This window comes from Gopherus evgoodei, chromosome 6 (genome assembly GCF_007399415.2).
Source record: "Gopherus evgoodei ecotype Sinaloan lineage chromosome 6, rGopEvg1_v1.p, whole genome shotgun sequence".
Lineage (NCBI taxonomy): Eukaryota > Metazoa > Chordata > Testudines > Testudinidae > Gopherus > Gopherus evgoodei.
In genome coordinates, this window is record NC_044327.1 from 37,867,357 (window position 1) to 38,155,714 (window position 288,358).

At 40.0% G+C, this 288,358-nt stretch overlaps 1 protein-coding gene across 1 annotated transcript; it reads right to left on the minus strand.

The window, feature by feature from the left end:
* Positions 1 to 33,348: 33,348 nt before the first annotated feature.
* On the minus strand, positions 33,349 to 224,807 carry RORB (RAR related orphan receptor B). Its single transcript, XM_030567863.1, has 10 exons — positions 224,326 to 224,807; positions 96,297 to 96,382; positions 90,773 to 90,914; positions 86,908 to 87,309; positions 48,003 to 48,124; positions 45,074 to 45,206; positions 41,771 to 41,878; positions 40,318 to 40,428; positions 35,501 to 35,613; positions 33,349 to 33,953 (listed from the first exon to the last, which is right to left on the minus strand). Exons 1-10 carry the CDS (start codon positions 224,330 to 224,332, stop codon positions 33,798 to 33,800), a joined length of 1,380 nt encoding a protein of 459 aa, XP_030423723.1. The 5' UTR covers positions 224,333 to 224,807; the 3' UTR covers positions 33,349 to 33,797.
* Between the last annotated feature and the right edge of the window lie 63,551 nt (positions 224,808 to 288,358).

Sequence of the window (288,358 nt, forward strand, 5' to 3'; positions counted from 1 at the left end):
TATTATAGATACTTGGGTTTTCTCCCTACATGTGATTGATAGGTGGATAGGTACGTTTTCTTTTTGCTCTTTCCTACTGAGATCCAGTGTTAGATCAAAGACTTACGCTTATGCTTAAATTGTGTAGTGTGATTTCAATGGAACTACTCACAGCAGGTACAAGTAAGCATAGCTTGACAGGATTGAGGCCGTAATGACCTCAGTGTTGCACCATCTGAAATCTTTAATACCTCCAATCAAATTCCAAATCTTGCATTAGCCGATTTCTTCTTTTTGTTGTAAAAAGCTGATACTAGAAATGCCAAATTTTGGAATTTAAAGTGATAGGAAACTTCAAAAAAATGAATCTTACCTTTCTATTTTTCTCTACACTTTATTTTGTATCCGCTGAACCATTCATTGCAGAAGTCATCATGAGACTTTGAGTGTCTAAGAGCTGCGAACAAAGACACTCTAGTTTACTCCATGGAATATTATTGTAATGTCACATGATTGCACCAGTAATTTTGTTTCCTTTCAGGCAGCATATCTTTCTGAATCATGCACCAAAGCAGACCATTACAGGCAGGGCCTATTTTGCACCCTAGGTGAAACTTCCACCTTGCGCTCCCCTCCCCCCCGGAGCATCACTTATTAAAACTTTCAAAAATTAATACTGCATAATGTGGCATTGTTCATTAGAATTAATGCAAGAGGGTTGGAGGAGATGATCACAACAGTCTCTTCTGGCCCAGGGGAACCTATGAGCAAGAAGGAGGCTGAGAATGCCCCCAGATCGCAGAGTCTCTAAACTTTCCCAGGCTCTGAGTACTTTGCCCTGCGGGGGGCGGGACCCAGAGGCAAGGAGAGTAGAGCTGGGCTCTCCCAGGGAGCAGGTGAGGATCTCCTTGGGGATCAGAGCCGGCTCCTTACATTGGTACAGTGCCACTGGGGGGGATGTCGGTGTTTGGAAGTGGCACCTGTGCCAGCCCTTTCCCCTCTGTTGAGCTGTAGGGTTTAATTTCACTTTCCCTCCCCCCTGAGGTGGCTGCACCTGGCCCCAGGTGCATCGTGTTGGAGGGGGAAGCTCACCTGAACTCAGGATTGCGCCCTGCCTCCCCCAACAGCTCCATCCCTCAGCCGCAGCCTCCCACTGACAGTCCTGCATAGTGCCCCTCGCTGCGGGGGTGGGTTTATTATGGAGGCCTTGCTCCCCACCCACCCTGCCCTGCCCAGCCAACTCCCGTGATGCCAGACACTGCTTTTTTGGCGCTCCCAAATTTTGGTGCCCTAGGTGGCTGCCTAGTTTGCCTAGTGGTTACACTGTACCTGATTACAGGTCAGTGCATAGCAAAGCTACTTAGTGTAATATCCTAGCTCCATTGAAATCAAAAGGAATTTTGCCATTGACTTCAGTAGGTTCAGGATTTCAGCCTGGAATCCAGTGTTTTTCATTTATTGGGGCTCGATCTTGCTGCCATTGCAGTCAGTGGACAAAAACCCTGTTAATTTCACTGAGAGCAGCATTGGGCCCCACTATGACTTGACATGAATTCTGTACATTTAGAGAATGTATATGTAGATTTAAGCAGGGTCTGAATGAGTTTCTCCCCTGACAGCTAGCTGGGAGGGGGAGAGACTTCAGGATTTACATGAGCACATCTACTCTGCCTAGATATCCAGTAGATAGAGTGGTGTTGCTCAAAGTGATCAACTTTGGTGGTGGTTGGGTTACAAATCACTTTAATACTAAATACAGGAGGGGAAATGTCGGCTGTTGGATCAAGGAGGGCACCCATTCTTGTTAGTTGAAAACTGCACTGATTTGCAGCAAGAAGTGACATAGATAGAGTACAATTAACTCAGTTCTGAATGCAGCTTATTTTCATTTAAGGCTTTTGGAATTACAAAGTGTCCTGATTTTTTTTTTAATTGTAAGCATATTAAAAGATACGGGTGTTCCTCTGAGATTCTTTAAATTCTAACAACTGCTACAAAAGGGTCAGCCCAGATGGGGTTCATCCAGTCACACCCACAAATAGACACATGTGTACAGAGAAGAAAAAGAAAGACCAGTGACTTTGTACTGCACACACACAGATGCTGCATACGGAGGTGACCATACTTCTCTGATGAGGCCACATCTGGAATACAGCAAAGTATTATTATGCACACACACTTAGGCCACATCCACACTACGGGTGGGAAATCGATCTTAGATACGCAACTTCAGCTACGTGAATAACGTAGCTGAAGTCAAATATCTAAGATCGGATTACTCACCCGTCCACACCGCGCAGGATCAATGTTTGCGGCTCTCCCTGTCGATTCCGGAACTCCGTTGGGGTTGATGGAGTTCCGGAATCGATATAAGCGCGCTCGGGGATCGATATATCGTGTCTAGATTAGACGCGATATATCGATCCCGAGCAATCGATTTTAACCCGCCGATACGGTGGGTAGTCTGGACGTGGCCTTACATACATTCCCCTAGGACTTCTATGGGGAGGATATATCCCTTTTCAGTCTTTGGAATGATGTCCAGACCCATAAAGTCTGGGAACTAAGTCCCACAGTCTCCTTCAAACTCCCTTTGTCTCTGCAACAGCAAGCTGCAATTTGCACCATCTGCAGCACTTCTAGTCCTCTTCTTATTTTCCAGTGTGGTGAGGGGGCCTGCAGGCTAAATAAAATAATCTAGCAATGTCACTAGACTATAATCCTTACAATAGACCCTTCTTGTCTTTGCACTGCTCCACAACTGTTGTCCCCTCTCCTCCAGTCTGGCTCCTCCTCTCCTGGAGGTCTGTTGGTTCCTCTTTCAGAGAGGCCTACCTAATACTGCTAGCAGCGTGTACTCAGCTCAAGTGATAAAGAATGAAGATCATATGGCAAGTCCAGGCTGACAATGATCCCACACAGCCTCTGCAAGCGCACGTCCAGACTAACCCGCGGCATCGGCGGGTTAAAATTGATTGCTCGGGGATCGATATATCGCGTCTAGTCTGGATGCGATGTATCGATCCCCGAGCGCGCTTACATCGATTCCGGAACTCCATCAACCCGAACGGAGTTCCGGAATCGACACGGAGAGCCGCGGACATCGATGCCGCGCCGTCCAGACGGGTGAGTACCTCGATTTTAGAAATTCGACTTCAGCTACGTTATTCCCGTAGCTGAAGTTGCGTATCTAAAATCGATTTTAATACCTAGTCTGGACATGGCCTGAGAATGGGCTAAGACAGGCTGTGCAAAGTGACAGCCAATCAGGGAGGGCCTATTAGAGAGCCAGTCAGGGCAAGGCTCAGACCTATATAAAGGCTGCCCAGGAGAGAAGCTGTGAGTCTCCTCCAGACCTTCAAAGGGGAAGATCTGTCTCCTGAGAGAGGAGACCAGCACCTGGGACAGTGTAGTGCTGGGGAGCAGAAGGGAACTCCAGCCCAGTACCTGCCAGGCTGCAGTCCCTGATAGAAGGGCCCACAGGGTGCAAAGGGGCTGAACAGGAAGTGGTCTAGGGAAGATAGATGGACTAGGGGAGCGAAGGAGGGCAGCAAGGCTGCTGCCAGAGGGTCCCTGGGCTGGGACCCAGAGTAGAGGGTAGGCCTGGGTCCCTCCCTTGCCCCTTGTATTACACCTGGCTGTTGGAAGTGGCCATAGTGGACTGCACCAGATCCCTGATGGAAGGGGTTAGACTTTGGGGTGTGGTTGGCCACTGTGGCTGGGGCAAAGTGAAAGGCGCTGTTAGCCCCCTCCCTCCCCCTCCTGGAAGGGGATGAGAATGGACTAGGGGGCACTGCCAGGGGGCAGTGTCCTGAAGTGGATGCTATGAGCAGAAGGGAGCAATGTGGGTCCAAACACCAACAGAGGGTGAGAGATGGTTGGGACACCACCAGAAGAGGGCATTCCCCATGGACTGAGCTAATTCCCAGAGTGACCAGTGGGAGGTGCCGCAGTGGTGAGTCTTGATCCCATCACACCCCCACCCCATTATAGTAATTCTTCTTTATACATCTGTGGTGACTGCTCCATCTAAACAAGTGGAAACTTTTTCCATTAGAATTCCACTGTCTTTTTAGTTACAATCAGAGCTACTGAATTCAACTCAGTTAATAAAATAAGCCTCTGATTTTACACTTTATCTGTGTACATTTTTAACACGTAAAAAACTTGGTAATCATTCTCTAAATGAAGAAACTGTTATAAACTAAACATGAATTAATTTGAAATGACTGCATGATTCCTAAACCATAATTCTGGAGCTGTAGTATGAGTGGAACATAAAGAATTTGGTATAAACAAACACTTTTGGGCCAGACTCTCAGTTGATATAAATCACTGAAATGCCACTGAAGTCAATTGGTTACGCTAATTTACATCATGAGAGAATCTGGCTTTAACTCTGTTTGTTGTTCTTAGAAGGGAGATGCAAAGAGGTATTTCAATTTGTGCCTTGACATAATCATCCAGAATCTAAGGACTCTCTAGGACTCAGTGAGAGGGGAGGGTCCATGGAATGTCTACACTGCAAATGGACATATCATTAGCCTGAGCCCCGTGGCAGTGGCATGGGATAGCTGCAAATGTCTGCTTGCAATGTAGACATATTGTTATGGGGAAGGAAAACTTGGTGTGCCTAGCTGGTATTAGTTTATTTGTTCTCTCTCTACAAACAGGTTAAGAATAAATGATTTTCCTCCAGATTGTGTCATGTAGCCATGTAAAGACCCCCCTCTAAAGTTTAAAAAAAAAAAAAAGCGTACTCAACAAACAAAACCAACTACTCATTTCCATTAAAGAAAGCTTTTGACATGCTTTTTGTGTTAGGGATTTAGTTAGGAAGCTGAAACCTTCCATTTCTCAGTGTGTCACAGAATAGGGTCAATGCAGGGTCTTGACAGTGCCCTGCCAATCTGATGCAACCACAACTGGTAGGCTAGGGGGGAGGGGAGAGCGGGTGGAACAAGGATCAGAAAGAGAACTTTGACTTCCATAGCCATTCTACTCTTAGCTTTCAGGACTAAAACTGTAATCCTGCTGAGCTATTGCCAACTGTGTGTGTTGCCCTTGTGATCTGGGTTATGCGCTGTCATAACATTTCTTCCCAGATCTGGACCTTAGCGTCCAAAATATGGGTGTTAGCATGAAAACCTCCAAGCTTAGTTACCAGCTTGGACATAGTATTGCTGCCACCAGCTGGGAATTATACAGTGCCTAGCTCACTGTGGTCTCCTCAAAACCTTCCCTGGGGGACCCCAGACTCAGATGCCTTGAGTCTTACAACAAAGGGAAATAACCCCCTCCCCTTGTTTCCTTGTTACTTCCTCCCAGGCTCCCCTCCCTGGACGACCCTAGGAGATTCCCTGCTTCCAGTCCTGGAAACACAAGTACCGAGAGATTTAATCTCTCTTCCCCCTCATCCAGAGGGTATGCAAAGTCAGGCTTAGTAAATCTAACACAAAGAGATTTTCCCCCTGACTTCTTCCTCCCACCAATTCCCTGGTGAGCTGCAGACTCAATTCCCTGGAGTCCCCACTAAAGAAAAACTCCAACAGGTCTTAAAAAGAAAGCTTTATATAAAAAGAATGAAAAAGACATTAAAAATAGTTTCTGTAAGGTGACAATATACAGGGTCAATTGCTTAAAGGAAAAAAAGTGAATAAACAGCCTTATTCCAAAAGAATACAATTTAACAGATTCCAGCAACTACACACATGTAAATACAAAAAAACCCCAATATAAACCTATTGTCTTACTATCCTTGTACTTACAACTTGGAAACAGAAGATTAGAAAACCTGGAGATAGAAAAATCACTCTCAGAGCCGAGAGGGCACAGACCCAAGAACAAAGGACTCACACCCAAACTTCCCTCCACCCAGATTTGAAAAAGTCTTGTTTCCTGATTGGTCCTCTGGTCAAGTGTTTCAGGTTACTGTTGTTAACCCTTTACAGGTAAAAGAACATTAACCCTTAGCTATCTGTTTATGACATGCCCAACAAAGGGATTAAGGGAGTGTTAAATTAGAGAGTACTGGCTTCTATATAATCCCGACACAGAACGTTTGTGTCATGATAACATTCTTTCGGGATTGGAACAAGCAGATAAAGCAACGGTGACCTGCCCCCTAATACTGGCAATTTACTATGATAAATACATAGTATCAAAGAACCAGGAGACAAGATATTAAATTCAGGTGAAAGAAAGGGACATACTGAAATATAATATTAGTGTGGAGAGAGCAGGGAACTGCGAGAGCAGGAAACTGGTTGTCTGGAAACCCTCGGTTTCTATCCGCAGCTGTAGTGTAACTATGACACCACCTCCAACTGTAGGATTAGCAAGGTACCTTAGCATTGTTCTACTTGTGATCTCTTGGACAATGCTATAGTTGATTAGGTTAGTATGCACAAAGGTACTTAGGTGCCTGCGTCCCAGTTTTAGGCTCTACTGTCATCCACAAAACTCCTGCTGAACCTGTAGACACCTAAACTGACTCAGCACCTAAATTTTCAGTTTAAAAATTCCCTTAGCACCTAGGTTTCTGCCTCTGAGCATGCACACTGCTGCCTTCCTTTTGGCATCTGGACACCTACCTCCCACCAAAGCCACAGAGCAACTTTTTGTGAACTCAGACTAGACTGATAAATAGTAAGGTCTCAAGTTGGATTAGAATATGGGTGAGTGGTGATACACTCTGCAATCCAATGTATGGCTGGCCCTGTTTGGGATGTCTGTAAAGAATGAATCTGGGACTGCTACATCTGAAAGTATGAGCTTCTATTAGCTGAACTGAACAACCAGTCCAAGCAGTATGGTGATGGTAGACTCAAACCTCTGTATAAGATCTAGCTACTACAGATGGCCAAAGAACCACACCGTGTTAGCTTGGGTTACACAGGAGGTAGTTTGCCATATTTCACCTGACAGCAATAGGACAAAGATTTAGGTTCTATACCTGGTTCTCCTTGTCCAACCTCTTAGTTATCCAAGCTATACAATGGAGGAATTATATGTCCCCAAAGGTAGTGATTACAGCAGTTGTCAATAAGGGGTGTGAAATGCACTGAAATGTGAAAAGCAGTCAGTAGAAGAATTTGGGATTAGCACCCATAGGCTCTTAGTTGGTAGTTCAGTGCTCTGTGTATTAAGTGGCGAGAGGTGGGGGTGTGGAGGGGAGAAAGTGTCTCTCTCTTCTGTCAAAGTCATATGGGAATATATGCATAACACAAGCTGGCAGGCCTCTGACTGCATGCTTTTGGTCCCCAATGGTTCTTTAACTATAGCAGCTTTTACTGATTCCAGAGCTGAACTCACATTTCGGGACTATTTGAGAAAATCCAATATAGAAGAATTTCTCTGGGGACTGACTCCAGCCCTGATATAACATTAAGCATCCTGGAACAGGTTAGGCACCTACAGTGAAAATACACAGGGCAGTAGTAAATATGAACAAGGCTTTGCTCAGAGAGCTATCCCCTTTACACAGAGGAAGTGTCGCACATGTGACGTGGGCTTAGAGAGCTAGAGTGCTTCAAGAGCTACCAGATTGAACCTCAGGATGCTACTGAAACCAACTAGGGAGGTTAAGTAAAGTAATTAGCGTTTCTGAACTGACACCTGCCCCCCCCATTGTGTATGTAGGTTGTATATGTTCACATAGTGACTGTTTCTGTCATGAAGAGCTGCAGTCTAAGGAGATATTAAGCAAAGACCACACCTTCATATTTTACAATGTCATCAGACATATGCGCAGTTGAGATTTATGAACCAAAACTACAATTAAGAGGAACTTTGAAAATAATGGCATAGTGCAGTGAGAACCGCAACCAGTGGCTCACGTTTGCAAACCATCTACACTGCAAAGAAAAACCTATAGTGCTGAATCTCAGCATCCTGGTCAGTTGACTTGGCCTTGTGGGGCTAAAAAATAGCAGTGTAGACATTCTCAGCCTGCGCTCCAAGACCCTCCACCTTGCTGGGTTTGGGAGCCCAACTCCAGCCCAAGGGAAAGCATCTACACTGCTATTTTTAGCCTAAAGTCTTGTCTACACTTAAAACGCTACAGCATCAAAGCTGTGCCACTGAAACACTTCAGCGTAGCCACTCCCTACACTGGTGGGAGGGAGTCTCCCTTTTGCATAGTTAATTCAGCTCCTGATGAGGCAATAGCGAGGGTAACGAAAGACTATTGCAGTCTACACAGGGATTTAGGCTGGCGTAACTATGCCACTCAGTGGTATGGCTTTTTCACACCCCTGAGCAACAAAGTTATGATTTTTCAATTTTCTAGTGTAGACCAGGCCTGAGTCAATTGCCATGGCCTCTGAGACTTGATGTGGAGGGTTTTTCTTTTGCAGTGTAGACATACCCTTAGTGACTTAGGAGCCTAAGCCCCACTGAAACTACAAAGTCATTTAGGCACTTTTTAAAATGTTGTCCACTATCTTTAGGCAGCATTGTGATATTTTTAGAGCGGCTGAGGCCCATAGATAGATAGGCTATTGTGAATCTGTATTAGATTACTTCAGGTAATAACTATTATGTAAATAAACTACTGCTGTTGGATAAGCTACATTATGTCAAATTAAACATTTTTGCCTCTTTTCTAAATTAGATACAACCCAGCTAGCAGGCAAATAAGCAGTGATGTACAAGTGACTATTTATGTAAGAAGCCTATTAATATACAGCACAAATGAGAATCCTGTGGAGAGTCTAATTCATTTCCTACACTGAATGACCATAATCACTGTACTGTTTAGCCATGTCAACAGCTAAAGTTAGGTGGTAGGGAGCATTATATTTTGTATGCTGTAGTGAATTATGTAAAACCCTGATTTTATGTAAGGTAGTTAATTGTGGCATGTCCTTTGGAACATACTTAACATCTTTAATAAAAGCCTAGTTCAAAGCATTTAGCACTCCTGTTAGCACTCCATTCATTTTTGGATTTGGTTTTGACTTCATGTGTGAAACATTTACTTTTACTCACCATGCAATAGCTGAATGAAGAGGCAATGTTTGTTGTTCTATGGAACTATTGTCAGGCCCCTGTCAGGGAGCAGAGTACAAGATATTTAACAGTTCTGCTGCATCAGTTAAAACAGAGAGAGAGAGAGAGAGCACTTTTGTACACATTTTGGATCAAGATTTCACCTCTTATGACAGGACTTGCCTTTGTTCTCGTTGAGCTCAAAGAGGTAACAGCCATTGAAGTCAGCAGATACTGACCCCTTTCCTGGCTTCAGTTCAGCCTAACTTTAAGCATGTGAGCAATATGACTGATGAGAAAGTCGCTACTGAAGGTTGACCAGTGAACATTTTTTAAAATGCAACTTGTTCTAAATCCTGTTTAAAATCTTGTTAAAACCTTGCTAATTAGCTAACCCATTAAAAACACCTGTTTTCTGAGTCTAGGCATGGTCCCTTTCTTAGCTTCCTGTAACCCCCAGCAGCTGCAAACAGAGGCCTCCAATCCTCTCAGTTTCCTGGGCAGTGGCTAACAAAGGCCTCTGGTTCTCTCGGAGGCCAAAAATTTAAAGTCTATGAAAATGGGTTCAGACATCTACTGAGTGGAGAGTCATCCAGAGCGGGCTGCAGAACTAGCCTTCTGCTAGCTGCCGCCAAAGCCACCAGAACAGTCTCTCAAGGCCATATAGGATTTCACTACTTTCCACTCACTCTCACAATATTCTTCTTGTCCAGAGAAATATTGAAGCCAAGGTCCACTCAAAGCCATGGATTTATACACCACAGGCTTCACAGATCTATACCTGTGCTCTAACACCTATGCTTTTCAATCATGCTGGTAAGCACGTAAGCTGGTTATTTCTGCTCATCAGTTAAATAGTTATTAACATGAACATTGCCATCATTAGGTCTGAGTTAACCTACAATTCAGGTGGATGGGGCTGTTTCAGGCTGTTGTCCCCAGCCTCAAGAAGACAAGTTCATATTTGAAAGGTTTACTTGACTTTATAAAAGCAACAACACAGCCCAGGGATTTTACAAAGGAGTCTTAAAATCTGCTGTACAGCTTCTCTCTGTTTCCCACATCTGCTTACTTAAAAAGTCTCCTCACATACAATTTATCTGCATTAATTTAATGCACTAACCTAATCATCGTCGAGTTCCTCATTCCTCAGGGTTGTAAGGCCACACAGTGCCATATTGGAGTGGGCACACTGCTGCCATCTCATGTGAGCTAAAATTGTGCTTTATTTTCTTGTTTTGTGAGGACCTGGGAGATGTTCTCCAGCTTCAGAAGACTTAAAAATTATCTCGAGTCATCAAGGGGACAGATGCAACTGAATAATGTAGCTGTCCTTACCAGGAAACTAGATGTAAATCAGATTTCTGACAGTGTCATCCAGAATGCTACACTGAGACATAATGTCTTTAAACTGGAATGTTAGTGAAGACAGCTTGTAGGTAATTGCAATGATTTTAATATACTGTAATTCATAATAATGTAATTATGTAGTTCATAACAATTTAATCATCTTTAAAATAGTAGACACCAATCATAGACATATTCAATAACTAGAATATGAAAGAAAATAACCCCCCCAAAAGAAAATGGCAGAGTCCCCCTCCCACATCCAAACAGACACCTTTTCCAAAGCACCCATGGCAAAAATGAAAGTCAGTGCCTATGGAGCCCAATACTACAGCTTGAATCTAAACTGAGATTCTAGGTGGACTGGGTTTTTGGCAGGCTTCTTGATTCCACTGATATTGCCATGTTCCTTTGATTGTCATAGATTTATAGTCTGCCTCCCTATAATTCCAGGGAGTCTGAATAATTACCTCACCGTTCATTGCCTGAAACAACAGAAGCTGGAATCACTTTGCAAAATGGCATGTGGATCTACAAAATTTCTGTTTTCAGTATTGCCAGTCCTTTAATCTTCACATTTGCTATGCATGATTCACTATAATTCAAACATTTAATGAGTACTGTAAATTCTCCTCACTTACTGCAAAGATTCCTGGTTTACTACAGACCACATTCTCTTTAGTTCTTCTCTCTTCACATACTGAATGTATCTTGCCCTTGTCTCCTCACGTAGTGATAAACCAGTAGGGAAAGGCCTACCTAATACTGCTAGCAGTGTGTACTCAGCTCAAGTGATAAAGAATGAAGATCACATGGCAAGTCCAGGCTGACGATGATCCCACAAAGTTAAAAGAAAGTCACCCCCACCTCAGACCTGATTTTCAGTCCCCAGCTATGTTTTGAACTCATGGTACCTAAGAGCAGGATGGATTAGGGCACTAAGCTCCCATGCTGACTTCATCAAAGCTTTCCTCTCAACATCTCCATTATGTGAACAGCTCTGTTAACCAAACCTATTATCTTTCCCCCTTGGTTTTCAAGTTGAGAAAGGGAAAGCAACTTCTTTAATGGCCCACAGATTGATGATTAACATTTTACATGTCCCTGCTGGTAAGTAAAAGAACTGTTTTGTGGACAGTGAAAATGCATGAGAGAAGGAAGCGGGAGTCAACTTGCTTTATTAAGTTGTACTGCTTCATTAATCACAATCTTTTTTTATTGCAGTGCTTAAAGCCAAATCTATTGTACTTCTCTGGAATGGATTAGATGAAAACCAAGTGCTCTTAATGCACCTTTGACATCTGGCCTAGCAGCTGGCTATCTGCTGTATTGCTCTTAAGACGTGTCGGGAGCTACATTTACTGTGACCATTCTAGCCCTTCTGATTTAAGCTACTGCAGAGGGCAATGAATTACCTTAAAAGAGCTCCTCTGTAAAACCCTAAGTTTTATACTGGACCCCTGCCAGCTTCACTGATTCATGAGTATGAACAATCAGACAATTGAACTGATTTGACTTTACCACTCCTGGAGTTTCATTGCCTTTAACCTGGGGATGTAATGATGGTAATGCCATACTAAGTGCCTCTCCTAGGAGGGGAAATGTGGGCTGCTGGATCAAGTAGGGCACCCATTCTTGTTAGTTGAAAACTGCACTGATTTGCAGCAAACGGTGACATAGATAGAACACAATTAACTCAGTTCTGAATGCAGCTTATTTTCATTTAAGGCTTTTGCAATTACAAAGTGTCCTGATTTTTTTCTTTTAATTGTAAGCATATTAAAAGATACGGGTGTTCCTCTGGGATTCTTTAAATTCTAATAACTGCTACAAAAGGGTCAGCCCAGATGGGGTTCATCCAGTCACACCCACAAATAGACACATGTATACAGAGAAGAAAAAGAAAGACCAGTGTGACTTTATACTGCACACACACAGATGCTGCATATGGAGGTGACCATACTTCTCTGATGAGGCCACATCTGGAATATAGCAAAGTATTATTATGCACACACACTTACATACATTCTCCTAGGACTTCTGTGGGGAGGATATATCCCTTTTCAGTCTTTGGAATGATGTCCAGACCCATAAGTCTGGGAACTACGTCCCACAGTCTCCTTCAGGCTCCCTTTGTCCCTGCAACGGCAAGCTGCAATTTGCACCATCTGCTGCATTTCTAGTCCTTTTCTTATTTTCCAACGTGGTGAGGGGTCCTTCGGGCTAAATAAAATAATCTGGCAATGTCACTAGACCATAATCCTTACAACAGACCCTTCTTGTCTTTGCATTGCTCCACAACTGTTGTCCCCTCTCCTCCAGTCTGGCTCTAACTGCTTCTACTTATAAACACCTCCTCCTCTCCTGGAGGTCCCATTGGTTCCTCTCTCAGAGAGTGACTCTGGGTGTATCCACAATGGAAAGCACCTAACCATCTATAAACAGCCAATCAGAATGCTTAGTGCCTGGCACACCCAATTTCTGGATGATTCTGGTCCAGCGTTACCCTGCCTGGCTCTGCCAAGTCTGTAGTCAGCCATATTGTTCCACAACAAACACGAGCACCAAGTATCCTCCCCCAGTGTTTCTTCCCTTATTTACACCACTAAATGCTTTGATGTAAGCATGTAGGTCATACCAGCAGAAGTTTATTCAACTTCCTCCTTCCTACGATCCCATCCCAATGATTGTTTAATGTCACTATGCTAAATTCTCCCTTCTTAATCTGACAGGTCTCTGGGCAGGCACCATGTTACTTCATATATTTGATGGTCAAAAGTGACCATTATGATCATCTGTTCTGACCTCCTGCATAACATTGTCTGTAGAAACTCACCCATAGTTTCCTACATTTCATGTAGGAATTTGTATGGAACCATTTTCAGATAGGGTCTAGGTTTTGTATGAGGCCTCTAGGTGCTACTGTAATATAAATATTATATTAATAAAGACTAGTAAAAGCTCCTTGCCCCACGTCATTCTTAAATATTGTTAGAAGGATTCATGTTGCAAATGCACAGCTTTATGAGTAAAATGGATTATAAGAACATAGAACACCATTCATCTTTGAAGCCCTCCTCGGGTTAATTTCTCAGAGCCAAGCTGTGGGTCCTTGAGGAGGGAGGAGAGTACAATGGAGGAGCTCTTAGTGACCTGCACATCAAAATGATGAAGCATCTTTAACAATGTTTTTTGGTCTTGAGGCCCTTCCGCTGGCTTCTAGACAGTAGTTAATCAACAAACAGTTCATCAAGCTGTGCTAATATCATGCAGACAGTGCTATTGAACAACCCAAAAAAATAACAAAAATGCCCTTTTCATGTCTGATCCTTATGAAATATAAGCAGGGAGAAGAACATGTCAACAAATAAAAAAAGTAACAAAGGCCCTGATTCTCCAAACACTTGCTCATGTGAGTACTAATTACTCACATAAATATCACTACTGAAGCCAAGGGGAGTATGGATCCAACCCAAGCTTGGTAAATAATGATATGTTGGGTGGGACTGGCCAAGCTCTGTTTCTGCTGAAGTTAAGGGTAAAAATAACACTCTCGTCAGTGGAAGCAGAGTTAGACTAATGCTGAAGCCTTTTGAAAATGAACAGCCTCATCAACCTTTTCATGAAGATACACCCAGAACAGAAATGGGGAAGGGAACAAGAAATTAGTTCACAAGCTCATCACACCAGTCCAACAGGTGCTTTGGAGGCTTTTCTTTCCTAGATTGGAATCTGGAAATAGTCTATTTTGCTATTAGATGCTCCAAATTGAAGTGCCACGTGAAGCACATGACCTTGCTGGTACATTTGACTACCCCAAGAAGGAGAAACAGGGCCTCTTTTTTGGAACAGTTTGACAGCTTTGCCAATCAGAACTCGGTTGTCCTCTTTTGACTGAACACAACAGGATGGTTTCTGTACTGTTGCCCTCTTTTCCTTTCCCACTTGCACTCTCTCGTCCGTATTCCTCCAGCCCCCATTCTCTCTATAGCTGAGCTGCTCACTACAAAAACCCATGACATTCACAATTGTATTCTCATTTTGAATTCAGCATGTCTAGGCAGAGCAACTCTGATCCCCCAAACTACACTTCCACTGTGCTGCTTTCTGCTTCCATGCAATTAGAAATGCTCCTGAGCTGCATGCAGTATTCTGAGGGAACACAGGCTCCAGTCCTCTTTACCCAAGCCAAACTACTTACGGCCTGGAAAAGCACATGAAAAACTCAGAAGTGAGCAAGTATAATAGATTGTGTATTATAACTTTACAAATGCATGCTGTTCAGTCTCCGAGGGGCAGCCAAAGAAGAGTTAGGAACCAACTGAGTTGTACAAAGTGCTCAGCTTGTTTACTTCTGTTAATAAAGAGCTAGTGTTTGATCATACCCAGGATGTGTCCTTAATGATCCTGCCAAAGGTCCTGAGCACCAGTGGCTTTAATACACGCATAGAGAGTAGCCCATGGCTATTCAATCATACTGAATAGAAAGCATATTGCTTCACTTAATGCTGTGTTCTACATTTGTAAATGTATATTTGCAATAATTTCCAGACCCTTTTCTGTCTTTATGAGCTACCAATGTTGTAGTTAGCACTCAACGGCTATAAAATAACTTGACTATGACATTTTAATTGCATAAGAAGTAATGGTTAAGCCTATTTTGGTATGGATGACTTCAAACTTCTCAATTTAAACTGATATTTAAAGAGCAATATTACTTGTCATGTTCCTGTGTACAGAATAAGGGCCTTGCAATGAGTCCATTCTGTTTGTTAGGAAGTTTCATGGTACGTGACCCCTTGCATGAGATCGTGATACAAAATAATAGAGAAGAATAATAGAAAATGGACAAACTAATGTTTAAACTCATATGAGGTGTTTGGGGAGGTGAACTATAATTATTGTTTAATACTAGATGACTTATGAGATGGCTTTTGATAAAGCCTAAATGTCTCAGGTTGTTTATCATAATGCTAATCTAGTTATCACTGCATATTAGTTGTCAGCAGTAGTTTCTTTATCCTTAAACCCTATATGGTATATAGTATATCAAACCTATGCTGACTTTGCAGGCTCTACATCATTCTCTTGTATGTTACCATCTAATGAAATCCACTCAATCTTATTCTGAGGTGACTTAGCTTTTCAGTGTCTCACAATGACTTGTTTTGTGGCTGTTAGACTGAACCATAACCACATTTGCTTTCCTAATTGACAATCCTGTAAGATGATTTGAAAGTACACAGGGCAGTTGTGGTGGTTGAGTAACTTAGCATTAAAGAGGATCTCTGTTATTACTCAGCATTTTATTCTAGAGTTTATGTAACTCCCTGAATAGTCTCATATCAAATGCACTAGCTCTCTTACCTGATGTTACAATAACATTACAATATTTGTAAATTATACACATATATATGTTTTGTTTTTGACCTTACAGTGGAAATATCAACATGAATATCTATTATAAGCTGAGCTGGTTCAAAAATGCCAAAACATTTGTGTGAAACCTTTCATTCAGACTTGTCATTATTTTGGTGAAAATTCTGAAAATTTGCAACAAGCGTTAGCTATAAATTAGCCATAGATTTTCATAAATTCCCACTGACTTAAATGGGCCCAATTTACATGTCTAGGCAACTATATAATTCATATATATGTATGCACATATGTATGTACTGTCTATATAAATATATGAAATGTCTGCTTTTTTGTACAGTTCTGTATTTTTTTAAATCAGAACCAAGCAGAGGTCAGTGTGAAATGAAGTGTAAAAATATAATTAAAAAGACCAAAAAAGAATTTGAAGACCAGGTAGCCAAAGACTCCACAAGTAGCAATTTTTTTTAAATACTGTACATCAGAAGCAGAAAGTCTGCTAAGCAGCCAGTGGGGCAACCGGACGATCCAGATGCTAAAGGAGCACTCAAACACGATAAGTCCATTGCGGAGAAACTAAATGACTTCATTGCATTGGTCTTCACTGTTGAGGATATGAGGGAGATTCCCAAACCTGAGCCATTCTTTTTGGGTGACAGATCTGAGGAACTGTCCCAAATTGAGGTGTCCCAAAAAGAGAAGGTTTTGGAACAAACTGATAAACTAAACAGTAATAAGTCTCCAGGACCTGATGGTATTCCCCAAGTTCTGAAGGAACTCAAATGTGAAATTGCAGGACTACTAACTGTCATCTGTAACCTACCATTTAAATCAACTTCAGTACCAAATGACTGGAGGATAACTAATGTGACATCAAGTTTTAAAAAGGGACTCCAGAGGTGACCCTGGCAACTACAGGCAGGTAAGCCTCACTTCAGTACCAGGCAAATTGGTTGAAACTGTCGTAAAGAACAAAATTGTCAGACACATAGATGAACATAATTTATTGGGAAATAGTCAATATGGTTTTTGTAAAAGGAAATCATGCCACACCAATTTCCTAGAATTCTTTGAGGGGGTCCACAAGCATGCAGACAAATAAGATCCAATGGATATAGTGTATTTAGATTTTCAGAAAGCCTTTGACCAAGTCCCTTACCAAAGGCTCTTAAGCAAAATAAGCAGTCAGGGGATAAGAGGGAAGGGTCTGTCATGGATTGGTAACTGGCTAAAAGATAGGAAACAATGCATAGGAATAAATGGTCAGTTTTCAGAATGGAGAGAGGAAAATAGCAGTGTCCCCCAGGGATCTGTACTAGGCTCAGTCCTATTTAACATATTCATAAATGATCTGGAAAAAGAGGTAAACAGTTAGGTGGCAAAATTTGCGGATGATACAAAACTACTCAAGATAGTTAAGTCCCAGGCAGACTGCAAAGAGCTACAAAAGAATCTCATAAAACTGGGTGACTAGGCAACAAAATGGCAGATGAAATTTAATGTTGATAAATGCAAACTACTTCGCATTGGAAAACATGATCCTAACTATATATATATATATATACAATGATGGGGTCTAAATTAGCTGTTATCATTCAAGAAAGAGATCTTGGAGTCATTGTGAATAGTTCCCTAAAAACATCCACCAGTGTGCAATGGCAGTCAAAAAAGCGAACAGAATGCTGGTAATCCTCAAAAAAAGGGATAGATAATAAGACAGAAAATATATTGCCTCTATATAAATCCACGGTACACCCCCACCTTAAACACTGTGTGCAGATGTGGTCGCCCCATCTCAAAAGAAAAAAAAAATATATATATATAGGAATTGGCAAAGGTTCAGAAAAGGGCAACAAAATTACTAAGGGTATAGAATGGCTTCCGTATGAGAAGAGATTAATAAAACTTGGACTTTTCAATGGAAAATAGGTGACTAAGGGGGGGATATGATAGAGGTCTATAAACTCGTGAGTGGTCTAGAGAAAGTAAATAAGGAAGTGTTATTTACTCCTTCTAATAATACAAGAACAAGGGGCCACCAAATGAAATTAATAGGGAGCAGGTTTAAAACAAACACAAGAAAGTATTTTTTCATGCAATGCACTGTCAACTTTTGAACTTCTTGCCCGAGGGTGTTGTGAAGGCCAATACATTAATGGGGTTCAAAAGGGAGCTAGATAGATTCATGGAAGATAGGTCCTTCAATGGCTATTAGACAGGATGGGCAGGAATGGTGTCCCTAGCCTCTGTTTGCCAGAAGCTGGGATGGGGTTACAGGGCATGGGTCACTTGATGATAACTTGTCTGTTCATTCCTTTTGGGGAACCTGCCATTGGTCACTGTCAGAGGACAGGATACTGGGCTTGATGGACCTTTGGTCTGACCCAGTATGGCCATTCTTATGAGTAATATAAAGAAGCATTTTACAAAATCAAAAGCTTGGCTTGTTATCCCATTTCCATAAAAATCACCCCAACAAGAAGTATGTGGGTGATACCAGACAATCACTATGCTCTTGAATGAACTCACACAGAAATATGATTAAAAGACAAAAATACCCTATCCCTGGACACTAAAATCCATGGACTTAGCAGATCTACTGGGTTTATGACCAATTACAACAACGTCTAGCACTCTGTTGCCTGCTAACGCTCTATTGTCCTATGCCTGCAGAGGTGTTTATTGGCCGCATTCTTTTAAGTGGTCTCTTACAACACGTGTGAATCTCTTACGCTTCACAAGCTGCTGTCCGACATGGTATTTAGCTTGAACGAACACTCTATTTACCTTTCCCAAGCCTGAAGAAGAGCTGGAACTCTCGAAAGTTGTTCTGCCCACCATCAAAAGTTGGCTCAATAAAAGATATTAATTCATCCACCTTGTCTCTCTCCGATCCTGGGACTACCAGGGCTACAACCACACTGCAAATAAATAGGCTAAGATAGGCCAAATAACATACCAGCAGATTTTGAACAAATTAATTATGACTCATGTCATTTAAATGATTTTTTTTATAACAGTTTAGAAATAATTGTTCTACTTACTCAGGTTATTACACTGTGCTGATCACCATGGTGTCTATCAATGGCATTATACCAGTGAAAGAGGTTGATTATGTTGTTCAGCAAAGCAATAATTTTACTGATAGTTCTCCCCAGGAAGATTAGTGAGATGAGACAAGCTGAGAGACAGGAAGGGCAGCTAAGTAAAAGGGACACATGAATTAGACGGCTATCTTTCACAGTCATTGTAAAGTACAGCACTGCCTTTGATAGTCGTGTGCTCAGACAATATAGTTTAGTATAAAAGTATAGTTGAGTATAAGTATTTACCCCACTGCATTTTTTTACCTTCTCCAATGTATTTGCAGCATTCCCTAGTCTTAACTTTACTGCAGTATTTCCAACTCTAAAGTCTATGGATTGTAAAATGTCCACTTTTTAACGCTGCCCATTGTGTAAGCTTTAGTGTGTGAACCCACTGTTAAACTAAACAATACTACTACACAAACAGCTTGTCTTGTACTAGCATTATGAAAAACCTGTTGCTGCTTTATTATGCTCAGCTACGGTTTCTGCATCTTAAATAACAGGTCAGATTCTATCACCCCTTACTCACTCAGGCCTTTGTGAGTGGGCACACCCTCTCCCTAATACAGAAGCCACTAATAAGCTGTCTGGGGCTCAGCCAGAACTAACTAAACACACCTCAAGGCAGAGGCAGACTAAGAGTTATTGGAGCCCTGGGCACCAAGAATATTGCCCCCCCCAACAACATTCCTTGCAACGAGGCCTTGCCTCCTGCACCTACTCTGCCTCCTGTGGTCTTGCTTCCAATCAGGCTGAAAGCCAGCATCAGAAGCCAGACCCGGGTCATGGTACGAGCCACCCAGGGAACTGAGGCTGCTGTGGGGAGCCCCACATACTCCACCTGACCTGTGCAGTGTAGGCAGGAGGTGGGGGCCACAAGCCAGCGGCTGCTCTTGGACACCTTGTCCCCCTGCCCAGGACAGGTGGACAGTCTGGGACTCCCTAGAGTGGCCTAAAATCCCTGGGCAGTTCTTACCATGGTCCAGCTCCGTATTCTGGCCTGGCCTCAGGGGAAGAGGAGGACCAGGGGGTAGGGCCCAGTTCCAGTGCTGGTGGCCCCTCACTTTTACACATATTCCTGCACTCCTGGAGCCCAATGAAGACATTCACCTGTGACAGGAGAGGAGCACTGACTAGAGATGCTGCTGCGGCTACAGCTAGTTACACGAATTGCTTCTTTGAATCAGACACAAGGGTGCAGCCATTGAACCGTACTGTGCATGAAAACATTCTGGCAGGGGCGTGGTCTTAATAAAACATCTTGCTGCAAATTATCTTCCTCTGTCCCTGCCTTCCCCTGGCAGCTGGATGGTATTGGCAAAGGCGATTTGCTCTGTCATCTCATTGACATGGTGGCTTTGCTGCATTATGCCTCCTTAATGCTGGGAGAGGCAAGCCCGGTGTGCAACCTCTCCCCTCCTCCAGAACAGCACCAAGTCTCAGATCTCAGGTCAATTGACTGGGGCCTTTCAGTGCTTGGGCTGTCGGGCCAAAAATTGCAGTGTAGATATGGGAGGTGGGAAGAATTACTTAGTGCTGGCTGCAGAAAATGAATTGCACTCTACAGTGCTGAGCTTCAGCTGCGGGGCATGGGACTCTGAGCTTTTGCTGGGGCTTGTGGGGGGCAGAGGGGAAGGCTTCTGGGCTCAGGGCTTCAGCCAGGGCTCGGGGCGCCTGGGCTCAGGGCTTTAGCCTTGCAATTTGTGCTAGGACTCAGCAGAGGGAGGTGCCAGGGCTCAGGGCTTCAGCCCACCATCGTGGGAACAGGTGCAGCCAGGGGGCCATGGCCCCATCACTTTTAAAGGTAGGAGGCTATGCCTTCCCACTTTTTACCTGCCTTAAGGCTATGGATGCCCAGTTTGGTTGGACATATTCCTGAAGGTTTCATCATATGACATAGTCTTTAATTAAAGATTACTATTTAACTCATGGAGATTCCAGGGCAATCGGTTTGGCGGGGGAAGGGGAGAATGGTTGGCAGTCCTATTTAAGGGTGAGCAATGAGGGGGGTGGAGAGGTTAAAGTGGGGACAACAATGCCTTGGGGGAAGAGAAAGTGAGGCTGCAGGACTTTTGGGGGGAGGCGGTGGTGCAGGAGCTCCAGTAACACTGTGGCTTCTGCAGAGTCTTGCGGAGCCTATTTTTCCAGAGGCCCATGCATTAATCCACCACTGCTTCAAGACTTGTTTGGCTTGCAGGGAGGAAACTTAACAAAGGAAAGCCTGCCACAGGACGGGAGAGCAACTAGAGACAAACTGCTCTGCTTCAGAGCCAGCTGGTGACATCAGTAAAGAGGGAGACAGTTGCACACCCTGCAGCCATGCGACTGTCTAGACCAGCTACAGAACAGGTGCAACAAAAAACAGGGATGTCGCAAATGGACTCAAACCCTGATCAGGACACTAACAAGTCAAGCCCCAAAAGGATGACTGAGAGCTGTCCAGGAGACACAGCATCATTCCCCCCCTCCCCCTCCCCCGTATTTGAAAACACCTGAAGCTCTTGTCACACATAGAGGTTCCCCAGGAAATACTAACTGATCAAGGGACTAAGGCCACCTTTCAGTTGCTGTATGAGTTATGGCTCCTTTTAAAGGTCAAAGCTCTGTAAAACTGTCTCCCTCTTCACTGATGTAATCAAATAAGTCAGATATGGCAGCAAACCACCCCAAGCTCACCTTTTCAACTTGAGGGGTGTGGTATGTGGCCAGAGGTGGGGGGCACACACTCAGCCTATTAAGGAGAAAACTAACAAGTTCTTCTGGGCGCAACCAACACTAACCAGACATCTGTAGGGCTGGCTTGGACTGGTGGGAGGAAGCTTATAAAGGGAAAGCCTGCCACAGGAAAGGGAGGTAACTAGGGGAAATCTGCTGTGCCTCAGCAGGTATGTGTACACTGCAGTTAGAGACCTGGGGGTTGACCTGTGCCAGCTGACTTGGGAGAAGTGGGTTTAGGCAAAGGGGCTAGTTAATTCCTGTGTAAACATTCGGGCTCTAGGACCCTGTGTGAGAGGATCCCCAAGCGCAAGCTGCAGCCCAGGCCAAAACATTTATGCTACAATTAAACTGCCCCTTAGCCTGAGAGCCTGAGTCAACTGACACGGGGCAACCACAGCTGTCTAATTGTACTGTAAATATACTTAAAGACAACTGGTTACAGGGTTAGCTCAACAAAGAGGCAGCCAGTCACCAACGCTGCTGCCCTGAGACTGCCTGGACCAGCTATAGAATGAATGTTACCAAAAGCTGAGGGCTGGGGGATGGACTCTAACCAAGGACACTAAAAAGTCTACAGCCCAGCTAGGCCCCAAAGGGGTGACTGAGAAACTGCCCAAGAAACTGAGCACCTTTTAATTTCCTTTTTCTTTTCTTTACTATGATCCAACCTGTCCTCAGGAAGGTGGGAGGAGAGGAAGGAGTGAGGGGAGAGAATGTTTATTGTTTGGAGAGACTCTTCTATGCCCTGAGCAGGAGATGGACGCTGAGTGCCAGAGAAGAGAAGCAACCCAAACCATGGTGCAGTGGTGGCTCAAGGGGTCCTCATCCACCACAGCCCCGATTCAATAATATTTAGCTTTAACCAAGTGAGTAGTCCCACTGACATCAGCAGGACTACATGTGTGATTTGTGTATTTGCAGTGTCAGGCCTTATGTAAAGATATTTAGGCACCTAAAGACACAGATAAGTACCTAGTGGGATTTGCTGCCTCTTTAAATAGCTTTAAAAATGTAGTCTTATGACCTCAGATGCTGAAGGTAGTGACTTTCTGTAGCAGTGTTAGTCACTTTTATTACACATAGATCAATTTAAAAAAGATATGATTGACATGATCATAGTTTCAGTTAGGTGTACTGATTAGAGAATCTTATATTACTCTGAACTTTCCATTCATGGAAGTGGCTGACCTAAAATCTGTCACTCTTCTACTAGCTGAAGCTTTTACTTAAAAACAAACAAAAAAAACCCACAAAACAAACCCAAATAAATCTCTAACAGTAACATATTAAAAAGTTGCAGTCTAATTTAAATGGTAAATTAGCAGTTGTTTTGGTGCATTGAGGAATACACATATTATACGTCATGTTATAGATAAAAGAAAAAAAATCCTGAAAATGTTCTTTCCTGATTTTTTTTTAACTTCCATCTTTGAGTAAAATGATGAACCTCCATCCCCCACTTCAGAATAAAACAAAGACAGAAGGCAGGTTTTATTTTCTTATACAGTTTTTTTAATTCAGCATTAAAGAAAAGAACTTCATCAACATTGATTGTCATTTACAGAAAACATTCAAAAATCATGTGTGCATTATTATGGAATGCTAAAAGTATTGAACTAATAAATTACAGGACATAAAATAAGACAAAAATCTATTACATTCTAAAGCAATATAAAACCTTTTTATTCGGCAGGGATGCTGGTTCTAGGATATTCATGATTTAAAAAAAAAAACCCTCAATGGTCACTCTCTAAATGAATCAGGCTGTAGTTGTACTCACATACACATAAATTAGGGCTCATATATTAAACAGGGGAGAAAGAGAGCAGAGAGAGCTCAGAAGAAAACTGCAGATGTAAAAACAGTGGATGATATCCTGGCTCTGTTAAAGTCAATATGCTTTTTGCCATTGACTTCAATGGGGCCAGAGTTTCAACCAATATGTCTCTTTGTCATTTGTGGTTTTGCTTTTTGCATCTACAGCCTAGTAAAAATACATCATTCATTATTAATTTATTATTATTATTATACAATTAAGCTTCAGAAACAAAAATCAATGTTGGCTCTAGGAGGCAGTTAGCTTTAGAAAGTACTTTTCATTCTGCTTTGAGTGTGAGTCATTTTTTATTCTATTTATTTGATTTTTTTTTTACACTCATTGTCAGGCAATGCAGCTCTGGTGTGTTGCCAAAGTGGTGAGCCTGCTCACTGAGTAGCAAGTTACCCCGCCTCCCCGCCCCAAAATCAAATTAAATCAATTTACAACAATGTAGCTACAGCCAAGCACCAAATAGCTCAGGGTTTTGAAATCTGGGATTTAACATCTCACTTCACGCTAACAAAAGTAATTGGAAATAGGATAAAAATATTAAACCTTTGAAACTTGGAAGTCTATGAATAATCGTATCTGCTCACAATCCTAAAAGCAAGGAAGCATTTTCAGGGATATTAAAAATATTTAAAAGTTTCATTTAAATCTAAATAGCTATTTTAATTTTATTTATAAATTGGTAATCATAAAATACTAGCCATTAAAATCATATTTGGGATGCAGGAAAGGCATCCAAATGGTTTGCATGTTATTTATGCTCCTGCTTCTGTTGTTATGCTGTTGATACACTGGACACAGTTTCTTTTTTCTATTGTGATCTTTAAAATGTTTATTTGGTGAAGGTCAGTTATGGCTTCAGATTACAGCTAATGAGTGGCCTGACCTCAAATCTGAATAAGAAATTAAAAGCATACAAAAATATTTAGTTCGTGGGAAAGAAGAATTTGTTTTTATTAATATAATTCATGCTTGAAAGATTCATAAAAGCCATATGTTATAAGGAAACATTATTTGCATGAGTAATCTTTTGCAAATTGTATTGTTCAACTGCGGTCTTCGGGTATTATTAGCACATTATTCACTTTACAAAGAGATTGGGAACAGGTGTCATTGACAGACCTGTCTTATTTTTTCCCCATTACAAACAGAAGTATGCTCTAAACACCAATGGCTGATCAAAAGGCTTTATCTGTTACAATCAGTTTCCATTAAAAACTGAAGAAAACATTACACTCATAGGAAGCAAGTACATAGTTTGCTCTTTGATGTTTTTTCCTGTTTAAAAAAAATTGTTACAAAGTCTTATGCTTAAACATAGACATAGAAAAAATCAGTGTATTCACTGTCCCAAGTTATTTACAGCAAAAATTACAGAGACAGCATAGATAGTAGTAGACCTTCCACAAGCATATATTAAAAGTAATTGCTTTTGAAAAAATATTTTATTTGTCCTCTACATTTCTACAATACATACTCAGTTTCTGTTTGTTTTGTTTTTAGTACTTTCTTTAGTGTTAATCAGATGAGGCAGACAATGCAGTAGTAAAATAAGGGATTTCTGTAGTCATTCAGATTCCTAATTTATTTATAGATGATATCCATCAATTACAGCCAAGCAATTAGTTTGACATGGGACTCATCCCACAGAGATTAGCATAAAACTCAGAACACCCACACATTTTCTTGAACTGCGTGTGAACGGTAGCTCAGTTAGCATTTCGGTTGTGCTTTAGTCATGGCTGCAAATACAGTCACTGAACTGCTCCCTGTAGCCCACTGGAGGTCACACTGCAGTAATGCAAGAGGCAGAGATTACGCAGCTAGTTCACTTGTTATGCTATTCAGTGATTTTTTTTTTTAATAATAAGTGCATGAACAAATCCCCAGTCTACTGCACACAAATGCAAGGTCCACACTTCAGAACCTCAAAGGGTTACATTATTATTAGAATTTCATATTAACAACAACAAAAATTGCCCGATTCAGACACCGAAGTGACACATTTAAAGAAAACAATTATAGTGCATTTGAATCCCAGAAGAAGCTGACAGACTAATCTATTTACTTTGATTTCTTAAGCTGAGTGTCTAATCAAGACAAATATAAGTGCTTTTTTTATAAGCTGTTTTTAAGTAGAACAGTCTTCAAGGTAAAGCCTGTTCCCTGTGGCTGCCCATCTGGCCCTATTTGTTCTTCCGTGCATTTGGGCTTTTGCTGCTTGAATAATAAGGGACCAATGTGGTTACAAAATTGAAAACAAGGAGACAATTTTCTAATTCTGTCCAGATATAATTTCACTATTACCAATGTATAGCAATTAATAAGGAGCCTTGCCTTGCCTTGAAGCATATACATGTTTCCCAACAGCAATATCGTCAATCAAAGATTACCAAGTCCAACAAATATGGAAAAACATTGTCATATCTACAGTAGATGAAGTTTTTTCTTTATGTTACTGTACAGAATACAGCGTGCAAAGCAAACATTTTCTGCATGTATAGTTACAAAGAAACACTTTATTTATTGCTGCTATATTCAATGATGTTTTCTTTCACTCTCCCTATGTGATGCGGTTGAATTGTTAGGATGATAAAAATATGTACGTACCATACATCAAGTTACTGAACTCACTGTCAACAGTATTATTCTCATTGTCTGCAATCAATGTTCGGGCAATATTAAGCACCAAACGAGAATCTAGTCATTCTCTGATGCATTTGTGTGTTTCCTTATCTTTTAGTGTAAACTAAATGGAAGGATTGTTTAAAAAGGACACTAGCAGATTGGCATAATCCATCCATGTCATTGTATATTTAGACTGCCTTTTAGGGAAAGTTACTGATCTAGCAGATACCACTGGAGAATTTTTTCTCTTTTCACACTGGATATTTTTTTTCTATAGTGCAGGCTGTGCATGCAAGTGACTTTTATAGTTAAACGATCTGCTTCTAGATCACTTCAGAGACTGTGCATTAGTGGGGCATTATCACTAGTGATTTACAAAATTAACTGTGAGAACCATAAAAGTCCAAGCCACTGGCCTATGCTGGCAGAGAGAAACAAAGGAGGCAGTTTCCTGTCTTCCCAGTGGAGACGGTCTCACAAGGCTTCAGGATAAGAACAGATGAGGGCTTCTGTGGGGTGAATTAGCTTTAAGCAGATTCCATAGTGAGCCAGTCACTTCACAGATCTTGAGTGTTCATGTTTGAGGTAGGGATCTCTCTCATCAGTCAGGAGGCTCTGCCTTCTGATGTGCTGATGCAGTACTGTGGATCTCCATAACCTTCATGACAGGCTCGAAGTAGCCCAGAAAATTGAATAGTCTAAACTCAAGCAGTGGCTACCAGTATAAGAACTTGGCTAAATAGATCGATAGCTTTAAACCACTGGAAGCACAGGCGTTAGTCTCTCTTCCAACTCTTGATGTGAAGTTTCCCACTTACCCTCCCTATATGGGGGACACAGAGGTAGAAAGGATCCTAGCTGCCCCCACCCCAACAAACTTGGGAGAAGTGATGTGATCTTATCATGGTCAGAGGGTAGGAACAGCTTAGCCAGGTCAGGGACCTGGAGGGAATTGACTGTGCATGTGTGCGTGTGTGTTTTCAAGTTCCCTGCACTGGAAGGGCAAGGCAGTTCTTGTAAACAGATGAAGTAGGGGCCTGGTTAAGGCATCGAGGAGTAGTACTAGAGAGGAGTGCATAGTTTCTCCATTCTAGTGTAGTTGAAATATAGGAATATCATGCCTCTGATGGAGTAGTAAAAAATGCAGTGTCTCAGCCAGAGATGAGCATAAGCTCAGAAGGACATGGGTATATGCTAGGAGAAGAGTTGGTTTAGTGGCCCGGATGGGAACTGGATTTGAGGATCTGATACATCCACAAGAGGAAAGGAGAGTAGTTAATCTCTTTCTTTTCTATTGCTTGCTCTCAGTGATTATTTCTCCATATGGCCAGTCAGCAAAATGGTGGCTGTTACTACCAATGTGTTATCATTTATTCTGTGTCCTAGTCCTTCATCCTACATGCCTCCAGCCATTCTGAATATAGCCCACATTAATGGTACCTTACCTCAGTACCTTTAAATCAAACTTTCTTTTGTCAATAGTCTAAATTCAGTAAATCATACAGAGCTAATTTACATTCTGTGGGGACATTTGAAAACATGAATTAATTGCTCAGAAATACTGTACTGAATGTGAAACAATAAGTGAAGGAGGTACTGCACTGAGCTGAGGCAACAATGACAGTGAATTCAGTTTCTAACCAATGTCGTTTCTAATCATTGACTTAAAAACCTTGTCTGGATCTCGCATTTGGGCATCTAAATGTGTGCCCTTCAAAGCCTCTAACATTCTTTTCCTTATTATAACCATTATATTTATTTTTAATAATGAAACATCCCTGAGTGGCATACAGTGCAACATCTGCATCAAGCAGTGATTGTCATTTACAAAGTGTGAAACTTTAAAGGAAAGAAGAGGACTGATACTCTGATCCATTGGTTCAACAGGATGTCAGAGGCAATAGCTAGTCCTTACAGTGGAGGCAGAAAGTGCTGGGTAATGTTAAGAATAGATAGTATATTTTGTTAGTGTCAGGAAAAAGGAAGTTGTTTTTGTCTTGGGTTTCAATTTCAACACAGATATTTTTACAAGATGTGCTTAGACCAAAATGACGGTGTCATGTTTCATTCTTATCTCATTAATCAGTGATATTTCAGGAATGCCTAATATTGTATAACAATATGGCCAAATCCTCCAGTCCAAGCAAGGGGTTCGTGTGATTCTGAATGCAGCACAATCAATGGAGATAGGCTGCATGGGGAAGGGTAGTATTGAGGGAAGATGTAGGGAGACTGAACACCCTTTGTGACAAGTAGTACAGGTCCATACTAGCACAGGAGAGATTTTGGGGGCAGGGGCCAGGACCTGTGCATCTGTGATTATGCAAATCTACCAGCCAGAACACCTTCCAAGTCTCAGGGGCTGCAGCACATCTGAGGCTACAGTAGCCTCCAGAAATCAGCTCTACTATCATTCCACAACTTGGAGTGGAGGTGGAAGGTGGCAAGGGGAATGTTCCTTTCCCCAGCCTTTGCAGACCACTTCTCTACACAGTTTATTTACACAACTGTTCAGAATGAACAGTATTTGCCCCCTTTTCTGTGTAAATGTCAGAATGGGAGGGGGAACAAACCAAAGTAACTCAAAGAAAAACTCACACTATTGCTGGCTACCTACCATGAACATAAACAAACAAACACAAAAAACAATCAATTTGTAAAACTTGTCTTGAGTACTGAACTTTTCATCCTCCCCACCTCCCTAAAGACATAAATTGGCCTAATCTAAACAGCCAAGGTGAAGTGGAGGAAATAAATTATCCCATGTGCAATGGAGCTGAAATTAACAATGGGAACCACAAAGTAAAAACATTAAAACAAGTATGAAGGCAACATTTGACGTGCATTCCACAAAGCTCAAATGGGAGCTCCAAACTCTGAGGCCTTTGATTTTATCAGGTGCCAAATGCCTCCTGAAAGGTGCTGAGGGAGCTCCAATTTCATTATCTATAACTGGAGCTAAGGGAGCTCGATAAATTGCAGAATCAGACCCTAAATGCTGCCAATCACAAGCCAATCAAAACATATATTGTATTTGGAAACTGCTTGGTTTAATTGAGTGACTTCTATTGCCCTATTTTCCTAGCAATCAGTAAAGTAATTTTCCCATTAAAAGGAAATATTACTCTTGGAATTAATTCTTTACTCAAAGAGCTAACAGGAGTGACATTTACACCAAAATTAAGTCTCTGTAGTAGTGTAACAAGCCATCTACATCTGTCTGTTCAGACGGTGCTGATAATTTGGTTCAATGTGGCTGAATTATCTGAGTACAATACTAGAAATGGAGGAGCAGGTATAATTTTTTAAAGTTTTCTTTTTTTGTTAAAGCATTGGGATTAATCAGTCATTGAAAATCAGTCTAATTTAAAGTGCTTCCATTAAAAAAGTCTGTATGTATCAGCAACTGACTGGCTGAAATATGACATAGTCGAATTGTAGGAAATTAACCTTTGCTGTCTTTGATACAACCGTGGAGTAACTAGAGATACTAACAATATATAAAATGATGCACAAATATTTTCTGAAACAAAATAAATAAAAACTATGTTCCATTTGCTATTAAGTGTGGAGCTCACATTGTTCTTAAGACAGTTGTCATCTAGTCATGAAAAAGTTATCAAACTTCAATTTTTTCAAATTTTAGCACAAATGAATCATCATCCAAAAATTTGCACTAGAGTCATTGTTCTCTGGGTTTTATAAATTTTAGTCATTCAGTCAAGGAGCAGGAATAATATCATTTTACTTAAATTACCAGTCTCACGCCACAGCTACTGAACAGCAATTAGCAACTAGTTAAAGTTTGCAAACAAGTTGTATCTAAATTTGTTTGTATTAAGTATTCAGTGAATACTAACAAATACATTGGAAAAAAATCAGATTATATGTGCAAATTATACAAAAGCAATAAAAAAGTGGGATGCTAAATTCACAACAAATATAATTTGCAATGAATAAATTGAATAAATTATAGTGATAACTGTTGATAACTGTTGCCTTTTTAATGGTAATCAAGGTTCTGTGAATCAGCAATTTTTAAACACCACCGTTATACCCATCTTAATGCAGAGGAGCAGCAGTGCACATTAAAAGTGATCTAAGAAAAAAATCTCTGTTTTCTAATCGCAGTTTGGACACTGCTTCTTCTGTAGCCTTTGGCAAAGTTCTTAATTTATTTGCATAAATTTCACCATTTTAAAATAGGTATAATAATCCTTATGCATGAGGAGTGTTGAAAGGTTTAACTGGCTGAGGGTTAAGTACTTTGATGATGAAAAGCACTATCTAAATGCTAAGTAATATCTTTTGTGTCTACATCCAGTTAACTTGACTAGAGTGGAAGAGGTAAAATTCCCAAAGATAGTTGTTTTATTTTATGAAAGGAAAGCAATGGAAAACTTTTCAGGAAGCAACACAGCATAATGAAGTACTGTTCTTATTTACCCTTATAACAAAGCCCTCATTATTAACTCCCCAAAAAGGACAATTATATTTAATCATTTTCTCTATGGGTCTGGAGGGCGGGCTAAATTTATTATGTCTGGCCACCACAACACTGAAACAAACACTTTGAGGGTTTTCAACTATATGTTTTTGTTCTTGTGCTTAAAAAAAACAAGCAAGGGAGTAACCATGTATAACTATAAATATACTCTTCTGAGCTGCTACTACCTGACCTGGTAGTTTTATTTTTTGCTGTATTCACATTTATTTGTTCTTACGGTAACGTATTTGCATACTTTGATTGTCTGACTGTCATGGGGGGGCACTGAGTAACTTTGGATAATCAAGCCTTTAGATAATAATAATATGAGGCAGAAGAATGGAATTGGGGTTCTATTCATCATTCTACCACAGATGTCCTGCATGGCCTTGAGCAAGTCACACATTGGCTCTAAATTCTGCTCCAAAAGAAGTCAAGTAAAACTCTCACTTACTTTGGAGGTACAGGACCAGGCCCTTAGTCTTCTTGTGCTTCATTTTCCTCCTTTGTAAAATAGGGATATAAATACATTCCTCACCATACAAGGGTGTTGTAGGGTTAAATCAGTATTTGTAAGTTGTACTGAGATGGAAGTTGCTATAGAAGTGCAAATTTTATTTGTTTATTTTAATTGAGGACATTTTTGGTGCAATTAGTAGATATCAGGGGACATGGCCTTGGTTTGGAAAACAAGTTGTTTCAGGAATGGATGTACAAAGTAATTTTGCAAAAACAATCAGGTTTACAACAAATCCTTTCCCAGCAGAACTACTTCAGCTGCGCATTTTTTGAGATTAGAAACTGGTTTGTAGAAAAAATGATCTAGTATAAAACTATAGGCTACATGTGAATAAAGGCTTAAAAAATTATTGCTGTTGTTCTTGTCTGTGATTACTAAAGAAAACGAGCATTAGAGGCAAACAATTATTAACTTTTTCCAGATAGGCCCCTCCCAAGCCAAAGAAACAGAAGAGTGGCCAGTGGGGGAAAGGAAAACTCCACAAAATTCCCTTATCAGAGTTTCCTATGGATTCTTTGATAAGATGTGGGATTTGATCCCTGAGGAAGGAGGAGGAGGAGATTCAGATCAGAACCCTGCAGATCCCTGGAAATGGGCCGGAGGCTCAGGGCTACCCATGTGGAAACCATGCACTTCCACATCAGCTCTGGAGTCTCGGGGTGTCTCTTCCAGCTCCCTATCAACACAGTTCCACTGTGGAGCCATATGGGCAGGCAGGAGAGCCGCCAGCTTTTTTGGCGCCGTAGGTGGCAGAAGGTCCCACCCCTGAAATGGCGCCCCCGACAGAGGCAGCGGACGGTCCCGCCACTGAAATACCGCTGACAACCAGCGCAGCTGCCGCCCCCCAAATGTTAGTGCCGTAGGCGACCGCCTAGGTTGCCTAAGGGGTTGCACCAGCCCTGCGGACAGGGCTTTCCATGCAGGCTGCAGAAATCACTTTATAGGGTAGTTCCACTGTGCTGAATGACTCAGGCTGTATTAATTTCTATGTGGTTTGGGGGTGGGAGAATGGGGAGGGAAATTCATCTCACTGTGGCCCCCACCCTCAGAATTCTCCCTCTTTGCCAGCTATCCACACTCAGGTCCCTGAACTTATGGCGAAGCCTCCACAGCAAAAGGGGATAGTAGGGATTGTGCTATGGGGAAAGCTGAATCCCTCATCTTTCCACAGGTGGAAGCAGCGCTGCCCAGAGGATTCAGGGGGCCTGGGGCAAAGCAATTTCAGGGGCTCCTTCCATAAAAAAAAAGTTGCAATATTATAGAATACTATATTCTCGTGGGGGTCCCTGTGGGGCCCGGGATTTGGGGCAAAATGCCCCTCTTCCCGCCCCCCTCCCCCAGGCGGACCTGAATGGAAGGTCTATGGTGTGTGCATCTGGGAGAAACAAACACATTCTTCATTATTGTATCCTCCCACTCCCCTCTGCCCAGTATCTGCAGCACAAAGAGACAGACATGAAAACAAACCATGGATCTGAACACTCTCAGGTTTGAGAGAATGATCTGGGACTGATTCACATGTGCATTTGAATGCTGCTACTCAGGCTACTCAGGCTACTATCTCTGTTTTTAATTCAAATTTGTAAAAAAAAAAATCACATCCCCTCACTTGCCTATTCTGAACCTCTAATAGTAGCACCTGAGCAACATATTTTTATGAAATGGAAACCCTCCATTGTCATTCAATAGCTTACAGTGACTTAGCTGGCAACAGAGTGTCACTGTCATCAACACCCACACCACCATCACTACATCACATTTTTACTCTTCAAAGCTATATTTTGGGCCTGCTCCTGGTTCAGCTGAAGTCAATGGGAGCAAGATGGGACCTGTATCTATTTCTCTAAGAAGCGCTAATAAAATATAATGTTTGGCTGATTCACAAAAATGTTCTGTTTGGGATAATTTACATTTTGACTCTGTGGTTTAGATACTTTACTGGCATGCTATGTTCATTTTTATATATGCTTTATTCCCATAACAGGGAGAAAATTCCAAATAACTTTTCCTCTGTCCATTTGAATCATCCAGACAAGGCTTTTGCATCATTGATACAATCTTAATGTTTGATTTACAGACTGCATACTGCATATGCACACTATATGACAAGTTTCTCAGAAGCGATACCATTCTTCCGTTATACATTGGTGAATGAGGATTTAACTCTGCCTCACAGAGCAAAATCCTGATTGCCCAACATAAATCTAATACATGACTTGGAGAGTAAAAACTGCAGGAGAGACTGACTGAGCATCCTTTGAAAGTAGGCATGGGATTTTTAAGCTACAGCATGTGCATATACTACATATATATATATATGTCTATAGTACATATACATATGTATATTTCATATATGCACAACAATTTCCAAGACAGCTATAAATTTCCACATGCATTAAACTATCTAAAAACATAGAAATAGGCAAGTGTAATAAGTGGAATTTTCTTAAATTATATTTGAACAATAACAGCAAGAGTAATACTGCAAAGTACCGCTCTATTCTCATTTATATCTACAATAAAATTCTATGAACAGTTGTTTCCCAAAACATACCCCAATAAAATAAAATAAAAAAGGTAACACCCAGTGTCCTATATTTGTATATTTATGGTCAGTTAAAAAAAAAAGAAGTAAAAGAAAGACAAGAATAAAAGAGCCCCACTCAGAGGTGCATATTTACATTCTTCAAACTGTAGCGGTGAAAAATAATTCTATTAAGTGCAGGACATTCCTAGTGTTGCAGTAGTGACATTTTTAATAAGTCTTCATGAAAACATTTCTTTTGTCTTTACAGTGATGCATTCCAGGACTATGTGACAATTCTATCTTCCCCTTCACTTGCAGCCCGTGGTAGAGTCTGGATTGAAAAGCTCCTTGTATAACGGAGGAAACAGTGTATTCACTATATCTGGATGAGATTGCTTAAATACCTGCAGTTTCTCTCCATGCAAGTTGCAAAGTGCAGTAATTGTTGGTATCTTGGCTACTAACTGTAAGGGGGAAAAAAGAGTAAGAAAGTGTTTAGGAGAAAGCAGGGTTTCCAGAATGAACAGAGGTAGCATCCTGCTGGGTGGAAGAGTAACTGAGAATAGTGAAACCTGTTTAAAATGACCACCTCAACTGGCAATATTAAATTGCCTAAAAGAAACTGGTTTTTAATTAAAGGCCAAACACAATTGTCCTAGAAACCTTAGTGTTACTTTAAAGTGGCCATTTAAGAAATAGGGCTGCATATTGGAGGTGGTCCTTAATGAAGTCGCATTCCCATAATAGCACCAAATAAAACCGCTAATGGTTAGAGTGAAAAAGAAGGAAATAAGAATAGAAATAACTCCCTTTCTTTTCCCTAGAAAAACTAAGCATATAGCATGCTGCTGTTAACTGAATCAAAATACCACTACATAAACCTATAGAATTTTCTGTGGAAAGTAACATATTTTTGATCTAACAGCAGATTTTTGTGCAATTACATGAGGAGCCTACCTAATTAAAATGTCTCCATTTCCTCTGAATTTACAGTTTATGAAATGCATGCCACACATTTCATAGTCCTTCCTTTGGCAAAACTCTGACTGAAATTAATGGGAGGTTTTTTAATTTATTTATTTTGTTTTATTTATTTATTTACTGGGACTTCAGTATTAAGCCTTGCTTTTCTGATGAGTTTCAATATCTTTTTTACAGTAGTACATATATTTGACAGATATGAAATCTCTAAAAATTACAAAATAAGTATTCTGTGAGCCTTACAGAGGACATGAAAAAAGCAGAGGGCCAGATGTGTTAGGCACTCTCCATTTGATTTTCTAGAACAATGTGCCTGCACTTTCCCCCAGTGTTAGCAGATATGTGTATAGGAGCATTTCAGTAAGAAGCCTTACCAACCCAATTGATAAAGTTATTGTCTTGGTTCTACTGAAATCTGGAAGGGACCATCTCAGTTCAAGTCTTACAATTTTATTTCTCTTTTAAACAATTACAATTACAGCAACTCAGAAGCAAAATAGTTTGGCCAATAGAATAAAGAATAAATACCAGATTTATTCAGGATGATCTATGGCTGTGAACTGTCAGGAATAACTCAATGCTATGTTCCCCTTATGTGATTACAAATTCCAGAATTTATTACCCCCTCAGTCGAACAACTGAAACAAAATATTATAAAATGGTAACACTTTCTTTCTTACCCTTATTCAGTGGGGAAATATATTAAGACTGAGCTTGCTTTCTGAATTCTTATATTAATATCTTCCAGAGTCTTCTGACTCTCATTCTCAGTGAATTCTTTAAAAAAAAAGATTACATTTTGAATACTGCATTAGATAATCTGGTAATGACTAAATTGCCACTTCACCTTTGGCAGCATATTGCTGTTCCTCCACTTTGAAATCATCCTTTATCAAAACCTTACTTTGGTTATCAAATATATAAGAAACGTTATAATAGAATTGCTATGTACATGTTGGCAACACTCTTGAATCTTAGGAACACTTGTTCCGTTAATATAATCATGAACTAGCATGTTCAAAAGATCTACCTTTGCCAAGGTCTCATCATCAAGATGGTTCTTCTGAATCACATGTTGAAGTGCAAAATAAATCTTTTCCTGAAGTTTCTGGACCTTTCTTGGTTCTATTAGCCAGGCTCGATCTGACAAAGAAGAAAGACAAGGATTAAAGCCAACAAGAACAAGGAAAGAAGACTCATCCACACATAGGCACCACATACCACGTTGACAAGGGTTAATAATGCACCTCTATGCTGATATAACGTTGTCCTCGGGAGCCAAAAAATCTTACCGCATTATAGGTAAAACCGCGTTATATCGAACTTGCTTTGATCCAGCATAGTGCGCAGAAACCCCCTCCCCCCCCCGGAGTGCTGCTTTACCGTGTTATAGACTCATAGACTTTAAGGTCAGAAGGGATCATTATAATCATCTAGTCTGACCTCCTGCACAATGCAGGCCACAGAATCTCACCCATCCACTCCTGTAACAAACCCCTAACCTATGTCTGAGTTATTGAAATCCTCAAATTGTGGTTTGAAGACCTCAAGCTGCAGAGAATCCTCCAGCAAGTGATCCGTGCCCCATGCTGCAGAGGAAGGCGAAAAACCTTAGAATTCGTGTTATATCAGGTCGTGTTATATTGGGGTAGAGGTATAATTGCATTATGCTGAGGGACTGCTATGCTATTAACATATGATTTCAGAGTCAGAATATTATGAACTATTTTAAGATCACCTGGGAGTTCAAGTCATGGATATGAAGTACGTACTTGCTACCAATGCACTGCCTTTACATGTTTGAACTTGACTATGTGGACTTTAAAAAAAGGACAAAAGAGAGAAAGATGTGACAAAATGGACAAACTCCTGCAAAAAAATTAAACAAGGTCCAAGTAATTCGTTTATTCTCTGTTGTTTTCTAGTTCATATTTCTCTATTTCATATCTCACAGGTGAAATACAAGTAATGCTATCTGAGCGTCTATTGAGTACAGAAAGAATAAACAAACTGATCAAAGTGGTCACACCACTTTGACAGTAATAAAATATAACAATTTTAAAATTAAAAATTAAATAAACTAAAGTCTCAACTGGGCTAACATTTTGAGACCAACATTTAAGTCTAAATGAACAAAAATAGTTTCCTCAAAAAGAATTTCTTAATACTTTCGATGAATTTTTTTGTTGCAACATCTTGAAGTGCAATTATTTAAAACATGGCAGCAGATAAAATGAACTCTAAATTATCTGGGAGAATATGTCTACAGAAATAGCTGCTTGGAACCTATCTTGCTTGTACTGAAGTCAAAGGCAAAACTCTTCCTGATTTCAGTGAAAGAAGAGGATCTATATTCTCCCAATTCATGGTTTCCTGAAACAACCATATGGCAAGTGGGGTAGCAGATCTTGATTCAATTCTGAGTCCATTAATACAATGCATTCACTCTCCCAGTAAACTTCTTTTGTTATTATGCTGCAAATCTCTCTCTCTCTCTCTCTCTCTCTGTCTATTCAGACTGGATCTTAGTAATAGAGTTTTCATTTCCTGATGGAAACCCAAAAACTATCTTAGTGCAGAAGATGAATTTTACAAGAAGAGCCAGGAGGTGCAGAAGAGCCCTTCCCCCATTCAGATGCTTTTTTTTTTTTAAATTAGAGACAGAAGTGAAGTAATGGCACCGACTGGATTATTGTAAACTAATCATTAATATAATTTATCACACAGGCCAGATAATAGTGATGTTTCAACATATAATTAACAGGATACTATGATTTTGACAGGCCCTGTGTGAGGAGCAGTGCATGAAAAGGGCGTAGCATGACAATATTGCTGTTTGGAACACACTAGTCTGAGCCTTTGCTGAAAAGAGACGGAGCTGAGATCTCCAGACACTGAACAGATGCTCAGAGAAAGGAACCTTGTTAGAAAGATAAAGAATCTTGTTCACATAAGGTAAACAACTGGATTCGGTAACAGCAGTGACAAGATTAGCTAAGAGCTTACATAACACCTGCCTAAGTGAACATAAATAATATTCAGCCTTCATATAGTAAGTGCTAAATTTTATGGTGTCATAAAAACATGCACTCTAGTGGATTTAAACCAAGACCCAGTGTGGCAGACTGGAGGAAAACAGATTTATCACTGAGGGATATTCCCCAAGGATTTCTCTCTTAATAATAAGCATGGGTTTAAAAATGAATCAGCGTTGTTGGTATAGTCTTTGTAAATTACATTTTGGTGTCTAATACTACAAATTAGGGCTGTTACGCATAAAGCATAACAGTTGTTAAGTTCATGACAAAAAAAATGTTTGTCATAGTTGTACATGGTGTTTCAACCCATCTGTCTGTTATATCACCCCTCCCCATATGTAAACACACACACTGCAGAAAGAAGTGGCACATACTATTCACTTTGAAATTTGTTTCCTTGTGATGTGGGAGAGAAAAATCGATTGCAAGTGTCTTTATGTCTGTGTGTAGGAAAGACCCATTCAGGAGATGAAAGGTAGACTGATGGGATATTACAGTAACTAATCTTGTGTCTCTGAAGAGCAGCTGAAATTCCTAGTTGGAGCACAGTGAATATGAGTTTGGTAGTTGCTCCTGTTTATCTAAAGGACACAACTCCCAAACAGCTTGCTATACCCAGTCATTTCTGGTCCAGAGAGGCACAGCACTTGAGTCTGTAGTAGGGCTGTTGTATAGCAGGACTGAATGCATTAGCAAAGTTAATGGGGAAGCTTTCAGAACACTTGCCTGGAGTTTAATTATCTCAAAGTCAGGGCTGAGTCACTCACTTTTCTGAGCACTAAATGCATCCACAAATGGTTTAGAAAAAGTAGAAATGAGCAAGAGATTCTCAGTTGACAGCAAATACTAGTACCAAGTAGAAACATTTAGTACTTTCCAAATTATGGGGTATTTAGAGGACCACAGGGATGAAACAGTATTTTGATATTTATGTACCTGCAGTTTAGCATATCTCATAAAAGGCTGCATCAAAAGCAACTAAAGTTAATGGGAATCTTTCCATTTCTTTAGCGGGGTTTGGATCAGGCCTAAAGCAGGTGCCCTAGTCTTAGAATTATCAGTAGTGTTTTGTTACCATATCTTGCTGGCTGGCTGAAGCAGTAATTTGCTCTTCCTTCCTGTATTGTCTGAGACATAACACTGGGTAGAAATTTGATTTCACTGAAGTTTCTCTAACTCCCAAACACATTCAACTACTGCATTTGTTACGTCTTTTCTATGGATGTGCTGTACTAGCCTAATCCAAAGCTGATTGAAGTGAATGGAAAGTTTCCGATTGATTTAAATATTCCTTGGATCAGATCCTATGGTTCCAAGTCATTGTTGTAAGACATCAAATTGGAACACAACTCAATGAAGATTTAAATACAAAGACACAGGGATTCCACCTCTGCACATTGTGAAGGTTTTGTAATATAAAACAAAGCTCGGCTGGAGAAGTATGATTCTGCTCACAGCTCTGCTGCTGTCCTTTCTCCTGTGGCTGAGGAACTTTCCCGCCAAGAAAACATCCTGGAAAAACAGCTTTACATCCTGTGACTCCATCAAAGAAGCTAAAGGTACTAACCTGCAGCAAGTACTCACTGGATCATCCCTTCCAACACTGAGCAAACTGTTACAGAACATAAAATCTCCTGTAGAAATAACAAGGACCAGGATCCTTGCAGCACATGTTTTTATGAAGATATCAAGCGTGTTGACACCATCCGTGCTGGTCTAATTTTATCTAAATTAATCTCCTCCACAGATGTGACAAAGGGCAGAGCAACCTAGAGGAGGCCAGGAGCAGAACTGTGTGAATTTTGTGTGTGTGTATATGTGGGGGGGGGGGGAATTTGTGTGAAGGAGTTAGGCGCACAATACCTATTAACTTTCAGTGGACAAGTGCTTTTCCCTAAGGTGCTTTTTAAAAATCCCACACCGAATTGTGAACTTGTCCACTAGATTCAGCTTGTGATCTGATCCAATCACCTACGGTCCAAACCCTTTTTCTTCTGCTTTTCCATCAACATTCATGCAGCCAGTGTGTTTTCAAACACACATGTGTAACTATGGGTATTTTGTGCAAATGAGCATATTCCCATGACAATAAACACACTTCTGACTGGCCCTTGTACAGGTGCGCAGTATGGGGAAGGCCCTTGCCCTGCTTGCTCCCATCCCACATAAGAAGCCAGTCACAGTCCCTGCCATCCCTATACTCTACCAAAGGCAGAGCGAGCTCCCTTGTGCCAACCATGAGAGTGCCTGCTACCTCAGAGTGGGAAGGAAAGAGCTGAGGCCCTGTGCTTCCTGGAATTCAAGAAGGAATATGCTTCCCTGAGGCACAATCTCTCAGAGGTCCACCTGGTGAAATGCTGTTCTGCCTCACTTGCAATCGGTACCTATGCCTATCACACACAGTCTGCCCCCCCATCTCTTTCTAGTGTTCCTATTTTTCTTCCATCACCTTATGATGGTGCTGTTGAATGTTGAAGAGACAATACTTGGCTCAGATCCAGCGTTATTTTTCTATCATTCAGTTCAGGTTCTGAACAGCTGGCCAGAAAGTTCTGGATAACAGGCAGGTCATAAATCTGCCTACCTCTGGCTCTTTAGGCTGGTGTAGCCATATTTTGTTCTGAGCCCTATTTCCAGTAGGTTAGCTGCTGTCGATATAATGTATTAAAGAAAACTTTAGAGAATTATCCAGACAACTCTTCAATTACTTAATGTGCCAGTTTGAGTAGGAACAACAGCTGGCAAAAAAAAAATATGAACAAGGATGCAGTGAAAAAGAGGATTCATCAAAATACTTGGAGATAACTACCTGGTGATATCAGAACAGCAGATGAAAACAATGCAATCTCTTCCTCAGTCAGCTGTAAGGAACATAAATTCTTTGCAAAGTCAAACGCTTCGTTCACCAGATCATCAGAACCTACAGATCACAGAGAACAAAGTCAATGCTAGAAATTTATCAGCTCTTTAGAATCCCTTGAAGAGCTGCTTGTTTTGATGTCAAGTGTGTGTGTGTGAGTGTGCATGCACCTGAGCGAGAGAAAGAAAGAGTGCAAGTGAGTGAGCAAGTGTTCTGCTTAGGCGAACACTTTAATTGACCTCTGAATTTGCACTCACATGGAAAGTGAGGCTATTTAAAAAAGTAGCATTTGAAGTTGCATATCACTAAAACTTTCAGTGAATCCCAGTAAAAAGTGTGAAACACTCTGCCTCTGAAAACTCCAAAGAAAAATCAAGAAAAAAAATGTCTTTTGCAATGTCATTCAGAGATGTTAGCCAAGAATTTTCTTTCTCACTTTAAAGGTAATCTTGTTTTTGAAACTAAAATGACATCTGCAAAAGGAATCTGACTAATACAGAACAGTCATCTCCTACAACATCCCATCAGATAGCAAGATAAGATAGCCTTCTTAGAAGTTTGGAGAAAAACATGCTGTAGGACAAAGAAAATCAGCTAAACATACATGGAATGTTTATATATGATGTATATATAAGCAGTGAGCTAAATATATACTAAATACTACCAATATCGAAACCTTCATTGGCTTTGGTCCTGACTGCTGAATGGTTAACAGGTTAATTATTCTCACAACCAGAACACTGACATCATTTATAAGGTAACACTATGGGCAAGGTAGCAGTCATCAAGCATGTTACATATAGTGATGAGGAATGAAACAGTTGCTGTACCAAACAAATCAGAATGAACCTGAGCTGTGCCTGAATTTTTCTCAAGGTTCAGAGTATTCTGGATAACCCCTTGGTGCCCCCTCATGACCTTTGTGGGATCCATGCATCCATCCATCTACCTAAGCCACCAGGCCAAAAATAGACTTCATCCACTTACCCCTTCTGCAACATTCACCTTCCTTTCACACAGGTTTCAATTTTGAAGCCATTCTTTTAGCTGATATTATGCACCAGTGCAAATGTCAAGCACAAATGAGGTTGGGATCATTATAGGCCAAATTCTGAAATCTTCATTCATATTTTACTCAGTCCTTATGTGGCACACTGCCAGAGTGTATTTTGCAAACCTCCCATTGCTCCTTTTCTACTAAAGGAAATCAGCCTGCTACTGATAGCAGCTAATGGAGTTACTTTGTTAGTTTAAATGGCAGTTCCCTGTTCTTCAGTGCTAAAGGTAAAGGATTCAAAAGCTGCTAATGACTTTTTGTTGGGAGGGTGATTAAATTTAGAAAGGTAAATCTCCCACTCACTCCAGAATTTGTAATGGGTGAAAATAAAAAAGGCAAACCTACCCAAAGCTTTGAACATTTGCATTCCTCCATACTTTCCTTCAAACAGAACAGTGTTGTTGAGTGGGTTGAAGGCACGGCACATTCTCACCAAAACCACTTCCAAGCAGCCTGTTGGACAAGGAAAGGGTATGAAAACTACACACGCTTCATTCCTGGGATGTTTCAAGGCACTTTTGAAAGCAGAATGTATTAAATTTCAAAACAGTTTCTTAGCAAAATTCCAATGAACAGAAACAACCTTGGGCACAAATGGTGGGATTTACAGGGTGGGAGGAGGGGCCTTAAGCACCTAAGTCCAATATTATGTGTCACTGGCATTCACAACACCCTGCTCAGCAGCCCCCTAACCCTGTAGGTGCCTAAAATCACTAAGGCCCAGATCCACAGAGGTATTCCCATTTCTAACTTCCACTGGTTTCAATAGAAGTTAGGAGCCTAAATATCTTTGTAGATCTGGGCCTAAGTGCCTAAGTTTCCACTACTGAAGTCCCCCGGGTGCCTAAATGTCAGCAGCTGGGTATGTGCACACCTGCCTAAACCCTGACACTGCACAGCAGTTTGGTGTCTAACTCATGCCTAAACCCCAGATGGGATTAAAAACCTAAGTATTCCCCCACCTATCTGGGGTATCGATCTGGTAGACGTGCTCAGAGCATGTTGAAACTCACACAAAACAGCAGGAGGAGGATGTTGTGCCCCCTCCTTATGACCTTTAGCCCTCCCCTGGGGCATTGGAGACCCTGGTTCAATTTCCACCTCTACCTAGTGTGGCACAGGGATCTGAACTTGGGTTTTCCATCTCCCAGAAAAAATGCCCTCATCCCAGGGCTATGGGATATTATGGAACAGGCCTCTCTCAGTCTCTCTTGTTGAAGCTGTTCTACTTTGATTCCCAACCTCCATTTCTGTAATGCCAGTTCATATTTAATTATTTGTAAACAGCTGATCAACTTCAACAAGAGAGATTTAGAGAGCCCTATCCCAAAATATACCATAGCCCAGTGGCTGGAGCACACCCCTGTTAAAATCCCTTCTTTATATCAGGCAGAAGTGGAGTTGAACACAGGTTTTCCTATCCCAGATGAGTACTCTAAGCACTAGGCTAAAAGTTGCAATGGTGGTTTCTTCCACCACCACTACCTTTACAAGTGCCAGTAAAAAAATCCATTTTCAGATTTTGTTTCGTTTGATCTGAAATAGAGTTTTTTGATGCACTGATATTTTTCACAATTTTTTAAATTTTTTGATTTTCAGAAATGTCAGCGAACTGAAAAATCCATTATTTGCCTGGCTGAACCTAAATGTTAAGTGCTGCAATATGGAGTGTTGCAGCATCTCTCCCCATTATGAATCACACCCAAACACCACACAACCTACACATTTGATGATCCTTGAGGCCGGCTGAATTGGTTACTCACAAAACAGCGAGATCTCCTCTGTGGCTGTGGGATCTGACTAGGAGACAATTTACCCTCCAATCTCTGCCTCTGGGACTGATCAGAGAGGGAAGCAATTCACGATCCAGTCCCATTTCCCTGAAGTTTAGGGCTTCACTTTTGCTAAGGACTGTGCAAATTGCCTTGCTATTCCTAATTTCAGTAGTAGAGCTGGTCAAACATTTTCTGATTAAAAGTTGTTTTTTTAAAGGGTTTCATTAAATTTTTTTTTACAGTGAAAGGTTTTGAAAAAGCATCCCCAAATTTTTCTATGAAAAGAAAAAAATTAGGAAAACACTTCAATTTTTTTCTGCAATTTTTTAAGTTTTTCAATTTAGAAAAACTATTATGGGGGTTTTCACACTTTCTGATAGTTTTCCAATGTTTTCTGGTTTGAAAACTGTAACAAAGTGTTTTCTGAGAGTAAATTAGCTTGAAAGTGGAAGTTCTACTTTTAAATGTAAAAAGTTCCCCCTCCTCTCACTTATCCACACTGTTTCCATGATGTGTTCAGTTGGAAAACTGTAAGAAAGTGTGAAACGTAGGTTTCCCCCTATTTCTCATAATGGAAAAAGAGGGGAAACTGTCAGAGGGTGTGGAATGTGAGGGGAAAAATAACACTTTGTCACATTTTTAAACTCTACCACAGGGAAACCAGAATTTCCTCACAGGAAAAATTCAAAGGGGGATTTTTATCAGAAACTGTGGGAAAAATCCCGGAATTCTGGCTAGCTCTGCTCAATATTAGCAGCATGAGGGGCAGTAAAACCTTAGCAGTTTATACACTCTGCAGCTAATTGGGGTTCTCTTACAATACATTTTATGTCCAAATGTCATTGAACCTTTTTTTGAAGCACTACTGTTTCTTTTGCTTTACCAGCCAAATGAATAAGGTTGTTTAATTCAGAAGCTGGAATGTTAATAATGATATTATTAATTATTCTCATGCTAAGATCCTTCTCTTCCAGGGAATCTTTTGTATTCCTGTTGGAACCCTACAGGTCCTCTTATTTTTCTGCAGTTTGCATCTTGGTCCCATATTACAGCCACATCCTTCTGAGCAAAGACTGGATCACACTATCTCTTTCAGAATTGCCTGAGAGTTCTCTATTGAAGGACACAAGGCACTTCTCTAGCTCAAAGAAGCTGCCTCATGCTATATCCCAGCCTCTGCCAGATCCAGGGGCCAGGATAGTACAGGGTAATGCAGTTAATAATTAGTAGCAGCTTGTTTGATAATACCATTTTGTCCTACTGAGTGACATGAAGTTATTGCAAGGTCACAATTCCTATTAACTAAATGTCATCAGAGTGCGTCTTAAAATGATTATTCTGAAAGAAGGGCAGGAATTGCTGTGTGACATGACAGAAAAACTACTCCCCCCCCCCCCCACACACAATGCACACACACAACAGTGTCAATGCATGCTGCCACAATCCAACCACGCTCACTCCGGTATTAATTATTGCCAGCAGGGATTTCTCTTACTAAGTACTGACATAAGATTATCGGTATTGCTGTAGCATCATTAAAATGGTGAGAGTTAACCAGAGATGCAGGGCCCAGCTAGATGGATTTGATTTGCTAAAATCAAGTGGCAATTTTAGGGGCAGCAGTTTGGTGATTCAGCCAGCTCAACTCAGTAATACTTTACACTACATGTCAAACTGGGGATTGTGGCTTCTGCAATTAACAGAAAGTTTTTCTGTAAATGAAAAGCATAATTGACTTTAGAGGGAATGGGATCTGAAGAAATGAATGTCATTAACGCAGAAGATCATGTAGGGTTCACGTGTGTGGGAGGAAAGGTTGTGATGGGGAGAAGTAAGGTTATTTGAAGAGAGAATGACTGACTAAACCACTCACCTGATTTAAGGAGTAGAATTTGATCATTTTGACAGAGCTCCATGAAGCCTGTTATCCGTTTTGCAAACTCCACTACGTACTGAATAGCATGAGTGATCTGGATGGCACACTGTTGCCATAACGCTTCTCTTGTCTTCCAAAGGAAACATGCAATAAAAAATAAAGCAGTAAGCAAACATAATGTTCAGAGGCAAAACAACACAATGCTGTGTCACACAAAGTGTGTAATTTAGATTTTATAATAGACAGAGCTGGTAGTGCCACTTCCAATCAAGGTTGCCCGACTCTTCTCGTTATAAGACCCTATTTTCAGTTGCTTATAACTTTGCTAAACTTTAACTTTTGGAGCTGAAATTTTCCAAGCTGAGTGTTTGCTTCTGACAAATTTTTTTTTGGAAAAATTCAGCCAAATCATGTCACCCTTTTACAAGAACAAGGCTAGTGACAAATACATTGTTTTGCTCATGTAAATTTTTTTTTGAAAAGCTCTAGTGCCTCCATGCTTTGGAGGAAGGACTTGATATCTGAGCTTTTGACAATCTTTCTGTGCCTCAGTTCCCCATCTATACAACGGGGATAACACCCCCTCACCTGACAGGGATGTTGTGAAAATAAATTCATTCATATATGTGAAGCCCTCTGAGGCTATAATGATGAGAACCATAGAAAACCTCATGAAGAAATTAATAGTTCTCTTTTTAGAACAAGGTTTGGCTAGAGTGCAGTAAACAAGATGTGGGGCTGCACATTGAACAAGGAGGAGAAAAGAAAATATTGAATAGATGCTCATTTAGAAAGCACTATCATTCTGTGCACTGGATTTGTCAAGCTCCTGTAGAAAAAAAATCGTATTTGAGCATGTAGGTAAAGACTGTATCGTAATTCAGACATACAAGGGAGGGAGGTGAATTAAGATTGCACAGACTTAAAGCTGGCATTTCCTAACTTTTGAGTGCTTGACTTGACAACCTTTGTAATGTTTAAACATAGTTTTTTGTGTAATATATATATGGGCTAGATTAAAAAAAGTAACAGAGGAGTGGTGATGTTGAACGTTGCCACACCTATCTTTCAGGTGCCTAGAAAATCCCTGGCGTTCACGAAGCCCAAGTTCAGCAGTTAGACTCCCTATATAATCAACAGGGTGAATTAGGTGCCTCAGAGTGGAATTCTTGACTAAGCTAGCCAATGGGAGGTGCCTAGCCAAAGGATGTGTGCTAAGCCCTGCCCCTCTCTTGGAGATAGGAGCTTCCCTCTGTTTGAGATTCTCAGTCTCCCCTTTCAAAGCTATTGGACTGTGGATGCATAATGAAGGAATCATGGGGGCAGAGAGGAGAGAGAGGGTAAAAGCACTAGAATGACTCTGTAGCCTGCTGGTTAGAGTAATCACATGTGAGGTCCACGATCCAGTCCCCTTGCTCTAATGACTTTTTAAATTGTTTATCCACAGTGGAACAGCTTCAGCATGAGAGACTGAAGAAGCCCTACATCAGAATATCCTATAGCCTACTGTTTAGAGCACACACCAGAGAGATGACAGGCCCCTGTTCAAATGCCTTCTATTCCTCAGGTGGAGGCGGGAGTTGAATTTGAGGGGGGCTCCCACTTCCAAGGGAGGAAGTACCCTACCAAACATTATGAGAGAGGTCTTCTACCACCCAACTGTTTTGTGTAAGCTCATCTAAAGGGTCCTGCTCTGATAGGAGAATTCTGAGATTGTCTACCAGATCAGGAACCACAGGTGGATGTAAACCAAGGCCAAGTGTGGCAGACTGCGGCAAAACAGATTTATCGCAGAAGGATAATCCCTAAAGATTTCTCTCTCAATAACAACTACAGGCTTAAAAATGTCCTTTTGTGAATCAAGCCTATATCTATATCTATCTCTTTCTACAGATAGATATAAATTAATGACAACTAGGCAATGTAAATATGCAAATATATTGCTAGCAAAGGAAATAGACTAATGCTATTTAGTCACCTTGTTGAACATTTCTGCTGGGTTCAAAAACCTTTTCAAAACCACTGAAGTGTAATTACAGTCAGAACAATGACTGCACAAAATTGGGACCTTCTTGTTCAATTTATCACCTTTGTGTGTGTGCATATGCGTGCACAAGTGTATCTTTGGACTACATCTGCCACAGGTGAGTTTCAACTTCTGTTATCACTGGGGAGCCAACAGAGCAAACTGAACTCTATTCTGCTTTGTCTAAATTCTGATTGCTGAATCATTATTATTGGTGAAAATGAAAAAAGCAGAAGAACTCAGCTTGATTTCCACTTCTTAGGCTGAATTTGAAGAGCTTTAAGAGGGAGAAATATTCTGAACGAATTTGATATAGGAATCATAGGGGGGAAATAAATATACAACCAAATGAAGTCATTTTTACAGCCATTTTTCAACAGTATTACCACACTTTACAGAGTGTGTTAAATTCTGCATTATCTACTGTACTGTCGACAGGTGATGATTTACTTTGCGTGCAATAAAAAACATTCATTTTTCCACATGAAAATGGGGATAGTTTTAACAGTTGTCATAAATATGTTAAACAAATCTATCTTCTGTTTTGAAAAAATCTCTTCCAACATATGGAGTCCAATCCTGCTCCCATTAAAATCAACTGGAGCTTTGGGAAAAGATCAGGCCCATGGAAACAAATTATTAATATGGGAGGCTGATTTTATCATCATGTCCTTTGCCCTGACATTATGCTACTAGCAAACACACCAATAAGCTGTTATTTCTATTTTAAAATGCCATTCTCACATCTTCAGTTGCCAAGTTCTTCTAATATCAAACTGCTATTTCCAACCCAAAGGTTTAAAACTTTAACTTGGTATTGATCAACAAGTCCTTGCCAAATATACTGCACTGAACCACCAGGGAAGGCGAAGCAAGAGAAGGAGTGATAGGGTATTGTACCTTGCTCTGGTATACTTTAATTTCTTCATATGTGTGGGTCTGCCATGCTAGTTGGTGTAGTTCATCCATTGTGTATTGACACGTCTCCAAATGGGACTTAATGATATTCTGTGCAATTCGATCTAAGAAATGAGGGGAAAGCAGAAAGTCACAATGAATAGTAATCTGTAATAGCAAAATTTTGAAGATATCAACATTGGGGGGGATAATCAGTAGATAATATATTTTATGGCATAGGAGACTGGACATTATCACATTTATCAATGTAAAATGTTTTCGTATTTATCTAGGTATTGTTCGCACTGTGGAAATGTTCCTTATTAAATCCAAAACCACAGGAAATTTGCTTGGTTGTGGATTACAAAATTAAAAATAGCAAGCCTTTGGGTGAAAATACACCCAATTAAAATTGGAAATGCAAGTTTTATCTGTATCTGGATAGGCACACATTTTTAGAAACACAGGATGGTATTTTCAAATGGATTTTGAAATGGAGCAACAGCAGCAAAACCTCATACACAAATGACAATGTATTCCTCAGAAAGAGGCAGTACATTCAAGGTGCTATAGCCAGACCTGGGCGTGGGAGGATAGCTTCTTCATCATTGTCTACATCATGCTCAATCTCTCATGTTGCAGCTGTTCCACTTTGTCTAAATAATTAATTATTCACTGGAGCAGGGACTGGAATCCAGGTGTTGTCCCTTCCAGATGAGTTCCCTAACCACCAGGCAACAGAGGCATTTTCTCATTCTCTCTCTGGCCCAATTAATATATAATTATTTATACAAAGTGGAACAACTGCAACTGGAGAGATTAAGAGAGACCCCACGCCTCAGTGGTTTGATGACTAGCAAACTCATATGGAAGGGAGGAGATTTGGGTTCAAGTCCCTGCTCTGAAGCAAAGATTTGAACCTAGGGCTCTCATTTAACAGGTGAGCATCCTAACCATTGGGTTGTTAGGGGATAGGGAGTAGTGATGCTACAACCACTTTCTGAATGGTGTTTAACTCCCCCTGTGACTCTAATCCCAAAATCAAAGTAATTTCATTTTGAGGTTTCCTTTTTTCAAATGGAAGCAATTCCCAAAATCAGCATGAACTCACAAATATGATTTGGTCAACGTGAATTTGTATGTTGCTGTGAAAAAGAGTTGCAGCCACAATCTTTTACCCAGTTCTAGTAAGAACAACAAAAGGGCACATTAGTGACTGTGTAGGGTCTATACCATGTTATTGTCCAGGATGGAGAGGTGGAACCTTTATCCCAGGGTACCAGGCTGCTCTATTTTGTCACACAAATAACCTATCTGGTCATGCTGGGAAAAGGGATGAAAAAGAAAAGCCGGGAAGGGAGTAGAGAAGATACAGGAAAGTAAGAGAACTACAGCAGATAAGTCAGGGACTTGGGCTAAAATCTTCATACAGACTAACGGCAGGTCTCAAGGCACCCATCTCTTGTACATACTGTGAGTGGAAGGGAAACCACTTTCCTCCACTTAAATCTGTCATGGCAAAAGCAGTAGTTTTACTAGCATGAAATGATCTGGGTGCCTAGCAGCTGTGGAGTGGGTTAAAGCTGACCGTCAGTCCTGGCTTGTTCAGGTAGTGTTCTGGGGGAGAGGAGGTGGATCCCATTTACAGTTTTAGAAGGAAGCCACGTGAAAATTGACTTGTTATCATGGTTTTACCCAGAATTTAGACAAAGCCTAGCAGGCTCACTTTAAATATTTCAGGTTAATTCAATCTCCAAACTCAAATTATAACTGAGTAAAAATTTTTTTCCCCTTTTATTTACATGTGTAATTCAGAGTTACTTCACTGACTTCAGCTGAATTACTGTGGGTTTACACTGGTTCAAAGCAGAATTCAGCACAAGAACATTTATCATTTCCCAAGAAATTGCATAGTCCATTTGCTGTTGCTGTACAACCAAGATGTTAGAAAAAATTTCACATACTCATTGGTCAGGATCAATAATGAATTAATCTAATATAAATTATACTTAAAAATAAACCAGACTAGAATTACTTACTCATGTCTATAATATGTTTATAACATTTACTAATCATTTAACTCTTTCTAAACCACTTTTAAATGGAGAGTTAATAAATAGTTTGACCATTATGTAAAATATATAAATGTGTGCATATACAGTATGTATAATACTTATGCATAATATATGTGCTTGTATTTTACACACACACACACACTTAATAAACAAGATGCTAAAAGATTCCTACATGCCACATGGAAAAAATAGCTCCATGAACAAGGAGGCCCAGTTCTGTCCAACCACTGGGCAGTATGCAGTGTAAAACAGGGAAAAATTTGCCCCAAACTTCTGGTTTCATGTTAAAATTATGTTAACTTAGCTGAAGCAAGACTATGAAAATAGGGATTTATAAAATATGCCTCCCAAAATCTCCAAGGCATTTTTCAGGACTGAAAATTGTTTGCTAAAGGTGTGGCAAGCGCTAAAGATTTTATTGTCTCTTCCCCTATCTTAAGGGAAACAGAGAAGGTTGATTTTTTAAAAAAAAAGTGATTAAAAGAAAACAATTTTATAAACACCAAACCTCAGTTTTTATCCCCAGAAAATGATCTATTTTTTCTTAAAAATAAAACCAAAATTAGAATAATTATAAAACACAAATCTGAAAGATTGCTCTGCTCATAAATAATCTCAAAGCACAACCACGTAAAAATGCTTTAGCTTATGGTTAAAAAGAATCCCAAATGGAGTTATCACTAAAAACTAGCAGGCTTCCATTTAATCATTATTTAACTCACTCAAATATATCTCTATGTTGCAGCAGATCAGGCTAAAAGATCAGTCACTGAATTTAAACTCCAGCAATGTCTGGCTGTAACGGGGGTGAGTTAAGGAGGGAGTTTCAGCCTGAGCTCTGAACTTTTCTAACTCCTATGGATATATGTTCAGCCTTTGATGTCATTAAGATATAACATTGAATACATTAATATTAAGGTAATGAGAATGTAGTATATGATGTTTGCTGGAGACATACTGAACCATAGCAAACCTGACTGCAGAAATTAAGCTCAAGCTGAAGGGCATGTTTACACTGAGGAGGATTTAATCAGATGGAACTGAAGTGCAGTCATAGGAATTTTTACGTTTTTTTAAATCAAAATATCTGACAACGGAAAATCATTTTAACTTGCATTGCATTTTTCCAGACTATGTTTGCATTTTTCCAGACTATGCATTGCATTTTTCCAGACTATGTTTTAGCCCCATGCTCTTGGGGCTCATATATTCATTTCCTTTCTACTGACTCCAGATCCTTGCTTGCAGTTTTCATTGATTCTTCCTACCCTACTCTCCACCTTTCTTTACATGAAGCAAGAATTATTCATATTCTTGATATAAAGAAAATAAAAGACCATATTACTGCATAGCCAGTAGAGGAGGTAGCTTATTGTTTTTCAGTCAGAATGAGGCACATTGAAGGTGAACAATGTGAAAATAACTTACATATGCTTTAGCATTACTTCCCTTGAAATACACTTGATTGTTACAGCTAGTACCACTATGGTACCACTCACATCATTGCTCTCTTATTTTTGTACTTTTTATTTATGTATTTACTCAGGATGAGCTGGTCTACTGCAGTTTATACACTCTTCAATATTTTATGGGGCTGGCAGCTGAGCGATAGCTCTATACATCTGTACATAGAACTGTTTCCCATATACTAATTGTTTCTTGAGCTGATGTTAAAACCCATCTAGGTGTATGAGAACCTAGGGCAGCGGTCCTCAATGCAGTGCCCATGGGCACCATGGTGCCTGCTGGGGCGTCTAAGTGCGCCCATGTACTGTCTGGTGGACAAGCATCCGCTGAAATGCCACTGACAAGCTGTGTCATCCAGAGGCGTCGCTGCCGAAATGCTGCCGATATTTGGCGGTATTTCAGCAGCGATGCTTCTGGATGCCTCTGCTTGTCAGTAGCAATTTGGTGGCAATGCCTATTAATGTTGCCGCTTGTCGGCAGAATTTTGGAGGATGCTCATCCGCCGCTATGGTCCTCCGTGGCTTGTTGTCTGGCACTCACCAGACAAAAAAGGTTGGGGACCACTGACCTAGGGGCTAGTACCAGCAGAAGTAGCAGCAGCTCTGCATGCTGCCTTCCCGAATGAACCAGGTGCAAAGACAGACTTGAAATTCTTGTGCTGCAGGCTAGCTAAGTCTGAGTGTATTATAGAAAGAGTATGCTTGGTCTCCAGGGAAAGGAGCCTGACAGCAAATTCTGTTGGCTGATTAGAAAGATGCATAAGCATCAGAGGAGACTGCTTGCCTGCTTTCAGAGATGGCAGTCATGAAAAGGAAAAGGGGATTAGGGTTAAAATGGCAAGTGTGGGGCTGATGGGTCTTGCACAAGCTATTGACGAGACAGATGAAAAGTAAAAGTATGGGCTTTCTGAGGGACAAGCAACATAAGATACTTCAGATAAAAAGAGCAAAGGGTACAAAATATCTTTGTGTCACAACACTCAAAGGGCATTATCTCTTTCTGGGCATTTTTGATGTCTTTGCCTTTTAGCAGGTCAGTCAGGGGAGCCGCAATTGATGCAATGTTGGGGCTGAATTGGAGATAATATCCTGCTAGGTCAGTAAGTGGCATATCTGTCTTATGATCTAGGATGTAGGGTTTGAGTTTAATGTATGGATTTTATCTAGGGTAGGTTTGTGCAGGCCTCTACTTACCTCATTATCCTTGGTACCAGTGGAATGGCGGAGTGTCCCATCAAAAAGACAAAAAACAGCTGTTTCAGCATTGCTGAGAAATAGAGATGCTCATATAGCAGACATGATAGCTCAGTATGAAACAAACAGAGCTGGTTGTAAAATGGGGGGAAGGATCTAGTGGAAAATATAGACTTTTTGGCAAAAAAATCAAACAAATATTTTAGCCAAAAATAAACATAGTTACAATAATGCAATAATGCAGCCACAGTGCCTCATGAGAGTTGTAGTTTGGGGGCTTCATCTTTCCATTCTACCCTTTAGGCCAGCCTCCCTGGTCAGACTTCATCTCCCATGGTTCACCCTGGGTTTCCCTTGTAGAGATGGTCCCAAATTATTATGAATTGCGGTGAATGAATGAATGTGATGAGCATGAGTTTTGTATGGCTTGGTATGCCTGAACTTGCTAGAGGATTCTGAGAGTAGAATTCTCTAAGTGTTAGATGAATGATGTGGAAAACCACTGGAGGTGCTGAAACTGCACCTGAATGATTAATAACGGCTCAGTGGACATCTGTGTTTCAACACCGAACTTTGGAATATATCAGCAGAGAACCAGCTCACGAGGTAAAAAACACATAAAAGGATGCACTTGGTGGACTTGGTGCAGGCTGACATGGGACAAAATCACCCTTTTTGGATAACATTATGCTAAGAGTTTAAGTGAATGATTGATGAGAGGGTAACCGTTGATTAATCTTTGGTCTGGGTCTGTTCTGCAGCCCCTCCTTCCAAAATATTATTTAGAGAAAACCGGTGCTAAACGTCCATGAGGCATATTTCTGGGACATGTGACTCCTTTGAGAACAAAAAGGTGTACATGCTAAGCAAAGTGAATTAGTTAAGTTAGTTCCCCAATTAACATCTGAAGAGGTTCGAGACTGTGAGACAGAAGTCCTCAGGATGACCTAGACCGTGCTTCGAGGGGCATTTAACAGACCAAGTACCTGAAAGTGGAAAGAAGAGAAGAAAAGAAGTCTCCATCTAGAATTGGTAGATATATTTGTCTTGTTTGCTAATCAGGATACTGTGTAAGGCCAACATAGTTACTGAGGGTTTATACTTGGGGAACTAAGGCTTATAGGAAAAGATGTTCACTGTGTAACCTTAACTACTTGCGTGATTCTTTCTCAAATAAATTACTGTACATTAAGCATGTGGGTTTCCGAATTCTCACTGGGATTGGTAACATCCACCCAGCCGTGGGCCATTAAAGATTCGTTTCAACATTGGTAGCAGATGGTGGTTTACTGCGCTAGTGAGAAAGTCAGTTGTTTCTGAATTGGTAAGCCAAACTAACAGGAACAATATATCATCTTAAAAGCATTTTATGGTGATGAGGAACAGGGGAAATATATCTTGGAACCAGAATATTCTGGCAAGGCAAATTAAAATATTGTTTTGAGACACTGTCTGATGCCAGGGAAACGGGTTAAATACAGCTTGGAACCAATATATTGAGAGATAGAGAAACACACAAGTACGGAGGGTTGCATCAGTGTCATCTTAAAGCCAATGATGTTCCGCAAGTGCAAGCAAGGCGGGTTTACCTTAGAAGACAAGAGGGATGCCTCAAAGCCTCCGGGTATGGTGGATAAGTGTTTACTAAGACAGGCAGGTGAAAGTTTGGGGTCAAATTCATGTCTGTGTGATGTAGTCCCCATACTGCATGAAAAGGTTTGGACAATTTGTTGCTGAGGTATCAAAAAGGGTTACACTCCCAAGAAAGCCCGAATATCAGCACAAGTCATCTGTGCTATGTATCATGGTGTGAATAAGCTTGTAAAGGAGTGAGATGTTTTGGAATGTCAGCAAGAAAGTTTAGAACAGGAATTGGAAAAACTAAAATTGCAAAATGAAAACCTGAAATGGGACCTGTAAACTGCTGTAGCACAGAATGTAACTAAGGCTCAGCAGATACCAGCTTTAACCAACATATGTCAAAACTTAGAAGAAAGAATTAATATACAGGTGGAAGAGGAAGAGAAGCCCCTTCCAGAATCTCTGGTAACCCAGCCAGTAGTGGTAGTGCAAATGCCTCAGCCTCCACAGCAAATACAAGAAGAAGTAATTCATTCTCTGACTGAAACTGAAAAACAGACACTGGATAAACAATTGGGTTATTTGACCAAGAAAACATGTTTGTCTTGGCTGCTAGGATACATGATTAGAAAGCATCTAGATCTTAAAGATTTAAGAGAATTGATAATAGCATATGCTAGCCCTACAGAAGGAACAACATTGTCAGCAGAAATTGAGGCAGAGTTAATCAAAGATAACACAGACGGTGCTATCCCGAAGGTAGCCTGATATTTTCTGACCCCTTCTGAATTAAGGAGATCAGTTTTGTTGATGCATCAGGGAAGGGGAATCTGTTATGGCTTATTGTACTAGATTCTTGTTGGTATGCTCTCTGGCTGGAATTGAGGAGAAACAGGTGACAGATTTAATATCTTGGATGGATTTAGATCAAGCAGAAAGGATAGTAAGTGGAACAGGTAGTTGTCCTCAGAGAATGGCTGGTGAGACTTCCTACAGTAATCAAGCAGACTCCAACCATGCTCCTATCATCCAACCATGCTGACTTGGGACGTGATAGTTGCAATGAAATAGCATAAGGCAGAGAATGGTATGGTAGGAGACATGCAGTGTCTAGTGGGGGATTATTGTGAGCACAGATATGGGCTCAACTTGAGGAAAGGAGTGCAGATATGGCTTGTTTGGATAGGTAGCCTCTGGAGACTTTGAAGTGATTTGATGGCAAGAGATAGATCACAGTCAATGCTGCAAGCAGGAGCCAAGGCTGGTGAGACCAGGGAAGCCGGCATAGGAACCCTTCATGGTTTGTTATTCCAGGAATTAGCTCAGATGGACGTGATGGCTCCCTGTCAGGGCAGTTCTACACTTCAGTAAAGGTGCCTCTCCCTTAGCAACCCCGGTCCCCAAGGTTGGATATTAGTGGCCAAATTACAGCCCCACATAACTGACAGACATATAATGGTTGCTAGCATTAATTGACATCGGAGCAGAGGCAACTTCAATTAAGTCAGTGCAGGAGGATGTGCACAGAGAACAAACCATTCCTTTGTTTGGATTCCACAGCAAAGAAGTAAAAGGGACCTTGTTAATACACCTGCCATGTATTATAATAGGATAGTAAGTCAGACTAAATTTTAAGCAGATACAGTGGTTTGTAACAGCATGACAGAGGAAGCTATATTGGAAGTAGATGTGGTACGATGGGACTTAATTTGGCAGGAGGCTGTTTGTGGGGAAAAAAGAGAGAGTGAATGAGTGGATTATTTCAGAAAGATTAAGAAAGTGGGCCTGCAAGGCTATGACAGCTGTGGCTCTGCCAGACAAGAAGCAAATGAGGGAATGTCCCATGGTTTGGGCTAGAAAAGAAATCTGAATGTGAAGACGTAGGAGCAGCAGTGGAAATGGCTTTACACATTTTCCCACCAACTCTGCAATATTCTCATCTAGCAGAAGCAGTTCCACATATAGAAGAACTGTTATAGGATTTGAAAGCAGAGGGGGTAGTACGAAAATGTCAAAGTCATTACAACTCCCCAACTAGTCTGTACAGAAACTGGATGGCAAATGGCATCCCACAACTGATTAAAGAAAAATGAATAAACCTATAGTACCTATGGTCCTAATTGTAGCCCACCTTCCAATTTTAATGACTGGAGTAGTGGCCTTGGCTAAGTGGTTCTTTATACTGAACATTGCTAATTGTTTCTTTGCTATTCCACTAACCTCTTTAAATTAATAACAGACTAAGTTAAGAAAACTCCTGAGTTCCTGTTAACACCAAAGAAACAAATGCCTGAGTGAATACAAAAGAAGATCTGGGTGGCAAATTTGGTGCAAACAGTTAAAAACATTTGGACAGGGGGAAAAAATCAAAGCAGAAAAAAAAAGACCAGAAGGAACAACTGAAAAATCAATAAAAAATAGAGGAAAAGGTGATGCTTAAATAACTGGTTAGTAAAGGTAATATAAAACTTAAAAAAAAGGAACTCTTTCCAGTTAAGTATGTGGCCAGTCCCAGGGCAGTTTTAGTAACCACTTTGGATGGAAATGTGTGAAGATATTCTGATCAAATCAAATTATACTTGCCAACAGACTAGACATAACAATTATCGGAAATGAATGCACAGTATGTGCTAACTTATAAGGCCTGGTCAGAAGCCTTTGCTTTTTATTTGCTTATATTTTTGCAGGTTAGCCTATGACTTTATTGAAGCAAGATGTATGCTGTGACGTTTGCTTCATTTTGTTGCTTCTGGGCTCGTTTTCTATGTGATTGCTGCACTAGTTTGTGCCGTATCCAAAGAATAAGCCAGAAGATTGTTAAGTTACTCAAATTTTAATACAATGATCATCCTTATTAGGGCACAAATATAAGAATATAAGAATGGCCATACTGGATCAGACCAAGGGTCCATCTAGCCCAGTATCCTGTTTTCGGACAGTGGCCAATGCCAGGTGCTTCAAAGAGAATGAACGGCAATCATCAAGTGATTCACTTTTGTTGCTCATTTCCAGCTTCTGGCAAACAGAGGCTAGGGACACCAACCCATCCCAACCTGGCTAATAGCCATTAGGACCTATCCACCATAAATGTATTTGGTTCTTTCTTTTTAATTTTTTTTTGTTATAGTCTTGGCCTTCACAGCATTCTTCAGCAAGAAGTTCCACAGGTTAACTATGTGAAGAAAATATTTCCTTTTATTTTAAACCCGCTGCTTATTAATTTTTTTTAGTCCCCCTAGTTCCTGTGTTATAAGAAAAAGTAAATAACACTTTCTTATTTACTTTCTTGACGCTAGTCATAACGTTATGGATCTCTATTGTATTCCCTCCTTAGTCATCTCTTTTCCAGGTTGAAGAGTCCAAGTCTTATTAATCTCTTCTCATGTGAAGTTGTTCCAGACCCCTGATCATTTTTGTTTTTTTTCCTGTGTCTTTTCCATACAATCTTATTGTATTTTCAATACATCTTATTGAAGATGTGGGCATACCTTGGATTTATATGAAAATAGGAAAGGGATAGATAATAAAACAGAAAATACTTTCCTAATGATTCCCAATATTCTGTTAGCTTTTTTTTGATGGCTGCTGCTCATTTGGTGGGTGTTTCCAGAAAACTATTAACAATGATTCTAAGATTTCTTTCTTGGACGGTAGCAACTGATTTGAATCCCCATTATTTTGTATAATTGGGATAATGTTTTCCAATGTGCATTATTTTGCATTTATTAACATTGATTTTCATTTGCCATTTGCCATTTTCTTGCCCAGTCACCCAGTTTTGTAAAATCTGTTTGTAACTTTTTGCAATCTGCAATCCCAGTACAAATCCCTGGACACTACTATTTACTTCTCTCTGTTCTAAAGAATGACCATTTATTTGTTCCAAAACCTCCTTTAATGACACCTTAATCTGGGACAGTTCCTCAGATTAACTATGATCACTCAATGGCCTCACTGATTGTTTAGCACAGAGATGGGCAAACTATGGCCTGTGGGCCATATCCTATCTGGCCCCTGAGCTCCTGGCCTGGGATGCTAGCCCTGGGCCACTCCCCCACTGTTCCCCTTCCCCAACAGCCTCAGCACGCTGCACCACCAGCACAATGCTCTGGGCAGCGGGGCTGTGAGCTCCTGGGGCAGTGCAGCTGCAGAGCCCAGCCTGACCCAGTGCTCTGTGCTGCATGGTGGCATGGCTAGTTCCAGCCGGGTGGCATGGTTGTAGTATCACCAGCTACTGGTGCTCCAGACAGCGCGTTAAGGGGTCAGGAAGCATGGGGGCGGGGTTGGATAGAGTGCAGGGGAGCTCGGGGTGTGGATAGAGGTCGGGGCAGTCAGTTAAATGGGGCACCTTAATTAAAAATAAAAAGAATTGGAATTTGGAATTTAAAAAAATGGTAATGTGACAATAAAACAATCAACCAGACTTGTAATAATTGTAAAAAAAATAAATACACTTGCTCAAAAATATAAAATTCTTTAAAAAGTTGCAGAAAACTTAAGATCTAAAATGTGTGTTCGGTATAATGTTGTATGTCAAGTAATAACATAAAATGAAATTAAATGATAATAGGATTTTAAATTTGTAAAACAACTGTATTATTTCTGCTATGCTTGTGTTTTTAATACCAAATGTGTAAGCAGGATAAAAGAAAAGACAAGCTTTGCAGAAAACTTTTAAAATTAAATTGTTAGATTATGTTTTTAAAAATCGTAAGATGAGGCTGTAGTTCAAAAAGATCCAGTAATTGGCATATTGGTACAATTGGCATGATTGGTGCAATATCACAATTACCTTGGATAATTGGATATTGAGTGAGGGACTGTTGAGATGATGTCAAATTATTATGAATTGCGGTGATTGATATGAATGAATGTGATGAGCATGAGTTTTGTATGTCTTGGTATGCTTGAACTTGCTAGAGGATTCTGAGGAGCTAAGGCTTATAGCAAAAGATATGCACTGTGTATCCTTAACTACTTATGTGATTCTTTCTCAAATAAATTACTGTGCATTAAGCACATGGGTTTCCGAATTCTCACTGGGATCAGTAACATCCATCCAGCTGTGGGCCATTAAAGATCTGTTTCAACACTCCTCTTGATGCAGTACATCAAGGGAGCCATGGAGATGAAATCTGGCTGGGGAGCACAGCCCATAAAGGAGAACAGGGACATGATAACGGAACTACAGCTCCTATGAGGCAGAAAAGTAGTGTTTCCAAATTGAACTATTTCATTTTTGGTCTGAAGTATGTGGGTTTTGGGCCATACCTGAAAACTTTTGGGTTTTTGGCATACAGAAATCCAGATTTTCCATGGAAAGCAGATACTTTTCACAACAAAAATCTGTTCAATTGTAAACTCAATTTTCTGTCAAAAAAAAGTTTTGGTAGATCATTTTCAACTATAGAAAAAGGTGCTTACTTACTATATGCAAAACTGATGGAGCCAATACAAAGTCATGAAATACTAGAGAGACCCAGGGAACACACGACATATAATTATCAATTAAATTTTATTTTTGTTCTGTATCTATCTGATTAAATTTCTTAGAACACAGACACTAATATAACTCATTCCAGGCTGATTATACAGGGCCTTAAAGTGGTAACGGCTGCTTGAACTTGACATGGAAACTAATTTGCTTTTAACTGATTTCTACTCTTAATTCATAGGAATTTCAAAATTTAACAAAACAAAACAAAACAAAAACACAGAGAGACATCAAATACCAAAGATTCTGATTCCTGAGAACTCACCACAGTTTTACTGGGCAGAATTTCAAGTTTCTACTAAGACCGGCTAGTTTAAGTAAGTCACCTCCTTGCTAAAATACACCTAGAATAACAGCATGACCAAGAGACCTTTTTAGGCAATGAAAATATCTTAAACAAAACTGAAGCTGCCAGTATAAATCTGTTTCTTTTGATTTTAGAAGTGCAGACCAGTAGAAGTATTAGTTTCCCGCAGAACAGATGCTAGTGGGAAGACGAACAAGGACTTGACTTTCTACAAAACCTCAAATACAAATGAAAGAAAGGAAAAGAAATAACAGTTTTCCTATAACAGACCTACAAGCAATTGTCCAACTGGGAAACCAGTTCACCTAAGAATTGATGACAACAGCTGGAACCAAACAAGAGTCATTACCCCACCCTCAGAGCCATGCTCATATACTGATGAAAGAGACTCTCAAAGGTACTGGAGAAACCATCAAGATTTATTTGAAGTACTTGTGATATCCTAGAGAACTGCTGATGCAGTAGAAAAAGAGGAAAACTCAACAAACAGATAAAGAAAGAAGATAATTTGTATTAGTTTCAGCAGAATAGTTACAGGCATTAGCATCACCAAAATTGGCCAGTGCAAAATCACTACAGATACCAGCGTTGGCAAAGCTGCCTCATCTGGGCAGTACCTGGCTGAAGCCATAATGTAATCAGAGTGAGTTCGATTCAAGTATGTCTATACTGCAGCTGGGAGTGTGCTTCCCAACTCCAGTAGAGAGACATGCTCTAGTTCTGCTAAAGCTACTGCACTAAAAATAGCAGCGTGCCTGGGGTAGCCCAGATGACATCTCAGGCTAACTGCCTGAGTACAAACCTGCCCCCAGGCCCTGGGTACATCGTTGAGTGGCTAGCTCAAGCTGCCGCCCATGCTACTCCCAGCTATACTGCTAGTTTGGTGAGCTAGGTCGAGTAGAGCTAGTGTCTGTCTGTCTACTGGAGCTGGGAAGCATGTTCCCAGATGCGGTGTAGACATGCCCTTGGTGACCATTTCTTGAGAAAACAGGCAGATTCAGAAGGACTGACATAAATTCCAACTAAGTGACAAATAAGCATTTCCAAATCTATTGATATTTCAATTATTATGGCTGCCCAGTACTCCAAACTCCTAGAGTGTCACTAATGTGTCAGGGGTACCATGACTAGGAGGAAATTGCTGGAGATGTTTCAACAGCTAGGCTTGTAGGTGCTAGCTCTTGTATGTCCCAGTAAGCACTTGGACACACAGCTAAGGGAAAAGGAATTTTACTAGGGCTGGCAGGAAAGGGAAAAGTTTGAAATACCCTAGGTAGAGAGGCTTAAACAGAGTTCAGAATGAGCAACAGCAGTTCTTGTTTGGATCCCTGGGCAGCGCAATCACAAGTCAGGGCTCTGCAGGACTAGTGCCTGGGATACCCTTTCCAGCCCAGAATTAAGTCCAGTAAATAGGTGCTTGCAGGGTTCCAGGACAGGGTCAGCTAGTGTCTCCTCTTGGGACCTCTCCATGCTGGCTCCCTGCCCAGCCGCTGCTTCTCCACCCTAAGTCCTACACAGTGTAACGTCTGGCAGTCTCAGGGCTGTTCCACATGCAGCTTTGTCCACGGTCCCTGGGGTTTCTCTACAGCTCCCTGATGCCATGCAGCTCCCACTTTCAATCCCCAAACAGAACCTGGCCACTTCCTGGTTCAGGACCTTTCCTCTTACCTGGCCAGGGAAAAGGCAAGTACAGAGGGGTGAGAGCTGATGGGAGTGTAGTCCCTTGCTTTGCAGATCCTTCACCCTATGTTATTTCAATGTTAAAGGAAGAATTAAAATAGCTAAAAGGGCACAATGTAAGTTAGGTAGCAAGTTTCACAAGCATGGGAATGACTTTGCTAATATCCGTCAATACAATGAGCATGCCCTATGTGAAATAGTTGCTTTCAGAAATGTGAGCGATCAGACTCACGTGGGTGCTTGTGCAGTTGATAGAAATGTCGCAGTTAGGGTGACCAGATGTCCCGATTTTATAGGGACAGTCCCAATATTTGGGGCTTTTTCTTATATGAGCTCCTATTATCTCCATCCCCACCCTCACCCCATCCTGATTTTTCACACTTGTTATCTGGTCACTCTAGTTGCAGTACTTTTAACAGGAGTTCAGATACTGCAGTGATGGAGGCCCTATGAGAACCAGAATGGATGGATAGATAGAACTGAGTGAATACTGCCCTTCTGTGAGACAAGGGACAATCTTTTGTAACCCTGATCCACATTGTGTGACTGGAGCCAGAAAACAACAGACTGTCTCTTAAAAGTGCTTTTGTGCATCACACTTCTGTTTTTCTCCTTCCAATTCTGACTCCTGAGTGTTTTGCCAAATGTTATAGTAAGAAAGATGAAAAGGAAATAACAAAATGAGACTCACCCCAGACACAGCCAGCTAGCATTACACAACTGAGAGGAGGGCATTAATCCAAGCCATATAGATATTCAATGTGCAGGAGAAAACTGGAAATCAGTAATATCCATAGGGACTTAGAAATGAGAGAGGACAACAGGACAGCTGTGACTTTCCAAAGAGATATGGCAGAAGAAAGGCAGATAGATGTTGGGCAATTTTGGGGAAGCTGCATATCTTGCAGCTGAGAGATAAAAGCCCACTCTGTAAAAGTTCTCTCTGTCCTCATTGCCAAAACTTAGGTTCATGCTATGGTGCTCTCTCATGCCAAGAAATCTATCTTCCTCCTCTCTGCCATCCTTAGCTCTCACCTCTTCTATCTGTCCATCATGTTTCAGATAAAATAATCCTCTGTCCCCATCACTGTGACCAGGTAACTCCACTAGTTCCACTTTCACCCATGCAACGTTTAAACTTTCCATCATTCCTTTAAGACTCTGCCAATGTATTATCTGTCATCCTCTGTCACTTCCCATTCATGCTCTGCTCATTCTTCTAAACCTCTTGCTCCCTCTCTCACTCTCATTTGGTGCCTTTTGTCATGCCCATTCCTTTGCTTGGAAGGACATCCCAATTCTTGTTGGCTTTCATCTTTGAAAGCAACTTCCTTCAACCTTCTTTCCACCATTGATTTCCTATGCTACCTAGTCCTCTGCCTCTGCACTACCCGACCTACTGGAGATATCAGATTTGCTTTCTGTATAATACAAATTGTATTATTCTAATTAGTTTTGTCCCCTCACCCAACTTCCTTCCTTTTTCTGTTATTTTCATGTTGTACATGTGTCTATTTTAGACTATAAACTCTTCATGGTAAGGAGCCTGTCTATTTAGATATATCTCTGGAAAGTGTCATGCAAAGCTATATTACTACATACATGTTTGATATAAATAAAATATAATACTATATAATTATATATCAATAGAAAGAACAACAATAATAATACTAATTATATACTAATACCCATCTGTTGCCCTGACATTTCATCTCGCGAGGTATGCTGCCTGCCGGGGGCCCGTATCCAAAATGTTACAGAGGCATTGTCAAGGATTATCCAGCCTTCTGACTACTACCCCATGCTACTTATCCATGTGGGCACAAATGATACTGCGAGGTGTGACGCTGAGTGGATCAAGAGTGACTACAGGGCTCTGGGAGTACGGGTGAAGGAGTTTGGAGCGCAGGTGGTATTCTTCTCGATTCTTCCTGTCAAAGGTAGGGGCCCGGGCAGAGACAGATGCATCATGGAGGTGAATGCCTGGCTGCGAAGATGGTGTCGCCAGGAGGGCTTTGGCTTCCTCGACCACAGGATGCTATTCGAGGAAGGACTGCTAGGGAGAGATGGCGTTCACCTTTCGAGGACGGGAAAGACCCTATTTGCACACAGACTGGCTAACCTAGTGAGGAGGACTTTAAACTAGGTTCGACGGGGACAGGTGAACAAAGCCCAAAGTGGGGAACATGAAGACCTGGGAGATGGGTAGGAAACAAGAGGGAGCGTGGGCTATAATGGCAGAGAGAAAGGAGGGTCAGGGCAAAACTGGGAGGCAAGATCAAACCAGTATCTTACATGCCTATATACAAATGCGAGAAGTATGGGTAATAAGCAGGAAGAACTGGAAGTGCTAATAAATAAATACAACTATGACATTATTGGCATCACTGAAACTTGGTGGGATAATACACATGATTGGAACGTTGGTGTGGATGGGTATAGTTTGCTCAGGAAGGATAGTCAGGGGAAAAAGAGAGGAGGTGTTGCCTTATATATTAAAAATGTACACACTTGGACTGAGGTGGAGATGGACATAGGAGACAGAAGTGTTGAGAGTCTCTGGGTTAGGATAAAAGGGGTAAAAAACAAAGGGTGATGTCGTGCTAGGAGTCTACTACAGGCCACCTAACCAGGTGGAAGAGGTGGATGAGGCTTTTTTTAAACAACTAACAAAATCATCCAAAGCCCAAGATTTGGTGGTGATGGGGGACTTCAATTATCCAGACATATGTTGGGAAAATAACATAGCGGGGCACAGACTACCCAATAAGTTCCTGGACTGCATTGCAGACAACTTTTTATTTCAGAAGGTTGAAAAAGCTACTGGGGGGAAGCTGTTCTAGACTTGATTTTAACAAATAGGGAGGAATTTGTTGAGAATTTGAAAGTAGAAGGAAGCTTGGGTGAAAGCTATCATGAAATCATAGAGTTTGCAATTCTAAGGAAGGGTAGAAGGGAGTACAGCAAAATAGAGACAATGGATTTCAGGAAAGGGGATTTTGGTAAGCTCAGAGAGCTGATAGGTAAGGTCCCATGGGAATCAAAACTGAGGGGAAAAACAACTGAGGAGAGTTGGCAGTTTTTCAAAGGGACACTATTAAGGGCCCAAAAGCAAGCTATTCCGATGGGTAGGAAAGATAGAAAATGTGGCAAAAGACCACCTTGGCTTAACCATGAGATCTTGCACGACCTACAAAATAAAAAGGAGTCATATAAAAAATGGAAACTAGGTCAGATTAGAAAGGATGAATATAGGCAAATAACACAGGAATGCAGGGGCAAGATTAGAAAGGCAAAGGCACAAAATGAGCTCAAACTAGCTATGGGAATAAAGGGAAACAAGAAGACTTTTTATCAATACATTAGAAGAAGAGGAAGACCAAGGACAGGGCAGGCCCACTGCTCAGTGAGGAGGGAGAAACAGTAACAGGAAACTTGGAAATGGCAGAGATGCTTAATGACTTCTTTGTTTCAGTCTTCACTGAGAAGTCTGAAGGAATGTCTAACATAGTGAATGCTTATGGGAAGGGAGTAGGTTTAGAAGACAAAATAAAAAAAGAGCAAGTTAAAAATCACTTAGAAAAGTTAGATGCCTGCAAGTCACCAGGGCCTGATGAAATGCATCCTAGAATACTCAAGGAGTTAATAGAGGAGGTATTTGAGCCTCTAGCTATTATCTTTGGAAAGTCATGGGAGACGGGAGAGATTCCAGAAGACTAGAAAAGGGCAAATATAGTGCCCATCTATAAAAAGGGAAATAAAAACAACCCAGGAAACTACAGACCAGTTAGTTTAACTTCTGTGCCAGGGAAGATAATGGAGCAAGTAATTAAAGAAATCATCTGCAAACACTTGAAAGGTGGTAAGGTGATAGGGAATAGCCAGCATGAATTTGTAAAGAACAAATCGTGTCAAACCAATCTGATAGCTTTCTTTGATACGATAATGAGTCTTGTGGATAAGGGAGAAGCGGTGGATGTGGTATACCTAGACTTTAGTAAGGCATTTGATTCGGTCTTGCATGATATCCTTATCGATAAACTAGGCAAATACAATTTAGATGGGGCTACTATAAGGTGGGTGCATAACTGGCTTGATAACCATACTCAGAGAGTAGTTATTAATGGCTCCCAATCGTGCTGGAAAGGTATAACAAGTGGGGGTTCCGCAGGGGTCTGTTTTGAGACCGGCTCTGTTCAATATCTTCATCAACGACTTAGATGTTGACATAGAAAGTACGCTTATTAAGTTTGCAGACGATACCAAACTGGGAGGGATTGCAACTGCTTTGGAAGACAGGGTCAAAATTCAAAATTATCTGGACAAATTGGAGAAATGGTCTGAGGTAAACCAGATGAAGTTCAGTAAAGACAAATGCAAAGTGCTCCACTTAGGAAGGAACAATCAGTTTCACACATACAGAATGGGAAGATACTGTCTAGGAAGGAGTATGGCAGAAAGAGATCTAGGGGTCATAGTGGATTACGAGCTAAATATGAGTCATCAGTGTGATTCTGTTGCAAAAAAAGCAAACGTGATTCTGGGATGCATGAACAGGTATGTTGTAAACAAGACACGAGAAGTCATTCTTTCGCTCTACTCTGCGCTGGTTAGGCCTCAACCGGAGTATTGTGTTCAGTTCTGGGCACCGCATTTCAAGAAAGATGTGGAGAATTTGGAGAGGGTCCAGAGAAGAGCAACAAGAATGATTAAAGGTCTTGAGAACATGACCTATGAAGGAAGGCTGAAAGAATTGGGTTTATTTAGTTTGGAAAAGAGAAGACTGAGAGGGGACATGATAGCAGTTTTCAGGTATCTAAAAGGGTGTCATCAGGAAGAGGGAGAAAACTTGTTCACCTTAGCCTCTAATGATAGAACAAGAAGCAATGGGCTTAAACTGCAGCAAGGGAGATTTAGGTTGGACATTAGGAAAAAGTTCCTAACTGTCAGGGTAGTTAAACACTGGAATAAATTGCCTAGGGAGGTTGTGGAATCTCCATCTCTGGAGGTATTTAAGAGTAGGTTAGATAAATATCTATCAGGGATGGTCTAGACAGTATTTGTTCCTGCCATGAGGGCAAAGGACTGGACTCGATGACCTCTCGAGGTCCCTTCCAGTCCTAGAGTCTATGAATCTATAATAATAATCTCTAAATGGCACTGGTAAAAGGCCAGCTGGGATTATTTCTCAGCACCAGAAAAATAGTGACAAACTAGCAGGAGTTCAGAGAATGACAGCTGCATTTTTGATAGAAGAGGACTCTTTAATCTAGAAAGCAAAGATGTAACAAGATCTAATGTATGGAAGCTGAACAAATTCAGACTATAAATAAAGCTCATTGTAACAATCTACCAAGGGATGTGATCCATCACTTGAAGTCTCTAAACTGAGATGAAATCTAGTTATGTGCTTGCTGCAGAAATCACTTGGTGAAATTCTGTGGTCTGTGTTATACAGGAGGCCAGGTTAGATGATCATCATGGAACCTTCTGGCCTTGAAATTTATTAAACAACAGTTATGTAGAAGAAGGGATTTACTTGTAATAAAAGTATAAAAGACTAGAATAATCTAATTTGATTATGTGATGACCAGGGAGGGGGCGGGGGGACATAGTAAATATCTACAAAGTATGATCACAATCCTGCAAACTGCTGATCATGGGCAGACAGTTCCATTGATTTCAGTGAGTTTCTGGGCGGGTGCGTGCAACAATCCACCCATGCACAAATTACAGTATTAAGGCTTATATTTGAATAATAGGGTTTGTTTAGTATTGTAAAGGGGATCTAATGGGCAATAATAGAATGAAATTAAGAAAAATAAAATTAAGGCTGATTATTAGGAAAAATATTTGGGCAGTGAAGCCAACCAGAAGATGGAATTGTCTTCCAGGGGAAATGACGGGGGGTTATAGTTTGGGACACTAGGGTACAATTGTGTCCTGGCAAAGGGTTGGGGTAACTGACTTAATAGGTCTTTACATCAGTCAAGATTTCTTTAAATTGTAGGCAGAAAAAAAGGAAACCAGCATATTTTTGTAAGATTGGCCTAATTTATAATTAAAAAATGCTCTGCAGGGAAAGTGACAATGTATGGTTAACAACTTTGGTGTTCTAAAACTGGGACTATAGCTCACAACTTCCAAAATAGCAAGTGACCTTTTCTATTTTTGATTTCAGTAGCACAGCTGGATTTTTATTTTTTCCCAACCAAGTTTCCTTATTTTAGGTTTCAGTAGACCTCTCAGAGGTTACCACCTCTCAAATATACATTGTGCTGGTGAGTTAAGAAGCTACCTACATCCAAGACATGTACAGAAAACTGGACATTCCAGGCCGGGGCCCCATATGATGTAAATCAGTATAATCTGGAGCTACACAGATTTGGACCTCCATATTTAATGTCAATATCAAAAGATTCCAAACTGCAGTGCTAATGGTTCATAAGGGAAAAACTTAGACTTAGGGACAAAGGCAGATCTGATGTAATTAGGTGCATTTTCATTTACTTGAATGAAGCTTGCACCAGCAGTGCATTTGGCCTGCTAAATATAAACTACACTTAGAATTATGTAGTATATGCTTCCTATAGGCTTTTGAGTTCATTCGTTTCTCTTGTCTCATGAGGGAGTCTAGTTTTCTTAGCATCTCCTTCTTTTGCACTGGGAGCTGAAGAACTTTGAAGTGTGCCTCCTAAAATACTGATAATCATCCTCAATTAAAATGAATAATGAATTTTAATTTCCCACTTACCCTCCGGATCCAGTTGAGTAGCTAAGAGCTCAGCTTATACCCTAAGTTGAGCTCTCTTAGGGATCCACTTTGAATTAATGCTGCAATAACACCACAGCTTTGTTTGATAGCGGTTGTAAGCATTTATGTCATGTTTTTGAAATGTCACACAGCCTCTCAAGCAAAATTCATTGAGGGTGTGCCCAGGATACCGCTAGGCTATTGTCCCATTGCCACCTGAGTCCTAATTCTAGGTTTTGTGCTTTCAAAATAAAATGTTTTGCATTCTGTTAAAATATGGTCTCTTTTCTCTAGGTTTCATTTTATTAATTAATTTGTGGAATTTTTAGGAGGTGATAGAGTTATGAATGCAGAAAAATGAAATGAACTCTCACAAGTGTGGACCAAAGTGAAATGTATGTCTTTAATGTATGTAGACTATAGCGCTGGCTAAAAAAATCTCAAATTTCAAAATTTGTTGGAGAAAAGAAAAGGAGGGGTGTGTGTGTGGAGGGAAACTAATTTTTCCTGAATATGTTTTTATTTTCCTAATCTCATTTTCAACCATTTGCCAAATGATAATGCAAACAACAACAAAAATTAAAGTACCAACAGGCACAAACCTATTGTATTAATTTAATTTATATAAAAGCCTAGCAACATGATTTGACAATATGACATTCAAATACTGGAAACTACAGTACATTTGAATAAAGCTCTGATCCTTGCAAAAAGTTGGACCCCATACTTCCATCCAGAATTCAGTGAATTCAAGGGTTTAAGGATACCTTTGCTGGAATTGGGACCATTTAGCAAAAGATGGATTTTCTGCCAATTAGAAACAGGTTAGCAGACAGTAGAAGCACATACCACAGCAACTGTATAGTTAAAAGATTACAGCAAATGGACTCTATAAACAACATTTAATTATTACAGACAGATTTTAAAGTATTTGAGATGAGCTGCTTTGTGATTCTTTCCAGTGTGGAATCACAGCTCACAGAAAGACATCTTTATACAGTCCTAGATTATTAAAATTCAATCTATCCTGCAATAAGGGGGTGTCTATATTTATTAATTATTATTATTGTTGTTGTTGTTGTTAGAACAAGAAATAAATTTTCAACTGAATTTACTTGGAAGGACAGGAAATTCCTGAGGACTGGTGGCATTTTAAGGCTCTTGGAGTGTAATCAGAAAATCTGTGGCCCACAATAATATTTAATAATTCAAAAGAGAATTAAACACACACAACCAAGTACATTAAAAGAAATGGGACTTCTCATATGCTTAAAGTTAGGCATTTGCTTCAGTACCTTGCTAAAACGAGGCCATAGATTTCATAACATCTAAGAATGAACATTTTGTCTTTTGTTTTTAATACTTTTTAAAAAAATCATGACAATATTCTAAAAATAATTCACATCTTCCCTGGCAGTGTTGGAAACTAACACAGACCAATATTGAACTAGTGCATAGGAACCAAAAAGTGAAACTGACTAGAAACAAAACTGGCCAGTGTGAGTGATTTCATTGCAAACAGCAGACAAGCAACAAATATAGTGAGACTTGCAGCCCTGCTTTAAGAGTCCCAATCTATATAGGGCTTTTGCAAGACTCTTGTGAAAGACTATTTCATTATTAAGATATTTTTCCTGATATCCTGCCTCAAGTGTCTGGTGTGTTAATTTTATCTCATTATGGCCATTTATATCCCCTTCTTCCACCATAAGTAAATGCATCATGTTTCCCCCACCTCCCATATACTTGTCACTCAGCTACTCTTTTCTCGCATGTAAGTAAGTCTCAAGCCACATAATCATTTTTGTTGCTGTTCCTGAACTCTCTCCAGCTTGTGAATATCTTCCTCATGAAATAAAACAGATGTTTAAAATTAGCAGTGCCCAGTCATTTCTTCCAATGCTAGACACTAGTTACTGTTGAAGCTGGGAACAGCAGCATAAACAATACTAAAAAGGAAGTACAACATTCTCAACCGTGAAATAGTGGATAGTGACAAGGCTACGACAAACATTGTGGTTTTCCAACACATCTACTGCACAGGACATATAATTTGAAAATGGAGATGTGGTTTTGGGAAAATAACCTATGATGCATATTCTCCGTGCACTATAGATGTATAAAGTAAAGCTGTTCCAAGCAGCTATAAGCTACACCTGTGCTCTAGTTGACTATGGTTAAAGGGAGATCCACAAAGAACATGTCAGAGTTTTGGGGCAATGTTAATTAGTGTGAGAGAGCAATGCATTGTGGACTTGACATGCAGAACAACAGTATACAGAGCAGGAAGGGGATCAGCCAGAGACACTGTAAACAAGCCCTAAGACGAGGGGAGGATAAATGCTGGAATACAAAGGCTGCTCAGATGGTGGAGCAGATGTCTAAAAAGGAAAGAAGGTACAGAAACAGAACAGTACAACTCCAGCACACATTTACTCTCACAGATATCATAGCATTTCTGTGCTTCTGTGTGGCATGGGCATCATTGTTGCAGTTGGCATAGCCTCACAGAGGTGCTCTTCCCTCCATTGCCTGCCCTGCAGACACCTCTCTGGATTTCTATCATTCATTTCAGTTACTGTTCATTTAGGGGCCCTAACACATACTTTGCAGCTACTCCACCTCCCATTTCCCAGCCCCAATTGTTCTTGCAACTTCTGTGACCCATTCCATCCAGAATGTCCTCATTATGGGCCAGTTATGACAATACCAGTCGCCAGATTAAACTACTTCTGCTACTGACTTTGCTGCTTCATGCCATATGCTTTTGTGTGAATTAAATGGCCATCCCTCTGACATTTAATGGGCATGGTGTATCTCATTATTTATTACTCAGTGCTGGCTGTACGTTGGTCTTTCACAATTCTTTATTATATGCCAACAGCATTCAGGGCGCTGTGCAGAACGAAGATAGCCATGATCCCTGTCCTGAGAAGAACACAATCTTTCATCACAATATTTCATGGGAAACTTGTAGTTACATGATGCTTCGCTTATTCTGCACATCTAGAGAGGTATGTTTAATAGACACTTTTTGGTGCACTCAACGGACTAAACTAGTTTTATCAGTTTACAATATAAGGAGTTATTCCCATTTTTTTATTTAGACAATGTCCCTTTAAGAAAATGAAAAATGCAGCCTATTTCACTGGACTATATTTAACACACCTTGGAGTACAATCCATGCTAAAGTCTGTTCTTGCTTATTAAAAATTGTAAGTATATTTACATGTATTATTATTTCTAATTCATTTGGAAAAGTGGGTCAAAACTGTCATAAAAATCACAAAAATGTTGCCCTGATTTTTTCCATCAAAAATATCACTGAAATTATGACTTTCAAAATGTACCACCCACTTCTATTTATTTGTATTACAATTACAAATTTGTAGTGGGATGCTCAAGGTCATGTATTTAGGGTCTAATAATAAGAATTTCTGTTACAAGCTGGGGGATCATCAGTTGGATGCAACAGAGGAGGCCTGTGACCTGGACAGATGACTCTGAGCCACCAAAGCAATGTGGGTATGAAAACGCCAATGCAAGCCTACGATGGAATTTCTAGTAAAGAATGAGATGCATTAATGCCATTGTACAAGGCACTGGTAAGACCTCACTTGGAATCCTGTGTACAGTTCTGGCCACCTGTGTTCAAGAAAGGTAAATTTAAACTGGAACAGGTGCAGAGAAGAGCTACTAGGATGATCAGGGGAAGGGAGGGCCTGTATTATGAGAGGTCTATCAAAAAAAAAAGGTTGAGCTGGGATATGATTGCTGTTTATAAATACACTAGGGGAATAAACACCAGGGAGGACAATATTTTCACAAGAATAAATGGATATAAACTGGTCGTAAACCAATTTAGGCTGGAAATTAGAAAAAGATTTTTAAACATCACAAAGCTGAGGTTCTGGAACAGCCTCCTCATAGACTCATAGATTCTAGGGTCAGAAGGGACCAATGTGATCATCTAGTCCAACCCCCTGCACAAAGCAGGCCACAGAACCCTACTCATCAACTTCTATAACAAACCCCTAACCTATGTCCGAGTTATTGAAGTCTTCAAATTGTGGTTTGAAGACCTCAAGCTGCAGAGAATCCACCAGCAAGTGACCCATGCCCCACGCTGCAGAGGAAGGCGAAAAACCTCCAGGGCCTCTGCCAATCTGCCCTGGAGGAAAATTCCTTCCCGACCCCAAATATGGTGATCAGCTAAACCCTGAGCATGTGGGCAAGACTCACCAGCCAGCACTCAGAAAAGAATTCTCTGCAGTAATTCAGATCCCATCCCATCCAACGTCCCATCACCGACCACTGGGCATACTTATCAAAGATCAATTACCAAAATTAGGCTATCCCATCATACCATCCCTTTCATAAACTTATCAAGCTTAATCTTAAAGCCAGATATGTCTTTTGCCCGCACTACTCCCCTTGGAAGGCTGTTCCAGAACTTCACTCCTCTAATGGTTAGAAACCTTCGTCTAATTTCAAGTCTAAACTTCCTAGTGTCCAGTTTATACCCATTTGTTCTTGTATCTACATTGGTACTAAGCTTAAATAATTCCTCTCCCTCCCTAATATTAATCCCTCTGATATATTTATAAAGAGCAAGCATATCCCCCCTCAGCCTTCTTTTGGGGACAAACAACTTGATTAGTTTTGTGAGAGTGGACAAATTTATGAATGCAATTGTATGACATGGTTGTTTGTGATGGGAGGGGGCAGGGCTCAACAGTCCTGGGCCTCACTGTCCTAGGACAGTTTCTGTCCTATGTTCCTAAAGCTCATGCTTCAGGATTTCAGCTGTCTAATAGCAGGGGTCAGGAAGGGATTTTCCCCGATGCCCCCCAGTGTATTCTGGGAGTGGTTTTTTTAATCTCCTTCCTCTGAAGCATAAGGGATGGACATGGCTGGAGATGGAAGAGTGGTTGGGGTGGGCCAGGACTCTGAAGTGGCTCCAAACATTATCTCCCTCAGGTACTTAGCTGGCTGGTTCTTGTTCATAAGCTCAGGGTCTAACTGATCACCATATGTGGGGTCGGAAAGGAATTTCCCCCAACGTTGTTGGTGACTTTAGATGGTCTTGTCCTCCTTTGAAGTGTGTGGGAGTGGGTCACATGCCAGGATTATCTGGGTATATCTCCCTTAATAATTTCCCTGGCCTCAAGCACTATGGCCCTCCTATTTTCTGGCTGCGGCCCATAATTATCTAGTCTCCTGTGGGTTGTGATGCTTTGGTCTGGTTTTGGTTGTTGGTTTTAGTGCAATGGTGGCAGGGCCACCTGGGGGGGGGGAGGCAAGTAGGGCAATTTGCCCCAGGCCCCAGGCTCCGCAGGGGCCCGCAAGAGAATGGCCGAGTATCCTGCCCCGGCTGCTTATCCCCACCTCCTCCTCTCTCCTGGAGCCTCAGAGCATTCAGGAGCATCCCTCGGCAGCCTGTCTCCAGCGGGGCCTGAGCTCCGCCCCGCTCAGATCCGCGTGGTCAGGGGGTGAGGCTATGAGCTCCGGGCCGAGTGGAGGGAGCTGAGCTCAGCCTGGAGCTTGCAGCCCCACCCCCTGACCATGTGGCTCTGAGACATGCTGCTGCTGGTCAGCAACGTGCTGAGGGTCCAGATGAGGGGGCAGCCGGGAGGTAAGGGCTGGGGTCGGGGGGGTTGGCTAAGGGTCAGGGAGTCCCAGGGACAGTCAGGGGACGGGGAGGGGGCAGAGGTTGGGAGGGGCAGTCAGGGGACAGGGAACAGGGGGCTTGGATTGTGGGCATTCCAGGTGTTTGTCAGGACTCAGCGGGGGGATGGATAGGGGTCAGGGCAGTCAGAGGACAGGGAGAAGGGGTGGGGTCCCAGGGTGATGGTTGGTGGTGGTGGTGTCTCTGGGGGATGGTGAGGGGGCAAGGAGCAGGATGGGTTGGGGATTCTGAGGGGGACAGGTAGTCGGGGACAGGAAGTGGGTGGGGGTCAGATAGGGGGCAGGGCCAGGCTGTTTGGGAGGCACAGCCTGCCCTACCCTAAAGCTCATTCAGCAGTTTGAAGTTTGCAGAAGAGCCAAGCTGTTAGCTTTTCCATTAGGGCTACCATCCCTTTCACTTCTCAAATGCCAAATTAAAGTCTATATTTAATTTCAGTGCCATAGGGAGATTCATGTCAGGGGAGTGTAGCTTCTTTTAAAATTAGCCACTGGGGGAGGGATCACATGAGAAGAGCAATATCCTGCCCAACTCTACCAAGGGAGACCCCCCCTCCCCTGCATTCCCTGAGGCTTCAGAGGGATTAATTCAATGGTTCTCAAACTTTTATACTGTGACTCCTTTCACATAGCAAACCTCTGAGCCCCCCCAACCCCTTTCACATAGCAAACCTCTGACCCCTCCCCAACTCCTTATAAATTGAAAACACTTTTTTATATATTTAACACTATTATAAATGCTGGAGGCAAAGCGGGGTTTGAGGTGGAGGCTGACAGCTTGCAACCCCCAGTAATAACCTCGTGACCCCCCTGAGGGGTTCTGACTCCCAGTTTGAGAACCCCTGGGTTAATTTAATTTTAGCACTCTGTGTCCATTCACATGGAGTATGTACATAAGCTACACTAAAGACAAACCACAGTAACCGTCTTCAGTTTGTGAGGGGCCCTACGGAGCCAGTTTCTAGGAAACAGCTAAATGCATGGAGGTTAAGTCCATTAATGGCTATTAGCCAGGATGGGTAAGGAATGGTGTCCCTAGCCTCTGTTTGTCAGAGGGTGGAGATGAATGGTAAGAAATTGATCACTTGATCATTACCTGTTAGGTTCACTCCCTCTGGGACACTTGGCATTGGCCGTTGTCGGTAGACAGGATACTGGGATGGATGGACCTTTGGTTTGACTCAGTATGGCTGTTCTTATGTTCTAAGCTAAAAGAACCCAAAGTTATGGAGATAGATATGAGTCAAGGAAGCCAGCAGAGTATCAGAAACCTGGAACAATCTCTGATCGGATGGGCTCAGGCGTTTGGTCACAAGCTGAGGTGGTTCAAAAGTTTTGGATTTTTTTTAAGCAGATTTTTTTTTATTGTTTCTTTAAATAATCAAACACAGCAAGCAGCATATATTTGGCCACACACTTCTGAAACCCCAAATCAAGTTCAGGTTTTGGCAGACTTATTTCAGCTTTTCAATTAAAAAAAACCACAACAAATTTTGAAGGAAAGCAGACATTGTCCGTGATTTTTTTCTGCTTTTTAAAAACCCTAGATTTCAATCCAAAAAAAGTTTTGATGGAAAATATGTATCCAACCCTTTTAATGAGCTTTGTGCCTTTTAGCACAAGCTGATGCTGAGAACCAATGATACCTTGTAAAGAAGTTTTCTCAAAACTGGGTTTGTGCTTAGATGCGGAAGGTTTATTTTTCCCAGGGCCGCCCGTGAGGGGGAGCAAGTGGGGAAATTAGCCCTGGGCCCCGCAGGGGCCCCCATGAGAATATAGTATTGCAATTTTTTTATGGAAGGGACCCCCAAAATTGCTTTGTCCCAGGCCTCCTGAATCCTCTGGGCGGCCCTGAATGGTGTTGTTGGTGTCCTGTGATATACAGGAGCTCAGATTAGGTGATCTAGTGGTCCCCTCTGGCTTAAACTCTGACTCTTGCAGTAATGCCCCAAACTTCCAATTAAAACATTGTCCGGGTGCTGTACAAACTCATTTCCAAAGGAAAACTGCCTTCCCACCCATCCCCCCAACATGATATACAATAAAGAAAAAGGAAATAAGCTTTAAATCACTGTAGGCAGAACTCTGTTTAAACCTTTACAACAAATTTAAAGGGCAATATTTAAAAGGCTTTGAGTCTAGCGTAAATTGATCAAACCCCAATTAGGAACACTGCCGATGGCCGTCATTTGTAACATTATTGTGACTTTATTAGCAGGCCTACAACTGACATGTGAATTGACTTCATCTTAAGAGAAGTTGAGTCCCTTTCAGTAATATACTGAAGCGATTTTGACATGCAGGAAGATCTGGTCTGAGGCATTCTTTAAGGGTATCTACTACATTTTCAAACAGTTAAACCAAATAATTTCAAATTAATTGCTTGATTACATAAATACGTACTAGACTCATACAATTTAAAAAACACATTTCGCCATGCTTATTGAACTGCAGTGGGGTGTGTGTGTGTGTGTGTAAGACAGAGAGAGACAGAGAGAGAGATGAGGGTTGTTAGACTATGGTCCAGATCCAAAGCCCATTGGTATCAATGGGAGCTGCTGGGTGGTGAGCAATTTGAAAATCAGGCCAGTTATTTAGGTGCTTAAATATTGGCCTAGGCACTTAACTTAAAACCCTTATTTGTGAAAATCTTGTTTATTTTCAAAGACTGAACTATGGGTTATACTGCAGACTTAATTCCCCCCAAAGTCATTACAGTTCAGTAACCAATTAAATATGCCTTGATTATATTGTAACAACATAGTAAGTTATCTATGTACATTTAGTTCATTTTAAACTGTCACATTGTGTAACAAACTCTAATAAGGCCACTGCATACATCTATAATTAGGTTGTTTTCATTTAATTTTAACCCTATGACACATCACAACGTGCTTGAATGAGAAACAAGGCATTGTAAAATTAGCAAACTTTTCAATTTAAAAAAATAATCCTCTGCATTTCTGCAAACATACACAATACTTTCTGAGGCCAGATCAAACATTTACTTCTAAATGGGAAGCCACGAGCAGCTAAAAAACCAGGTTTTACAGTGAAAAGGAAACAAATGGGAAAAAAAGGCTCTTCAGTTCCATATCAGCTAAGCTAGAATGATGAAGGTGTTTCAGTTTTGCCATGTTCTAGTTTAATTCTCTGTTTTTCTGTCCCTTTGTGCCTTTTTCTGATGTTGTTGAAACAGTTTCTGACTGAGGAAAGCTGTTGAATTAGTTTTAAATCTTGCCATACACCTCTCTCTCTCTTTGTGAGTTTAAGAGGGAAAGGATGAGAGCGGAGGAGAGAGAGAATTAACAAAATAGTTATAGTGATAGTTACAAAATTAAGGTGAATTTTTTTGGTCTTAACTGTGTCAGATGTGCTGAAATGGGCATACAACTGTCATATTAATTTATTTTGACTATCACCTTTAAATAGGCATGGAAAGTAAGGTTATGATGGTATGTATGGACTAGTGTCCAAAGGGTGTCTGTGAAATACACACATTGGAGTAGTTTAATTAGTCACTAGATGGCAACATTGCTCCATTGAAACATAGCTTTAAGACATATACTGTAGCTGTACTCCAGGGGATTTTAAAACAGGAGTTGAGAAATATGACTTCATAGAGGGATCTTAAAATATGGCCTAGGAAAGAGAGATGCAAAGAGACACACAAAGCTCACAGGACTACAGTTATAGATGCATCAGTTTGTTCTGGTTTATCATGCACGTGTGTTGCAATGGCAAGAAAATCCTACAGAATATGTGGGATTTTAACATAGTATGTGGCAGTATAGTATCTTTGACATTTTTGAAATATTAAGAAGACACTTTACAATTTTAAATATAATTTTAGGGAGGGAGATGGGTTACAGTACAAGTCTGTCAGTCTCCTGAATGTCCCTTCAAGTAACGGCTCATCTTAAGTTACATGCCTGCTGAAATCCAGCTCAGCAAAGAGGACAAATTCTGGACTGACTGAAGCAAGAGTTAGAGAAAACAAAATTCATACTCTTGGGGACATAATTTTTTCATCAGTTAGGTTATGTCTACACCTCAGCCTATGTTGGCAAAATGTATGTCGCTCGGGGGGGGTGTGTGTGTGAATATTCCAGACCTCCTGAATGATATATTACATTGACATAAACACTCATGTACACAGTGCTATGTCAGCAAGAGTGCTTCTCCCGCTAATATAGCATCTGCTGCTCATGGAAATGGGTTTTTTATGGCGGCAGGAGAGGTCTCTCCCTTCAGCATAGAGCATCTTCATCAGATGTGTTGCAGTGGTGCAGCTATGCTACTGCATGTATTGACATACTACATGGTCTTGCAAGAAAGTGTAGTGCTATCACAGGCAAAGCATATAGCTTCAATTCAAAGTGCTGCTGAAATCCCAATGGAATGTCAGCACACTGGGATAGACCCAGCGCCAATTAAAGTCAATGGAAGCTTTTCCATTGATATGAAGGGGAGTTGGATTGGGCCCTTAAAATGCATCAGTGAAGGAGCCAAAGGCTTTTAAAAATTAATATCTTATATAAAAATGAGTAATTGTGTGCTAAATTGCTGGTTGTCAGCATGCTTTAATAATAAATAATAATAACTACACTTTACTGTATATAATCCTGTTTATCCAAGGACCTTCAACATCTTTAATACACTGAACTGAATCATGGTTGAAACCTTCAAGGTATTGAGCATTGTAGTTTCTGTGAGGCTACCTAAACCCTTAACTGGAAGTTATTTTGCCCCCTACCTCTACCAATATTTTGGTTTTCTTTTCTGTTAAACACCAGCCGAGGGTTTTTAACTTTAAATGTAACTTTTTATTTTTGCCATGTTGCAGACCTTGCTTTGCTTTTGATTTCTGGTTGAAGGCAGGGTCAGAGCCAGCCCTACATTTTGCAGAGGCCTGTGTTAAATAAAACATGCACTCCTCCTTCACTGCACACTACAGAGTGGCTACAGGTGTTCAAGCATATTAGTTCATTCATAATGGTGCAGGCTAAGGGGATAATATCAGGCCAGATGATGTCAACATTGTTCACTATTTCACAGTTGCTTATTGTAGTCGAAATTTCTAGATAGACAAGGCTGGCAAGTTCAGCTTAAGTAGATTACCACCACTTCCCGCCCCCTGTTAAGAGCTGATGTAAAGACCTACCAGAGGAAGCCATTTGTGATGCACAACAACATTTTTATTGGCCCTATAAAACTCAGGAACTTTGCTATGCAGTCGGGAGTGACATCTATGTATGTATAGATACAGATACTCCTGTAACACTCTCTACAGTTGAATCCCTGAATAGGTTTCCTCTCCCTACCAACAGATATAATAATAAATTGTTATCCTTCTGTGGATTTTACAGGAACTATGGGGATGGAGCTTGATCCTTTCCCTCAAAATAATATTAAATGACTATCAACTTTCCCATTCATCTTCCATAGCAGGCAGTTGTCTTGTATCGGACCCCAGTCTTGACAAGAGATTTGCCAATGTAGGTGTGGTATTAGGAACTGTACCTTAAAATATTTAGTATCCCAGACAGAAAGTGTGGGAGAGGGGCAGTGCAGAAGACCATGTTGTTATACAGAGGCAGTTCAAATTGTGTCACTGAATAAAGTGGATTTCGTTCAAACCTCTTGGACCCAGAGTCAATACTGAACACCACAGTGGAATCCCCTGCAATCAAAGGGACTCCATGTTGCCTACACTGGTGGCTCTCTTTTGCAGAATCAGGCCTTATAAAATGAGAGAAGTGATTTAGCTGATCATAACTAGAGCAGTGTTAAATTCAGTGGGGTCATCAAATCCTTGTTCTGCTGCAGTCCACACAGACTTTTATCTCATGAATTTCACTATGAATTTCAGGTTTGAAACCCCAAAATCAAAAGGTAAATTCTGTCAAATCAGCCAAATTTCATCTGCTTTGTTCTAATGGTTCATGATTCTTGGCGAACAGTTTCCATCACTCTTCAAAAAGAAAAAAAAAAAAAGAAAAAAGGGACCAGATCCTAAGCTGGTGCAAAGCTGAGGAACTGCCCCTATATATTTATTTTGTTTTTAAAACAAATTGTGAGCAGTCTTTTTTTATTTTGCTAAGTAATAGGAATTAGGATATTGGAACATATTTCTTCCAATAAATAGCTTTTCCAGTTATCAAATGCCTTAGTTTTGCATCTATGTTTAATTACCCACAAAGTCTGTTTATTGCTTCATATACTTTATCACGAACATTATTTCTTAGCTAGCAAAAAGACTTCCCAGTTTTGCTTCTATGCCCTGGGTACTGCATTTGATTATATCTATATCCCGTATTTAATAGAGGACAGTCATTTTACTCTCTTACCAAATACTGTGACCAGATCATGTACAGTTATACAGGGAACTATTCAACTCCTTGAATAAATGCATTCTGTTTCTAAATACAATGTGGGAGCCTGGACTTCAACTACTATTTGTTGATTTGTCCTCCTACAGACCTATTTGCTGTTACAATATTTAGGAACACGAATTGCATACAGTACTTGAGTACATAAATTAGCCCATAAAAAAGCCTCATGTTGCCTTGGCATGATCGTATCATGTTTTTTTTTAAATATCTATTGGGTATCAGTATTGAACTTCAAAATGAAGAGATGAATATGACATTAACATTTCTACATTTTCATTACTGATATTAATAGCTGTGAACTTAGATTCAGAACATACTGAAGACTTTTTTTAAAGGTCTAAAAATAACATGTTTTTTAAAGAACAAATCATGCCAGGCAAACCTGACTTATTTTTTCTAGGAATTACAAAATTAGTACATGAAGAAGGGACCATCAACAATGTGTAAAGCATTTGATAGGGCACCTCATGACATCTTATTTATAAAATTAAATCAAATAGGCTTTTAAGTGAACATCGTGACATGGACTGCAAACTGGCTGATGGGCCACGAACAAAATAATGCTCAAAGGTAATTTATTCAGTTGCAGCAAGTTGTTTAGTGGGGTGCAGTAGGGATCACTGTTAGGTCTAGTCCTACAAATATTGAACATCTCTAATCATCTGGAAGAGAGGGTTCACCACATGTTATTGAAATGATCAAATGATTCTAAATTGTAAGGAAGTGCAAATGTAAGTGAGGAGAGAGACAATTTAAAGTGACCAAAAGAGGTTAAAAGTATGGCTACAGAAAAAGGAGATTCAGCCTTGGAAATATGCAAGCTAGTATATCTTGGGAAGCTAGCCCCAAGAGAAAAATTTGATGTTGGGAGAAAAGAACAAAGCTCTAATATCAAGGGGTTAGAGTAGAGCAGCAAAATCGAGGTTAGTGGGCATATAAAGAGGAAGCAAAAAAAGCCACAGTGATTCTGGATTGTTTCTGCAGAGCCAACATGTCCCAAACCATGGAGCCATTTGTGTATCTCCATTTCTCCATATGATTCTGATGAGAATAAACTTGCAATCAGTTTTGGATATCTCCGTACCAGAGAGATGTAAAGCAATTTACGGGAGTTGAATAAAATACAGCAACATGTATTTTGGCTGCAGAGTTTGAGAGCTTGATTCTTGAGGTAAGATTAATAGAGCGGTTATAGTACCAACTGGCTAAGTGACAACTAAGAAGCAGCAAGACAACCAACTATAAGTATTTTAAGAATATAAACAGCAGAGAAAAATTTAATCTCAAAAACTTCCTAACTATGAGATTGGCTGGAATGTCTCCAAAGATTAGTAGTAGAATTAATGGAACATTAATGTCACTTGGGACAGTTACAGCAAGACTGAGTAAATCACTAGAAAATATACTATAGGAAGCAATCTTCACTGGCATGGTATCAACTTAATACTTCCTTTCCATCTCTATTTTCTATTATTCTCTATCATTTTCACATAATAGAGGCCATAACTCAAGGAAAGCACTTCTACTCACACACCAGTTAAATACGTACTTAAATGTAAGCCCAGGCTTCAGTTTCATTGAAGACAACAGGACATAATCACATGCTAAACATTAAGCATAGGCTTAAGAGGTATCCAGAATGAGGGGAGGGAGGACTTAAGCGTGTGCTTCAGTGTTTTCATATATTGGGGCCATGGACTGCAGAGCAGTTTTCCAAACTTTCCAGCAATACAGCATTAGCACATCTTTTCTATTTTGCTGAAACATACCTCTTTACTAAAGAGTGAGCTAAGTAGTCAGAATTATTTATATATAACTTGGAAGTTAACATAAGGACAGAAGAGCTGAAAAATATGTTGATTTCTTATTTATACTAAGCTACATACAGTCATTGTACTGAACAGTTCATTCCCTTGTGAATAATAGTACTGGTTCCCACAGTTAAAGACACAGGGAACATCTCCCAAACTAACAGGATCTTTCAGAATGGAAGGAAATTGATGTCAATGGAGATTCAGTAGAACCTCTGGGTTCCAAACACCAGGGTTATGAACTGACCGGTCAACCACACACCTCATTTGGAACCAGAAATACACAGTCAGCAGAGCAGCAGCAGAGACAAAAAAACCAGCAGCAGAGACCAAAAAAAGAAGCAAATATAGTACAGTACTGTGCTATACGTAAACTGCTAACATAACAAAAGGATCGTTTAAAAAAAAGATTTCACAAGGTAAGGAAATTGTTTTTGTGCTTGTTTCATTTAAATTTAGATAGTTAAAAGCAGCATTTTTCTTCTCACAGTAAAGTTTCAAAGCTGCATTAAGTCAATGTTCAGTTGCAAAGTTACAACTATTTCAGAGTTCCAAACAACCTCCATTCCCGAGGAGTTTGTAACTCTGAGGTTCTACTGTCTGCCAACTGACACTAGTTGAAGATCTGATCTTAAGGGTGTCCACAGTAGTTTTCATTCATTAAAAAAAAAAAAATAGAACTTGGGTAAAATTTTCCAAAGGCCCTAGGTCCATTTTTCAAAAGTAACTTAGACATTTAGGCAGGTAAGTCTCACAAAGGGCTAGATCCATAACGGAAACTTAGGCTCCATATTGCAATACCTAATGTTTAGAATTCTGCCATCTGCTGAAATTGTTAGCTGTAACTTAATCACTGGGTCAGAGAGAAGGTGAGAATGACTCTATAGACAAGTGGTTAGCACACTGTCCTGGGAGACCTGGGTTCTAGACCCTGTTCCACCAACTATTTAAGTAGTTCATAAAAAGTGCAACACCTTCAACAGGAGAGATGTGCTTCAGTGTTTTCCTGTTTTGGGACCATGGACTGCAGGACAGTGTGAGAGAGTCTGAGAGAGACCCACCCCAGAATACCATATAGCCCAGCAGTTAGAGTACTCACCTTCTTCCTTTCTGTTTGTGTGGAGCCTGATCTGGTAGGCATGCTCTACGATGGCCTCTGAGAATGCCTACAGATTTGCTCCCACAGGCGAGATAGGTTAGGGAATTTTTAGCTTGAGGATCCTGCTGGAGCTTAGGTAGCATCAGGATTTAGGCAGGATTTAGTGCATGTCCACTGGCAGAAACGTAGGCACACTGCGGACTTTACCAGTGAGAACATAGCAACCTACGGAATTTAGGTGCCTACAGGGTTAGACGGCAGCTGAGCAGAGGTTTTGAGGATCTAAATTTTGGACTTAAGTGCCTAAATTCCTTTGTGGCTGTAGCCAAAAACCTTTGCTTGGTCCTACTTTCCCTACCCAAATTTGGAGCTAGTATAAGGCTGCTGAACCACCAAACGATTTTCAGTTTCACTAAGGGGAGAGCGTGAGAATTCTTCCTGTGCTGAGTTCCACTCTCCTCTGATAAACCTTCACACTCCTCAGCCTTGTCCCATACTCAGGAAGCTAAAGTTACCCTGAATATAAGAGGGAAATGTAGGGAAGGGAAAGGAAAGGGCGAGTGCCAACTCAGTGCTCACTCAATTGTCTTATTCCAGTGTGTTGAAGAGGCAGTTGTCTGATGTGCTCACCTCTGGTATGATCAGAGGGAGTGGAAGAGCAAGGTGAGCCCAGCCCAGTTCTTTGCTAGGAAAGCAAGGAAAGAATGAAGATTTAGGCAGGGATATTGTCTTATCTGAGTGACCCTGAAGAATGAGAGAGTTTGGGCCTGATCTAAAACCAACTGAAGTAAATGGAAAGACTCCCACTGACTTCATTGTCTCTGGGTCAGGCCCACAGAGAGCCCAAGAAGCAGTGAGGCAGCACCTCATCATCCTCACCCAATCAATCTATTGCAGTGTTGCTGTTGGCACACCACAGACGCAATTGGTGCCCTGGTGCAGGTGAGTATTGGCACACAGTTTTTTAGATAAACAAGTAGCAATTAGGCTGATGGTACAAATTACAGCAGCATCTTCACTCTCATTACAAAGTCCCTCCCTGCACAAGATACTTCAGGGGCACAAGTGCTGGTATCTATTAGACTTGACTTTTCTCCTCTGTTCCCACCCCAGACATCTTTAGGCACAAATTGGAAATGTGACTCTTCAAAAGCATATAGACACGTTTTCACAAGCCAAGATGCACATACAAAACATTCAGTGTGTGCAAAGAGCTCAAAGATTTGGTTTTGTGAGAGTGAACCTATTTTAGCTTATTTTTTTTACTGATGTTATAGATCAGTGGTTCTCAACTGTGGGTCTGTGAGCCATTTCAGGGGCGCCACAGGGCCCTGCAGCTGAAGACCGAAGCACTGAGCCCCAATGCTCTTTGCAGGGCTAAAGCCAAGAGCTGTGGGGCTGAAACCCCCATGGGATTGAAGTCCCCCATGGGATTGAAGCCCAGAGCCATGGGACTGAAGCCAGGAGCCCTGGTGCCACCCTGCAGGGCTAAAGCCTCAAGTCCAAGGGTGGAGTTGGGAAGGCATAAGGGGCATTGCTCCCTGCGCGCACACACACACACACTGCAGTGCCTTACCCAGAGTGGGGCAGTCCTGGGGGCAACTCCACACCTTCCCCCACCTCCTTCTTTCCCTCAGTCCCTGCGGAGATGCCTGCCCCCTGGCCAGGTCAGAGGTGGGAAGTTGGAGCCAGGCACTAGGGGCAGCTGCTGCTTTGACTGCTGCCATGAATAGGGCAGCCACAGAGTTCTCCTATCTCCTGCTGCTGCTACTGGTGGTGACCAGGACTGTGGCTGCTCCTCAGGTCATAGAGCCTTTTTACTGCTGGAGCAGGTGGTATGGGCCACCCAAGTGGGTCACCTGACTCCTGGGCAGCAGATTCCTCAGGAAGCAGTGACCACAAGGTGGAGGGCCCTCCTGGGCTCCCAATATACAGCCCCAAGCTACCTCCCTATCCATTCACAGCCCCTTGTTACCCCTCTTCCCTGCATCGAGCTACACCCCTCTCTCCTCATAGACCCTAGATACCCCCTCCCTGCACCCTGAGCTATCTCCCTGCCTGCACACAGCCCTTAGATACTCCCTGCCTACACCCTGAGCTACCTCCCCTGCCTGCACAGAGCCCCTAGATATTCCCTGCCTGCACTTTGAGCTGTTTTCAAACTGAGCTGAGCCCCACTCTACATTTGATTTATAAGTTTTGGGTGCAGCTTCCCCCCACCCCCCAGACAGGCTGGATGGACTGCTGAGGTGAGTCAGGGGGTGGAGGTGGTGATCCTTCCCTGGGCCATGCTGTGCAAAGCTGGCCAGAGCCCTGCTCCTGCCAAATAGAAGTCAAACTACACCCATGCCTGAGGACACTCCCCCACACCCCTTCCCTGGAGGTTTTATAGCATATGGGGGGGGGGGGCTCATAGAAAAAGGTTGAGAACCTCTGTTATAGATTACCCTTTTCCTCTTGTTTTTTAATTAAACCCAATTAGAGAGGTGTTACCCTATAATTTTATTCTAAACCACAACTGACTCAGCATTCATCACTTGTTGAGGTGGGAAGCTCTTAATTAGTAAGCCAGCCTCTTTTTCTTTTTTCTTTTTCTTTTCTTAGAATAGAATACAGTGCTCTTGGCTGAGTGTGTACAGGTGAGAGCTTGAGACATTTTATTTAGTTAGAAACCCTCCCTAGAGTGTGACCAAAAGAACATTATTGTTCACCCAAACCCAGCCTTTTTTGCTGTCTGAAACACCTGGCAGAAGGCTTGCACTATCATTTGCACTGGCAGCTAAAGGAAAACTTGAGTAAGATGTATGTCCAAAACATCCAGAGAGTTAATCAGAAGAATACAAATCACAGCCTATTTCGGGCCAGATCCTCATCTCAGTTACACTGCTTTAAATCAAGAGATCAGTGAAATTACTTCAAATGTACATCTGTGTAACTGAGATCAGAATCTGGTGCTCATTTTAATAAACACAATAGAATGAACCACGTTAGAGACTCTTTGTTTTGACAAGAATATGTATAGCTGTCAGAAAAGATCATTAAACCCTTCTGGTAATGAGCTCATTTGAAACAAGCTCCCTATTAGTAATTATCACTTGGTTTTGATTGATTCATCAGTTGCTTTCGGTGTTCCAGTTTCATAAACAGTTCATGAATTGCTGAGTTAAGAAATGTAATCATTATTTTAGAATTTAGTAAACTCAGTCAACAACAAAAAAAACCCAGCCAGCCAGCCCTGTTTCAGGACCAGTCCGTTCTAAATGAATTGGCTGTGTACCAAAGCCCTTATAGCTGGACTGCAATTTATTCAACAATGAAGAAAGTCAAATGGAACAGGGAATGCTTGAGAAGTGAAATTTTTTCTTACCTATTTCAGTCATGGTAATCCCCGGAGCTAATTGCCCATTGTTGAAAGAGCTATAGGTAAACAAGTTTGGTACAGAAGTGAGGTCATAGATAGGTTCCTGCTTTATCTGTTTGATTCCAGTCATGTCTAACCCAGACTGATCTGGAGAGGGCTGGGCAGAATCCACATTATAATAACCCTCGGACTTTGGCACGTCAATGACATGCCCATTCGAGTAAGTGCCACCAGTTTCGTTGTTTAGGTTGCTCAGGCCGTTACTGATGCTGCTGCTGTATACTCTGGCAAGGGCTTCTGCCTCACCACTCTGCTGCTGCCGTTGTTCCTGTAATCGCTGCTGGTGCTTCTGCACTTCAGCATACAGGCTGTCCCTCTGCTTTTTGGACATTCTTCCAAATTTCACAGCTGAAAAGCAAACCATAACAGAAACCATTGCTCTCTTTTCTTAAATCATTTTCCTATTTACATCACTTTTGCCCTGTCTTTCCTCCGGGGAAATCAGAAATGTTACAGAGCTGCAGATTACACACGTTTTATGAAAGCTGAAGCATTATGTTCTTGGATTTGCAAGGTACCCACATTGCTCCATTTTGACAGACAGGGTCTCAATCAAGCAACATACTCCTCTGCTGTGAATGTTAAAAAAAGACCTAGAATCTTTCTCTTGCCTTTCTGTGTTCGCAACACAACAACCCAGAGGTATATAAAACTTACAACCCTTAGATTTGTTTCCCATGTGATTTATCAACTTGCTCCCAAACCTTTAAACTATGCACTAACTGATTAGTACCTTCTGATGAAAGCAAATCCTAAAGCCCCATTATTGCAACCTTGCAAGGGGCTGTTATCGTCACACTCCTATTTTAAAAAAAAACAAACAGCATTACCGGTTAGAGTTAGGACCTGCAGGGAAATGACAGACTTGAAGGTAAGCAGCATAAATGAATGGCACATCTGCCATAAAGGCAAGACTTATGGATTTACACAATCATATTTTACTTAATCTCCATATGTAAAATCTGTAAATTCTTCACTGATGACAAATGAAGGAAATAGTGTTTCTTTTAGAGTAAGTCACCATCAGAATGGAAACTGGATTCTCCAGCACTTGAAATCTTTAGAGACTCATGTCTTCCTAAAATATATGCTCTGATTCAAGCATGAGTTATTAGGCTTGATGCAAGAGTTACTGGCTGAAATTCTATGCCCTGTGTTATACAGGAGGTCAGTCTACATGATATTAATGGTCCTTTCTGGCCTTAAAATCTATTAAATATTTTCAAGTAGATCTGGGAAACCTCAGCCCAAAGATGGTAAATAAGCTTTTAGGTCACTCAGTTGGGAGAATATCTAGAGGGGATCAAGGATGGAGCTCTGAGGGTTATCAATAAAAAGCACAAGAGAGGGACACTTGGACATTCCTTTTTGGGAATATAATTATAGAATGATTATTAGCCAAGATGAGCAGGGATGGTGCCCCTAGCCTCTGTTTGCCAGAAGCTAGGAATGAGCAACAGGGGACCAATAACTTGATGATCACCTGTTCTGTTCACTCCCTCTGGGGCACCTGGCATTGGCCACTGTTGGAAGACAGGATACTGGGCTAGGTAGACCTTTGGTCTGACCCAGTATGGCCATCCTTAATGAAGCATCAAATACGCCTTTAATGTGGTATGAGGACAAGTGTTTTCTAAAGCCACTGAATTACTTTAGATCCTTCTACATATTGTGCTAAATTCAATAGCACAAAGATGAGCCTGATTCTCCTTTACACTAGGACACTTTATACTTCTATTTATATACACTGTCAGGCCCCTTTACGATAGTCAGATCCCGTAAGTCTGTGTGAATGTGAGTGTAACTTGCAGGCTGAGGGAGCAGAAAGATGTGCAAAAAAGAGAGGAAAAGCACCAAAGAAAACAAGGTGCAGGAAGGTATATCAGATAACAGCCCCATCAGTTTCTCACTCCCTTTTAGGGATTGCTTTCCTGCTGTGGTCCTGCCTTTCCATCCCCATAGCACATAAAATATAACACTTTACACCATCATTTGCATGACCTATGGATCCTGCCCATCATGCACTTCTCGCTCTTATTTTAACCACACCAGATGAGAGCAGGGAGGGCCAATCCACAAGGACTTTATGTTGAAAAATGCAACTACATATTTTCTTTAATTTCAAGGCCTCAGTAATAGAAACAAACACCCACTGTTTATGCTCATTATATTTTCATTAATTGGACTCTCCAGCTGCTGTCAATTAGCATCCTGCCTCTGCATGATAGAAATGAGTCTGTTATTAGACAGAGTTAAAATTCACATATGATTTCTTTGTAACTACGAAAAAAATCAATAAAGGCAAGACTGTTTATGCGAGTGTTTATACTCATAGAGGTTAGAGGAAAGCAGCACTGGGAGATGAAACCCCTCTCTTCATCTACACCAATGAAAACTCAGGGCCACTGAAACTCTGCTTTACACGTGAGGGACAGAGCACTAGCAGCCAAACACAAATGTCCCGTGATACCTTAAAGCCCTCAACTGCAGTTAAGAGACACCACTTTTATGAGGAGACTATATGCTGATTAACTGCTGAAAGAGCACAGCTTTAATCTTCTTTGGGCAGAAATGAGAGGCTAAGAACCCGGTATGCTGCACACTAGATACCAAGCTGAATTCACTTAATGATGAGACTGTAGTACCCTTACTCATGTTGGATAGAACTTTGCACCGCAAACTGTCTCATTGTACCTATGGAGTATTGCAATCTGACCTTAAACTAATTTAAAATCTCTGAACCATCTAATGAACATAATTTCCCTGGTGATCTACAAAGCTCAGGGGAATTTGAAATATATTCAAATGGCACATTTTTATAACTGTCCAAGACAATTTTTTTGCCACTATATAGATAAGATAACCAAATTAAGATAATATGCCTACAAAATAGGAGACATTTTTGTTTTCTTTTTGATGATTTTAAAACTTCAGTATGGATTTGGGAGCAATCCAAATTAACAGTAGTAGTTAGGTCTGAAATAATGCAGACAGACTTTGCTCAAGCTTTCTTGCACAGCTCTGCCATTGCACCTCAATGCTAACCTGCAACACAACTCTTATTCTAGTCCCAGGTAATTTTTATTCTCAATTTGTCAATCATGCTGGCTTGTGTTGCAGTTTGGGAATTGATTAAGAGGACTAACAGTAAGGACTAAGAAGAGACCACTAGCACTAAAATATATAGTTTGCTCTGTACAGCCTCACCCAGAAGTTTCAACTGGATACAATAATCTTCTTCATTTTTGTTTTAAGCAGTTGTGTAGCTCTCTTGTTCACTGCTAAACAGCAGAAGGTTGCACCAAGTCATTCCTTCATAATGTAATGTAATTTTTATTGAAGTGCTTTCAGATCCTTTAGCATAAAAATTGCTCTAAGCATGCATATTTCCTTTTTAACTGCATATTTTATTTATTATACATCTCAGGCCCTCAAACATTTTTAAGCATGGGGAGTCTTAATACATCAATATTTAATATTATTAATATAAAATGTTATTATCTGATCCAGCATACGAAACCCTCTCTACGAGGGGAGGACCTTTTTTCTTTTAATCAGAATGCCACATTTCTCTCTCTCTAACATTTTCTTTTAATCTAATGTTGCTCTCTATTTTGTTATTCTCCTACCCCATGAAAAAATACGCCTAAGTTTAAGAAATGGCAAAGATCTATGTTTTACTGTGAACGTGTTACAGAGCACTTGGGTTTTCTTCTTTATTTCCAGAAATCTGTTGGGGGGTTAAGTAGTCAGCAGCAATGAAGAACGGTTTCAAAGGGTTTATCTTTGAAGTAGGAAGCTAACTCCTTACCGTCTCTAGACATTCCTAGGGCAAGACACTTCTGCAGTCGGCAGTGTTGGCAACGATTTCTGTTGGTTCTGTCAATTAAACAGTTTCTCTGCCTGGGGCAGGAGTAAGAGGCATTGTTCTGCTGACTCCTTCTAAAGAAACCCTAGAGAGAGAAAGAGTGTGAAAGAGAGAGAGAGAGAGAATTACTATATATAGAAAGATAGATAGATATAGTGGCATGCCACTGCAATAAACTCTAATTCAGTGAAATTTTGTTTATGATATAACTTTGTAAATGCTTTAGCCAGAAATAGTGAAATAAAATAATGTTCTCTCCTGATCTGAAAAACCTGTGCATTACTCTGTAAAATATAATATGAGGGTATGAGCATAACAAACAGGATAGAGTGATAAAATATAGTACCTCCTCAATATAAAATAAACACTGAACTTCATCAAATGCTCAGGGAGACTCTCACCAATATTTCTAACAAGGCGGCTTATTGCCATTTGCTCCAAATTCTTTTTTCGTTAAAGAAAAGGTACTGGTAATGTCTAACACTGACAATTTGTTGATTCATTGGCTACATGTGGTATCAGAAGTTGTAATATACTGTGTGATTCCCTAGGTTAACCTGGAGAAGCTTAAACTGATTTGGAGAGACAAGATACTCCACAAGAGAGAGGTAATTCAAATTGAAGCATCTAAAAGAGCCCTAGGATTTAATGACCTTACTAGCTAAAGTGCAAAGGAAAAAGAAACACTTTTAAACATCACCACCCTCCTTCAGGAAAAAAATCATGACAGTTCATATGTAAAAGAAATATAATATTGTCAGGTAAATAGAGAAAGTTAAAAATCCCAGTTTAGCTAGGGAATAGGCTAAAAAGTTTTAAAACTTTTAGTTATCCAGTCTCAGTAGGGTTTTTTGAGTGTTACTCTAGCCAGTTGTTTGGATTTATGACTGGGGACAAGAGTACTAGAACCCAAGAGCATGTCCTTACTTGGTCTTAGCCACTGAGAATGGCATCATCAGGCAGCATTACGGCAGAAGTGACAAGAAATGCCAGAGATGTCAAGAGGAATGGAGCCAGGAAGGGGAGATGAGAGAAGTAAAGCTACACTTGATGTTCTTCTCTCTTCTACAGAACAACAAAAGGTAAAGAGCACAGGAGGAGCAGGGAGCCCAAAGAGGGGGAAGAGAAACAAAGAAGAGAAGTTCATTGGAGAACCTAGCAGCTTTAGAAACAGGCAACTGCACACTTACATAGTGAGAAAGAGATGGAGGGGGAGTCTAGCAACTGCAGAAAGCCATGAAGGCAGATAGAAGGCAAAAAGTGCAGTTAGCATCTGTAGGAGGAAGACAGAGTAAGTAAAGTTAGGCAGTGGTGGCAGTGAGGTGGTTGAGTGTTGTTAGGGTGGTTTGTAGACTAAACCTGAACTGAATTAGCAAGCTAGGGATGGCTTCATTCAACAGATAGTCCAGTATTGTTTCAGTATAGGACTATGGATGACAGGAGCAAATCATGGCAATAATAACAGCTGTGGAGTCTGGAGAAATAATGGTGAAGAAACAATGTAACTGGATTGTACATGACTGGATTCACTCAGTAAAGACAATATTTGAAAACTTCACTCAAGTCCTAGTGCACTGAATGATGGCCAGAGGTGTCACTAGCACTGGACAACAGGTATTGAGTTTGAGTGCAGATACTGACATTCCCAGTCCATGAAGTGAAGTTTAAAAGTCCCATTTCATCTACCCTGCACTGGTTGTGTTAGTGGTTATAACCTATTTAAAATTTAATTTAAGATATGAATTTTGTATCTTTGGGAATGCAGTTGTCCTTTAGGGAAAGTACCAATGAAAAATTATAGAGCATTTATCTGATCCTGACTACCAAAGAATTTACTGAATCCATGGCTGTGGGATTAATTTAATTAATTAATTTAATTTAGCACTAATTATGTGACATTTCTTATGTATTTGCCATACTTTATTAGAAATTTCCTTTTTGGCATAAAAAGAGTTTTCTGCTTTAGATTTAAGTAATTCCAGCGTGAATAGGGAATTGAATGAATGGATTAATCAGATCAGGTCAATCTTATTTTTAAAGGTAAAAGTTATAAAAAATATATTTTTTTAGAATTGTAACTATTACATAGTCTAGAATATCATATTTTAGTGCTACAAAGCTTTTCATAGTAAAGACTGCTGCTTATTTTCTATCATACAGGAATTTACACAGTCATTTTTTGTTCCTATTAGAATGTCATGGGTCATATTGACTTGGTATAATTTATTTTTTCCCTTCACTCATCAGATGTACAAGAAAGCTTGAGTAAATGTTTTCTTGGACTATATAATATTTTATATCCTTTTTTTGAATGGCTACATTTATTGGGGAGAACAATTGCTCTTTTAGGTAGAAGAATTGTACTGACCTAGTGCGTAGAGTAGAAGAGCTGAAAACAAGTTTCTTGGCTCTTTTACTAACTCGGACACTGAATCACTTTGTGATGTTGGGCAAGTCACTTAACTTTTCTCTATCTCAGTTTCCCAGTCTGTAAAACAGGTATAGTAATATGTTCCATACCTCAAAGAACTAGGCTTCAATTTTAACCACTTCCCACAATGGTGGAGAGACAGGTGGAATGAGACACTTTTGAGAGCCCCAGAGACATTGAGGAAGGCACAAGGGGTGAAACCCAGGCCTCCGTGAAGTCATTCGGAAAATTACCAGAAGATATCAAATTCCTGAAGATACCTAGGCATGCTGCAGGATATGACAGTGCTATTTGCTACATCCTTTAATAAGGTGCAATGAGGACTGATAGATCAGATAGAGAGTGATCGCTTTGTGAAAAACATTCACGCGCAGGTGACAGGGTGTTTTTGTCATTTATCATTTTCCTGTATGAGTTCATTTGAGAGAGTAGTGACTATCTGGTTTCACCCAGATAGTTTTTATTGAGGCATTTAGTGCACTTGATGAGTAAAGATGTGTTGTGGTGGGTGTTGATCACTGTAGCAGTGGAGATATGGCTGCAGGTTTTGCATCTATTGTTCTCTCTGGTTCTGATGCTGTTTTGAGTTGCTCTGTCCTGGTCTGTGGGGAGCTTACTTCTGATGATGAGCTTGGGTTGAGGGGTTGTTTAAAGGCCAGAAGTGAGTGTTAACAAAACAATCATTCTATGGGCTTGTCTTCATGTACAGCACTGCAGCTGCACTACTGTAGCGCTTAAGGGTATGTCTTCACTACCGTGGCTGTGTAGTCGCGGTACCAGGGCTGGGAGAGAGTTCTCCCAGTGTAGTAAAAAACCCACCACCATGAGAGGAGTTGCCCCCAGCACTGGTGCACTGTCTATACTGCCACTTTACAGAGCTGAAACATGCATCGCTTGGGGGAGGGTGTTTTTTCACACCCCCGAGCAAGAAAGTTTCAGCACTGTAAAGAGGCAGTGTAGATGAGGCCTTAGTGAAAACGCTACTATGCTGATGGAAAAGCTTCTCCTATCAGTGTTGTTAATCCACCTTTCCAAGAGGCCGTAGCTCTCCCATTAACATAGCACTGTCTACAGGAGGGCAGAGGGGTTAGGATTTTGCACACCCCTCAGCGATGTAGTTATACTGGTTATACTATACTATACTATACTGATATAGATCTATAGTGTAGATGTGGCCTATATCTGACCTCTCAGTCCTCATCCTCAAAGGAAACACTTTGAGCCCGACTGCTTAAATTCATAACTCTGCTAGACACTAAAAATCATGGATTGAACAGAGACACTGGATTTCTAGCTTATTACAACAATCTGTTACTCTCTACCCCCCGTTTTTGTCCTATGACTGAAGAGGTGTTAAGGGGACGCTGTACTATGAATGATCCCTTTGCATATGGGCTAACTATTTATGTTAAACGATCTGTTCCAACTTGCATTTTGCTGTGATGCTGGGCGTGCTTTTCCCAGACCTGAAGAGCTCTGTGTGGCTCAAAAGCTTGTCTCTCTCACCACCAGAAGTTGGTCCAGTAAAAGATATTACCTCACTCACCTTGTCTCTCTAATATCCTGGGACCAGCACAGCTACAGTTAGATTGCATACATCTTTCTTCATGACAGTCTCATGAAACAGGATTAGACTAATTGATCTGCTACTTTGAAACTGGCACAAAAACAAAAGGGTTACAACTGTGTTAAGTGGTAGAGAAGCTTCTTATCTCAATATGCACGTAGAGCTAAGAGGCATTGTCTCCTCTTGAGGCACACACAAGGGCTACCAGGAACAGTAATCACATCCAGAGGAGACTTTATTCCTTACTGCTTTATGTAGACTAGTTACAGAGACAAGAAGTCCTTTTTCTGCTTAAAAGCATTTTTCTTTATTATTATTTTTGTGCCAATTTTAAAGTTTCAGATCGATTAGACTAATCCTGCTCTGTGCGATCATCATAAAAAGAAGCCTATTTCCAATCCAGTATCACAATAAAATTGTGTCACAATGGGGGATGGTTCATTTAGAGTTGTTAAAGTTTCTGAAAGACAAGGTCTGATTTTTGGCAATATCTCACTTCTCAATTTACTGGCATTAAATCAAACTTTATTTTTGGGATGTGGTAAATCCAATGTTTTGAATTTTTCAGATGCCTTCAATGTTATAAAATGCTAAATACAAACCTGAGGAGCAAGATATTTCACACTATACAAATGTAGAGGTGTATGTGCACCCACAAAATATACAGTGCATGTTTCCATCTATAAAATGACCTGCAGGTGCTAATCAGAGCCTTTGCATCTTTGCACGTTCAAGTGGGTAGTCAGAACTGCAAGCACGAAGATTTGCCTTTGCAAAATTCTCAGCTGCTGTGAGTGCTAAAATAGCCCCTTATACATGAGTTAGCCATGGGGACTGCTTTAACGTATGGCAGCCTCCCCACAGGTGCTGATGGCAGGTGCTGCAGCCCCAAATCACAGGAGCACTATGGACATTCTCCCTTCTATCCCAACCTGCTCCTTTCCATCCCTGGGGTATGCCAGGCCTGCAAAGAGGGACAATGCGGTGCCATTTACACTCTTCCTGAGCTGGGGGAATTTCTCTCTGGGCAATTGCAATTTCTTTATGTCCCCTTGAGAGCATAGAGACAAAATCAGCCCCATATCTCTTAAAACTGTGCATTATGACACTTACATTAACTTTGACATTTCACACATATAGTAAATGAAACAAGAGAACAAACTAGTCCTCAGGTTCATTCGGGGTGGAGCAGTTCTAGCATACTGTAACCAGCATATGTATCACCATTTATGCTGCATCACATATTAATAATTCAAAGCCTCAGAGAAGGAGCTATTTTCCAAATATCATTTGACTGTTGAATAAGGAAGACAACTAGTAAAATTAAACATGGAACACCTGTGTATCAGCAGCAGGCATTACAGCCTTTGGCACGCCTTGTCTGAAAGGGTGTCAGAGTGTGTTGTGAAGTACACAGATGCCTGAGGCAAATGCAGATGCCAATGACAGTGCTGTATAAAGTCTCATACCTTGCAGCCTTCACATGTGATGACTCCATAGTGTATTCCAGAGGACTTATCTCCACAAATTTTGCATGGTATCACTTCAATTTGTGCTGAAAAAGAGAAAAGGGTTATTTTTGGTTTATAATGCCGTTCATTTCTTTTCTTCCCTAACTACTGATCATAGAAGTTAGAGCTGGTCAGACATCTAACTTCCTGCAAGTGTAAAATTGTTCTTAATGATATTTTAGATTTTTTAGTGCTCTGTTCAATCCAGTTCTAATTGATTCACATAATGGGGCTTCCACCATTTCCCTGAAGAGACTGTTTCACAATCTAATAGATCTCATGATAAGAAAGCTTTCCCTGACATTTGCAGTAAGTTTTCTCTTTCTTTCATCCCCTAGCTATACCTATTGGATCACTCTAAACAATAACCTTCTTCGGTGTTTACAGCCTTCAAATACTGCTAGCCAGTAATCTTGTCCTCCATCATATCCTCACTCTTCATTTTGCTGAGGCAGAATTGCCATATATGATTTGATGCTCTTTCTATTAAGCTCCCCTGGGCTCTTCCCTCTCCCCCCCATCATGGCTGATTGTACTTGTACACTTGATATGATGCAGTTCACGTGATGTTCTTTCATGTCCTCTGATTTGTGGTTTACTGACATTCATCAAAAGACACTAGCAACATCTGTAAATATCTGCAAAGTTCTGCCTCCAAGGAATTGCTTAAACCAGTGATTTATTCGCAGATATACCTCACCTCCTGCAGTCAAAGCCATTTATTTACTGGCTCTAAATTAGAGATGAGCAAGAGCCATAGATCCAGATCCCAACATCTCCAGTATCTGGTCTTTGCTTTGGCTAACTATAGAATTAGCGGCTAGCTGCAAGATTCAGAACTGCATGTAGATTCAGATTTACCCAGAATCTGAAAATATATTTTCCTCTCTCTACATATAATTTTCTTTTTTCCATCTTATCATTTCCTATATTTGAGACAGAGTATTTGCCTCATTCTCCAACTTTGAATCCTTTGCATGACTTCTCCTGTCTATACTGCATTGTCAATCTGCTTACTCGTATGTAGGGACAGACTCTGCTTGGCTCTGGGCAGGTGCACTGGGGAAAGGGAGCAGGAAGCCTTCCTTTCCCTTCCTTCCCATGCAAAAGCCAGGCATAATTGTAGCCCTTGTAGTTTGTGGGCCAGATCCTCAGCTGGTACAAGTTGGTATAACTCTAATGAAGTCCGCAGAGCTGTGGATGTGACCTCCTGAGCAAAATACTGCTCCCTTCTAACTCCCTAATTGGGCATATGCCACCCCAAAGTGAGTGGGGAAGGCACATACCCACCTCCCACTACAAAGATGCACCTATCAGTCCTGTCACTGAAGGCTGGCTAGATGCAAAGGAGGAGCATGCTGTATCCTAAGGAATAGTGCAGTATGCACTCCCCAGAGCTCTAGGAGGGATTGTGGGTTAGTGCCTTCAAGGCACAATCTGGTTTTTAGTAAGTAACAAGTGTGCACATACAGTGAGCGATGATGGGGGTGAAGGGGAAATGGAAGAGTCCAGAGGAAACCTAAGATGCATTCCCTTAAAAGTCATGCTTTCACTTGGAGGTACCACAAATGCTGGAGCATACACTTAGCTGCAGAGGATGAAAAACTCATTTTCAAACTACTGCACACCCACACATGTACACAGGTGTTCATACTATGGAGGTTGTTGGAAAAACAGCAAAGTGCTCTGGCTTTATAATCTAGTACCAAACTGTATCTGTCATCATTGTTCCCAGGTAAGAGAACAGAGACTCATTACAATTATCTTTATAACTCCCTTTATAGCTTGACTAAAATCAGATGAGTACCTGTATGGGGTTGTCCCCCTACAACTCCTTGGAATGTGCTGTGTGTCTCTCACTACTAAATCATTGTTTATGGTGGTTAAGAATTCATTTTTTAAATAACTCAGTTTAATTTCCAGGCACAGTGAAGTGCACAATTGCCTCCCATGCTCAAGTGGCCTGCAAAGAAACCAGTCATAGTTGTGGCCCCTTCTTTCAGGGAGCTGAAGTGAATATTCCTTTGCAGGGCTGTCTGGGAGGAGGAGGGGGGTGGGCAAGTGGGGCAATTTGCCCCGGGCCCCACAGGGGCCCCCACAAGAGTGTTTTGAGGGCCCTGGAGCAAGGTCCTTCACTTGCTCCGGGGGCCTCAGAAAAGTCTCGCAGGGCCCAGGCCCCTGGAGCTTTTTCCACTCCAGGTCTTCAACAGCAATTCGGCGGCAGGGGATCTTTCCGCTCTGGGACCCACCACTGAAGACTCGAGGGCCCCTGAATCCTCTGGGAAGGCCCTGTTCCTTTGGTGCATCACCAGAGGTGAACAGTGTCCCAAAGAGGGCAGGAAAGAGGTAGGAAGGAATATACATGGATGGTGAAACTTCCACACCCACTGTGCACTCTAAGGCATTTGGGGAAGGACTGTGCTTCCCTGAAGCACAGTGTACTCTCTTGAGACACAGAAGCTCTGGACCTTCCCTAGTGCAAGACTGGGTGATAAAAGCATGATCTAGACATACACTGTTGCATACACTTGTGAACTCCAGTCCACTAAAGACAAATTGTCAAATGGATTTTCACTCACACAAATCTCCTAAACTCATTTATATTTCTGTGCAATTGCCCATCTAACAACCAAGCCCACAGGACAACTTCTGCAAATGTAAAGTGAGGGAGCAAGAAGAAAATAATTACACCACCCCCGCAACTAAATAATAAAGTACAGTAGTTCTGCTAGCTAATTCATTACTGTACTGTTTCAAAAATGTGGCTGATTTATGGTTAACCTATCACATATTTTAATTACTAGTTTGAGTTGAATACAATTTTTTGTTCATATATTTTAGGCAGACATGGGCTAGATCCAAATCCCTTAATGCAAATACCTATGAACTCTGGGAAAGTTCAGATATACTGTACATTTTGTTCCTCAGCCTACCCATGACGTTAGCTTCGCCTTAGGTTATGCCTTCACTGCATAAAAGATGGCAGTGGGATTTTACAGCAGGGTAATTAATAGGCATTAACTATTATGCTGTAAAATCCTTGTGGAAACAAAGCACTGCAATTTTAGCGTGAGATAGCTGGGTGAGGTCAACAGTATACCCCACCCATGGCTGACCGTGCCCAGTTCATCTCACAGTAAAACTGCAGTTCTTTACCTCCAGAAGACTATGCACTGGGACAACTAAAAACTCTAATTATTCCATGGTAAAAACACACCCTTTTTGGCAGTGAAGACAAAGCCGGAGAATGATTCCTAAGTGCTGCCAGTTGAGAGACTGAATTTCAATTAATTGTAGATCCCTAGGGTGAGAACCATGCAGAGGGAGAAAGCTTAGTCTTTGGAAGGATGGACTGTTTTGGGTTGTCAGACCTCAAAGGGATAGATGTAGGTCTCAGGCAGAAACTAAAGTCTGGAATATGGAGAAATCCTCAAAAATCAGTAAGTCAAGCTGTGCGAGGCAACAAGTGAAAATAGTGGAATAATAATAAAAAAATAGATTTTAAAAAATAGTTTAATCCCATTTACTATTTATTACTTTATTCCTGTGATAGGAACAAGGGCATAAGGCTTGATTCTGCAAACACTTACTGCATTGAGTTTCATACCTGTTACTGTGAAGAGTCAATACTACTACATCCAGTAAGGGACTGCTCATCGTCATAAGTATTGTGCTCAGTTACAAGTATTTGTGGATTGGGTCCCTAAATGCTAAAGCTGTAGAGTTCAATTATTGTGGAACAAATACAGTCGGCTCATCCGCAAATCAGAATCAAACTAATCGTTTTATAAGTTAGTAGTAATAGACAAAGTGGGTGAGGCAATAACTTTTATTGGACCAACTTCTGTTGGTTAGAGAGACAAGCTTTCAAGATTACACTGAGTTCTTCTTTAGATCTGGGAAAGTGTCACAGCTAAATGTAAGGTGGAAGAAATTGTTTAGCACATATTTCAAGAGACCATTCAAGGTGAAATAGCCTGTTAATATCTCTCCCATCATTAGGGGTGGGGGGGAACTGGAGGGCTTAGTATATTATAGTAACAGTGAATACAAAGTCTCCAGCAGATTGGTGTTGCTGCTTCTAAGTCTGTGTGGTAACTCCCCAGATAGACACATTGCCAAGCCACTTAGTATGCAGAAACTGCTCAGCTGCAGTGCTGTGAAAAAACCACTCCAAGAGGCGTACAGCTTTCTGCACCAGGGCTACAGCGCTGTAGTGCCAATGTTGACACCCTGCTCGATTACAGTGCTGCAATTGCTCTCTGGGAGGTGTCCCACAATGCCTGCTCTTGCCTCTCTGGTCATAGGTTTGAACTCTACTGCCCTGTCCTCAGGTGACCAACCATCATTCCCACACCATAAATTCCTTCGGAATTCTGATAATCCCCTTCCTGTTTGCTCAGTGATGCATGCAGTGGTCCCAGCACATCTTTCCAGGTGGCCATGCCTGCTCCATGCACCAGGCGATCCCCGCTTGGAGCAATGCTATGCTGTTGGACTTCATCAGCATTTGGGGAGAGGAGGCTGTCCAGCCCCAGCTGCGCTCCAGCCATAGGAATTATGATACATATGGACAGATTTCATGATGCATGACAGAAAGGGGCCATGACCAGGACACATTGACGTGTAGGGTAAAAGTGAAGGATCTGCAGAACATCTACCACAAGGTGCAGGAGGCAAACCGCCACTCCGGTGCTGTGCCCATGAGCTGCCGGTTCTACAAAGAGCTGGATGTAATGCTTGGTGGCGATCCTACCTCCACTGCGAAGGCCACTGTGAATACTTCGGTGGCTTATGTCAGTCAAGAGTGGATTGAGCCAGGAGGAGGAAATCTTGGACGAGGATGTGGAAAGGAAGGGCGACCCAGAGGAAGAGGACGACTCGGAGGTCAGAGATGCATGCAGCCAGGTGCTCTTTTCTACCCTGGAGGAGGCTAGCCAGTCACAGCTGTTGGATCTTGGTGAAGCACAAAACAGGAGAGGAAGCCCCTGGTAAGTGGATTTGATTTGGGGAATTGCTGAAGTGAGTTGTTGGGGGCAGGAGGGTTGCAAAAAGCAGGTTTGTGTCTGTATGATGTGCATACCACCACTTGCCTAGTCTGAGCAGTGGAACAGGCTGTTGATTGACTCCCTCACTTCACGGGACTCTCCCTCAGAGATCTCCAGGAAAAACTCTTGTGGAGGTACTGGGCAATCCGCTGCCACTGGTTCTTTGGCAGAGCTGCTTTGTTTCTTGTTTCCTTTGATTTCCTGCTCACTCTCAGCAGCGAGATATCTTCCATAATGAACACAGCCTGTGGAAAATGTGGGGACAGGAATGATTATCAGGCCCCTCCTACAGTGCTGGCTCTCCTTAAGGGCCATGTGCCCAGTGTACAGTAGGGTCCAGTAAGGGTGATTACCTCGCCCCTGCGGCTACTCACCATTTTGGGGGTCTTATGGCTCATGTGTGCTTGCCTGGGGTCAGCCAGTTAGTGACAGGTATGTGAATAGTGGCTGTGTTTTAAATCACTGAATCAGTGTTCTCCATGTTGCAAACAATATTGCTCTGTAAAATGCTGCGTTTTGGCTTCACAGAGATGACCTTGGGAGCCCAGCCTCCCTCTTTGTTATCGGCAGCTGAACGGCTGGGCAGAATTACAAAGCGGCCGTGAAGAACTAAAGAGAACTTTCTGCGTGAGGTTATGATGCACTCCGCCGCTCAGAAACAGGAACTGAAGATGTGGAGGGAGAGCGAGAAGAGGGACTGAAAGGAGAACATGGTGCACCAGAATGAAGCCACGGAGTAGCTCTTAAATGTTATGGAGCGCCAAACGGACATGCTCCAGGTGATATGAGGACTGCCAACCAAGCAGCTCCACACCTCACCGTCCCTGCAGCCGCTGTCACATAACTCTTTCCTATGGTCCCCTCAGACACTGCCAACACACTCTTATCAACCTCCTGGCTCCAGTCTGTACCCGCTGCTTTCATCCTTCCCTTCACAAATATTACGGAGCGTACAACATGCGGTTATAAGCATAGGAATATTGTCATTGGCCAGGTCCAGTTTCCCACATAGGCAGCGCCAGCAGGCCTTTAAATGGCCAAAAGCAGACTCAACAGTCATTCTGCACTTGCTCAGTCATTGTTGATCCGCTCCTTGCTGCTGTCGATGGCTGTGTATGGCTTCATAAGCCATGACATTAAGGTGTAGGCAGGTCTCCCAGGATCGCAATGGGCATTTCAACTTCTCCTACAGTGATCTTCAGATCTGGGAAGAAAGTTCCTAAACAGGCCAGTGTGCCAAAAGATGAGTGTGCCATGCACTTTTCTGGATCAGCCTGCATTAATGTCCGTGAAATGCCCACAGTGATCCACGTGTGCTCTTAGAACCAGAGAGAAATACCCCTTCTGATTAATGTACTCGGTGGCTAGGTGGTCTGGTGCCAGAATTGGAATATGCATGCCATCTATTGCCCCTCTGCAGTTAGAGAAGCCCATTTGTGCAAAGCCATCCACAATGTCATGCACATTGCCCAGAGTCACGGTCTTTTGGAACAGGATGCGATTAATGGCTTTGCACACTTCCATCAACACGAATCCAACTGTTGACTTTCCCTCTCCCAACTGGTGAGCAACTGATTGGTAGCAGTCTGGAGTAGCCATCTTCCACAGTGCAATTGTCACACACTTCTCCAATGGCAGGGCAGCTCTCATTCTCGTCTTTGCGCCGCAGGGCTGGGGTGAGCTCATCACATAGTCCCAAGGATGTGGCTTTCCTCCTCTGAAAGTTCTGCAGCCACTGTTCATCATCCCAGATGTGCATCACTGTGTGATCCCACTGTTTAGAGCTTGTTTCCCAAGCCCAAAAGCGGCTGTGGTCAGCACCTCCATGAATGCCACAAGCAATCTTGTGTCATAGCTACTATGCATGGCGAAATCAATGTCGTGCTCCTCTTGCCTTTTAGTTTTAGGAATAACTCCACTGCCAGTGGCCACTCATGACATGTTAATCAGAGCGAGCAGCATACTGGCCAACCGTTTGAGATCCATTCTCAGACCGAAGAGGCAGAGCACACAGTACACAAACCATTGAAAGATGGTGCCAAATGCGGACGAAAGGACAGGGATTGGTGCAATGCATCATGGGGCATTGGGAAAGGACCTAGGATGCCCCACAATCCCCCTCTGCCTTCCTACAACTCTTAGCAGCACAAGAGGAAGATATGCTCTGTAGGATAGCTGCCCAGAGTGCACCACTCTGAATACCACTGCAAGTGCTGCAAGCGTGAACCCACTATTGCACAGGCAGCTGACAGCATGAACACACAACAGTGTTTTCTCTTCAGCGCTCGCTGAGCGGCGCACTAACTGCTAGTGCTATAACTCTGCCACTGTAGACATACTCTAAGATAGCTCATGGAAAATGCAACATCTCTAGGGCAGAGAGAAGAGATTTAAAGAAGTCTGAAAAAGCAGACTTTGCTGCTGTCTCCTAGGCATTTCTCTTTTATTCGTAAGACAGCAGGACAATTTAAGGATTCATAACAGAAAACCTGAGTCGTTAATTGTACAGGCCAGAAGAAAAAGAAGCCAATGTATTCCCAGAAACATCTTGAATTACTGTAATTAACACCCAGTGTACCAGGTTTCCTTTGCAGATTTAATGATTGTCAGCAGCTCCCACACCTTCTTCACATTGCATCTTTGTTCAGTGCTCTAGATTTGTATATTTTCCCTCTCCCTCCTCCTCCTTTCAAACAGAGAGTTGATGAAACAGTATGTTAGTTCTCTTTCTGTAGAACTATTACAAAAGAAGCTGTTTCATTTTGAATCCTTTCTAAGCATAACAAATGTATCCTTTTATCAAGGGGGTATTTTCAGTTTCTTTCAGAATGTTGAAGTCATTACATGATGTACCTTGAAAATAAACTAATAGTAAAGTTGCCATTCATGGCAACTTTCAGCAATACAGGAAATGATGTCCTTCTCCCATTCAGACACAGTAAACATATTATATATTAGTATAATAGAGAACTACTTGTCTTCACTTTTCAGGCACTTCATGGCCTATCCCCTTTCTACCTATTATATCTAATAATCTACTGAGAATATTGAGTTCTGTCTCCTATTTGCCAATTATGCCTGCGTCAGTTGTCCATTTGCCAAATTTTCAAGCAAGTATCTTCACACATTCTCCCATGCCCGGGGAGAAAGTGTGAAGTTGCTTGCTTGAAAAATTGCATAGGAGGAGCTCCTCATAAAGATCTGAAATGCCACCAGATCATCTTCCTTCAAATCCCTCCTTGAAGCTCCCTTCTGCTATGAAGACTAAAAAAATCAACAATGGTTAGGCACTTGCTGTGCTGTGATTGCTGTTTATCACACTACTCATGATTATATCATTGGTACCTTGTGCTCATCCCATCTGTTTGTTGTATTCACGTCTCGTTTTATTCTTGGATTGTAAGTTCTTTGGGACAGGAACTGTTCTTTTGTTATGTGTTTGTACAGTACATAGCACAACTGGGCCCGGGTTATGGCCATTGGGAACTGACAATACAAATAAATAATAAATTAATAATTAATAAAAAACAAAACAAAAATGGCATTTCCTTTATGGTTTATGGTTTCCTTTATGGAACCTAATACCACTAGAATAACAGGAGGGAATAGTGAAAGGAAATGGAGTGCAGAAGATGACATTTTAAAGTCTAACAGCAAAGGAACTACCTACAGAATAAATTAACGTCACTCAAGCAAAACACCTGAAAAGGGAAGGATTTGTGTACCAACACTGTAAATGTGTTCTTTAAATTATCTTCAAGCCAGACATTAGTTACCCAGGCTCTCTAATGCTCTCCAGAGTGGAAAAGAAGCAAATAAAAAATCCCATTGCCTGAGTGGATGAACTAAATGTGATGTAGCTGTAGGTGAACTCAGTCACCTCTGAGCTCAGTATGTCAGAGATCCAAGTCTTCAATCACATGTTTCAAGGAGACAGCACATCATACAGCTAACAAACAGCTTCCTCACTCAACCAAAGGAATATAAGCAACTGTATTCAAACAGCATAGACCAGCATTTTTTCTAGCTGGAGCTAATTCCATTCCTACTAGAAATGTCATTCACTGGCTATAGTCAAATCAGACATCCTAAAAAATGAGGAGGTAAGAGTCATATGTTTTGAACATATGGAATTAGTGGTAAAACTACAATGCAATGTAAAAAGAGTTTACAAAGTTCATGTTGAAATGTAATTAAAAGTCAGCAGCTGTCCTTTCTGCGGTGTGCTTGATAATCGCTAGAGTCCATTCCTTCCTGGTCTTAGCAACAAAAAGAAATAGCACGCTATGGAGTTCTGGATAGTGTAAGACTGGCCAAGCATGTCCACATGCAGTCTGGCAGGAAAAAGCAGGACTAAATGAGACTCTGTCTCATGCAATCACTGCTTCACATCAGAGGAACTTCACTTTCATTCAAAAGAGGCTGGACTATAATCTTCCAAACTGGTCACTTTGGACTAGCTGGGGAAGGAGGGTGTGTGTTGAGGGGATATTCAAAGCTTTTAAGATGTTGTTCCAGATCAAAAGAGTGTTGTACACAAGAGATGGAAGGGAAAGATAGCTCTTAGTGGATTTGTTAATACCACAGAGATCATACTTGGAAAAATCAGTGGAGCTAGCGATTTAAAGAGTCAGTGAGCAATTTGATGGCATCCACTATAATTCTTGCAGGAACTCTCATCACCCTTCAAATGTATTTCTTTGAATAGTGACGGCAGAAATGTCACATTGCACTTCCATGTTTATTGTCTTGTTTATTGTCTCAGTGATTTCAATTGAAATATAGTCAGCTTTCAAGTAAAGAGATGTTTTTATCTAACTGCCAGTCCTGCAATATCAGCGTGAGCTCTGTGAGTTGAACAAGATTATCTTCTTCTTATGCAATATCATCAATAAAAGTTTTCATGACAAATTAGGCCCTTAGATCACTGCATCTCCACTACCATCAAATTATGCAAGCTTTCAGTCGGTTTGCTCTGGAATCTAGTAATCACTTCTGTTGATGGTGCACAAGAGGGATTAGATAGACTACAATTATGTTAGTCACTAAAGTAAGCAGATATGACTCTGACTATGCACAAAGAACCGAGCTGTTTTATAAAAAGGTGCCATTTTTACAGTCAGTCACAATGTAGATTCACGGTTTAGAAATTTGGCCTGTGCCCAGTCCCCTGGATCCTTGACTCTGCACTACCTTACTTAACTTCATCATAACAGTATAATGGTATTGTGTCCTCAGCAGGGCAGGCTTCAGGTCACAGCGCGCCAAGCGCGTGCTTGGGCGGCACGCCACGGGGGGCGCTCTGCTGGTTGCTGGGAGGGCGGCAGGCGGCTCCAGTGGACCTGCCGCAGGCATGGCTGCGGACGGTCCGCTGGTCCCACGGCTCTGGTGGACCTCCCGCAGACACGCCTGTGGCAGCTCCATCAGAGCCGCGGGACAAGCTGACTGTCCGCAGACACGCCTGCAGCAGGTCCACGGGAGCCACAGGACTGGCGAGCGGCAGAGCACCCTCCACGGCGTGCCACCATGCTTGGGGTGGCAAAATTGCTAGAGCTGGCCCTGGTCCTCAGGTGGCATTTTTCAGTTTATAAATACAAATATCAGTGCAAATTTTCATGACGCATCATTTCTGCCTTTTTTAACAGTGAACATCAAACTCAATTGCCATCATTCAGTCCTTTTTGTAGTTAATTCTATGCTTCCTATTTAGTTGCTGTTTTCAACTCAAGTGGGGCAAGGTGCTAAATGTAATTAGGGGCCATTGTGGCTCAGAATATTTTTTTTTTTATTATTTATTGGGTGAGGTACTGACTTTGGACAAGTCATTTCAAAACTCTGTGCCATCTGTAACACGGGCATGATGATGCTTACTCACCTTCGTGAAGTACTTTGAAATCTATAGATGAAAAGTGATATGAATCCAAATTATTAGTGATTATTATTACTCATGGGGCAAAGGTAATCTCCAGACTGTCCATGTTATCCTAGCTTACTGCATCTTGTTTGCCATATACTAATTTTAGAATACTAAATAGATACATTTCCAAGAAACTTTGATTTATTTGTCTTTACATCCAATAGTGAAGACGAAATTATAGGAGAAAATGAGCTGAGGAGAGCAATTTCTTCCCATTACATCATGAAGAATAGAGCTAGGCAAAATGTCCATACATAAATGCCCTCCCTCTCGAGTTTGTAATATTTTAGTGTGATGGACATGCAGCTGCTATGAATACTGTATGTGACCTACTTAGTGAAACAGTTACTGAACTGTTTGGGTTCTTGAGCTTGCTTATGTGAATGTATTGGTTCAGTTTCCTAGGGGGCTACTGGAAAAAACAAGGAGGAAGGCAGCAAACAGCTCTAGATAATCAGCCTTCCAACAAACACTTGGGCAATTACAAGACAACGGCTGAGCTATGAGTGGTAAAGATGCTATTTCCAGGCTCCAACCCAAAATTACTCAGCTCTTTTGCAAAGGCTGGGAGCATAGACATCAAAGGGAGCCACAATGGTGAAAAAGACTCTTGGGAGAGTTGTCAATATGCTGTTTGTGAGGGGAACAGGCTGATTCTGACACAAATCCTGGTGGAGTGTGTGAAGCAGCCGCGATATCCGCAGCCTTCCAGGGAATGATAAACGTGAGGAAAACAGGCATTTATATAGACTGCTTATTGTTGAAAGATCTTTTTTTTCTGAAAAGCTTTGGTTCTAAATAAACCATACTTTGCTTCCAGAAGGCTTTCTGGACACCCAAGGAACAGGCTTGTAGACATTAAATGTAAGTTGAACCTGCTGAGGTAATCACAGTTAGTATCAAGCAACTGCAGCATAAGGCCTGGTCTGAGAATGGGAGAATCGTGTGATCCCATCCTGATGGAGATGCTAGCTTGAGGCCTGAGATGAAAAAAGGGGTGCATTCAGAGGGGTCAGGGGTGCAGTTAGCCCAGTAACTTTGTCTATAAGCACAACACTTCTTAAGCTTCCCTAGATAGGTGCTTGCTGTTCCATAGCCTGGTATTTCTATTGAAATCTATTAACCCATTTTTACTTTTTACATAATATGGCTGCAAATTATACATGCAGTGCTTAATGGAGGTGTTAAAGTAAAGCAAGTCAACACATATGATAAGAAGCAGGCCCCCCAGCCAGCAATCTGGGGTACTTTAGAGTGTTCAAATCATAGTAATTTAACAAAACTCTAAAAGCCATATCCTGTACCCCATACACCAACCTTAAAAATAGCAGGGACACATGTCCAGCATTACTACTAGGAGAAGATTTAACTGCATAATAAAGGCAGAATTATTAGTGCACAGTTCCATATCCCATAAAGACTCAAGCAACAGCACTGCTGACGCTGCACACTTTTCCTAAAGCGATTACTATTGTAATCCAAAATATACTACCCAGGCTATCTTATATTTGAGCTCATCAGATCCAACGTTCTGCAAATAATCTCCAGCAGCTTTAGCTAGTGTTTACATAAGCTGGTCAGGATGGTTGTTTGAGCTACGACGACCATATCTTTTCTATGGACAAATGAACTACATCAAAAATATGTACTTACAAGAGCAATAACAGCATATATGGAAAATATATTACAAATGAAAAGCTCTTCTCTAGGAGAAGCATGCTCTATATTCACTGTTTTACACAGTCAAGCTCTTTGTAGAATATTTCCACCACCCCCTCACTGTTTCAGTATATAATAACCTCTTTGCAGCTTAAAACCAAAATCCTTTTCCCTCCCCACATGTTCTACTCCATCGCACACACATACAGTGATTTGTTTTGAAAGCTGTTCATGAGTATTGGGCTGTCAGTATTGATTTCTTTTTTAATAGAACATAAAGTCATGCAAACATTTGGGAGCTCTTTTGGGGTGTGGAGGGAAGAAACTGAAAGAATGACAAAAACTTTGCAATTCAACTGGGCAGAAGAGTAGGGCAAATTTTTGGTCTGCCAAACATATGCCTTTAATTTTAATTATTTCTTTTTGTTTTTCCCAGTATTCACACACAAACTTGAAAGCATTTTGCCTATGACAGCTGCTTATCATTCATATATAACACTCAAAGTCCCTCTGCCATGTACATTGGCCAAACTGGACAGTCTCTACGTAAAAGAATAAATGGACACAAATTACACATCAAGAATTATAACATTCAAAAATTAGTTGGAAAACACTTCAATCTCCCTGGTCACTCGATTACAGACCTAAAAGTCCAATATTACAACAAAAAAAACTTCAAAAACAGACTCCGAGAGGCTGCTGAATTGGAATTAATCTGCAAAATGGACACCATTAAATTAGGCTTAAATAAAGACTGGGAGTGGATGGGTCATTACACAAAGTAAAACTATTTCCCCATGTTTATCCCTCCCTCCCCCCACTGTTCCTCACAACTTCTTGTGAACTGCTGCAAATGGACCATTTTGATTACTACTACAAAAAGTTTTTTTTCTCTCTTGCTGATAATAGCTCACCTTAACTGATTGCTCTCGTTGGAGTGTGTATGGTAACACCCATTGTTTCATGTTCTCTGTTGTGATGGGGCAAGGCCAAATGGCTACAGTAAAGTACTGAGAAACAGGTATGTTAGCCCCAGGCTAAACAAATCCCTAGGATCCTGTTAACCAAATGGCAGTTGCTCCAGGTTAATCAAGGCACCTGGGGTCAGTTAAGATCTTTCTAGAAGGCAGTGCAGATAGCTACTTTAATTAGAACACCCGCAGCCAATCAAGGCAGGCTAATCAGGGCACCCGGGTTTAAAAAGGAGCTCACTCCAGTCAGGCAGGGAGGAGCCAGAGGAGAAGGAGTGTGTGTGAGGAGCTGGGAGCAAGAGGGCAAGGAGCTGAGAGTGAGAGAGTGTGCTGCTGGAGGATTGAGGAAGATAAGCATTATCAGACACCAGGAGGAAGGTCCTGTGGTGAGGATAAAGAAGGTGTTTGGAGGAGGCCATGGGGAAGTAGCCCAGGGAGTTGTAGCTGTCATGCAGCTGTTACAGGAGGCACTACAGACAGCTGTGATCCACAAGGCCCTGGGCTGGAACCCGGAGTAGAGGGTGGGCCCGGGTTCCCCCCAAACCGCCTAACACCTGATCAGACACAGGAGGAGTTGATCCAGACTGTGGGGAAGATCACTGAGGTGAGCAAATCTGCCAATAAGTGCAAGGTAGAGGAGGAACTTTGTCACACTGTGTGTATATACAGCTTCCTGCTGTATTTTCCACTGCATGCATCCGATGAAGTCAGCTGTAGCCCATGAAAGCTTATGCTCAAATAAATTTGTTAGTCTCTAAGGTGCCACAAGTAGTCCTGTTCTTTTTGCGAACACTCAAAAGTATAAATGTAAATTGCTCACTCAATATTACAGGTGTGCAAAGATTTGATTTTTGATGGTTTTAAAAATGGTGAGAGCTTTTTTGCATTACTCTGTCTTAAAGAACATGATCCTGCAACAGCATATGTGCAGAGTGTTGCATGTACTAGTAGGAATATAAAATAAATAGAAATTATGAGGATAGAGAGCACAAGAAAACTTGATCCTGCATTAATGAGAATCATGCTGCTACACAGCCGCCACGTTACTTCTGCTTAATGGCAGAAGAAAAGCTAAAGCATGGAAGAAATACTGAAGGGCCTCTTTTAAAGGTTGAATATCACACCTGAGCTTATGTCTCCTTAGACACATTTATTCTCTACCCACACCCCACTCATTTTAACCATTGCATGTATGAGATCAGACAGCAAGTGTGTCACTGTTTTGAATTATTTCCACTGAAGATGGAAGACTATGTCTAATGCTTACCCTTACTTGAGCTCATGCAGTCTCTGTGAGCAGCCTTCCACTCCCAACTGCGCACCACAGGATAGAGGCCAAAGTGTGCTTATAAACTTCCTGCCCTCAAAGGAAAATGTCTTTTTGCTCAAGCTGTCCGAGTTTCATATTCTTTATGTAACACTGAAAACAGAATTCTGTGCCCTGCCTAACCATCAGGGGAGAAGAGGACCATAGTACAATGTAAGTCCTTTACAGAAAACTAGTTGACAATAAGCAACTTTAATACTCATGTCACTAAATAACGCTTTTGGCCCACATGCTTCAAGTATAATCTTGTTTAACTCCTCCTCTAAACTGTTTAGTCTCTGAACAACATCATTACAACCACCCTGACTAATAAGAAGGATAAATATTGCAGAAATCTCCGGGTTATAGAGATTCAGAAACAGTAATGTGTTTGTAAGGTTCTTTATTATTTCATGCTCTACTGAGAACAGTTTAGAATCTAAGCGGTTCATTCTAGAGGTAAACACAAATTAAAACCCCACAACCAAACACACCCACACTTTGGAGAAATTTATATCTGGACCTGAACTTTATGGTTTGGGCCTATCTCTAGTATATTATCTTCCTGATATCAGCATACAACTTTCATATTAAGCATAAATATCAAAGAGAGACTAAGCTCCAACCCCCATTTATAGGAATGTATTCACTATACATAGAAGTGAATTAAAAATTAAACATCGAATAAGCAGTAAATTGTTAGAAATAAATAAGATTATTTAAAATTATGATATGGACTTAGAAAAGTTACTTGCTAATAACATTTGAATAGAAAAAGTATTGTATTCTGTCATACGCAAGTCACATTTGGTGCTCATGTTGCTTGGCAATTATGTTTCATATCATTCACCGCACATGAACGTTTATTTGTACATGGTAGGAACTTAACAAAGCCTCAGTTCGGTCTGCCTTTTGCATCCACAATATGGAAGTGAAAGAAGAAGGGAGTTTGGGATTAACATATGTGACACCTAGTATGACCAGACAGAAATCTTTGTTGTTATCAGGGATGCTGGAACTAGAGCTGCTGGGGATGTAGTAGAATCCTTGACTTGAAGTGGTTTTATCATATATGAGATTTACAATTTTGTTCAATGGCTCTCAGTCCCCTTACTATAAAAATTGTTCCAGTGCCACTGGTTGTTATCATTAAAGTTGTTGTAAAAAAACATACATATACAAATGTTAAACTTAATTTGGAACAAACATTACCAGGTGTGGAAATCATTAGTTAAAGTGAAGACATTAATACCTTTAAATTCCCTTTAAAAAGCAGATGTGAAAATTCTCTTTATACACTGTAACAACCTTAACTCTGACCTATAATACACAGTTACCAAAAGTAGCACTTCACTTTTCCAGTTTTACAAACTTAAGTTAAAATGACTTAAACGTATACAGCATTGAAGTATATACAATAACTATAAACTGACTTTCATCAAACTATCTAAACTATACATTTTGTGGTTTATTTCTCTTTCTGCACATATTGCAGAATATTGAATTATTTACACAATATATTTAAAACAAAAACAATTTTTTTTGGTATCTCATACTGATATACATAAGGGACATGTCTTTATTTAGTAAGTATTATAATATGTAGAAAATATAATATATAAAATACCATAACACTTGCATTATTCTTTATCCACCACATTTGCCTTATTCATTACATTACTGATTATTTATGCCATACGCTATTTATTAGAAAGTATTTGCACTATTGTATATAATTAAAAAATGAGGAAGGGGTCAGGGTTAAGATTATTGAAATGTCTAATGTGAATTCTCTCATCTATATTTTAAAGAGGATGTATGGACTGTAAGAGCATTAAAGTCATTATCTACATTACCTTCACTGATCATCGCCATAGTTTTCATTGCTTAGGTTTTATGAAAGAACGTACCTTTTCTCACAGTTATATTACATACTGTAGCAAACATAATGTAAAGTAATTAAGTAATTTTGGAAGGAATTTCCTAATATTTATTAAAAAATACAAGGAACATTAAGAATACAAATGAGGCCAGCTTTAGCCTGTGAAGAACAGGGAGCACTGGATCTTCTGGACATCTAATTTGCTGTACATAACAGTCCACAATGATTTATAGAGTACTTCAGGGACCGCTAAGTAGGGAATGTGGATCAGGAACCACAGGCTTGGGAATGGTCTTAGTGAGAGAAGTAGAAGCATGGACAAAGGGAAGAATAGTGCCCATTTACCATATAGCCTTCCCCTCCCTTCCCAAATAAGATCAACTTTTTCTCCTAATCCAGACATCCTCCCATTGCCTGGTAGAATCCCTTTGCTCTTCTGGTAATTTAGTGAAGCTAGATGCCTTTTGCCCTTATTGAAAAATGATATAACCATGCAACTAAGGATATTTTGCTAATTACATCATTTTCTGACTTATGTAAGATGTCTCAGGGCAAAATCTGGCCCAGTTGACTGTTACTACTATCTACTTTGATTAACTACAGTATTTTTTTGAACCACAGGATATGATGCTATTTTAAAAACATTTTAGTAAGCTAAGTATACTGTATATTTGCAATCCTGAAATGTCATTAATTAATACAGCTTTTCATGCTAATATGTTACTGCTTTAGGCTCCTTGCCAAAATAGCTAACTACAATGCTCAAGGAAGAGTTTAGAAGGAAGAATTCATGAGCATAGTTCATGTCTTTACTTTATTAATTAGCATGATTCAGTAGCAAAAACTTTCTTCAAACCTGAGCTGTTGTCTTTTTTTCCCCTTTTGATAGAACAAGAAATTTCAAAGCTAAATTAACCCTCTGCTGAAAGTTCACTAATGTGAGTGAGGATGTGAGTCACTGGTGGGCCAGATTCAGGTCTTATTTGCACGTGAATAAATCTGGAGTAACTTTAAGTGCATTTATCAGTGCAACAGAGATCAAAATCTGGCCCACATTGTCTTGGAATCTTATATAAATACTATTGAAATTAATGGAAAGAACTTCCATTGACTTTCATTGGGATTTGGATTAGATCCTGCATTAACTATCCAGTATCAGCACAGCAAAACTTTCACAAAGCAAAACTGTCACAGCTAAAGCAACAGAACAACAAATAAACAATAACAAAGATTTCAGGCTGACAGAAGGTTATCCTGAAATCAGCTAGACCTCCCACTTTATATCCACTCTCATGATTTTCTGTATTGAGTCATATTTTTGATCATTATCTATAGATTTTTAATTTGACATATTTTTATTTAATTTCACTGTACCTTCTTTTCAAACGTAGAAAATCACCCAGAGATAGCTCATGGATTTGCATCTGTTGCAAAGTCTACTTTCTGGCTATCTGTCAACTTACCAATTTAATTTGATATCTTAACTCACTGGGTAATATACAGTCTAAGTAAAACTCCAAGTTGAGGTATATCAGGAATATATTTGGCCCAACATGATTAATATTTTCCATTTATTCTATGTGAGCACCTCATCTTACCAAGGAATGGAAGAAGAAAAAAGTTTGAACTCACCAATTGCATCAGTTTTTATTCTGAGTTGACTATCAGACATTTTTATGCAAATAAATATAAAGCCTAAATACAGAACAGTATTCTTTCTACTACTCTACTTACTGGCTACTGCACCTATGCTGCTGCAAAACTGGAATCTTAACAGACTTCATTAGCAAGATTAAATGAAAGAAGTGTTAAAGGCCTAGACTGTTCCATTTCATTAAGAAAGGGTGAGAGACTGCATGAGGGAATGAGGGATGGGAAAAGTACTACTCTTTTGATACCATCTTTACGTAGAATGGAAAATCCTGTTTCTTATTTACCTGCATTTTTTTTAAAACTAATGCTTTTTAGAAAGATATGATGACAAATCTCAGCCTCCTCCTAACATCGGAAACCATTCATTCAGTCTGATTTGTGAAACAGAGGACTAGATTTGAATGGCATGTTGCAGAAGCCTTATTAATACATGTAATAAGACCATCACTAAAATAATGCATCCCTACATGTGTTTGAAGCTAAAAGGTTGATTTGCCACTTCTGTTTCTCTCCATCTATTGCATTTGGACCCCATGATATGTCACATACATTTTACTTTGAAAATCTGTATGAGTTTGATACAATTGTTGAGGAATTTAAAAGAAACTGACAAATGGAAAAACATTAAGATGAGTTCCAAAAGTTTATCAAAATAAGGAAAAATATAGGAAGTTAGGGGAAAATATGGGGAAAAAATGCCTAAGAACATGTTATCCTGTTAAATGTTTTTCCCAGAGATGATTTAGCCTATGGAAAGTTAGAGTGCCTAATAAAAAAAGTGCTTTTATTGTATATTATTTTTATCATTGCATTGAGCAACAGCAGTGAGTTAATTACCAACAATAACTAATTTAAATCTACACTAACAGCCTCTGGATATTTTTCATGTGATCTTGCTTAGATTCAGTCACACAGGCTGCTTTTTATATTGTAGGTTATAATCCTAAATAAGCAGCAGCTTCATTTCTTATTCCAAAACACTGGGCATATGGCATTTCAGATGAATAAAAAACCCTCAAGAGACAGTCTTGCATACTAAAAGAATAGGGACAGCCCTAGCTCTATTATTTCATAAAATGTAAGCCTTTGATGTTGCAGGGCATCATTTTTCCTGATTTGCTAAATAATTGGTGTATAATTTCCCTCCTGTTGCCAGAGCATTTCATTCTGCTGAAAGAGTGATCGCAGAAGAAGATTTCTAAGGCTCACTGTTTCATATTAAACCCACCATGTTTCTCCCATATAAGTACACAGATCAAAGAAATGGCCAAAAGAAATCAACAACATATAAGCTGTTTTCATTTTTTCCTCTCTAATTTGTGTCAGTAAGAATTGGTTCTGCGTAAGTGATAAGGAAATCAATAGATTGTCACCCAATATTACACAGAATTTAACTTCCAATTGGTGCAGAGTTTCAATTACTGATATGCTAGATTTCAAATCCACTTATGCATCTCTTGCGTACTCAGAAGTCCCATTGGTTTCAATGGGAATTTTCGGTGGGCAAGGAATGCAGGATCTATTCATACAATATTTACAGGAAGAGTAACTTCTAGATTTCAATGGGATCAGTGAAGGCAGAGTTTGGCCCCAAATATTTATAGTCAGCTTGAATTTGGTAATGATGTTCTGTTTCTAGAAAAACTGGCAATACATGAACCACAGCTTTTTAAAACAAATGGACGGCTATAACATTATTTCAAGTTCATAGAAAGGTGAAACTACAGGAGGTAACATTTCTGGAAATGAATAAGTCTATTATTCCTGAAAATGTACATTGAGGACACTATTATAGAAGCTCAACAAATATAGATTGGCCCACTGGAATTCCAATCCTCTTAGTACAGAATTATGTGAGCTCAGGAATCCCTGAAGTTCCACTGCTACCTGCATTTTGAGCTGAAAAAGTTGCATACTTGCCTAAATGATCAAACTATTGCATAATAGTTACTGCATGAATGTCAGGGACTCAGGCGTCTTTTACACATCATGAAACAAGGAAGGCAAGAAAAATACATTTTTGGAAGTTTGTGAAAAAATTCCCATTGTGCAGTATTTCCATGTTGGCAGTTAAGATGAAGTAGTATTGTTCAATGAAGGAGAAAAGGGTATTCTTTTATGTGAAAACTTCTCTGAAAAAGGGCAAGGAATTAAAATGAAGAGTGCTTTTCATATGTTTCATGGCATTTTATATCTGTTGCTCTATGCATAATCACTTAAAACTGCAGAATATAGTCTTATCTATGAATGCCCTTTCAGTTGTTCTTGTACCATGATTTGCTCTGTGTTTTCTCTAATATATGGAGGTAAATATACAAGTTTGGACTGGGGAAGAGAGAGAGAGAGAATGAATAAAAAGTTGACATATATTCCCCAGTAGCTGAAAATAAACTACAAGAACAATCAACAGTATAGTATACTGGTTGGAAATATAATGATGGCAGCTATTATATCATAATACAAATTTGATCCTTATAGGTATTAAAAGAGAGAATCTACTAGGTACTCCAGGTTTTTATGAGACTGCAGATTTTGAAAGCAATGTGAAGGTACAGTAAATCTTTATATTTACATCTATTCCACATGTAGGTGACTTAAATTCTATAAAATTAGATTTACACTTTATTTTTCTCGTAACTAATCGGAAACCAAAATGCATGAGGGACTCACAGGCTAATTATTACATGATCAGTGTAGAGCAAAGAAAAGGAGAGGGAACTCTTGATCCCATGATAGCCTCCTTGCCTCCAGAAGTAAATATCAATATTTTGAGTGATAGAAATGTAGGGCTGGATTTACAGGCAAAAATCAAACAAATATACAGTTTGAAATAGATCTGATTAAATCTTGTGACAAAGGACCGATCCTCCAAAGGACTGAGTGGAAACTGAGGGTCTTGTTCATGCTCTTGTGTGTTGATTCCAGACTATGGTGTCTCCTGCAACCCTGAATACATTTTTATAACTTAAAACATTTCAGTTGTTCTAAGTGAGATGGCTCATCTTAACTGAGGCCAATCTGGCCTACGCTTTAGAGACAGCTATAAATGGTGAGATTAAAGGACAAAAGCATTTATTGCTATCCACCCACCCCTATCAGTAAACTAATATTTTAAGAACGAGCCCCAAAGGTGGCCAGAGTGGAACTTTTTTCTTAAAATGTATTTCTTCTATTTTATGAAAATACATCCAAATCTTTCAGGAGAAGGAGGGTTGAAAAAGTATAACCACACACAAGAATAAATTCTATATGGCCAGATCCTGACTTGATGTAAACTGGCATAGTTCCACTGAAGTCAATGGAGTTGTGCCAGTTTACACTATCTGAGGATCTGGTCCTATCTTCTCAATTATTCCTAAATCAGTCATTATGGTAGACTAAAGAAAAGACTAGAACTTTGTAAAAGGAGGTGCAGCTGACTGCAGAACTCTTCTTTTGAAAGCTGCAGGTGCTGTAACCCCCCTAGTTTTACTGACAGTGCCATAGGAAATTCAGCAACAGCTTCTAGGTTGTGGCCCTGCATAATTTCAAAGAAGAAGCTTCTGCTCTTTCATTATAGGAAGTAGGTATTGTCCTTGAGGAATGTGATCAGATGAACCTGCAGGCTTGCTCTTCTTTGCTTTATATATTTCAGCCATGCAGGCTTTGATCCACCTTGCAAATATCTTTTTGGATGCTGGGCTTCCTCCCTTGTGCGTAGAGAATACAAAGAATAGTCTCTCTGCCATTCTGATGTTTGTGATCTGTAAATCTAAGTCTCCATGGCCTTGGGGACATTTCAACAATATGAATTAAATTCTGTTCGCAGGCTGAAAATACAGAAATTGTGACACTATCTCCTGGTTTCAATGAAAATCAATACAAATGTATACAGAATGAATACAGGCACTTTCATTAGGATTGCTATATATGGGGGATCACAACAAAAGGATGAGCACAAGACATTGCCAACTGTTCTCTCTTGGACCTTGTGAAAATAAACCCTCTAGAACGGGGGAGGGGGAAGGGAGCAGGGAGGAAGAGAGAGAAATAAAAGGTCTATTAGTCCACTGAGCAGTGCATTTAAGTTCAAAGAATTCAAAGATGATAACAGAGTCTTTGCCTTTATGAGAAGAAAGGAAGTGTCTCTGAAGAACATTACAACATTAGGGTAAGAAAAGAGACTTTCCCCTTCAATATGACTTCTAACAGCTCAGAAAACCACCACGTTAAGAACGCTGTGAGCTAGAAAGTTATCCATACCAAAGAAGAAGAAAATCAAGGACATGTAGAAAACATTATCTTCTAAACTGAACAAGTTGAAAAAGCTGACCTCAGATTTTTAGTATGCTCTATTGTTAGACTTTCTGCTGGAAACTTGTAATGTCTAGATGACCTTTCTGCCTCATTTCTTCCATTTCACTTTCCAAGCAGTGAGTGACAGTATGCTTTTGGTAAAAATCTGTCTCCTGAAAAATGATCTCAGGCCTCCTTGAAACCTCTAAAGGAACATTTATGGGCAAGTCCACCAATTCAGGAAACCTCACCTCCTTTTACAATATGGAAATATTTTTCATTCAACACATAATTAGACTGTGGAACTCATTGTCACAGGAACTTACTGAGGTCAGAACTTAGCAAGATTCAAAAAGGGATTGGACAATTATATGGATAACAAGAATATACAGAGTGACTATAATTAATCATAATATTTTTGTGGAAAAGATACTAAACCTCATGCTTTAAGCTAATCTCTAGCTATTAGAGACCAGGATGAGACAATGTGGGGGGAAGATTATCCCATATCTACCCAGTGTTGAGTTCTTATACCTTCTCTGAAGCATCTGCTACTGTCAAAGACAGGCTGCTAGACTACATAAACCTTGCATCTGATCCAGTCTGGCAATTCTTATGTTTCTATGGAATCAGTAAATTTTCTTTGCAATCATTAGTAATGAGGAAATATACATAACAAAGATCTGATTTACTCCTAAAGAACAGCACACGTTGGGACTCTCTGACTGTCAAAAACAATGTAATGATTGGAGATCTTCTGGTTGTGACTGGAGAGCTGTAGCTGGAATTCTTGTTAGGTTTAACCTCAGTGTAGCACTCACTCCCACTCTGTCATGGGTACACAGGAAATTAGAGTTCTGAAAATGAAATGAGTTAACCTAGGAAAGTAGAATCCACATTTAAACATGTTCCAATGTATTTGGTACGTCAGACATTTGCCAGCTTATGTCCTGAGTTCCACTTTTAAGTGATTGGTGATCACTTAGATATTTTTGATCACAGTGAGGTTGGCCAATAAACTCTTTTTCATGAATCACCTTCTGAAAACCAGAAAAGCTTTGAAGGCTGCTTTCATGTCTAACATATCAATCCATATTATTCTCTTTTGGCCTGATGCTCTGAGCACATATTATGTAGCTTGGCTACCAAGCAGAGGACGCCTTTGCTTTTACAAGATAAAATCAATTAGAATTGCAGATCCTGGGCTTTGGTAAGTTGCAGAAGTGAAGCAGTCACAGTGGCCTCATGCAAAGCCTTATAATATTATTTCCATAAAATCAAGACATACTCTTTAGTACAGGGCACCACCATCCATCTGTGCCCGTAAGGGAAATAAGTTAGTCATTTTTTCTATTCTTGTCCTCTGGGTTGGGAGGACAACTTCACAATTAGGTTATATGTAAATGCCTCCTTTTCCCAAAGAAATGTCAGAGGGTTATCTTGGCCTGCCTGGGGATGGATATCTGAAAAGCAGAGCCTCCATTGTGCCTCCACTATAAACTCCAGCTTTCTGGAATAGCAGAACTATCAACTCTTGACACATTGATGGATACTGAGAACTTGGTCTGATCTGCCAAGGAAGTTTGCAAGTGATCAGGGCCTGAGAAGACTGTAAAAGTGTCCAACAAGAAAATGCTATTGATGACTATTGGCAATAAAAAACAGGAAAGTGGTATAATCTAAACTGCTTGTACGCTACTAAGAGGTCCAACCACTTGAACTATAGAGCTAGTAATCCAACAGACTGCCTTGAATTGCTGAAGGCAGTCATGGTAATGGGTGCCAGGAAGATCAGTATGTTTGCCTCAAGCTGCAGAGAAAAGCACAAAAAAACTAGAAGGTTTAGACTAATTTGGGAATAAAGCAAGTATCTCAGTGAAACATGTATGCAATAATGTGTTAATATGAAATGTAGGCCTTAGTGTAACTTGTAGTTCCATATTTTACATTGTATCTCAGGGGTTCTCAAACTAGGGGTTGGGACCCCTCAGGGGGTTGCAAGGTTCTTACATGTGGGGTCACGAGCTGTCAGCCTCCATCCCAAACCCCACATTGTCTCCAGCATTATAATGTTGTTAAATATATAAAAAGGCATTTTTAATTGATAGGTGGGGAGGGGTTGCACTCAGAAGCCTGCTATGTGAAAGGGGTCACCAGAAAAAAAGGTTTGAGAATCACTGTTATATCTGATTTGAAACCTCATCACTTTGTTCAGATATTTCCATTGTGAAGCAAAATTACTGCATTCTGGCTCCTAAATAAAGTCCATTATAAACTTCCCGAATTACATGCAATTTAGTAAAGCATGCACATAGAAAGCCTTACAAGTCTTACCTATCAATGAACAGTGGTTGTCATTACAAAGTCAACATAACCCTGTTATACTATATAGATGAGTCAGAGAAATTTGCTATTTCCCATTAAAGTATAGGGCAATATTGTAGGTGAATATTACCTAGTTAGCAGTGGCCACTGAGTGCTGATTGTATTTATAAGAAATACTTCAGTCCACTAAATGTGTGAAATGAGAGATACAACAAAATTATTTAAGTAGGCGTCTTGAAACAATGTGGACATTATTCTATTTGCATGATTAATATTTTCTATAGAATGTCAATGTAAAGGGTGCAAAAGGGAGGGGGAATCCTGTGCCTTATATTAAAGGTGCTTTTTGATAATATGTTAATTCTCAAGCTAGCTTTCAAAAATAGGAACACTGGCTGCCACATTGCAAGGTCAGCTGCAAAGAAAGCATCAGTACTGGGTTTCTAATCTTGAATCTTGTGCTCATTAATAATACAAAATACATCAAACCTTTCTAAAACAAGGCCAAAACCTTGCTTTAACTGCTTTGTCAGCATTTATTTGCACTCCCAAAGATGAGAACTGTGTTCTTTGACAAAAAGAGTGCATCCATGTTTAAGTCATTCTTCTAAATACCCGCACAGGCTTCTGTTTCAGAATGCAGCATGTAAATAATAGATGCTGAGGTGAGTATTTTTACATACAAAAAATTTTTTTAAAGGTCTCTGATGTTGTCTGAGAAAAACTTAATTTCTTGGGAGCTAGAAACAATCGTAATAACGTGCTATTATTGTAGTGTCCTCATCTGACAGGATCTCAGAGCATGTCACAAAATATATATCCTCTGGCACTGGTCATTAGAGTTTGGTGACCTTTTTTATCTGAAACTCTTTTTTGCTGAAAGATGCAGGTTCTGGTCAACCAAAACGTTTTGTAGATTCGTGTCAATTTTGGCAAATTATTTCAGTCAAAACAAAGAAAAAAATTCAGAAATGTTGAAAGGAATAAAATTGTTATCAGAACAAGTCAGCTTTTCAGGCTAGATTCACAAGGCAAGTAAGGTGGCATTTACAAAATAGGAGTTGAATCCCCTCTTTGGAGCAGGGATTTGGACCTGGGCATTCCCAGGAGAATGCCATAAGTACTTGGCCAATGGATATGGGGGCAGAAGAGGGATGCACCACCTCCTGGACCTCCTAGTTTTCATTAATCTAGACCTTCATTTCCTTTAACTTTTTTAAAGGTTAAAAATACCCTCAAATAATTTTTTTCAACTTTTTCAATTCACTGAAAATTCCAGAATTGTTGGTTTCAGTTCAACCTGAGCCAATTTCCCCCACTGTTTTTCTGGAATTGACAGAAACCCCCAAAATTATTTATTAGCACAACTCTCTTGACCATGGATGTCCTTGTGCAGTGCACAGGAAGGCATGAAAGGGAGTTGTGCTCCAATGCCAGTGTGAGTGGATGCTATGTATAGGCTGAAATAAGTTTAAGCACTAGTCCAGATCCACAAAGATATTTAGACTCCTTTCTTCTACTGAAATCAATGGAAGTTAGGAGCCTAAATACCTCTGTGCATCTGGGACTAAATGTAGTCCTCCACACTAAGAAGAAGTAAGTTCCCTCTATTCTCAACAGCCCATGGTATAAAACAGGTGTTGTCTTTATGAAGGCAGAAGGGCTTGTGTGAAGATACATAAGCTTATGTGTGATCCTAAGCAGAACAGTAAGGCACATAGCTACAGTAGGGAACTATCTCTGACCGTACTCCTATTACTAGAAAAGAAAAACTTATTAGCTGGGCTGCAGCTCTCATTAATGTAGGATCTGTTTTCTCTGTGCTTCTTCCCCTGTTAATCATTTTATAACTTACATTTATATGTGCAACAGACTGACCCTACCGAACTGTGCATGAACAAGACCTTCTGTATTACAAAATATATAATCACGTCAGCCATTGCTGAAAAGCAGCCACTTCTCAAGAGGAGAATGGGGATTGTTTAATAGTACACAGTAAAACACAACACAAACAGTCTAAGACAGAAAGAGAAGAAACATACCATATCCAATTGCATCTGCCAGGGGAATTTAAGTAGGCCAAATGTAATTATTTAAACTGGAATCTGACTAGCACGCTGGAGCTAACAACCATCCTCTTATAAAAAGTGCTATGTGTCTTTCATGAATAAAAATGGTCAGGATGTTTTCTCCCTCTTTCTCTTTCAAAACACAGCATTCCCAACAATCCTATGCCCTAACACCTTGCTAAGGCATTGGTTCAAAACTAACTGGAGAACTGCCTCCTAACGAATCATCAACATGCTGACTGCTCTTACCTAACTAATCATGAGAACTAACAAAATCGCAGCTCAGAATAATTTGGCTGCAGTTAACCAACCACATCTGTTAATACTTCATAAAAGCAAGGATTTGATTTAAAATGTTGGTGGTCAATTTAATCCATCAATTTTACCAGACAAAACTCATCTGTAATCAGTGATTAAAAATAGTATGTCGAGGCTTCCTTTTCAGCATACACCATGTTATTGTACATGCCCTAAAAGGTGTTCTGGGACCCTTATGTGGGATTATGTTCAAAATTAGGAGGATCCTGCAAAACCCAGGATAAATGGCAATCCTATTTTCTGTGGTTTCTTTTACTCACTAGTCTCCTGTGTTGTATTTCAGCTGATAATGAAGAGGTGAACATTTCTATATTTGACTTTTAACACAGAGGTGAAAATTACTTCACCCATTAATAGCTCCCTGAGCCATCCAGTCTTCTAAAGGCAACTTTATGGGTTTTATGCTTTGAGTATACAGTGAAATTGGAGTAGATTTTCAAAGGCAAAAATGTCATTTAGGTACCTCATGCCCATTGATGGGAATTAGACACACAAGGTACTTTGAAAATCTACCCTGTTATATTCTCAGTAATGACTAAATAGTAACCTAGATTAAAAAAGAAGGCTGAGGCATCTAACTGTCTCTGTAGGTGCTTCAGACCAATATTTAGGCATCACTGGCATTTACAAAACCCTGCTCAGCTACTCCCTAATCCTGGAAGCATCTAAGTGTCCCTGGCAATGACCCCTAGGGATTCTAAGTTTCTGTCCCATGGCACACACACAGTCACCTCAGTCCTGACACTGCCAAATTGCTAAGCACCTAACTCATGCCTAAATCTTGGTGGGATTCAATATCTAGACATTCCCCCATTTGTTTCACTTCCAGGTCCCAATGCAATAGGTGACCTCAAATAGGGTGTGCAACCCCCATTTAGCCCACTAGCCCAGTGTTTAGTATAGTCATCAGGGCAGTGGAGACCCAGGTTCAAAACCCTCCTTTGCCTGATGTGGAGCAGAGACTTAGCTGACTGCCCTGATCACTGGGCTACATGGTACTATAGAGCAATGGTTCTCAAAGCCGGTCCATTGCTTGTTCAGGGAAAGCCCCTGGTGAGCCAGGCCGATTTGTTTACCTGACAATTTGTTCAGCTGATCGCGGCTCCCACTGTCCGGAATTCACCGCTTCAGGCCAATGGGGGCTGTGGGAAGGACAGTCAGCGCATCCCTTGGCATGGCGTTCCATCTCTGACTATCTTGGCCATCTAACAAACAGTATCCTGTCATTGTCCAATACTGAAGCTTTAAATAAAAGAGAAGGGAGCCACCCACCGAGTCACCAACACAATTTCCTGCCATGTAGTATTAAAGTGTTATGGCTTTATCAGAACTCTTATATAAGGAAGGCTCATCTGATTTACAGGAAATTGGAAGTCAGAAAGTATAAACTGAAAGTAAGACTGGAGGGTGCAGAGACCACTGACAGAACCTAAGTGTTACTGGAATTTTTTCATAGCAGCGACATCAAATATCCCTTTTTAGGTGGAAAAAGTTTTATGGATACCATCTTCAAGGAATTAGAGATGAATTATATTTAAAAAAAGGATGGGAAGATATGATTTTGTACATCTTAACTTAGAACTTAGGACAGAGTCCATGAAAGTTTCCAAGAAAAAAATAGTGCATTTCTTTGGTAGGCAAATATACATCTTTCCAGATATGTCTTGGATCATCCTGATTGGAAAGTACAAGTTTACAGAAAGGGAAATGTACTTTGCCTACACAATGAAATGCAATTCTTTTTCCAAGCTAAGTTTTGATTGTTCTTGGACGGGATAAAAGACATATCCTCTAATAAAATAATTAGATGCAAATTTGGCATCTCCTAATGAGATATGGTATATGATAAAATGCAAGAATCCAAAGAGGATGGCATAATCAAAAATACTGTTCTCTAGATTCGTAACTCTGATACTTGTGCGATCCCTAATTGAAAGTCCAAGACATTCCTTTCTAGGTCCTGAAAATGAGAACATAATTTGTTAGAAAAAGTTAAATGAAGGTTACAGTAGAACAATCATATTTTATCAAAGTAAAGTACTAAGATACTTCCACTGTATTCTTAAATGCTGCCCTATATTCATATTAAAATTGTCAAAAATGGCATCTCTATTAAAATGTGTTAATGGTATAGTAAACCTTAGTCTGCTAATAGTGACATTTTTATCCATTATTCTTTTCATTTAAAATGCTCTTTTTGAGAAAAGAAAATGTGTATATCTTTTTACTGGCTATCCCTTTCCACAGTTCTCATGCATAATGCAATTGCTATAATTTTCTGCACCTCAAAAGTGCAGCCATTTCCCATAACTACGCAGAGAGAAGGAAAATGACCTGAATTCAAAGTACCGTGCAAGAAAGAAAGACCTTACTAACATAGCTCTTATTACTTAAAATGACAGTGAATAACAAGAGACAGCACATGCATTTTCATTTCAGGTTGTTATATCTTACTTATTATCCAGCCCCAGCTTCACGTTTTCTTGGACACTAATGATTTCTGATCTTGCAACTCAAAAGATCCAGGTGAAGCTGTAATATTGGCCCACTGAAAAGTATCCAGCAAGACACTGGGAAACACAATAATTCCAGAGACCAAGTACAGAATCATGTCACAGTTGCAGCCCACAATAATGTGCTCTTATTGGGTATAATGTTAGTAGGTACATCCAAGAGGGCAAAAGGGACTTAAAAAACAGCTGCAGCTGCTGGACTCAATTCCCATTGCTCTTACTGTTCCACTTGAGGTTGCTAAGTAAAACAGTTATTAAGTCTCAAACATTTTGCTTTGGAGAACTGGGGAAAAAAATAAAAATGTCAGAGAAGCTGTTATAATTAACCAGTAAAATTGCAAAAAATTGAGCAATGAAAAACAGATGTTTTCAATATGTCTACCTGAAACCTTTTATAACAAAGTCCTCTCTCCACCTCATCGATCTAATGCTTTAATTGGCAGACAGTAAAGTCTGATGGGAAAATAATGGTCTTTTAAATACCTGGGAACGGAAAGCAAATTAAGTTAGCACAGTGTAAAAGGCAAGTAATTACATAATGTCAATCCTGTTTTATACAGTTGAGTCTTTAAACAGCACGCTAAGAAAGGACATGGGTGGAAGAAAATATGAATCTCCTTTCTTCAGGGGACTGCTGTACTCTTTTCTCAATAAGGAATTAGGATTATTACACCTAACAGCAGGCTCTTAGGTTAAGGGTTTCTCAGATGCTGCTGCTGGCTCCATCAGTTTACGTGTTTTTAAAGTTTTCTCTCCCTCCTGTCAATTTCAAACATCAATAGCCATTGATGAGACTACAGTCTTCATTGAGCAACTCAGAAAATAATTCCATGTGAAAGAAAAATCTCGGTTATTTGACTGAAAAATGTGACTCTCCTTTACATAAAAAAAAATAGGACCAAATATGAAAAAGACATACTGGTGGCAATTTTGAGCAGATATACTATAGTACTGGCATTATCTCATTCAGGAAACTACCAGAGATTTATCCAAACACAGATCAACAACTGATCATAAAAATGAACGGTGTTTTAGACAGCTCATGTCTCAGCTCTTCACGGTGTTTTTGCACTTTTTGGTCCTTTGCCTCTGCTGCATTGGTGCTGAAACTTGTTCACACAACCCACTCACTGCCTTAGTAGGGACTCATTTACTAGTCTTAACACCCTAGGAAGTGTCTTGAAAAGAGGAGTTAGGGTGACAAGGGCCAGAACTTAGTGCCTTTTCCCTTAAATTTAAGATCCTATGCTTTTCGACCCTTCTAAACAACTAGGTGGTGTTTACGATTTCCCAGGAATGTGTCATGTTTGTTTAAACTGGGTGCTGTGCATTTGCAAACCTTTATCCTTACACTGTCCTGGTGGAGTGATTACTGAACAGCAATTACTCATCTCCATCCTGTGTTGACAACTAGAAGAGAGGAGGTGATCCTTGTCTGTAATGACAGGGGTTACTTAGCTATATTATGATTATGTGCATAGTACAAATAATCTCAGTGCCCTCTACCAGACCAGAGTGCATGAGTATGAAGGAGACCTAGGTACTGGGCTACTGCATATATGAACATCAGCTTGAATTTGTGAAGTGCTATTACGTACAAGAAGTAGGTGGATTTTCTTTTTTGTAAGCAGTATTTTATTACTTGGGTGGCTTCAGGAGGACATGATGCCCACGACAGACAGGAACTACACCAATGTATAGAACTCCTGCATGGTTTGCTGTTACTTCTCTTTGTCCCTTGGACAATGGATATATTAGCTGATCCTACAGGAAAATGCTTAAGGAATTAATCTAGGGAAGTATATGCAGATAACTGACTGCATGGTACCCCAGGTGTCTCAAAGGATTCCAGGGGCCATGGTGGCCTTCACAGAAACTGGCAGGACATGCCTCTGCTGAATCTGGCTCTCCAAGCCATCTTTTCATACCCTGCAGAGAGTACAGAATGCCTGCTTCTTTCTCTGAAGGATCTTCCAGGACCAGGAATCAGAACTTGAAGGGACCTTGACAGGTCATCTAGTCCAGTCCCCTGCACTTAGGGCAGGACTAAGTATTATCTAGACCATCCCTGACAGATGTTTGTCCAACCTGCTCTTAAAAATCCCCAGTGATGGAGATTCCACAACCTCTGTATGCAATTTATTCCAGTGTTTTCCAATGAGTTATGCACCCACCTTATAGTTGCTCTATCTAGCTTGTATTTCCCTAGATTGTTTATGGGAAGGTCATGCGAGACAGTATCAAAAGCCTTACTAAAGTCAAGATATATTACATCTACCGCTTCCCCCCCCATGCACAAGACTTGTTACCCTGTCAAAGAAAGCTATCAGGTTTGTTTGACATGATTTGCTCTTGACAAATCCATGCTGACTGTTATTTATCACCTTATTATCTTTGTAGTGGTTTGTACAAAGGTGTAACAAATTAGGTGTTTGCAAATTGATTGCTTAATTATTTGCTCCATTATCTTTCCGGGTATAGAAGTTAAGCTGACTGGTCTGTAATTCCTCAGGTTGTCCTTATTTCCCTTTTTATAGATGGGCAAGATATTTACCCTTTTTCAGTCTTCTGGAATGTTTCCAGTCTTCCATAACTTTTCAAAGATAATTGCTAATGGCTCAGATATCTCCTCAATCAGCACCTTGAGTATTCTAGGACCCATTTCATCAGGCCCTTGTGATTTGAAGACATCTAACTTGTCTATGTAATTTTTGACTTGTTCTTTCCCTATTGTAGACTCTGATGCTACCTCATTTTTACTGGCATTCACTATGTTAGACATCCAATTACCCCCAACATTCTTGGTGAAAACCAAAACAAAGAAGTTATTAAGTACTTCTGTCTTTTCCACATTTTCTGTTATTGTCTTTCCTCCCTCATTGAGTAACGGGACTACCCTGGGTCTTCCTCTTGCTTCTAATGTATTTGTAGAATGTTTTCTTGTTACCTTTTATGTCCCTACCTAGTTTGATCTTATTTTGTGCCTTGGCTTTTCTAATTTTGTCCCTATATGCTTGTGTTACTTGTTTATATTCATCCTTTGTAAGTTGACCGAGTTTCCCCTTTTTGTAGGACTCTTTTTTTGAGTTTTAGATCATTGAAGATCTCCTGGTTAAGCCAGGGTGGTCTCTTGCCATACTTCCTATCTTTCCTATGCAGAGGGATAGTTTGCTCTTGTGCCCTTAATAATGTCTCTTTGAAAAACTGTCAACTGTCTTCAATTGTTTTTCCCCTTAGATTTGGTTCCCATGGGATTTTACCTACCAACTCCCTGAGTTTGCTAAAGTCTGCCTTCTTGAAATCCATTGTCTTTAGTGTGCTGTTCTCCCTCTTACCATTCCTTAGAATCATGAACTCTACCATTTCATGATCATTTTCAACCAAGCTGCGTTCCACTTTCAAATTCTCAATCAGTTCTTTCCTATTTGTCAAAATCAAATCTAGAACAGCCTCACCACTAGTAGCTTTCTCCATCTTCTGAAATAAAAAATTGTCTCCAATACATTCTAAGAACTTGTTTTATAATCTGTGTCCTGCTGTGTTATTTTCCCAACAGATGTCTGGGTAGTTGAAGTCCCCCATCACCACCAAGTCCTGGGCTTTGGATGATGTTGTTAGTTGTTTAAAAAAGCCTCATCAACCTCTTCTTCCTGGTTTGGTACTCTGTAGTAGACCCCCTACCATGACATCACCCTTGTTTTTTACCCCTTTTATTCTTACCCAGAGACTTTCAACAAGTCTGTCTCTTATTTCTATCTCAATCTCAGTCCAAGTGTATTCATTTTTAATATATAAGGCAACACCTCCTCCCTTTTCCTCCTGTCTGTCCTTCCTGAGCAAGCTGTATCCTTCTATACCAATATTCCAGTCATGCCTATTATCCCACCAAGTCTGTTTGATGCCATCTATGTCATAGTTGTGTTTATTTACTAGCATTTCAAGTTCTTCCTGCTTATTCCTCATACTTCTTGCATTAGTATACAGACATCTAAGATACTGATTTGATCCCCCATCCCCAGTTCTGTCTTGTCTCTCCCTTCTTTCTGGTATAAACACCCATGCTGCCCCCAGATTCTGACCCTTCTCCCAGGTCTCCATGTTTTTGACTTACCTGTGGGCTTTGGTCACCTGCCCTCGTTGAACTTAGTTTAAAGCCCTCCTCACTAGGTTAGCCAATCTAGCCAAATATGCTCTTCCATATAGCGAGAAGGTGGCTTGTGGACTCTACCTCTGAGTTACGGACCTTACTCTTTTCTTTCCTTATCTCTCTCCTCTTCCTCATCTGCCTCAGAATTAATAGGGCCAGCATTGCTGCTTGCTCTTCAGTCCCATTCCCATGGTCCCATCTGCCATCTCTTCCCATCAGCCCCACAAAATTCTGCCTATTTCTTCCCCCAACCCTTGGGCTCTCTCCTCTTCCCTTATTAACAAAACTCCTGTCCACACTCAAAAAATTGTCTCTCTCTAATACAAGTAGTGTGTGAATATGCGTTCCTTGCCTCAAATTTTGCCTCTTTGTAGCCAGAGTGAGTTACCTCGCAGAAGAATACAGGGCTGATGGGAGACTTTCTGCATCTGTGTTCCACCTGCCAAAACGGCTTCTACTTTGTGTGTGCTTGATCCAGCTTCAGTGCACCTCATGCAATTCTGAAAGTAGATTGTGCACACTAACTTCAGGGGCTATTCCCTCTACACTGCCCATTCTGTGGTGTGCACATGATCAGTGCATGACCACCAACAACCTGTGAAAATCCTATCCATGCAATTGTAGCTCTTGGTTGCACATTGTGAGTTAGTCTGCACAAGATTTTGGAAATTTGGCCCTTAAAATATTTGATCCTCTTTTGTTGCTTCTATCACTGTATCACAGCTAAGCTCTTGTAATATTGCATTATTTCAGAAAGTATTCTTAGTAAACACTTCCAGATGAAATTTTATGACATGCAAGGCCACTGGAAATCACGGAAGAAATAACAACAGAATACTTCAAGAGGTCAGAAATGCAAGGCCATTGTCATCTGCTTGTGGTGCAATAGTAATCAAAATGCATCATCTACCTACTTGAGGAACTACTGATATGAATATATTCTGGAAATTTTCTTTTAGTTAAAAACAGTTCAAGACAGCCATATATAAAATGAACAATAATAAATTATTTCAAGATTTGTAAAAGACATTTGCCAATCCACTAGAATGCTATATTTACTAAACAGGCATAATTAAAGAAAATAATTATGGATTGCATGTAGCGTCAGTCAAGATACATTTCACTTGTTACTTTTCTATTGACCTTATGTTATAAATTGTCCAGAAAGATTTTTTTTTCACAGCAAATATAACAATCAAATGGGTTGAACCTTTTTCCTTTGTAAACTTTACAGCAATATGAACCAATCAACAAAACAATTGTTCTCTAACAGTGAATTAGATTTAATTAAAATTTAAATATCAGTTACTGGTATATAGAAGAAATGATCCTGGTTTATTACTAGCAGAAACTGTTCTGTGGTAAGTCAAGATGTTTCTGCTGTTTATCACCTCAGAGGTTTATAAGGAACAATGTAAACTAATTCAGTTGCATGCACAAATTACTACATAGTGATCGGCCTCTGACAGGGTTCAAGGATTCAATCAAGTATAGCTTTCCCACACAACAAACTGAAGCTACTCAAATAACATGGCTTTAAAAAACCATAACACTTTAAATCCATAGCCACAATGGTAATCTTTCTAGGGAAAGCTGATAGAGACATTCAAAATAACTTTATATAACTGATTCATTTATGGGTTAACATCTAGATTCATTGTCTTTCAATGCAAATATGACTGACCTCAACTATGTGGGATCAATAAATCCTTATTTGTCACAACAGATATCAATATCTGCTTATTGCCAGGTACAAGAGTAAAGTACTAGCTCCTACTTAGCTGAAAACCATCATGTGGCATGTCAATAAGTTTCTCTTGCTTACCTCCTCAGAGGTCAATAATGAGATTTGGAAAATTACCAATTGGATAGCACATGTGAATGATTGCATTGCAATTACTTGCAGTGAATTCTATGGTACTATTATTCACATCCCGGGAAATAAATAGAAGCTTTTCTAGACCCTCCATTTGAGAATGCTTATTTCAAGGAAACTGTTTCATTTTTTAATTTTGTGGCCATAATAGGAGATTTGCTTACGTTCATTCTAATGAAGAAATTCAGAATGTATGTAAAAATATATAAACTGACTAATTGTTTGGGTGAGTAATGAGATTTTATTGGCTCTTGCATTAAATATTGACCATCTCAGGTCAATAACTGTTGATATTCACAACAACAGAAGTCAGTATTTGTTTATTATCAACAAACCCTTTCAAAGACGGTATTAGAGAGTTCACCACTTTTCTTATAGACCAAACAATATAGAATTTTTTTTTTATTATTATTAGTGATTCAGTTAATTTTTGCTCTGGTGAACAGGTAAATTCTTTGTTGCCTGTGGATATATGAAATAGCATGTTAGTTGCTTAGGGAAAAATGCTCAAAAGTATCTAAGTGATTTAGGAATCTTAGTCCCATTTTTAAAGTGACTTATGGGCTCCTTCAAATATCTGAGGACATAACTTTGTTCCATAGACTATAAATTAATGTTATATGCAGACAATGCCCTTTTCTGTATCTCCAAGCCAAAAACCACAATTCCAGCCCTCTTATCACTATTTCAAAAATTGGGATCAGTATCTGGTTACAAATAAATTGGAAACAATCTAAACTATCGGAAATCTCCTGGCTGTCACGTAGTGGCTGGGGCTCTTTCTCAATAGATGCAAATTGATGCAATTAAGTATCTATGTAGAAAAGTACCATGAAATATTAATAAACTAATGCAGATAAATTGAGACTGACCCCATAGTTTCTCAAATAGTTAGCGATACAAATAGGTGACATCTTCTATCCTGGAGCCTGTGGAGAAGGGTTAACATAATAAGAATGAATACTCTCCCTAGGCTTCTCTATATTCTAAATGGCCTATCTGCATACTGGAAAATTTAATATGATTAGTAGACCCTTCCTGTAAGGCATGGTCAATATCCATGATTAACATTTAAAAACTGCAATGCCCTATAGGCAAGTTGGGCTCCCAGACCTACAAATTAAAATGATCATGTCACAGGTGTCAAACTGGTTCTACTATGCTAGTACCCCTATACCCATGTGGGTGGAAATTGAATGTGTATTAATGTATCCAGTTCCTCCTGTGGGTCTCCTTGATTCCTCTTTTTGTCCAATGGAGAAAATTAAAGTGTCTACAGTGATGGCTGGTTGAAGGGTTTGGACTGTCCTAGCTAAAAGGTACTATTTTCATTCTCGCCATCATGCAAAAGCACCTACTCAGGGAAACCCAGAATTGCAGATTGGGAACAAATCTATAATTTGGAAGAACTAGCTGTTCAGGGGCATCATGTGAATTTCCCAAGCATCCATGGATGAGGGTTTTGATCCTTTTCTAATGCAAAGCAATGTTATGATCCTTCACCCTCAGCAGACTGGCAGTACTTACAATTAAAACACTTGCTAGCATATTAATTTGGTCTGGATGCCGTAGGAATATCACAGGCCCCAGAACTACTGGGTACCTTAGAAGCACTTCATAAACTGCCCAGGCCCATGTCCACTATGTAAACTTTGTTAATGAAGAGGAACTCCACTAGTATGGAGTACTTTATGCAAGTGTGGAAAGGGGATTTATCACAGTCCCCGAAAAGAATCATAGAGTATATTATGGGAGTGTTAAAAATGCTTCTGTGGCTTCTATGCCCGATACAACCAGATTTTATTCAAAATGTACTGGATGCTACGGAAGATGCACAAGATAAAGGCCTTATTCTCTGATTTTGTTGGTGCTGTATAAGGAAACCTAGTGCATATGCTATGGGACTGTCCAACAGTCAGGCAGCTGTGGAAAGATGTGGACACGAGTAAAAATTGTGCTTAGCTTCAGTACGCAAACCTCAGCTGAAAATTATATCCTAGGTTATTTACCTGTTGAACTATGCCACAAAGGATTGGTTCTTGAGGACTGCAATCATCACCAACCTCATGATTTTACCAAAACAGAAAACTGGGCTTATGGCCAAAATAGAACTGTGGTATTCAGACCTGTCTGAGTTAGCAGCAAAAGAAAGAATATCTTATCACTGTCAAGAGCATTTATATGAATTTGAAGAAATTTGGACCATGTTTCTAGATACATTTGGGTAAAAAATGTTGATATGGCTCGAAGCAAGCCGGAGCTCCACTCCTCCTTCTATTTTCCCCTCTCCCTGTCTCTTTATTCCCTCTTCTCCATATTCATGTATGTCTTCTACTGCTTTTTTTACTGTTACCCCCACCCTAACATGTTATGTGTATATAGTAGTGTCTGGGTTTGTATTGTCTAGTCTTTCAGCTTTGACAAGATGTAAAATTGTGTAATTGAATAATTCAGAATATAAGAATGACCATACTGGGTCAGACCAATGGTCCATCTAGCCCAGTAGCCTATCTTCTGATAGTATCCAGAGCCAGATGCCTCAGAGGGAATGAACAGAACAGGGCAATTTTGAATGATCTATTCCCTATCATCCAGTTCCAGCTTCTGACAGTCAGAGGTTCAGGGACACCCAGTGCATGGAGTTGCTTCCCTACTATCTTGGCTAATAGCCATTGATGGACCTATTCTCCACAAACTTATCTGATTTTTTTTTGAGCCGAATAGTTATACTTTTGGCTTTCACAGTATCCCCTGGCAACGAGTTTCACAGCTTGACTGTGCATTATGTGAAGAAGTATTTCCTTACGTTTGTTTTAAACCTGCTGCCTATTAATTTCATTGGGTGACCCCTAGTTCTTGTATTATGTGAAGGGATAGACAGCATTTTTCTATTCACTTTCTCCAAGCCATTCATGATTTAGATCTCTATTATATCCCTCCTTAGTCATCTCTTTTGTAAGCTGAACTGTCCCAGTCTTTTTAATATCTCCTCCTATAAAAGCTGTTCCATATCCCTAGTCATTTTTGTTGCCCTTCTCTGCACCTTTTCCAATTCTAATATATCTTTTTTGGGATAGGTGACCAGAACTGCACACAGTATTCAAGGTGTGGGTGTACCATGGATTTATATAGTAGCATTATGATATTTTCTGTTTTATTATCTATCCCTTTCCTAATAGTTCCTATTATTCCATTAGCTTTTTTGACTGCTGCTGCACATTGAGAAAATGTTTGCTGAGACCTATCGACAATGACTCCAAGATCTTTTTCTTGGGTGGTAACAGTTAATTTAGAACCCACCATTTTGTATGTATAGTTGGGATTATTTTTTTCGAGTGTGCATTACTTTGCATTTACCAACATATTAACATCAAATTTAACCTGTAAAGCCTCACTTAACTTGTGATATTGCAGAAATTGTGGATTCCGCAGTATTAGGCTTCCACTGCAATTTTGACAGCAGGAACTCCGGCCGCCCCGAAGCTAAGAGTGGGAGTCTCTGCTCTCAGCCCTGTGTTCCGGCTGTTAGCCCCAGGTCCTCGCTCTCAGCCCCAGACAGCCAATGGTGGAAAATTGTGGACAAGTAACAATGGACTTTATTACTGTAAATAATAAGGTCCATTATTATTTTTATGCAATTTTCAGCTGCAATTTTTTAACAATCATCTGGCAATTCAAGTAGGGTCTTATTCATCTGCCATTTTGTTGTCCAGTCACCCAGTTTAGTGAGATCCCTTTGTAATTTTTTGCAGTAAGCTTTGGCCTTAACTATCTTGAGTAACATTTGTATCATCTGAAAACTTTGCCACCTCACTGTTTATCCCCTGTTCCAGATCATTTATGAATATGTTGAACAGCACAGGTCACAGTACAGATCCTTGCTATTTACGTCATGCCAGTGTGAAATCTGACCATTTATTCCTACCCCTATCCTTTAACCGGTTACTGATTCAGTCAAAAAATCAAACAGAATGTTGGGAATCATTAAGAAAGGGGTAGATGATAAGACAGAACATATAATATTGCCTCTATATAAATCCATGATATGCCCACATCTTGAATACTGTATGCAGATGGGGTCACCCCATCTCAAAAAAATATATATTGGAATTGAAAAAGGTTCAGAAAAGGGCAACAAAAATGATTAGGGGTATGGAACAGCTGCCATATGAGAAGAGATTTGGGACTTTTCAGCTTGGAAAAGAGAGGAACCGTTTGCCAGAGGATGTTGTGAAGGCCAAAACTATAATAGGGTTCAAAAAAGAGCTAGATAAATTCATGGAGAATAGGTTCATCAATGGCTATTAGCCAGGATGGGCAGGGATGGTGTCCCTAGCCTCTGTTTGCCAAACCCGGGAATGGGCGACAGGGAATGGATCACTTGATGATTACCTGCTCTGTTCATTCCCTCTCTGGCATCTGGCATTGGCCCCTGTTGGAAGCAGGATACTGGGCTAGATGGATCTTTGGTCTGACCCAGTATGGCCGTTCTTATGAGAGGACTTTCCCTCTTATACCTTGACTGCTTAGTTTGCTTAGGAGTCTTTGATGCTGGATCTTTCTGAAAGTCCAAGTATGCTATATCCACTACGTCACTCTTGTCCATATGCTTTTTGACACCCTCAATTTTTTTTAATTCTACTGGAGATCCTGAGAAGCATAGAATTGGGAAATATATACAAGCTGTAAATAATTTCCCTTTTTGTACCGTTCATTGTCTATTTCTTATGAAAAACAATACACATTTTAAAAAGGTGTTTGGGCACTTAGAAGCCTAAATATCATTGACAGTGAATGGGATTTAGACACCTAATTGCCTAAATCTCTTTTGAAAATGAGACTTAAGTGCTTGAGTCCTTAAGTGCCATGAGGGCAGGGGACTGGACTCGATGACCTCTCGAGGTCCCTTCCAGTCCTAGAGTCTATGAGTCTATGAGTCTATGAGTCACATAGATGCTTTTGAAAATGTTACCCATAAAGATTAGGGGTCAAATTCTGCTCTCTGCTGCACCTACATAACGTCAACACATGTGAAACAGAGAACAGATTTGATCCCAGAAATGTAAAGGATCAGTAGCATTGTCTTTAGTCATCTACATGATGGCACTTGGTACACAATGACTCAAAACAAGGTTTTTGTTTAATTCTCTAAGGGAAGCACACACATGTACAACTTCACAGATTTTCTTTATTCCTGACATTTTGCTTGTAAGAAAATTGTTCTCTGGAGGCCTGCAACAATATAATGTCTTTAACAAAACTACATTTTCATGGATTTGAAAGCAGCCCAGGTTGATAGCAGCTAAACCTTATCTGCCATTGAATGTCTTATTAACGTGAAATGGGTTTATGTTATCAACTTAAATCCAGGTGGCCAGATGTGCACATCAAAGCTGGAACTAATTTGAGACTGATGGCAGGTTTGAGAGACATATCTGGGATGAATGGGCATGGAGAGTGAACTACCATTTTGCCAGTGAAACCTCCAGGTATTGGTGAGGACATATTGTGAGACAATGAGAGGAACATCACATGTTACCGATGTTGTGCCTCTTTCATGGATTTAAATATTCATCTCCTAACACTGCTAATCTGATTGCATTCATAAGACCTAACATCATTGATTTCTCCAGCCCTGGAAAAGTTTTCTTTTTACAAGAGAGATGAGGTTCTCACCCTACCCTCAAAGATCCCACACTGTAGCAACTATTCCTCAAGACCACAATAATACTGCTGGATGTGGCAGCAGAGTGTATTTCATGACTAAGGAATTTAGAGTAAGCTTCGGACTTGAACTCGGGTCCCACAGATAGTAGTTGTCACTAGACCAAGGTGCTGAAGTCACCAGAGTGTAGTGCTGACCTCAAAGGTCTACTTTTGAAAAGGACACTATCAATTTGACTATCTAAAAAGCAATATAGGACCTAGTTTAGCAATGTACTTAAACACCTATCAGCTTTAAACATAGGAGTAGTCCCTACTAGTGTAAATAAACAGTGGGTTGGAGGGACCAGAGAGCTGTTATTTTAAGCCGCTCTTGGTAAGAGAGATCTGAAATCTCTTCAGAAAAGAGGAAGAACAAGTAGGGAATTTGAGGATAATGACGTACCCGCAGAGCAGAAGGTCACTATACAGAAGAGTGAAGGACTTTTAAGGAAATATGTGGATATACAGAGCACAGGATTTTGTCCCTGAATCTTTAAAAAAAAGAAATGTCTTACTTAAATGTACTTTTTGATTTACTCATTGAATTTTACAAACAATTACCTGTAGCCCCTACATGAAAACCTAGGCTCAGTTGTTCCTTTAAGGTACTGTGTCCTGCATTGAGGCAATGCAGCAGTAGACTACTCCAGTAGGTATTATGCACAATGTCTCTCTGAGCTCCCTGGTGCATAGGGGAGCACACCCACTCCTATACCCTTAGTGGGCTGCACTGTATCCTTCTTCCTTTGGTGGTCATAGTAGAGGGAGGGGCTATGATCCCATTTTATCTCTACCTAATTTAGAGTGGCTACCACTGCTAGCAGCACCAGCCAAGGGGCATCCTCGTGCTAAGTGTGCACAAGAACTTCAACTGTGGCTGGTCTTTGCACAGAACAGGTTCCCTAGCTCAGCAGCACAGGTGCTGGCCACTAACTAGCCCTTTATTTGTATTTGCATTTTGCAGAAATTCCTGTTCATTATTTTTCAAGAAAGATCCTTTCAGAATGACAAGACACTTCCTAAGTACAAGAAAGAAAGCAACAACAACAAAAAGAGAGAGAGAATGTGTATATGTGTATGTGAGAGAGAAACAGGATTCTGTACTGAACCAACCTCTTCCAAAATTAATGCCATCATAGCTTGTTTTGGGATATATGGAGTGGTTAAGGAAAGTACAATATTGCTCCTTAATATGTGTTTGCACCCTGAAAAATAGCACTTACAAATTGCATGATTAGTTCTGTTTTTATTGTTTCTTAATTCTTTTCAAAGCAGATTGATTTTACAAGATTGTTTTGTTTTTCTAATTGTAATCCCTGAAAACTCAACTTGGGATCTGAGAATAAAGCAGGGTTCTTTCTGAGCCATCATCTAAGTTAATAAAGGTTCTGCAAGAAAAATTAGGTCTTCAGTTATACTCATGCAACCTCAATGTCTTCCATTCATGGCCTCAATGATGCCTGTTCAGTCCCACTGCAAACTGTGTATTTGAATAGGTGAAAATGACTGGAATTTATTAATCAATTCTGATGATGATACACAAGGGGTAACAGAACCCAGCTCATGCTCTCTTAGGTGTCATGGTTCTACAGCTTTAACAAGAGTATGAAAAATAAAAAACTTACTGTTATTAAAGTGATTGGCTATGAACTCTGAAAATACATCAGAAGCAAAGATCCATCAGGGGAGAGAGAGAGAAGAGAATATATAGACACATATACACACGTGTACACACACATACACAGAGTACTTTTCAGAGTAGAACAAGAAAAATGGAGTGAAGAGTTTCTTCAGAAAAAATAAGAACTTGGTAAACTCAGAACACACAACACTGCACCATAACATTTTGATTTAGGTATTCCAGAAACACCCAGGGCTATGCAAGGTTTCTGAGACCTAAGCTATTTATCCCTCTGTCCTCAGTGGACTTATAGGAAGCTTTCTCTGAGCCAAACTGCCATAAAAAAGGGATTTTCATAATCCCAATGCATCTAGGAAAGGATTTTCTTGATCTCAGAACTGAACTTTTCATAAAAAATAAGAGGAGTGACCAGTCCTGCTAACACACATCATCTACTTTGGGGACAGAAAATCAAGATGGGGTCTCTCGGCTTATTTCATAAAATGTTTATTTATACATACTTTTTATTTTTATATACTTTATATTTATTTATACATAATTTTTCGTCTTTGGAAATCCTGGCAATTTATGGCTGCTCTCAGTCATTCATTTAATTCACATTTTTGTTGCTTTTTGTTGTGTGAAACTATTTAAACAAGAGGTATTTTTACAAGTTAGTTATATAGAGACAAGCCCCAAATTCAAACAGCCCTGATTGGTACCATTTTTCAGGAACATAACTACAATGTTAAGCGAGGAGCTACTGTAGATTCAAATAGCTAGTCACTTGGAGGACTTTCTGAAAGACTATGTTTACGTGTATTCTCAGAGGTATACACCTCATAGAAATAGCACCCAATAGAAATCTAAGAACTCAGAAAATTTAATGAAGCAATTGATCCCCATTTTTTATTTCCTTTTTCATTTTCTCTTGCTGACTTTTAGATAAGAGAAAAAAAAACCCAACAATGTAATGTCTGCAGAATATGTGCAGTGTGCTTTCACCTTTACATTCGCAAAGCCTTGCTGAAGCATTCTCAAAACTGCACTATACAAGCAACAGACAGAGGACCAAAGATCAAAGATACATTCCAACCATGTCTTAGTACCTCAGTACTGGATAGTGCAATGCACTGAGGGTAGCAGAGAATTTATTTAACACAATCTATTGCGTGTGGGTATATGTGTGTGTGTTCATGTTGTGCACTGTGGGGGAGAGGGGAAGAAAAATAACATAAAACAGCATATTGAACATATGTTGTGTGCATAACAAAAAATGAACACAAAAGTACATCTTTTGTTAGGCTGCCAAAGCGTACATTAAAAATATCAGCCCACTAACTCAAAGCTATCAAGAGAGCCTCCTTATGCTAACAATGCAAACCAAGGGCTAAAGAGTCCCTGGTCTTTACTAAGATGTGCAGGGGATTAAAGTTTCTCCATTACTCCCTTCTTGGCTTGAGTGTCAGATCTGGCCTCAGGGATGAGAGAGAAAGCAGGGGCTACTTTCCAAATAAAAGCCATGAAAGCCAATAGGCTGGGAGAGATTGGGAAAGGATGGGGAGAAAGAGAAGCCCTAGCTTTACCCTATCTACTCTTTGGCAAAATTCTCTGTTCTGCGTGGCAGATCTGTCTGTAGTATTCTGTTCTTCTGACATCTACATAACTCTCACTGAGATCAATTACTCATCTATGAGGAAAATGTTACTCCTGTCTTCTGAATGATTTTCTCTTCTCACCTTTTCATCCAGTGCAATCATTCCAACCTCAATAGATGTGAATATTGTCTTCAAATTCACACCTTAAATATAAATAGCAAAGCTATTGTTCTCAGTGTTGATGAGATCTTATTTGGTAACAGAAAAGCCCCTACTTCTGCTCTGAGGAAGAGGACTAAAATCTGATAAAAACAGAATAGGACTTTGTTTCTTTCGTACTGTAAATGATCACCTTCTTCCTGGCTCTTCACTGGTATTGGCTTCAGTTCTTGTAGTCTGATAGGTGTGACAAAGCAGTAATAACACTAATGGTAAATTAACAATTTAAATTTGCCCAACTGTACAAAGTACCTCTAGAATGTTTTCTTATGCCATTGTTTTTAAATGGGGTCCAGTAAGTAGCATCTTTCACTATAGATGGAAACTTTAATGAGTTAAATTAGTCTGTGTGTAATAACTAATTGGCTTAAGTTTTTAAGATTGTGCAAAACTTTGAATGTGTAAATCAGTATATGAGTGAAGTGTTCTCATTATTCCATACTGTTAATATACTGTAATATGAAGTAATTTATAAACACTGCTATGTACTCTCTCCCTTACTAAGGGGTAATCCAATGATACTTATATATAATATGTGTGTGTATATATATATACACACACACACACATATACACATATATATAGAGAGAGGTCAACCCTAATCCTTTCTGGGCAAATGGTTTTAACAATATTGGCTGCTCTTGCCAGTGTCAACATACAAACTTCACTGAAGTGCAATTGCACTCTGAGAAGTGCCTCTCTAAAATAGCATGGTGAAGCTTCATGGTTACAGTCTAACTCAACAAATTCCATGTCAAATGTGCTCTGTCTACAAGGAAAAAGGAGGTTTTTCTCATTGTTAGCTATGCAAACTCAACCTGAGGTTACTTGGTTGAGTTGGGTTCTTTCCTTCTCACATATGATCACCTGTAATAATGGTTCCAAAACTACACCTCAGTTAGATCTATGGCACTCCATTGCCTTTTACAGATGTAAGTGACATAATGCGTGGTTCTACTGAGCAAGAAAGTGTCATATTTATATAGTCAATTTACAGAGTAAAACCCCAGTTTAACTACCTGGCCTGGGCTCAGTCCTTTTAGTCTCTTGACTTTGCTCTGAAATGTCTTGCTTTGGTCCATCCTGATAGTGATAATTGGCTCTTGACCTGAGGCAGAGTTTTCCAGAAGACAAATACAAACATAAGTGGCTTGACAGTATATGTGACATCATTTCCACTTTTTAATCAATGAACATCAAAGATAGTTGAACATGGTTAGAACTTTGTAGACAATTCCACTGAATCTAAGTCACTCTCTCTTAGCTATGTTGGTTCTGCCTGACTAGCAGGAGTAAAAAGCAATGCAGAAATGTTCTTCACTAAAAAAGAGAAGATATGACAAGTGAGTACACACGAGGGGCAGCCTTGTGAGTAAAATGGTGCCATTTTAAGATAGTGACAATCTGTTTAATTTCGTATACTTTTGCCTATGAATATTGGTAATAGTAATGGAAATCAAAGCCCTCTTCTTTTCCTAATGACCTCTGAATTCAATGATCCTCCCTTTTCAGGGTAAGAAATAGTTCATTACAGTCCTGGGCTTCCCGTCAGCAGACAGTTAACTGCTCAGTCATGTGTGGTGGTCTGCAGTGGACTCCAATTTGCTAGGCATCCAGCTGAGATCAGATTACTTTTATTTCTTAGAAAATCTATGCACACTTGAACACTGATCCCAGCAGTGAAATATGGAGCAGTGCTTTTTTCTGCTATTCCTCTCAATTCTTATGTATAAGCATTGCAAAATTATAAGTACTGTATGGAGCTCTCAATTGTATTTCTCAAAGTTAGTCCATGCTCTACTTGCTTGCTTATGAAATAAGGACAAAAAATAATAGTATCCTATACTTATACAGAAATATTACTAATAATCTCACAATTAAACCCTGGGGCTGAGGGCGGTGGGTGGGTTGCCTTCTTCCGCAGCATGGGGCTGGGGCGGCTCTAGACATTTCGCCGCCCCAAGCATGCGCTTGGCATGTTGGGGCCTGGAGCCCCCCCTGCATGGGGCTCTGGTCACTTGCTGGTTTAAACTAGAGTAAATGGGGTATTCTCTGTAACCTGAAGTCTTTAAGTCATGATTTGAGGACGTCAGTAGCTCAGCCAGAAGTTATGGGTGGCCTGTAATGTGCAGGAGATCAGACTCCTTTTCTGGCATTAAAGTCGATGAGTCTAAATGTTAAAAAGGAAATAGCAGCATTCGACCTGTGGCATTCACAGATCCACATTGTTATTCTTTGTAACTAGTTAGGTACCACACTGGGATAGGTGAATATAATAAATAAAACAGGAAATAAAGAAACTTCTCACATCTAAAACTTTATGAAGCCCAAACCTTCAACTCAAATTCACAGACAGAATGGGGGAGAATTTCAAAGATAAAGAAAGCAGTTAGGTGTCCAATTTTCATTGACTTTAATGAGAGTTGAGTGCTTAATTCCCCTCTGTACCTTGGAAAATCTTCCTCAAACAGCCCAAATTTACAAGTTATGCAGATATAAAAATACATATGCAGCTGCACATCTAATTTGCATGTAAAATCACTGTGCCTGCATATGCGAATTTGCTAATTGTGTGTGCATGACTATTTGCCTGCAAAACCATTGTTTTGCATATGCACTTACCTGATTTGCATGGATCTTCAGAGTAAATGAATGGAAAAAATAAAAATCCGACAAGTAGGCCTGATTCTGATCTCATGCAGCTCTAAATTAGGAGCCAAACTAGTAAAATCACTGGGGCTAACTGGTAAAGTACTGATGTGAGATGAAAATGATATGCAATGTCAAAATCAGGCCAGAATGAGGATGATGTATCTCTCCACAAAACAATCATCTGACACAACATTTTTCAAATAATTGAAGTATATTTCTAGAGGGACTTCAACTTGGACTGCAGTTTTGGAAGTGTAAGCACATAGGAGGACATCTCAATTCTAGTATTTGCACTAGAAAAGGTGGCCTTTTTAAAATAGCCCTTTATGACATTAGCATTATTCATATTTATTTCATAACCGAATATTTCTGAATCATTAACATGATACAGTCAAGTAATATAGATCTGGTAGTAAAGAAGGTTCTCTGGATTCACAGGGCCAAATCATAGCCTGATCTATGTGACCATGCAGAGGATTAATACGGAGTAAGATATCCTTGTCCCCCTCATGAACTGAGCAAGTGAGTATAGAGAGACAGAGGAAGGGGGAAGTATTGGATCAGCCTTCCTCTCCCTACCAATGCTCTAGCTGGTGAAGCTGAGCCAGTGTGCAGGTGGGGAGGAGTAATGTGCTTTTGGCATAAACAAGCAGCAGTTCTAGGGTGACCAGACAGGAAGTATGAAAAATCGGGACGGGGGTGGGGGATAATAGGCCTCTATATAAGAGAAAGCCCCAAATATTGGGACTGCCTCTATAAAATTGGGACATCTTGTTACCCTATACAGATCATATACCCCACTGGAATAAGTAGGGTAGGAAGAGGCGAGGGAAGGGAAGAAATTGCACCTCTCTCAGACTGCAGTGCCCTGGGGTGGCAGAGGTATGCACTGCTCTTACACAGGGCAGATTTCATATGCACCATCTAGTCCTATTTATGTACTTTCTAATCTAACGTGTCACTGCCAAGAAATATGAGAAATATGAAAAAAATCTACAGTTATGTGTGACTCCACAATCTCGTTATGCTGATACTGGAAGCCCATCCAGTCAAATCAAATTAATTAAGAACTTACAAACCCAACCACTTAACAGTGCTGACATAATTGTATACCTAATCAATGACAACTCTGCGGGCAAAGGTCTAAACAAACAAAAAGCCATGTTGCCTTGTGTTTCCAAAAAGAAAAGGACTAAAAGGTAGAGAAATACATGATACAGTGTATTCAAGCTTCCTAGAGATACTAAAAAATAACAGAAAATAAAAATTCAAATATAAAACATGAAAATAAGTCCAGCAGAGCATCCCTTTAAAACCCCACTTCGGTATACTATCTCTTGCAGTGAAAAGATTCACACCTACATGGATCAGAAAAACCACTGAGTCATGCAGCATTCATTTGTATAAACCTTATGATGTGGACTGCATAAGAAAGTTCGTGCTTTCCCTATTTTAATAAAAAGGTTTAAGAACTATTCAGTCACCTTGCAAGTTAAACTAAAGAGGTTACACGGGGCCATAATCAAGGCAGGGCAAGAGAGGCAGCTGTCCAGGGTCCAAAGCCATGGGGTGGAAAAATGGGGAGGTTTTGGGGGTGGATGGGACACACACAGGGTCATGTACTTCCCCTCCTCCCCTCCCCCCCTCCCCCGATTTCAGCTTTCCAGTTAGCCAAGAGGTTTTCTTGCTTGCTTATCCTGGTCACTAAAAAGCCTAGTTACGAGTCAGGTTAAAAGTGTCATTTCTTTGTGTTGCACTTATACTGGAGAATAAAAAATAAATAAAACCAAAAAACCAGAACCAACTAATCAACCCTCTCAGCACCACTGTGTAATTTAAAAGGTAGAGTGAATCATAAATGTTAGCTTGATTATTTCTTAGCATTTGTACAATTAGCCTTTTACTGGAGATAAATTTTAATAACTCCTGAAAAACAATTTCACTCCATGCTTACAAAATGGGTGGCTTCAGCAATTCCTGCACTAGTAGGCAAATGGGGCAAACCCCTTACTGCATTATAATCACATTCTGCTCTGCCCAACTGGTTGAGTCACTCACACCACAAAGTCTACAAGGAAGGAGCCCTCCTGATGGCTGTTCCACTTGCTGTAGCTCTAGCCAGTCTTTGCAATCTGAGCCCAATGATGCTGGTATAATGCAAAGTGTTTGAGTTATACTAATAAGGCATTTTAGCTAACCCCCTCCTTTCCTAGGGGAGGTAGGCAGTCTAATGGCTATACAACGAGGTCTGGGATACTCCTTGGGTCTACTCTTTGCTCTACCAACAACTCACAATCAATGAGGCTAACGTTTTCAAAAGTGTCCACTAATTTGGGGTGTATCCATTATGAGAAATTGAGGACCTGACTTGCAGAGCTGCAAAGCCCCTGTAGCTCTCAGTGATGTCAGCTTAAGTGAAAAATACATCTGATGGACACTTCTGAGAATGTACTAGTACTTCTATGTACTAGTTTACATATCATTTAAATATATAGTTTATTATATAGGGTGTTGTGTAGCTCAGTTAACTGGAGCCCAATCCCCTCCTCTGGACCAAAACTGGCTCAAAGGGTTAAGCACAGGTGTTGCATGGGGGAATGGAATTCTGTCCCAGAAACAACACAAAATTGCTCCATGGCTGTACTTGAGTCTTAATGCTACAGTTAGCTTCCATGTTAGCTGTGATCTCTCCCTACTTTACTGGTGGATTGGGGGTACTTGCAGATCCACTGTGCATGCCCCTAGCCCATCCCCAAAGCATTCCTCCATATTACTGTAGAGGAAATTTCACAAAACACACCTTTTTTTACCCAACTGTGGCCTGCCCTCTTGTGTAGGTTCCCCCCATCTCCCCCATCTCCCTTCAGAGTAGAACAACCCACCAAAGTTTATAGGTATAGATTGGAATTGACATTGAGGAGGCAGGATTTGTCCCTTTATGTTTTGAGATCCTTCATTGGAAGGAACTATAGAAGTAAAAATATTATTAGTAGCACATTTTAAATGTTAGCCGTGATAAAACAAATCTATTGCCTGGTAAATTGTAATGCCACCACCTAGTCCACAGTATTTTCATATCAAAACATCTTACAAAAAATACAGTTTAAAATGCAGTATTTCTTCCACTGAGGAATAGCTCACGTAAGTAAAATGAACAACTTAAGACCCCAATATATTTAACAGTGAAGTTATCAATTTAAAGCTCCATTTTGGAGTCTGGATTACTGTTAAAGCTAACTGACTTCCAAAGGGGAATGGTCACAATGAGGAAGTGTTTTAAAAGCATTCTCAAGTTTTATTTGTGTTTGTAACGTGCTCTGACTTCTTTGGGTGAAAGGCACTACTTTATATATAAACAAAGTATTATAAAGAACAAAAGTCTTTTGCATAAAGTACCACAAAGCCTAAGGACAGCACCAAGGTAAACCCCAGATAAAAATAAAACGTATTGTATCAGATTCTAAAAGAATATGGAAAATGATGATAGAACATTATGATCAAAGATCAAACTGCTTCCATTACATGATTCCATTTAGTCACCTAGAAGAATCTCCTTACTAATACTAAGTCTATCTAATGTAATATTATATCATTGAAATTCTCCCTCAACGGAAAAAAATATGTTTTTTGTACCACCAGTTGGATGCAATGGGAAAGTTCATGTATAAGTAAAGGCTCAAGATTACAGAGAATTACATACACTTTAAAAGAGGACAATGAACATGCCATATTCAAAATAGAATAATAAAAAACAATAAAAACTTAGGTCTGACGTTGCATTTAAAAAGACAGATTCTGATCAGTTGCTGTCACTTCTAGTGTAACTCCATTGGATTTGATTGAATTATTCCAGATTTACAACAGTGTAACTGAGATCAGAGTCTGATGAGGTGATCTGCAAACACCAATTTAATGGCAGAGTTAGGATTAGGACTCAGAAGTTCCTGGATCCTAGACTCGCATTTGCTTTACCAGACCATACTTCCTCTCTGCTACATTCATCAGACATGAATGCAATCAAAAAAATCACATGAAAATGTAGAATATTATCTGATTTATTGATAGGAGCAAAAAACTAGATTTTGCAAGTGTGCATGACTGAATGATATTTGGACCATGCCTAGCCCATGATAGTCTGATGGAATGCTACTCATGATTTTGCACGTTTATATATGGTATGTATATTACACACAATCCTCTCTCATCATATTAAAAGAGCATTATTGTGGTTGCAAAATCAAGCACTCAGAAATTAGGAAATGCCAAAATTAAGGATGCCTGCGTAACCTTAATTTGTACTCCTTGTGGTTATGCTATAGGAGACAATCTGTAATTACATGGTCAGACACAAGTTTGCACAGGACCCAGCTTCAGTCAGTGCACAGAATGGATGGTGCTCAATTAATGAGAAATTATTCAATATTTTGTTTTTCCTTATTGTTCAATGTGCAGCCCTAGGTATTATTTACTTCACATTATTGAAACTTTGCTCTGAAGACAGAATTAATTTCAAATATTAATAAATTTATTTTCAGAAAGTCCCAGTGAGATTTGGGGGCAGGGGGTATTATAATCCCCACTTGACAGATGCAGAACTGAAGCACAGAGAAATTAAGGTAAAAGTATCAAGTAATTCTGGGTATCCAATTTCAAATAACTAGGACCTGATTTTTCAGAATACTTAGTATTGTATATTATGTTATGGTCTCAAAGTACAGCTCCCATTGACTTCAACTGCAGCTGTGAGTGCTCAGCATTTCTGCAAATCAGACCCTACAGTTTCAAATCAGGTACCAATAAAATGAGGAACACACAATTAGTGACTACTTGTAAAATGTTTGGTTTACGTGACTTGACTAGCATCACATAGGAACTCTTTGGCTGAGGGAGACATAGAATCAAATTCTCCAGCACAGCATTAAACTGCCTTAACCATGAGACATCCTTTATCTGACTGCAATCCCCTGCCTCATTCACTACACACTGGCCAAATTCTGCAGCAAATGAACTAGAAGTCCTGCAGGCAACAATTCCATTCACTGGTAAACCCTGAATCACCCCCAGAGCAGGTACATTCTGTGCTCTGAATGAGGCAGGGGTACAGCCTGGCTTCCTTCCAGCTTGCTCACCTTGTTCTTTAGCAGCCTGTCTGGCAGACTATCAGGAAACTGGGAGCCTGGAAACCCCAGGTGCATTGGTTCCCAAGTTCTGAGACTCCCAGTTCAGCCAGTGTGCTCAGGGCTTCCAGGCTTCCAACTCTCACTTCAGTCCATTGGGCAGAATATTGTTTTGAAACTATCAAAGCAAACTTTTGATTTTTCATTTTTTTTCTGGATTCTGTTTCATAGAGAATTTGGAATGCAACCAAACATTTCTAAACTGTAATTGAACCAAATTTTGAAATTCCTAAATCCTACAGGAAACTGAATAGTTGTTCTCCACACAGCTGTAGTAGTTATCCTTTATGTAGACCAGCAATAGATGGAATGAGATACTTTGTCAGTGGGGTTCACAGATATTTGCTGACAGCAGAGGAATGGTGAGATTATGGAATTTTGGGTTCTTCTCCAGGCTCCAGAAGGGAATGTGATCTGGTGGACAGATTCCCAGTCACAGTCTCCCCTTGTGACCCTAAGAACTGCTCAATGCCAGCTGGCAAGGGCATTACAAGAATATCCAAATCCTGTACATTCTAGTTCACCAAAGCAAGGTCTTAAATGAAAGCCAAGTTCTCCCTTTAATATCACTGTGAAATGTACATACAGGTACTCTGTAAGGAGTTACATATGTGTGCTGAAAATATGCTCCTAAAGTTTGTATCAAGGCAGAGTGGTTTTCTGTCACACAACAGATGTATATTCACCAGTCCCTTTGACATGTAAATTAAGCATTGTAAATTAACACACCTGACAGTCATTTACATACAAAGTCATGGCGGGGGAAGGAGAGAAGAGATGTGAAATCAACAGGGAGACAGCACGCCAGAGAATAAGCTACAGAGAGTTGACAATGACCTTTGGGGAATATAAGGGGAAGGCAGGGAGACACTCCTTTATCCTGCATCTAGAAAGTTACTAGACAGTATGACTACATTCATGAAAATGGGATCACAACCTGTCCCGGTTGAAAACACTGAAAAAGACAGAAGTTTAGCCTAAGTGAAACTTAATTTCTAGAAATCATAGTGTGATTTTGTTTTATATGTGACCCCTTTGTTTCCATTATCCTTTCTCATTATCTCCTGAACCATGAAACTTTCACAATAAACACATTGTTGTTTTCACTATAAATATATCTCAGTGCCATGGTATCATACAAGGAGATTGTGTGTTGAATCATTCAAGCTGGAACATTATTCCCTGGGTGGGAGGACCGCAAACCTGGTATTCCTGTGAGTTTTCAGTAGAGAAGGAGCTGCAGACTAAAGGGAATACTTCAAAGGGGCTTGGGGAGTGGGGTACACCTATTGTTAACCTGCAAGGCAAAAAGGGAGGGCTGGCACAGGCTAGAGCAGATTGTTTGGGTGGCTGATAGACTAGAGGTGTCAGGAAGTTGATACCCAATTAAGCACAAGTAATTCTCCCTCTGGGGACAAGGGGGTAATAAATTACTCTCACTCCTGGGTACCCTGAAAACATTCACACTCTCTCACCCCAACTCAGTCTCAGTTTTCCTCTTCCCCTCCCCCCACCAGTCTCAATCTCTCCACAAGCTTCGATGTCGCCATCTACTCCCCCAGCACCACTCCAAGATCTGGCGCCTGTCTCTTCTGTATTTGAATAATGCAATTTCCTCTGTCACACTACCTGGGCTTAGCAGGAGAGGCCTTTTAAATACAACACCTAACACATAATACATAGAGATGTAGTATCTACCAGAAATTTAACTACTTATTAAAATTCAGTGTAATATTAAAGTGTGGTAATAATATTAATAGTTGTATTATTTTCTGTAATACTATTCCTATAGCGCTTGAAGGGAACACAAATACCTCGTAAAATAATTGGGCTGGTTTGTAGATCTTAAGGGAAAGTTATTGTTGTTATTCTCTAATTTCAATAGGGAATTGTGTTTGTGAATAACGACACGGATTTTTTTTTGGCATTTCTTTTCCAAAACCTAGAGTGTATTAATGAGTCTACTGGATGAGCAGTAAATAAGAAAAGCTAAGGGCAGGCTATGACTCACAACAATCCTGTAATCTAGAACTTGCATCCTTTTCATCTCTCTCTGGTAGTTCTACAGTGGCCTATTTGCTTAACTACTACTTCGCTAGAGCTCAGTGTTGGGGAACATTCTAGCATAGTCCCAGAGGTTTCAATGGCACTACACATATTCTTACTGTTAAGCGTGTGCTTAAGTGCTTTGCTGGATCAAGGCCAGATTACTCAGCACACTGCAGGATTGAGCACATACTTCCCATGTGTTCCTGGAATGTGATACCCAGCAGAGATGCATGACAGGCACAGTCCTTAGCTTTAGTGATATGCTGAATAGACAATAGAATGTATTTCCCCTAGCAGCTTTGATATTCTTGTTCAGCCATATTGTCATCCACAGATGCAGTTTCCACTGCTCTCTAAGCTTCTGAATGGTTTTATAAATCACTTCAAGAACACCTGAGGACATTTTCTTGTATTTTCTCTCCTGACATCCTCTTCTCCAATAACAGACATAACACATTTATTCAGGGATTCATTAGCAAAGCATTCTTTAACATTAATCTAGGGAGAAAACTGTTCCCTAAACTATTGCTCTGTTAACACAGATAGCAACTAATCTGCAGTGTGGAGATTGCAAAATGTTTTGTCCTTTCTACCTTGAAAAGCAGTAGAACTCATTAATGAGCCCTTGCTAACTGAATCTGATTTAGTGTCAGTGCTGTCACAGACACACAGAAGCACACCAATAAAATTTCAATCCAACTTGCTGTGATCATTAAATCCAGTTGTCTAACAACAGGAGTTCTGCCTTTGTATTGAAGATTGTCAGATCAGGCTCACAGGAGCTCTGCGTTTCAGTCCCTACATGAAATATATAAAAGTGCCAAAGCTGCCATATGAAATATAAAGATTGATGGAGAAATTCATTAGTTCAAATGACATGCGTAAGTGCTGCTGTTGGCTATTCTTGGATACCTGATCTCTGATTTCCTTTAAAATAAAAGCACAGACCAATAAGTCAGTGGCTATATCAGCTAGATAAATGACTACCAATTCAATAAATAAACAAAATAAAGAATTCAGATCAAGAGCTGGATTAAAATATATTTTAAAACTTTGTGGTCTATTACTACTGTTAAAGCCAGATTGTCGACTCCTTGCTTGCGTTGGCAAACACTTTCTCATGCAAAGAGTCCCATTGAGTCCAATGGCATGACTTGTATAAGTAACTGCTCAACAAGACAGGGAAGGGATTCACAATCCAGGCCCCAACTCTATCAAGGTTTACCCATGTGTTTAGCTTTAAGCATTTTAAATGGATTTTTTCCCACTACCAGAAAACTATTTTTTTTTATTTTCATCAAAAGTTTTCTAATTTTTTTGAGGGTTTTATTTAAAAAAATGGAAATTTGAAAACTGAAAAATTTCAAAAAAAGTTTTTGTTTTTCGCAACTGAAAACTGAAACATTTGAGCCATCAACCAACCATTTTTTATTTTACTGATTTTTTCCTCCAATCAGCTGAGTTTTTTCAACAAAAACCTGAAAAAATTAATAAAAAAACGGGCATCTCTCCTGTACCAGCCAGATAGCCATTTTCTGCAAGCAAAACAAAACAAACCCCAACCCAAACCTTTTAAACTGAAAATTTTTGACTACCTCTAATACTTTGCAGGATTGAAGCCATCGTCCATTACAACAACAGCATTGTTTTAGGTGTGGTAGAGACTAATCGCAAGGCAAAGGGTCTGGGCGCCTCTCTCAAACTAATTTAACCTCACTGGCTGTAACGGTGTTACTCTTGAGTTACACTGATGTAAGTGAAAGGAGAGTCAGATTCAGGGTCCCTGTCTCAAAGAACTTGCAATCCTAGCTTTCAGTTTCCCAACACATATATATGCAAATACAATAGCATGTACTTAAGAATCAGCAGGATACAAATAAAAGGATGTGTGTAATGAAAAACTGTATGCTTGACGGGTGACATTTAGGACTACATGTTAGTTTGATGGATTCTTTCCCATTCATCTAATGGGTTCACTCTCTCTGTGAGTGCTTTAGAGGTTGCATGGAGAAATTGTGCTTTAAGGAGGGAATTGAAGAAGAAGAGGTTTAAGAAATGGCAGACAAATTCAGGGAGAGATTGCAGGCATAAGGCTACACAGAAGAAGGCACAGAGATGACAGTGGGAGGATGATATAACATGCTGAAGTACAGGCTAGGTGGAACATATGGGCAAAATGGAGTGTAAGGCTCCATTCAGTGAAATGAGAAGGGCATTTGCATGTAGCATTGTAATTTACATCTGTTAGCATAAGGTGAGTACTGAAAACATATCTCCCCCAAATTCATAAAAATCAGTCTTTTCACAGATATTTCTGAAGGAGAAAAGGGGCCTATCTTCTAACTTTTTTGCAGCAAATACTTTACCCAACTCTAGTTAGCATCACTAAGAGTAATACATAGATTGAGGGGTGGAGCAGACACCTTCTCTCTTTTGCTCTCATGCACTAATGAAGCCTTATTACTAATATACCCTTTAAAAACACAAGTTTATCTTACTCTAAATCGAAAGACAAAAATACCTTTAAAGATCAACAAAACTTTGTTTTCCAAAACATTCTAGCTTTTAGCTTTCACAACAGACTTTCTATATGTTCCTTTGTTGTGTAGGGAACAACAGTAATAAAAAATAGCAAGATATAGGGACAACATATTCCACCTATAAAACGCTATGAATCATTACATCACCAGAACAAACCCCCCATTGACTGATCATGCCATGAGATCATTTTTTTGCTGTTGGTATCCTTTCAACGGGAACTGCAGCCTATGATGTAGATGGTTTGCAATGTCTCATGTGACTGCATAGGCCAATCTGAGATTTGCATGATCTTTGGCAGTTATTGCAAATGTATGTATTAGCTGCCTTTTTCAAATTAAAGTTCTCATTGGTGTCACGTGGCCCATACTTTTAACTTATTTCAAGAACTATCCTTCCTTCTGAATTATAGTATAATGTGTTTGGTAGGAAATGATTACGAACACAATACTTACAAAACAGTGAAGAGCACCTTAATTGCCGAAAGACTAGGCCACTGTGAAACTGCTTAGCCAGGCTGCATCTAAAGATACCTATGGCTGCTTTTCCAGATACATTTGTCCCACTTTTCTGGAAAGTTCAGATTTTAAAAGAAAACAGGAAAGAGATCTATATACTATTCTGACCTTTAATCCAGAATCAGAGACATAAAAAAAAAAGGTGTCTGAGAGGCTAGAATTAAAAAATAATAAGGTAATTGCTGTTGAATACCATTTGCACACTATCTAATAATCACAGCAGGGACAGTTATCTCATAAAACATTTTGTTCTCTTCAGTCCAGGAAGGGTACAGTCTTCTGATAGTTCCTCTTTTTCCCCCAGAATATCAGCAGGCTCTTGAAATCAGGGGCTGGGTTGAAGTTCTCTTCTGAAGAGGGTTGCTAACAGTACCTTATTACAATAGACATTCCTTATTTTTTCATCTCCGACCAAGATCAGGTGTTGCTGAGTGCTGAAAAAGCAGCAAGAAATGCTCCTGGAGAATGTTGGTGAGTACTGATTATTATATTATTATTATTAATGATAATAATAATGATAAAACTAATAATAATATCAGGAGGCAGGGTGGGGCAGAGCTGGTAAGAAAACAGTTCCTTATTTTTGAAATACAATGTTGGCAACCCTACTTCTGAAGAAAATTCAGACTCCTTTCTTCCCTGGCTGGAAATGGCTCAGCATGCAGTCTCTCCTCCTTGTGCCTGGGTGAGGCTCCCCTCTCTGTACTTCTCCCACTCTTTCTTCAGCCAGGCTGGCTGTTTTCCTCCTCTTATTAAGGCCATTGACCCTCTTTCTCTCTCTCTGTGTATGAGGATTTGATTTCCTCTCTCCGGGAAGACCTGGGATATGTTCAGCAAATGGCCACTTCTCTGGGGCTGACTCCTAAAGTCTCCTAGTTGGCCCTTCTCTTCTTCCTCCTACCTCCAAGAACATGACTTCAGTGTGCTCTTTTCACAAAGGGAAGGAGGGAGGTAATTATAATATGAGTACTTAAAGATATAGTATTATGCCTAAAATTGAGGATCAACAACTGTCATGGACAAAGCTGTTATGTTGCTGCTAATATGGTTGGCTTAGTTTCAAATGTAGCAAACAGATTGTAACCACAAGCTCTGTATATTCTTCGCTACAGGCATGCTCTGAATTTGGCATGCTCAGACACCATTAAAAGTAATACTGTCATAAACTCTTTACAAAAAATCACAAGATTAATTTAAAAACACTCCAAAATACTATATTTCAAGACATAAAATAGGAAGTATAAGTACAACACGAGGCATCCAGGTCTCCTGTCCAAGATGGCTCTCTGTGCAGGAGAATTTGCTTCAGTTTCTGAGAACTACCTTAACTGTGTGCAATGTGGGAGGTTGCAAAGGACACAATGAAAGATCCTGAAGTGAGAGGTCAAACTGGTGGTATAGGAGCTCATATGAAAAAGTTTAACTTACTCTTTTACTTTGAACAGAGACAAAAAGTCATAAACATGGATCAGACGTTTTAGCAACCAAAGGCCAATCTCTTACAAAAATTGCACTTACTTCACCTCAATAAATTCAATGAGATGAAAACTACCATTTACACTAGGAGCACATTTTCCAAAAAGGATTAAAGTTGGAGAGAGTCTGAATGGCTGAACTTTCAAGGAAAAGTTACCCAGAAAATGCAAATAGGGACAAATGCAGGAATTTTATAAGTACATCTACCATAAACTAATTGATTTTACATTGTCCAGTATTCAATCAAAATTTGAATAGAGAGGCTACAAAATTATTCAAACATATTGAAATATTCATAAAAATTCCAAACATAACAGAAACACAAATTCAAGAGGTGCTTCAGGTGTATGGTTTCAATTTCAACCATGATTACTCAGCTTCATCTATTGCAAACCATCAGCCTACAGAAAGATCACTGAAGTCAGTTCAGAATACATCAGTTTGCTTATTTGAATCAAATATCAGCTATTTTCTGAAGTGGTAAAATTGATAAAAATTTGTTTTGATGGTACAAGCAACCTATGCTGTTGATGTGCATAGTTTCAGTGATCTATGTCCTGCTAAAACATGGCTTTGATACACACCGGGACAATCATGGCTCAACTGGTGTAGGATTTTACCTGTACACACACACACGCACACACACACACACACACACACGATGACTTCCAGCTTACGAATGCTGTAGAAGATTTCATTTCAAGAAACTCAGAGAGAAGATCATTGTTTGTAACATTTTCAAATTTCTAAGTAGTTCTTTTTACTCATTTAAAAAGTAATGCTTTAATGAGTATTTTTGTACTCTAAATATGTCCACTTTTAATAAAGTGAGATAAACAAGCTTATGTTCCAGACTCAGTGTTTCCTTTATTAATTTACTCCCTAAGTTTTTGGGGGGTTAACCCTCCCTTGCCAGCTTCTAGCTGTTTACACCCATGAGAAGTCAGCTGTCAGAACTAGGGTGATGCACTTCCATTTAGTCTGTCCTCACAAGAAGGTGCTAGGCTCTTTCTTGAACTCTCAGGATTCAACCCTGGTGGGCCCTGGCATAATTTCAACACTGATACTAACCCTTTTTCCTTGAGGGCTCCCAGAGTTTGGAGACAAGCCCAGTTGTGTCCAACTACTGTAATTAATAATACATCAGAGTTATTTCAGAAATGTCTCTGATTTCTTTAGGCAATATGCATTCTTGGTCATTCTGTGATAAACTAAAATACACTACATTCCTTAAACAGAGGGTAGTTCATTTATACACCGTGGAAAAGCTTTTCTATTGCAGTACTGTAATAATACTACAAAATACAGTTCCACTCCTCTGTGCCAACATTTAGACCATTTTTATAGTGGTGTAACTACACTAACACTAATGAAGTTATTCCTGCTTTTCATCAGTTTTAGTGATAGAAGAAACAGGCTCTCAATATATACTTGCAACAATAGAATTGGATCAAAATTATTTTCGCAGTTTGGGGGTAATTTCCTTATTATAAATATGAAATAAAATAGATTATGAGGCTGAAATATGGCACCTATCCATTATAATGTATCAAATGATCTATTATACCAGATGCATCAAGTTGTTACACAGAAGCATGATTCTCAAGGGAGCAGAAGTACTTCTCTGGTTTATTTTGTTTTGGGAGCCTTTCAGTCGGAAATTGCAGGATATTACTCTTCTCTAGATTGTTACAATCAAACTAGGACTTCTGGCTATCGTTATGCTGATGGCCTGTGAAGAATTTCATGTCAATAATGGGAGTACAACTCAGATGCTTCTGCTCCAAAGCACAGGACAGTACTAGTTGAGCTAAAATAGGAATCTCCATTAGCTGTCAATAATATTGGTCACTGTGGAACCATTCTGCAGAATGTCAGTGGAACACATGTTCACTTGCCAGTACATTATATTGTTTCGTGCTCAGTCACATACTTTGGAGTTTATTTTTGGTCAGTCTGATTGGGTATAAATGTGCATCACGACTAATAATAGTATGTTTTGTCGATCAGAAAACAAACTATGTGGGTGATAGGCACATAGGATAGTAGTAAATCTGACATCACATAAACTACTGAGATCTCATCAGATAAGATGGCACATCCCTTAAGATCCCTCTCTCTTATGTGAAGGAATACACCTTGTGAGAAAATTACATTGTGATTTTGTGATTTCAGGTGATATAAACAATTAGTGAAACTTTCCCCACACTCTTTTATGTAATACTTGCATATGTTGGGCTTTTAATGTTATTATATTAATGTAATTTAAGAGATAAAGATTGTAACTTTATATTTGTATATATTTTGTAAAATAGAGAAAGAGAGAAATCTAAAATAAATCACTAGAAAGCCAGCATTCTTAGTCTTATGGCAAAATATCTGAGGTTGAGAGGATGTATGATCTACCTTTTCAAGGGCTGTAGTAAATGCTCCTTGTATAGCACCTTCTAATGCTCTCCTGGGGTGGTAAGGATCTGCACTGCTTCCAAACCATTCTGCCTATCAGGCACAGTTTAGCCAGTGCCAACTAAAATCCACAGGGCCAGATTCTTAGTATCAAATGACATAGCTTCAATTGAGTTCAATGGAGCTACATTGACTTATGCCGGCTGAGACTCTAGCCACTATTTACATTTCTGATGTCATATCCAAGGATTACAAGGTTTAATGCAATAACTGTAGATAGTCGATACGTGTTACTGACTAGCATATCAAGATTTATATTATCAATGTGTAGCGCAAACTTTAATCATGAGTAGGGTTACCAGATAGCAACTGTGAAAAAACAGGATAAGAGGTAGGGGGTAATAGGTGCCTATATAAGAAAAAGTTCCCCCAAATGGAACTGTCCCTTTAAAAATGGGACATCTGGTCACCCTAATTATGAGGGATAGGATCCTGCATGCCTTACTCAGCTAAAAATCAATGGGGAGTTTGGGTTATGCAAGCAATCCAGGATTGGACTCTCAGCTGTGTAATAAGGCCACTCAATCAACAGCATATATATAGAGCAGGGGTTGGCAACCTTTCAGAAGTGCTGTGCCGAGTCTTCATTTATTCACTCTAATTTAAAGTTTTGTGTGCCAGCAATACATTTTAATGTTTGTAGAAGGTCTCTTTCTATAATTCTATAATATATAACTAAACTATTGTTGTATGTAAAGTAAATAAGGTTTTTAAAATGTTTAAGCTTCATTTAAAATTAAATTAAAATGCAGAGCCCCCCAGACCGGTGACCAGGACCCGAGCAGTGAGAATGCCACTGAAAATCAGCTTGTGTGCCACCTTCAGCACTCGTGCCATAGGTTGCCTACCCCTGATATAGAAAATATCACTATTTATTGATGGCAGGCTATGATGTGTTTTACTAAACAGTATGATTTCCGTAGTATATCCACTATGCAAGGATGATTTCTTAACCAATTTTGACTATCATTTAATAACCCTACTATTCACACACTCACTATGTCATACCTTCATAGGGTACTGTATATAACTGCGATGACTTGCATGTGCAGGCAGCAGATAATCCTGTACCATTTGTAGTTTTCCTGACTCTCCAGTTATGAATGTACAATGTTGAGACTAATGAATTTCATGGTTGTAGATTCACAGCATGTATTGTAAACATCTGAAGCTTAGAAGCAGTTTATAATATCTTTTTTTTCTTGGTAACAGTCAGAGTGTCTTCTCTCTGGATTTTCAAGGTCCCAATACTTCAAATGACAATGTAGTTTTAATTTGTCACATAACATGTACAATAAAATGAAAGCTATAGGTTATTTATTATGAAAAAAATCTGTTATGTCTAGTTGGTTCTTCTGTGGAAAAGAAGTGACAGTTCTGTTTATAGCCACATTCACTCTAACTTTCCTGTGTCAACAGGTAAAACAGAAAATAATAATAATTAGCACATTGGCTCCCATTTCTGGAAAATTCATGTAAATATATGCTGCAGGCAAACACAGAAATTATGCTCTTTTTTTTTTTAACCAGAATCACTCAGCTAACAGAAAGTGCTGTCCAGTGCTGAATTATTTTTAATTTTTGTAGTTAACCTTTTCATACATATTCAGAATTGAGTGCATTATGAATTTTGATTTGTGTGGAGAGTATGGAGGGGGAAGGGAAGAGATGACTGACACTTGAAAAAAGGCCAGTATGTTTTGATTGTTAAATGATTTGCCAAATTACAACCTGTGATGTCTGATACATGCATCCATGGAAAATCCATTGAAATCCATGTTTGCTACATAAATAAAGCAACAAACACAAATATTGATAATCCTACTCATAATATTGTAAAACACATTAGTGACAAGGCATCTGATAAGGTCCTCTCTGTAAACTGATCAACAAAAGTGCTGGTACTTCCTTCCTGATTATACTGATACTTGGGGTGCAAAATGTGAAGAATGTGACAAGAGGCCCAGTCCTGCAAGGTGGTACCAAGCATCCTCAGCTCCCATGTATTTCAGCTTCTTCCAAGAGGTGCCCAGCATCTTGCAAGACTGGATCCTAAATTAAGGAAGGTAACATTTTTAACTGTGCATCTCAAGTTTCATGATGAGAGGGACTGGTAAATAGCAGAGAAAGCTCTTTACCAGGAGACCACCTGTTCAAATCCTGCCTAGGTTCAAAGTCTTATTCCTATCGTGTTCACATCACAAAACCGCACAGTCACGGCTGGCATTAATTGGTACTAATGCTGGTGATGTTAGTCATGGTAATAGGCCATAAGGACAGAGTCCTAAATTAAGATTCAAACTGAAAGGAGACAGAACAAGTTGCTTTAACCCAAGGACACTCATTAAAAATCTGCCTTGTGCAGCCAAAACATGTCCAAAAAGGAGCCAGCACAAACCATAACTCTTTCTTGACCTGAATCTCATGTAACAAAAATGTCATTACAGTTTTAGGTCCTGTCACGTGCCATGAATGATTCAAATTTTGGTGTAAATTATATGAAAATTTACATAATATAAACCTCATACATGAAACTGATCATCAATATGGGTTACTGATCACACAAAGAAACAGTCACTCTTTTTGGGGAGCTGGAAGTGCAATTACACAAATCCAAAGGGAAATGGGAAGAGAAATGGAATAAACAATTTGCCCAGAGTTGATTTTTTTAAAAACAATCGGTAAGACCCCACCTATGTGCTAGTGTATGGTTGTGTACCCAAGAAATTCTTATTGATATTGTTCAGAAGCCAAGGCATACTTGGGAGGATAAGAGGTATTTTTAACTATACTTAGCTGGCTTCATTAGGTCTACTGAAGTGGTGCAGAAGGTTTAATATACAGAATTAGTCACATGTCTAAGCATTTTACCCAATTAATAATTCTCACTAGCTAAGTTTACGTTCTATGATAATTTAAAATGAGTTCTTGCTTCCTCTCCCCTTCAAAAGAACTAAACACTACTGAAAAATTAGTGGCACACACAGAAATGCTTTCTTTCTGAGGCACAGTAATTTTGGAATATTTTCTTTATAGTGGTGCAAGCACATTGCTTCCATGTAGAGTCTCATAAAAATGTAGATTATCTGGCTGCTAAAGTAAGAATGATAGCAGGCTGGCAAGCTCAACACTCACTGACTGAAAGTTACTTATCTCCACAATTTTCATGCTCCATACTCTATATCTAGTTCAGGTTTCAGAGTGGTAACTGTGTTAGTCTGTATCAGCAGAGGGGCATTGCTGGCATATGATGGCATATATCACATTGGCCCCTCTGCCATGTACATTGGCCAGACTGGACAGTCTCTACGCAAAAGAATAAATGGACACAAATCAGACATCAAGAATTGTAACATTCAAAAACCAGAAGGAGAGCACTTTAATCTCCCTGGACACTCAATAACAGACTTTAAAGTGGCAATTCTTCAGGAAAAAAACCTTCAAAAACAGACTTCAGTGAGAAACTGCAGAACTGAAATTAATTTGCAAACTGGACACCATCAAAGTAGGCCTGAATAAAGACTGGGAGTGGATGGATCACTACAAAAAATAATTTTCTCTCTGCTGATAATCACACCTTCTTGTCAACTGTTGGGAACGGACGACGTCCACCTTGATTGCATTGACCTTGTTAGCACTACAAAGGTAATTTTCCCTCCATTAATATTCAGCCCTTCTTGTCAACTGTTGAGAATAGGCCACTTCCATCTTAACTGAATTGGCCTCATTAGCACTGACCCCCCCACTTGGTAAGGCAACTCCCATCTTTTCAGGTGCTGTAATATATATTCTGCTTACTGTATTTATTCACTTCATGCATCCAATGAAGTGGGTTTTAGCCCACAAAAGCTTATGCCCAAATAAATTTGTTAGTCTCTAAGGTGCCACAAGGACTCCTCATTGTTTTTATCTCTAGTTCAGTTAGTGAAATCCTGAGACCAGAGCTGAAATCAGATTTGCTGTGGCAAATTGAACTGTTTCTAGTGCTGTGGATCTGCAAAGAAACAAAGGTCGAGACTCATCTTTACCTATCCTTCTTTGCAGTTAGTGGAATTTGACTGTGTGGGATACAGCTGCCTGCTGCTGGTGGTGAGCCTTGCTCAGTTTTCCAGAGGAAGGAAATCTTTCCTGGCTCCAAATCTGATCATCAGTAAAACCCTCTGCTCATGAACAAGTATTACCATCATTAGACATCTAATTAGAGCTCTATGAAACTTGGCTGTTTCACCTTACCGAGATTTCTTGGAACACTTTCTTTACTCTGAGTGGGTTCACAATCACTGAGGTTTAGAATCTAAATAGTTTGAAACCAGGCGAAATGGCAATTTTTGATACAAAACTATAAATCAGAATTGTTAAGGGTTCAAAACATTAGCAAATCTGTGAATGAAACTGGCCTGAACATTATATAAACTTTTTAATACTCAGAATAGTGTCTATCTTCTATTCACACCAATGAGAAGCAATATCCATTTTACATATACCTTAGCAAGAATTATATTACAGATTTACATCTGCAATCATAGCTGATGCTGGGAATAGTTATATTCATGACACTATCTGAAGATTCTCACATCACAGTCCTAAGACATTATGACTTAGTTACAACTAGCAATGCCAAATTTCAGCTCTTGGGTTACATTTTCTTGGCACCCACTTTGCAAAATTTTACTGCTGGCCATTTCACTTGGCACTACAAGTGCCTCATAAAAGTGCTTTTATTTTTAAAAAAAAATAAGGAATGCTTTTGTCAGATTAAAATGTTTGTTAAATTTAAGAAGTTAAATTATTTATATTGTATTAATTGTGCCTACCAACTAAACAATGCAAAATGAGACCATGAACCAGGTATACAATTGCCCTCCTCACAATGATCTAGCAGCTATGTGAAGAAGATGGTAACTGGAGTTTATTATTTCCCCTGAAAAACATTTTTTAGAAACAATAGAGTGAAACTAGAGATGAGCAAGGAGGTCACTCTGTCCTTACATGTAGGCTTCAAGTGTAAGCCTTGATGCATGCATATTCATCCAAACACAAAACACTGTTGTCTGGGTATAACACAAGAAGGCTTGTTATGGGTTTTAATCAGGCTATAACTTTATTATATAGATGTCTGGGACTAGCCGGCAGATAAAATGTACAGTGCAGGCAAATCCATGCTTATTCAAATCAATTCTCCGGGGCTTCCACCAGCCCCACTTTGTTTCCATCCAGGTCCCCAACCAACCCATGGCTTGGACCTTACTGTCCACCAGCCTCGTAAGAGGGTTAAGGAGGGCTCTGAGAACCAAGGGGGGGGAGTGTTTACCAATCATAGGAGTCCCCAACCCCCCTCCCCTGTTCTGTTCCTTTATCCAGTACCTCTTTTTAAGTCCTTTACCAGGCCATTTATCTGGTCACTGGCTGCCCTCCCTATGGAGTTCCTGCACTGGACATCCGCCCAGCCTTACAAAATAAGTTGCGACATATGGCCTACTACCTTTTCTTCTCACCAGAAAAGGTCCTCCTTTACAGCTGCTGTGGGGAAGGCGAAAAAACCTCACTCCACTGAAGCCAATTCAGGTAGTGCGGGAAAAATTCCTTCCCAGCCCCCTTTAAAAGGAGCGACTAGCATAATGCCCACAGCAAGTCCTAACCCAGCCTGCCATTCGCCTCCACTAGGGGGAGGGAGCATGGGTGCTAGCTTCCTTGGTGCTTGGACATAGAGACTTACCCCACCCAGGTTTCAAACCTTCATGCACATTCATGGGGGATGGGGTGAAAGTCGTTGCTGCAAAGCTGACCCCAACCACCTTTTACAGAAGTTTTTGACCTTCTTCCTCTCCACTCCCCTCCCCCAACCACAAAACATAGCTGTCTTTCTTTTGGTAAGCCCCTTTAGTTGTGGTGCAGTCATTATCCAAGATTTGAAGAAATACTAGAACTCTGAGGAATATCTGTAAGGCCCATGACAAAACCACACCAGCCTTAGAGTCATACACTGGATCAGAGTCACAGTATATATTTACCTGGTTCTGGGAATTTCCTGTGAATGTAAGCAGAGTTGCTTAAATTGTTTTCTCTCACTCATCTTAATACATGAGCTCAGCAGGAAGAAAACAAGAGTATAGGGAAACACTAGGGTGAAGACTTAGGATAAATATGAGAAATGTGTCCTAAAAGCCTGATGTCTTCTCCTGCAAAGGTGCAATTTAAGCCCTCAATCCTGAAATGAGATACACAGAGGATGAGGAGTCTGTCTAAAAGATTAAGTGATTAAGTGTAAATGAAGACATGCAAAGCAGATGGAAGTCCTGGTTGGCCTTAACTCTTGGCTTGAATGTAGCCTGCTTTCCCTTTGTGTTACTATGGATCTCGTCTTTTCCCTCACCTTAAACTGAAGATAGCTTAACAATTAAGATAAATTTTAAAACATATAAATGGACCCCCCCACCTTTAGATTTTCCTTTAAAATTTCATTCCTAACCTTCTAACTATCTTAATTAAATCCAGGATGTTTTGCATTGCTCTGAACATTTCTGGGATTAAACATTTTGATCTCAATTATATGATGAATATTTGATTATAAATTCAATGTATAATTAGTAATAGCAATTATAATCCTTCAAAAAGTCTAATAATTTAAAATTATCAAGAATTCCATTAAAGTGGATTATATACAGGATGGTGCCAAAAGGTACATTTAGGGACTCCAAACATCTTTTTAAGAACCAAAGTATTAGAATTTTAAAAAAGGGATTTAGAAATTTCCTCATTTTTTTTTAAACTGCCTGATCTTGTTTCATAACCAACATATGTATCATTGCATACCTTACATAGAGGTAGAATAAATGTGTCAGACTAACAATATCCTGTAATAGCCTGAACAAACTTTATGGAATTAAGATAAGGTTTAATTTAATTCAATAAAGTTTATTGAAGTAGGGTTAATATCTTGGAGTATACTATTAAAATGCAATTATGTAGGTGTTACTGTGGCATTGTATGTACCTTTTCTTGTAAGGAGAGAGGATGCTAAAGAACTTCCACCATTATCAACCCTTTGAAGCCAACTCCCTGAAGAGAGATGCATATACTAGGTCAAACTGGATTCTCCAAGGATCAACAGACTAAGAAAGGGTTTTTGGATAAACAGTCTGGTTTTAAATAGGCTCAAGGCCTCCTTCCTGATCCAGCAAACGGACAGGACCCCTGGTCTACTAGGAGCTCCAATCCTTAAGGCAGTGTTGGAAGGACTGAGCATCTTGATGGTTCATAAGATTGGGTGTTCATTTTGAGCTGAAGCTGTGATGGACTGGTAACCACAAGGAATAGCCCTTAGGTGGTGGTGGTGTTAGGATTGGAGTTAACTCTGGTAAGCTTATTAGCATACATGTAGGTTCTTTTATTATTTTTAATGTTTTCTCTGTAATGCCTTTTACTGTAGGAATAAAATAAGTTTGCATAGAAAGAACTGTGGTACTTATAACTATAGCAATTACACCTGTTAACCATCTCTGAAGGGAAAGCAAGCAGATGTCCTTGGGCAATGTGTGTGTGCTGGGAATAATACAAAGAAAACAGACAACTGTGCAGCCTGGAAATACCCCACTCAGCAATGCAATGGCTAGGAAGCTGCAAACCTGAGAGTGGGTGTCCTTGCTGACCACTGAGGGGAAATGCAGGTGCAATTGCCCTACATTCTAGCAATAGCACTTGAGTAAAATACACACTTGGAATTGCTCCGTGTGTGCCCCCAGTTCTGCACCTCTGAAGTCAGTAGGATTGTTGCAATTAATTCATTAGTGTAGGACTGAGCGAAGGTCATGAAGTGATGTTATTTTAGAATAACCACCCATGGTGTGTTGTTATTACACTGAGAAAGTTGTTATCATTAGAGATGGCTGGGAATTTTTTCTGATGGAAAATGCACTTTTCAAAAAATCTAATTTTTGCCTGGGAAAATTTCAATTTTGTCAAAAATTTGATTTTCCATCAGGAAAAGTAAAATGAAATGTTTTGTTTCTGCTTGGTTTTACCGAAATTGGATATTTTGTTCTGTCAAAATGACCTAAAAACATTTCCTTTCAAATCAGTTCAACATCAAGTGGCATTTCCCTATCATGGTGAATTGCCTCCTGAGAATGGTAATTTGGACTCTCATTCTCTCCTCTGGGCTGGGCTTCCTGGAGGACTACATTCCATAATGCAATATGGACTCCTGCTAAGCCAGCTGTGTGGTACATGGGAGTCACATGACTGAGTGCATAATAGGAAATATAATCCAGTTATGGATCCTGATTAATTGGAAGAATAGGGGCATGTGGGTCCTGAATACATGAGGCAATGCGACACGACAGAGAAATGAAGTTTAATGTTGAACTATGCTGAAGCACAAAGTTTTTGGTCAGTTCAACAATTGGAAATTTTGAGATTTTTTTTGATATTTTAGTTTTTCGTCTAGATTTCAGATGAAAATATTACAATGAAAACGTTGAAATATTGGAATTTCCCATAGACCAAAAATTCTGAATTTCAACCATCATTAGCTGATCATCATTAGTTTTCTGAGTGAGAAAAAAATGGTAAGATCAAGTATGGTACCGTGAACTCAATTAAAAAATCATCGCAAATTATCAGTTTTTTCCTATACTTAGGTGGTTAATGTTGGCACACACTGATTTAAATGGCTTCATAGGTACTGAGTGTCAGCTGCTCTGTGAATCACATGGATTAGAACTTTTACTAGCCAACCAGAGTGCTCAGCCAGAACTGTCATCTCTTGAAATTGTATTGCTCAGTAGTGTCATATGGCACTGGTAAAGATTCAGAGACAGTCATTTTCTTCTAACACTAAACAAGAAACTTTATTTGATTATTTAGGATTATTTCTAATTTTGCTCTGCCCTTTTGTAGAGCTCCTGACTAGAACATTCTCCAGCCCCTTCCTGCCTCGTATCCTGGTACATTTTTAAAGAAACAGTACCTAGAGAGTAATGAACATTTTCTCATACTAACACAATCCTCACGATTTTGGCTCTTCTGGGGGTATTTTACTATAATCATCTTAATAAGAATGAAATTTACATTGGTCACACAGACCCCAAATAAATGGGACCAATAAGGAAGATGAGGGGGGCACCATGTTTTTCCCACAAATGCCAGATGCTATGGACAGTGTGCTCGAGAATTTCACTTTAAATGATTAAATATTATAGAGAGGCTCAAGCAATAAATTGTTATAAGAATTTGGACCTCTCCCAAGTGCTAAGAGGGGGTGAATCTATATTCTAGTTTGGGACTCCTAGATCTTTACTGAAGAATGGATATAGAGCAGTTCATATTTTATCCTATAGATGGAACAAAATTAAAGCCAACCATCCTATAATTCCCAGTTTTTCCATTTCCACAGCACCTAAATCATAGACAGCAATTTTCCCATCACAAACTATATGCAACATATACATAATATGCAACCAGAAAAAAGAACCAAAGAGGTTTTATTTATGGTCCTTTCTAATACTTTCTGTTTAAACAAACAAACAAACAAATACAGCTGCTGCTCAGAGGGATGAAGATAGGACCTCAGGTAGCTTTTCTTGATTCCCTTCACTACTGTTTTACTACATCTAATTTCAGTTTAGGTTAAGTAGAGTCAGTTGCTTAGGATGCTAATGGGCTTTGTCTGGACTTCGGTGCTTCCTTGGATATCATTTTCTTTTGACTCACTCACCTCTAATTCTCAGGCATTTTCTCTCTGGGGGTATGGAATATTTTAGAATGTTTCATGCAAATCCCTCAGAAGATATATACTCAGACTCTTAAGTCTGGAAAGGGAGAAAGCGCTCATGTGTCAGTTTTGCAGGAATGCTCTTATAGACACCTACAGTTCAGCAGATCAGCCTGTCCTTGCTGGTTCTTGGGAAACAACAGTAACTTCTACAACCTCTTGTGTCCACTTTTGCTGTGTCATATACTGAAAAGAAGGAACAAATTATACAAAATTCATTTAACCCCATCAGTGCTACATGGATCTAAGGGACACATTATGCTTCCAATGTGAGCTTAGTGATAGAGCATGGTGTAAATAGGACATGTTGTTGCCACAATGATTTAAATTCATAGTCTTAGGGTACGTCTACACTACAGGATTATTCTGATTTTACATAAACCGGTTTTGTCAAACAGATTGTATAAAGTCGAGTGCACACGGCCGCACAAAGCACAATAATTCGGCAGTGTGCGTCCATGTACTGAGGCTAGCGTCGATTTCTGGAGCGTTGCACTGTGGGTAGCTATCCTGTAGCTATCCCATAGTTCCCGCAGTCTCCCCTGACCATTGCAATTCTGAGTTGAGATCCCAATGCATGATGGTGTAAGAACAGTGTTGCAGGTGATTCTGGGTAAATGTCGCCACTCATTCCTTCCTCCGTGAAAGCAATGGCAGACAATCATTTCGCACCCTTTTTCCCTGGATTGCCCTGGTAGACGCCATAGCATGGCAACCATGGAGCCCGTTTTGCCTTTTGTCACTGTCACCGTATGTGTACTGGATGCTGCTGACAGAGGCGGTACTGCAGTGCTACACAGCAGCATTCATTTGCCTTTGCAAGGTAGCAGAGATGGTTACCGTCTGCCACGCCATTTTAAATTGGTGATGAGATGACGGTTATCAGTCATTCTGTACCATCTGCTGCTGTCATGGGTGCTCCTGGCTGGCCTTCGCTGAGGTCAGCCGGGGGCGCAAAGACAAAAATGGGAATGACTCCCCAGGTCATTCCCTCCTTTATGTTTTATCTAAAAATAGAGTCAGTCCTGCCTAGAATATGGGCCAAGTGTGCTAGAGAACCAGAGAGCCAGAAAGCACAGCCGCTTCGTGTTAGATCCCGCAGAAATGATGTGCTGCATGCCATTCTAGGGGGTGCCCTTGCGACAACCCCACCTGTTGCTTCCCTCCTCCCCCAACCCTCCTGGGCTACCATGGCAGTGTCCCCCCATTTGTGTGATGAAGTAATAAAGAATGCAGGAATAAGAAACACTGACTTTTTAGTGAGATAAAATGAGTGGGAGGCAGCCTCCAGCTGCTATGATAGTCCAGGCAGGACATTAAACGGTGTGGGGGGGAGAGGAGCCCAGCCTCCCGCTGCTATGATAGTCCAGGCAGTACAGAATCTTTTCTTTAGACATGAAGGGGGGAGGGCTAATGGAGCTCAGCCCCCCGTTGCTATGATGAAGATGGTTACCAGCCGTTCTGTACCATCTGCTGGGAATGACCGGGAGTCATTCCTATTTTTACCCATTCGCCCCCGGCCGACCTCACTGAGGCCAGCCAGGAGCACTCACAGGATGATAAGAATGGCTATCAGTCATTTTGCACTGTACCGTCTGCCACCGGGGAGGAGAGGGGAGAGGATGCTGCTGTTCAGTGCCGCAGCACGGTGTCTACCAGCAGCACGCAGTAGACATACGGAGACATTGAAAAAAAGTCAAGAAACGATTTTTTCCCTTTTCTTTCACGGGGCGGAGGGGGGGGTATATTGACGAGATATACCCTGAACCATCCCAGATAATATGTTTGACCCTACAGGCATTGGATGCTCAGCCAAGAATGCGAATGCTTTTCGGAGACTGCGGGGACTGTGGAATACCTGGAGTCCTCAGTACCCCCTCCCTCCCTCCCTCCCTCTATGAGCGTCCATTTGATTCTTTGGCTTTCCATTACGCTTGTCACACAGCACTGTGCTGTGGCCTCTGTCTATCATAGCCCGGAGATTTTTTCAAATGCTTTGTCATTTTGCCTTCTGTAACAGAGCTGTGAGAGAACAGATTTGTCTCCCCATACAGCTCCAGTATCTCCCATACAGTCCATGCTGGAGCTCTTTTTGGATTTGGGACTGCATCGCCACCCGTGCTGATCAGAGCTCCATGCTCCATGCTGGGCAAACAGGAAATGAAATTCAACAGTTTGCAGGGCTTTTCCTGTCTACCTGGCCAGTGCATCCGAGTTCAGGTTGCTTTCCAGAGCGGTCACAATGGTGCACTGCCTGGAGACCAATACCGTCGATTTGCGGCCACACTAACCCTAATCCAATATGGCAATACCGATTTGAGCGCTACTCCTCTCATCGGGGAAGAGTACAGAAACCGGTTTAAAGAGCCCTTTATATCGATATAAAGGGCCTCATGTGGATGGGTGCAGGATTAAATCGGTTTAATGCTGCTAAATTCGGTTTAAAAGCATAGTGTAGATCAGGCCTTAGTCTCCTAAAGTCTCAGTGGTTCAGTGGTACAGCATGGGACGGGTTAACACCAGTGCTTAAGTCTTAGAAAATGCTTTATTTGAGTTGAAATGACATACAGGAAGAAGATAACAGGAACTTAGTAGCAATACAATAAATTATTTTAGTGAAGTCTAGTTAAAGCTTGGCAATACAAATATAATAACTGACAGGATTTTAAAGCTTAAATATATGTTTTTTAAAAGTGTCTAAACTGTGTGTTCAGCAATGTGAACCTGATGTGTGCCTTCTTTAGAAACTTCAGCTAGGCTTACAGATGCTAATTCCTTCTTTCTTCCATGCTGACATTATACACAAACTGCCATGTCAAATCTAACATTTGCAAGCAGCAAAAAAAAAAAAAAAAAAAGCATTATTAGCTCTTGTTTGCAACTTTTGTTGAAAAGTCAGTTCAAGACCTAATTGGAATTACACTGAAGTGCAAAGTAGACAGTAACTTTCAGGGACTTAAAAAGAGGAGGCATTAATTAAATTACTGCCTTCAAGGCTGCAAAGCTTTTACTCGGTGAGTAATTCCTGACATATAATAGCCTTACAAACAAACTATATTGCAGAATTTTTGCAAGAATATTTTTTCCATAAGCATGAATGAAATAAAACCAGCCTGTATGTTGGATCTGATTTTATTTATTTGTTATAAAGAATAAAAAGCTTTTGCTTTTCTCTCTCTCAAGATTAGTAACCTCACAAAATCTCTTTTGATCAGTAGGCCCTGCACAGTCTAATAAAGGCAGCTAAATCACTGCTGGGACAAAGGTCTCCACTGTAGTGCGTATGAAAGAGAAGATTTACAGTCATATGCTATGTTGAACAGTCTTGATGAATGGAATACAGTGCACTGCATCTGTGACAGGCTGAAACAAACCACATGCCAGCTCTGATTTCAAACTTACATAAGAGGCAGACCATGCTATATCCTCAGCACGTAGGGAAATAAAGCAGTCAAAGGGGTGTGGGAAGTGAAACTAAGGCAGAGGAAGCAAGGTTTGGCTTGTTTTTATTATTTCCTTACAGGATATTTCCAAATTTAGTTATGACCATTTATACCCTCCAGCTCTCTCTCATATCTGGGCAACTGTATATCATTTGTATGTTCTCACCACAGTAGAAATGAGATGCTGCAACAGTTTTAGAATCACAAAATTCTCTGTAATACTATTTTACCTCAAAAGTAAGCACGGGCAGGGGGATGGGGTGGAAGAGGAAGAGAGGAAAGTTAACCAAGCTGTAGGTGCTACCAAGTATTCCTTTGGGTGATCAAAATTATCAGGCTAATATTTCAGCTACCTTTCCACTTCTTCTCAAACTCTTTGTGTTTACTTTACTTCAACAAAAAAGAGCTTGTCCTTTAGCTCCAATCAGATATGCACCCACTAAAAGGGATAACAGCCCTTCATTATTTCTTAAATTTATTCAGACTGGATTTTTGAAGAAACTGAACCTCAAAGTAGCAGCATGCTGTCTTCTCAAATTCACCTATGGCATACTAGAGATTTCTGCTTTTCAATTACGCAGCCAAAACAAACCACCCACAGTAACAACACACCAAAGGAGAAAAAGGCCAATAATACTCGATACACTTTTCTTTTCTTTTTTATGTAGGAGAGGGAGGGCAAATAAAAAACGAGGCAGTTTGACTCATATGGTCTTCATCAAGATGCAATGACATTGGTCAGGAGGGAGCCATTTATGCTAAATAGAACACAGTCCTATTTTTGAAAGAAATGCTACGAGGTGTCACAGGTTTTTCATGAAGTTAAACCATACATTAGCAATGAAACAAGAATAACTCAAATGATAAGGGTTTTGGATATTTTGTTGTAAATATTTCACACATCCCTGTTCTTGTCCAATCAGCTATGTAATTAAGCCTGTTGCGCTCTTTCAGATCGATGCTGTTGTACCTGAGGGTCAAAATTGTCACCTGAGTGTCTCAGTTTAGTAGGTACCCCAACATGAAGGTGCAGAAAATCAGTGATTACTCTGGAAAATTTTGGCTTATGCTTTTTGTTACATTTAGGATACAGGGGGCCAAATTTTCTGCTGGTGTAATTCATCTTAAATTAGTGGAAATACACCAGCAGAGGATTTAGCACAAGATGTATAGGAGAGTACAGAACACATATTGAGTTTTTCCAGAATCTCTCTTAAATTAGAAAGTAGCCCAAACCAAAACCCCAGATCCAAACATCCCATAAAGTTTGGCATGAAGAGTTCACAATCCAAACTCAGATCCTGATCCAAATATTTTGCTAGGCCTCTTTCTGTATTATGTGCCAAAATTAAAACCCAGATGTGAATACAGCTCCCCACAACACACCTAGAATTTGTGCTGCTTGAAATTTGGATGCAGATATGTATTTTCTGGCTTGGGGCCTCTCTACTATATATGTTAACTGGTATGCAGGAGCAAATTTTAAAGGAACAGCTGATCATTTGCAAAGATAATTTACATTGACGGATCTACACTCTTCCTCCTTACGTTGTATTAAATTCTTTAATATAACTGACATTTATCAAACCTTCTCTGCTAAGTACTGCAACTGATTATCAGAAAAAGACTTCATCTTTTGATAATACATCTCATCTCGCTGGAAACAGTATACAGAGTTAAAAAATTACATAAACAGTAGAGAAGCTTTGCATTACACATAGGAATAGAAGATATGTCATAAGTAAGGATCAAAGCATTAGGTCCAACAAGTCTAGTATCCTGCCTCAAGCAGTAGCCAATATCTGGTTGTTCAGAGAAAGGTAAATGCCCCCAGAGTCACACACACTGCAGATAGCTAATTTGTACACAAAGTTGAATAATGTGACTAGAAAAGGGAGTAGAAGAAATGACTTCCTGACCACAGCAGCAATCAGTTTACATCTTGAAACATGAGATTTTTATACCCTTAACTTTACATAAAACCTACAGATGATGTTGGTCATAAAATATTCCATTCTTCTGTATTACTATCATCACACATGTTTAAGCAGAACTTCAGAACAACCAGTGGGTACAACAGAGTTTAGTCTGTTCCAGAGACATGCACTAGCTTCTGTTGCCATTACACACTCATCTGCAATTCAATATATCAATGGGGATCCTTATCTGGATTTCATTGTTTACTTTTGTAAAGTATGTAGTATTTACCTGATTGCTGAAGGAGAGAAGTTCAAAATGATTTAAAATTGGTCACAATTTCCATGCCTTCCCCCACAAGACTTGTCAGTTGTCTGGTAATGTTGCAAGCTAGTTATCTGGAAGATGGAGGGTACTAAAGAGTGGTGTGGTCTCAGTAAGGGCAAATAGTACCATAAACCCATTTAGCAAATGTGCAATTGCTGGAGGCCGAGAACTGTGGGAGTGTGATTCTCTTCTATCTCACACCAGAGGTATAAGATACTTTATTGACTGGATGGTGGTAAGTGAAAAAAGAATCAGGCTTAGTATCTTGAGAGCCCATACGCACCCTAGACCAAACTCTGTTTTCAGTTACACCACTTAACATCCGTTGACTTCAATGGAATTACTTTAGATACAAGGCAGGCAAACTAAACCTAGATTTCAGTCCAACAAACTCTTTCTTTCTTGCTTTTAAACAAATTCTCATATTTGTAAAAAAGGTTCAGCTTTTAGAAAAATCAAAATGTGCTGCATTTACAGTATTGATTCCGAAATTTTCCTGACTTTTTTTTCTTTTGGAGTTTGCATTACCAATTGGTACAATTATTCTTTGATGCAACTAAAAGAAAGGGAGTCAAAGCTAGTCTCCCGGACAACAAATACCTCTTCTCTCTAGCAAAGTTTTCTTTCATCTGAAAAGGCTCACCGTGTAATGGATACTTTAAGAAGAATTAGACAAAAGATGCTGAACTTCCAGTGGAATCAGATATTGTATAAAGCTAAAGAGCTTACTTCCTGTCTAGGGTTTAGCCAATGGGTTTAAAGACATACTATTTTACTATATAGAAAGTATTAGTAAGTATGATGATTATTAACATTTACGTAGAACCATACCATGGGTTTACATAATATTTTACAGAACACATGCTACAAGAAGACAGTATTTGCCTCCAAAGAGCTTACAATTTATGGCCCAAATTTTGGTCAGTCCCTGCACCAGGAAGCAGATTTTTGGTCAGCGTAGTAGCAAATCACTCATTCTTGCATGGACCCTTAGGCAGAATCTGGCCCAAATGTCACTAGTGGCTGCAGTTTCTGCTACCTTGCGTTGCTCTCTTGAGTGCTAGCTGCCTCAGAGAAGGTGGGCAGAACTATAGCTCCTTCCTTCACATTGGCCCACAGAACTGGGTGGGAATGGAACAGCGAGCACAATATAGCCTCAGTATGTGTGGTAGAGCTGCTGCTCTCACATGCACTCCCTGGGTGCTCCTAGAAAGAATTCTGGTTGGCTTAGCCAGAATTTCTCTTGAAGGCTTTTTCTGCAATGTGGCCCCTCTGCACTCCTTTCAGTGTGCATTAGGGGCAGACTCTCATCCTACCTGAGACAACATAGATTCAAAAGAAGGAAATCTAGTCCCTGGAAGTAAAACAACAAAACCTACTGTGGCTTAAATTGAAACTTGGAACATCCTCAGCTTCTAAAGAACATTAACATTCCCCCTCATCTAGTTAGAAAGATAAAATATCCAAAAATTCTGAGCCAAACATAACCCCGAACATTTTGACCACTCCTTTTGTTAAAGATAAGATTCTGCCTTATTTGAAGGAACATCTAATGGCATTTTATGGCACAGGAAGTTTGGGGGACTTTAAAAGTATCATACGTGTCTCTAAATGGTGCTGTGCAATCTAACAGTAATGGCCCCTGCCTTTGCCTCGTAGCCTTTTATTTATTTTATTATTTTTGTTCACCTTCTTTATGTCACTTAAATATGAAAATGGATAGAATCCACAAGAATACTTACTTTCCCCCCCCCCCCATGTGTTTAGTCACAAAAATTTAACTAAAAATGCAGCCTCTTACTTTCAAAAAGGTCCTGGACTGCAGCATGTTTTCAGATAGGCTGAATGAGAACAATGAGGTCTGGTAACATGCTCAAGCCCACTGTCAGGTAGTGAGTTAGTGGGATTAAAACGGAGAGCTTCCTCATTTCCAAACCTTTCATCTAAATGCTGGTGCTACACTACAATGTTTCCTATAGATTATAGAGCAGATTAATTTACAATGAAACTTTGCCAATTTACACCCACTGAGGATCTGGACATATATATGAAACTCAATATAATGTGCATTTCTTGTGTTTCTTAGTCATTTATTATTTTGTTCTGCTAAAGAAATGTTAATTGCCTCTACTTTATTACAAAGGAAAAAATTCCATCCACTTTTAAACTTCTGTTAAACAGTATTTTATTAGCTTGCAACATAAGTTATACTTTTAATGTAGACTATGCTTATTAATGACTAATAAATTGTCATAGCAAGACACCCATCTGCCGTTGCTCCTCAATATTTGATATACGCTTCTGCTCAAAAATAGCCAGGGACTCTGCCAAAAGAGGTTTACCCTAAAGTTGAGCTACAGAGTTTGAGGGATGTTTGGAGGGGAAAAGGCAAGATGGCTATTTCACTATTCCTACAAAAACCTTGAACATTAGTACTGACAGTACTGCAGCACTGAAAGTAATATCTGGCTTTGTCCTATGATGGATTTTCAAAAGTACTGCCAATTTAGATAGGTGCTTTTTGGGAATGACATTACAGGGAAATGCATTAGCGAAGCTGTAATACATTGGAAGCAGAGAAGCTGCAAGTACATTGGAAACCATTCATAGTGAATTATTTCTTTCACGTTGTATTCTATATGGTATGCGAAGTTTCACAATAATCAGAATTGCAACTGACAGTGCAGAGCATTGAAAGAATTTGGGACTTTCCTTCCACTGTACTATCCATGGAGTTTCACAAATGGATTTCACAGCATTTTGTAAGTTTTGGTAAATAATAGATGTTTCTAGTTCTCTCATTCCTAATAAAAGACTCGTGGCTTAGTCAAAGTAGTTTAGGGGTTTTATCTTCTCTTTTATTCTGGACCTTCATTTGCCCCTCCATGTGCCCCAACTACTTCTGATATCGAAAGGACAGTTTCATTTTCTTGGCTGGATGACTGCCCCATCCTCAGTAATACTATCTCAGGCTGAAACCATTTTCGATGGTAACTCTCAGCCTTGGATGAACTGGAGGTAGAAGTCCTAACATTTTTCTCAAGTCACTTTTTAAATGTAATTGGTCAGTGTGCTGCCAACTGAGCCAAAATACTTGCCGAAATTGTGTGTCAATGAAAAGTGTTGGTATTATGGCTCATTATGGAATCAAGACCAACACAGAAGAGCTTGTATTCTGGAAAGTTCTGTAAATTCTCTTCTCACTAAGAATGAAAATTCAGCTTACAAATGTTAAGATTGAATATCTTCTCATAAAAAAGTTAAACCAAACAAACATTTCATATTGTTTTTGATGTGCTCAAGGCTTTAAGCTTTTGGGGGGAATATCCAGCATTATTCTTTGTTAGTTGGCTTTGTATTTATTACTCACAAAGTTGGCTTACTTGGCAAGCACCACCAACCATTAAATGGAGTCGCTGGATTAATGTAAGGTTTTGAGCGTTGCCAATTCTTTTTGATTTTTTCAACAATGAAAATTCAAACACCTCTGTGAATGAACTTTCTCATAATTGTAAAACCAATAATCATGATGTATAAGCTAATGTTGTGTTATATCTATAAACACTCCTGGTCTCTCTTCACTGAGGAGGCTAGATCCCAACTTGCTTAAAGTTGGCTATATACTTAATTCCTCTGCTGAACTGGAGCCTTAATCTGCTGCTTTTATTTAAAAAATAAAAGCTTTAAGAGGTCACATCATATGAAAGAAAAGATGCCCCTTGTTGCACTGGAAGCAAAACCATCATTATTGACATAAAGTCTAGGAAGCCAGGGATCTAGAACAATACACACTGTGTGATTAAAATGTTATAGTGTTTCAAGACTTCCATTATTCTGAGACCCTTGACCTCCTGATACTATGGCCTTTCTAGGAATATATATCAGGTTAAGAGACCTAGGATGCTTTTCTTAGAGATATCCCCTTTTATTACTCATTCTCACTCCACTCCGCATGCTGCAGTAAAGTAACATTTCCTGCACTTCATAAACCAGGACCATGTATTGAAAAGATATTTCAGTCTTTGTGCCCATTTAACCGTTGTGCTCTCTGCAAAGACTGTTTTTTGAGGTGTGGACACATCTCCATCAGGAAATGGGCTGAGACCACCAACTAATTACACACAAACTGCTGAAAAATCATCCGATGATAAGCCCCTCTACACAGTGGTGGCTGTAACAATATCCACTGGATAGTGAGCCCTGTTGTGGGACAAGAGTAATGACCTTTGACTCATGTCACATGACTGAAGGCAGGGCATAAAGTCCAATTTTGTACCAATGCTTCTGTTTCACCTATATTTCTGCAGTCCTCACCCAACCTTCAGATTTCTCTCCCTGGATGTTCATGTTTTATGAAAGCCTCACCCAACATTGTCTTTTTATGTAAGTGCCTAAATACAGATTTAGGTACCCAGCTTTACGGACTTATTTGAATTTTCAGTCCTTGGTTTGTAAGGGTGCAGTGGAAGACAGTAATTTATTTTGTTTTCATAATGATGAGTAAGTACCTATAAAAAAAAACTTGTGTGGTGGAGGAAAGGGAATAATCAACTCAGAAAAAATACAGTTTCAGATATTTTAAGTCCGTCCTCAGTTTTATAATTTAATTCTGAAGGTGATCATGCCAATTATTAGACAATGGCTTCATTTATTACCCTGTCCAGCCACCTCCAAAGAGAAAAAGAAACAAACAACTGTAAAGATTTGTTTTCATGGTCTCCTATCTTTATATATCTTTCTATGTATGTTAATATATTGAGAAGAATGTTGTAAGAGGATGCAAAAGAAAAAAATTCTTGATACGGAAAAGGCTGCTGTGTTCATGTAAAATAACTGCATGTTTTACCTTATTCTCCAGGGCTCCAAATTGCCAATCTTGTGATGTGCTGTCACAACTTATGTGTGACTGACTGGTTACAGAGCCTGCTGATCTATATGGAGAGGTGAGAATTTGTCACTGTGCATAAACAGAAAGATCAGTCAGATACAGTGATAGATCTGTTCTTTGCCTGGATTCATCTGCTGCTATATTAGGGTGGCTCAGCAGCTGCCAAAATGAATTCCAACCCCAGTTCTGTGGTTGAGAAAACTGGAGAAGTAGTAGTGATGTCCTGACATAACTACTTTGGGGTACAGTAACCGTGGGGGAAAATATTATTATAATCACTATCTCAACATTTTTGGAATAGTGTCGGTTTTCCAGCTCAGCCATAGGGGTCCTAGAGTCATTTCATCATACATTCACTGCAGTACATGTGTACCATTGTATTGCAGTACCAGGTCACAACAAAAATTCCTGCTCTTGCCATTACTGGCAGTATCAAGGATACTCTATCAGCTAAAATCATCAGTGGGATTTGTGAAAAATGCTGTAGAGCTACTGTTGGCCAAATGAATATTGCTACATAGAAACAGGTGCACTATTATTAAAGAAGAGCCCCTGAGTCCAAGACTGACCATCCCAGAACACTCCCTCATGGCAGTGTGGCATTGCAGCCATTCTGCCTCACCTTCCCCATCAGGCTTTTTGGCCCTCTCCTACTGTAGAGGTGACTTGGCCCTCTGGCTAAGCTACGTGAAAAAGTTCAACCCCTTCTGGGGTAACAGAGTTCCATAGTGCATGTCTAAAAGCAACAAGTCTTCTGCCTTACTGGGTTCAGCCTTCAACCCCCTTCCTTACAGGCAGCAGCAATGGCCTGTCTTTCTGTTCAACCACCAGGTCCTGGGCTCCAGTCAACCCAGCCATCTAATGTCAGGTCTATCCTATTACCAAGGTCTTTTGACAGGCCACAGCCCTCAAACAGTTCCTAGCTCAAAGTTCCTAGCCCCTTTGCCCCACATCAGTGGAGCCTGTCCACTCCCCTCCCCACCCATCCCGCAACAACTGTGCTTTCGCACATGTGCAGTGGGGCAGGGCTAACTGAACAGGGCCAACTGAACCAAAACATATTGGACAAGATGGTGAGGGATGCCTGGGTGTCCCTAGCTTCTGATTGCCAGAAACTGGGAGTAGACGGCAGGGGGATGGATCACTTGATAAATTGCCCTGTTCTATTCATTTCCTCTGAAACACCTGGCAATGTCCACTGTTGGAAGACAGGGTACTGTGCTAGATGGACCATTGGTCTGACCCAATATGGCCATTCTCATGTTCTGTTCCCAGCTCTGCTACTGACTCATTGTGTGACCATGGGCAAACTGCTTAAAGTCAGATTGTGTGAGTTACACATAGATTTGAATTAGGGATGTGAGGAGCTCCGTGCAAACAGGGGGATGCTGCATCCTAATGCAATTTCTCTGATATTTGCATCAGGGAGACTCCCTGGCTGCAGTCAAGAAACATCTGGGTGCAATCACACTATACAAAATTAGCATTTGGTTTTTCAGGTGGTAGGCGCCCTTTACTGGGAGTCCTTAAAGGTACAACATAGAGGATTATGGTGACAGCTACAGTGGAAGTAGAGTAGAAAGGCAGTGTCATGATAAATCTCTACTAAGTGAAACAGCGAGCTGGTTGTTGGGAGATAATGCTATGAAGACCACAAATGAAGCATTATATCATTATGGATAAACTGTCTGCAATAGCTACATCACCTAGGCTTCTACAGAATGTAGAACTATACAACAACAAATCAGGTTATTCTGAACATTTTAAATCTCAAACAATATCCCACTAAACAATTCCTAATGGTAGAATAATTGTACATCTTGCATTTCCTTGAAAACAGTAATAAAATAACACCACGACCACCATACAGAAAGAAATCATCTTTGTATTGTCACATCTGTAACTGCTTATCAGTGTCATCTATTTACCCAGGTTTATTACGCTGGGATTTAAAGCTTAGTAACTATTTACAAATCAACACTGGTTTTTAAAAGGTGCGTTCTTTTTGAACACTAAAGTGACTGAAATCATCAAGGGCAAAAAACTCTACATGCTACAGATGTAATCCCTCTGTGGCTGTATAGTGATGAACAATAAACAAGGCAGCATATCAGAGAAGATAAGGTGATGCTGTTCCATCAGTCCTGCCACAGTATTTATCATTTGTATAGAACCAACAGTGTGCTAGGCACTTACAACAGCTACCACTGAAACCTGTTTCTCTATATTTTAATAATTACAGTCAAACATTCCAATTTATATAATTTCGGAGGCCCAAATTGTTGGGATAGCTCAGGTAAAGAGCCCTGATGGGAACATTCTAACGTTTTCCACAAGCTCTGTGCACATACATTGACTGATCTCAGAAAAACAAAATGCTGATCTTTATGTAATATTAAATAAAACACAATAGGCTGTTTTGAGTCTGAGTAGTCCAGAATATACCAGTGATGAATATAGCACAAACAGAAAGCAAGAAGAAATGATAGAAAGGACAGAATTGGACTTGGATGGGGTTACAAATGGAAAAAAGAGTTGGAACCCCCTTCAAACAGGCTGTTAAGGTTTCTGGTGGTAGATTTTGTTTACTCTTATCTAAATAATGTTGCTACTGGTAGAACATAATTATGTTTTACTTGCTAGTTTACCTTATGTGGAAATGATATCAGTGAGCACTCCTGCAGTACTACTGTATTTTTTTTTCTTTAAAGACTCTCTGCTAAGGTCTTCGGGAGCTGTTTAAGGACAAATAGTCTTGATGGAAAATTCAGCTTGGAGTCAGACTTCAATGGACTATATGGCTTTATTTTCAGATAGAGACACAATATATCTGCTCAGTTATAAAAGACCACAAACATTTCTTCATGCAGCACAAGCTTTACAAAGGTTTTACAGTGGCCAAAAGATGTGAACGCATGAACCTAAACATCAGCTGGGCCTGTACTCCAGAGTTGGAATATTCTCATAGAAACATCCTACATATACATTTGCCCTGGAGCTGCACACATGTCTCAAAGGGCAGAATTTGGGCTTTAACAATGTTATAGCAAAAACACATTTCAGAACAAGTGACAGAATTCCTGCCATGTTAAAAGAGGTTCCGTGCTCAGAGGACTCGCAGACTTGGTGCTTAAAATGTTAACTGTAGCCCAGATGTTAATAAATGGGGGCCTAAAGACAGGTTCTAAAGTCTGTATTCAGGCACTTCAATTAGTGACCTGATTTCCAAAAAAGCTGAGTATACAGCAGCTCCCATTAAAAATCTTGGACTGCATTTTTTTAAATTGTGGGAGATATTTCAAAATCAGGAGCCTAAGGAGACTTTCTTTTAACCTCCCAGAGGTTTTTTTTTCCCTTTCTTTAAGATTCTTAAGTGAATTTTGTATTCATGAAAGATGTTAGATTGACAGCAGATACTGGTGAGAAATAGAAATCCTAAATCCACAGAACAGAACAGGTAGTGCCAGTTACTTTACAGCAGACAGCTTAGTAATACAATTTGATTAGTCATCATCGGCTTAGTAAAATAATTAGTGAAATTCCAGTGTGCTGGTTGCCAGTTTACATCTTTAAGGAGGTGTTAGCTCATACTGATAGACAGCACTGTTCTTTTCCAGTTCAGCAAAGTGAGTGTACAGCATAGCATTGCCATAAACATTCATAGTATCATCAGAGACACCACTTAGTATAAGAGTATCACGTTACAAGTAAAGGGTACAAGCTGAGAAACTTAACGTACAGCTAATCTGAATGAGCCTCTCTAGGGCTAAAATATAACCCCAAATGTAAGTGATCAAATATTATTGATCTTTTAATTTGCTCTTGAAAACAGTAAATTGGATGAAGTAGGTATTTATCAGTGTAAGGAGGAATATGCCTGTTGAATTCCAGGAGGGAATTCCAGGAGGGGAGGATGGGTGGGAGGAGATCCTCAGCAATACTTAAATACCAATGTCCTATTTCCTCTGTGTGGACATTAATATCCCCTGGCACTACTTTTGGTAAGAAGAGGCATTTGTTTTCCACCCTAGTGTTCTTCAGCAGACATCAATCTGGTTGCAGCTCTCCTAGCCTAGAACTGGCTGCCTGATTTCTGTATTGGTCTGTATATAGTTTATAAGGTACTTCACAATCCTTTGGGATGAAAGGTGCTGCGTACTGTGAACCAGATTTTCTTGACCCCTGGGAGGTACACAATGGGTGGAAAAAGGCAGAAAGAAGCCTTTCCCCGCAGTATGTGTCCCCCAGCACAATTACTGTCACTCTCCTGGATGTAAGAACTGCTCTCTGATATCATCACCTTGGGTGGAAGGCATCACAAAGGGCTATAGGAAAGAGGCAGTGCCCGCATCCACACCTCCCAGGACAGTTGGGTGTTGCTGAGCTATGCACACATTGCACCTCCTGACGGAGTGGTGCAGTGCTCGTGCTACCCCCACCCCACACAAGAAATCTCCAGGTAGCGCTGTTTCTTGCACACACACAGTGCCTTCTGGGGCTCGACTCAGCTCAACACAACTCTCTGCCATTCCCAAAACAGGACAGTATGTTAATGGTTCAAGAGGCTATTACAGGAAAAGGACCTTTTTCATTTCCCATTATAAAAACAGGCCCATCCAGGGAAGCGATGGGACAGAATGCTCAACCAGGAGATAACAGCAGCAAAGAGTCTGTGGCACCTTATAGACTAACAGACGTTTTGGAGCATGAGCTTTCGTGGGTGAATACCCACTTAGCTGGATACATGTCTAACAGTATGCATAACAATATCTCTTTCCCAGCCAGTGCTCTCTTTACACAAAGTCAAGACAGTAGCACAAACTGCCTTTTAAAGCACTACAGGTTGTTCAACCAGTTATCAGGCTGAGTATTCCCAGACCTCTGTATTTGTTAATAGTCATCTCTTGCAGTGGAATGGGATCCAAAAAGAATTTGTAACTGAACATCTTTTCAGATTAATGGATGTAAGTAACCAGATTACCTTGGCTAACGCATCAACTACTGTAAATATACCACGTCTGTTTCTAGCTAGCACTAAAATATGCATTATGAGATGTTAGCTGAATAGCAAACCGTCAGCAATAAAGCACTAATTAAAAGAAATTGTTATGATACTTTGTGGGGGAAAACATTTGACAGATGCAAAAACTGGTAAATCCCATTTTCCACAGTGGTGAACCTATTGAACATATCTAGAGTAAACTAGAGTAGCTTCTAAAATTTTACATAAAGAATGAAATACATTCATCTAGTCTGCCAGAGCAATGGTGTCATAAACAGATAGCTAAGGGTTAATGTCTCTTACACCTGGAAAGAAGTACCTGAAACACCTGATCAGATGACCAATCAGGAAACCAGACTTTTTCAAATTTGGGTGGAGGGAAGTTTGTGTCTGAGTTCTTTGTCTTGTGCCTATCTCCCTGTCGGCTATGGGAAGGATTTCTCTATTTCCTGCTTTCTAATCTTCTGTTTCCCAGTTGTAAGTACAAAAGATCAGATAGTGATTTATATGTTTTTTTGTATTTTACCTGTGTGTAGTTGCTGGAGTGCTTTGAATTGTATTCTTTTTGAATAAGGCTGTTTATTCATATTTCTTTTAAGCAATTGACCCTGTATTTGTCACCTTAATACAGAGAGACCATTTTTTATATATTTTTCTTTCTTTTTACATAAAGCTTTCTTTTTAAGACCTGTTGGAGTTTTTCTTTAGTGGGGAACTCCAGGGAATTGAGTCTGTGCTCACCAGGGAATTGGTGGGAGGAAGAAGTCAAGGGGAAATCTGTGTGTGTTAGATTTACTAGCCTGACTTTGCATTCCCTCTGGGTGAGGGGGGAAGAGAGATTAGCTCTCGGTACTTCTGTTTTCCAAGGCTGGAAATAGGGAGGGTGGAATCCCTCTGTTTAGATTCACGGAGCTTGTTTCTGTGTATCTCTCCAGGAACACCTGGAGGGGGAAAGGGAAAAGGTTTATTTCCCTTTGTTGTGAGACTCAAGGGATTTGGGTCTTGGGGTCCCCAGGGAAGGTTTGGGGGGACCAGAGTGCCCCAAAACACTCTAATTTTTTGGGTGGTGGCAGCTTTACCAGGTCCAAGCTGGTAACTAAGCTTGGAGGTTTTCATGCTAACCCCCATATTTTGGACGCTAAGGTCCAAATCTGGGACTAGGTTATGATATGAGTGGCAGCATTTGTGGGAAAGATAGAATCCAGAAGCCAGTAGGAATATTATATTTTTCTTTTCTCTGCTAGGGGCTTTTAAGCAGAGAGGGTTTGGTTTTAAAAGGAACCAGAGAGAATTTTTTTTATGCTCTCTCTGGCAGTTTTTGGCTTGCATATTAAGCAAGGAACCATTAAGAGACTATTACGGGTCTTTTGTCACACAATAGCATTCCCATTAGGAGTCAAATACCAGCACTATACACATGCAAATAAAGTGGTTTTTCTGGTTTACTTTACATTGAAAAGATTAGTTAGAGGAAGAAAGGGAAAAAGGCATTGTTGCTAGGCAGACCCCAGGAGGCAACAGAGCCTGCAGTTCAGACAATAAACACCGGAGGGCATCCCAACACAAGAAAACAGGAACCATGTCTACCAAGACAAAAATGGAGGCCGAAGAACAAATCAAAGAGGCTGAACACAGGCAAGAACTGGAAAAAAGACTACAAGAGATGGAGCTGAGAGAAAGAGAAAGAGAGGCAGCTTACAAAAGAGAGCAAGCAGCCAAAGATGCAGACCACCAAAAACAGCTGGAACTCCAAAGGGAAGCCCACCGACAGGCCATGGAATTAGAAAAGGCTAAGCAAAACACAGCCAACCCTAACAACCCTGCGCCAATGATTGTTCCACAGCACAGGAAATTTCCCACCTACAAGGCAGGTGATGACACCAAGGCCTTCTTGGAAAATTTTGAAAGAGCCTGTCTTGGGTACCGCATCTCTGAAGACCAGTACACGGTAGAATTGAGGCCACAGCTCAGTGGACCTTTAGCAGAGGTGGCAGCTGAAATGCCTAAGGAGAACATGAACGACTATAAACTTTTTCAAACCAAGGCCAGATACAGGATGGGGATAACCCCAGATCATGCCCGTCGGCGTTTCAGAACCCAAAAGTGGAAACCAGATGTGTCATTTCCCAAACATGCCTACTACGTTGGGAAAAATTATGAGGCCTGGATATCAGGACACAATGTTAAATCCTTGGATGAACTGCACCTCCTCATACAAATGGAGCAGTTCTTGGATGGTGTTCCTGAGGACATAACACGGTACATACAAGATGGAACACCCAAAAATCTCACCAAGGCGGCGGAGATTGGAGCCAGATGGATGGAAGTGGCAGAAAGCAAGAAAGCTACTGTCAAGGGGAACGAATACCCCAGGGGGCACACCGACCATAAACCCTACAACCGAGGGCAGCCAAAAACCCTACCTACAACCCAAGTAAAGCCACAGACACACTATTCTTCCACCTCACCAGTCTCCAGTAACCCACCTCGACCCAGTGACCCGTCAGATGGAAGATGCTTTAAGTGTAATGAACTGGGACATATCAAGGCCAACTGCCCAAAGACTGCCAACCGAGTGCAGTTCATTACACCACCATCACCCAAAAGATCTCCAGGCCCAGATGCCTCTCAAATACCCTTGGAGCGAAGGGAAAATTTGAGAGTGGGCGGAAAGAAGGTTACTGCGTGGAGAGACACGGGGACACAAGTGTCAGCTATCCACCAATCCTTCGTAGACCCCAAATTCATCAACCCAAAGGCCAAAGTGACAATTTACCCCTTCATGTCACAAGCTGCAGACTTGCCTACAGCTCAACTGCCTGTCCAGTACAAAGGCTTGTCAGGAATGTAGACTTTTGCAGTCTATGACAATTATCCTATCCCCATGCTACTGGGGGAAGACTTGGCCAACCAGGTGAAGCAGGCCAAGTGAGTGGGAATGGTTACACGCAGCCAAACCAGGCAAGCTTCCAGACCCATTCCTGTTCCTGAGCCGTCCACAGATGCCCCGTCTGTGTTACCAGAGACCCAGACAGAGGTAGTGGACCCGGATTCCATGCCAACCACTTAAACAGCCACAGCACCTCCAGTCTCAGGCCCGGAACTGGAACAGCAACCAGCACCAGCAATTGCAACCACATCTTCAAACTCAACACCAGAGGGCGCCAGCGAGCCAGAACTGGCAGAAGCAACAGACAGCCATACCCAAAAGGCTCAGCCAGAGCCTGAAATACCCTCAGGTGCACCAGCGGAGAGCGGTTCACCAGCAACGGAAACAACCCCATCACCTACATCGCTTCCAGAGGGACCAAGCCCAAGTCCCCAGTCTGAGGAAGAACTGGTGACCCCAGCCTCAAGGGAACAGTTCCAGACTGAGCAGGAAGCAGATGACAGCCTTCAGAAAGCTTGGGCGGCGGCACAAAGTACCCCACTGCCTCTCAGCTCTTCTAAACAATCCCGGTTTGTTATAGACCAAGGACTTTTATACAAGGAGATTCTTTCTGGTGGACACCGGGAAGAATGGCAGCCGCAAAAACAGTTGGTGGTTCCAACTAAGTACCGGGGGAAGCTCTTAAGCTTAGCCCATGATCATCCCAGTGGCCATGCTGGGGTGAACAGAACCAAGGACCGGTTGGGGAAGTCCTTCCACTGGGAGGGGATGGGCAAGGATGTTGTCAAGTATGTCCGGTCTTGCGAGGTATGCCAAAGAGTGGGAAAACCACAAGACCAGGTCAAGGCCCCTCTCCAGCCACTCCCCATAATTGAGGTCCCATTTCAGCTGTGGATATTCTGGGTCCTTTCCCAAAAAAGACGCCCAGAGGAAAGCAGTACGTACTGACTTTCGCGGACTTTGCTACCCGATGGCCGGAAGCAGTAGCTCTAAGCAACACCAGGGCTAACACTGTGTGCCTGGCCCTAACAGACATTTTTGCCAGGGTAGGTTGGCCCTCCGACATCCTTACTGATTCAGGATCTAATTTCCTGGCAGGGACCATGCAAAAACTGTGGGAAACGCATGGGGTGAACCACTTGGTTGCCACCCCGTACCACAATCAAACCAATGGCCTGGTGGAAAGGTTTAATGGAACTTTCGGGGCCATGATACATAAATTTGTCAACGAACACTCCAATAATTGGGATCTAGTGTTGCAGCAGTTGCTGTTTGCCTACAGGGCTGTACCACATCCCAGTTTAGGGTTTTCACCGTTTGAACTTGTGTATGGTCACGAGGTTAAGGGGCCATTACAGTTGGTGAAGCAGCAATGGGAGGGGTTTACGCCTTCTCCAGGAACTAACATTCTGGACTTTGTAAGCAACCTACAAAGCACCCTCCGACACTCTTTAGCCCTTGCTAGAGAAAACCTAAAGGATGCTCAGGAAGAGCAAAAGGCCTGGTATGACAAACATACCAGAGAACGTTCCTTCAAGGTAGGAGACCAGGTTATGGTCTTGAAGGCGCAACAGGCCCATAAGATGGAAGCATCATGGGAAGGGCCATTCACGGTCCAAGAGCGCCTGGGAACTGTGAACTGTGAACTACCTCATAGCATTTCCCAGAGCAATGGTATGAGATGTTCAGAAAGAATTTGATTAAAAGCAGAGACCTGTGTGAATTTCAGGTGTAGGTTTGTGAAACAGTGTAAGGTTCACAGAAACTTCACAGGAGATTCAGGTGCCCTGTGCTCCCAACAATAATCCTTCCCACACAACCAGCTCCCTGGATTTGAACAATCAGATCCAAAATTCCAAGTGAACACTTGCCAAGCAAGACAGCCAGTTTCCACTTACCAAATACATTCAAATAAGTATGTTTTGCTCAGCTTCACCAACTAATCAGTGTGTTACTGACAAACCTTTATACAATAAGAAAAGATATGTGTAGGTCTATGAAATTGCACTCATCTTAGTGAGGGTTGAATCTGGCCTTTGTTTAAGCATGAGATAAGGTAGGCAGCCATTTAAACCCCTCTCATACCATCAGTGCAGTGAGCGATAATGAGGAGGGCATATTTTCAGATGGATTTCACAGTCTGCTTTTCTCCCTTTGGCAAAGTTCTGTTCTTACTTTGTTCTTAGTTCAGCCACTTTAGTTTTTCTTTTCTTTCTTTTTCCTTTCTTCTTTTATTAACTCACCTCCCTTACACTGTGTTTTTATCACATACTTTACCCTGTTAACTCTTCTTCACTTACTATTCCCTCTGCTGCTTCTCCAAGAGGGTCATGCTACTGATACACTTCTCCCTCTTCTCCACTTGATCTCTCCTCCCTCCTAGGACCCAATTCTGGACACCTACTCATGGCATCAGTGAGCCTACTTGCATGGTTAGGCCAAATCATGTGTGTTTTGGTTGCAGGATCAAGCCATACTAAGTCTCATTCATAATGTACAAGGAACCTTCTAGTTCCTATAGTCCTTTTCTCCTCTGGTTAAAAGGACATAATCAGCACATTCTCTTTTATAAATAATGTCTCAGGTAACTAAACAGCAGCATTTGCAGTTTGCAGTATTTTAGGTATTCCCCTATAGTAAGGAGATAGAAGTTTTGGTAATATCATATATATTAGGATAAACTGGTCCATTTAACTAAGGGCAAATGGGTAAGTCTTAAAGGTCAATATACTGCAAGATAAATATACAGTATTACAGATACTTAATATTTGTTTTCATTTTGGAAAACAGACATGTTCTGAATTTTAAAGCAACTATTTTATGCAGATTACATAACGTTTATATATGTAAATCCCTGAACATTATGATGAGAATATAATCGTTAGTATGAATTTTTAATATGCATTACGCATATCCTGCTTGTATTTACAGTCATGTTTGTATTCTCCACTACACCTTTAAAAGTCACTGACAATATCTGTGACCCTATGCAAGGATAACATACAATCCATTCTTTCCTTCACAATTTGCCTGATCATCAGAGCCAGAGAACACTGATTTATCATTGTCTATGAACCAAGACATCCTCAGCTACAGAATCACATTAGATATTAGAGGATAAAAGTAACTTCTACCAACCTTCGGAGTCTAGTGTTCCTGAAAATCCAAACAACTGAGACTGATAACCAGACCCTCAGCAAACATGCATTCATGCCCTCTCCTTAATGAAAGGTAGAAATCCAAAGTCTTCTCCAGTGGGGAGTGTTTAAATGGGAAACAACATTTAAACACATGCAGGGCAGTCAACAAGGTCAGTGGATTCCCCCCTCCCACTTCCCCCAAGCTTCTTATTAAAATTCAGCTGGGATCCTCTGCCTGGGCAGCTCAATAAAACTCAAAAACAATTTTCATTTGGAGGCAGGGGAGAGGAGGAAGATCACAACTGATAGATATACATCTAATCTTTCCCCCAAGTGTTCAAAAGATAACAGATGAATGCTCTGCAGGGAATAGGCATTTTGTTTATTCATGAAATTATTTCAACTGCAATACATTGCCAGTAAATTTCCTATAAGACTTCTGATAGCAGAGCCTTGTGTCAGCTGGCCTTCAATTGCTCTTTATACTCTGCTTTCTACTAACCAAGTGCTGGCAAATAATATATCTACAAACTCACCTACCACTCGGTAGACTCTGAGTCCCAAGAGAGTGAACCAGACATTCCATCATCCCAAAATGCACATCTTCAGCAACAGTGACCTGGCACGGCCATTATACTGGCTTCTGATGGCATTACACAAGGGATCAGTTGTGGAAAGCCAGCCTGGAGGGGAGTTGCGCTGACACATGGCAATTACAACCCCCATTGCACAAAACAGCATTACACTGTGATAATGTAACCATGTGTCATGGTATTAGTAAATCAATACAACTTCTGGGATGTCCTGAAATTTCCCAGCTTTTCATCTGATCAGTGAAAATATTTATTTATTCCATAACTGCCAAATGTATGTGCAAGAATATTGCTAAACTCAGTAAAATTTGCTGTTTATCAGGGACAAACATTGATGTAGTGAATGGCGTCTGGATCAAAAGGCTGAATGAATATATACTCTATCAAAGCGATTCTTTTCTCAAAGTGAATGTTAATGACATTTGTTTAGTGTTTCATGACAAACTCATTCAGAGCTTTAAGCTACAGGAAAAATCCTCCACACTGAGAAATATCCACGTGTGTCAGGACCGTCAGAAACTGGCGGTAATGACATAAGGACACTCTTTTTAAAAGTATACTTTAGTTTCCTGTATGACTATTTTGCCTTCACAAAGGTCCTGCTTTTTTAATTTTGAAAATGTGGTCCTATTTTACTCAGGTCATATGCCAGATCCAAATACTTATGATAAATCTAGCTAAAATTATCTTTCCAATGACAAGAAGCACAACCTTCCATGACAGACATAGCAATTTCCTGCAATGTCTCTGGGAGACTTACTGTATTAAATGTATGTATCACTGTAGGCCAGAGATTGTATGTAATTCCATGGGTGTGGGAAACCACAACTTTCCAGAAACTAAGAACTGTGGGAGGTGATTAGGCAAACTCACTCAGGTAGTAACACCTCCCGAAAGGTATCACCACTTGGAGAGACTTTCCTATACTGATTCAAACTGAATTCTCCACAGACCAGCAGAAAAAGAAAAGACTTTTGGATATGCAGCCTGAGTTTAAACTCAGTTGGGGCCTGCTTTCTGATCTAGCAAATAGACAGCATCTTCCGTACCAGGGAGAGTCCAATCCTTTCTGAAAAGGGTTGGAAGGACTTGACCTGCTCATGGAGGTTCTTGTTCTGAGAAAAAAGTGTTATGCCACTGTAGACGCAGAAAATGCCTGTGTAGGTTTTGATGGAGTGTTCACTTGCCAGAGCTCTTTTTGGAGCTGGGGTGCTTACTGGTAAGCTTATTAGCCTGCATGCAGGTCTTTTTCTTGTTTTTAATATATCTTCTCTGTAATGCTAGGGAGGGGAAAGGGTGGGCTTCAGAACCCAAGCTCCACCCCCAGCTGCAACTTCAGAGCGCTGCCTACACAGCTATTTCTAGAGCAATAGCAGGAGCCCAGCTAGCTCAGGTCTGTTGACTAGGGTTGGAAGGCTGTCTTCCATGGGCTGTGCAGACATACCTGTAGATTTGCAGACAGATTTGCAATGGTATTTAGGCACACAAAGACACAAACAGGTACCTAGTGTGATTTACAAATTCACCTAAGTGAGTTAGGTGACTAACTCCCACGGACTTTCACCTAACTTTTCTACACACTTTTGTAAATCCCACAAGTTGCCTGTCAGAATATTTAGGTGCCTAAAATATCTTTGTAAATCTGGCCTGTAAATCTCACTGAAAGTCAATGGACTTAGGCTCCTAAGGCCCAGATCCTCCAAGATATTTAGGAGCCTAACTCCCATTGAAATCTAGGGGAGTTAGGCACATGAATACCTTTGAAGATCTGGGCCTAATGACCAGATTTTTAAAAGTTATTTAAGCACCTAACTTCCATTAATTTTAGTCAGAGTTAGGCATCTAAATACCTTTAAAAATCTGTCTCTAACTGCTTAAATCTCTTTTGAAAATGGGAATTAGGCTCTTAAGATACTTTTGAAAATGTGATCCCTGATCTTTTTAAATGATAGAAATGTGTATCTCAATACCAAATAATTTGATAATGTATATAAGCAAGATCTGATGCTTTTACCAGATTACTTTATCATATTATTTCTTCATTTTTTTCAGAAAAGCCAATGCACCTAGCCTGACAAGAGAACATAGCACAAAGTATGTATCAAAGTCAGGAAAGAACCTTTTCAGAGAACACAGCTATAAAAATCAGTGAATTCAATCATCAGTATTGGTGCCACAAATGATCATCAGTTATCTATCTCATCATCAGAAACCAAGTAAATAATTATCCTATTAAACAAAGGGTTTTAGTTAGAATGAACATGAGAGGATCTGATACTAAAGATATTGAAGCAGCTGGCTTGCTAAGCAACCTCAATTTCCATTGAAGCCAGTAGCAATTAAGGGAGCTCAGCAGCTCACAGATGCAATGAACACTTTCTAAGATTGTATCTTTAGGATATATATCTGCATCATTAAAGTCTATGAAGATTAAATCCTGACCCCACTGATGTCAGTGACAGTTTGGCCATTGACTTCAATGGTGAAAGACTGGCACATTAGTTGTTGCATAGTGTTTGCAGTTCTGTAGCCTGCTATTTATCGGTGTACATGTGCATGCGTGCACACACCACTTTGTTCATACATATAAGCATGTACTCTCCCCCACATAAATATAAACAAACTATACTATGACTTGATCCTGCAGACCATACTCATGCAATTTGTCACACTGAAACATGCATACACATCATCACCTTAAACAACACAAACTATGCAGCAAATAGAATCATAGAAATGTAGTGCTGGAAGAGACCTTAAGGGGACATGAAGTCCAGTCTCCTTCACTGAGGCAGGACCAAGTAAACCGAGACCATCCCTGACAGGTGTTTAAACTAGTCTTAGAAACCTCCGATAACAGGGATTCCACAGTCTCCCTTAAATATTTATTCCAGAGTTTAACTATCCTAATAGTTAGAAAGTATTTCCTAATATCTACCCAAAATCTCCCATGCTGCAGATTAAGCCTGTGACTTCTTGTCTTATCTTCTGTGGAGTTGGAGAACAATTGATCACCATCCTCTTTATTACATCCCTTAACATATCTGAAGACTGTTATCAAGTCCACATTCTGTCTTCTTTTCTCAAGACTAAACAAGGCCAGTTTTTTTTTAACCTTTCCTCAGACATCAGATTTTGAAAACCTTATGTCATTTTTCTTGCTCTCCTCTGGACTCTCTCCAATTTGGCACAAACTGGACACAGTACTCTAGCTGCATTCTCACGGGTGCTGAGTAGAATGGAAAAATTACCTCCTGTGTCTTACATACACTACTCATGTTAATACACGCCAGAATGATTTTAGCCTTTTTCGCAACTGCATCACATTGTTGACTCATATTCAATTTGTGATCCACAATAGCTCCCCAATCCTTTTCAGTAGTACTGCCACCTAGCCAGTTATTTTGTAGTTACGCATCTGATTTTTCCTTCCTATGTGTAGTACTTTGCACTTATCTTTGTTGATGTCAGACCAATTCTTTAATTTGTCAAGGTTGTTTTGAACTCCTGTCTCACAAAGTGCTTGCAACCTCTCCCAGCTTGGTGTCATCCAAAAATTTTATAAACATACTCTCCACTTCATTATCTAAGTCATTAATGAAAATATTAAATAGTATTGGCTCCAGGACTGACCCTTGCAGGACCCCCCAAGTATACCATCCCAGTTTAACAGCAAGCCATTCTTAACTACTCTTTGAGTACAGTACAGTCTTTCAATCTGTTGCACACCCCACCTTTTAATAATTTAATCGAGACCACATTTCCCTACTTGCTTATGAAAATGTCACATGCAATGGTGTCAAAAGCCTCACTAAAATCAGGCAATATTATGTCTACTGCTTCCCCCAACCCCATCCACTAGGCCAGTAACCCGGTCAAAGAATCAGGTTAGTTTGTTCTTGACAAATCCATGATGATTTCAAATAAATTGTTTAATAATTTGTTCCAGTATCTTTCCAGGTATTGAAGTTAGGCTGAAAAGCAAATAAAGGAATTTAGGGAAAATTTCACTAGACTAATAATATTTAATCTGTAGTAGAGCTGAGCAAATACCCAAAAATATTTTCAGCAAATATTTACCTGAAAAAATTGAATTAGCTTCAGATTTTTTCATATTCCTTTCAAGTTCACTCTCCACAAGCAGTCTAGCAAAAAAGTTTACTGACTTTCAGAAACAACTAATTTTAAGTCAATATTATAGAATGTCATGAATTTTGAATGCATTCACACTAGAAAATCTGGTTTTAAGAGTTACTGTCATCCTGTCAGGAAACAGAAATACCACCACATGTCATGTGATCAGAACTAACCAGCACATCTTGAATTCTGAAAATCAAATATTGGCAACATACTGCTTGTGAACAATCTAGACACCAAGAATTATCACAGAAAATATTTAGAAATTGATATATAAAAGTGAATAATTTGAGAAATTTGCTGCCTGCTTGTGAATAATTTAGGAACAAAGGAGGCAAAATGCATCAAATACACTATTTACTTAGTTGTAATCTATAACCTATAGCTTTCTTCAAAAATAAACACACACACACAACCCCACCCCAAAACATAAACAAAACCAAACGACACCCGCTAATATAAGTAAGACCCTACTTCACTATCTCCACACACTAAACCACACAACAATAACTAAAGCAAACTGCTGTTTGGTCTCCTGCTGCTTTCTACAAAAGAATTTCAAAAACATTACTTCTTGCTGCTATGATGTTAGAATTGGTCTTATACCGCTTGCAAACCTTTAGCTAGTAATGAAAAAATCAATGTTCCCTCCAACTCTTTGTAATATCTGCATTTTATTTTACTGAGCACAGTAGGGATTACAGACAGCAGAAGTACATTTTGTTTATTCTCTTCAGTCTTTGTTCAGTTACTAGAGCTGCATTATGTGGTTTCTGTAATTCTGGTGTATTAAATTTAAAAAGAAGAATTGTCTACATACTTATTTCATGATCTAAAGATTATAAACATATTTTTGGATAAAAATAGTGTTCCATTTCCCACCATCAGCATTATGAAACTTTTAGGTACCTAACGTAGTTTATTTAAATACGACACTAATCAAAGATGAGTTTCCTGAGGTTTCTTTTAGCTTGCCAAAAGAAATTATCCTTTGATTTTTTTATATCTATAGTTGTGTGTGTGTGTATTTATGATTACAATTATAACTTCATTCTTACTTAAGGAGTCATAATGTGTCTATCCATTTCTCTCTCTCTTTCAGACACAAACACTACAGTACTCGAAAAATCCATTCACCTAATATGAGGCAGCTCTTTCATTATACAAATAAATAAAAATACTTAAAAAAATGTTTCTAAGCCATATGGTTACAACAATAACTTTCCCAACATAAACCAAGTGCAGGAAACTGACCAGAGTTAGTCACAATATTCTGTTGAATAGTGTTCCAGTATAAAAGGGAGATTACCAGCTTCCAATTGATATAAAGAATACTTGATCTCACATGTTAAAACTCTGACATTATTATGTGTACAAATTTTAGTTAAGGTACAGTTTCTAACGTTTGTAACAATAATTTTCCTGTCCTTCAAAGTCCTGTACAGTTGGGCTCCGTGACACAAATTCTGATCTCACTACACCATAATAAATCTACTAGCAGAGTTACTCCAGTTTTACATGGGCACAACTGAAAGTAGTAGTATTTGGATCACTGTAACTAAAAGCTTGGCTTTGCAAGCAGAGGGCATTGAAAAAATATTACCAATAATTTTTTTACATCCTAAAACATTCACTGATTTGTTTTTCTGCAAAATCTGTTTACTGAATGTATGGTGGTAGGACTTGGTATACAAATTTTAATTGGCATTCATTTGGGTTGAACTGCTTAACTCATTTGTGGGTTTGTGAGTTGTGAATAACGCTGCCTTCTCAAACTTACACACACTAAAGGCCTGATTCAAAGCCACTGAAATCAGCAGAAAGACTCCACTGACTTCAGTGGTCTTTGGAGCAGGCCCTAACTGCACTTAAAATATTTTAAAACAAAGTAGTTTGATTACTAACCAGACACTTGAAATGATTATAAGAGTAAACCAAACATTTTGGGGTTAATGTTCCAATAATTTGAGAAAGCTATGTCTGGCTTAAAAGTCAGACACAGTCGGGATAAAACAGTTCATGAAATGAAACCATTTGGATGTCTTCCTTATATGCATCCTATTTAAAGCACTAGTGGACTGAAAAAAGATTTTGGTTGATGCTATGCTTTAGGCAAAATGAGAGAATATGCTAAAGAAGCAGAGAAAGAGTCCAGCAAGTGACCGTTTTATGTCTTTATGATGCCAGTATTTTAGATGCAGTTCAGGCACAGCTCCAGATAGACTAGTTAGGGCAGTTTTCCCCAACCTTTCAGTGTGGTGGGCTTCTGATGACTAGCTGCCAAAATGCCGCTGAGGAGAGTGGCTGCCTGACAATCAGCCGCCAAAATGCAGCTGAGGAGCAACGTCATCAAGAGGGCATCACTGCCGAAATGCCATCAAGAAGCAGCAGCATTTCGACGGTGACGCTTCTTGATACTCCCTTGTCAGTAGGCAGGTGTCCATAGATGCACTGGCGGGTGTCATGGCACCCACGGGCACCGCATTGAGGACCACTGAGTTAGGGCAATACATCATTCGCAACTAAAGACAATCATATACAAGGTGACTTCACCATTGTGGTTCTCTTTGGAAACACTTCAGTGTCTTTGTAACTTGGCTCCTTCTCGCTACCCTGACCAATTGAACAGGGACTTGACATGTGCCTAGAGTGACCAGATGTCCTGATTTTATAGGGACAATCCTGATTTTTGGGTGTTTTTCTTATATAGATGCCTATTACCCCCCACCCTCTGTCCCAATTTTTCACATTTGCTGTCTGGTCACCCTTCTTGTGCCTGTTTTCCTGTTGCACCATATTTCTCTTCTAATTGTAAGTATTATCACTTATTGGTAGTACTAGTTGGTGTTTATAATGGAGTAAGGGATATGTTTGCTATATTCCCATTCAATCTCTTCAGGTTTGGTGCTGTTAACTGTTATTATTTAATTTATGTTTATGATATAACACTGTAATTAATATAGCATCTGATAGAGCAAAACAAAAAATAATTAATACTCATGACATCCATGAGAGGTCACAGTTATTATCCCCACTTTTCAGGGATAAACTGAGGATCAGAGATATTAACTGACTTGCAGAGCTGCAACTAGGACATAGGAGGTCTGACCCCTCTCTTTTCCATCCACTAGAAATACCGCCTCACAGGTTGGTGCTGTTTGTCATAACTGAATTAATCCAATTAAGTACGCCATTTAGAGGAGTGTGGGTGACTGTAATAAGAGTGTAACACACAGGACTGCAGGTCCATGATCCCAGTTACTTGACCTGGGGCAGGATTAAAGGTCATTACTCTTGTCACATGACAGGGATCAGTACTCACTGACTGCAGTGGTTAATGTTACAATGATTACCCTATTATTTTTATATGAACTCTTGAATTCCTTACTCACACAAAAGGACTGACCGAAAAGAGTAAGGACTTCAGGATGTGAACCAATAATATGAATTAGCACTTACATAGCATATGACAAATATTTATTAATAAACCCCATAACAGATTCTAACTGTGCATGACTACTTTTAATGATTTATTTGGGAAAGAACCTCCACTCAGCTGCATGAAGAGGAGAACGAGTAGAAAGGGGTGCCTTACAGCAGTGGGAAAATGGTATCTGCTTACATGACCAAGTGAATGAACAATCAATAGCAGTGGAGAAGCATTACTGATGACAAAGTAGCATTGTGGAGATAAAAACAACAGGGAGAAAGAATCATCAGCAGCATGGCAAATAAACTAGGAAGGATCTGTAGAAAACCCTCATTTACCAATAAAGCATTAATTAATGTCATTCATAGTGGGATATTCAACTGTAATTTAGTAGGAGGCAGTTGTGAGTTAAAACACCAGGGGCTAGTTCAATGGAGACCATGATGGTATTATTTTATGATAGTGATATCAGGGAACAAGAGAGTTACAGATAACAGCAAGCCAAACAGGGATCTTGCATTTTGAATCAAATTCCTCCATCTTTTCCAAAGGGGAAAAATAGCATTTCAGAGTTTCTACTGTAAAATCCACATATGATAAATTATTATAGATGTAAAGTGTATGCCATGGTTGTGATCCAGAATGCGTCCAACACAGCCCCTATTAGAAACTATACTAAATTATCATAATGAGAACAAGAAATAAAGGATGAAAAGAAAAGTAGTACACAGTTGCTGAAGGTTTGGGCAGACCCATCATGAAAATAGGTCTGGCCTAAGAGAATAATAATCAGAGCTAAGCAGGCCAAACCTAGGAAAAAGATCAAAGGAAACACAACATAAGAAAACCATGAAGTGTGCCATTAAAGTGTTGCATGCAGCAAGGTACACAAAGTAATTTAAGAATAGACATGCTGGTGGATAAGGAGTAGAAAACTGTGAGGAGGGAGGGAAATTAGAAAACAGAACTGGGGTCATCTGGTGTGCTGCCAAGGAAAGTCTGTCATAGTATGGAAGTATGCAGTAGTGAAGACATAAAAAAAAAAAAAAAGAGTGTCCTTACCCTAAGTTGTATGACAAAGAATATGCAATAGTTTTGAACATGTTATCTCAATGATATGGTTGTGATACATAACCAGAGCAGCTGGTTGCAAGCAATTAACTCTGCAACCAAGTGCTCATACAGCAGTGATTCTTGTATGTAGGACCCATTGTCCAGGCTATAAATGGTTAATAGGAAAGAGGCTGCATCGGTGGATTTCATAGGCAGAGGAAAAACATTATGGGTCAAGTTTGTGTCAAACCTCAGGCAACTACAGCATCAGAACCAGGCGGGAACATCTAGAAAAAGTTAAGATAAAAATGTTGAAGCAAAATGACCCAAAATGATGGGCCTTGCCAAAGCAGATTGATATTGTTGGTGCATGTAGTAGACTCTAGAGAAACTTTTGGTGCAAACCATGAGAAAATATGGTGCAAAGAATATGCAGAGATGTCCTCACTGTTATGCATTGACCAGACTGGGTAAGGAATTGTTGAGATGTTGTTTAAAATATCAAAAGAAACCGGATGATTATTAATTAGAAAACTGATAACTGAGCTCAAAATTCTTCATTTTGACCACGGTTATTGATGACTAGGGTAGCCTTACTGAAATATATAGATAACATTTTGAAAAGCACAAGTCATACATGGTGGGATGGCTAAACACTGACAAAGTGGTCAGCCTGTATTTTTGGATTGCTGCTTTATGGAGCCATTATTATAGTGGAAAAGGACTGAGCTCTTTCACTCATTCAAACAGCGGGGCTACTGGCTCTTATCTCAGAATAAAACATTCAATTGACTATTTAATAAATGTCATAAAACTGAATTTGTCACAAGCGTTCTGAAGACGTGTGGTTATGAAGGGTGACTGACCGCTGTGTGCCACTCCTTTACAAGATGCATTGAGCCAGATGCAAGCACCCTTACATTGAATAGTACCTTACTCTGTAAGTAGTCACATTGAAATCAATAAGGCTAATTGCAGAATAAGGTTCTACACAACATGAGTAGGAATCAGGGCTTTGAAGCGGAGCCCGAAGCTGGAGCACAGAGCAGCTCCGGAGCAGTAGAGCTGCAGGTTTTTGCCTGGAGCTGGAGAAGAGCTGGAGCACAGCTCCAAAGCCGTGGTAGGAATGTCAAAATCCAGCAGATAATGAGAGTCCTCAAAACCTGTTAACACTGGAAACTATGGTCCCAAGCTTAAAAATATCTCAGAGGTCTGCATTACAGTCACAGACAGTTAGGTGAGAATAGGACTACCTCAGAGTCCTGATTTAAGGGCACTAGGTTTTCCGGTACAGTTTTACCACTTCATATACTGATATAGGCTACAGAACTGAGCTGAGAAACTTAAACTTAAAATCAGCTTGTTTAGTCTTGCAGCTATTTCAAGAAATAACTAAGGGAATGAACCTTAGGACTGCTAGGTGCTCCCTTTCCTCACTTCACGTCCCACAGGAGCTTCATTGTCTAGTGAAACTTCTTTATTACAAGGAGGAGCAGTGCACCTAATGGTTAAGGTTTGGATGGCTTCATTTTCGGAAGAGGCAAAGATGAGGGGAGTCAGGTAGTCCTCTTTGTATTAACATTGAAACCGTTGGTACTTAAATTCAGGAGCAAAGTTGAAGGGTAAAATGAGCCACTGAGGGCCAGATTCTGCCACCCTTATTCATGCTGACTGGTCCACAAATAAGTCAACTGAAATCAGTAAGACAACTCCTGGAGTAATCCATGTGAGTAAGGAAAACAGAGTCTGCTCCACTGTGATTACAGTGCTACTTATATGAAGCCTGATTTTGCTAACTAAGGAATAACTCTACTGATGTCAATGGATTCACACTTGTGTAAAACCAATATATAAATGAAAGAAGAATCAAGCCCAATATATTTAAAACAGATACTTTGAGTTGTTATAGAATAGGAAAAAGGCAAGAGTGTCCTTGCTAAGGTTGCATGTTCCAGGTAGTGGGGAGAACCTCACAGAGTACCATCTGGCGATTAACCCCTCTCTCATTAATTTGGAAGGTACCAAAGAAGGACATTAAAATCACTCTTCACTGCAATTAAGTTCTTCCTCCATATAATCAATCTCTTTGGCCAGATCCTTAGCTAGTCTACATTGTTATTATTGAAATGCCTTCAGTGGAGCTATGCTGATTTACATGAGATGAGGATCTGTCCCTTGGTTGCTAATACTTATATATATGATGAATAACATCCTAAGTCATGAAAACAAACATGGTGCTCTTTGTGGTGTGAACCTGCCTTCAGATCAATAAGATATGAAATATTTGTACATGCCATAGGAGAGACGTCTAACATGGGTGGAATCAAAACTTTCCCCAAACTCCAAATATATTATGTATTGATTTGATCTTGATCCAGGCTGGAAGTTAGTGCAGTCAAAAAACAAAACAGGTGATGAAGCAGCTATGTTCTAACTTACATATACTTTGGAATGAGGTAAAGTGACAGGTTAACTTTGTTTTATTAAAGTGCTCAATCTGAAAGCTGCAATCCTTGGAGATATCAGTGGGGTTAGATGAGATATTCTGGTTCTTAAAAAAGCTGTGACTCATGAAAAGCTCTCTTTCTTAAGGGTTATGACTGTAGCTATGGATCAATTCATGCTCAGTGGAAACAGCCAACAAAGAGAGAGATGGCTGAAAGACGAGTAGAGAAGAGGAGAATACAAAGAGGGGAAATGAAAAGAAGAAACTAGTGGGAAAGAAGAGATGAGAGAAATATAAGTAAAACTACAGAAAATGAAGCAAAAACAAATGAAAAACTAGAGGAGCAAATACAAGGGAAAACTGGAAAAGGACAAAAAGGTCAAATAAAAATGCAAGAAAAAATAATACAACAACTTATTAAAAAAGAAAAAGGAAATCTAGAAATACAGAAAAAGCAAGAATTTCTCACTTGAGATTAAGTGATCTCTGAAAGGATACTTATGGCTTATTGACTTGAAACTAAACAGCAGCATTATAACCAGTCAATCAATGTGATACAGTTAACAATACACTGAGCTGGAGTAGGGCATGTTGTACAGTTACACTCAATTTACACTCCATGCTGATTCCATGACTGTACAATTCACCCCTTACCACAGAACTGTGCTCTAGAATCTTATCTGGGGAGGGGGGAAGGATGTTCAGTGGTTTGAGCACTAGCCTGCTAAACCCAGGGTTGTGAGTTCAGTCCCTGAGGGGGCAACTTAGGGATCTGGGGCAAAATCAGTACCTGGTTCTGCTAGTGAAGGCAGGGGACTAGACTTGATGACCTTTCAGGGTCCCTTCCAGTTCTATGAGATAGGTATAGCTCCATATATTAAAATGTATCTTTTCACTAACAATTCTGGGTTGTGGAGGAGCCCAGGACAGTTACATAATGTGGGTCCTTTATCTGATGCTGTGAGCAGCATTGGCCTCAGAGCAATCCAATTAGAGAAGTGCCACGAGGGAATAAAGTCACATTGCCTCCACCTCTGGACTGTGCCTCCTGAGAGAGGCCTCACAGGATCTGACCCAAAAATTCTGTGACAACCAAATAGACTCTTTTAAAATAGAAGTAGATTCTTCAGAGTCCAAATGTCTTTAGTGCTGTGCGTTACTCTTAAAAATTACACCTCTCTTGAATTTTAGATCTGGGAAAATACTGGCTTATTCTTTTTAAATATCTAATGCTTCCACAATAACTCCCCTTCCTCCTTACTTTATCAACTAGCCTGTTGTCATTTGCTGACATTCAAAGGCGTGAGAAATGTCAAAGCAGAGCTATAAATTGAACCAAATGCACTGCTTTCCTCCAGGCCACTTATTTCTCCTGTTATTTGTTTTGTATTTTAATTTTGATAGGTCCCTCTATGGCTATTAGCCAATATGGGCAGGAATGGTGTCCCTAGCCTCTGTTTGCCAGAAGCTGGGAATGGGTGACAGGGGAGGGGTAACTTGATGATTACTTGTTCTGTTCATTCCCTCTAAAGCACCTGCAATTAGCCACTGTTGGAAGACAGGATACTGGCCGAGATGGACCATTGGTCTGACCCACTATGGCCGTTCTTATGTTCATATGAATCTAATGCTTGTAGCAGGGAGATGCACTGACATAAGTGTAAGACTTGCTGGCTGTAATCAAGGAAGAATTGATGGGGCTACTTATATGAGGAAGGCAGGCCAGAATTTGTACCATCAGTTATGCAAAGCCTGGCCAAGAGGGGAACAGCCCAGTCCCATTACACACATCTGTCAATAAACATGGATTCTGAAATGCAGTGCATCTGTTATTCTAACCCTGGGTTTTTCTGGCAACAGTCTATTATACTAACTGTGTGATGATGATCTTTTGTTAAGACTACCAAACTCATTTATCTATGACTTTCAGGAAGACTAGAGCATAATCCACTGAACTTTGTCTCTTCAACCTAAAGCTCAGTAATAACAAGAGATTCCAGTGATATTCCAGGTTCTGTGCTACCCCTCTCAGGAACCTTTATCATCAGATGACATTTCCCAGTTACAATCCAGTTTATGGAAAGTGTATGGACTCTTACTCCATGTTCAGCAAACTGAAATATACCACCACTTTTCTGTCAGGAGGAGAATGTTTTATTTATTTCACACAGAGAAAAAGGGTTTCTGGACCTCTTCAGGATAAAATAGGACATTTAGGGCCAAATTTTCCTCAGAATTACATCTGTGCAAACCCACTGAAAACAATCTGGCAAAAATGAGGGCAGAACTTGGCTCCTAATAGCTTCCATTCAGTTGCTATGGAACACACCATTACTGAGCTGTATACTGGGCGCTTACTAAGTTTTCCAATAATAGTGGCCTATCCTGTAGTCCTTATGCAGACATACTCCAGTTTACTATAGAATTTGAATTCATGTAAAAGATACAGCATCGTCAGTGAGAAGGGAAACACTAACTATTTTTTCTCCAAGTAGCAGACTCCAGTATCTTCATGTTCAGAGGGTACATGGAAAGAGGGTAGCAAATAGTTCCAAGTACCACTACAGTATTCTACAAATTCTTCAAGCTTATTTTTACAAGGATAAGGCCTGTTACCTGTAAGAAAGTTAGTGAATTCTTCAAATTCAATTTTGACCTCATATTAACAGGAAAAATATTCTATTTACTTTTGGGTAAGTAGAGATAAACTGTCTGCAAAACTATCCCTCCTGGGCCTGAATTTGATCTTAATTACACTGAAGTAAAGTCAGGAGAATTAGTCCAGATTTTAATAAACCATACCAATCTCATAATCTGTCTTGGTATCTTTAATTTTTGGTAACCCTGACACAGTATAAAAAGATGACTCAAATTGCCAAGAAATGTTGTTGAAGAATGTGTCACTTTACTTGTTTTGTTCCAATTCCCACATGGCTCTTCAGCCTTTCTATATAGATCCTTACAAATACAAAATATTTTTATTCTAAAGCTTCTTGTTAAGCCTTTGGATCCCTTCTTTCATTTATTATTGAAATTCAGTTCCCTATATTTTTTTCCTCTAAATTACTGTTAACATTTCTTCTAAAAAGCTTACATTTTCCCCTTAGCCCAGATTTTATTATGCAGATTCCTAGCCTCACCATTTTAGATCAGAAACAGGATTTTGCCAAAACATCATTAATATTTTTATGTAGGGATAAAATCTATTTAATAAAATCACAGGAAAAATATGGCCCTGTAGCTAATGCTGTATTTTGCTAGTAAAGAAGAAAAAGATAAGTAGTTCAATTAATTGCATAATTATTTTTATGATTTATCAGTGTTAGATCTATTATGAAAACCTTATAGGACCAAATGTGGATGTGGTTCTGGTTTCTGGTTCATTGCTCTACCTCTGCAGTTGATCATCTGAAGTAACTGATTATGTGATTGGACCCTTAATTGCACTCTGTTACAGAGCCAAATTACATAATTCTATCAGTGTATATAAATCTAGCTGCCTAGCAACAATAACAACAATTTCACCTAAGCAATATGATATAAACTAGTGAGTACTGCTGTGGGCATGGTTTTCTGGATGCAGGATATTTATTAGTGACTCACTATGTGGTCTTCAGAGGAGAGGAAAGAGAAAGGAATCCAACCAGAATTAGGTGATGCATAAAGACTAAATATCCAGTGGTATCACTAATATATATATATATACACACACACACAAAATACTAGTTGAAGGAAATATAAAATTAAAGTACTATACAGTGATACAACTGGGCCAGCCAAAAGCCACCAATAAAACCTAAAATAAAAAACATTTATATGCAATTCAGCTGGCCTCTTACCAACCAAAAGGATATTTTCATACCTGTCTGCCCAGAGCACATTAAAGATTTCATGTGTTATTATTGAAATGAAAATGACACATTTCTCAATAGCTAATTAATTTCATATCAATTAAATTGTTTTCCCCTAAAAGTTTGCCCCACATACACAATAGCTTCATGTTGTGTTTTTAGATTTGTGCTGCTCAGGATCATATCTGAGCATGTGTAATGGGGAAAGCAGGAGACTGGTAATCGGGACGAAGAGAACAAACCCAGCTGGATATGATTCATGTCGGTTACATGAAACATGCCGGCAGGGTCCACCTGCAGGGATTAGCAATGGATAAACCTCTGCTTGTTCACTTGGATGTTTGAATTCTACAGGAACTGGTTATTCATAGCGTGCAATCGGTCACCTAGCTTGCATGGTATTTTTTCAGCTCCTTGATCGGATGACAAATTTTTAAATATATGCATATATGAAGAGAAAAATTAAATACAAAAAAAAAAGCTATCAAGAGGGCTACACAAACACTTTTGGTCTAAACTTCATGAATATTTGCCAGACTTTTGTTAGACTCAAACACACTTGTAAACAAACAAAACTGCTTGTATGATTGATCGCTTGTCATGCGCACAAATATTTTTGTAGTGACTTTTATTCAAATAATGTTTGAGAATATTTGCTGCAGTGTTAACATAGCTGGGCTCAGTACTTGTTTTAACAATAAACCTCAGAATTAAAAAGAGCTTCCAAAGGCAACAACATTAAACATATTTTTAAACCTGTTATTGTATTTATGATATTAAAACAAAATTAAGACCATACAACAAATTTTCTGATCACCTTGATTTTGGAAGTAGAGTGAAGCTCAATGTGCAGCACTGAAGCTCTGCCCTCTTCTAGCAGAAAGTCCAAGTCAGCATTTTCCAAGAGAATTTCTTTGAAAGGATTTATAGAAGCAACCTACAAATATCAATATTCCCTGTGCAAACTCATATCTGTGTTCTGTTCTCTCTTGCTCACCCTGTCTCTTTTTGAATTTCCTATAAAAGCTAAATTAGGTCTCAGGGGCACTGCACCACTAAACAAGGATCTCTTTGCAATGGAAGTAAATGTACTCGGGAGGGAGATGTTGTTGAAGGAGAGGCTAAAGTGTCTCCCTCCTCCAGTTCTCTCATCTTTCACACAGAAATCTTTACTCTCTCCACACAAAATCTCTCTCTCTCTCTCTCTCTCTCTCTTTCTCTCTCTCTCACACACACAAACTTACAGAACTCAAGTTTACAGAACTGGAATAAATGCCATTTTGGCATAACTTTCCAAGCAGCTCTAACGTTCACATGATTCCTTCTGAAATTTCTTAGTTAGTATATACATCTGGAATACCAAGACTAACCCTTTTTAATATCAGTCCTGCTATGCTAATAGGATGTATCTGCAGCACAGCCCGCAGCTCAATAAAAAATCAATTTAGATGACGCTGTGGCTTCCAGTCTACTCTAGAGATAATAAAGCCGTTCCAAAGTTTACTCAACTTTAACTCCATCAGAACAGGACTTGACATTACAGATTTGCTTATAAGATATATATTGCATTGTGAGAGACTGAGGTTCGCCATTTCCTTTGAAAAGAAAACTGACTCCCTACTTAGGTATAAAACATGAGACTGCAACATTTTAGTTATTCTGAAAGATAAAAAGCAACATTCCATCTTCATCCAACACAAATGTTTCCTTCTCCCAGCATTTCAGACACTATTCTGACTAGCCACTGGGAGTACAGTATTTGAGTCTGAAATTGAAAATTACAGGTTTACACAGGGACTAATGATTAGTTAACCCTTATATCAGATATTGAGAAGATCCTATTTCCTATATAAAAAGTCAAAGCACATATTAAAAAAAAATTCTTATTTCCATTATTACATGGCCCTTTTAGGAGAAAAAATAGAACCATGTTTCAGAGCTGCCCATTTAAATGCAGGATCCTGCACATACAGATATATAAAAGGCAGGATCTGTCTCATCATTGGAAGTTCTTAATAAATCTAAGCTAAATGCATGGATGGGTATATGCATTTCTATATGGAAAGAACTGAAAATATTGTTAGAGCCCCCATCCCAATGTACAAGTTCATAGTAGTATAACAAAAAATGTTGTATTGTATTAGATTATGAGACTTCTTATAATACAGAAGATTTTCTTTTGAACACAGCAAAAAAGATATATGGGAAACTTCTAAATAAGCTCTGCTCAGCTATTCATTGTCCCATCCATTTTCTTCCTCAACCTGGTATGATTCTTTCAATTTTCCATCATATTCAAATTTTATGTTAAAAAATATCTTGAAGTTTTTTTAAAGCATGGTTGATCAAATAAATGTGATATACCAGCAAGAAAGACAACATTTGCATGGATTTTATTTCTGTATTTGCCTTATGCCACTTACTTTTTACTACAGTTTACATTACTTCTTAAAATATATGCTGCTTGATTAGCGAGTACCCTCTTCCACAAAACTAGATGGCTCAGGAAGTTTATAATGAATATAGAGACTAAATTGCAGGTTGAACTTCAGTTGGTAGTGACTTAATGTTATAAAAATGTGATGGCTATTTGGTGGCCTGTGAGATATAAGTTGGTGGTCTCAATCCAGTTTTCAATGGACTGTTAAAAATAAACAAACGAACACACACTACTGTTAGCACTAATTGGAACCCCTGCTGGCAGTTTCAGCTGTATGGCCAAGGATTTCCCTGTCCATTAAAAAGGGTCACTGCAGGTCAAGGTTGAATAACAGTAGTGGAACAGCCTGGGAGAAGCTTGCACTACTACTGCCTGTACAGTTTCCTGTGTCTGTTTCTGTAGCTAAATAAGGGCTCAATCCTTTCAACACTTGTGCGTATGAGTAACTTTATCCAGGTAACTACTCAAATACATAAGGCATCATCAGGAATGGGTCCCAAGACATTTCAGTCTCCAGGAGCGAGGTCAACGTGGCACCTTTCAGTACTAAATTAATATTTATCATTCTGAAGGTACATGACCACAGTCTTTGACTTACAAAAATTCTTTGTTTATAGTGCTTATTTGACTTCTAAAACATGGAAAGTTCCCATCACTGAGGGCTGGGTCCACCTTACACACTAGAATTTCACAAAATATTTCTTATTGTTTTTTCCTTAGTGCATAAGTGGGGTCAATGTGTTCATCTTAGAAAAGCTATTACTCTTACACTATATTGTTTGGAAACCAAGGCAAGTAAAGAGAAAGAAGAGAGGAATTCAATCAAAGAAAATAAATCGCATACCTTGTTACAATATGCATATTTTTCTTTACAGATTTCATTTAAATATATTGCTGGTAAATGGCAGGGATATGGCTAGCCTGGCAAGTAAAAGCTCCTTCTTTGTGCTGCCCTGCCAATGAGCCTCATGACTGACTTGTAAGGATCACATCAAAGGCTGAAAGAATAATTCATTCTCAATATCCATTCAGTATTTGATCTCCCTTTTGAGAATGCCACCAAGAGTGACAATTATGGTGGTGCTTTCTCTGATGGAAACACCTCACAAAAGACAGAATTGGAGCAACTCTGTTCATTATAGGCCTCTAAGCAGCCATGAGACAGTAACAACTATCAGTCACAACCAATCTCGGCTGGATTTGAATTGGCAACCTAAAAGGTACACAGCTTCTTACTTTTAGGTAAACTTTAAAAAAAAAAAAAAAAAAAAAAAAAAGTTCCTGAAATGACTATTTAGTTCTAAGATGAAAAATGACAAAAATAAACAAAAGATGTGCAAATGGACTAGAAAATTACATTCTAGATAAGTGTTTCTCAAAGTCAGGCAGGGCCACTGCTTGTTCAGGGAAAGCCCCTGGCGGTCCAGGATGCTTTGTTTACCTGCCGTGTCCACAGGTTTGGCCGATCACAGCTCCCAATGGCCACGGTTCACCACCCCAGGCCAATGGGGACTGCGGGAAGGGCAGCCAGCACATCCCTCAGCCCGCGCCGCTTCCCGCAGCCCCCATTGGCCTGGGACGGCAAACCACGGCCAGTGGGAGCCGTGATCAGACAGACCCGCAGACACGGCAGGTAAACAAACCAGCCAGAACCGGCTTTGAGAAGCACTGTTCTAGCTAATTGTTTAAACAAAATCTATAAAAGAGTAAATATACAGCATGTTGGAACCAAATTGTATGCTTGGATGGGTATCTACATTTCCTCCAAGGTTTTGGAGCCATACAAATGTAGAGGAGATGCTGGATATACATTGGGATCAGGATTTGACTCATTGTTCTTAACATTGTCATTAATTTCTTTATTGTGTGAATGAACCATCCTTCAAACAGTGTGTCCAAAATAATAAAATAATCTGGTAAAATAAATAGGACTAATTAAAATAGAGACAACATGTTGTTCTATGATGCAAGAACAAATACTGCATTTTTAACCAGTATCTACAACTTTTCTAAACAAATTGTTCTATTTTTCTTTTGTATATGATAAATTAAAGCTAAAACAATTCTTGTTTCAATCTAGTGTTTTAAGTGATTGGTTTTGGCTGTATTTTGGAATTGGGAGAATATGACTGATTTATAAAATTTACAATTAATAACATGGCCAAACGTTCAGAGGAAATTTATATAAAATATGATGTGACGTGAGAATGTATGTCACAGAAAACAAATATGATGTGCCAATTTCACAGCAGCCTGAAGGAGCAGACCACAACGTAAATGTACTGGAATGAATAAGAATGTAGTGAATGGCTAACGTTAGTGTTTGGCTGAATATTAAATACCTGGAGATTTTAATCCACCAAATCCAAACACAACACAGCAAATACTGGATGATAATATAATTAATAGATTAATGTTGTGTGTTCATTCTTTTTCCATTTATTTCATTCTTCTCCTTTTGCCTTTCTGACAGAGTGCCAGAACTCCCAAAGACAACAATGGGAAGTGAGGGAGCTCAGTGTCTTGCAATATTGACCCTTTTTTATTTCTATCCTTTCTCTCTCCAGTTCCACTCTATCTCTTTACCTTTTCCTTTGGCCTCCCCTACTTTTCTCTTCTCTTTTGATAGCACATTTCCCTATTTTTTCCAATCTTCTCCTCTACGTCTCCAAGTATTCCCCTTTCTCTATTCTCCTCCCTTTTCTTCCCCTTACATCTCTTCGGATGCCCCAGCCCTCACACTCATATTTTTTCTTTCCCTATCTCCCTTCAGTTTCCTCGTCTTGCTGGCCTGGTCTCTTTTCCCTTTTTGAAACATGCAATCCTAGGCCTTTTGGGGTTGTAGCTACTATTTGGCTTAGAGCAGGTATTGAAAAATGTTCATTTCAAAGCCAAATATTGGAGTTTTGGACCAGAGTCAGCCTAAGTGCACGGAGTGGAGGAGGGTGTGAGGTGCCTTCTTCCCCTTGCATAGCTGACCAAGCAGAATACCAGCCCCTGAACTCTGAAGAGCACAATACTGTTCCCTCCATACATTGCTGGGAAACATGTTGCTGCAAAGGGAACAAGGAAGGCAGAGAGGAAGCAGGACAACTACAAAAGGGTACAGAAGGAGGGTTGAAGCCTGCACACATCAAAGCTCCAAGAGATGTACGCTGCCTCCCCAAGGCAGAATGCATTTGGTGTTCCCCCTGGGGCAACATGGCTCCACACTATTCTTTATGGTGAGATGTGCCTAAATAGCACATTCTAGCCCTTAGTAATTTATTTCTTTACATGATGTCCTTGTCTAGCCTTGTTATCTTTCAATAATTGTCAGAGGGTTATGTTACACCCTCATTATGTTCATGGAGCAAACTCCAACTGATGAGGCATGTCATACCATCAGTTTTTAAGAACCCCCTGTCAAAGTCAGTAGAGAGTTTGACTTAAAAAATATATATTCAAGAATATTTTATGGGCCAGTGTGAACAAAAGTTCTGCATGCACACAGATTTCATTCACCAAATGTAATATACTAGATGCTCAGTAGGGGTATTGACATTTATATAGAGAAGCATATCCAAAACAATTATTCGAGAAACCTTTCATGTGATGAGAGGCCTGAAAAATGTCCTTTAAAATGAGTAGGACATTACATACTTTTTAGCTGAAAAATAAGACTTTTGGGGTGGGGTTTTGAAGAGTACTCACCATTTGCCATTGAAGCCAGGAGCAAAACTGGAAGCAAAGTAAGGCCAACATTGAGTACTTTTTAAAACACCACCCTTACTATCTCAACAGCAGCCTTACAACTGTAAAAGCCTTTTTAAACTTAAATTACTCTCAGTAAGTGACAATAATGAAATGATTTCATAGGTAAAACCAGATGGTCCAGAAACATTTAACACTTTATTTGAATATTTATTAATTACCATATATACTCGTTCATAAGCTGATTTTTTTAATAAAAAAGGGAAGCGCGAGAGAAGGAGGTTGGTTTTTGAACGGGTGTAGAGAGGGAGAAGTGGGACACAGCCCCTCACACCAACAGAGGGAGCAAGGAGAGGCAGGACAGCCAGCAGAGCCAGAAGGGAAGAGGCGAGACCAGAGTCTCTCCACTTCTGGCCATGCTGCTTTCCCCCCAGCCTCCGAAGCAGCTGCAGTTCTGGGGCCAGGGCCACCCAGAGGGGGGGCAAGTGGGGCAATTTGCCCCAGGCTCCACAGGGGCCCCCACGAGCATTTTCAGGGGCCCTGATGAGAGTTTTTGGCAGATCCTTCTTCCGCTCTGGGTCTTTCGCAGCAAGGGCTCCTTCTGCTCCAGGTCTTCAGCAGCAGTTCGGCGGTGGGTCCTTCACTCGCTCCGGGACCCACCGCTGAAGCGCCCTGAAGACCCAGACCAGAAGGACCGCCACCGTCGAAGACCCCAGGCCTCCTGAATCCTCTGGGTGGCCCTGTCCGGGGATGGCAGGCTGCAGCTGTGCCACCTGGCCCCACCACTCAGTGCAGGCTGTGGCCACGCCGCCTGGCCCGCTGGAGCACGCTGCAGCCGTGTGTCCTGGCCAAGCCCACTGGAACATGCTGCTGCTGTGCCGCCCAGTCTGGCCTGCCGGAGCAGCTCCAGCCAGGCCAGAGAAAACCTCCCCTGGGAAGGGATGGGATGGGAAGAGTGTGGGGGTCCCAGGCTAGGGGTGGGGTCAAGTGGGGGGTAGTCACAGGGGTTACTCCGCTGACACCCAGTTTTTCCTCCACAAAAAAATTTCCCAATTGCTGTCCCAGCCCATCAGGGTAAGCAGCTAGCGCGCCAAGACACTTTGTTTACTTAGGTTTACCTCCGTGCCTGCGGACACTCAAGATAAACAAACAATCTTGGCCCACCAGCGGCTTATCCTGATGGCCCGGAAGCCAAAGTTTGTTGACCCCTGAATTGTAAGGTCAGCTTATGAATGGATCATAAAAATTTTCCATTTTTACTTATCCATCTTAGGGGGGTCGGCTTATAAATGAACAGCTTATGATTGAGTATATATGGTATATAGGACCTGATTTGATTCTGCAATTCTTATACAGTGGAACTATTAATGATGTAAATTACTACACATGTTGGTAAAGGTGATACAATTATACCCAAACCTATTGGCATCGTGTTAGCCTTTTCTCCACTAATAAAGTCCCCTCTTTATTCTTTCTGGAGGGATGAATTCAGCCTGAATTGGACCAAAACTTATTATAGAAGAATCAAGAAACATTTGATACTGATTTTTTTTCCTTTTTAGTAACATTTAGAATACTTGTTTTTTTCAGCATATGAAGACTTATGTTCTCATTTGGGTGTGGACAGTTTCAGGTAATTGAATTTAATAAACCAAGATAATTATAAAAGATTTTAGAGTCAGAAGGTTAAATGCAAAATCTCCAGCTTTTGCAATTTTCACTAAGCTACTCTGTGCCATTGATTTTCAAGTAGAGCTCTGTCGTATTAATTTAGATAGAATATATGGGCTAATGGCATCAACATAACTTAGTCGCCAATTAACATTAAACACCATTAAATAAAGTTTGGGGTTTGTTATACAGAAACTTCAGCCTGTTTCATATGAAGGCAAATAGAATATTAAAAATCTTTAACTTTTTATTAGAGATAAACAAAAGGAAAAACAGCTAAAGCATTTTAAATGTAACGTATTAAATATGGCTTTAATTTTAATAACATTATTTGTTCTCTTTCCCTTTAGCAGGAGAGAGAGTTGTTAGAAGGGAAAAACAAACCAACCATGTTTGTCAGGATTTAGATTGTATGAAAGATGGTAATAACTGTCTTTTTGGGGTTAGTGACATGGGCTAGTATCATTGCTATTATTGTTAAAATCCAATCCTGTTTCACTTCAGGTGTTGTTTGGGATTTAGCAGGAGCTAGCAGAGTGGTGATATTATCAGGGTTCCTCCCTTAGCCTGGTCTGGAAAGAATATCGATCAAGATCAGGATGATGAAGGTCCAGAGTCCCAGGAGAGGTTAGAGATGGCAACCATGATGGGTGAAGCTTGCTTCAGCAGCTAATTTTTTTCTAAGGCCCCACAAAGGGATTGGTGGGCAAAACAGCCCAGCTCTTAAATTTTTGTTTACCAATTAGACACAGTTTCTAACACACTAATTTTGGTTTACTGATTTTTGGTTTTACACTTTTCTTGTTCATTAAGCATAACTTTAACATTGTTTCAGAGTTATACTAGTAGCCTTTTGTGTTTAGACTAATTTAGTCCTTTTTGTACTTTTTAAAATTAACTTTAGCTATCGTAGGTTATTGTAACATTTTTAATGAATGTTTACATACTTTTTACAGATGATCTTACAATTTGAGTAAGTATGCAAGCCCAATTATTACAAAAGCTCTCCACTCATCTCAATTGATATTTCTTCTTAAAAACTGGTGGTGCAATATAGTATATTATTTTGACCCATTGGACTGGGGGGTTTGTTTGTTTTGTTTTGTTATTTTGGCTGTATTTTGAATGGAGCTGTTATTCTCTGAATGTGTATATTTTTGTTGGCAATGTGGAATAAATCTGGTTTGCAGTTAGTTGATGGCAATCATTGATGGTAGTTAAATATTTTTTCAAAAATGCCCAGACAGGATAATGATCGCTACCTTATATATTCCTAAGCATGTTAAAATAAGTTATATCTGATCATCACTAAGTCTTGCTCCAAAGACAGGTTCCCTTTTCTTTACAAAAATATGACCCTAGAAAAGCACCGTGCCCCCACTTACCTAATGTTTTTCTCTGGTGTCATTGTGTCTCTCTGCTACCTGACTACCACAGTTGCTCATTCTTGACTCCCCTGTATTTGGGTAAAGATATGAAAATCTGGCTTTTTTCCCCAAACTCAAAAATTTGCAGCAGTATAAATTAATACCAAGCATATTCTAGTACATAATTATATTGTAAAAAAAAAGTACATGCTGTTGTCAGGACGATTTTTCATAGTCAGTTATGAGCAATTAGAAACAAGTACCACTGTTTTCTCTCTCTCATAGACTCATAGGTCAGACAGCTATCAATGAAAGGACAATGAATGTCCTAGATTATATAGTTAAGACCTGATTTATAATGTTTCATTTTCCAAACATCTTGTGGCAAACAAAATCAGCACTAAGAAGTGATCAAGGAAACCAACACTGGAAGTACTGCATGAAGTTTTCTAAAAAATAGTTATACTTCTCTGATGGTCCCTTAAATTAAAAAGATCCACTAGAAGTTTTTCACTTAATAAAACCAGGCATATTTCCATAAAATGGAAGACCAAGAGACAACTGTTTCTTTACTATAACTTAGTTGAAATCCTCCTTATCCTTACGTTAACCTTAAAACAACAAGTTGACTCAGTTACTGTTGTTCATATACAGTCATCCCTTTCCTAAGTGAGTCTGTTAAAAAGTGGGTTGTAATTCTTTTCATGCTCATCCTCTGTTGCTGTTTTCACTATACGAGTTAAAGGCCTAGCCTTAATCCTTTTGAATAAATGGGATTTTGTCACTGAAGTAGAATTGGGCCCCCTGTCCTTGCATCTTCCACTTTTCTTAAAATAAGTACCTTTGAACACCAAAATCAGGTTATCTGAAAATACTCATTATTCAAGCTCAAGTTCTATTCTGCAACATGTATAACTTACATAAAACAAGTCTTTTTCTCATTCCACTGACAATTCCAGTCACAAATTTATCTTAATCATTTCATTGTTCAAAAAGGCATAGCCCACTTTATCTCCTATTGTGTTATGAATGTTTGGGTATTACTTATCTGTAAGCAGCCTTTTTTCCATTTTTATCACTTGAGATTTATTTTAGTAGAACTATAATTTCATTTGAGATCAAGATCAACCTATTCCAAAATATATGCTACCCTCTCGACAGCTCATTATTTTGACAGTACACTGAACTGTAATTTAACGACTTCTTTTGATCTATTTTTTTCTTCTTCCGCACCCCTGCAAACACCTTCACTCAACAAAATTCAGAAAACATCTTACTCATAAGAGTAAGGAAACTTTTAGAATACAAAGACACCCTAAATTGGGGAGGAATGAAATGCAATGAGAATGCATGACTTGTTTGCAAATGCAAGTCTAAAGAATGTAGTTCAATTTTGGCTCCTGTGAATTGACATTTCAGACAATGTAATCTCAAAGAAAACAGTTTCTAGACAAGCAAGTTTAGGAAGCATGCTAGTTGGTCATGGATAACCAAAAGGAAGCTGTTAGCTGTGGTGAGATCTCTTCAAACACACACGCAGCCTGGCAGAGACACTTAACATTCGCCCAGGATATGTTTAAAACATTCATTTAGCAGGATACATTAATCAGCTACAAAACTATATATTTTTTAGCCACACTTACACTTCTGTAACTACCTATAATATTTTTCAGCTTTAATATTATGTTCAAAGAAGTGTTAGTATTAGGAGAGGTTAATTTGGCCAAGATGAATACATATACAATCTGTAATTTGGCGATCAGTTAGTGCATTTAGGGGAAAATAATAATAATAATAATAGATTTAAATACACTAACTTTTTATTTATGAACATCCTGTAGATCAGAATGCACTACTTTAGAATGGCATACTTGAAATTTTAACATTAGCGCTTCTGAAAAAAATGTGGTGCTTTTGACAGCTTCTGTTGTTCTGGAAAGCTACTAACCATATTTCATTTTCAAAGAGTACTGTACAGATTGAGGCTTGAAGTTGATTTTGCTTAAAACCTCAATGCAACAAGCTTTGTTATCACAACATGCTTCTTATAACTTTGATTCCCTGTAAACCTTTATAGTCTTTCACATTTCTTACAATCCCAGACCTCTGGGTTTCACTGGGTATACAGTACACAGTGTCAAATGCAGCTTTCTTGCTCAGGTGAGCAGTCCCTTGATTCCAACAGGGTTACTCACAAAAGCGAAGTCCAAGATAACAAGATTTGGCTCAGACAGTATAAAACAGTCATCTCTGTATCAAAATGAGTCCATCTAACAAATAACCACAATTGCTTGATGTTCACTCTTTATTGAGTACATTGTTTGAAGAGATAACTATTTTTTTTAAGTTATTTAGATTTTGGATGCCACATGAAATTCATCGATGTCCTTCTTTAAAAGTTGTTAGATACATCATAATTGCCAATTCATCAAAATAATTCATCATTAACACCATAGTAAACACATTTATGTCAAATTGAATTAGCCTATATACTTGTATTGGAAGCAGAGAAACAGCTGTCATTCTGTTTGCATAAATTTTCAGCAATATGTTTCTAGCAAAGTAAAGCACAGTATGTGTGTTTCTACTCTATTAAAAAAAGTAGGCCTCAATGCAAAGAAAGGAAAGACACACAGGGCCAAACTCTGCTCTCCTTACTCCCAGATATTACTTAAATGGGACTACTTACGTGGGTAAAAACTAAGGGAGTGAGGTTCTGCAGGATCAGGAACTGAGTGTCATATTTGATACTTAATCCTATTTGAAATCTTCTGTTGAAATTAGTGGGAGTTTTCAATATGCTTATGAGAATAATATTAGAAATAAAACAGTAAAATGACACTCTCGAAAATACTACAGGCCTGATTCTGCCACTGTTACTCACATTGCATGTCAAAATACAAATTTAGTTTAAAACATATAATGTTGATTAAATAGATTTATTATGTCCTACAGTAATTAATCTTTAGAACAGTACCTTAAAATAGTAAAACATTGTATAAATGCTGCTAATTATTATTCTGATTCTATTGTTATGTTTCACTTGACATTTTTGCAATGTTTCCTTTGATTCATTTTTTACATTTCCTTTAGAGTTCATGTAACTACTCTACTGTTAGTTATTTATACAACTATTATATTTAGCATGATTTACCATAAATGCCGTTATAACACCTGTGGTTTCCCTCAGTAAGAGCTGAATGGATAGGGTCATGGGTTGAAAGGGCAGCATATGGGCTACAAAAGGGCTAGTTAACATAACCTATTATATTGGTGCACTGGTAAAGCCCATTTCTATTCATCTGATGATTAGTTCAATCAATATTTATTCCTGTGTACTTCCTTTGTCTTTAGCTACAAAGCAGACATCCTTCAATTTCATAGCACAAGTCTTGTCTTCTGTGAATTCATTGTTTCACTTGAAACAGAAAAAAAAATGATTTACTGGGCAGCCTGGGATTTTCTCTTTTGATTTGTTTTCCAGCATAAGATAACTAGCACACATATTATGACAAATTGTAGTTCCTGTGACTGTGTATTATCAAAGATATATTTCATCCACACATTTCGAAATAGGCACATGTCAATGTCATACAGTGTTTGATTCCTATGCCAACCCCAAGACTTTCTGCTTAGGATGGGAATGTGTTTTATAATAGGAATTTTGAATTGTAACTCCTGTGAAGTGATTGTTTTCCCTCTTACATATTTCCCGCCCCGATCCTAAGATTAGTGATATATTTTACTATCAAACATAAAGCTTCAAAGCACTGCATTCAGAGGTGCTTCTTGTGTAAGGACAACTAGTATGAACAAAAGTTGCAGGATCAGGACCTATATTTCCAAAACAGGAAATTCAGTTGTCATATTATGATGATGATGATGATGATGATTACTTTTCAAAGTATTTATTTCTGGTAACATCCACATTGTGCTAGGCACTTCCCAAAACAGAGAAGAATGGATTTCCACTGTCCTATATACTCTATATTTTCACAGTCCTATGTAGCTCATACTTTTTAATATACATTTTAAATTAAGTATGAGATTGCTGATCATTGGAGAAATATTCACCAAAAAGAGTTTGTTCATAAAACAAAGTTAGGAAATACAAAAATCTTTACCAATCTGGATGTACAAATGTTTCAGAAATTAATTGTGACAGAAATCTGATTCTATATTAATTTGAAATACAGCACTGCCATTTGTACAATCTAATATAAACACTATTGTTATTGCAAAGAAACATACATGCGTGACATCATGTGAAATTAGTAAATGGTTTAAAAATCAAAATTATCTTTCAATTTTCAGACTTGATTTCTGCTTATGATAATTTAACTAGAGGGATGTTATTACCTACCAACATTAACATTTACATTTTTAAAGAAAAAAAGAGTAATATTTTACCATTTAGTATGGTCTCATCCTATCTAAGTGTTTATTGAAAATTATCAAAACTTTTATCAGTAAAGCCAAATTGTGTTCTGCTAAGGCCTAATCTTGCAAACTCTTACTGGTGTAAATGGTTCTTCCTCATGCAAGTAGCCCTATTGAAGGCAATGAGTGTTACTCATATGAGTCAGAACTACTTATCTAAGTAAGAGTTGAAGAATTAAACACATTGCGACTAGCTCAAATATAGGTTTCAGTTCTGTTGGGATCTGATCCTACTCATTAAAATGAGTAGTAGTTTGCGCTACCATTGATACTTGCATAGGTGATGCATGCATATCTACATAAATGTAAAAGTGTATGTCAATTAATTAGGATTGCATTTTGTCATTCTTTCCAAAATTAGTTTTGATCATATTCCAGAAACACATGATTTGGGGTAATTAAAGAAAATAATTGTATTTACCTTAACACAATTATAAAATTACCTCCATCTATCCATTAAATTTAAGGAAATTAATGCTTTTCAGTTGTCCAGACACTTTTTACATGCCAATTAATAAACTCCCTCAATAACACTGTAGATTGGATTTGTTTAATTCACACCTTCCTAATTGCTTATGAATATTTCAGTGAAACTGTGAAAATAGAATAACTATATAAAATAATGCAGTATTTCACAGCCCAGTCCTGAAACTAATAAAAAAAAGGAAATCATACAACAAAACCCAGAAAAGTACCTAAACTCTACAGTTTTGAGGGTTTTTTCTTTGAAATATACTAGATTTAACAGTTTGCTCAAACACCAACTGAGAATTTAAATATTACTTACTAACAAATGTTGGGCTTTGCAACACTGTTTAAATGTAATTTTCACAAAATGACTAACTGTGATCATAATCTTGGTGTTTGTAAATACTTGAGGTAAAATTAGCTGTGACTTGGCATGGCTTTTAGCCAGTTGTTAGTTCTCTATACTGAGTCTCAGTTGTGTTTATATATATATATATAAACTATTAAAATGTGCTAAAATACAAGACCAAAATGCACTAATGTTCATAATTTGCCTAATTATATTATAAATCAAATTTAAAATATCCAGAAAACAAACCTGTTTTTGTTGGTTTTTTAATCCAAACACCACTCTGCTTTTATAATAGTGCACATAAAGCCTCTTTTACTAAGAAAAAATGTGTTCTTATCTCTGATCTAAAAATCAACGCTTCTTCAGTTCAAATGTCTCATGTGAGCTTTACTCCTATATATTATACATCCTTATAAAGATAACATCACCATTATTCTTCTAGCAGTTTTCAGCCTTTTCCAGAACTAGGTATTCTATACTGACTGAGATTGATATTAAAAAGAGAGAGTTGGACTAAAGATGACAACTACAGTGATTAAAGCACAAAGATGTTTACATTTCAGCTATTGTCTCATAATATTGTTCAGCAATAAACCAGCATTATTGAGTATTCTTAAAAGGACTTAAACTAAAATTGTAAGAGCTTGAAGAAATAATTATCTATATCAGATTACCAATGTCTGTAAGGTAGTTATATAACTGCTTAAGTGTGACTTTAACACGGATGTACTTTTATGGATATGGAATGATTGAGACTCCCAGACTATAATTCTGTAAAGAAATATGGAGGTGCTGTTCCAAATTGATGCTGCAAGTTTGGGGCATTCGGTTAAAATTTTTACTCTGGGAAATTTTAGAAAAGCATGCCTGCATCGCAGACTTAATACTCTAAAGGGAATGCTGTAGGACCGCAAATCGCCTGGGAAAGTTTGACGATCTCACATTAAAGACGCTGCTCTCTCTTCTAAAAAAAAAAAAAAAAAAAAAAAAATAGTGAACCAAAATAAATTCATCTTAAATAAAAGAATATGTCCTTCACAAGAAGCTGCAAACGAATGCTTTACAGTCCTGCTATATTATTTTAATTTTCTAAAGTCAGCAATCTATTCATTAAATAAACATTTATTAACAAAACAACATGGAATGGGGCTGATATTGTTAACGAACAACTCACTCACTGAGTTAAACGAATACCTTAAATCCACAACAGATTACATCTCTTTTCGTCCTTATATATATTCAACTGAAAAGACTCTTTAGGTAATGTTCTTTCGCGTAACAATACCTGTAGATAGATTGTGGGGGCGGGTTTGGTGCTCTACCATCGTATTTTAAAGTATTTAATAAAATGTTTTTAAAATACACACATTAGGACTTTATCTTATTCCCTTTAGTGGGAGGAGGATTGGGTTGGCAATCCTCTGTCAAACTGACAGAATTTGATGGGGGAAACGTGGCTACCTTGCTGCAGACCAGTGGGAAATGCTACTACAGGCATTGCAAAGTTTGCTGACACGTCTGCACCACTTCTCCATTCCCATGAACCACACAGTCAGTCTGATACCTCTAACATTCGGGGTCACCGATCTCCTGGGAAAAGTACAAGGGATGGAAACTGCACATTCCTTTGTTCTAGCAAATCAAACTGACTTCTTTTAGGCAATGACAGGATTTTGTCTAGAAACAATTTGGGTGTGGTAATGTCTTATATTGGACTAACTTCTGGTGGTGGAAGCGCACCTTAGCTGGGAAGTCTAAACCTTCGACCAACAGAAATTGGTCCAATAAAAGGTATTACCTCACCTACCCCTTCTCTCTCATACCCTGGCAACAGCACAGCTACAAAAACACTGCAAAGGATTTTGTTTTTACATTATTTACCATACAGCAAGTGGACGAAACACTGGAGGCAACTCTCTCATGAATGTTACAACCTCTAAGGACCCTGATGAGCCGCTGTTCAGTTACAACAGAGGAAGCTGGTGTGGGGAGAGGAGATTGTTTTCCCAGACTGTTTACTAATGTAGAGTCACTAAAGAGCTTATTCCCACCACGCACACCCTCCGCCATCTCCTACATTTGTCATCAAAACAAAACGCAAACCCTAAACAAGAAACGATGCTACATTCCGAACATGAAATACACAGTAACTAGCAAATGAGCTGTTAGGTTGACATGGAAGAAACACTTTTGAAAAGATGAAAAGTAAAAAAGAGGGGGCAGAACAGGGATTTCACTGACTCGAGGTGGGGTTTTTAAAGCTACATTTTAAGCAGATTCCTGCCAGCCGGCCTACGTGGTCAGCCAGCTCCTTGCTTTTCCCGGTGCCAAGGACAGTCACTTCTCCCCTAAATAAGAGGGATGCCCGATCTAACGGCTTTGCTAACCACCAGAGAAATGAGTTAGTTTCCTAAAACCCAGCATAACGCATTTGGAAGAACTAATATAAAGTTTTGTAAGGGCGCGACGGCGTCTCTGTTTCCAGTCATCAAATTTCAGGGCTGGGTTAGCGGAACTCAGGGAAATTTGCACACTGTGCTGGTTCGGGTTCCTATCAATATTCAGGAGCGATACACTGTTCTCCTTCCCCTGCCACACACACTGTGGTTGGCCCGGTATCAGAAGGGCAGGGAACGGGTGGCTCCGGAGGGATGTTCCGTCTGATCTTTGCAGCCAGGAGGAAGAGGGGCTGCTAGAGACAGGAGGAGAGGGCGAGGGAGCACGAGCTGTGACAGGAGGAGGCGGAGAGCGGAGCTTTCGCTGAGTAATCTGCCAGGTACTGGGGTCCTGCCCTGGTCCCTGTACTTGGCTTCCGGGCCGGGGAGAAGTGGGTCAGTGGAGCACATGACAAACCCAGATGCCGACAGGGAAACACAACCCTCACACGCACACACACACACACGCCCCTGGCTTCTCCTGCCCGCCACTCCAATCAGAGCGCACAGCACGTCGCCGGGCACTAGCGCCCCCCCACCCCGCCTGCTCTGCCCGACCCACCGCCAACCCGCGCAAAGACAGCAGCTGCCCCTGGAGTCCCCCTGCCTCCCAGAGCAGAGCACGCGGGCAGGGGCACCCCCCACCCACTGCCAGCACCCAGTCCTGCAGCAAACCCGCTGCCAGTCACCTTGCCCCCAGCCCCGGCCGCTTCCACTCGCCCCTGGCACGCTGCTCTTCCGAGCAGCCCCCCCGATTTGTGGCAGTGCCGGGGGCGGGCAGCGGGACTCCATGGATCGGGGGGGCTGCGAGCACCGACCGCCACCCCCTCCCTGCCCTGGCGGGACAGCACAGAGCATCTTCTCCGGCCCAGCGAGCACGTGGGGCAAAGGCAGCCACAGCGCCTCCTACCGATCATAGCTTGGCTGGGATTTCAGGGCCACCCGCAGCCTGGCTGGGAGGCTCAGGGGACGCTGCTTCCTGCGCACCAGGGACGCCCCGTCTGCCTCTACCCCCCTGTAAATGGTCGGGTCCTTGCTCCTCTCAGTAACCTGCGGGCTGGAGGATAAAAATAAAATAAAATAAAAAAAAGAATGCTGAGGAGGGCTTGAGGGAGTGTTTGGGTGGGGTGGGAGGAGGGCTGAGGGTCACTTTATGAAGTGTTATTACTAGAGTCTCTGGCTGTTTGTGAAGGGCTGAGAGAGGGGAGGGATGTGGGGGAATCTTTGCTGTGAGACGGGCCAAAGACTCGATTAAAATGCAAGGAGCTACTCTCCCCTGGAAGAATGAGTCAGCTGAAACTCCAGGGGAAGGAGGGAGACACAGGAAAGGGGCTGCTTGGCTCCTAGCACTGGCCAGCCCTGAGAAAGCCCCCAACGGAGAGAACCCATCTCTGCAGCCAAGCAGGTGCTTCCAGCCAGCCCAGCCCCACAACCACTCTCAGGGAACCGGTGACCTGCACCCCCCTCCCCACACCCTCTCCTAATCAGGCGATCCAAAGTGACGGCAGCTGACACCGAGCAGGGCTGGCGCAGGGGAGTGTAATAAAACAAAGCGAGCCTGGAGGTTCCCACCAGAAGTTTAGCAGCCACTACCCCCTTACCCCCAGCCGGTGTCCTTTCCCCTTCGCGGCACATCAACACACCAGGGAAGAAAGCGTCTAAATGCTCCCTCCCCCCCAAAATAAAACCAACCCCAAACGCAACCCACCTGCGCGCTCCCTGCCAGGGAACCTACACGATTGCCCAACGCACACCAAAATAAGACAACTCTAAACATTTCCGACCAGCTCTCAGAGGACTGTTTCCTCATCTCTTCCTATTAATGGAAGCTGGGACATGCTAAGGAGACTTAACTCTTCTGAGTCCTAACTCCCTGTTGAAACCTCCCGTATACTGAAGTGCTCTTGCATTCCCTCTTTTAATCACACTCCTGCTAATCATTAGATAGAAGTACTTGCAACAGATACCCAAGTGAACTATACCAACATTTCGAAATTATTTGTTTACTTTGGTCTTGTTTTAGTTTCCCCGTGCAAACCTAAATAAATGGAGCTACCGCCATAATAAATAAACAAAAAAATCAATAGCACAAACAATACATTAGACATCACTGAAAAAACTTTATGCAACATAAGCAGCAAACTCCCCCACTCCCACAAAAAAGGAACATAAGAAAAACCTTACCTCTGTGAAATCACTCCCCCCAAAAATATACCCCCACACACCTCCTTATTCCCCTAATTCTTCCCTTACCTCGCATGGTGTTGGCGATTCCCTGCTCAGTGCAGTCATGAAGCTAACAGCTTGGACCTTGTATCACAAAAATCCCCTCTCAGCAAGAAGGAAGGCTGCAGCCGGAGTAGATCTGCTCTGCCGGGAAAATCATTCCTCCAAGGTTGTTATTCTTTTTTTTTTTTTTGGAAAGTATAATGTGTATATAAATGTAAAAGGAATGTCTGTCTGGCTTGTTTGAATTGTGCGTGTTTCTTTTTCCGCCTCCCCTCCCCGTATTTGCTCGGAAATACCACCAGCAGCTCCAAAAGATTTCTTTTGTGATTACTTGGATTGAGGAGCAGGAGCGATGGTGGTTGTTGGTTTGTTAGTTACAAGGGGGGCGGGCGAAAGGAGTTTCTATTTTTTTTTAAAAAGGGAACAGGGGGGGAAAAAGAAAGAAAGTAAGAAAGAAAGAAGGGCTGTGTGAATGGCAGAGCATGTGCGTTTTCACATGACATCTGTGCCTGTTAGCAGATCCCCAATGTGAATTTTCACTGCTCGGTTACAGGGACGCGCAGAGAGAGATTGAGGGAGAAAGCTGCAAAGAGGCTTATAGCAGAGAGCTGGCTGCACCGGCTACCCGAAGCTCCTCCTGCTGTCAGCGCCGCCGCCAATCAAAAGCCTCCTGAGTTGGGAGCCTGGCTGGGACCACTGAGGGGGAGACCCATCCGGAGAGAGACAGACAGAGGGGCGCACAGAGAGTGGGGCGGCGGGAAGAGGAAAACACATGCACACAAAAAAGAGCACCAGGGCCAGTTCGCTGTTCCCTTGGTGGCTGTCACAGAAGCACCGCTCCTTTCTGCCCTGAGTTATTCACTCCCACGTTTACTAATGTATCAAATATAACTGTGTGTTGTTTTTAATCATCACCAGATAGTCTCCCTGTCCCTCCTCAGTCCAGCAGTGCACCCTGACCCAGAAGGAATGGGCTGTTAATATTTGTAAATATCCCCCCAACTGCCAGATTGAAGAAGCAATGAAGATCACTCTGGAAATATTCTGTTAACAGTTTCCCTAACTTTTACTACTGGTGGGAGCTTTTCTCTGTTTTGATGCCAGCTGCTTTTTTTATCATTCTGGTTTCAGTCTCCAGAAAAAATGATGGTACAAAGTGAGCTGCCTGCAGTGCATTGGAGTTTGAGGAGAGGTAACAAGACAGGGAAATGTGAAGACCAGCATGTGGGGTTTTTTTAATTTGTTTTTTTTCTGAAGGAGTATGATAGTAAGGGAGGCAGGCAAAGGAACCCTCCTCAGATATGTACTTTATTTGGGAATGAGACTATAGTTCTTGATTTTTCTCTTCTGAAAACATTACAGAGGTTCTCTCAGGTGAGGGAATGTGAGTGTCAAAAAACATTTGTTTTACCAGGATAGGAATAGTTGGCAGTTGTGCAGCAATGAATGTATACATAATAAATATATTCTGATACAGCTAGATCCTGCATCCACTCTGACTTCAACTGAAGTATTACCTGAGAAACAAATGACTGCAGGATTTTGGCCCATGTAACTTTTGTAACCTCCTTAGACAAACAGTGGCCTCTCTGATGTGAAGATCTGAGCCTCAATCCCACTAATTTAAAGGGGAGTTCAGGGAGCTGACCAGTTCACAGGAATAAATTCCTCAATGTGGAAAGCCAGTATTTATACTGACAGGTTGTTCACCCCCCTAAGGGAGGCTGTATGCAAGTTTTGCATACAGCCCCCACAGGCAGTTGATAAATTCATTATCAGTTTTACTTTAAGTCAAGACTGGACATTTTCCTAAGAGTTATGCTCTAGTTTAAACTACACACTTGATTAGGCTTGATGCAGTCACTTACCTGTTAGGAAGGAATAAATTCTTCCTTTATGGCAGAAATGACCAGGTGAAATGCTATGCCCTGAATCATGCAAGAGGGCAGACTAGATGATCAGTGACCTCTGCTGGCCTTAAAATCAGTGTAGACCAAGTGGTAAGTGGCATTTCCACACTTGGTGAAAAGTGGTACAGTTTTCTGTCTGGAGGACAAGGTGACAGCTTTCTTTAAAGAATCACTTAAAATATGCACACATGAATTATGAACCTGTCGGTTTTGGGAATGTTGTCTCAGAAGGCTATGGTGAGGCTTCCTTACCACAGTCTAAAGACCAGATTTCTTAAACGTCATTGAGTCTTGTTTCAAGTCAGTGTATTATAAATAAGCCACACTTATGTGTTAGCTGAAGATGGAGATCAACTGAAGAAAGATCCCCTATGCTAATTTCCTTAGATTTATCAATGACCTTTGGTGCTATTCACCATCAGGGCTGCCCGGGGGGGGAGGGGTGGCAAGTGGGGCAATTTGCCCTGGGCCCCACAGGGGCCCCCATGAGAATATAGTGTTCTATAGTATTGGAACATTTTTTATGGAAGGGGCCCTCAAACTTGCTTTGCCCCCCCCCCCCCCGAATCCTCTGGACGGCCCTGTTCACTGTGAGCTTTCAGTGATGCATCTGCAATTCTCAGCAGGGATTTATGGTGATGTCTTGGGTCCCGATCCTATGAAATGCTTAATTTTAGTAGCACAGGTAATTCTATTGATTTCAGTGGGACTACACGTGTAAGAAAAGTTAACCATAAACTTGTTAGCAGGACTGGGGAGTGTTGACTCCTATTTAGTGGAGATTTTAGAATGTATGGCTGGATCTTTGCCTACCCAAGGAGTCTCTTATGTGGAATTCCACCATGTTCTAGTTTCAACCCTTCTCTTAAACATGTATATGAGTCTATTAGGAGGGTTAGAGAGAAAGCATGAGTTATATAGCACTTTCAGTATGGGCTATATCTCCATCTTTCTAATACAGTTGAGTGATTTACCTGATATCTGAATGAGATTGATCTTGAATGAAGGCTCAACAGAGAAGGCACCAGGATAATGCTTGTAGGTTGAAGAAAGCAATTGGAAGAGTGGGTAGAGATTATTTGCAGTCTTTGCTTGGGGGAGCACACCCAACATATCCAACATGTGTTGTTCAATTTTATCACGCAGGAGGTAGAATTATTCTGACCGTCCAGGAAGCAGCAGTTACTGAGAATATGTTTTTTTAATACATTTGGCAAGAAGGTTGTGATTCTTGTTTTCAGGTTCTGAACCTTGCTATCGTCCATGCTTTTGTGACTGACTTTAGATGATTATAAAGTGATGTAGTTAGACTACACCTTCCCTTCATTCAGGAACATAAATCAGTAAATATTGAAGCAGCATATTTTCTAAGCATAGAAAATGTATTAAACAACTGCTCTGTCTACTGGACTTTTTTATGGTTTGAATATAAGATATTTTTGGAAAACTGAAAAAAATAGAAAAGCTTTCTTTCCTTTTTATCAAAATGACATTTTCCAGTCAGCTCTTGTTTTTATCTACAAAGCCCTAAAGGGTTGGGGCACTGAGAACCAGGGGCACTATAGTGCTTGTGCAGTTCCATGGCAATTATGATCATAGGAGGGATTCTCTATTAGTCTCCTAATTTAAAAGTGAGCAGAGTTGATAGCAGGGCATTCTCTGGGAGGGATCGTCCCATATGGAGCTTACTTCTTCAGCTTGATCTAATATAATTCACTTCTGTTAAACTCCGGGAGATAGAGATCAGTTTTGCACCATCTCTTGGGCTACATCTACACTACAGCATAAAATCGAAATTACTAAAACCGGTTTTATAATACTGATATTATAAAATCGATTTTATGTGTCCACACTAGGGCACATTAATTCGGTGGTGTGCGTCCATGGTCCTAGGCTACCATCAATTTCCGGAGCGGTGCACTCTGGGTAGCTACATTAAAGGAATGAGACCAATAACTTCGATTTCCGTCCACACTAACCCTAAATCAATATAGTAATATCGATTTTAGGGTTACTCCTCTCGTTGGGGAGGAGTACAGAAATTGATTTTAAGAGCCCTTAAAATCGATTTAAAGTGCCTTGTAGTGTGGACGGGTACAGAGTTAAATTGATTTAACGCTGTTTAAATCGATTTAACTATGTAGTGTGGACCAGGCCTCGGAGTGTGAGTTGATGAACTTGAGGTGGTCGGTTTTATCATGTGTTCTAAATGTATGAGGAAGGTCTCAAATATTATTGGGCTACTTCTTGTGAAGCTGCTCCAGACAATCAAATATATTTGCATCTTACTATACATACATATGGACTTCAGTGAGCACCTCACAGACAAGAATTTCTCCTTACCACAACTTCTTTATGTAGGAAAGTATTATTCCCTTAATCTAAATGGGAAATAGAGGCACAAGAAAGAGGCATATGACTTGTCCAAGGTCACACATTAAGTTTGTAACAAAGCCAAGAATTGAACAGAGACTTGAGTCCCAATCCCATCATTTACCCACAAGACCATCTTTCAGCCTTTGTAAAAAGGGATTATTCCATAACCAAAGTGAATGGAATTTCTCAGTTTACAGATCTGAAATGTTTAAAAATTTAAAACCGATCAAAATTTGGCCATGAACACATGTGCATACATAATATAATATAGTAGCTTTAGTTTACTCAAGAACTTTTAACGAGCATGTTTTAAAAATAAGTTAAGAAAAACAATACTACATTATTAATATATTTGGATTGCAGATTGAACAAAGAATATGCCTTTTAGAACAGTCACTCACATAAGCGCCTTTCCAAGGCTCTGTATCTGACAAATCTTTTAAGACAATATTTAAGGGCATACAGTTTTATCATTTTTAATCATAGAAAATATATTCATCATAACCACATTAAAGATGCACCAAGTTATGCCTAATTCAGTTACTTCATTAAGAATTATTGAATAGAAAATAGTCAAACAAATTGCACCTACAGGCCGAATACTGCTTCCATAGAAATGAATGGCGAGTTTCTGTTGGATTCACAGGGAGGGGGATTCATCCTCTAGCCCTAAATTTGTTTCTTAGCGTCACTAGCAGCAAGATTGGGGAAATATAATTTCTGAGTCTCATCTGCCTCAAGCAGATATGACTTGAATGCAAGACATTCCATGCCCTTTATAAATCATGGGGTACTTGAGACTTTTTCCTTCCAATTTTGCATCTTAAAGCTATTTAAATGGGAATTGTCAAGAGCTTCAAGAATCTGAACTTCTCCCACAGATTCCTTAGTTGTAATTCACTCACTGAATTATACAATTCTTCTTCATTTCTTTATTATCTGCTGTCTTAAAAATGATAGCAAAGCATATACAGGGAACACATTATGTTTATTTGAACTTCAGCATAGCTTGTGTATCATTTGTTACATGTCAGACTTTCAGTAATGTATTATTTTATTTGGGAACTCTATCTTTAATATATTGAAACAATTTAAAAAGTATCAACAATTTGTTATTCAATTAGAAAAAAAAATCCAGTAATTGAAAACTTTTAATTATATTACTTTAGTTTTTTGAAACTATGGATGTAATATATTATGCATGACAAGATAACCAGAGTTTTTCTTTAAAAGAGAGAGAGAGAGAGAGAAAGACCTGATTTCTTCAGTTTTTTGGAGTGGAATGAAAAGTGATCTCTATCTACACTGCGTGGGTCTCAACTCTTTTCAACACTTCACTTCATTTAAGAACAGATGGTTGATGTAATCCTCCAATCCCACTGTCAAAATCTTTCATAATTAAGAAAGAAATAGGTTTAAAAATTGCATTTTTTTCTTCAAGCAAATAGTTTACAAAAAATGTGAAATGCTAAGGAGCTTTCAAGGCATTTTTCCCCTGAAAAGATTATATTATGATCTGTTTTATGCATTCACAAGGTGTCAGTCACTGCAGTATGTGGGCCTCTGTATAGCAGTGTCCGTTCAATATATCTTTGAACAAAAGCAGGTATCAAGTGGGAAAACACTTTAACATGGTGATTTCATTTTCTCCTTTCTTTGTTTACTTATGATGGCTAGTAGCTGAAGAGGTTGAATTGAAGGTAATTATTGGTCAGACCAGCATTCATCATGGAAATAAAATACAATAGAGTATGGGGCAGAACTAGTAGTCTGGAAGGCATATAAAACCAACACAAGTACCAGTGCCCAAGTCATCTGGTGCTCCTACTGAAGAAGCTAGAACATCTGAAGGCTTGGAAAATGAAGAGGAGTCCAGTAAAAGAATCCTTGCCTGAAGAAAGAAGTTGCTAAGAAGTTGACAGACAGAGCTACTCCTGGCATATTTACAGTCTACAAACTGGCATTACCTATTTTGGAGTCACTGATAACTCTGAAGAAAATAATCTCTGATGTTTATGAATCAGTGTCCTAATAGAGCAAGCAGAAGATTGGGTATTAGTTGGTGAGTGCTACAGACTGCCAAATCACATGAGAGAACAGGATGATCGGCTTCTTATGTATCTATCTGTAATGTGTAGGGGGAAAAACTGCATGATCATGGAGGACTTCAATATGAATGACATATGCTGGAGTCTCATACTGCCAGTGCTAAAAATGTCCTTGGAAATTCTGAATTTTATAGATGATAATTTCCTAATTCACAATGTTGCAGCCAACACAGGACAAGGACTAAGAAAGAATTATCCTAACAGATAAAGAGGAACTAAATTGCAGAACTAAAAATTAATGATAGTTTAGGTACAAGGAATCATGATTTGATCACATTTATAATGTGCAAACAGAATAAAGTCTAGACCAGTAAAATATATATACTTAGTATTTTAATAGGGCAAGTTTCCCAAAACTGACAACAGTGAAGACCCAAATCAGTTAGGAGGGAGAATTTAATTAGAAAAATATGAATGATAATTGGGAATCATTAAATAACACCTTACTACTGCCCCCAAAGCCATAATCTCACGATTTACAAAGAAGACTGGGTTGGTTTAAAAAAAAAATCTACCTGGATTAGAGGGAAAGTAAAGGCAGCTGTAAAAAAGTTGAAAGTTATATAACTAGATGAAAGGGGAAATTGATAGTAATGAATATAAATTAGGAATTGTAGGAAATTGTTTAGAAGCAGAGGGATACAAAAAGAAATCTATGGCCAGCAGAGTTAGGGACAATAAAAAGTTTTTTGTTTTGTTTTATATATAAGGTACAAAAAGAATCTTGACAATGGTATAGAGAATTGGAAATGTTAGACATATCAGTGATAATGCAGAAAAGAGAGTATTCAATAAATATTTCTGTTCTGTATTTGAGAAAAAAATAGATGATACACTCTTTCCATTCAATTAGTATCTGGAGGATATTAAACAGAAACTACTGAAGGTTAGACATTTACAACCTGTTAACTTTCAGCCAAGAGTTTTAGATGAGCTGGCTGAAGAGCTTGTTGGACAATTAATGTTGATTTTTTCAATACACATTGGAGCATTGGAAGAAGAAGACTGGAAGAAAGCTAATGTCATGCCTATTATTTAAAAGATAAACTGGATAACCCGGGTAATTATAGGCCTGTCAGCCTCACGTTGATCTTGGGCAAGAAAATGATGGTTGATAGAGGACTCAATTAATGAAGACTTAAAGGAGAGTAATGTAATTAATGCAAGTCTGCATGAGTTTATGGAAAATAGATCCTGTCAAACTAACTTAATATCTTTTTAGATTAGATTACAAGTTTTACTGATAAAGGTAATAATGTTGATGCAATATACTTAGACTACTGTAAGGCATTTGACCTGGTACTGCATGACATTTTGATTAAAAACACTAGAATGATGTAAAATTAACATGGCACACATTAAATGGATTAAAACCTGGCTAACTGATAGGTCTCAAATGTAACTTTAAACAGGGGATCATCATCAAATAGGTGTGTTTCCAGTAGGGTCCTGCAGGGACCAGTTCTTAGCTGAACATTGTTTAACATTTTTATCCGGGCGCGGGGGAAACACTGATAAAGTTTGCAGATGACACAAAAAATGGGGGAGTGGTAAATAATGAAGATGACAGGTCATTGATTCATAGTGATCTGGATTGCTTGGTAAAGTAGGTGCAAGCAAGCAATATGCATTTTAATATGTCTAAATGTAGATATATACATCTAGGAATAAAGAACGTAGGCCACAACTTACATTATGGGGGATTTATCCTGGGAAGCAGTGACTAAGAAAGATGTGAGAGTTGTGGTGGATAATCAGCTGAATATGAGCTCCCAATGTGACGCTGTGGCCAAAAAAGCTAATGCTAGGAAGTATAAACAGGGGAATATTGAGTAGGAGTAGAGGGGTTATTTTATCTCTGTATTTGGTACTGGTGCAACTGCTGTTGGAATACTATGTCCAGTTCAAGAAAGATATGAATAAACTGGAGAGCCACAGGAATGACTACATGATTAGAGAGCATGCCTTATAGTGACAACTTCAAGGAGGCCAATCTATGTAGCTTTACAGAGAGAAGGTTAAGGAGAGCCTTGGTTATAGTCTATACGTATCTATATGGGGAGCAAATATTTAGTAACGGTTTCCTCATTCTAGGAATGAGACAGGTATAAGAAGATCCAATTTCTGGAAGCGGAAGCTAGACAAATTCATACTGGAAACAGGCATACAGTTTTTACAATGAAGTCAATTACCGAGGATTGTGGTGGATTCTCCATTACTGACAATAAAATAGAATACACCAGTTAGAAGTAGAAAATGGACAAAGAGCAATGTCCCTCTGCTTCAAACCAGCCTGTTCTGAATTTGCAGTCCAGGATGTCAGATTCTGAGGGAGTCAGAATTGTACAGTGGGAACAACATGATTCTTTGGGGGTAAACTGTGGGAGTAGCTGTTACACCTGGTCAAAAAAATTCATTTGTAGGGGTTGGGGGTGGATTGGGTTTTCAACTAATGATTTTTAATGGAAATATTTAATTTTTTTTGGAAAACAGAAAACCTAAAAACTTAATTTTTTTTCTGAAAACTGAATTTTCTGATTTTTTTTTCAGTTTGAAAATGGCTGGGTTTTCATTTTTTTGACAAAAAGTCAAAACTGTATGGGGAAGGTGGAAGAATTCCAACCAGGTCAAGTAGCTGAACTACTTCTAACCTAATACATGTGTTTTTCCCCAGTTTATCATTTTAAATTTAGTTTGATGCATTGGGTAGTTTTTCAGAAAACATGGCCCGTCATCATTCCTTTTCTATTGGAGTAATTATCTCTGGGATAGGACCCATAAACACTTATTTCTTAGAAACTACTATCCTGAAGAAGCAAGTTGGGGATTGGGGATGGGAAGGGAAAGAAATATTTTTATTCATTTCAACATAAGTTACAATTTAAAAAAGAGGGTGTTAGAAGCAGAAGATATGTGAACCAGCAGAATGTGGAAAAGACTGTTGTAGAGGATGACTGGAACTTCCAGAGTAAAGGATATGTCAAACTGACAGGTGTTCAGGCCTTACTTACTATAAAATGTCAATTTATCAATCTAAAACATCGATATAAAGGGCTCTTTAAATTGGTTTCTATACTCCTCCCCGACGAGAGGAGTAGCATTAAAATCGGTATTACCATATCGGATTAGGGTTAGTGTGGCCGCAAATCGACAGTATTGGCCTCCGGGCGGTATCCTACAGTGCACCACTGTGATCGCTTTGGACAGCAGTCTGAACTCGGATGCACTGTCCAGGTATACAGGAAAAGCCCTGCGAACTTTTGAATTTCATTTCCTGTTTGGCCAGCATGGAGCGGTGATCAGCACAGGTGACCACACAGAGCTCATCAGCACAGGTAGCAATGCAGTCTCCTGAGAATCGAAAAAGAGCTCCAGCATGGACCGCACAGGAGGTATTGGATCTGATCACTATATGGGGAGAGGATTCTGTGCTAACAGAACTCCGTTCCAAAAGACAAAATGAAAAAATATTTGAAAAAATTTCCAAGGCTATGATGGCCAAAGGCTACACCAGGGACTCAGTGCAGTGCAGAGTGAAAGTTAAGGAGCTCAGACAAGCATACCAGAAAACCAAAGAAGCAAAAGGAAGGTCCGGGTCAGGGCCGAAAACATGCTGCTTCTACGCTGAGCTGCATGCAATTTTAGGGGGCTGCGCCACCACTACCCCACCCCTGTCCGTGGATTCCAAGGTGGGAGTTGTAATCTCAACCATGGCTAAGGATTCTGTGGAGGGGGAAGATGAGGAGGAAGAGGAGGAGGAGGACGACCTTGCAGCAAGCACACAGCACTCCGTTAGCCCCAACAGCCAGGAGCTTTTTGTGACTTAGACAGAATTACCCTCCCACTCCTCCCAAGCCACTAGCCCAGACAGTGAAGCCATGGAAGCGACCTCTGGTGATTGTACCTTTGTAAATATAAAACATGGTTTAAAAGCAAGCTTTTTTTAATGATTGATTTGCCATGAGGGCTTGGGGATGCACTCGCAGCCAGTAAAGTTACTGGAAAAGTTTGTTAACATGTCTGGGGATGGAGCGGAAATCCTCCAGAGACATCTCCATGAAGCTCTCCTGGAGGTACTCCAAAAGCCTTTGCAGAAGGTTTCTGGGCAAGGCAGCCTTGTTCCGTCCACCATGGTAGGACACTTTACCACGCCATGCATGTAGTAAGTAATCGGGTATCATTGCATGACAAAGCCTAGCTGCGTCTGGTCCCAGTGATTGCTGGCATTCAAGAAACATCCGTTCTTTATCTCGCTGTGTTATCCTCAGGAGAGTGATATCGTTCATGGTAACCTGGTTGAAATTCAGGAATTTAATTAAGGGGACAGAGATGGCCATTTTCCTACTGGGCTGTTGCTTAAAAGAAATCCTTCCTTGCACATAGCCAAGCGGGGAAAGGGGAGGAAGGATAGCGCTAAGCTTTTTTGCGTTTGGCTAGCAGGAATCATCCCAGCTACCAGCCATGCGGTGGGGGTGATTAGCAGTGATCTTCCATGATACCAGCGAAGCGGTGGGGGGAGGGGTAAAGCAATCATCCTAGAGAATTGGATGTGGGGGTTGGCTTCTGCTGCTGCATGTTAACAGGAAGAAGGATCAGAGGGCACTGTGTATATGAAGGCTGGAGAAGCCGAAAGACAATGGCTTACCATAGCTGCATGCAAGCTGAATTCTGATGCCCGGACCTGCGTCTGTGAGATCTGTAACACCAGAGCTGCAGGCACTCAATATTAAGATGCAAAATGCAACCTTGTAGTGAAATCACATGTGCTATGTAAGGTGAATAGTGTTGTTCACTGTGAAACCATTGTTCTGTAAAATGTATCTTTTTAAATACTTCTCTCCCTTTTTTCCCTCCCTCATGCAGCTGCACGTTTTTCAAGCCTCCCTACTCCATCCCGAAGGCTCTCTCAGATAAGGTGGAGGAAAAAGAAGATGAGAGACGAAATGTTCTCGGAAATCATGGCAGTAACCCGCAATGAAAGAGCTCATTTGAATGAGTGGAAGGACGTGGTAGCAAAGTACAGGAAAGATGCCAATGAACGTGAGGGCAGGACGGACCAACGTGAGGATAGGAGGGATGAACGTGAGGACAGGAGAGACACTCAAGATGAGAGGTGGTGGCAGGAAGATCAGAGGTGTCGGCAGGAAGATCAGCGGTGGCGGGATGCAACGCTGGAGCTGCTGCGTGATCAAACTGATATCCTCTGACATCTGGTGGATCTTCAGGAAGAGCAGCGGGGTCACAGAGTGCCGCTGCAGCCCCTGTGTAACCACCTTCACCACTCACCATGCTCCATATATTCCTCGCCCAGACGTGTAAGAACGCGTGGGGGAAGGCTTCGTGCACCCGCCCACTCCACCCCAGTGGACAGTCCAACCAAAAGGCTGTCATTACATTGAAATGTATTTAATGGCCTTTTCCTTCCCTCCCATGCTTCTCCCAAACCACACCCGGGATACCTTGTCAGTTCTCTGCCTCTTTTTATAATTACTTTTTTAACAATGAATATATGATTTTTAAACGATAGAGACTTTATTTCCTTAAGCAAGTTGTAATCGAAGGGGGAGGGTGGGTTGCTTACAGGGAAGGAGTCAATAAAGAGGGGGCATTCATGAAGGGGAAACAAACACAGCAGTCACACCGTACCCTGGCCCGTGATGAAACTCGTTTTCAAAGCTTCTCTGATGCGCACCGCTTCCTGGTGTGCTCTTCTAATCGCCCTGGTGTCTGGCTGCGCATAATCAGCAGCCAGGTGATTTGCCTCAGCCTTCCACCCCGCCATGAAGGTCTCCCCCTTACTCTCACAGAGATTGTGGAGCACACAGCAAGCAGCAATAACAAAGGGAACATTGGTTTGGCTGAGGTCTGGGCGAGTCAGTAATGTGTGCCAGCGCACCTTTAAACGGACAAATGCACATTCTACCACCATCCTGCACTTGCTCAGCCTGTAATTGAACAGCTCCTGACCACTGTCCAGGCTGCCTGTGTATGGCTTCATGAGCCATGGCATCAAGGGGTAGGCTGGGTCCCCCAGGATAACTATATGCATTTCAACATCCCCAACTGTTATTTTCTGGTCTGGGAAGTAATTCCCTTGCTGCAGCAGTTTAAACAGAGCAGTGCTTCTGAAGATGCAAGCGTCATGAACCCTTCCTGGCCATCCCACGTGGATGTTGGTGAAACGTCTCTTGTGATCCACCAGTGCTTGTAGCACCATTGAAAAGTACCCCTTGCGGTTTATGTACTGGGTTCCCTGGTGCTCCGGTGCCAAGATAGGGATATGGGTTCCATCTATCCCCCCCACCCCTAGTTAGGGAATCCCATTGCAGCAAAGCCATCCACTATGACCTGCATGTTTCCCAGAGTCACAACCTTTCATAGCAGCAGCTTAATGATTGCTTTGGCTACTTGCATCACAGCAGCCCCCACAGTAGATTTTCCCACTCCAAATTGATTCCCGACTGACCGGTAGCTGTCTGGTGTTGCAAGCTTCCAGAGGGCTATTGCCACTCGCTTCTCCACTGTGAGGGCTGCTCTCATCTTGGTATTATGGCATTTCAGGGCAGGGGAAAGCAAGTCACAAAGTTCCATGAAAGTACCCTTACGCATGCGAAAGTTTCGCAGCCACTGGGAATCATCCCACACCTGCAAAACTATGCGATCCCACCAGTCTGTGCTTGTTTCCTGGGCCCAAAATCGGCGTTCAATGGCTAGAACCTGCCCCATTACCAGCAGGATCTCCAAAGTGCAGGGGCCTGCGGTTTGAGATAATTCTGTGTCCATGTCCTCATCACTCTCGTCGCCGCGCTGCCATAGCCACCGCCTCCTCCTCGCCTGGCTTTGCAGGTCCCGGTTCAGCATAGACTGCACGAGAATGTGCGAGGTGTTTACAACGTCCACTATTGCGATATTGATCTAAGCAGGGTCCACGCTTGCTGTGCTATGGCGTTTGCACAGTTCACCCAGGAAAAAAGGCGCGAAATGGTTGTCTGCTGCTTTCACGAAGGGAGGGGTGAGGCTGTACCCAGAACCATCCGCAACAATTATTTTTGCCCCATCAGGCACTGGGCTCTCAACCCAGAATTCCAAGGGGCGGGAGAGACTGCGGGAACTATGGGATAGTTACGGGATAGCTACCCACTATGCAATGCTCCAGAAATCGACGCTAGCCTTGGACCATGGACGCATACCGTCGAATTAATGTGCTTAGTGTGGCCGCATGCACTCGACTTTATACAATCCGTTTTATAAAACCGGTTTATGTAAAATCGGAATAATCCCGTAGTGTAGATGTACCCTAAGTACATGCAAAATGCAAGAATGTGCAAAATGGAGATATGCTTGAGCTGCAAGCTTAGGATCAGATTTTGTACATTACAAAATGCCCCTGGAATTTGGACCTGGGGATTTAGTTCAAAACTGTATAGAAGCAGTTCTGCTGCAAAAATCTGGATGTAGACTGTGTTCAAATTCTAATGTTTCTCCTCTCTAGTACCCTTTGAGATATTCAGATCTGGGTGTTTTGGACTCATCCCTAGTGTATACTGCATCTATTTCAACATATCATAATTATAGCTGTAGCTCATAGCAACAGCTATATTTAAGATTGCCCAAGGGTTTCTATTCTAAATGGGCTTTTTCTAACTTTTTCCTTCAGGCTTCAAGGTATTTATAGAACTCTGCCACAGCCATCTGATCCTAGAAGGTGCATTTGCCTTATTGAACGCATCTCTTGTGCATGATAGCATTCTATAGAATTTATTTTTTGGATCCTTAAGAAAGCAAAATGAAATAAAAAATAATATTCAACCTGTGCACATTTAGTTAAGGACTGTATCATAATGCATATCCTCAGGGAGCTGGAGTTAAGGTTGAAAATAGGCAATTTCAGCTTTGGCATTTCCTAACTTCTAAATACAGAACCTTGCAACTTACACATTCTTTAGCGTATTTTTAAAAATGTTATGTAATTTACCATAAAATGATATACAAGAGGGAAAAAAAGATGCAACAATAGCATGCCCATATATCTGCAGACAATGTGCTGCAAGCTGCCCAGATATTAAGGGTAAGATTTTTAAAGTGCTCAGTGTCGGCCTAATTGTTCCATTGATGTTAATGGGAGTAGAGTCAGAATCTGAATACCAGGATTGTGGCTAAAAGTCAGCCTCAGCTATGGCCCAATTCAGAAAACATCTTATTTCAGGGGTTCAAAGACTACCATGAATTAGCACAGCTAGAGATAATGAAAAAAATATTCTTGTCAATTTCCATATAGCTAACCTCTAAATGTAAGGTGCAAACAATTTATAAATATTAAGTTTGCAAAAACTAAATAGGCTAATAACTTTAATTTTAAATCTTAAATCATTTAAATAAAATAAATAGGAATCTGAGCATGTACATGAACCTTCTACTTCTGTGCTTCAGGATGGAAGAATAGACAAACATCCTGAAAAAAGTATTTGATGGATACCGCAGGGGAAAGTTCTCATAAGATTTATTTTAAATTAATGAATGCTGATCTAAATCAAAAATTTTGGGCTGTATTTTTGCCCCTGCTAAAGTGGCTTTGTGCTACTCCAGCAGCATCTTCAGGCCTTTTTAGCCAGCTTTTGGGGGATTTCTTCCTATGATGATTACCTTTGGATGGTGTAAGGGCAGTGTAGCAGCTTCTGTTTTAGGGGACATATCAGTAATCTGGCCAGGGAGCTGTGACCTCCTCCGGGGTCTCAGAACGGCAAGTGGGAGCTGAGTGGAAGACAGAGTAACCATAAGGCTTTTCTACCTTGTGCTAGGGATTGGTCTGGCACCAGGTGACCCTGAGATCTGGATAATACAGAAGTGTCTTACAGTCCCCTGACACCATTCTCCCCCTTACACACCCCACCACTGAGCTTCACTGGCTACAGCATGGCCAGTCCCAGGCTCTGGCCATTTTTCTATAATATATACTCCAACATTTAGATGCTGTTGAGAAATGAGGCATTCCCAGAGAAGATTCCATGACTGTTTACAATGGGATAGAACTGTACATGGAAGGCCAATCTCTGTATCATCAAAAACATTATGGGCCTCTTTTGTTTGAAAGATCCAGAGGAGGCTGCCGGTGACAGAAGTAACTCATCTGAAGATGCGAGTGTCTGCTCCTCTGATTTGTTGTCATTCTAAGGGGCCTGATCCCCCGGGAGTTAAGGTGGTATTACCATTATATCAATGGGAGAAAGATTAGGTCCAAACTTGGTTAACTTTGTGTGCACCAGAGGTTACCAATCTGTAGAGAAATGAAACCCATAAGGTCCATGGGAGTTATATGAGAAGATGGAAGTAATTTACGTCAGTACACAAAATAGAAGAATAGCATAAAACAATTGGAAAACAAAGGTGAAATAACGGGGATGCAGACTAGGAAAGTCTTCATTTTCTGCTGCACAGAAAGAGACCTCTCCCCATCACCAACCAACCCCCACATCCTCTGAAATCAGTGATAACAGCCCAGGTTTAAAGAGGCAAGGAGAAACAGAAGGAATATATACACAGCTGATTGTAACATAGTAAAATAAACTGAACATGAACTTCATATAGCTATTATCTTTTCCAAAATTTACCATCTTAAACATTGCCAACTCAATCATATTTACAAAACTGAAGAGTGGATTGTTTAAAAACGATAGTTTTGTGGCACTTTAATTATGTAAGTAATTCATATGCTTTTAAGTTAAAGAAACAATTTAGGAAGGAGTAAATAGCAACGTGGAGAAGTAGGAAGGTGGACAAATACAAAAACACAGGGATTGAAACAGACTGGTATCCAGTGAGAAACGTAATTTTCACCAAGGAGCTAGAAACATTGCTACACAATCTGTGTATATCTCCAGAACCACTATTCTTAAGTTATCCTATGCAGTGTAATGGGACACAACATTATTTTGTATAGATTCAGACACTGGATCATTTAGGGAGTGGCAGGGATAATCATGGATTATTCAGTTGACAACTGTATCAAGTTGTTCCTCACAGTCTCTAGAAGACATGACACTACGTGTACACTCTCTTTTCCCTTGTCCTATAATTGAAAATGAACAAGTAATTCTATGCTGTGGTAGGATTCTTTTTTGCCATTGCAGAGAGGTTGTTGATTGGACCAGCAGCTAGGAGATACAGCAGCTGGGAGCAAGGAGGTGAGATCACATGTTGGTGAATCAGGACCCAGACCCCTCCTCCACCTCTCATTGGTGGGCTTTAGGGAGCAAGTGGGGTGATTGGCTTTCACTTTCCCCACCCACATCCCTATTTACATTTCTCCTGGGGTTTTCAGAGGTCTCTTGCCATTTTTGCTGTTGCACTGCCCTTCCCCTTCATTGTAGTGTAGAAGCGGTGTTCTTGAGTAAGCTGGGGGTCTGATCAATTGGGATCAGGAAGGAATTTTTTCCCATTGGGCCAAACTGGGGAAGATCTGGTGGCTTTGCCTTGGAGACATAGGTGGGTTGAAAGGAATATAACTTGAAAGTTTAATATTAGGAAAGATAATACTGTTTAGTTTGTTGCAACATTCAGTAACTGTCCAGTGCTGATAAAGGTTAAAAGGGCCAGCTCCCAGAGGTAAATGAGACCTGTTATTTCATTGGTGGATCTTATGCCCATAGCTGAAGTCTTCACTGGCCAAGATCCCCTTTTTGTACTATCTATCTTGCTAGAGATGGAAGGATTTTGAGGTGGATCAAATCCTAGAGATAGGCAGAGGCTGTTTGCTAGAAGCTGGGAATGGGCGACGGGGGGATAGATCACTTGATGATTACCTGTTCTGTTCATTCCCTCTGGGGCAGCTGGCATTGGCCACTGTCAGAAGACAGGGTACTGGGTGAGATGGACCTTTGGTCTGACCCAGTGTGGCCATTTTTATGTTCTTACCCAATATTATCGGTTATACTGTGGAAGTCCTGTAACCCTGCTGGATCCAGTTAAATGCTTGGCAAGGGAGAGTGGGAAGTGGGCATATAGTAACCCCCCCTCCCTGCCATGTGTCAGTCACCTGTGTGTCCAGATCAAGGTATTAATTGCACATGGGATCCTCATTGTGGAGCAGTCACACAGTAAAGAAGTTTGGGAAAACATGAATATTATCACAAAGATTATGCAGGTCTAGAGTATCAAAAACATAACCACAAGTGTTGTGACCAGAAATCCAAGATCCTACCAGTCAATGTCATTTCTTAGATTATTGTAGTAGCATAGCACTAACAGAAGTCTCTCACTCACCTGTGCATAGACTTTGTTTCCAATATATGCCCTGTTTTAAGATCAATAGCTATTTAATACATTTTATTTAAAATCTCTACACAATCTTAGTTTTATAAATACATGTTGTGACAATGTAACTTGTGTTTTAGTGTGCATGGTTTCCAAGATCATCCCTCCTTTGGAAATACCAAAGGGTTATGTGGAAAGGACACTCTGTAGACTCTCCCCCAAATTGTTCTTTAAAAGGGAGAAAAGCGGGTTGATAGGTGACCGACTGCACGCTGATCATGGGTTACGATCAAGCCCAAAATAATCAACCTCTTTGGTGCTAATTGTAAAGAAAATACACCTGGTACATGATACATAAAAGGTGCAGTAGTACACAGGCGGAGATACACATTTTGTGAATGATTGAGGCATTTGGTAGCTCCCAAAGCAATTCCTTGGGAATTTGCAAAGCTATGAATATGATTCTTAAAAGATAGTATTTCTGGTGTCTTGTCAGCATAAAACTTTCAGACCTTCACATCTTCCAGGCTTTCTACTGATGTAGCTTTGGAGACAGGGTTTACTTTTGGTAAAGTGTTAAATTATCTCTTTTTTTCCATTCAACTCAGTGAACTTTAGGAATCTTACAGGATAATTTGGATGCAGTGCTGTTGTTGCCATGGTTGTCCCAGAATAGTAAAGAGACAAGATGGGTGAAGTAACATCTTTTATTGGACCAATTTCTGTAGGTGAGAGAGTCAAGCTTTTGACCTTACATCGAGCCCTTCTTCATGATAATTTGGAGTGAGAAGAATATTTGATCTATAATGAATAAAAGACACTGGTTTGATTGGTCTCTCATGCCAGTGTAAATTGGGACTAGCTTTGCTTCTCTATGAGATTGCATTTATGTAGAACTGAGGTGAGAGGAGAATCAGATCCACTGTTATATTCTGCTTATACTTTTCATGCCTGATAAAAAGTTCTAAAGTGTGTTAATGTTATTTGCTGACAAAAACAAAAAAACCCTTAAATATGTTAAGTTTATCTAAATGCTTATCAACCCTAGTTCACTATTTAAGCAGTACTTTTTAAAAAAAAATAATCAGTCATTATTAACAAGTGATGGTTTTTGACTTAATGGCCTGGGGTGAAGCCAAGGGCAGATAACACTGACAAACTGGTTGTTAACCTCATTAATGACCAATTTCCTCAGGATTATTTCTATTATAATCTAAATTCAATGGTTTAGAACAGAAATTATACATTTTTTCTTTAAATTAGCTGTGACATGGTTAGAGGAATATTTAGGCAAACAGATTTTTTTTCTTTAGCTATTAATGACTATCATTACCCTGGACAGAGAGAGGGATCCAGACCTAGTAAATTTGCATTGGATAATTCTGCTAAAAAACTATGCACTTAATTTGGGCAAAGGGGGCACAAAGAAACAAAGATGAATATACTTCAGCTTCATGTCTGCATAAAACCAATGCCAATCAATATTAATCTCAAAACTACTCCAGCGGGTGCTGCTTATGTCTGTTAGTAACTTTCCTGTCTGTGCATTTCTTTCACCATTGTTACAGACGGGAATGCAATCACATGGAAACTAGTATAAATCCCATGCAAATGATTCATACTGCTTATGTGCTATGCAAATTGAATGGTCTATATTCTACCTAAATAATGCAAAAGAATGTGATGCTAGCCAAATAGTGCACAAAGCTGAAAACCCATTTGCTTTTCTGGCTTTGAATAAAGAGCTCTGCATTCTTCTGGCAGCTGATGAGTTCAAACAGAAAACATGCCAGCAGTGTAGACCAATGCATTATCACCCAAACCCTCTTGCTGCGTAACTGTGCTTCATAATATGCCATAATATTGGCAAGCACAGCTCAGAGCTCTTTAAGAACAAGAAGCAACTCATGAATAATGGTTGGATCAGGAAAGTGATAATTAAATGAGACAACTGAATGCCAGTGGAGTCCCCAGTGGAAAATATTCTTCAGTGAAGATCATTTCCACCTTTCATTTTCCCTCTCAGTTTCAGAACAGGCTAGCAGTTCATTACTGTAGATACTTTTCAAGCTCCCCCAAAACCTTTTATGTTATTTTCATATTTTAAGATGTGTACAGGTGTTCTTTATGTTTAAAGAAAAACAGGCTTTAGTTTTGTGAGCTTAATGACATAATACATCATGTTGTTTTCACAGAACTGGTAGCCTAACAACCCACTGTAAAAGTAGTGAGAGGGCTAGATCCTGCACTCTGCTAATGTTTCCTTGTGCTACTCTGGCTACATAAGTTGGCCTAAAACCTGGCTTAAATAGCAGTTAGAGAGTTTCCCCCTTGTGGGAGAATTCTGAGGCAGTGTATCCCAAGCTGCCATACATAGTGGCTCCTGCACTACCCCACTTCTTGTTCCCATAGCACAGACTGTAGCTAGGATGTTTCTATGCCCTGGCAATGTACAGCTACTGGAACAGCACATTGGAGGCGATTAGCAGCCACGGTGAACTAAAGTAGCCTTTGTCTGAGTCTGGCCTAGTGACCTTCATCTTCGGATGGCCCCTCCAGCTTCCCTCTGAATTGTGCTAACTGTAGTCTAGGATCTGAGCCAAAGGCCAAGAGCTCTGGGCCTAACTGTCCACTGCCTTTCTACTTTGTGTAGTCCTTTACACTTGTGAAAGGGAGTTCAGAATGGATGTAAAAAGCTTCACCCACGATAGAGAGGTGTAAATGCCCACACAAAGTCAATGGAGGATCAGGCACATTATGGACCAAATACTGCTTTCACTTAGAGCAGTAGAAAGTTGGAGGGACTCCACTGACTTTAATGGAGTTACTTCAAATTGATGCTGGTGTAACTGATGGCAGAATTTATCCAGACGTGCATAATACAATGCAGTTTTGGATCCTATGATGCATGATACATTCATTCATGCTTTTCTCTGACATAACTACAAACCAACTTTATAAGCCCTCTCCTTATGCTTAAAAAGTTTCACAATGAAAGTCATTGTTCCATTTCAAACCAACTCAGAATTTTTATCAGTTATTTTTGAAGTATTTGGCAGGATAGCTTTGCATTCAAAATTAACAGGATATTTTTAGCATTTAAAGTATTGGAGAAATAATTTTGTTTTGCTTGTTTATCAAATGCATTGAGCAGATGATTACTATTTGACAGACACTTAAAGATTTTCAGAAAAACGTCTTCAGTGTTCTAGAAAAAAGTGTTTCCTCAGAGTGGAAGAGTCCAAAAAGTTGAAATGCTTAGTGATTGCTTAGAACTGCATATTGCTGTAGTTTTTAAAAGGCAGAGTGACTTTCAGTTCACTCACACAAAGCTATACTAGTAACCAGACCACCCAGGTGAGTGGGCAGGGAGGCAAAATCCATTTCTTAACCTGGGACAAGAGTGCAGAAGCAAATGAAATTAAAAAATGGGGGAAATTTTCAAAAAAAATTGTTTGTACAAGCTCCCTTCCCTTCCACCACCCAGTCAGCTCTAAGCACAATGTCCAACTCTTAATAATTTAGAAGTAGTTCTAATTCAGTATTCACACATTCAGGCCATGTCTACATCTAAAATTTTGCAGCGCTGGTTGTTACAGCTGTATTAGTACAGCTGTATAGGGCCAGCGCTGCAGAGTGGCCACACTTACAGCAACCAGCGCTGCAAGTGGTGTTAGATGTGGCCACACTGCAGCGCTGTTGGGCGGCTTCAAGGGGGGTTCCGGGACGAGAGAGCAAACCGGGAAAGGAAACCAGCTTCGCCGCGGTTTGCTCTCTCGGTCCCGGAGCCAGCCAGCAAACCGCAGGGAAGGAGACCTGCTTGCTCGGGGTTCCGGGACCGAGAGAGCAAACCGGGAACGCCGCGGTTTGCTCTCTCGGTCCCGGAGCCAGCCAGCAAACCGCAGGGAAGGAGACCTGCTTGCTCGGGGTTCCGGGACCGAGAGAGCAAACCGCGGCGAAGCTGGTTTCCTTTCCCGGTTTGCTCTCTCGGTCCCGGAACCCCGAGCAAGCAGGTCTCCTTCCCTGCGGTTTGCTGGGTGGCTCCGGGACCGAGAGAGCAAACCGGGAAAGGAAACCAGCTTGATTACCAGAGGCTTCCTCCTTCCACGGAGGTCAAGAAAAGCGCTGGTAACTGTCTACATTGGATTACCAGCGCTGGATCACCAGCGCTGGATCCTCTACACCCGAGACAAAACGGGAGTACGGCCAGCGCTGCAAACAGGGAGTTGCAGCGCTGGTGGTGCCCTGCAGATGTGTACACCTTCAAAGTTGCAGCGCTGTAACTCCCTCACCAGCGCTGCAACTTTCTGATGTAGACAAGCCCTCAGAAAAACCAGATGATCTATAGTCCACACACACAGAGTCCTGTCATGTAGTCCCATTGAATTCAACAGTATTCCTTTATGTGGAGTAGCTGCAGGACCAGGACCATAAATAAGGAGTCATAATTAAAGAATAATTTAGTAGCATACCTATAAGATTGTGTATGGTCCCTATGGCTTTAATGTTATAGGGTTTTGAAAAATGTTGATAAAATATCATTTGCCACTAGCTGGAACAGAAAGCCACAGTGTACAATCGAAAGACAGGCAGAAAAGGACAGAAAGAGGTAAGATTGCACGCAATACATTTGCCAGTTTCACATTACAGGTGATTCACGTTGCTTACAACCATGTGCAGAAAATGAATAAATTAGCATTTGTCAGAAGAAAGTTTCTCATAACTCTGAATACTAATTTGCATATGGGGAGGCTAAAAGGAATTGAAGCCTTTAAATAAGTACACGTTGTATAAGAGAGAACTCTAAAAGCTAGAGTATAGTGCTTGTTAATAAAAGGTATAGATTTCAAGAGTCCAACACAGCCTCTGCCTTTTAGCAAAAACAAGGTACCATCACCATACATGCTGCTAAGATTGATTTCAGCTCTAATGTTTCTCTTTGTAATCTTTAGGGAGAATTTGTTTAGAGAGTGAGACTATCATTATCCTCTTGAAAAGGGTATGGTGCTTCCCAGAGTTGTGTATTATAAGTGCACAGATTTAGTTTAAAAAATGTTCTGTTCAGTTTGGAATGTAAATGTGGAGGGAAAAGAAAACCCACCACCAAAACACTCACAGTAAGACTCATTGACAACACATCAAGCTGAGACATGATCTTTCATCTTAATTAGCATTATTATGCATTTTGTTTTACACTGTTTTAGAAGCAAAAAAGGAGGTGAGGTGGAGCTTGGCTCTGAGATGTGCCTACCCTGTTCTGATTGTTCAATACATTTTGCATGCCTATAATAAAAGTTAATACTGAATAAAGTTTGCATTTTTATTGGAAAGATATCTGCTTAATCATTTTATAGATATGATTTTTGTGAAAAAAATTACCTTTAATAGCCTTAAAAGGTTCTTCATGCTTTGGGAAGTGTATAATCAAAATAGTATTGTTGCAGCATCTGGTTTATTTTTCATATGTTTAAATAGAAAACTTCAAAATGTGCAGTATCACAGAGGATGGAATGGAGGTTAAGGATAACCTAGGCATGGCCCAATATCTAAATAAGTACTTTGCCTCAGTTTTTAATAAGACTATTGAGGAGTTTAGCGATGATGGAGGGATGATAAACGGGAATGTGGATATAGAGGTGGATATTACCGCAACTGAGGTAGAGGCCAAACTTGAACAGCTTAATGGGACAAAATCGGAGGGCCCGGACAATCTCCATCTGAGGATATTAAAGGAACTGGCGCGTAAAATTGCGAGCCCGTTAGCGAGAATTTTTAAGCAATCGATAAACTCGGGGGTTGTGCCGTACGACTGGAGAATTGCTAACGTAGTTCCTATTTTTAAGAAAGGGAATAAAAGTGATCCGGGTAATTATAGGCCTGTTAGCTTGACGTCTGTAGTATGTAAGGTCTTGGAAAAAATTTTAAGGGAGAAAGTAGTTAAGGACATAGAGGTCAATGGGACGAATTGCAACATGGATTTACTAAAGGTAGAGTGTGCCAAACCAATCTGATCTCCTTCTTTGAGAAGGTGACGGATTACTTAGATAAAGGAAATGTGGTAGATCTAATTTACCTCGATTTCAGTAAGGCGTTTGACACGGTTCCACATGGGGAACTGTTAGTTAAAGTGGAAAAGATGGGGATGAATATGAAAGTTGTAAGGTGGATAAGGAACTGGTTAAAGGGGAGACTCCAGCGGGTCGTATTGAAGGGTGAACTGTCAGGCTGGAAGGAGGTTACTAGTGGAGTCCCTCAAGGATCAGTTTTGGGACCGATCTTATTTAACCTTTTTATTACTGACCTTGGCACAAAGACCGGGAATGTGCTAATAAAGTTTGCGGATGACACAAAGCTGGGGGGTATTGCTAACATGGAGAAGGACAGGGATACTATTCAGGAAGATCTGGACCACCTTGTAAACTGGAGTAATAGTAATAGGATGAAATACAATAGTGAAAAGTGCAAGGTCATGCACTTAGGGATTAATAATAAGAATTTTAGATATACGTTGGGGACGCATCAGTTGGAAGCGACAGAGGAGGAGAAGGACCTTGGGGTATTGGTTGATAGCAGGATGACTATGAGCTGCCAATGTGATACGGCTGTTAAAAAAGCAAATACGATTTTAGGATGCATCAGGCAAGGTATTTCCAGCAAGGATAAGGAGGTGTTAGTACCGTTATATAAGGCGCTGGTGAGACCCCATCTGGAATATTGTGTGCAGTTCTGGTGTCCCATGTTCAAGAAGGATGAATTCAAACTGTAACAGGTCCAGAGACGGGCTACTAGGATGATCCGAGGAATGGAAAACCTGCCTTATGAAAGGAGACTCAAAGAGCTTGGCTTGTTTAGCCTGGCCAAAAGAAGGCTGCGGGAGCATATGCTTGCTCTATGTAAATATATCAGGGGGGTTAACATTAGGGAGGGAGAGGAATTATTTAAGTTTAGTACTAATGTAGGTACGAGGACGAATGGATACAAACTGGATATTAGGAAGTTTAGACTTGAAATTAGACGAAGGTTTCTAACCATTAGGGGAGTGAAGTTCTGGAACAGCCTTCCCAGGGAAGTAGTGGGGGCAAAAGACTTATCTGGCTTTAAGACTAAGCTTGATAAGTATATGGAGGGGATGTTATGATAGGATAGTTTAATTTGGGCAATTGATCTTGGATTATCACCAGATAAGTCTGCTCAATGGTCTGCAGAGAGATGTTGGATGGGATGGGAACTGAGTTACTGCAGAGAATTCCTTTTTGGGTGCTGGCTGGTGAGTCTTGCCCACATGCTCAGGGTTTAGCTGATCGCCATATTTGGGGTTGGGAAGGAATTTTCCTCCAGGGCGGATTGGCAGCGGCCCTGGAGGTTTTTCGCCTTCCCCTGCAGCGTGGGGCATGGGTCGCTTATTGGTGGATTCTCTGCAGCTTGAGGTCTTCAAACCAATTTTGAGGATTTCAATAACTCAGTCCTGGGTTAGGGGTTGTTATAAAAGTGGACGGGTACGGTTCTGTGGCCTGCCTTGTGCAGGAGGTCAGACTAGATGATCATATTGGTCCCTTTTGACCTACAAGTCTATGAGTCTATGTAAAGGAGGAATGAAGAGATATAAAAAGCAGCATAGTCCAGTGAGTGGAGACAGGACTAAGAACCAGGAACAACTGAAGTCTCATCCCAGTTTGCCACTGATGTGGCGGGCAAATCAATTAACCTATCTGTAAAATGGTGATAACACATGCCTTAGAGGTGTATTGGGAGGGCTAATGAGTTAAAATTTGGAAAGCACTTTGAAGATGAAAAAAACCCATGGGCCTGAATCTGCAACCCTTGGGCATGCTGAGTAGCACCAATAAGCCTCTTCAGAGTATGGTACTATCCAAAGCAAGCAAGGGAGGTACAATAAGGTCTGACGGGGGTGCCTTTACAAGGTTCTCTTTTACCTTTTTTACCCCTAGATAGTACCAAGATAAGTAGATATTCCCTATAAATAGGATAGAGAATACTGACAGTACTGTTAACACTACAGTACATTTCGAGAAACATTTTGAACATTTCCCCTCCCCCAAATTATTTGTGTGAAACATACCAAAATTGTCAGAAAAAAATAACCAGTTTTTATTTGGATTATCTAATTCACACAAAAAGCACATTGCCTTTTTTTCCCCAGAGACTATTTGAGTTTGTTTACGTGATAAAGGAAAGCCACTAAAACAGCATGTGCGGATGAGACCAAGAATGAGACTTGGCACTTAGGTTGTCAACTGTGCTGTCAGTTAACTACCCGTCGACATGATAGGGCTCTTGCTCCCTTCCTCTGACCCCAGTGTTTTTGTTATGTTGTAGGTGTTGTCACAATACTTGGATAGCTCTGATTTCATCTATCTAGGTATTTATGTGGCCCTGTATCATAACTCTAGTCCCAGATTTGGACCTTAGCGTCCAAAATATGGGGGTTAGCATGAAAACCTCCAAGCTTAGTTACCAGCTCGGACCTGGTACTTGCTGCCACCACCCAAAAAATTAGAGTGTTTTGGGGCACTCTGGTCCTCCTGAAAAACCTTCCCTGGGGACCCCAAGACCCATATCCCTTGAGTCTCACAACAAAGGGAAATAATCCTTTTTCCCTTCCCCCCTCCAGGTGCCCCTGGAGAGATACACAGACACAAGCTCTGTGAATCCAAACAGAGTGACTCCCCCTCTCCGTTCCCAGTCCTGGAAACAAAAGCACTTTCCTCTTCACCCAGAGGGAATGCAAAATCAGGCTAGCAAATCCAACACACACAGATCTCCCCCTGATTTCTTCCTCCCACCAATTCCCTGGTGAGTACAGACTCAATTTCCCTGAAATTTCCCAGTAAAGAAAACTTTAACAGGTTTTAAAAAGAAAGCTTTATATAAAAAAGAAAGAAAAATACATACAAATGGTCTCTCTCTATTAAGGTGACAAATACAGGGTTAATTGCTTAAAAGAAATATGAATAAACAGCCTTATTCAAAAAGAATACAAATCAAAGCACTCCAGCACTTATATTCATGCAAATACCAAAGAAAAGAAACCATATAACTTACTATCTGATCTCTTTGTCCTTACACTTAGAAACAGAAGATTAGAAAGCAGAAACTACTTCTCCAAAGCTCAGAGAAAGCAGGCAGACAGACAGACAAAGACCTCAGACACAAAATTCCCTCCACCCAAAGTTGAAAAAATCCGATTTCCTGATTGGTCCTCTGGTCAGGTGCTTCAGGTGGAAGAGACATTAACCCTTAGCTATCTGTTTATGACACCCTGGATGCAAGTCACCTCCCCTGCATCCTCATCAAGTGCACTTCAGCCTCAGTTTCCCCTCCTTCAATGCCTCTGGTTATCGCACACCAGACAACTAGTCTTCCAAATGAAAACTCCTCTTCAGGGATCTGTTTTTTACTATAACATTTAATTCCAATACTTGCAGAGAAAACCTTCAATCTACATGTTGGCTTCAGGCTTCCGCAGCCCAAATATTAGAGTGTGCAAATAGACCTTTGAGCCCTTGGCTCGGGCTTCCAATCTTGCCAACTCTTACGTTAGTTGGTGTTTTTCTTAAAGTCTTTCCTCCTGTTGTCATGGAGTTATGTCAGAATCTCTCTTTTCATTAAAAAGCTCCTAGCCTTTATGGCTGTGGTGATATACTTGAAAACAAAAACCCCAAAGAATTTTTTTTAAAGAGTCAGAAGGTAAATATAAAGAACCCAAGTTGATTTTTTGTATTGAATGGTCTTTGGGGGGCTTAACTAGTGAATTCTGAATGTTTGGGGTTGGCAGTACTGGGCTTCACTACAGTCCTATTTCTCAGCAGCAAGAGTTCCACACAGCCCTCTTCCTCCTGGGCTTTGAGTGTAATTCCAGGCAGGCCCTGACCTCTCACCAGCTTCTGGTCACAGTTCCACTCACACTTTTTTCATAAGGGTAGCTTGAAGGAAAGACATGAAGGGAACAACTCCCTACTTTCCTAGTCTCCCTCTGACTGATTATTTGGTTAGCAGGACTGACAACCCCAAGTATTAAAAAAAAATCATGGAGTTAGGCCCTGGTTCCTTTATGTTAGCAATGATAAAATAAATAGATGCATGTGAGATTATTTTTTGAAGTCAATAAATGCATTCTTTCTATTTGCGTTCTGGTTTCTGAGGCTTTATGGTTCATATTTTCCAGCTTTTCTCTGTAACTATGGAGGTTAGAAATTTAGTTTTATTTTATTTGTTTTTTAAATGAAAGCTGAAATTCTCAAATACTCACATCATTCAAGGAGATGCGGTTTAAGATTAACGCGAAATATCATGAGAGTCACACTTGTTGGCAATGATGGATAAATCACATTGAGTCATATGATTGCAGAACTACATTCCCTATCAATCCATCTGGAATACACCACAATTCCACTACTTAAATGGTTAATAAACACTTAAATCAATGTGACATAGGTACCTAAAAACATTTGAGGATCTGGGCCTAAGTGACTTGCTCATAGCATGCCAGTTTGGCAGAGCTGAGAATTAAACTCTGGTCTCTTGAGTCCCAGCCCAGCACTTTAGGCCTGCCATACTGAGTTTAGGGTGCAATTCCCAGCTCAAGCAGACACACTCTTGCTAGATCTCAGAGTTTACATGCTAAAAAGAGAATATAGCTGCAGCAGAAGGGACTAGCTTCCCTGAATATGCACCTGTCAGAGACCGTAGGCACATACTCAGGGCGGCTAGCCCATCCTGCAGTTCACACTGCTATGGAACACATTTTTTAGTGTGCTAGCTCAATGAGAACAAAGCATGAGCATGTGTCTGTAAGCTGGGAATCACACCTCCAGCTCAAAGTGTAGACATATCCTTTAACTACCAGGCCATATTTCCTCCCCAAACACACAGAAGATCTGCTCATGTTTTTACATGCAGAGAAATGTACAAAATGAGTGTCTGGAAGTATCCCTATTTTTCTATTTGTTATTCAGCATTAGTTTCTTTTATTTATTTTGTGTTGCAGCCTGTACATTCTGTAGTGCAAAATCACTGAGTTTTAATCCCTGGAACATCTGCACTAGCTCTGGAAAAGGGCACAGACCAGATCACATTGGGACAGCTGCTAAGTAGCAAACAAGACACCCTGTGTGAACGGTGATAATGTTTCTAGAGCTCCTGCTATTCTATGGCTTCCAGTATTGGTGGAAATCTTTTATGATTAAATATCAGCCATTTTTGTGACATTTCTATTGTCTGGGGATGTTTTTTGCCCTCTAATAACCTAAAAGAAGCAAATGGGATTTTGCTTAAACTTAAAAATAAAAAGTAGAATACTCATTAGCCAGTCATCAAGCATGAAACATTTCAACCCCAATAGCTTATTTTTCAGAAAGTTATGGACACAACATTTGAAAACAGGGGCTTACTGAAACTGTTTTGCAACCTTGACTATACTGTCTATTGTTAACTGAACGCTCCAATAATTACTCTGCACAGTACATATGGCATTGGAGTGTTGCATTCATAATGCTTCAATTAAGGTTTCCATTATGAACATGTATTTTCAGAGGCTAACTCCTAAGAGGCAAAATTTGGTAAAAAGCTGTCAAGCCATTTTTGATAGATAAAAGCAAAAACAAAAAGGTTTTTTTTTCTCCACTAGGATCGGATGATTTCTTGTTAATCTTTTACAAGAAAAAACAGTTGCCTTTTAAAGCACAGTATTTAGTTGGCACTTATGGTTCTCTTATTAATTTTATGTAACAATAGGAAATAGGTCCATTTTTTTCTATGTTGAAGAAATACACATTTAAAGAGTGGCACCTACTGTAAGGTTTGTTACTTTAAGAAATGAATTCAGTTGAGCTAAACTGATTTGCAGTAAATGCTAATCTAGCCCTTTATCTTCAGTCAAGTTACACTAAGAGAGAGTTGCTTTGTATTTGTTGTAATATATTTCATATCCAACTGTAACAGGGTTCACTACTCACAGCAGGCATACCTCCTCTTGGCTGACCTCGGGATTAGTTCACCACTGTTTAGACACCCACTCCTAAGGTAGCTCAGCCCATTGTGTCTCTCTCACTCTGGGTAGTTGTCTTCTTTGTGATTTGGCTCTTCTTTAGGATTTTGCCTTGTGGCCAAGTCATTATAACTGTTCCCTTCTGTTGTTTGTTAAAGTGTCCTAGGACAAGCTATCCCTCTGCCACTCTAGGCAGTCTTCTAGTCTCCATCCACAGGCTGTTCCACTTGCCCAGAAGCAGATGGAAATCCCAGGCTCATCCTCTACACCAGGTTCTAGCACAGGAACCCTGTGCTCCACAATGATGGTTACTTACCCCCAACCTGATTGTTATTTCCCTGGAACCTGTATTACTTCCTCCTCCTATCCCCTAGCACTTCTGGGTTTATTATCTGTCAACATTTCCTCCACAGGTGCTTCCTACCAGACCTTGTACTTGCTAACAAATCTTCCCTTCTATCAAAAATGATTGCAGACTACTTCTACTTACAGGACTCATCTATTCTCAGCTTTCTAGAAGCCCTACCTGTTCCTGCCAGGTGAGCTTCATCCTTAATTAAGCATTATTGAGCCTTGGCTCCCCTCCAGCTGCAGCCTATGTGGTTAATTGGCCCATCTAGCCTACATTGGTATGGGGTGAACACCCCATCATAATTCAGTAATATTGTAGTAACTGTAGAGCCAAAAGGGGCTGTGATTACATTCAACAGTAACTCAAACACACTGGAAGAATCTATTTTTATTGGACTATTGGAGGGGATGTCAGCTACTCTCTTCTCCTTTAAAGAAGTTCCATTGGATCTTTAAGTTGTTCCTGAAGAGACAACGTAGGCATTTTATTCACCAACTCATCTAAGGATATTATTTTTAATTGTGCAATGCATTTCGTCTTCAGCATGATGAACATGTGGTGCAAGACTTGAACTTATAACCTTTGGCCCAAAACCAAAATACTGGCACTTGAGTCATGAAGACCATTTGGTGCAGATTGGCCTGTATGCTAATATATCTGGGTTAATTAACAACAAACATTTGGACACCAAATCCAACTTTCTAGCAGAAAACTGCTGCATCAAAATTTCATATAGTGTCTAACTCAGCCACTACTAAAGCATCTGGATTCTTTGCAAATGATCAGGACAGTTCACAGTAATCAATCTTACATACCTAAATTTTACTTAATTCTATTTACACACTTCTATGGAGCCAATTGACTCAAAACAAGGAGATTTTTATAAGACAAGTTTTCCAATACTTAACAGAGTAGGATGCAAACTTTGTATCATTTACATTTGCCTTATTTTTTGTACCATATTGTACTGTAAATATTACATAGTGAGTTCTGAGAACATGCACGGAATAGGAACACGTGCATGTTTAATGTTGAAATATCTAGAACAACTTTTTAGTTATATGTAGCCTTTTTGAAAACTGGGTTTTCAAAAAACAAGGTGCAACATCCATGCATGATTGGGCACTTTTATCTGAGTACAGGCAGATGGACAGGTAGGCATCAATACAGCCATTTGTGTCTGAAAATACATGTGTTGTGTAGGTAAATACTGATTACCTCCCCCAGAGGGATCAGATTTTCCAATGTTCTCTTATTTCACTGAAGGCTGATGTTGTGGTGCTCACCTACCACATGGCCACCTTATACACTGAGGGGAAGGGGTACTTGGAAGAGGCTTCAACAACATGCAAGCTGGTCCTGACTGATTGACTTAAAACAGCTCAATCACTTGAGCCAGCACTGTGGGGAGTGATTATTAGAAGGATATTGTCTGAGCAGTGGAGTCATCATCCTGCTTCCAATTCAGGTGGCTAAGAACTAGCCCCAGGAATGAGAAAGGTACAGGCTATCCCAATAGGTTGTTTCAGAACTAGGCTCTGCACTTGTGTAAGGATGATTTCCAGCCTGTGTCTTTGCTTCTTCTGCTCCAGTAACAGTGAGAACAAAAATTGCAGCTGTCTCTGTATGCCACTAGAGTTCTTAGAAATGTAAAGGAATATTAAACAGAAAAACTACGGCATCTCAATTTTAATGTTTTGTATAACAAAGTTCATACATGTGCATAAGTGCTGAAACCCTGGCTTGAAGTGGTTTCCATCATATACAGAGTTCACAGTTTGGTTCAATGGCTCTCAACATCCCCACTATACAGATTGTTCCACCACCCTTGTATATGTGAAAAACAAACCAATCCAAAAAATACTGTTTCCTTACCTATTCTATCAGATATACATATCTTGGAATATAAAAAGTATTTTTCCCCACTGTTTATACTGTTTCCATATTTGTCCCAGCTAGTGCAATGAGAAACATGCCAGTTTCATTTTTTTAAGTCCGTTTCTAAATTTCACTAGTATGTTTTCATTCATTAGGAAATGTCTGCAACATCTGAGTATAAGAGAATTAAAGGAATGTTTATCTGATAATCTGTTTCCACTAGATTTTATTTTTAAGGAAACTTTTTAGTGGTCTCAGATTTGGTTAAAAATTATTTTTACAAAACTTACATTTTGGACCAAAGTTGTCCAAGCAATGCCCCTTTAAAATCTCAAATTCATTTTTTGTTGAAGTTTGCCACTTACTCTACAAGTTCTGTTATGTTTGTCTCTAAAGTTTCTGTCCATATATGTCCTGACAAACACAGATGTTATGATTCAGTGCATTTTTAAATAATCATATTCATGTTAAATGTAGGTTTCCTCACACCCCTTTTCTGTCCATTTTTCTTATATTAAAAAGGCTCCTACTGGAATTTAATTTTGAGTTAAATCTTCACCCCACCCATCAGCTGTGAGGCTGCATTAAATAAATCCCACTAAAAGTAATAAACCACTCTTAGCTGCGGCCTTGTGATATCCGTTGTCAGCCTGTCAGCAAATGTAAGAGCTGAATTCACTGTTACTGCTACTAGGGGAAAGAGAATTTGAAGACCAAGTAACCCACAATATCAGAAATCCTATGATTAACTGAAATATTTGATGCTTACTATGTTTTAACATGCAGGGGATGATAACAAAAGTGATATTCTTGATAAGACACATTTTCATCCTGTTAATGGTAAAACAAAATGGTGGGGCAGAGATGAGAGGAGAAAAAAACTTTGCCCATGAAGTTCTGCTATCCAACTATTGGTCTGTGATTTCAAGGATTAAGCACAATAGACACAAAAACAGTGTACATTTGTGAATAGCCTGTAATCCACTAAGGATCATGCACATTTGAGAGAAAAGGGAAATTGTTGATCAGTACGAACTTCATTTTATTTTTATTATATTCTTTATATGCAGTCTATTGGTATGTGTATACAAAATGAGTGTGAATGTGTATGTGAGTGTATATATCTATACACAGACAGACACTGTGAATTTCAAAGCAAATAAGCATACATGGGAAAAAAAGAGAAACCTGAAGAATTCTCTCCCACCCACAAGCACTCTGGGATACTGGGAGCAGAGCACTCTAACATGGCAGGATTTATAGGTGTGACTAATATAAGTTGACAGCTCAGTTCAGATATGTCTGCCTGTCCTTAGCTAGACCATTTTAGTGAAATATTTGTTTACCCTTAAAGAGCTGAACTTGGCTCATAGAGGATGACTATTTTTCATTTGTTTGTGTCCAGCCTGGAAGAGTTAAATTGTATAAACAACTAACAAGCCGGGCTATTGGTTATTTGGTTTCTTTTATGGGAACAACAACAGCTCAGCAATAAACATCCTCCCTTCACTAAAAGCAGCATATTCTTGCCTTTGGGAGAGTCAGAGATCCAGGAATTCCCAGGGGGCTGAACGCAGAAAAAACTCAAGGAAGGTATTTTAACTGAGGGCACTTGAGTACATTGGTGGATGGGCTAGTTCTAACAATTATCACAATGCTTTCTCCTTCATCTAAGAAAAAACATTTCCAATTTTTATCAGTGAAGAACGCATATACCAATTCATAGCAAGTGTTAGCAGATGACTCTAAAAATGAAGGCTATTTTCTAAAACAATAGTGGTGAGGGGTAAACAGGAAAAACAAATATGATATGGTCTTTTTCTCAAAGAAATTCTTTGCTTATAGGTATCAGCATATTGGAAAACACATTTTAGGGCTGTGTTTAGAGATAAGCCAAATACAAATGCAGACCCTTCCACTCCTTCTCTTAGCATTTCTCAGTGTTTTGACAGTGAGGCTGTAAAAGGGGATGTGGCATTCCCTATCATCTCAGTTCTTTCCACCACTTCCTCAAAGTCAGGATTTTACAGAATTCAAAAGAAGAGGGGAAGGTGGATAGTAGCAAAGACTGGACTTCTGATCTTAGCACACTTTTGTGAATGGGGTCCCTGAATAGGATAGTTCTCTGAAAATGTCCACTCAATGTGTAGTGGCAGTCAAAAAAAGTGAATAGAATGTTGGGAATCATTAAGGGATATATAATACGACAGAAAATATCACAACGCCTCTATATAAATCCATGGTATGCCCACATCTGGAATACTACGGACAGATGTGGTCACCCTATCTCAAAAAAGATCATTGGAATTGGAAAAGGTGCAGGAAAGGGCAACAAAAATGATTAGGGGTATTGAACGGCTTGCCGTCTGAGGAGAGATTAATAAGACTGGGATTTTTCAGCTTGGAAAAGAGATGACAAAGGGGAGATCTGATACAGGTCTATAAAATCATGATTGGTGTGGAGAAAGTAAATAAAGTATTATTTACTCCTCATAACACAAGAACTTGGGGTCACCAAATGAAATTAACAGGCAATGGGTTTAAAACAAACAAAAGGAAGTATTTTTTCACACAATGCACAGCCAACCTGTGGAACTCCTTGCCAGAGGATTTTGTGATGGCCAAGATTATAACAGGGTTCAAAGAAAAACTAGATAAATTCATGGAGGATAGGCCCATCAATGGCTCTTAGCCAGGATGGGCATGGATGGTGTCCCTAGCCTCTGTTTCCAGAAGCTGGGAATGGATCACTTGATGATTACCTGCTCTGTTCATTCCCTCAGGGGCACCTGGCATTGGCCACTGTTGGAACACAGGATATCTCAGGGCCTCAACAGCTAATGCTAAATTACACTGAGCAGTGAAGAAACTTGTATAATACAGTAGAACCTCAGAGTTACTACTATATCAGGAATGGTAGTTTTTCATAACTCTCTGAAATGTTCATAACTCTGAGCAAAATGTTATGCTTGTTCTTTCAAAAGTTTACAACTGAACATTGATTTAATACAGCTTGGAAACTTTACTATCAAAAGAAAAAATGCTGCTTTTAACCATCTTAATTTAAATGAAACAAGCACAGAAAGTTTTCTCACTTTGTGAATTTTTTTAAAGCTTTCCCTTTTTAGTAGTTTGTTTAACACAGTACTGTACCATATTTGCCTTTTTTTTTTTTGTCTGCTGCTGTCAGGTTGTGTATTTCTGGTTCCAAATGAGGTGTGTGTTGACTGGTCAGTTTTTAACTTTGGTGTTTGTAGTTCTGAGGTTCTTCTGTAGAATAAATAAATACTGTTACTAGCAATGGAAAATAGACAAAATATTATTTAAACATCATCTAGGCTTCTCTATCCATAATAGAACTGGAAGCTGAGACACAAATGGATTTCAGTTAAACACTGATGAGGCTTCACATAATATTTATTGTTGTTAGTTTTGTTCAGCACAGTTGCAGATAAATATTTATCTTATTCAAGTGCAGCCTATGGGCAGTATATAAATAATTTTAAGATTGAAATGTAACAGGCTCTATATTTTCGGTCTACTGCATGGGAACATAGAACTGTATGTGATCCACAATCCTTTATCATAAATGCAAATTATTAATCTATATGTTATCATGAACTGCAAAGTAGAGAATTTTTCATCCTTGAAATATCTCCTATTCTTGTATAGTGGATAGATCCAATTCCCAGTATAGACAACTAAAAAACTTCCAGTGGGAGCGGGTCTGTAGAAAATCATTTTAAACCTGGGTCTATAAAAGAAGACATCTAAATAGAGCTAGGTGTATAATTTCTAGAACATTTCACCTCTTTTTCTGTTGTGTTTTTTTTCCATAAACAGATTATGAAATCCCAGATGTATTCACTGTAGATGCTATGGTAATGTAAATAAATACATTAAAATCAATCAACTAATAATAATACATAATTCATCAAATTCCTTGAGGAAAAAATATTTTAAGTCTGCAGATCATTCACATTCAGATCTGGGACACCTGGAGTCCTTCAAACTAGCAGGGGGTCCCCTTTGCTCTAATCAGCCTCTGTACCATATGATTTGAATATAGCTAACAGAACACCTATTTAAAAAAAAAGGGTCCAAAGGTGATCTTGGTAATTACAGGCTAATAAACTCTAACTTCAGTACCAGGCATACTGGTTAAACCTACAGTAAAGAACACAATTTTCAGACAAATAGATACAAATGATATGTTTTAGAAGAGTCAATATGGCATTTGTAAAAGGAAATCATGCCTCAATCTATTTGAATTCTTTGAGGGAATAAAATATAGTTTATATATTGTACTTGGACTGTTCAAAAGCCTTTGACAAAGACTCCTAAGAAGAGTAAACAGTCCTGGGATAAGTGGGAAAGTCCTCTCGTGGATCAATACCTGGTTAAAAGACCGGAAACAAAAAGGTAGCAATATATGGGGTCAGTTTTCACAATGGAGAGATGTAAAAAGTGGGATCCCCCAAAGATCTGTACTGGGACATTTGCTGTTCAACACATTCAAAAATGATCTGAAAAAGGCGGTTAATAGTGAGGTGGCAAAATTCGCATATGATACAAAATTATTCAAGATAGTTAAGTCCAAAGCTGACTTCAAAGAGTTACAAAGGGATCTCACTACACTGGGTTACTGGGCAACAAAATGGCAGATGAAATTCAACGTTTATAAGTGCAAAGTAATGCACATTGGAAAAAAATCCCAACATAGAAAAAATAGGGTCTAAATTGGCCATTACATATCAAGAAAGAGATCTTGGCGTCTGTAATGGGGTTAGACTCACCTCTTGCGAGTGCCCCCTGGCTGAGGGTGTATGCCTGCATACTCTCTCTACATGTTTGTGATGGTTCTTTGCTGACTCAAAGTCAAGTCATACACAATCTATCAGTGAGATAAAAGCAAAGCAAACCCCTTTCAGGGTACAAGTCCAACAGGGGTCTCTCTCAGTATCCTCTGTGATCTCTCTCTTCGTTTGTCCCTGCTCCAGAATAGAGCGGTGCCCCAGGGCTCTTTCCCTGGACGTAATATCTTTGCCCTCTCAGGGCCTTTCTGGCCCCAGTTCTGCAGCTGGACCACTACAGTTCAGTCCCCCCTTTTGAGGTGCCTCAAAGTCCAGGCCACTTTCCCAGTGTCTGGTAGTGGGGGACCCAGGCCTGCCCCCTACTCTGGGATCCAGCACAGGGATCCTATAGATAGCAGCCATCCACAATGTGCCTTCAAATAAACTGTGTTGATACTATAATTCCCTGGGCTACTTCCCCATGGTTCCCACACATTTTTCACCCTTACCTCAGGGCCTTATCCTGGTGGAGTCCCAGAAGCCAGCCCAGAGCACCATCCACACTCCTCCAGCTCTAACAAGGAACTGAACTTGCTCTGACCCTACAGCTCTTCTTATACTAGCCTGCTGGGCCCCGACTGGTTGCTTCCCACACAGCTGCTCTAGGCAGTCTGGAGGACTTCCCTACTTCCCTTTTCTGGGGCAGGGTGTGGCAGGGACACAAGGCCTCCAACAGGAGGGCTTCAGGGTCTAGTCCACCCTGTCACAAAGTCATTGTGGATAGTTATCTGAAAACATCGCCTTAACATACGACAGTCAGAAGAGCTAACAGAATGTTAGTACTAGGACAGGGATAGATAATAAGACAGAAAATAATGCTACTATATAAATCCATGATACGCCCGCACCTTAAATACTGCATGAATTTTTGGTCACCCCATATCATAAAGATATATTAGAATTGGAAAATGTGCAGAGAAGGGGGATGAAACAGCTTCCATACAAGGAGAGATTAAAAAGACTGGGACTGTTCAGCTCAGAAAAGAGACAACTAAGGGAAATATGATTGAGGTCTATAAAATTATGAATGTTGTGGAGAAAAAGTATTATTTTCCCCTTCACATAACACAGAAACCAGGGCTCAGTCAATGAAATTAAAAGGCAGCAGGTTTAAAACAAACAAAAGTAAGTACTTCACACAATGCACATTCAACCTGTGGAAGTTGTTGCCAGGGTAATGGTGTAAAGGCCAAGAACATAATTGGGCTAAAAAAAGGAATAAAAAAGGTTCATGGAGGAGGTCCATCGATGGCTATTAGTCAGGATGGTCAAAGATGCAATCCCATGCCCCAGGTGTCCCTAAACCTCCAACTGCCAAAAGCATCTGTCACTGGCCACTGCCAGAGACAGGACACTGGGCTAGACGGACTCTTGGTCTGATATAGTATGGCCATTCTTATTTTCTTAAACCTGTCCTCCACTCTCTACAGTGGGTTCCCAGAGAATGTTGAATCAAATTCAAGGTCTTGGGCCTTATCTTCATGGAGCAAAATGGCCTGGGCCCAGGATATCTAGAAGATCACCTAAAGAGCTATGATGGAAACTGCGGTCAACAGCTTCTCTCTGCTAGCACAACAGAACTTTCTACAAGAAGAGTTAAGCTCATCTCATAGACTCATAGACTTTAGGGTCAGAAGGAACCAATGTGATCATCTAGTCTGACCTCCTGCACAAAGCAAGCCACAGAACCCTACCCATCCACTTCTATAACAAACCCCTAACCTATGTCCGAGTTATTGAAGTCTTCAAATTGTGGTTTGAAGACCTCAAGCTGCAGAGAATCCACCAGCAAGTGACCCATGCCCCACGCTGCAGAGGAAGGCGAAAAACCTCCAGGGCCTCTGCCAATCTGCCCCGGAGGAAAATTCCTTCCCGACCCCAAATATGACGATCAGCTAAATCCTGAGTGTGTGGGCAAGACTCACCAGCCAGCACTCAGGAAAGAATTCTCTGCAGTAACTCAGATCCCATCCCATCCCACATCCCATCACAGACCACTGGGCATACTTATCTGCTGGTAATCAAAGATCAGTTGCCAAAAGTAAGCTATCCCATCATACCATCCCTTCCACAAACTTATCAAGCTTAGTCTTAAAGCCAGATATGTCTTTTGCCCCCACTACTCCCCTTGAAAGGCTGTTCCAGATCTTCACTCCTCTAATGGTTAGAAACCTTCATCTAATTTCAAGTCTAAACTTCCTAGTGTCCCGTTTATACCCATTCGTTCTTGTGTCTACAGTGGTACTAAGCTTAAATAATTCCTCTCCCTCCCTAATATTAATCCCTCTGATATATTTATAAAGAATAAGCATATCCCCTCTCAGCCTTCTTTTGGCTAGACTAAACAAGCCAAGCTCTTTGAGTCTCCTTTCATATGACAAGTTTTCCATTCCTCGGATCATCCTAGTAGCCCGTCTCTGAACCTGTTCCAGTCTGAATTCATCCTTCTTAAACATGGGAGACCAGAACTGCACACAGTATTCCAGGTGAGGTCTCCCCAGCACCTTATATAGCAGTACTAACACCTCCTTATCTTTGCTGGAAATACCTCGCCTGATGCATCCTAAAACTGCATTAGCTTTTTTAACGGCCATATCACATTGGCGGCTCATAGTCATCCTGTGATCAACCAATACTCCAAGGTCCTTCTCCTCCTCTGTTGCTTCCAACTGATGTGTCCCCAATGTATATCTAAAATTCTTATTATTAATCCCTAAGTGCATGACCTTGCACTTTTCACTATTAAATTTCATCCTATTACTATTACTCTAGTTTACAAGTCATCCAGATCTTCCTGTATGATATCCCGGTCCTTCTCCGTGTTAGCAAAACCCCCCAGCTTTGTGTCATCCGCAAACTTTATTAGCACATTCCCGCTTTTTGTGCCAAGGTCAGTAATAAAGAGGTTAAATAAGATTGGTCCCAAAACCAATCCTTGAGGAACTCCACTAGTAACCTCCTTCCAGCCTGACAGTTCACCCTTCAGTACAACCCGTTGTAGTCTCCCCTTTAACCAGTTCCTTATCCACCTTTCAATTTTCGTACTGATCCCCATCTTTTCCAATTTGACTAATAATTCCCCATGTGGAACCGTGTCAAATGCCTTACTGAAATCGAGGTAAATTAGGTCTACTGAATTTCCTTTATCTAAATAATCTGTCACCTTCTCAAAGAAGGAGATCAGGTTGGTTTGGCACGATCTACCTTTAGTAAAACCATGTTGTAATTTGTCTCAATTACCATTGACCTCAATGTCCTTAAGTACTTTCTCCTTCAAAATTTTTTCCAAGACCTTACATACTACAGATGTCAAACTAACAGGCCTATAGTTACTCAGATAACTTTTTTTCCCTTTCTTAAAGATAGGAACTATGTTAGCAATTCTCCAGTCATACGGTATAAGCCCTGAGTTTACCGATTCATTAAAAATTCTCGCTAATGGGCTTGGAATTTCATGCACCAGGTCCTTTAATATTCTTGGATGAAGATTGTCCGGGCCCTCCGATTTTGTCCCATTAAGCTGTTCAAGTTTGGCTTCTACCTCAGATGTGGTAATATCCACCTCCATATCCTCATTCCTGTTTGTCATCCTTCCATTATCCCTAAGCTCCTCATTAGCCTTATTAAAGACTGAGGCAAAGTACTTATTTAGATATTGGGCCATGCCTAGGTTATCCTTAACCTCCTTTCTATCCTCAGCATTTAGCAGTCCCACTTCTTCTTTCTATGGCTCTAGAACCTTTTACTATTGGTTTTAATTCCCTTTGCAAGGTCCAACTCTACTTGGCTTTTAGCCTTTCTCACTTTATCCCTACATGTTCTGACCTCACTAAGGTAGCTTTCCTTGCTAATCCCACCCTTCTTCCACTCCTTGTAGGCTTTCTGCTTTTTCTTAATCATCTCTCTGAGATGCTTGCTCATCCAGCTTGGTCTACAACTCCTGCCTGTGGTTTTTTTCCCCCTTTCTTGGGATGCAGGCTTCCGATAGTTTCTGCAGCTGTGACTTAAAGTAATTCCAGGCCTCCTCCGCATTTAGATCCACAAGTTCTTCAGTCCAATCCACTTCCCTAACTTATTTCCTTAATTTTTTAAAGTTAGCCCTCGAGAAGTCAAAAACCCTAGTCCCAGATCTATTTTTGTTTATCCTTCCATCTAGTTTGTACTGAATTAGCTCATGATCACTCAAATCAAGGTTGTCCCCTACAACCATTTCTTCTATGAGGCCCTCACTACTCACCAAAACCAAATCTAAAATAGCATCCCCTCTTGTTGGTTCTTCAACTATTTGGTGAAGAAATCCATCTGCTATCACATCCAGAAAAATCTGAGCCCTATTATTCTTGCTAGCACTTGTCTTCCAGTCTATATCTGGGAAGCTAAAGTCTCCCATGATCACACATTTCCCATTAGTGTTTATTTCATTAAAAACATTAAAGAGGTCTCTATCCATATCCAAATCAGATCCTGGTGGTCTGTAGCACACCCCAAGCACTATCTCAGGGGAGGCTCTAGTAGCTTTCTTTCCCAGTGTGATTTTTGCCCAGACAGACTCTGTCTTGTCCATTCCATCACTTCTTATTTCTTTACAGTTAACCTCCTCATTGATGTACAATGCTGTGATGGTGAATGAGCTTTCTCAAGGGCTGGTCTGAGATGGTGTAACAAACTCTGTCAGGAACTATGGACCATTACAACACAAACCGCACCACCTCCTACCCTAGGCACATTTCTTTGACCTTGCCTTCTCTAACACAGACACATAACATCATGTCCGTGAGCACGTGTGGAAAGAAAAAAGTAATTCTAAAAAAAAACACTGCACACATTTCTCCCTCTGAGGAGAGGATGAGAGACCAAACAGTTGACAAACATTAGTCATGTTGCTTAATGAACTACTGGAAGATGTTCAAACACTACAGAGATATATGCATGTAGGCTAGGATAGAAGAGAAGAGAATCTTGGTCACATTAACATCAATGGCAAAACTCCCATTGACTTCAATAGGACCAGGATTTCATCTTTGTATTCCCAGAGCAGGATATGTAGCACTTTGGCTTTGTCCTGACCCTTCCCTCCTTTCTTCAAACCACATAGCTTTTTTATATTGCTGTTCTCTTGTGAATTTTTTATGCAAGACTATTTTTGTGTTGAATATACCAACCATACCAAGTAGGAGGCTATAGATTATGCATAGGAGTAGCAGACAGGTTTTGAAGCAAATTGCAATGTGCTTTTCAGCATTCAAACCACAGGAACATATGGCCAGATATTCACACTTTTAAAATTTCATTATAGAGCAGATGAAGACTTTTTTGTTGTGGGTTTCTTTCTTTTTTTCCTTCTTTTTCTGCACCTTTGAGTGAGAAAAATTGGAAAATTGAATATTTGAGATTAAACTAACTAAATTTCTCCATTTCTGCATTGCTTATGCTTTAGCTAATTGTGATTGTGGTGTCCATTTTTTATACAACTTTACTAGTAGCAGATATATCCTGACCATAATTTATTTTCAGAACAAATGCATATATAATCTGAGGACAAAATGTTGCCATTTTCAACCACTGAAGCTGATGGGAGTTTTGCATACATATGCTAGAACTGAATTTCACACTTTGAGTTAGGTTCAGTATCAAATGAAGTCAAGGCAAAAATTCCCATTGATTTTACTATACATTAAGGTTCAAACATGATAATAATTTCCGGTCCTGTGAGTGGAATAAAATGAATATTTATGCTGCAAAATTTGTCATCATGAATGCCATAAAATACAATAAGTATTGCAGGTTTTAATTAGCAGAGAGAACTGAAAATGGTTCTGTTACATTTATTTAATTTTAACATTAACAATGGCAATTTTATTGCTTGCTTTATCACCATATTAGAAGTGTTTATTATATTTGTTGCTATTTTAAGAAAGACAGATATAATGTATTGTATTGTATTGTATTGTGTCTAACATTATGCTGGATGATTCATATTTAAAAAGCCACAATTGAGAGTCCATGGCTGCTGAGATTGAACATTACTATATGGGTTATTTAAATTCCACTTATAATTGACAACTAGCACCTCACTAACACCCTAAAGGTTTTTACAAATTTGATAACCATTTAACATTAAAATAGTCTGGATTTTCAATTGAATACAAATATATATGTTAATGAAAAGAACACTAGTTATAAAATATGCAAGCTTCCATCAGTCATTTATTTGGACTCTTTAGAATGTACTTGTGATGTGTCATTCCATATTCTTTATGAAAATATGCTTACGAATATGACATAACAGATATACTTTATGCAAGATGGCTCATGTGAGTTATCATTGGAAAGGTTTTGATTTACTGAATGTGATCATCCTATTTGTATGCATGTATCTGAAATTAGGAACATTGACTATGTATTTGTATTTCCACTATGCTACTTTGGGTGACGTTAACTGCTGATACTTCAGGTACAAGGATGGAAAAGCCAGACAGGTCGGATGGCCCATCAGCAAGGACAATAGACTGTGAAAAGCTTGGCATTCCTATGGACCCTCCATACTGCCCCTGTCTCATGGACGCTATAATCCTACAGAGTCAGGTGGTCTTGTCACCTGATACTAAAACATTATCTGGGACTTCTTGTAACTTTCCACTGTAAGAGAAGGGTGGGGGGGTCCTAACTAGGGAAACAAAGGACTCCTGCATTATGTAAATCCTATTTAAGGGTGGGAAGTGAGGTTATCCTGGTTGTCGGTTCTCCCCTGCTAGCCCACCCAAGATTACAGCTGGAAACAACTAAGACTGAACTGGGGGAAAGAACTGGGCCCAGGCTGGAAGGGCATCTGGACTGTGAAGAAGATTATTAGAACCACATTTAGAGTGAGAATTTACATGTAACCAGATTCTTTAGTGTATTAAGATAAGTTTGTGTGCTCTGTTTTATTTTCTTAGTAATCTGCCTTGTTCTGTCTGCTACCTCCTTAACTACTTAAAATACATCTCTTACAATTAATAAGTTTATTTCTGGTTTATAATGGAGCCCAGTTTATATGATTTCTAACTGTGGGGGACAGGGAGAAATTGTGCATACCCTCTTCCATATTGAGGCAAGAGGAGAATATAGTATATCTTTGAGTCTGTATTCCAAGGAAAGTGAACATCTGAGTGCTGGAGCAAGTCCCTTAACCTGAGTCTTCCCAGAGCTGATCTGCAGCTGGGTGTAGACCTGCCTCTGTGTGTGTTAGAGGAGGTTTTAAGAGCCTGGCTCAGCAAGACAGTTAAAACGGGGCCCATGTTGGCAGAACAGGTAGATTCAGCGGTATCTCAGCACATTAGGTGACTTCCTAAGGGGTCCAACCCATCACAGCACTAACTATAGCAGGTTTTTTAAACTAATCTTACATTTGAAAACATCCAAAGGCTTTTTATTTAATACAAAAAAGTTATGATTTGAACTTGCTGTGTGACAGAAGAAAAAGACAGGCATATTTTACAGGTTTTCCTTTTACCAGGGAATTTCTTTCACACTCCAGAACCTACACTAAATGCAAGAACTAGAATCATAGGACAGAAAAGGACCTTGAGAGGTCATCTAGTCCAGTCCTCTGAAAGTCCCGTTCCCTGATCAGGAATGAAACCCAGGCTGTGGCAGCACTAAGTCCTAACCACTAGACCACCAGGGGTGCAATTGATAGAATCACAATTGGCTAAGCCATAAACTTCTGATTATTGGCAGTATTTAAATTTTTCCATTTTTGTGAACACTCCATTCTGTAACCTTTGAGTGCAGAACCATCTTCATTGCTCAGAGCTGTTTTTTTTTTTTTTAATTTGGTCTCGGGCTATGAAAGGGGCCTAAGGGAGTTATGTACCCAATTCCCAAAGACTGAGTAGGATTTCAGTTTCCCAGGGCTTCTTTGAAAATCCAAGTCTTACTCATTTGGATTTAAACAACTGCAAGAGAACGGCTATACCACAGACACCGTTATGGTCTGTTCAAAATGCAACCTGTATACACTACAAAACGGAGAAAAACAAAAAAGAAAAAACCTCTCCAAAGTATCATGGTCATTCAGTAAGAACATACTCCAGAACAAAATCAACCCACAACACAGTCCCACCCATTAGCCTTCCCCAAATACTACCCAAAATGGTGGGCTTTGCAGTACAATGCAAAAGTCAGCATTTTCAGACTACTTTGAACAAAGCAGGGGAGTGAGTTCTAAAACTGAAGGATCCTCACAGAGAATGCCCCTCTGGGAGGTCAATATCTTATATATCCAAATAAATCCATTTCAAATGCCTCTGCTGATTGCAACTGAGGCACTGTAGCTGGGGGAGGGGGGAAGAGTTAGACAGAGATTCTTGGTATATTCCTCCTTGCATGATACAATATATTTTAGTTTAGGATTTTATGCCTACGTTACACTAAAGACTAATTATTTCTCTGATTATGCTGCTGTAGATTTTATGTATTGGTGCCACCATTTAAAAAGCCACCTTTACAGTTTCTTGATCTTGGGGCTGCCAGGAACAGATATGGCTTCAGATAGAGTAAGTCAGAGCAAGCTCAGGGCTCCTCTAATTTATAATGACAGTGAATTCCCCTTATATACATTATCCTGCTAGTCCAGGATCACTGGAATGCACTACACTTTCGACATATCCCCAACATGACCTCTATACTAAGGAAGGGACTGTGAGAAGGTGATTCAGAACCAGCTACACCAACTAGGGATTCCTCTGTGCTAAGGAAGTTCCTAGTTACCCCCTTCAGGCTGCTCTCCATCTATTTTGCTATGAGGAGTAACAGCCACAGATCTCAGCCTACAAGTTTTGGGTATGCAAGGGTTCTGTTTACATACAGGTGCTCCACTATAGTGCTTAGTGAGGACACTACCAACACCGACAGGAGAGCTTTTCCCATCGTCATATGTACTCCATCTCCCCGAGAGGTGGTAGCTTTGTCAAGGGGAGAAACCATCCTATCAACACAATTCTGTCTACACAGGGTTTTAGGTCAGTATAACTATGTCGCTCAGAGATATGAAAAATCCACGCTTCTGAGCGACGTAGTTATAGCAACATAAGTTGATAGTGTAAACCAAGCCTAAGGCAGCCAGGACCAGGTGTCACAGCAAAATTCTCACACACCTGTGTATACCTGGCAAAACTCCCCTACCTTCAGTGGAGTTACTGGATTTACAACAGTGTAACTGAAAGCAGGACTTATCCCTGGATGCAGACAAATTTTAGGGATGTTTTAAAGTATCTGATTTGATTTTTTTATATGTTTATTATATGTATATATTTCTCTATTTTAAAGAATTGTTGGACCAGTATGTAAGTGAATTAGTGCCTGAAAATATAACAGCACACATCTCTTTGTAGAGTTAGGGTACGGTATTCTCATCTGAGTTACACTGGTGCATATAACGGGCAACTTCAACAAAGTCATTGAGTAAATCCAGAGTAACTGAGATCAGAATCTGTTCCAGGGTCAGTATGTTGATATCACATCTTTTCCCCAGTGACAAATGGTGAGGTTCATCATGCTTCAGTCTTTTACATATAATTCCCATAAGCATCAACTACAGTGGAAGGTACTTCTGGAAACTGAGCTACGGACATAAAATAATTATTCTGGATGCACTACTTTCAGAATAACCTCACAAAGTGGTGGATCAGTAAGAATCTTATACCATATAATTCCCCTTAAATCTGTACATATACTCTTTGTTCACAGATCTTCTCTTTCTCTCTAATATATCTTAATATAAAATATACTTTAAAAATATTACTTTGATTACAGTTAATAAATAAAGGGGTAGACATTCATGGCCCTGCTTCTCCTCATGCTTAAATAAGGACTAGCACTGTTTAAGTCAATGTGACTAATTCTCTAATGAATTACATCAGTGTAACTCTATTCATTTCAATAGGGTTACACCAGAATTAAATTAAGCTAAGGCAGTGGAGAATGAGGCCCCGTGGAGTTACATGATTGTGAAACCATGGAGAAGCAGGTCATTACATATCTGGCTTTTGTTTGTTTGTTTGCACATGCTGTAGGTCAAATTCTGGATTAGTATGAGTAGGCAAAATTCACTTGATGTCCACTAGAATTTTACCCACTTACACCAGGCCTGAATTAGGACCTAAATATTTTGCACATTGTATGCTCAGTTAATTATTGGTGTAGTCTCCTTGAAGTTGATTGAATTATGCTGAGAGGGAATGTGGACTATTTTGTTGTTGTTGTTCATGTAAAAGTTTGATGAAATTAAAGTGTTGACATATTTTGCCTGATTCTACTCACATCTACACATTGACATCAGTAGGTTAACTTCAAATTTACAGTGGAGCATGAGTAGTATTTGGCCTGATACATTGTTTGAATTGTAGAGCACTTGTATAACACAAACTAGCTTTTAGGTAACTGTCATATTGCAGGAATGTAAATTGAATACAATTTCTCCATGCTGTATGTATAAGAACTGCCATGTTAAGTCAGACTAATATCCATCTAGCCCAGCATCCCGTCTCTGACAATGGCCAGTACCAGAGCACTGGGGGAATATACACAACAGGGCAGATGAAGTGATACACTCTTGTCTTCCCCTCACAGCTTTGATCAGTCAGAGGTTTAGGATTGCCTCAAGCATGGAGTTGCATCCCTCTTGGTTAATAGTAATTGACAGACCTATCCTCCATCAATTTATCTAGTCCTTTTTTGAACCCGGTTATACTTTTGGCCATTACAACATCCTTTGGCAATGAGTTCCACAGGTTAATTTTGCATTGTGTGAAAAAGTACTTTCTCTTGTTTGTATTAAATCTGCTGCCTATTAATTTAATTGGGTGACCCCTTGTTTTGTACTGTGGGCAAGGGGAAATAAGTCTTTTCACTTTTTCCACACCTTTCATGATTTTATAGCCCTCTATCCCCCCCCTTAGTCAAGCTCAACAACTCTAATTTTTTAGTCTCTCCTTGTATGTAAACCATTCCATCTTCGTTGACCTTCTCTTAACCTTTTCCAGTTCAGCTATGCCTTTGAGATGGGGCGATCAGAACAGGACACAGTCTTCAAGATGTGGGTGCAACATGGATTCATATAGTGGCATTATGACATGTTCTGTCTTATTTTACATTGGTTTCCTAATAGTTCCTAACATTATTAGCCCTTTTGACTGCTGGAGCACACTGAACTGAGGTTTTCAGAGATCTGTTTACCGTGACTCCAACAACTCTTTCTTGTGGATCAGCTAATTTAGAACACACCATTATATATGTGTAGTTGAGATTTTTTCCAATCTGCATAACAATTCTGCTGCTGTGTATACTTCAGCATGTTAAAATCTTTTCCTCCACTGACACTCACTTATTATAAAAATAATGACATGATATGCTAACAAAAGACTTGCTTCTTTAAAAAAGAAAAAGAAAAGATGTGTAAAGTTAAAAAGGGAGAGAAAAAAGAACACTGCCCCACAAGAGAAACACACAAACCTTGTACTTAAGTGAGAGTCTTTTTTCCTGCACTTTTTTTAGCTGACTGTGTTAAAGATATCACACCTAGTCAATTAAGAGTAAGATGCTCCTTTACTTTGTTCACTCTGAATGAAAGCTCCTAAGTAGGGATAAGTGCATTGTATAGCGAATGCTGAGGTCAGAGTAGAAAGCATAAAGCCTTCTCATCAGAGAAAAATTGTGATTTAAAGCTTAAGCTCTTTCAAAAGCTCTCAGTGGGAAAAAGTCAGTCTGTTAAAGGTAGAATGGAAAGAAAACTGAAGCAGCTCTGTACACCCCCATTATTCATCATCACTAAATAAATCAGGGACAAACATGGCCTTGTCTTGCTGAATTGTTCATGTTTTAAAAGAAAACTAGTTAATCAGAAATCTTTGCACTCTAGCTGGAAAAAAAAACCTCAACCTTACGGGGCCACATGAATCTCTGATGAAATAGCATTGTGTCTGATTTAAATGAATACTTAGAGAAAATGTTTAAAATCTGGGTTGATACCCAGATTTTGAATCTCAGATCTGAATGTCCATAACCTAAGGGCTTATAAACAGTCTCAACATTATTTCCAAATCTTTAACTGAATTTTCTTTGGATTTTTATGATAGCATGGGCAGGAAGTTGGGGAGTCAGAGCACTCCACCTTGGCAGCCTGTCTTATGGACTTTTTTTTTAAAAACCATGACATTTTTCATGAGACAAAATTTCTATTTTCTGACCAGCTCTACCCTGGATGTTTGAACTGTCATGCCTGTTAACTCCTGAGATCCAAGCAGATTTTTAAAGGGGATTTAATGCTGCTTGAGACCTCATTACCTCCTGGGCCCCTCTGCAGCTACTACTAAGTGAAATGGTTCAGGTCATCCCTCTTTAACTGAGCCCAGAGGTTCATTACAGCCCTCCACTCCATCACCAGACAGCCACAAGAGTTAGTTCTCTTATTCCCCATCCCATTCAGGGCAGGGACAATGTCTTTCTAGGTGCTGGTACAGTACCTAGTACAATGGAGCCCAAATCCTGACTGACGCCTCTGAGTACAACCCTAATACAAATATTAAGTGACGGAGCTGATGAGACAATAATGGCTGAAGTGCCTGCAGTATGTTGCTGACACTCAGTTGTATATCTCCATTGTAACAAACATATACAGTACCATCTCCCAGCTTCTCAATGCCTCACTGATGATGAGCACACCACTCAGGTGTGCTGTAGACTACACTGGCCCCCTTTCAAGTTTGAGGTTTCTGTGCTCATGTTCAAAGCTCACCACAGGATTGGCTCTAGCTACTTTGAAAGACCATCTCTCCTTCATGTTACTTCCCGGAACAAAATCAGTATGGACAAATTGTGCCTTTGCATGTGGCTAGATATTCCATTGACTTTAATGGGAACCACCCATTCATAGCCAAGAAAACTATTTGGCTCCTATTTAATATAAAGATGACTTACCTACCTAGTTTTATATCCCCCTGAAAAACATCATTTTTCCCCTAGCCTCTGTTTCCAGAAGCCGAGAATGGGCGACAGGGGATGGATCACTTGATGATTAGCTGTTCTGTTCATTCCCTCTGGGGCATGTGGCATTGGCCACTGTTGGAAGACAGGATCCTCGGCTAGATGGACCTTTGGTCTGAACCAGTATGGCCATTTTTATGTTCAAAACAGATGCTGACAGAACTTTTACTATAATACAGTGACTCCCCTTAAAAAACTGCCAGTTTGGACTTAGATAAAAAAATACAATTACTTTAGAATTTGCAGTATATTTTGTGCTTCACTTCATTTACTATATGCAATAGTTAGAACACTGAAAATATGGAGATAAACGTAACTATTTATCTAAGGCATTTGGCAAGTTTGACCGCTCTAGTCTTAATACTGTGGACAGATCTTCGGATGGTGTCAAGTGACTTTAACTGAGTTGAGCTATTTAAACCAACTGAGATTCTGGCACTAAGAACTGTTAATCATGAAAAGCTTGTTTAAGTGATCACTGTCAAGGCTGGTACTGTAAGCTTAACACCTGACCTGCTGGGAATCTTTGGTGTTAACTTCTTGATTCCAGAACTGTATTTCTTTTTTAAAAAATGGACAAACAATCTCTACAGAGACATAAAATGAATTAATTTTAACAACTTCATTATTTGGTTATTGGCTACTTCTCTATAAAATTATCAAACCATACAAGATTCTTGTTCCAGACATATTTCATTTAGCCATCGCATTGCTTCAGCAAATATGGGGTGGGCTATTATAAAGAGGAAGTAATCAATTGTTCTCCACGTCCAGTGAAGGTAGGACAAGTAGTAACAGGTTTCATCTGCAGCAAGGGAGATTTAGGTTAAATATTAGGAAAATCTTTCTAACTATAAGGATAGTTAAGAAGTGGAACAGGAGGTTGTAGAATCCTTGTCATTGGAGATTTTTAAGAACAGGTTAGACGAAGACCTGTCCGGCATGGTCTAGGTATACTTGATCCTGCCTCAGCACTGGTGATGGATTAGATGACCTCTCAAGGTCCCTCCCAGCCCTACATTTCTATGATTCTATGGTCAGTCATATGATTAAGACAGAGGACCAGCCGGTGGTGTGAAGGACTCCAGATGAGTCAAATCTGAATGTGAATGGTCTGCAGACTAAGAATGATTTCCTGAAGGAAATTGATGAATTTAATAATTATGAATTATTAATAGTATTAGTAGTATTACTAAGCACCTACAGTGAATACATCTGGGATTTCACAATCTGCTTGTGAACAAATCACAAACAGAAAAAGAGGTGAAATTTTCTTGAAATTATACGTGTAGCTCTATTTAGATGACTCTCTTTATAGACCCACTCCCACTGAAAGTCTTTCTATTGATTACACTGAGAGTTGAATTGGTTCCCTGTATTAGACCAGGAGACAGTTATAAGATGCAGTTCATGGTAACATATAGACTGATAATTGGCATTAATAACAGAGGACCGTGGATCACATAGAACTCTATGTTACCATGAAATAGACCAAATATAAAGTCTGTTACATTTCAGTCTTGAAACTATTTATGTACTCCCCATAGGCTGCAATTTAATAAGATAAATATTTATCTGCAACTATGCTGAACAATACTAACAACAATAAATATTATGTGAAGGCTCAGCAATGTTTAGCTAAAATCCACTCTGTCTTGGTGTCTAGTTCTATAGACAGACACCTAGATGATGTGTAAATAATATTTGTTGCCTCTTCTCCATTGCCAGAAACAATATATTTATTTATTCTATTATATAGGTTTCTTCACTGCTCAGTGTTGTTTAGCATTTGTTATTGGAACCCTGAGATTTCAGCACAACATTTAAAGACAGAACCAAGAAACCTGGCTTGTATTGGAAAACCAAACCAACTCACACTTGAAGGATTGCAAATCTGCATGTGTGTGACATACCAGGGCACAATGCTAATGAGTAGCTGTTGTCACCCCTGCCCCGCAACCCTCCATGCCTCATAATGCACTGCTGAAGTAGCTTCTACCTGCGTCACTCAGAAACACAATTCCAGCATGAAAACTACACCCTGAGTATCTGTCCATAACTGCTGTCTGCCAGCCACACTTTGGTTATGCTTTGGCTCTCACCAGCCTAGGTTATACTGTCTCCTGGACAGTACAAAATATTTTAAATGCTATTCCTTAAATGATAACACAGTAATTCAGACACTTCAGTTTAAACACATTGGATTAGATAAAACAGTAAAAAAAAGGTGTATTAACTACAAAGACAGAGATTTTAAGTGAGTACAAGTAATGAGGCATAAAAGCCAGAAATGGTTACAAGAAAAATAAAGCTAAGATGTTTACTAATACCTAATTTAACAAATAATATCAGATTCAAGAAAAATCTCATCACATTCTTTCAGCAGTCTTGCTGACCAAACCCTATCAGTCAGGACCCCTTTCCCAGAGTCCAACAAATGCTTCCTTTGTTGCTCCAGGTGCAGTGAATGCAATGGGGAGAAAAAGGGAGGTGTCTTGGGGTCTTTGCCCCTCCTTTTTATAGTTTCAGTCCCTCTCTTGAAAAACATTTCCATCTGGGCGTTAGGAGACAAAGTCTATGTGAAAGGATGTTCCCTGCTGTCTTTTTCTCACCTGTTTGAGCTTTCTTTTGTTCCTTTCCTGCTTAACGACTCTGTTTACTGCTTAAATGCAAGTTAAGCAGTGCGCACATTCCTTTGTTTAGGACAGAACTGTTTGCAAACCTCTGTTTGGGCAGGGCTGTGGGGTTTGGAATATGTGTTAACATAACACAGGGAAATCTTATAACTTTGCATATAATGTTGTCACATATATTTTATCAGGACAATACTGACCCGCTAATTATGAGCTTCAAATGGTACCTTACAAGACATATTTTGTAGTGTGCAGGTGTGAATATAGGCATGTAATTCCATCACAAATTGGTGGTTAGAAAGGATACTAACTCAATGAGTGTTCTAGTAGTGCTCACGAAGTGTGGAGAACTCCAGGTCATGTTCAGGATGGTGCGTTCTGGGGAAACAGTCCTTCTCTGGTTAGGAACAGATGTGTAGCACTGGAAGGGGGCATACTGGGGCTGAGGAGTGGCTGGGCTGGTGGTGCAAAACCCAGGTCCAGGACTATTTTTGTGGAAATTTGCTGTTGCTGTAACATAGGCTGCTGCATTGCCTGTAAAGGGTTGTGGTACCAGGAGTATCCAGATAACTCAGACAATGGTAAGTAACTCCACACTTGATGCTGCAAGCTCCTCTGGATAAGGTGTGGTTAATCTCCTCACTGCATCTCTCTCCTGCTCCATGAAAGAACGAACCCTAAATGGGGGAGTAGTGAACTGTATAAAGATAAAGATGTGAATGATAACATGAGCATGAGCCAAACCAGCTAACCCCACTCAGGTAAATCTTCATTGAAGTCAGCATTTGGTCTGGGTCATTACAATGGAAACCTTACATGTACCCCATTTGTGATATCTTGTCCGTCATTTGAAATCTCACAAGACAAGATATCTTTGTAAAACATAAGCTACACCTTAAATAAAAGCTAGGGACCTGATACAGAGATTATTGAGTAAGGTTATATGGTCTGTGTTATACAGAAAGTCAGCTGGGATGGCCTTAGAATCTATGAAAGCTGTAATAGCTCGATATCTCTGTCTTCACTGCATAGTACCCACAGTGGGCTAGATCTCTTTACTCTTATGATTTTCCTTCACATGCACACTTCTGTAATACATATTGCTTGCTACCTTATGCAGAGGCAATTTTTATAAAACACGGCTGTGCTAAACCTTTAACGCCACACAAGGAAGAGCAACTATAAATAAATCATTTAGAAAGGAAACACCTGTGTGGACCTGCTCAGTGCCTTTTCCACATTCATTCTATCATTTCATGTGCGCTGGTTTGTTATGTTGGATATCACATTATGTTGGATATCAAATCACATAAGTAGATCTGTATGATATTTGCTTTGTATGATATTTTGTTTTTTTTTAATTTCATGGCCTTACAACTTGGTTTTCAAAAAACAATTAAATGGATGAAATTAGGAGGCTAATATTTATAACCTATAATAAATTTCAAGGTGGTTCTACCTTCCAGATGCTGATCTAACCACTAACACAATATTTCCTGAAGCATGGGAGCAAAAAGTATGATAGCAAAGTGCCATAACTTATTGCTGCTAGACACACATTTGGTTTTAGGCATAGGCTTCAGAATATTATTTGGGAAAGAACATAAGGGAAAATTCTTAAAGCTGAATCAACTTTTCCTTTAATTTGGCACCCACAAATTTGTATTCACAATTGATTGTGCCTGCAAATGATAGCACTTTCAGATCTAAATAATTGATTTGTAGGCACAATCAATTAATTGTGGGTGCAAATCAGAGCCTGTTTTTTTAAAAAACAGTAGCTCAAATAAATCAAAACAAATACTTATTGTCAGAGAAAGCATTTTATTAAATACTTATTACAGAAAGCATTTTTGCATGGTTTTAATTGTTTTTCAGACCACAACAGAAAGGGACTGTTTTGCATTTTGAAATTCATAATACGTCTTTTATAACCACTCGTGAATGATTTGTTAAGTTCTTTTATCAGGAATCACACCTCGATGATATTTTTTAAAGATATCAAGCTAAGCTTATTAGGGAAGGGACAATGTCTTCTTACATATGTTTGCATGGCATTTAACCCATTTTGGGTACTACTGGAACAGAAACAGATAGTAATTAATAATGTGTGAATACAGGCAGATCAGAGCTGTAGCCAGAGACACAGGAAGATGCAATGGCATGTAATTCCCTTTCCTGTCTCTCTCTTACAGTTGTTCACTGCAGGCTCAGAAGACATCTAGAAAGATGTCATCAGAGAAGCCCATGACAAAAAAGATAGATATGACCTTTAATAAAAGTGCTATGGAAATTTCTTACTGATCTGTATGTTTCTAGCTGCAACTCTGATATTCCTGTCTTGATGCATGTCTTCAAACTGACAATGGGTCCAATTCTCAGAAGGACTCTGCAATCATGAAACTTACTCTTATGCAGAATCTCTTTTAAAGTCATTAAGACTCTGCATAGGAGTAAGGGCTCATGCCTTTGGATCCCTTTGCAAATGAATGCGTCAGCGTCCTGCATCATTTCATGTCACTTTTTTTTTTTTAAACAGAGCATTGCAGCTTTACTTTAACACTTAACCCTGACTCACAAGACTCTGAACATTTTTAGGTACAGTTTACACGTAATCTGTAACACACACTGTGCCTTTCCCTCCACTGGTGTGAATTCAAGCCTTACTTGTCAATGTCTTAACTTTATTAACATGTGTCATAACAGATATAGGCAAGACTTGCATTTGGTATCTTCCTGTTTCAATGATAAATTTTTAATAGTTGCTTTTTATTACCAGTTCATTGAGAAATCCTTTTGAGTAGAAATAAGCTTTAACATGAAATTAATTTCAAGCTGTATTTCACAGTCAGAGTATTTGGATGTAGAAAGACCAACAGAAGTGAATACCAGTCCTGTATGATGGAAATACTAAATACTGACTTATTGTCCATAAAGACTGAAATATTCTCTTTTGCATAGCCTTAAAATAAAGGTAAACTAGATGAAGGATCTTAGTGGCATTTTTTATGTGGTGACCTGTAAAAAAGGAATGTAGTTTTAATGCAAATATAAGGGGTCAGTTTTTAACTGCATAAATTCCAGAAATGCTAAAAATGTGCAAAATATCAGCTTCCAATATCTAACATTTTTGCAGCAAAACAGACTCTGGGTTTATGGGAAGAAACAGCATCATGAATAACTCATCACTGTTGGTGATATTTTATTCATTATTTGATAGTCCTTAGGGGGTCTCACCAGTCTTGAGCCTACTGAAAATGTTAATTTTATTGCTATAGGTCCATGTATCTTGTATACAGCACTGAGTCAGGAACTTCATCTGACCACTTCTTCCTGTTTTTCATAAAATATATATAATACTTTGATTTGTCTAGAGATTTATTTTCCCTGCTTGTAAAAGTCCTCTTATGATCATGACAACAGAGTTTGGAAAAAACAACCAATCTGGTATATATTGGTCAAATTTTCAAAAATATAATGTAACCACAATATCTGTGCATATGTGCATAAACCCATCATTATTATTTTGCATTCATGATCTTTATAAGGAATTTTCCCCCATGCCCTCAAATTACTCTGAGTGATTTAGTTTATGGTAAAAATAATTAGAACAGTAAAATAACCCACAATAAACTAAAATACTGAAGGTAGTAAATACAACAGTCATGATAGTTAAAATAAATAGAATCTTTACCATAAAATAGTTTGCTGTTTGATCTCCCTGGAAATAAAAGCCTCAATCACATTGTAGTGGTTCTTATTACAAAAAAAAAATCAGCAAAGGGGGGGAGCAAGGGAGGGAAGGGGAAGGAAAATGACAATACACTCTAAAGAAAGAAAAATAAAAAATTTGAAAATTACTGCACCAAAATATTTCATTTGATGTCATTATAGAAAGCACAAATTAAAAAAAACACAGGGGCACATGCTCAGCTGGTGTAAATCAGTGTAGCTCCATTGACTTCAAAGGAGCAATGCTGATTTATAGCAGGTGACAATCTGGCCCATTGTCTATATTTATAGACTCCTCCCCTCCCATTTCCCAGTAGCAGAATTACAGATTCAGAATGAAACTCCAAGAATACCAGCTCTTCCAGCCACTAATTCCAAAGAATAGCACTAATTTAATTCCCTGTCAGCTTTGACATGTATTGTAAAAAAAAAGTCAACTAATTGGTCAGAATTGTAACAAAGTAGAGACTTTATTGTCCCACTTAATTTAGCATATTCAATGATAAAATAATTTCAGTTCTTCCTTAATTTATCTAAGGGATGATAAAGAATAAAAATCTCTCTTTGGGAAACTGTAGTTTGTATCATGGTTGGAAAAACTAGTTTACCTAAATGAAATGAGGAACAATACTTATTTAGAGCCCATGGTGGGAAAATCCCCAAGTTCCTTACTTAGAGCCAGATTCTGGCCAGCCCACTATTAGTGTACCAGAAGGGGAAGGAGTGGGAAGTTGCCTCAGAACTTGTATCCCTGCCTGTCCAGGATCTCATTGACTTGCTGTCCCAAGCTAGTGCACCTGCAGATGCTAGTTGCCTGAAAGTGGCTGAGGCTACAGTAGTGGTTTCAATAGGAGCTGCGGGATGTTGAGCACCTTTCAAAACCAGGCCATTAATTAAGGCACGTAAGTACAGACATAAGAACTTCATGCCTGAATCAAAACCCATTGAAGTCTATCAGAATCCAAACTCTTTAAATGCCTATTTTTGGAAGGTTTAGCCATTATCTACATTTCAGTAACTTGAAGGCTACGCTGCTTAAGCCTTGCTGTATATTTTTTAATCTTGTGTATTTGACACATTGGGCCAATTTCACCCCTGGTTTCATACCATAGGATTCAGAGGTGTAAAGCTAGGGATATATTTGAACCCTTCATTTTTACAACTTATTTACAATAAGAAAATAAGTACTGTCAACAATTCTGTATATCTTCCTTACAAATAACTATAATTTTTCATAATCTCTCTCATTTTTCAGCATTCAGACTGCCATAGTTTCAAAATAGTTTTTGCATCTTTAACTGTCACAAGTTCTATTGCATTCTAAGAACTGAAAACAAGTTCTCTTTACACAATATACAAGCATTCAAAAGATACACAGAAAATATCCATGTTCAATGCACAAAGTATATCATTCATCAGTCCTTGGGAGATACTTTGTGATTTTATGTCCTTTTTATACAGATACAAAATTTACAGTTTTCCTCATTAAGGTCCCTATTCAGCAAAATAATTAAGCAAGTGCTCAACTTCAGGCACATTAGTAGCCCCAATCAGACTCATGTGTTTCAAGTTAAGTATGTATTTATGTGCTTTGTTAAACTGAGATCTTATTTCATGAATATTTTTCTGGGCCATCTCTTCTGTTCGTTTTTAGTTTTATTGGTAATTTTTCATGTTAAGGAGTTGAGGTGTTCTTTAATTATAATCCTCAAGTTCTAGTTCAATTTCCCAAGGCACTGTAGCTGCTGGATTAGACCACTACTTCCTGTCTGTGAAGTATTTGGTGTAAATGTAAGGATTCCCTTCAGGTAGGTGGGACAACTAAGCAGTATTTGCTACTAACTAAAGTGCGTATTGCCATTTGTCATCCTTTTGTTATTACAAATACTGCCAGTGCTGTCTGGTACTCATTTCCTAGTCCTTGATATAAGGACTAGTTCTCATTTTCTGGGCAGCTTTATTTGTGCGTTTTTGATGGAAATCAGATATGTAATCAAATTATTTTGATTTTAAGTGCTTTAGTGTGATTGCTGTTCTCTCTTTTCCTTTTCCCAGAGATAAACCTTTCCTTGCTATCATGTGTTATCACTTATCACAGACTATAAAACTTCATTGTTACTCATTACTTGGCATTTTCTCCATATTTTAAACTATATGTTTTCATTAGGCATAGTTAATTTTAATTAAGGTAGTATTTCCAATTCCGGAGCACCATTTAAAAAAACAACTTTAAAAATAGAGTGACAAGGATTAATTGGTGGAGAGAATTCTAAACAAAGTAGTAAAATACTGCCTATATGTGACTGATTACTATCTATCACTATGGGCTTCTGAATCTAACCACAACAGTTTGCACCTCTCTATAGGTTATTTTAGTTTGTAGAAAACACTCTACAAAGAAACAATATAGTTATTCATCTTTGTGGCATGGTATGAATTAAGTAAAGTCTCTTTTACAAGACTGAGCTAGATTTTTGGAAAAATAAGGAGAAGGCACATGGTTAAGACTAACCTTTAGGACTGGTGCAAGTTAGAGCATTCTGTGGGCAATAAGAATGTTGCTTTCTAGCCATTATTACTTTGGCCAGTGCTGCTCATTAATTTAATCTGATAATATGATGACCACTTTAATTCAATTTTTAATAACAATTTTAACTACTATGGGCCCAATTCTCCTGGGCATTATGGCCACTTTGTGCCTTACTGCCAGCATTTTCTTGCACTCTCCATTTAGACACATTTTTATTCCCAAGTACTTAGAAATGCATGTTTAATTACAATACATCAGTATTAACACTGATCCAAAATATATACAATTCTTTTGTCAGTAATCTAAAAAAACTGAATAAACTTAACACAAAAGCCTTCTGAAAAGAGAACGTAATTATATAAGGACACTTCAATGGCACCTATTGATCAGCCTCAAATGTAAGTCCATAGATACAATTTTAACATAAATCAGTGTTCTATACTTTTCATATTAAAATTACAAATACATTATTCTCAGGAAACAGCAACAATAAGTAAATTACCAAAAAGCTCCGTCAGTAGATAAAGATATTACATGATATAATTCCCACCCAAAAGCATCCATTAAAAGAGAATAGTTATTTTCAAAAATCAAGATAACCAAAATGATACATTAAAACACAAACTATGGGTCAGAGTGAACAGCTGTAGTATTGGGATGAATTATGCATTTATCTGTACTTGATAAGAATAATGAGTTTATGAAGTTGGCAGTATGCAATTTATAGTGTCCTTAACTATTCATTTCCTTGCTCCTAAGTGTTTGGATTTTGTGAACAATATAAGAGGTAAATGGCTCTTACATAGTTACATAAATAAATGTCTGTCTAGGAACTTACATAACTTGCCACATATTAAATATACAATTGTAGATGTACAAAGTTAGGTAAACCCAGCAGCCTTCCCAAAATTAAGAATAAATAAAGTCTAACCAAGCCATAAATATCAGCCTGGCATACACATCCCAGCCTTCAAATTACACCAAAAATCCAGAGAAAAGAGAACCTTTGTAATGTTCTGTGAAGATCAATAGACCTAATTTTAAGGTTTAACCCTTTGCTATCACTTAGAAAAACTACACTGATTTTTGGAATTAAGTTCTCTTTTTGGTTTTGGAATATATCAAACATAACAAGTAACAGCAGAGTGTAGTATAAAAAGTATATGTATGCAATGAGCCTGAAATATGGTTGCTACCAGAACTATAGCTTCATTGCCATCTCACTTACACAATTATAAATCAGGAGTCACTTCATCATTGAAGTTATGCCAGTGTAAAGCCAATGTAAGTGAAAATGAATCGGGCCTTATAACTCAGGAGTTCTTTGTTATTTATACATTAATTCATCATTTTGTATTGTCATGCTGTTGGTTTTACTGTTTTCTTCAGACACAAGGAACAAAATATTATAATTTAAGTGCGCCTTGAAACCTGTTTCCTCCATTTGTTGAAGAGAGTCAGCAAATCAGAAAATATTGTGATGACAAATGGTGGAAACCACCTACCCACCCATCCATCATCTACTAGTGCAACACTGAGAGGAAAAATATTATGGGCTCACTTTTCCCAGAGTTCTGAATATCAATGGTGATGGCTGCTTTTTGCATAATACTTACAAATCTATGACAAGATACACCCTCATTGTTATTGTTAGGCCACACCCATGACTACTCCAAACTTCACAGGGACTGTGAGTTGAGAATTTAGATTCTGCTGGCCTCAAGGCCCAGACCCTTTTCCCTTGACCTAAAGAAGGAGCTTTTCTATCCATGAGCAGTATGAGCCTATAGTGCAAGGCTGAGAAGTTCTAATTCCATCCAGTAGAGGCAGTTGCATGTATATACATTTGCCACCTTATTAGAGCACCATATGCATCTTTCACTGGTGCTCTGTTATACTATATTCTTACAAGTGGAGGAATCTCTTCGCCTCTGTTTGAAATCAGTACTCAGCTAGCTGGGTTTCCAAACCATGCCCATATACTGGGCCATGCCTTCACGCTTTTTTGCTAAATTCAGCTTAAGAAAAGCATTTCCCTTTGTGTGTATATAATCTAAGGTCAAGAAAACAACCAGTATGCTTAGGTGCCAAAAATCAGTTGAGATCAGAATCTGGTTTTCCACAGTCACAGTAAATCCCAGAAGTTTATAAAAGGCTCAGTAATATATTGTGCTGATAGCTATCACCAACAGTTGATTAATGGCAAACATTTACTCAAAACCTTGCAGTACGAAAAGGGGAGGTGCGGAAACCAGGTTGCATTGGAAATAAGTGTGATATTGTATGGCATATGGGAGACACTTTATGATATTGTTGATACCAATATTATAAAAGTGCAATGAGTCTGACCTGCTGTGTAAGTTATCTGTGAAAATGTTATAATATGCCAAATATGATAATCTTGTGCATCACCTTTGTATTGTGAGTTATAGATGTGTAGGGTACAGCGCAGGCTTTAGGAAGTGCGGGACCCAATTCGAACATTTTTCGCGGGGCCCTGGCAGGGATGACTTAAAAAAAAAAGTGGAAAAAAAAGCCTTTCATTTCTGTCATGTATTATTTACTTTCCAGAACTATATGAATAATAAAATGATATATTATATACATTGCATCATATATGCTGTTGATTGGCTATTAATGACTGCCATTTCACATGTGTGGGTCCCTGCCAGTCCCTGGGGGTGTGCACATGTATTGGTCCCAGCTGCTCCCTGCCCCCCTCATTGAAGCAGGTGTGCAGGGTTACTGCCCTGGAAACTGCAGGGCAGAAGTGGACATGGGGCTGGCTGGAGGCAGGGCAGGGGCTGACTGGAGGTAGGGTCTGGCTGCAGGCAGGGCAAGGGGTGTGGGGCTGGTTGGAGATGGGGGTGTGGGATGAGCTAGCTTCAGGCAGGGCCGCTGGGGGGTGCAGCAGGGGTTTGCAGGGCTGGAGACAGAGGAGTGCAGGACTGGCTGGCTTCAGGCAGTGGGGTGCAGCAGGGGTTGACTGGAGACTGGGCAGGGTGTGCAGGGCTGGTGCGGGCAGCAGTGTGTGGGGGGCTGGCTGGCTTTGGGCAGGGCTGCAGGGGTGTGTGGCAGGGGTTGGCTGGAGACAGGGCAGGGGGTTTGGCGGGGGCTGGCTGTGGGCACGGGATGCAGAGCTGGTTGCAGGCAGGGGGTGCTGGACTGGCGTGGGCAGGTCAGGGGGTGCAGCAGAGGCAGCTGGAACCCCAGCCCTTTAAGTAGCCCCCAAACTCCCTTCTACCCTGCCCCGGACCTTTTAAATAGCCATGGGAGTGCTGGGGAATTCATGGGGGAGGCGGGGCTCTGGCGGCTATTTAAAAGGACTGGGATGGCAGAGGCAGCTGGAGCCCCGGGCCCTTTAAATAGCCCCCAAAGCCCCTCACTGCCCCAGGGCTCTGGGGGCTATTTAAAGGGCCCAGAGCTCCAGCTGTGGTCACGGGGCTTGCCATGCTCTGGCCGGAGCTCCAGACAGGAGAGTAGGGCTTGCTGCGCTCCAGCCGGAGCCGCTGGGCTTGCCGCACTCTGGCCGGAGCGCAGCAAGCCCCGCAGCCTCGCTCTCCCGGCCGGAGCGCAGCAAGCCCTGCAGCCCCTGCTGGAGCTCTAGCTAAGAGAGCGGGGCCGCGCCGCACTCCCGCCAGCGCTTCGCTCAAAGGAGCGGGACCATGGAAGACCCAGGAGCAGACTGCAGCCGGGGACCGGGATAAGTAAAAAAAAAACAAAAAAAAAATTAAAAAGGTGCCTAAAGTGCGGGGCCCTCTTAGGCGCGGGGCCCAATTCCCCGGAATCGGCCGAATTGGCCTAAAGCCGGCCCTGGTAGAGTATATCTGCATTTCCAATCTTGTGCTGTGTTTCTGGGTGACACCCCCAGACAGATTGGCATTGGCACTGCCTAGCCTGTTTGATGGCCCATCAAGGGCTATGAGCGGTACAACAAACTTATTGAAAAGCCAGAGATTACACCTTATGAGTCCGCAAGGCATGTAGGGGCAGGGTGGTGAACAGAACTCTAAGGTTTTTCCATGCCATGTGCTGTGCAGCTTGCATTTGGGACACAGGAAGTACAAGCCACATGGCAAAAGAATATAAAAGGCAGCTGCATCTTCTCCATTTTTTGTCTTCAGTCCTGATTCTTGCCTCTGGTGTGATTTTTTTCTACAAACTGAAGCTGTGAACAAAGGACTGAATGACTCATCCAAGCTATAGATGTATCTAGAGGGACTTTCAAGCCAGCAGACTCACCAATACTGCTAAGAACCTGATACATGAACTTTGAATCTTTGTATGTATGTGACTGCTTTATTCTTGTTCTCCCTTTTTTTCCTTTATAATAAACCTTTAGTTTTAGATGTTAAAGGATTGGCTGGCAGCGTGGTATTTGGGTAAGATCTAAACTAATATTGACCTGGTAACATGGCTGACCCTTTGGGGTCAGAAGAACATTTGTATAGTGAGCAGACTTTTTAAAATAACTTTCACTCTACTGGAACTAGGTGCTGATTGGGAGCCAGAGAACTGGAATGCAGTAAAATGGGCTGTGTCATTTCTTTTTTAGCTTCTCGATAACCTGTGTGGAGGATCAGAAGCACAATTTGTGACTGTCTGGGAAGTTTAATTTCGGTGTTACCTACCAATCTTGGTAGTATCTGCTCTCCTATTTGCAGCCTGCCCTGAACTTGGCATTTCCAGCGAGGGCTACCCCAGACACCCTATGCCACAATAAGTACGAGAAAATATTTACCATAGAATTCAGCAGGAATGTTATCATTATGAATCATACTAGTCCGATCTATTTAAATTGAAAGATGTAATCTATATGTCTCATGGAAAACAGAACAAAGGGCTGGTCATTTATATTCAATTAAGATATTCCTTTAAAAGTCACCATGAAGAGTAGTTCTGCTATTTTGTTAATTACTATTCATTTGTTAATAGATGTGGTAGTTTTCATCTCTGCTTTTAGACATTATTATATCCCATCAGGGTTTCAGATCATCTATTTGATGGAGTTAACAATAGTAAGCAAAAATCTCAGTAAAGTATTTATTTTACTCAGTTGTTAATTAGGCTATTTTCAAAGCATTCTCACTGATGCTTGTCCTGATAAGTAGCATGTTTTAGGGAACATACCACTGCAACTTCACCCTATTGGTGACAAAGTTTCTGCTGGGGGAGCTGATACATCCATCCCCATCCCTTCTCTGACCATCCCTCCCTTCTCTCCAAAGATACTCCCTTCCTTTATTGATGGCACACTGTTTGTTTTCTTAGGGCATTTGGAAGGTATGTTTCTATACTACATATGATGTAGTTTTCCTGGCACACTTAAACATTGTCCTTTGTACTACTGCTAAATTCATGCCAAGCTGGTGTAAAACACTGCATCTGGTAACATTTTACAG

Bases quoted from the DNA above. Each gene is read 5' to 3' on its own strand.
- RORB (XM_030567863.1), bottom strand. The intron at 87,310-90,772 runs GTAAGGAGTTAG...TTTGCTTTTCAG, and splicing joins CCTAGGAATGTCTAGAGACG to CTGTGAAATTTGGAAGAATG. The intron at 41,879-45,073 runs GTGAGTGGTTTA...CTTGTCCAACAG, and splicing joins AATTCTACTCCTTAAATCAG to GCTGCTTGGAAGTGGTTTTG.